This window comes from Triturus cristatus, chromosome 5_1 (genome assembly GCF_964204655.1).
Source record: "Triturus cristatus chromosome 5_1, aTriCri1.1, whole genome shotgun sequence".
In the NCBI taxonomy this organism is placed as follows: Eukaryota; Metazoa; Chordata; class Amphibia; order Caudata; family Salamandridae; genus Triturus; species Triturus cristatus.
Genome location: NC_140587.1, coordinates 180,150,814 through 180,439,171, shown reverse-complemented (window position 1 = coordinate 180,439,171; position 288,358 = coordinate 180,150,814). Strand labels below are relative to the sequence as shown.

General features: G+C 49.9%; 1 protein-coding gene and 1 long non-coding RNA gene across 4 annotated transcripts; one reads left to right on the top strand and one right to left on the bottom strand.

Moving 5' to 3' along the window:
• Window positions 1-40,144: 40,144 nt before the first annotated feature.
• On the bottom strand, window positions 40,145-41,484 carry LOC146830603 (uncharacterized). 3 transcript variants are annotated; one of them, XR_014961174.1, is made up of 4 exons: window positions 41,392-41,484; window positions 41,167-41,287; window positions 40,968-41,084; window positions 40,145-40,544 (listed from the first exon to the last, which is right to left on the bottom strand). It is a non-coding gene; the product is annotated as an uncharacterized LOC146830603 (long non-coding RNA). The 3 variants fall into 3 exon arrangements; XR_014961173.1 differs by having other exon boundaries at window positions 41,420-41,478; XR_014961172.1 differs by lacking the exon at window positions 41,392-41,484 and having other exon boundaries at window positions 41,167-41,389.
• Window positions 41,485-135,792: 94,308 nt separating this feature from the next.
• On the top strand, window positions 135,793-275,372 carry LOC146830602 (lymphocyte antigen 6E-like). Its single transcript, XM_085604791.1, has 4 exons — window positions 135,793-135,929; window positions 163,181-163,297; window positions 194,699-194,907; window positions 275,250-275,372. Exons 1-3 carry the CDS (start codon window positions 135,878-135,880, stop codon window positions 194,890-194,892), a joined length of 363 nt encoding a protein of 120 aa, XP_085460917.1. The 5' UTR covers window positions 135,793-135,877; the 3' UTR covers window positions 194,893-194,907; window positions 275,250-275,372.
• The last annotated feature ends 12,986 nt before the right edge of the window (window positions 275,373-288,358 follow it).

Genomic DNA, 288,358 nt, shown 5'->3' with positions numbered 1-288,358 from the left:
CATTCCATATCACAGTTCTCGTTCAAAATACCGGAAGAAGAAGGAAGAAGAAATGATGCTCCATGAGCAAATCGATGGAATGATGAAGATTGATATCTCTTGAAGGGCAAGTAGGGGACAAGGAGGGAATGTGGAAATGTGGATTTTCCTGATCAGTTATGTCCCCTATCTTGGACCCCAACGGTTCTATATGCATGTTACAAGTACATGTATGTTCCCTCCAGTTCCAGTTTCTAAGACGCAAACATATGTGTGTCTACCGTCGACATGTTCTCTGTCAGATCCGCCATCAAATGGGCTGGATATTCGATTCCTAAGCATGAAAGGCCACCGACTTTATATGGCCAAGTTACTCCATTTTTACAGTTCAGGCAAGTAGGCCCGATTCTGTCCTCAAAGCCTTTCCCTGCTCTCTGTCTTTTGACAGCTTCAGCTTGAGCTCGCATCTGTATCCATGAACTTTGTCCTACTCCCTGTGCAGCTAACGGTGCCTGCCTCGGCCAGTTTTCGCCTGCCTGCCAAGAAGCTGTATTTCACCTTCGAATTATCTATTTTGCTCTCCAGCCGATGCATTCCTGTCTAGTGATTTAGGTAAACATTTCCTTTAGCTCACAAGCAAAGGACTCAGCCTTTCCGTCCTCCTGCAAGTGATTCATAGCCCTGCTGCCATGGAAAGTTTTCTGCCTCTCGCATCTCATATAGACACTTAGGCGTTTGTGCACGCACACAGTCAGTATAGACTAGATTCTGTCCGAGAGTCCTTCCTTGTGGATAACATAGTTCTTTAAACATAGGATGTTAGATATGATTTGGGATTAGGTTGACTTGACCCCCCAGACTTCTCGTCTCCACATGTAGAGCTAAATGTCAAGTCCCTTCACCCCCTAGTTGCACGTCAATCACACGTCATGCTGCTGCGCGCGCATCTATGTTAAGTATTATCGTATAGATCCACCTATGTAAGATAATCAGAGCCAATCATGTTTCTTTTTGCTCCTTATTACGCCTAGTTTCGATTACGTGTCACTATGTTAATTTATCTTATCAATTGTTACGCCTTTTTTGCATTCGTTTCATTGTAAATGTATAACCTATAAAAGTTACTTCTTGTCAATAAAGTATTGTACTTCACTTCCTGAACCCTCGTGGTGACGGAACCTGAAGGCCGCGACTCGAGTCGGCCATTTTGAGTGGAATAAAGCCCATTTAGAAAACCTCTTATACCACGGATTCTGCCTCTTGTTATTTTGAGCTATTTTACTTTATTTTAAGATTCCGTATGAAATTCAGTCCGGTAAAGAAGATTTTATTTACCACAGAGTGATGCAAGGATGTCAAAGTCTGTCTTGACTCCATGGCACATGATGATTTGTCACAATTGGAACCCAAACTCTACAAATGCAATGCAAGTCATAGCATCCAATGCCCTTTGGCCTGCCATGCTTACACTGGACAGTGTCTGTACCATTGCTCATCCAATGCACACATGATTTCCTAGTGCCAATTGTAGTGGTGTGGGAGAAGCAGATTTCAGTATAAATGCACTATTATGGCTCATTATGCCAGTTTATGAAGATACGTGGTATGGAGGAAAGGAAATACAAATATTTTCCAACAAGGACACTTTTGATTATCCATTCACATGTGATTGAATTCACTTCTCATTTTCTTTGTATTTGTGCTGAGCATATACAAAAACATATCTTTACAAAACAAAACCTCTGTACATATAACAAAACTACGCTACTGTCCTAAACATTAATTTTCAATTGTGGGTCCACCCTTCAATAGTGTGGACAACCCCAGAGGGCATATACATTGGATGAGAAGTATCAATGTCCCCATAAATTCTAAGGCAATGCAAGATTGTTGAATCCCAACACAATCAAAATCTTTTGGGTCCCTCTGTAAAACCAAAATGTCGACGCGGTCGCGTTTCAGCCAATCAATTCCTTTTGGCCTCTTCAGGACAAGGAAAACCGCAGCAATCTTAGGCTGGTCCCTCTACTCAGCATTCCAAGCGTAAGTACTGTACAATAGCCAGGAGTGGGACGCAGGGGATCCACGCCCTATTCCATCTCTTTATTGAAAAGTGAGCTGGGCCCCCTGTTCGTGTTCTAAAGTCAAGGGGCCCGATTCACAGAACACACTTAAGACAAAATCCTAAACTTAGTACCATTTTGGTATTCACAGAATGCACTTACTACTTCTAGTATTCACAGAATGAACTTACTACTTTTGCGATTCACAGAATAAACTTACTACTATTGCTATTCACAGAATGGATTTAAGACTACTAACTTTACGTCCGCACTCGGGCCGGAAATTCCGGCCCGGAGGCGGGGCTTCCGGCCCGGAGGCGGGGCTTCCGGCCCGGAGGCGGAGCTTCCGGGCCGGAGGCGGAGCTTCCGGCCCAGAGGTGGAGATTTTAAATCTCCGCCACTGGCCGGAATCCCCACCTCCGGGCCGTAAGCTCTGCCTCCGGCCCGGAAGCCCCGCCTCCAGGCCGGAAGCTCCGCCTCCGGGCCGGAATTTCCGGCCCGAGTGCGGACGTAAAGTTAGTAGTCTTAAATCCATTCTGTGAATAGCAAAAGTAGTAAGTTTATTCTGTGAATCGCAAAAGTAGTAAGTTCATTCTGTGAATACTAGAAGTAGTAAGTGCATTCTGTGAATACCAAAATGGTACTAAGTTTAGGATTTTGTCTTAAGTTTGTTCTGTGAATCGGGCCCAAGATTTCTTCCGTCGTGATTACACGCTTGCCTCTCTACCCTCTCCTTGATAGCTCCTCCGCATCTATCGGTGCTAACTCTCGCTACGCGAGTTTGTTCAGGAGAGCACTATCTGCAGCATATGCTGCAGATAGTGCTCTCCTGAACAAACTTGCGTAGCCTTAGCATTGCATTGCCTTAGAATTTATGGGGACATTGATACTTCTCATGCAATGTATATGCCCTCTGGGGTTGTCCACACTATTGAAGGGTGGACCCACAATTGAAAATTAATGTTTAGGACAGTAGCGTACTTGTGTTATATGTGCAGAGGTTATGTTTTGTAAATATATGTTTTTGTATATGCTCAGCACAAATACAAAGAAAATGAGAAGTGAATTTAATCACATGTGAAAGGATCATTAAAAGTGTCCTTGTTCACAAATATTGTTATATCTTTTCCTCCATACCACGTTTCTTCATATATTGTGTTCACTTTACCCAGGTAATGGATGGTGTAATTGTTGGGTTTACCCCTAGCTATCAGAATCATTTAGCCAGTTGTCATGACGAAACTACAACTCCCAAAATGCTTGGTGACTGCTGCATGGACACAGAATCTGTGAATGGAGGCATCGGACACACAATGGTACAGCACTGTTTCACTCACATCGTACTCCCAGACACATTTAGCATATGATGCACTTACCATGTCCCTGCTGCTCACGCTCCTCCAGCTGAGCATGGAGGGTCGGCCAAGCTGCTCGCAGGACCCTCCTGTACAGTGGGGATAGGCGAGGACGATGCACATGGTGCTGGGAAGACTGGCCCACCAGTTCCTCAGCCTTGTGCCAGGACCACCGTTTCAGGTTTTCCCAGCGCTTGCGGCATGCCCTCGCACTCCTGGTGTGGACTCCCACTACACTGCAGCGCTCCCTGATGATGGCCCACAGCCTGGCCCGGGCTGCATTGCTCAGCTGGTGTTCAGGGTCCCCATATAGCTGAGAATATTTGGCCAGCACCCCCTCAGCCAAGATGTCTAACTCACTTTCAGTGAAAGGGGGTGCCTTCTCTTCATAACCCTCAGCCATTATGGGGATAATAAGAATGATGAGAGCAGCAGGCTGTCAGAGGATCTGATCTGTGAGTGAGGATGACTCAGAATGAACACAAAATGGCTGCCAACTATTTCCTGTGATGTATTTCCTGCCTCCAACTTCCTGTAGAACATTTCCTGAATGAAATAATGTGTTCCGGGTCATTTTCGGAGTTTCCGGCCCGCGAGCGCAGTTTCCGGTTCCGGAGCGGAGGGTCCGCGCACGCGCCGTACGCTCCGTAATCGGGACTTCCGCTTTTGTGCCGTAAACTCCGAAAATGACCCGGAACAGATTATTTTATACAGGATATGTTTGACAGGGAGTGGGAGGCAGGAAATACATCACAGGAAATAGTTGGCAGCCATTTTGTATTCATCCAGATCCATCCACAATCATGAATCTAATCTACTGCCATCCTGCTGTTCTCTTGTGGATAAAAAAGAAAAGACAGTGCATGTGAGAATTATTAAAATGTAACAAGGGGGGGAGGAGACCATTTAAAGACATTTCTGCACTTATGGGCGGGGGGGCTGACACAACATAAAAGCCCTGTTTCACTTTCTCATGCTTTGCATCATGGTACATGTAGTCCATATTGGGTGCTCAGTAGCAGAGTTGTGTGATGTGTTACGTAACATTGGGGTGGAGAAGTGTGGATATATCACAGACACATGGGGGCAGATTTATGTTCCCTGGCACATCCCTGCAAATCAGCAGGGATGCGCCATGGGAGATGCGTCACGCAAGTTTGCCCTTGCACCACCGCAGATGCGCCGCATTCACAATGCCGTGCATCGTGGCGCAAGGACAAGCAGATGCATGACGCATCTGTTGCCGTAAGGTTGGCGCATTGCTGGAGTTGCGTCGCAACCGCCACACAGCTCCAGCAAGGCTCAGGGTGACCCTGTCCCTGACATGCTGCGTCAATCCTTAAGCCTGCTTCAAGCAGGCGCAGGGCTTTGACGCAGCATGGCCGGAAAAAAGACTGAGTGAAATCTTGTGGATTTCACTCAGCCACTTTTCGGAGGGGTTCCTGCGCCAGAAGGCCCTCCCCTGTGCAGGTACGCCCACATGTGTCGCAAGCTTGACAACGTGACGCATCTCCCTAGATGCGTAACGTTGTAAATAGCCCGCAGCATGGCGCTGTCTTCGCGCCGCTGCTGCCTCACTAAAGTGACGCAACGGGGGCGCAAAAGTGGTGCACGGGGCGTATTCATCTGCCCCATGGTGTCTGGTTCACCCATGACATCACTCACATTGTAGGCGCATCTTTTGTGGGTGAGTCACATATGTTGATGGCACAGGCCCGTCAATGGTATGGTTATGGCCTTTTCTGATTAAGTGACCCATCCTCATGAGGTCGGCTGGGTCTCTCAGTACATGTATCATTTTCCATCAGCGTCAATAGATTCTTTCGGGACATCCACTACACTGATCGCTGACATGGGCACATGAGCTGAAGCACGCTCAACCTTTTGACTACTGTCACCAGCTGTGATGAACATGCAGTTAGTGTGGCTTGCAAAGTTGTCTCAGGAAGGAATTTCTTTACACAGTCGTGTATATCCAAGTTTCATCATTGGCAACAGACAGCAATCCACATTTAGTCCATTCCACTACAGGTTGCTCATGTGAAAAATGTGGCAACGAGCTGCTCACGGACTTGCATGCCCTGACCTCGGTTATGTGCCATGGCCCGGTTTCCCAGATTCAGAGCTAGCCGAGGTTCCAGCGGTATGTGTAAGCCATGCGTTAAGGCAATGTTGTGCAAGACACAACAGGCTAATATGATCTTGCACACGACTTCTGGGGAGTACTGCAGCACCCCCCCTGTACGGTCGAGACATCTGAATCGCGACTTCAACAGACCAAAAGTGCGCTCTATGATGGCTCGAGTCCGTATGTGTGCCCTATTGTACCGACGCTGTGGTACTGTGTTTGCACGCCTGTAAGGGGTGAGGAGATGTGGGGTGAGTGCATACCCAGCGTCACCTGAGGAAAGGGGAAAGGGCAGTTGGTTACATTTCCCTCTTTGACTTGCACAGGAGATGATCTATACTGTATTACATGCAGTATCTGTTGGGCCATGTATGTAGCTTTATGATTCTTATTGTACAATGGTTAATGTTGGGGAGCATTCAGACATTTGCAAAACACATTTCCCTCATTTCTAACGCTTGGTACTTACCCAGTAGCCACATGTTGTCAAATTCTCCCGCAGGCATCCGCCGGGCAAGAGGTGACATGCGGAATATGAAGCTGTCATGGGTACTGCCTGGGAACACCGCATGCACATTAATGAACCTCCCCCTGGCATCACAGACAGCTTGCAAGTTGATGGAATGCCATCGGTGTCTGTTGCAGAAGATGTGTGCAATGTGGCGGGGTGGCTGAAGGGCCACATGGGTACAATCAATTGCACCCAGCACACGTGGGAATTGTGCAATGAGATAGAAATCTCGTGCTGCCCTTTGTCTCAGGGCCAGTGTACGTGGCATTTGTATGTGGTTGTGGGATCTTGCAGTGTTGCATCTCAGTACCTGATGCAGGCACCGCGACTGGCTCGCCTGGGATATGCCCACATGGTCATTGGAGACCCTTTGGAAAGAGCCAGTGGCAAAGAAATGGAGCGCAGAGAGGATCTTGAGATATGCTGGGATTGCATGAGAGCAGCAGGTCACAGAGTCAAGTTCCTGCTCCCACTCACATACCATATCCAAGATGACTTCTGGAGGGAAACGGTACCTGGCCCTTACATCTTGACTGGAAATTCCAAATAGGTTGATCCTCTGTCTGAACATCCTCTCTGTTCTCCTCCTCTTCCTCCTCAAGTAGTTTTGCCGCATGGCAAGGGGCAGTGCAACAAACAAATTCAGTGACATGTTGTAAGGGTTTGTGTGTGTGTCTGCTCTGCAGTTATACGTGCTGCAGAGCTAGGATTGGCTGGAGTGTGTCAGCTGATGAATGGTGGGGGATGGTAGGGACTTGGACAGGTGTTTACCCTTGGCTCAAATGATCAATGGCCACAGTTAATGTAGTCTGGCCCCAAATCTGACTTTCCGGCCCGAGTGCAGAATTTCCGGCCCGTAAGCGGAATTTCCGGCCCGTATGCGGACTTTCCGGCCCGTATGCGGACTTTCCGGCATGTAGGCGGACTCTCCGGCCCGTGAGCGGACTTTCCGCTCCGAGTGCGGAAATTCCGCTCCGGGGGAGGAAATTCCGGCCCGAGTGCGGACGTAAGTTTAGTGGTCGTAAATGCATTCTGTGAATAGCAAAAGTTCTAAGTTCATTCTGTAAATAGCAAAAATAGTAAGTTCACTCTGTGAATACCAGAAGTAGTAGGTGCATTCTGTGAATACCAGAATGGTAGTAAGTTTAGGATTTAGTCTTAAGTTTGTTCTGTGAATCGGGCCCATAGAATGTAACAATTCTAACAGCCCATTCTGGCCTATGAGAACAGGTAGCCTTGCAATAGTGAAAAACAAAAATGGCTGTAATTCACTATTAGGACATGCCACACACATCAGGGCTTGTCCTACCTTATGCTTACTGTTGGACTTGGCCCTTCTGGCAGGTTCACCCCTAAACTTTTTGCTTTTACTGGTGACCTGGTGGTAGTGATTTTTGGTTTCTGCGCACTTTCCCTGTGTCCCAGAGTAAAGTGCGTGCGCACTCTGAGTGCATGTGGTGAGATAGGCCTGCCCTCCCATAGGAATGCATGGGGGAATGTATGTGTCCCTGGTAGTTCCTGATGCGTGGGGAGTGCAGGTGTGAGTTTGGTATGTGCGGACTCGTGTGATTAAATGCTGCGCGATGATGTGTGCGGTGTCCATGTAGCTAGTGTGGAAGCGCCACTTCTAGACGCTGGCATAAATGTGCAGTGACTGCCTGTCGCGTGATTGGCTGGCTGAAGTCATGTGACGGGCTAGGGAATCCCCAGAGTCAGGAGGAGTCACCCAGTGGTGAATAGGAAGATCAGCAGCCAGATGGGTGGGAGGAGTACACCTAGGACCTGAATAGGGCTGGGCTTTCCCCACACAATGCTGGCTCTGCCCCCTGTGGTGCAACTGATGACCCTGGCCTGTTCTGTGAATAGGGAGAGGGGCTGAGCAAAACAAAGTGCTCAGGAACCAGTTGTAACTGGTTCGCCCCTTCCCTGCACCTTGAGACAAAGGAAAGCTATGTATAAAAAGGGACTGTGACCCCATGAATGTGTTCTCTTCCAGGATCCTGCCTGAGGGGGGCTGCTGCTGTTTCTGGACCAGAGGACCGCCACTTGGACTACCTCCCTGCCTGGAGGCCCAGTGATCTGGGTCTGGGTCCAGCCTTGCCCCCCCCCCCTGCCTTGCTGCATACAGAGGAGAACTTTGCTGGACTTTTATATTCTCCCCTAAAGCGCCTGGAAGTGCTTTTATTTGACTTATAGCGCTAGGAGCGCTTTATTTGGGACCCCAGCATCGAGGAGCGCTTTACTTGGTGCTTTGCTGAAGCCCCCAGCGCCTGGAAGCGCTGGACTTGCCTTTAGCGCAGAGAGCGCTTTCACCTTTACCCTTAGCGCCAGGAGCGCTTTATTTCTGAAAGCCGGTGCCCACCCGGCATTTGCCCCGTTCTTGGTCGATCCTGAAGCCCCCCTGGCAGGTGCCCACCCTGCCAGGGGCATTGCCGCCCATAGCGGGTGCCCAACCCGCTTGTATGTTTAAAGAAGAGGGGGCCTACCCCTCATTGCCGCCGTACTGAAATCACCGCCGCGGCATCCAGGAAGTCAGGCAGTTCTCGTTAGGACGTGGGCGGGGCCTCGTCTCGAAACGGAAGTCGACGGGAGCCCACCCTACGCTCCGGTGCCCGCAGCGAAAAAAGGCCGTCCCGAAGGAGAGAGTCCCCGAGGAGCGGGAGCTCTCTGGTGGCCGTCGTACTGCCCCCAAAGAGTCTGGTGTGCCTGGAGCCTCGGAGGCTCCCCAAGAGAACTGCAGGCTGAGGAGACCGGCGGCGGGGAAGACGCCGGCGAGGAGACCATGCGGAGACAACGCGGGAGTCCCAGGTAAGCGGGACTCTACGTGGTAGTAGTCTCTGCCTCCTTGTCCCCCACAGCGGCGCCGCAGTTGCAGGCTGCTCTGACGGGGGCAACACTGAAGAGAGTGCCCCTTCGCCCCCGGAGAGGCGTTAGTATCCTAGAGCACTAGTGCGCTCCACCCGAGGCCAGAAGTAGCTGTCCAGAGCCCCTGAGCAGGACTCCAGCCCCGGGGGCATTATTTGTTGCTCAGAGTCCAGAGGGACTCCAACGACGGCGCATTGTTTGTTTAGAGCCCACGAGGCTCCAACGTTGCCCCAGGGCATATTTGTAGTTCAGAGCCACGGAGGCTCTAGGGGGCATTTCTTGTTGTTTGAGCCCAGTGAGGCTCAAAGGGGCCAGTCCTTTGTTTAGAGCCCAGAGGGGCTCAGGGGAAAAGTCAGTTGGCCAGAGCCTGCAAGGCTCCAGCGGTGGCCCCCCCCATTGTTCTACAGCTGCCCAGCACTTCGTGGGCAGCTGCTCCGTTTAGGCCCCTGACATTGGGACACAGGGCGTCCTAGCCCCTACGAAGCCAGTTGGCCTAGGGACTGCCACAGGTGGTGGCTAATGTGAGTTTTGCGCTATTGTTCCCAACCTACACCTCTGAATGTGTTGTGATGCATCATGTGTAATGTGTTTCTACCCCTACAGGTATTGTAATACTTAGGTGGTTATTCTCCCTAGTACAGGTGGTGCTAGTGAGGTCCTGGTTCCCTGCGTGACATTCTCCTAAGGTGGTTAGGGTTGCGTAGGTGGTACTTTCCTGTTACCAGTAGTTACTGGTTGTGTGCTACATGTGTTATTTTGTGCTACAATAATTTTATATCCTATGTCCTAAGTGCTAAGTTCTAAAAGTGCTAATTCCTGACAGTGGTCCATGTGGCCCTGTCCCCTGTAAAATTCTGCCCAGTGCCAGTTGGTACAGTGTAAATTGTGTGAATAGTATCTAATGTGTTTTGGTATAATACAAAGGCTATTTTTATATAATACCTTGTGTGGAGTTTCCTTTGTGGTGGGCCTTGGGTGTTGTTGCTGGGTGCACGCGCAAAACGCTTTACACATTGCCTCCGGGATAAGCCTGACTGCTCGTGCCAAGCTACCAAGGGGGTGAGCAGGGGTTATCTTTGGCGTGTAACTCCCCAGCCCTGACTAGAGTGGTGGTTTCTGCCTGGCTTTGGCGCAAGCCCTAGCCAACCAGAAATCCCATTTCTAACACTTACAATGCACCCTGCCCTTGGGCCTACCATAGGGGTGACTCACATAAAGTAAAGGGAAGGTTTAGGGACTGGCAAGTGGGTGCACTTGCCCAGTCAGCATGACAGTACCAGACTGCACGCAGGTTCTGCAATGGCAGACCTTAGACACATTTTACAAGGCTGCTTCTGTGGGTGGCACAATCAGTGCTGCAAGCCCACTAGCAGCATTTGGATTTACAAGCCCTGGGCACTCCTGGTGCACTTTACTGGGGTCTGACAGTAAACCAAATAAGCCAATCATGGAATCCAGCCAACATAGCAATTTACAATAGGGAGAGCATATGCACTTTAGCACTGATCAGCAGTGGTAAAGTGCCCAGAGTCATAAAACAGCCAACAACAGGTCAGAAAAAATGCAGGAGGAAGGCAAAAAGTTTAGGGATGACCCTGCAAAAAGGGCCAAGTCCAACATTCTGCCTATGCTGCGCCTGTAACCTGCGTGTAATGGAAGTCTGCCCTGCAGCTGCCAATGCTGCACTTGTTACCTGTGTAATGGAAGTCTCCCAGGCAGCTGTCTATACTGCACCTTTTAACTGTGTGTAATGGAAGTCTGCCCTGCAGGTGCCTTTGCTGAGCCTGTTACCTGTGTAATGGAAGTCTGCCCTGCGGCTTGCTATGATGTGCCTGTTACCTGCGTGTAATGGAAGCCTGCCCCGCAGCTGCCTATGCTGAGCTTGTTGCTTGTGTACAGGAAGTCTACCCTGCAGCTTACTATGCTGCACCTGTTACCTGCTTGTAACGGAACTCTGCACTGCAGCTGCCTATGCTGTGCCTGTTACCTGCGTGTAATGGTATTCTGCCCTGCAGCTGCCAATGCTGCGCCTGTTACCTGCGTGTAATGGAAGTCTGCCCTGCAGCTGCCTATGCTGTGCCTGTTACCTGCCTGTAATGGAAGTCTGCCCTGCAGCTGCCAATGCTGTGCCTGTTACCTGTGTAATGCACGTCTGCCCTGCAGCTGCATATGCTGGGCCTGTTAACTGCGTGTAATGGTAGTCTGCCTTGCAGCTGCCTATGTTGCACCGGTTACCTATGTGCAATGGTAGTCTGCCCTGCAGCTGCCAATGCTGTGCTGTTACCTGTGTAATGGAAGTCTGCCCTGCAGCTGCCTATACTGCGCCTGTTACCTGTGTGTAATGGCAGTCTCCCTGCAGCTGCCTCTGCTGCACATGTAATCTTCGTAATGGTGGCTGTCCTGCAGCTGCCTATGCTGCACCTGTTACCTGCCTGTAATGGAAGCCTGCCCCGCAGCTGCCTATGCTGAGCTTGTTGCTTGTGTACAGGAAGTCTACCCTGCAGCTTACTATGCTGCACCTGTTACCTGCTTGTAACGGAACTCTGCACTGCAGCTGCCTATGCTGTGCCTGTTACCTGCATGTAATGGAAGTTTGCCCTGCTTCTGCCTATGCTGTGCCTGTTACCTGCATATAATGGAAGTCTGCCCTGCAGCTGCCAATGCTGCAACTGTTACCTGTGCAATGGAAGTCTGCCAGGCAGCTGTCTATACTGAGCCTTTTACCAGTGTGTAATGGAAGTCTTCCCTGCAGTTGCCTATGCTGCACCTGTTACCTGTGTAATGGAAGTCTGCCCATCAGCTGCCAATGCTGCGTCTGTTACCCATGTAATGGAAGTCTCCCATGCACATGCCTATGCGGCACCTATTACCTGTGTAATGGAAGTCTGCCCTGCAGCTGCCTATGCTGCGTCTTTTCCCTGCATATAATGGCAGTCTGCTCTGCAGCTGCCTCTGCTGCACATCTTACCTTTATAATGGAGGTCTGCCCTGCAGCTGCCTATGCTGCACCTGTTATCTGCATGTAATGGAAGTCTGCCCTACAGCTGCCTATGCTGAGCTTGTTACTTGTGCAAAGGAAGTCTGCCCTGCAGCTGCCTATGCTGAGCCAGTTACCTGTGTAATGAGTCTGCCCTGCGGCTTGCTATGCTGCAACTGTTACCTGCGTGTAAAGGAAGTCTGACCAGCAACTGTCTATGCTGTGCCTTTTACTTGTTTAATTGGAAGTCTGCCCTGCAGCTGTCTATGCTGAGCATGTTACCTGCATGTAATGGAAGTCTTCCCCACAGCTGCCTATGCTGAGCTTGTAACCTGTGTAATAGAAGTCTGCCCTGCAGCTGCGTATGCTGAGCCTGTAACCTGCGTGTAATGGAAGTCTGCCCTGCAGCTGCCTATGCTGAGCCTGTTACTTGTGTGTAATGGAAGTCTGCCCTGCAGCTGCCTATGCTGAGCCTGTTACCTGCGTGTAATGGAAGCCTGCCCTGCAGCTGCTTACGCTGCGCCTGTTACCTGTGTGTAATGGAAGTCTGCCCTGCAGCTGCCAATGCTGCACCTATTTTCTGTGTAATGGAAGTCTGCCCTACAGCTGCCTATGCTCCGCTTGTTACCTGCATGTAATGGAAGTCTGCCCTGCAGCTGCCTATGCTATGCCTGTTACCTGCATGTAATGGAAGTCTGCCCTGCAGCTGCCTATGCTGTGCCTGTTACCTGCGTGTAATGGAAGTTTGCCCTGCAGCTGTCTATACTGGTCCTGTAACCTGCGAGTAATGTAAGTGTGCCCTGCAGCTGCCAATACTGCACCTGTTGCCTGTGTAATGGAAGTCTGCCCTGCAGCTGCCTATACTGCGCCTGTTACCTGTGTGTAACGGAAGTCTGCCCTGCAGCTGCCTTTGCTGAGACTGTTACCTGTGTAACGGAAGTCTGCCCTGCAACTTCCTATGCTGCGCCTGTTACCTATGTGTAATGGAAGTCTGCCCTGCAGTTGCCTATGCTGAGCATGTTACCTGTGTAATGGAAGTCTTCCCTGCAGCTGCCTAGGCTGTTCTAGTTACCTGTGTGTAATGGAAGTGTGCCCTGCAGCTGCCTATACTGCGCCTGCTACCTGTGTGTAATGGAAGTCTGCCCTGCCACTGCCTATACTGCGCCAGTTGCCTGTGTGTAATGGAAGTCTGCCCTGCAGCTGCCAATGCTGCGCCTGTTACCTGTGTGTAATGGTAGTCTGCTCTGCAGCTGCCTATGCTGCGCCTGTTACCTGCGTACAATGGAAGTCTGCCCATCATCTAGCTATGCTGCGCTTGTTACCTGCGTGCAATGGAAGTCTGCCATGCAGCTGCCTATGCTGTGCCTGTTACCTATGTGTAATGGAAGTCTGCCCTGCAGCTGCCTATGCTGCTCCTGTTACCTGCATGTAAACAAAATATAGCCTGTAGCTGCCAATGCTGCACCTCTTACCTGCGTGTAATGGACGTCTGCCCTGCAGCTGCATATGCTGAGCCTGTTACCTCTGTAGTCAAAGTCTGTCCTATGGCTGCCTATAATGCGCCTTTTACCTATATAATGGAAGTCTGCCCTGCAGCTGCCTATACAGCGGCTGTTACCGGTGTGTAATGGAAGTCTGCACTACAGCTGCCTATTCTACGCTTGTTACCTTCGTATAATGGAAGTCTGCCCTGCAGCTGCCAATGCTACGCCTGTTACCTGTGTAATGGAAGTCTGCCCTGCAGCTGCCTATGCTGAGCCTGTTACCTGTATAGTGGAAGTCTGTCCTACGGCCGCCTATGCTCCGCTTGTTACGTGTGTAATGGAAGTTTACCCTGCAGCTGCCTATGCTGCACCTATTACCTGCGTGTAATGGAAGTGTGCCCTGCATTTGCCAATGCTGCGCCTGTCACCTGTGTAATGGAAGTCTGCCAGGCAGCTGCCTATACTGCGCGTGGTACCTGTGTGTAATGGAATTCTGCCCTGCACCTCCCTAGTATGCACCTATTATCTGCGTGTAATCGAAATCTGCCCTGCAGCTGCCTATGCTACGCCTGTTACCTGCGTGTAATGGAAGTCTGCCCTGCAGCTGCCTATGCTGTGCCTGTTACCTGTATAATGTAAATCTACCCTGTAGCTGCCTATGTTGTGCCTGTTACCTGTGTGTAATGGAAGTCTGCAATGCAGCTGCCTATGCTGTTTCTGTTTCCTGCGTCTAGTTGAAGCCTGCCCTGCAGCTGCCTATACTGCTTCTGTTACCTGCGTGTAATGGAAGTCTGCCCTGCAGCTACCTATGCTGCGGCTGTTACCTGCGCGTAATCGAAGTCTGCCCTGCAGCTGCCTATGCTGTGCTTGTTACCTGTGTGTAATGGAATTCTGCCCTGCAGCTCCCTATGCTGCACCTTTTACCTGCGTTTATTGGAAGCCTGCCCTGCAGTTGCCTATTCTGTGCCTGTTACTTGTGTAATGGAAATCTAACCTACAGCTTCCTATGCTGCGCCTGTTACCTGTGTAGTCAAAGTCTGTACTATGGCTGCCTATACTGCGCCTCTTACCTATATAATGGAAGTCTGCCCTGCAGCTGCCTATACTGCGCCTGTTACCGATGTGTAATGGAAGTCTGCACTACAGCTGCCTATGCTGCGCCTGTTACCTGCGTGCAATGGAAGTCTGCCATGCAGCTGCCTATGCTGCGCCTGTTACCTATGTGTAATGGAAGTCTGCCCTGCAGCTGCCTATGCTGATCCTGTTACCTACATGTAATGGAAGTCTGCCCTGCAGCTGCCTGTGCTGAGCCAGTTACCTGTGTAGTCAAAGTCTGTACTATGGCTGCCTATTATACGCCTTTTACCTATATAATGGAAGTCTGCCCTGCAGCTGCCTATACTGCGGCTGTTACCGGTGTGTAATGGAAGTCTGCACTACAGCTGCCTATTCTGCGCTTGTTATCTTCATATAATGGAAGTCTGCCCTGCAGCTGCCTATGCTGCGCATGTTACCTCTGTGTAATGAATGTCTGCCCTGCAGCTGCCAATGCTACGCCTGTTACCTGTGTAATGGAAGTCTGCCCTGCATCTGCCTATGCTGCGCCTGTTACCTGTATAGTGGAAGTCTGCCCTACGGCCGCCTATGCTCCGCTTGTTACGTGTGTAATGGAAGTCTGCCCTGCAGCTGCCTTTGCTGCGCATGTTACCTGTATGGTGGAAGTCTGTCCTATGGCTGCCTATGCTCTGCTTGTTACCTGTGTAATGGAAGTCTGCCATGCAGCTGCCTATGCTGCACCTGTTACCTGCGTGTAATGGAAGTGTGCCCTGCATTTGCCAATGCTGCGCCTGTCACCTGTGTAATGGAAGTCTGCCAGGCAGCTGCCTATACTGTGCGTGTTACCTGTGTGTAATGGAATTCTGCCCTGCACCTCCCTAGTATGCACCTATTACCTGCGTGTAACGGAAGTCTGCCCTGCAGCTGCCTATACTGCGCCTGTTACCGATGTGTAATGGAAGTCTGCACTACAGCTGCCTATACAGCGTTAGTTACCTGTGTAATGGAAGTCTGCACTACAGCTGCCTATGCTGCGCCTGTTACCTGCGTGCAATGGAAGTCTGCCATGCAGCTGCCTATGCTGCGCCGGTTACCTATGTGTAATGGAAGTCTGCCCTGCAGCTGCCTATGCTGCTCCTGTTACCTGCATGTAATCAAAATATAGCCTGCAGCTGCCAATGCTGCACCTGTTACCTGCGTGTAATGGAAGTCCGCCCTGCAGCTGCATATGCTGAGCCTCTTACCTGTGTAGTCAAAGTCTGTCCTATGGCTGCCTATAATACGCCTTTTACCTATATAATGGAAGTCTGTCCTGCAGCTGCCTATACTGCGGCTGTTACCGGTGTGTAATGGAAGTCTGCACTATAGCTGCCTATTCTGCGCTTGTTACCTTCATATAATGGAAGTCTGCCCTGCAGCTGCCTATGCTGATCCTGTTACCTGCATGTAATCAAAATATAGCCTGCAGCTGCCTATGCTGCTCCTGTTACCTACATGTAATGGAAGTCTGCCCTGCAGCTGCCTGTGCTGAGCCAGTTACCTGTGTAGTCAAAGTCTGTACTATGGCTGCCTATAATACGCCTTTTACCTATATAATGGAAGTCTGCCCTGCAGCTGCCTATACTGCGGCTGTTACCGGTGTGTAATGGAAGTCTGCACTACAGCTGCCTATTCTGCGCTTGTTACCTTCATATAATGGAAGTCTGCCCTGCAGCTGCCTATGCTGCGCATGTTACCTCTGTGTAATGAATGTCTGCCCTGCAGCTGCCAATGCTACGCCTGTTACCTGTGTAATGGAAGTCTGCCCTGCATCTGCCTATGCTGCGCCTGTTACCTGTATAGTGGAAGTCTGCCCTACGGCCGCCTATGCTCCGCTTGTTACGTGTGTAATGGAAGTCTGCCCTGCAGCTGCCTTTGCTGCGCATGTTACCTGTATGGTGGAAGTCTGTCCTATGGCTGCCTATGCTCTGCTTGTTACCTGTGTAATGGAAGTCTGCCATGCAGCTGCCTATGCTGCACCTGTTACCTGCGTGTAATGGAAGTGTGCCCTGCATTTGCCAATGCTGCGCCTGTCACCTGTGTAATGGAAGTCTGCCAGGCAGCTGCCTATACTGTGCGTGTTACCTGTGTGTAATGGAATTCTGCCCTGCACCTCCCTAGTATGCACCTATTACCTGCGTGTAATGGAAGTCTGCCCTGCAGCTGCCTATACTGCGCCTGTTACCGATGTGTAATGGAAGTCTGCACTACAGCTGCCTATACAGCGTTAGTTACCTGTGTAATGGAAGTCTGCACTACAGCTGCCTATGCTGCGCCTGTTACCTGCGTGCAATGGAAGTCTGCCATGCAGCTGCCTATGCTGCGCCGGTTACCTGCATGTAATCAAAATATAGCCTGCAGCTGCCAATGCTGCACCTGTTACCTGCGTGTAATGGAAGTCTGCCCTGCAGCTGCATATGCTGAGCCTCTTACCTGTGTAGTCAAAGTCTGTCCTATGGCTGCCTATAATACGCCTTTTACCTATATAATGGAAGTCTGTCCTGCAGCTGCCTATACTGCGGCTGTTACCGGTGTGTAATGGAAGTCTGCACTATAGCTGCCTATTCTGCGCTTGTTACCTTCATATAATGGAAGTCTGCCCTGCAGCTGCCTATGCTGCGCATGTTACCTCTGTGTAATGAATGTCTGCCCTGCAGCTGCCAATGCTATGCCTGTTACCTGTGTAATGGAAGTCTGCCCTGCAGCTGCCTATGCTGCGCCTGTTACCTGTATAGTGGAAGTCTGCCCTACGGCCGCCTAGGCTCCGCTTGTTACGTGTGTAACGGAAGTCTGCCCTGCAGCTGCCTTTGCTGCGCATGTTACCTGTATGGTGGAAGTCTGTCCTATGGCTGCCTATGCTCTGCTTGTTACCTGTGTAATGGAAGTCTGCCATGCAGCTGCCTATGCTGCACCTGTTACCTGCGTGTAATGGAAGTGTGCCCTGCATTTGCCAATGCTGCGCCTGTCACCTGTGTAATGGAAGTCAGCCAGGCAGCTGCCTATACTGTGCGTGTTACCTGTGTGTAATGGAATTCTGCCCTGCACCTCCCTAGTATGCACCTATTACCTGCGTGTAATGGAAGTCTGCCCTGCAGCTGCCTATGCTACGCCTGTTACCTGTGTGTAATGGAAGTCTGCACTGCAGCTGCCTATGCTGTTTCAGTTTCCTGTGTCTAGTTGAAGTCTGCCCTGCAGCTGCCTATACTGCTTCTGTTACCTGCGTGTAATGGAAGTCTGCCCTGCAGCTACCTATGCTGCGGCTGTTACCTGCGTGTAATAGAAGTCTGCGCTGCAGCTGCCTATGCTGTGCTTGTTACCGGTGTGTAATGGAATTCTGCCCTGCAGCTCCCTATGCTGCACCTTTTACCTGTGTGTAATGGAAGCCTGCCCTGCAGTTGCCTATTCTGTGCCTGTTACTTGTGTAATGGAAATCTACCCTACAGCTTCCTATGCTGCGCCTGTTAGCTGTGTAATGGAAATCTACCCTACAGCTTCCTATGCTGCGCCTGTTACCTGCGTGTAATAGAAGTCTGCCCTGCAGCTGTCTATGCTGCGCTAATTACCTGTGAAATGGAAATCTGCCCTGCGGCTGCCTATGCTGCTCCTGTTACCTACATGTAATGGAAGTTTGCCCTGCAGCTGCCTGTGCTGAGCCTGTTACCTGTGTAGTCAAAGTCTGTCCTATGGCTGCCTATACTGCGCCTCTTACCTATATAATGGAAGTCTGCCCTGCAGCTGCCTACACTGCGCCTGCTACCTGTGTGTAATGGAAGTCTGCCCTGCCTCTGCCTATACTGCGCCAGTTACCTGTGTGTAATGTAAGTCTGCCCTGCAGCTGCCAATGCTGCGCCTGTTACCTGTGTGTAATGGTAGTCTGCGCTGCAGCTGCCTATGCTGCGCCTGTTACCTGCGTACAATGGAAGTCTGCCCTGCATCTTCCTATGCTGCGCCTGTTACCTGCGTGCAATAGAAGTCTGACCTGCAGATGCCTATGCTGCGCCTGTTACCTATGCGTAATTGAAGTCTGCCCTGCAGCTGCCTATGCTGCTCCTCTTAACTACGTGTAATGGAAGTCTGCCCTGCAGCTATTATGCTGCGCCTGTTACCTGTGTAATGGAAATCTACCCTACAGCTTCCTATGCTGCGCCTGTTACCTGTGTAATTGAAGTCTGCCCTGCAGCTGTCTATGCTGCGCTTGTTACCTGTGAAATGGAAATCTGCCCTGCGGCTGCCTATGCTGCTCCTGTTGCCTACATGTAATGGAAGTCTGCCCTGCAGCTGCCTGTGCTGAGCCTATTACCTGTGTAGTCAAAGTCTGTTCTATGGCTGCCTATACTGCGCCTCTTACCTATATAATTCAAGTCTGCCCTGCAGCTGCCTATACTGCGCCTGTTACCGGTGTGTAATGGAAGTCTGCACTACAGCTGCCTATACAGCGCTTGTTACCTGTGTAATGTAAGTCTGCCAGGCAACTGCCTATACTGCGCATGTTACCTGTTTGTAATGGAAGTCTGCCCTGCAGCTGCCTATGCTGAGCCTGTTACCTGTGTAATGGAAGTCTGCCCTGCGGCTTGCTATGCAGTGCCTGTTACCTGCTTGTAATGGAAGTCTGCCCTGCTGCTGCCAATGCTGCGCCTGTTACCTGTGTAATGGAAGTCTGCCCTCCAGCTGCCTATGCTGCGGCTGTTACCGGTGTGTAATGGAAGTCTGCACTATAGCTGCCTATTCTGCGCTTGTTACCTTCATATAATGGAAGTCTGCCCTGCAGCTGCCTATGCTGCGCATGTTACCTCTGTGTAATGAATGTCTGCCCTGCAGCTGCCAATGCTATGCCTGTTACCTGTGTAATGGAAGTCTGCCCTGCAGCTGCCTATGCTGCGCCTGTTACCTGTATAGTGGAAGTCTGCCCTACGGCCGCCTAGGCTCCGCTTGTTACGTGTGTAACGGAAGTCTGCCCTGCAGCTGCCTTTGCTGCGCATGTTACCTGTATGGTGGAAGTCTGTCCTATGGCTGCCTATGCTCTGCTTGTTACCTGTGTAATGGAAGTCTGCCATGCAGCTGCCTATGCTGCACCTGTTACCTGCGTGTAATGGAAGTGTGCCCTGCATTTGCCAATGCTGCGCCTGTCACCTGTGTAATGGAAGTCAGCCAGGCAGCTGCCTATACTGTGCGTGTTACCTGTGTGTAATGGAATTCTGCCCTGCACCTCCCTAGTATGCACCTATTACCTGCGTGTAATGGAAGTCTGCCCTGCAGCTGCCTATGCTACGCCTGTTACCTGTGTGTAATGGAAGTCTGCACTGCAGCTGCCTATGCTGTTTCAGTTTCCTGTGTCTAGTTGAAGTCTGCCCTGCAGCTGCCTATACTGCTTCTGTTACCTGCGTGTAATGGAAGTCTGCCCTGCAGCTACCTATGCTGCGGCTGTTACCTGCGTGTAATAGAAGTCTGCCCTGCAGCTGCCTATGCTGTGCTTGTTACCGGTGTGTAATGGAATTCTGCCCTGCAGCTCCCTATGCTGCACCTTTTACCTGTGTGTAATGGAAGCCTGCCCTGCAGTTGCCTATTCTGTGCCTGTTACTTGTGTAATGGAAATCTACCCTACAGCTTCCTATGCTGCGCCTGTTAGCTGTGTAATGGAAATCTACCCTACAGCTTCCTATGCTGCGCCTGTTACCTGCGTGTAATAGAAGTCTGCCCTGCAGCTGTCTATGCTGCGCTAATTACCTGTGAAATGGAAATCTGCCCTGCGGCTGCCTATGCTGCTCCTGTTACCTACATGTAATGGAAGTTTGCCCTGCAGCTGCCTGTGCTGAGCCTGTTACCTGTGTAGTCAAAGTCTGTCCTATGGCTGCCTATACTGCGCCTCTTACCTATATAATGGAAGTCTGCCCTGCAGCTGCCTACACTGCGCCTGCTACCTGTGTGTAATGGAAGTCTGCCCTGCCTCTGCCTATACTGCGCCAGTTACCTGTGTGTAATGTAAGTCTGCCCTGCAGCTGCCAATGCTGCGCCTGTTACCTGTGTGTAATGGTAGTCTGCGCTGCAGCTGCCTATGCTGCGCCTGTTACCTGCGTACAATGGAAGTCTGCCCTGCATCTTCCTATGCTGCGCCTGTTACCTGCGTGCAATAGAATTCTGACCTGCAGATGCCTATGCTGCGCCTGTTACCTATGCGTAATTGAAGTCTGCCCTGCAGCTGCCTATGCTGCTCCTCTTAACTACGTGTAATGGAAGTCTGCCCTGCAGCTATTATGCTGCGCCTGTTACCTGTGTAATGGAAATCTACCCTACAGCTTCCTATGCTGCGCCTGTTACCTGTGTAATTGAAGTCTGCCCTGCAGCTGTCTATGCTGCGCTTGTTACCTGTGAAATGGAAATCTGCCCTGCGGCTGCCTATGCTGCTCCTGTTGCCTACATGTAATGGAAGTCTGCCCTGCAGCTGCCTGTGCTGAGCCTATTACCTGTGTAGTCAAAGTCTGTTCTATGGCTGCCTATACTGCGCCTCTTACCTATATAATTCAAGTCTGCCCTGCAGCTGCCTATACTGCGCCTGTTACCGGTGTGTAATGGCAGTCTGCACTACAGCTGCCTATACAGCGCTTGTTACCTGTGTAATGTAAGTCTGCCAGGCAACTGCCTATACTGCGCATGTTACCTGTTTGTAATGGAAGTCTGCCCTGCAGCTGCCTATGCTGAGCCTGTTACCTGTGTAATGGAAGTCTGCCCTGCGGCTTGCTATGCAGTGCCTGTTACCTGCTTGTAATGGAAGTCTGCCCTGCTGCTGCCAATGCTGCGCCTGTTACCTGTGTAATGGAAGTCTGCCCTGCAGCTGCCTATGCTGCGCCTGTTACCTGGTTGTAATGGAAGTCTGCCCTGTAACTACCTATGCTGCGCCTGTTATCTATGTGTAATGGAAGTCTGCCCTGCAGTTGCCTATGCTGAGCATGTTACCTGTGTAATGGAAATCTGCCCTGCAGCTGCCTATGCTGTGCCTGTTACCTGTGTGTAATGGAAGTCTGCCCTGCAGCTGCCTATACTGGGCCTGTTTACCTATGTAATGGAAGTCTGCCCTACAGCTGCCTATACTGTGCCTGTTACCTGTGTGTAATGGAAGTCTGCCTTGCAGCTGCCTATGCTGCGCATGTTACCTGCGTGCAATGGAAGTCCGCCCTGCAGCTGCCAATGCTGCGCCTTTTATCTGTGTAATGGAAGTCTGCCCTGCAGCTGCCTATGCTGTGCCTGTTACCTGTGTAATGGAAGTCTGCCCTGCAGCTGCCTATACTGCGCCTGTTACCGGTGTGTAATGGAAGTCCGCACTACAGCTGCCTATACTGCGCTTGTTACCTGTGTAATGGAAGTCTGCCCTGCAGCTGCCTTTGCTGTGCATGTTACCTGCGTTTAATGGAAGTCTGCCCTGCAGCTGCCAATCCTACGCCTGTTACCTGTGTAATGGAAGTCTGCCGTGCAGCTGCCTATGCTGCGCCTGTTACCTGTATAGTGGAAGTCTGCCCTACGGCCACCTATGCTCCGCTTGTTACCTGTGTAATGGAAGTCTGCCCAACAGCTGCCTTTGCTGCACCTGTTACCTGTATGGTGGAAGTCTGTCCTACGGCTGCCTATGCTCTGCTTGTTACCTGTGTAATGGAAGTCTGCCATGCAGCTGCCTCTGCTGTGCCTGTTACCTGCGTGTAATGGAAGTTTACCCTGCAGCTGCCTCTGCTGCACCTGTTACCTGCGTGTAATGGAAGTGTGCCCTGCAGCTGCCAATGCTGCGCCTGTTACCTGTGTAATGGAAATCTGCCAGGCAGCTGCCTATACTGCGCGTGTTACCTGTGTAATGGAAGTCTGCCCTGCGGCTTGCTATGCAGTGCCTGTTACCTGCTTGTAATGGAAGTCTGCCCTGCTGCTGCCAATGCTGCGCCTGTTACCTGTGTAATGGAAGTCTGCCCTGCAGCTGCCTATGCTGCGCCTGTTACCTGGTTGTAATGGAAGTCTGCCCTGTAACTACCTATGCTGCGCCTGTTATCTATGTGTACTGGAAGTCTGCCCTGCAGTTGCCTATGCTGAGCATGTTACCTGTGTAATGGAAATCTGCCCTGCAGCTGCCTATGCTGTGCCTGTTACCTGTGTGTAATGGAAGTCTGCCCTGCAGCTGCCTATACTGCGCCTGTTTACCTATGTAATGGAAGTCTGCCCTACAGCTGCCTATACTGTGCCTGTTACCTGTGTGTAATGGAAGTCTGCCTTGCAGCTGCCTATGCTGCGCATGTTACCTGCGTGCAATGGAAGTCCGCCCTGCAGCTGCCAATGCTGCGCCTTTTATCTGTGTAATGGAAGTCTGCCCTGCAGCTGCCTATGCTGTGCCTGTTACCTGTGTAATGGAAGTCTGCCCTGCAGCTGCCTATACTTCGCCTGTTACCGGTGTGTAATGGAAGTCCGCACTACAGCTGCCTATACTGCGCTTGTTACCTGTGTAATGGAAGTCTGCCCTGCAGCTGCCTTTGCTGTGCATGTTACCTGCGTTTAATGGAAGTCTGCCCTGCAGCTGCCAATCCTACGCCTGTTACCTGTGTAATGGAAGTCTGCCGTGCAGCTGCCTATGCTGCGCCTGTTACCTGTATAGTGGAAGTCTGCCCTACGGCCACCTATGCTCCGCTTGTTACCTGTGTAATGGACGTCTGCCCAACAGCTGCCTTTGCTGCACCTGTTACCTGTATGGTGGAAGTCTGTCCTACGGCTGCCTATGCTCTGCTTGTTACCTGTGTAATGGAAGTCTGCCATGCAGCTGCCTCTGCTGTACCTGTTACCTGCGTGTAATGGAAGTTTACCCTGCAGCTGCCTCTGCTGCACCTGTTACCTGCTTGTAATGGAAGTGTGCCCTGCAGCTGCCAATGCTGCGCCTGTTACCTGTGTAATGGAAATCTGCCAGGCAGCTGCCTATACAGCGCGTGTTACCTGTGTGTAATGGAAGTCTGCCGTGCAGCTGCCTATGCTGAGCCTGTTACCTGTGTAATGGAAGTCTGCCCTGCGGCTTGCTATGCTGCACCTGTTACCTGCGTGTAATGGAAGTGTGCCCTGCATTTGCTAATGCTGCGCCTGTCACCTGTGTAATGGAAGTCAGCCAGGCAGCTGCCTATACTGTGCGTGTTACCTGTGTGTAATGGAATTCTGCCCTGCACCTCCCTAGTATGCACCTATTACCTGCGTGTAATGGAAGTCTGCCCTGCAGCTGCCTATGCTACGCCTGTTACCTGTGTGTAATGGAAGTCTGCACTGCAGCTGCCTATGCTGTTTCAGTTTCCTGTGTCTAGTTGAAGTCTGCCCTGCAGCTGCCTATACTGCTTCTGTTACCTGCGTGTAATGGAAGTCTGCCCTGCAGCTACCTATGCTGCGGCTGTTACCTGCGTGTAATAGAAGTCTGCCCTGCAGCTGCCTATGCTGTGCTTGTTACCGGTGTGTAATGGAATTCTGCCCTGCAGCTCCCTATGCTGCACCTTTTACCTGTGTGTAATGGAAGCCTGCCCTGCAGTTGCCTATTCTGTGCCTGTTACTTGTGTAATGGAAATCTACCCTACAGCTTCCTATGCTGCGCCTGTTAGCTGTGTAATGGAAATCTACCCTACAGCTTCCTATGCTGCGCCTGTTACCTGCGTGTAATAGAAGTCTGCCCTGCAGCTGTCTATGCTGCGCTAATTACCTGTGAAATGGAAATCTGCCCTGCGGCTGCCTATGCTGCTCCTGTTACCTACATGTAATGGAAGTTTGCCCTGCAGCTGCCTGTGCTGAGCCTGTTACCTGTGTAGTCAAAGTCTGTCCTATGGCTGCCTATACTGCGCCTCTTACCTATATAATGGAAGTCTGCCCTGCAGCTGCCTACACTGCGCCTGCTACCTGTGTGTAATGGAAGTCTGCCCTGCAGCTGCCAATGCTGCGCCTGTTACCTGTGTGTAATGGTAGTCTGCGCTGCAGCTGCCTATGCTGCGCCTGTTACCTGCGTACAATGGAAGTCTGCCCTGCATCTTCCTATGCTGCGCCTGTTACCTGCGTGCAATAGAAGTCTGACCTGCAGATGCCTATGCTGCGCCTGTTACCTATGCGTAATTGAAGTCTGCCCTGCAGCTGCCTATGCTGCTCCTCTTAACTACGTGTAATGGAAGTCTGCCCTGCAGCTATTATGCTGCGCCTGTTACCTGTGTAATGGAAATCTACCCTACAGCTTCCTATGCTGTGCCTGTTACCTGTGTAATTGAAGTCTGCCCTGCAGCTGTCTATGCTGCGCTTGTTACCTGTGAAATGGAAATCTGCCCTGCGGCTGCCTATGCTGCTCCTGTTGCCTACATGTAATGGAAGTCTGCCCTGCAGCTGCCTGTGCTGAGCCTATTACCTGTGTAGTCAAAGTCTGTTCTATGGCTGCCTATACTGCGCCTCTTACCTATATAATTCAAGTCTGCCCTGCAGCTGCCTATACTGCGCCTGTTACCGGTGTGTAATGGAAGTCTGCACTACAGCTGCCTATACAGCGCTTGTTACCTGTGTAATGCAAGTCTGCCAGGCAACTGCCTATACTGCGCATGTTACCTGTTTGTAATGGAAGTCTGCCCTGCAGCTGCCTATGCTGAGCCTGTTACCTGTGTAATGGAAGTCTGCCCTGCGGCTTGCTATGCAGTGCCTGTTACCTGCTTGTAATGGAAGTCTGCCCTGCTGCTGCCAATGCTGCGCCTGTTACCTGTGTAATGGAAGTCTGCCCTGCAGCTGCCTATGCTGCGCCTGTTACCTGGTTGTAATGGAAGTCTGCCCTGTAACTACCTATGCTGCGCCTGTTATCTATGTGTAATGGAAGTCTGCCCTGCAGTTGCCTATGCTGAGCATGTTACCTGTGTAATGGAAATCTGCCCTGCAGCTGCCTATGCTGTGCCTGTTACCTGTGTGTAATGGAAGTCTGCCCTGCAGCTGCCTATACTGGGCCTGTTTACCTATGTAATGGAAGTCTGCCCTACAGCTGCCTATACTGTGCCTGTTACCTGTGTGTAATGGAAGTCTGCCTTGCAGCTGCCTATGCTGCGCATGTTACCTGCGTGCAATGGAAGTCCGCCCTGCAGCTGCCAATGCTGCGCCTTTTATCTGTGTAATGGAAGTCTGCCCTGCAGCTGCCTATGCTGTGCCTGTTACCTGTGTAATGGAAGTCTGCCCTGCAGCTGCCTATACTGCGCCTGTTACCGGTGTGTAATGGAAGTCCGCACTACAGCTGCCTATACTGCGCTTGTTACCTGTGTAATGGAAGTCTGCCCTGCAGCTGCCTTTGCTGTGCATGTTACCTGCGTTTAATGGAAGTCTGCCCTGCAGCTGCCAATCCTACGCCTGTTACCTGTGTAATGGAAGTCTGCCGTGCAGCTGCCTATGCTGCGCCTGTTACCTGTATAGTGGAAGTCTGCCCTACGGCCACCTATGCTCCGCTTGTTACCTGTGTAATGGAAGTCTGCCCAACAGCTGCCTTTGCTGCACCTGTTACCTGTATGGTGGAAGTCTGTCCTACGGCTGCCTATGCTCTGCTTGTTACCTGTGTAATGGAAGTCTGCCATGCAGCTGCCTCTGCTGTGCCTGTTACCTGCGTGTAATGGAAGTTTACCCTGCAGCTGCCTCTGCTGCACCTGTTACCTGCGTGTAATGGAAGTGTGCCCTGCAGCTGCCAATGCTGCGCCTGTTACCTGTGTAATGGAAATCTGCCAGGCAGCTGCCTATACTGCGCGTGTTACCTGTGTAATGGAAGTCTGCCCTGCGGCTTGCTATGCAGTGCCTGTTACCTGCTTGTAATGGAAGTCTGCCCTGCTGCTGCCAATGCTGCGCCTGTTACCTGTGTAATGGAAGTCTGCCCTGCAGCTGCCTATGCTGCGCCTGTTACCTGGTTGTAATGGAAGTCTGCCCTGTAACTACCTATGCTGCGCCTGTTATCTATGTGTACTGGAAGTCTGCCCTGCAGTTGCCTATGCTGAGCATGTTACCTGTGTAATGGAAATCTGCCCTGCAGCTGCCTATGCTGTGCCTGTTACCTGTGTGTAATGGAAGTCTGCCCAGCAGCTGCCTATACTGCGCCTGTTTACCTATGTAATGGAAGTCTGCCCTACAGCTGCCTATACTGTGCCTGTTACCTGTGTGTAATAGAAGTCTGCCTTGCAGCTGCCTATGCTGCGCATGTTACCTGCGTGCAATGGAAGTCCGCCCTGCAGCTGCCAATGCTGCGCCTTTTATCTGTGTAATGGAAGTCTGCCCTGCAGCTGCCTATGCTGTGCCTGTTACCTGTGTAATGGAAGTCTGCCCTGCAGCTGCCTATACTGCGCCTGTTACCGGTGTGTAATGGAAGTCCGCACTACAGCTGCCTATACTGCGCTTGTTACCTGTGTAATGGAAGTCTGCCCTGCAGCTGCCTTTGCTGTGCATGTTACCTGCGTTTAATGGAAGTCTGCCCTGCAGCTGCCAATCCTACGCCTGTTACCTGTGTAATGGAAGTCTGCCGTGCAGCTGCCTATGCTGCGCCTGTTACCTGTATAGTGGAAGTCTGCCCTACGGCCACCTATGCTCCGCTTGTTACCTGTGTAATGGAAGTCTGCCCAACAGCTGCCTTTGCTGCACCTGTTACCTGTATGGTGGAAGTCTGTCCTACGGCTGCCTATGCTCTGCTTGTTACCTGTGTAATGGAAGTCTGCCATGCAGCTGCCTCTGCTGTACCTGTTACCTGCGTGTAATGGAAGTTTACCCTGCAGCTGCCTCTGCTGCACCTGTTACCTGCTTGTAATGGAAGTGTGCCCTGCAGCTGCCAATGCTGCGCCTGTTACCTGTGTAATGGAAATCTGCCAGGCAGCTGCCTATACAGCGCGTGTTACCTGTGTGTAATGGAAGTCTGCCGTGCAGCTGCCTATGCTGAGCCTGTTACCTGTGTAATGGAAGTCTGCCCTGCGGCTTGCTATGCAGTGCCTGTTACCTGCGTGCAAAGGAAGTCTGCCCTGCTGCTGCCAATGCTGCGCCTGTTACCTGTGTAATGGAAGTCTGCCCTGCAGCTACCTATGCTGCGCCTGTTACCTGCGTGTAATGGAAGTCTGCCCTGCAGCTGCCTATGCTGCGCCTGTTACCTGGGTGTAATGGAAGTCTGCCCTGTAACTACCCATGCTGCGCCTGTTACCTATGTGCAATGGAAGTCTGCCCTGCAGTTGCCTATGCTGAGCATGTTAACTGTGTAATGGAAATCTGCCCTGCAGCTGCCTATGCTGTGCTTGTTACCTGCGTTTAATGGTAGTCTGCCCTGCAGCTACCTATGCTGTGCCTGTTACCTGCGTGTAATGGAAGTCTGCCCTGCAGGTACCTATGCTGCGCCTGTTACCTGCGTGTAATGGAAGTCTGCCCTGCAGCTGCCTATGCTGCGCCTTTTACCTGGGTGTAATGGAAGTCTGCCCTGTAACTACCTATGCAGTGCCTGTTACCTATGTGTAATGGAAGTCTACCCTGCAGCTGCCTATACTGCGCCTGTTTACATATGTAATGGAAGTCTGCCTGTTAGATTTGGGGGTCTCTGGTTGGCACAGGTGGGCACTTGTGACAAGTAGGGACCCTCTCCTCTAGTCAGGATAAGGGGATCACCCTTTCAAATAACCCCTGCTCACCTGTTAGGTAGTGTGGCGCAAGCAGACAAGGATAATCTCTGGGCGTCATAGGCTAAGCATTTGTAAGATGTATACAGTAATCCAAATGACCCCACCACAAATGGACACCAGGCTGTGATTTGTATGAAAATATGTAAACTTTATGTAAAAAATATACTTTCTTAGGCAGACTTAGGTACAAGACCATAAATAACGTGTTATCTTTTGTTGCACACAATACTTTTCTTATGCGGGGATGTGTGGCTTCCCTATGCAGGGTCTTTAGCTCGTGGACCGTGTTTTTAAATGCCCCCAACTCGTCTTGCTCACGAATATGTGTCTCTTCTCCTTTAAGGTTGCGAAAGCGGTTCTTCTGCGCTCGTGCGCGTCGTCCCGATGGTGCGGGACGTGACGGAAGTCAATTTCAGCAAACACCAAGGCGGGGCTCTGCCACGAACGGACTCTCGGGTCCGGGGTGCACTGGGCAGAGGTCCGGTCTCCCCAGAGGTGGCAATGCGGCACGGGTGGTCTGTACTCAACGTACAGTGCGGCTCCCTTCGTGCGGCGCGGCCTCGGAGACAAGGGGGGCTGAGTAGTACGCTTCAGGCGTACTGCTCGGACTCAGATCAGTGCGGCCTTCCACGGAGGCAGATCAGTGCGGCCTTCCACGGAGGGCAAAGCGGGTGTGGGCAGCCCAGCGAGACTATGTGGACACGGCTCGTCGTCAGAACGGGTCACAGGGGGCGGACAGGCACAGGTCGGCTTCACGGCAGTCCGGCGCTAAGGAGATGCACTTGGGGTGGCTCCAGCAGCAGGGGGAGAGGTTGGCGATGTCTTCGCGGCTCCAGCAGCAGGGGGAGAGGTCGGCGATGTATTCGCAGCTCCAGCAGCAGGCAGAGTCCAATGTTCCTGGGACTCCGGTCAGGGGGCCAGCTTACTTCCAGGCCCTTGGAGATCGCGGTGAGTGCAAGTTCCTTCTTGAGCTTAGTCAGGCTTTCAAAAGCAGCAAGTCTTTGGGGGGTTTCTTCTTCAGCGAGATAGCGGGTTCTTCTTGATTCACCAGCAGGATCTGATGTTTAGGAGCAGGGCTCCTACCTTTATACCCAGTTTCTTTTGTCTTTCCAGGCCAGGGGGCCTGAGCCTGGTTCAACCCAGTTTTGGAGCACTTTGTTGTTGAGCCTCTTGCTGTTTCTTTCTAGGTGCAGGGCAGGGCAGGGACACCAGACGCTCCGCAGGAGGTGGAGCCAGCATTGAGGTGGCAGAGCACAGCCCTATTCAGAGTCAAGGAGCACTCCTCCCACCTATCCTGGGGGTAATCCCTCTATTCACCACCTGGCAGCCCAGACTGTCTCCTGGAATCCACCAGCCCTGTCACTCACAGAAACCAGACAGCAGATACACATCCTAGCAGAGGCGGGCTGAACAATCAGGCAAGCAAATGCTAACTTTCTAAAAGTAGCATTTGCAAACACAGGATATTAAAATAAACTTTACTAAAAGAAGTGTTTTATTATTCAGAGTTCAGGCATACTAAACTTGACTCTCTACAATGTTCCCTGAGCCTGCTGGGATTATAGAGTGTAATAATTCCAGCAGCCCATTCTGGCCTAGAAGAACAGGTAGCCTTACAATAGTGAAAAACGTAAATGGCTGTAGTTCACTATTAGGACATGCCACACACATCAGGGCTTGTCCTACCTTATGCTTACAATGCACCCTGCCCTTGGGCCTACCATAGGGGTGACTCACATGAAGTAAAGGGAAGGTTTTAATGGCTGGCAAGTGTGTGCACTTACCCAGCCAGCATGACAGTACCAGACTGCACGCAGGTGCTGCAATGGCAGACCTTAGACATATTTTAAAAGGCTGCTTCTGTGGGTGGCACAACCAGTGCTGCAGGCCCACTAGCAGCATTTGTATTTACAAGCCCTGGCACTCCTGGTGCACTTTACTGGGGGCTGACAGTAAACCAAATAAGCCAATCATGGAAATCGATTTAAATAAACTTTATTCGACAATTAAGTCATGAAAGTATCATACATTGGCCAGCTACATACACATGCTAAAACATAAATTAAGACAATACATAACATATTTCCATGGACACATAATTTTCGGACTTACACCTGTACTGAACATCAGTTTAAATAAACAACAATGATATCTAGTGAAACAGTTAATAAAGAAAAAACTTCCTAGTTTAATTTAAATTAAACAGATAAATCCGAAATTAAAAGATAAAAGATACATTATACATGACTTCAAATCAGCGCTACTAAATTGGCACTTTTGATATTTGTCTGTCTGGAACGTATTATCCAGGCCCACTTTATGTACTTTGCCATTGCAATTGCAATTAGTGGGCTTGGATCAGAACACAAGATTCTTAATGCCTCTACATGTCTTCGGGTGCCTAAGAGGCGACAGACAGGTAATACCCATTTTTTCCGTGGGAGCTCATAAAGGGGACAAAAGAAAACAAAGTGGCTCAAAGATTCGATCTTGTCCCTACATTTTGGACATTTGTCCGAGGACCCTTTTGTCCATTTTGATGTAAATGAAGTAATAGGGAGAGTGCCTAACCTAAACTGAAAATAAAGTTTGCGATCAGTTGGTGCTTCTATCAAATCCCAATAACGTTCCTGACTGGGATGAGCCTTGATCTCTAGGTATCTAGCTGTTAGCTGGGAAGTACACCCCTTTGCAGCAGATTCAATGGCAATAAATTCCCAGTACTTGGTTTTGACAATTTCCTTTGAGGGGAAAACAGCATTTAGGGGATCATCCCAAAGGTTGTTCCAACCCAATCTGTAGAGTAACGCCTTAATGGACCTCAACCAGTCTATTCTATGGAAGTGATCTTTCTCCATTATTTCTTTTAGGCCCAACGCATAATGCTTTAGCTCCTCAGTTGACCAGATCCTACGCCAATAAAGCAATGGTCGCAAATTGGCAGTGTCTTGTATGGTTTTCAAACCTAGGTCCCAGAAAAGGGGTAACAAAGGAGTACTTTGCGGTACGCCAACGACTTTCCTTATAAACTCGCTCTCCATGGCGTTCAATCGCTTTGGGTTACTTCCATATCCCCATAGCTCAGAACCATATAAGGATGAGCTACGTACCTTCATCGTATAGACCTCAAGGAGTGGGGCTATTGGCTGGGTCTGCGAGGTTTTGAATCTTTTTAGAAGGAAACCTGTCTGCTGTTTAAACTTCAAAATAGAAGAGTCTATTTGGCTTTTCCAGTACATATTCTTCTGTAATGTTACTCCCAAATAGGTGAAGGCATCCACCTGTTCCAGGGGGGAGCCATTCATTACAATTACGCTACTGAAGGGTTTATACGATCTACACGGGTTCGGGCCATTTAAAACCATAAACTTGGTCTTGGAGACGTTAATCTCCAAACCACGTAGCAAGCAGAATTCTTCAAAGCGCCGGAGGGTCAGCTGTAGGCCACTCGGGGTTTTCGAAATCAGCAGAGTGTCGTCCGCGAACATGAGGACAGGAATGCGGGTACCGGCCATTGCTGGAGCATCTGAGGGGACCCGGGAGAGGAACTCGGCCACCCCGTTCACGAAGAGCGAGAACAAGGTCGGTGCCAAGACACAGCCTTGCCGCACTCCTCGCTCCACGGGGAAAGACTCCGTAACCTCGCCCTGCCTTCCCCACCGGACCCGAGCAAAATTGCCCTCATGTAGGCGGACGACCAATGCCAATAACTCCGGAGCCATCCCCAAACCCTCCAACACTTGCCACAGCCTGTCACGTGGGACCAAGTCGAAGGCCGCCCGCAGGTCGACGAACACAGCATACAGAACCCCTTTTTCCAGGACCACTGTCCTCCAATAGAGGACAATAAACCTAAAGACCTGGTCTATAGTGCTGGTTTTAGGGCGAAACCCCGCCTGCAATGGACTTAGCACATTACTTGATTCCATCCAGGTCTGGATTTTGCCCAAGACCAGCCTGCCCAAAATCTTTTGTAAAGCATCTATCAGGCTAATGGGTCTATAATTACAAGCCAACGATTTATCCCCTTTTTTATATATTGGGACGATTTCCGCACCTTTCCAAGAGTACGGGATCGGCATTCCCTGTGCAATAGCATTTGCTAGATGCATGATATATAATGACCACCTCTCTCTTTTGTACAAAAAAACGTCGGCCGGAATACAGTCCATGCCAGGCGCACGACCCTGGGTGACCTTATCGAGCGCAATGTCAACATCCCCGACACTGAACACACTGGTATCATAAAACGGCCTTGCCTGAGAAGGCTTACTAGCTTCCTCAGGGCCTATCGAATATTGAGACTTAAAAAAATCTACCCAAGAACTCTGTGGTACATGATTATGAGGGCTGTCAACTATTTCGCCCTTTTTCCATTTAAAAATGTTCCAGAATTTTTTCTGGTCTTTATAAGCACATGCTGCTTTTAAGTCTTGCCACTCACATTCGTTCCAATCCTTTTTTGCTTTCCATAGGGCTTTTTTATGAATATTACGAGCAGATTTAATCTTGCTCGGATCTTTTGATATTAGAGCAAGTCCCAGCTCGGTGCGAGCATGTTTGCAGGAGGCGTTATACCAACCCTCCTGTTTGCTTCTTTGAGCTTTCAGCACTACGGGGGGTTTGCAAAAACAAGATTTTAGTTTTCCAACTAACTTCCCATGGATTTCCTCAAATGTTACTGAGGGTTGTCCTAAATTACCTACTGCCGTAATTGACGACAGTGCCTCTTCAACGTGGGACTCTATACTATCCAACAAATCTGGGTGTTCTACTACGTAACGCCATTTAAGGTGGCGTTCGTTATTTGATAGAACTACCGCTGGACCATTCTTATCGGGAATTTGATCTTTGCTAGCTCCCATTCTCAAATCAAACGCAGCTACTAGGGGATTGAGATCGCTTTCAATCCGTGTCTCAACCACCATATCCACTAACATATGCCACATCCTCAAATGGACTAAGAGGTAATCTATATTACTTGCCCTTGTGCCATTGCTATACGTTTTGTTACACATCCTATCTGACTTGGTTCTGCCATTGGCTGCCCTCAGCTGGTTACCCAGGCAGAACCCTTTCAGGTACAGGGCCGCCTCAGTCCATTTGCCGACAGTCTTTGCCTCAAGCTGTGGGACACCCCATTTTGCATCCTCGTCCTCTGTCAGGAGCATGTCTTGAGACCCGAGTGGCTCAAAGGTCGTATTAAAGTCTCCAGCGATAAGTGGGAGCACATCAAAGGGGCTAGATTCTACAATGATGTTTAATGCAGATATCACCTCAGATTTTTTCCCACCTGGTAAACCCCTTGCATATACATTGAAAATGTCAATTTTAAGGTTTTGCGGACTAGTCAGCCTAATTCCCAATATATCGGGGTTCTGTGTTTGGATAATTTGAACTTTGCATTCCAGGTTCTGTTTAACCCAGATGATCAGGCCTCCTGATGCCCGTCCCCTGGGCGTTTTCACTGCCGGAGCAAAAAAGTTCAAATATCCCAGCATGAACACCGGGTCCACTGACCATGTCTCTTGAAAAAGACAGATGTCATGCTTACTGATAAAATCCACCCCAAGGGGAGATGATAGCTTAGAGTTTATACCCGCCACGTTCCAAGATAAAAACAATACGTGGCTTGCAGAGTTGGATCCCCCTTCCATACTCCCTGTGATTGGTATAGGGGAAGGGACTATATCTTGACCAAGACAGGGCCTGGGGTTAATGCCTAAGATTTCGTTCTGACATTCAACAGGGATGCCTTGTACACTGGTCCCTATCATATTTACTTGTACAAGGGTTGTATTAACATCACTACCATTAGGCGGATCGCTATCACACATACCCTCATCTGCCATTAAGAGCACATTTGTTTTACCACATTTACCTAATGATAATAAGGATACACATGGTATAACATCGTTAGAGTGTATACTACCATTAAACAGTCAGTCACAGTCCGCTAACCCAGAGAGTACATCGAATCTGTTAATCGATCTTATATCCTCAAAAAAGGTTCCGTTAGTCAAGGGGCCCCTGCGTGTATTCCCACCTGTAAACTGTGGCTTGGATACATAAAAGTAAGACAGTGGCATTGTACTTATCATAGAAGAAGAAGCGGAAGCGTTTTGGGGCCAGGAACAAATGTATTCCACACACCGCCTATCCCTAAAATTAATAACAACACAATCCCCCTTAGATGATTTGGTATTTCTGCCCACCCAGTTTACACGCCTTGCATATAAGATCTCGGCACTCATCTGGGCCGGCAGTGGTCGTTTGGCATTAAGCCAATGCGTGCATTTGTTCTTTAAATCCCAATAGGATTCCCTTGCCCCCTTCGCCAGGTTGGGAACCCCAGTTAAAATCACCACGTAGGGGGCAGCTTCAGGGGGTAGATGTAGATCAATTAGGCCTGAAGAGGTCTGTGCTCCAGACTGAATGATTGGAAACTGCCTGCCAGTTCCTTCTCTACTTTCCCTAGGGCTAGTTGGTATCGGATGTGGGGAAAGATGTTCATCTACTATCCTAGTGTCCACTACTGGGGTCTGGTCAGGCTCATGGGGGATAGGTCGATTATCTAGTGTAGAGTTAACCAAATTACTAGCAGTAGGTTTGGTCACAATCCGTTGGCCTGTTATACCAGAATGCTCTTTTGACGAGCTCAGGTGTTGTTTGCCACCCCGAGAATTACCCGATGCAAGTGAGAGTTCCATACATACGAGTCTACTCTCAATAGAGCCTAATCTTTCGTAGATGGGATCACATAATTTCTTAACAATACTTTCCATTTTAACCCAAAAAGATACTGTATCAGTTACTTCCACATCCACCGGCCCCAACGATGGTAATAGATGTGACCTTGATTCAGTTGTTTGGGGTTTGGGGTGTGAGGCAATAGCCTTCGGTGGAACTGGGGCTAGGGATTGACCAGCCTTAATATTAACGATCTTCCCAGCGGCTTTCTTTTGGTTACCCCTACAGTTTTTTTTCAGGGTGGTGGCTGCTTGTTGCTTGCCGGAAGCCGCATTTAGGTTGCTGGTTGAGCGAGTCTTAACACCTAACAAAGGTTCAGAAGTGGAGACCCCATTACCCATGTTAACATTATCAACATTATCGTCCGTTATTTCAATCAAAGACATGGGGCAAATCATTGACTCGTTAGTTTGTTCTTCCAACACGGGCGATACTGGGCTCGAAGAATCCAACCTTACAGGCTGACCACAGGGAGGTGATTTTGAGTTGACCATACTCCCCAAAGAAGACCTCTTGTCACAGAGAATGTCTAATGAAAGTCTTTTCTCAGTTAATTCGATGTCCTTAGCAAGGGCTGTCTGCACTCTCACCAAGAAATTGTCCAATGTTCCCATTAGGGCACCCCCAGTCGATTGCAAGGTAGGACCATCCCTTTTCTGCGTTTTATCCATTTTTGTCATCTGGTCACCACGTTTTAAAACAAAGTCCCTCTGAGTTACAAAGGAGCTGTAATAAGCTTGCACTTACCAGGCTCCCAGAGTTGCAAGCAGCAGGTGTTAGAGAGGGGTCCCGTTCCGTTCTCTGGCGTTCTCGGACGGGCTCAGACGGGCCCGCCCTTGGCCCGGGCTTCGCCCGGCGCGCGCCCGCGCGCGTCCCGCGAAGCGGGGGCCGTGAGGAGTGTTATAGCGTCAGGGCGGGAGGGCGGGAGTACGGGAAGAGGACACAGCTGTGTTCAGGCACGGGGCTGCTGGTCCTCGCAGTCCCGCATTACACTCGCTTCCTCGGGTGACAGCCTCCAATGAGGATTTCAGGCGACTCCTCCGCTGCTCTGCCTTGGATAGACCCCTCCGTTAAAAGCACGTTATTAAAATCAGTGTCAAACTCCTTCCACGAACGGCACCCGCGAAGCGGGGGCCGTGAGGAGTGTTATAGCGTCAGGGCGGGAGGGCGGGAGTACGGGAAGAGGACACAGCTGTGTTCAGGCACGGGGCTGCTGGTCCTCGCAGTCCCGCATTACACTCGCTTCCTCGGGTGACAGCCTCCAATGAGGATTTCAGGCGACTCCTCCGCTGCTCTGCCTTGGATAGACCCCTCCGTTAAAAGCACGTTATTAAAATCAGTGTCAAACTCCTTCCACGAACGGCACCCGCGAAGCGGGGGCCGTGAGGAGTGTTATAGCGTCAGGGCGGGAGGGCGGGAGTACGGGAAGAGGACACAGCTGTGTTCAGGCACGGGGCTGCTGGTCCTCGCAGTCCCGCATTACACTCGCTTCCTCGGGTGACAGCCTCCAATGAGGATTTCAGGCGACTCCTCCGCTGCTCTGCCTTGGATAGACCCCTCCGTTAAAAGCACGTTATTAAAATCAGTGTCAAACTCCTTCCACGAACGGCACCCGCGAAGCGGGGGCCGTGAGGAGTGTTATAGCGTCAGGGCGGGAGGGCGGGAGTACGGGAAGAGGACACAGCTGTGTTCAGGCACGGGGCTGCTGGTCCTCGCAGTCCCGCATTACACTCGCTTCCTCGGGTGACAGCCTCCAATGAGGATTTCAGGCGACTCCTCCGCTGCTCTGCCTTGGATAGACCCCTCCGTTAAAAGCACGTTATTAAAATCAGTGTCAAACTCCTTCCACGAACGGCACCCGCGAAGCGGGGGCCGTGAGGAGTGTTATAGCGTCAGGGCGGGAGGGCGGGAGTACGGGAAGAGGACACAGCTGTGTTCAGGCACGGGGCTGCTGGTCCTCGCAGTCCCGCATTACACTCGCTTCCTCGGGTGACAGCCTCCAATGAGGATTTCAGGCGACTCCTCCGCTGCTCTGCCTTGGATAGACCCCTCCGTTAAAAGCACGTTATTAAAATCAGTGTCAAACTCCTTCCATGGAAATCAATTATAGGTACACTTTCATAGGGAGCACTTGCACTGTGGCACTGATTGGCAGTGGCACAGTGCCCTGAGCAGCTAACACCAACAAAAACATCTGAGGCACATCGGCAAAAAGTGGGAGGGAGACTCACGCCAAGGTGCCAGGTCTAACACTGCCCTACAGCTGTCCATACTGCGCCTGTTACCTGTGTGTAATGGAAGTCTGCCTTGCAGCTGCCTATGCTGCGCATGTTACCTGTGTGCAATGGAAGTCCACCCTGCAGCTGCCAATGCTGCACATTTTACCTGTGTAATGGAAGTCTGCCCTGCAGCTGGCTATGCTGCGCCTGTTACCTGTGTAGTGGAAGTCTGCCCTACGGCCGACTATGCTCCGCTTGGTAACTGTGTAATGGAAGTTGGCCCTGCAGCTGCCTATAGTGTGCCTGTTACTTGTGTAATGGAAGTCTGCCTTGCAGCTGCCTATGCTGAGCCTGTTACCTGTGTAATGAAAGTCTGCCCTGTGGCTTGCTATGCTGCGCCTGTTACCTGTGTGTAATGGAAGACTGCCCTGAAGCTGCCAATGCTGCGCTTAATACCTGTGTAATGGAAGTCTGCCCTGCAGCTGCCTATACTGCGCCTGTTACCTATGTGTAATGGAAGTCTGCCCTGCAGTTGCCTATGCTGAGCACCTTACCTGTGTAATTGAACTCTGCCCTGCAGCTGCTTATGCTGTGCCTGTAACCTGTGTGTAATTGAAGTCCTCCCTGCAGCTGCCTATACTGCACCTGTTACCTGTGTGTAATGGAAGTGTGCCCTGTAGCTGCCTATACTGCGCCTGTTACCTGTGTGTAATGAAAGTCTGCCCTGCAGTTGCCTATACTGCGCCTGTTAGCTGTGTGTAATGGAAGTCTGCCCTGCAGCTGCCTATGCTGTGCATGTTACCTTTGTAATGCAAGTAGCCCTGCAGCTGCCAATGCTGCGCCTGTTAGCTGCATGTAATGAGTCTGCCCTGCAGCTGGCAATGCTGCGCCTGTTACCTGTGTAATGGAAGTCTGCCCTGCAGCTGTCAATGCTGCGTGTGTTACCTGTGTAATGGAAGTTTGCCCTGCAGCTGCCTTTACTGCGCCTGTTACCTGTGTGTAATGGCAGTCTGCCCTGCAGCTGCCTCTGCTGCGCATTTTACCTTCGTAATGGAAGTCAGCCCTGCAGCTGCCTATACTGCACCTGCTACCGGTGTGTAATGGCAGTCTGCCCTGCAGCTGCCTCTGCTGCGCATTTTACCTTCGTAATGGAAGTCAGCCCTGCAGCTGCCAATGGTGCGCCTGTTAGCTGTGTGTAATGGAAGTCTGCCCTGCAGCTGCCTATGCTGTGCCTGTTACTTGTGTAATGGAAGTCTGCCCTGCATCTGCCAATGGTGCGCCTGTTAGCTTTGTATAATGGAAGTCTGCCCTGCAGCTGCCTATGCTGTGCATGTTACCTTTGTAATGGAAGTAGCCCTGCAGCCGCCAATGCTGCGCCTGTTACCTGCGTGTAATGAAAGTCTGCCCTGCAGCTGCCAATGCTGCGCCTGTTACCTGTGTAATGGAAGTCTGCCCTGCAGCTGCCAATGCTGCGCCTGTTACCTCTGTAATGGAAGTCTTCCCTGCAGCTGCCTATGCTGCACCTGTTACCTGTGTAATGGAAGTCTGCCAGGCAGCTGCCTATGCTGCGCCTGTTACTGGCCTGTAATGGATGTCTGCCCTGCACCTCCCTAGGCTGCACCTATTACCTGCGTGTAATGTAAGTCTGCCCTGCAGCTGCCTATGCTATGCCTGTTACCTGCGTGTAATGGAAGTCAGCCTTGCAGCTGCCTATGCTAAGCCTGTTTCCTGTGTAATGAAAGTCTGACCTGTGGCTTGCTATGCTGCGTCTGTTACCTGCGTGTAGGGAAGTCTGCCCTGCAGCTGCCTATGCTGTGCCTGATACTTGTGTACTGGAAGGCTACCCTGCAGCTGTCTATGCTGAGCCTGTTACTTGCGTGTAATGGAAGTCTTCCCTGCAGCTGCCTATGCTGTGCCTGTTACCTGTGTAATGGAAGTCTGCCCTGCAGCTGCCTAGGCTGTGCCTGTTACCCGCATGTAATGAAAATCTGTCCTGCAGCTGCCTTTGCTGCGCCTGTTACCTCTGAGTAATGGCAGTCTGCCCTGCAGCTGCCTCTACTGCGCATGTTACCTTCGTAATGGAAGTCTGCCCTGCAGCTGCCTATGCTGCACCAGTTACCTGCGTGTAATGGAAGTCTGCACTGCAGCTGCTTATGCTGAGCCTGTTACTTGTGTAATGGAAGTCTGTCCTGCAGCTGGCTATGGTGCGCCTGTTACCTGTGTAATGAAAGTCTGCCCTGTGGCTTGCTATGCTGTGCCTGTTACCTGCGTGTAATGGAAGTCTGCCCTGCAGCTGCCTATGCTGTGACTGTTAGCTGTGTGTAATGGAGGTCTGCCCTGCAGCTGCCTATGCTGTGCATGTTACCTTGTAATGGAAGTCTGCCCAGCAGTTGCCTATACTGCGCCTGTTACCTGTGTGTAATGGAAGTCTGCCCTGCAGCTGCCTATACTGCCCCTGTTAGCTGTGTGTAATGGAAATCTGCCCTGCAGCTGCCGATGCTGTGCATGTTACCTTTGTAATGGAAGTCACCCTGCAGCTCCCTATGCTGCGCCTGTTACCGGCGTGTAATGAAAGTCTGCCCTGCACCTCCCTAGGCTGCACCTATTACCTGCGTGTAATGGAAGTCTGCCCTGCAGCTGCATATGCAACGCCTGTTACCTGCGTGTAATGGAAGTCTGCTCTGCAGCTGCCTATGGTGAGCCTGTTTCCTGTGTAATGAAAGTCTGCCCTGTGGCTTGCTATGCTGCGTCTGGTACCTGCGTGTATGGAAGTCTGCCCTGCAGCCGCCTATGCTGTGCCTGTTACTTGTGTACTGGAAGGTTGCCCTGCAGCTGTCTATGCTGAGCCTGTTACTTGCGTGTAATGGAAGTCTTCCCTGCAGCTGCCAATGCTGCGCCTGTTACCTGTGTAATGGAAGTCTGCCCTGCAGCTGCCTACGCTGTATATTGAACTGAGAGCGACCCCTCATGTAATAAAGGGAAAGGGGTACCGATTACAAGAATCAACAAAGCAATCCCCACATAACTACACAATGGTACATTCCTATTGTAAAGTATCACACACATATAATCAAATTACCAAGTTTATATCACATTTATTAAAAACAATTTACATAAATCGCAATAAAAATTACTCCTCAAATTTTACAATACATTTTTTTAAAAAAACACTTCAGTTGAACATTTATACCATACATATACGAATAAAAATCACAACACATCAACTGTTATGAGCCCGCATAACAGAAAACAAAAACAGACAGTAAACTTTGTCATTAGTGGCACATCCTAAATGACCATAGATTTAACACCGTAGTTTGGGATATGCACAACCCACTACTATCTCCAATGTACTACGGCGGTCTCTTGGATTGTGTGTATCCTTGCGTCGACGCATTTCGATGGTTTTTACTTTATACAGCCATCTTTATCAAGACAGGTTATAGGCTTTAATTGGTTCCGGCTCGATTTGGACCTATAAAGACATAAATGCTATCAGTGAACTTGATAAAAGTTCTACTAGCAGAGACACAAGATGCTACCGCAATATTAGCGGGTAATTAACTGATTATCATCTATCCCTAAATGTCCTTTCTTTCATCACATTGACCAAATAATAGCAGAACATTATCAAAGGTGCTCACCCCAGTGTTAGTACCTCATGGACACCTCTCCGGTAAATCTATCCAGTACAATTCAAGTGAATACCCATAGGAACATATGCTTAATCACGACAGTTTAGATAAATGTCTAGTTTGTTCCTGTTACTAAATCCACATACTGCCTTATATGGGGTATATCCCCTAAGCAAATGTTTTTATGTGTCTACTCTGCCTTCACCTGGTTCCAAAACAGCTATCTCCCATTTTGTGTACTGCTAAAGATATCTACTTCTCACCTCAATGGGTCTGTCACTCAGCTTAGAGCACACTTCGTGTGATTGTTGTAGAAATTTTTCTTTTTGTACGGGCGCAATGTATTTGTTTAAATTGGCCGAGGTACACGACATTAGTTGCTGTAAAATAACATAACGACATAACGTTATTGTTATAATGGCTCGTATTAGTATTATCAAGCTGCATTGTAGAAATGCTTACCGTTAAATTCGACCCGCTATTGAGGCTGAAGCCGAAAAGCGCGTGTTCCTTAATAAATAAAATCAGAGGAGACGGGGGTCCATGCGTATCACCCTTGTATGGCGTCACCTATTGAGTCCCTCTAAAAAATAAAAAGGAGCCCGTTTTACGAGCGGAACCAAACTGTTCTCGCTCACAATAGCCCGTATCGCTATTACATTTAGGCAGTCCCGCCTCGCTGAATACCTATGTCTGGCACGTTACCAACTTTCACCTAAAGGCTTGTTGATCAATCCGCCGGTATGGTAGTCTTCCTGCTACGTCTGTTCTAAGACTATCTGACTTGATTGCCTATTTGTTCAGATGACTCGACTCTCGTCATTGGCTCAAATGGTACCCTGAGAAGAATAAACTCTCGTCATTGGCTCAAATGATCACATGGTGCAACCACGAGTGGTTGTTCTATCGTATATTCAAGTATAGGGATTCTGATTGGCTTTCTATTTGCGAGCTCTGTCAGAGGAACTTTTTAGTTATTTTAATTTAGTCCCAATAATATATCTAATAGGGAATTGTGTGTATCACGCTTATTATGGAAAGCTATATGAGCTCGTAGACATATGTTTCATATGTATTGCAATGTTACTCTTTATGGTATCCTATCTCCATACACCCCATGTATATCCTTATGGTCTATATGCCAGTGAAATCCAACTTTATTGTTCACATCTTCAACATACAATTTATCCTGACAGCTCTTAATTCACAACATATTTAGAATGGTACATCAATACAAGAGTGTATTACAGTGTCAGATTGATCACACATCAAGTGGGTAAAACACAGTTATAATCATCATTTAAATTACATATATGACCTAGTCCACTAAATATATTGAATAAGAACCATCCGGACATTTCTCTTAGACTACCCCACAGTTTCTGTATATACAGTACAGATCATTTTACAACCAACTTCATCTGAGGGAAATACAGTCAAGGTACAAACAAAGAAGATAGCATCCACAGGTTTTGTAATTCTCATCATAGTATTTATGTGGAAATTATGCTCATCCAATCTTCTTTGGAGTTAAGTCCCCTATCCACTGTGTTTAGATAACAAATGTGCCACTGCTCCCTCTTTTTCCTAATGGTATTAGGATCGCCACCTCTTCTGTTAACAAATATTCTCTCCAAGATAAACCATTGAAATTGATCACAAGTATGGTTCATTTGATTAAAATGGTCAGTCAACGGGGCGTTTTCTTTTTTAGTTTTGATTGCCGATTTGTGTTCTAAGATCCGGATACGTAGCTCCCTACTCGTTTCACCTACGTACCCGAGACCACATGGGCAAATCAATAAATACACTACATTCTTACTACGGCAATTGTTTAAGCCTTTGGCCCAGATTTTTCGGTTGTTATACGTCACATTTTTAGCTTCTAGACACAGTGGACAAATGGAGCATGTCCCGCATATGTAGTTGCCCCTAGCTTTATCTCCTGTGAGTGTAGTTTGTATCTCGTGTTTACCTTCGTAGGTTCTAACCAATGCATTACGTATGGTTTTATTGCGTTTGAACGAGAATAATGGCTTCTCCAGAGTCGTCTCAGACCCATAGTTAAGGATCTTCCAATTTTTGTTGACTATATTCTTTATCCGATTGCTCAGGTTAGAGAATTGAGACACAAAAACTATACGTCCTGTTGATTTGTCCTTTCTTTTGACTTTGTTCACTTCGAGCAAATGATCACGATTATAAAATCTCGCTCTTTTAAAAGAATGTTTAATGAGTTTACCTGGATAGCCTCTGGCTTTAAGTTTTTTCTTTAAGATTTCAGAGTGATGGTAAAAGTCAGGAAGGGTGGTGCAGTTGCGTCTTAGTCTTAAAAATTCCCCAAAGGGGATGTTGTCCTTCTGTGAACGAGGGTGATTACTTCCATATTGCAGGAGAGTATTTTTATCGGTAGGTTTGGAAAATAATTCAACATGAAGGACATCATCAGCATTCTTAATTTTAATGTCCAGAAACTCTACTTCAGAATCACTATAATGGGCCGTGAATTTTAGGTTGGGATCCCCCAGGTTGATCCATTCCAAAAAACAATCTAGTTCCTGGCTGGCACCGTTCCAAATGAAGATGATATCATCGATGTAACGGTGCCAGCAGGCAACATTTTCAAAATAAGGGGCCATCTCGTTGTACACATGTTTGGATTCGAAGTTACCCACATACAAGCATGCCAGACTGGGAGCACAGGTGGCCCCCATGCTGGTACCTTTCACTTGGATGTACGCTTCGTTTTTAAATAGAAAGATATTGTTCTTGAGTACCATTTCTATGCAGGACATGATGAACCCCTTATTAGCCCCATTTAGATCCTCATCATCCAAAATGTTGGAGATGACTTCAATCGTATCATCTTGAGGGATATTTGTATATAGGGCTTCTATATCCATTGTAACAAGAATTTGGGTTGCCCTATTAAAACTCTGACCTTCAAATATGGATATAGCATGTGCTGTGTCTTTTAAATAGGATTTCTGTTTTTGAACTATAGGTTTTAAAAAGTGGTCGGCATACCTACTGAGGGGTTCCAACACGGATCCCACACTGCTCACAATAGGTCTCATGGGTGGGTCTGTACAGTTTTTGTGGATCTTGGGAAGTCGTAAATAGCTGGTATCATAGGATGAGTATTAAGTAAAAATCTGTACTCATTTTCACATAACCATCCCTGTTCTTTGCCTAAATTCAATAGGGAAGCCACTTGCCTTTTAAGGACATCAATAGATGTAAGGCGAATGGATTGATAATGTTCTTTGACATTGAGGAGATCCCTCATTCTTCAGGCTGTGCCTGTTACCCGCATGTAATGGAAATCTGTCCTGCAGCTGCCTTTGCTGCGCGTGATACCTTTGTGTAATGGAAGTCTACCAAGCAGTTTCCTATGCTGAGTATGTTACCTATGTAATGGAAGTCTGCCCTGCAGCTGCCTATGCTGTGACTGTTAGCTGTGTTTAATGGAGTTCTGCCCTGCAGCTGCCTATGCTGTGCATGTTACCTTTGTAATGGAAGTCACCCTGCAGCTGCCTATACTGCACGTTACCTGGGTCTAATTGCAGTCTGCCCTGCAGCTACCTCTACTGCGCATGTTACCTGCTTGTAATGGAAGTCTGCACTGCAGCTGCTTATGCTCAGCCTATTACTTGTGTAATGAAAGTCTGTCCTGCAGCTGGCTATGGTGCGCCTGTTACCTGTGTAATGAAAGTCTGCCCTGCAGCTGACTATACTGAGCCTGTTAGCTGTGTGCATGGCAGTCTGCCCTGCAGCTGCCTCTGCTGCGCATGTTACCTTCGTAATGGAAGTCTGCCCTGCAGCTGCCTATGCTGCGCATGTTACCTGTGTGTAATGGAAGTTGGCCCTGCAGCTGCCTATAGTGTGCCTGTTACTTGTGTAATGGAAGTCTGCCTTGCAGCTGCCTATGCTGAGCCTGTTACCTGTGTAATGAAAGTCTGCCCTGTGGCTTGCTATGCTGCGCTTGTTACCTGCGTGTGATGGATGTCTGCCCTGCAGCTGCCTATGCTGTGCATGTTACCTTTGTAATGGAAGTCTGCCCAGCAGTTGCCTATACTGCGCCTGTTACCTGTGTGTAATGGAAGTCTGCCCTGCAGCAGCCTATACTGCGCCTGTTAGCTGTGTGCAATGGAAATCTGCCCTGCAGCTGCCTATGCTGTGCATGTTACCTTTGTAATGGAAGTCACCCTGCAGCTGCCTATACTGCACCTGTTACCTGTGTGTAATTGCAGTCTGCCCTGCAGCTGCCTCTACTGCGCATGTTACCTTCGTAATGGAAGTCTGCCCTGCAGCTGCCTATGCTGCACCTGTTACCTGCGTGTAATTGAAGTCTGCACTGCAGCTGCTTATGCTGAGCCTGTTACTTGTGTAATGGAAGTCTGTCCTGCAGCTGGCTATGGTGCGCCTGTTACCTGTGTAATGAAAGTCTGCCCTGCAGCTGACTATACTGAGCGTGTTACCTGTGTGCATGGCAGTCTGCCCTGCAGCTGCCTCTGCTGCGCATGTTACCTTCGTAATGGAAATCTGCCCTGCAGCTGACTATGCTGAGCCTGTTACCTTGGCAATGAAGTCTGCCTGCAGCTGCCTATGCTGCACCTGTTACCTGTGTGTAATGGAAGTCTGCCCTGCAGCTGCCTATGCTGAGCCTGTTACTTGTGTGATGGAAGCCTGCCCTGCAGCTTCCTATGCTGAGCCTGTTACCTGTGTAATGAAAGTCTGCCCTGCTGCTTGCTATGCTGCGCCTGTTACCTGCATGTATGGAAGTTTGCCCTGCAGCTGCATATGCTGTGCCTGTTACTTGTGTAATGGAAGGGTTCCATGCAGCTGTCTATGCTGAGCCTGCTACCTGTGTGTAATGGAAGTCTTCCCTGCAGCTGCCTATCCTGAGCCTGTTACCTGTGTAATGGATGTCTGCCCTGCAGCTGCCCATGCTGAGCCTGTAGCCTGCGTGTAATGGAAGTCTGCCCTGCAGCTGCCTATGCTGATCCTGTTACTTACGTGTAATGGAAATCTGCCCTGCTGTTGCCTATGCTGCGCATGTTACCTGCGTGTAATGGAAGTCTGCCCTGCAGCTGCCAATGCTGCGCATGTTACCTGTGTCATGGAAGTCTGCCCTGCACCAACATATGCTGCGCCTGTTACCTGTGTGTTGAAAGTCTGTCCTACGGCTGCCTATGCTCCGCTTGTTACCTGTGTAATAAAATTCTGCCCTGCAGCTGCCTATGCTGCCCATGTTACCTGCGTGTAATGGAAGTTTGCCCTGCAGCTGCCAATGCTGTGCCTGTTACCTGCGTGTAATGGAAGTCTGCCCTGCAGCTGCCAATGCTGTGCCTGTTACCTGTGTAATGGAAGTCTGCCCTGGAGCTGCCTATACTGTGCCTGTTACCTGTGTGTAATAGAAGTCTGCCCTGCAGCTGCCTATGCTGAGCCTGTTACCTGTGGAATGGAAATCTGCCCTGCGGCTTGCTATGCAGTGCCTGTTGCCTGCGTGTAATGGAAGTCTTCCCTGCAGCTGCCAATGCTGCGCCTGTTACCTGCATAATGGAAGTCTGCCATGCAGCTGCCTATGCTGCGCCTGTTACCTGCGTGTAATGGAAGTCTGCCCTGCAGTTGCCTATGTTGAGAATGCTACCTGTGCAATGGAAGTCTGCCCTGCAGCTGCCTATGCTGAGCCTGTAACCTGCGTGTGATGAAAATCTGCCCTGCAGCTGCCTATACTGTGTCTGTTACCTGTGTGTAATGGAAGGTTGCCCTGCAGCTGCCTATACTGCGCTAGTTACCTCTGTGCATTGGAAGTCTGTCCTGCAGCTGCCTATACTGCGCCTGTTACCTGCGTGTAATGGAAGTCTTCCTTGCAGCTGCTTATGCTGCACATGTTACCTGTGTAATGGAAGTCTATCCTGAAGCTGCCTGTGCCGCGCCTGTTACCCGCGTGTAATGGAAGTCTGCCCTGCAACTGCCAATGCTGCGCCTGTTACCTCTGTAATGGAAGTCTTCTCTGCAGCTGAGTATTCTGCACCTGTTACCTGTGTAATGGAAGCCTACCCTGCAGCTGCCAATGGTGCGCCTGTTACCTGTGTAATGGAAGTCTACCCTGCAGCTGCCTATGCGGCACCTGTTACCTATGTAATGGACGTCTTCCCTGCAGCTGTCTATGCTGCGCCTGTTACCGGTGTGTAATGGAAGTCTGCCCTGCAGCTGCCTATACTGAGCCTATTACCTGTGTGTATTGGCAGTCTGCCCTGCAGATGCCTATTCTGAGCCTGTTACTTGTGTAATTGAAGTTTGCCCTGCAGCTGCCTATGCTGAGCCTGTTACCTGCGTGTAATGAAAATCTGCCCTGCAGCGGCCTATGCTTTGCCTGTTACCTGCGTGTAATGGAAGTCTGCCCTGCAGCTGCCTATGCTGAGCCTGTTACTTGTGTAATGGAAGTCTGCTCTGCAGCTGCCTATGCTGAGCCTGTTACCTGTGTGATGAAAGTCTGCGCTGCGGCTTGCTATGCTGCGCCTGTTACCTGCTCGTATGGAAGTTTGCCCTGCAGCTGCCTATGCTGTGCCTGTTACTTGTGTAATGGAAGGGTTCCATGCAGCTGTCTATGCTGAGCCTGTTACCTGCGTGTAATGGAAGTCTTCCCTGCAGCTGCCTATCCTGAGTCTGTTACCTGTGTAATGGAAGTGTGCCCTGCAGCTGCCCATGCTGATCCTTTAACCTGCATGTAAAGGAAGTCTGCCCTGCTGTTGCCTATGCTGCGCCTGTTACCTGCGTGTAATGGAAGTCTGCCCTGCAGCTGCCAATGCTGCGCCTGTTACCTGTGTAATAGAAGTCTGCCCTGCAGCTGCCTATGCTGCGCATGTTACCTGCGTGTAACGGAAGTTTGCCCGCAGCTGCCAATTTTGCACCTGTTACCTGCGTGTAATGGAAGTCTGCCCTGCAGCTGCCAATGCTGTGCCTGTTACCTGTGGAACGGAAGTCTGCCCTGCGGCTTGCTATGCAGTGCCTGTTACCTGCGTGTAATGGAAGTCTGCCCTGCAGCTGCCAATGCTGCTTCTGTTACCTGTGCAATGGAAGTCTTCCCTGCAGCTGCCTATGCTGCTTCTGTTAGCTTTGTGTAATGGAAATCTGCCCTGCAGCTGCCCATGCTGTTCATGTTACCTTTGTAATGGAAGTAGCCCTGCAGCTGTCAATGCTGCATCTGTTACCTGCGTGTAATGATAGTCTGCCCTGCAACTGCCAATGCTTCACCTGTTACGTGTGTAATAGAAGTTTGCCCTGCAGCTGCCTCTACTGCGCATGTTACCTGCGTGTAATGGAAGTCTGCACTGCAGCTGCTTATGCTGAGCCTGTTACTAGTGTAATGGAAGTCTGTCCTGCAGCTGGATATGGTGCGCCTGTTACCTGTGTAATGAAAGTCTGCCCTGCAGCTGACTATACTGAGCCTGTTACCTGTGTGCATGGCAATCTGCCCTGCAGCTGCCTCTGCTGCGCATGTTACCATCGTAATGGAAGTCTGCCCTGCAGCTGCCTATGCTGCGTATGTTACCTGTGTGTAATGGAAGTTGGCACTGCAGCTGCCTATAGTGTGCCTGTTACTTGTGTAATGGAAGTCTGCCTTGCAGCTGCCTATGCTGAGCCTGTTACCTGTGTAATGAAAGTCTGCCCTGTGGCTTGCTATGCTGCGCCTGTTACCTGCGTGTAATAGAAGTCTGCCCTGCAGCTGCCTATGCTGTGCATGTTACCTTTGTAATGAAAGTCTGCCCAGCAGTTGCCTATACTGCGCCTGTTACCTGTGTGTAATGAAAGTCTGCCCTGCATCTGCCTATACTGCGCCTGTTAGCTGTGTGTAATGGAAATCTGCCCTGCAGCTGCCTATGCTGTGCATGTTACCTTTGTAATGGAAGTCACCCTGCAGCTGCCTATACTGCACCTGTTACCTGTGTGTAATGGCAGTCTGCCCTGCAGCTGCCTCTACCGCGCATGTTACCTTCGTAATGGAAGTCTGCCCTGCAGCTGCCTATGCAGCACCGGTTACCTGCGTGTAATGAAAGTCTGCACTGCAGCTGCTTATGCTGAGCCTGTTACTTGTGTAATGGAAGTCTGTCCTGCAGCTGGCTATGGTGCGCCTGTTACCTGTGTAATGAAAGTCTGCCCTGCAGCTGACTATACTGAGTGTGTTACCTGTGTGCATGGCAGTCTGCCCTGCAGCTGCCTCTGCTGCGCATGTTACCTTCGTAATGGAAGTCTGCCCTGCAGCTGCCTATGCTGCGCATGTTACCTGCGTGTAATGGAAGTTGGCCCTGCAGCTGCCTATAGTTTGCCTGTTACTTGTGTAATGGAAGTCTGCCTTGCAGCTGCCTATGCTGAGCCTGTTACCTTGGCAATGAAGTCTGCCCGCAGCTGCCTATGCTGCACCTGTTACCTGTGTGTAATGGAAGTCTGCCCTGCAGCTGCCTATGCTGAGCCTGTTACCTGTGTAATGAAAGTCTGCCCTGCGGCTTGCTATGCCGTGCCTGTTACCTGCGTGTAATGGAAATCTGCCCTGCAGCTGCCAATACTGCACCTGTTGCCTGCGTAATGGAAGTCTGCCATGCAGATGCCTATGCTGCGCCTGTTAGCTGCGTGTAAAGGAAGTCTGCCCTGCAGCTGCCTATGCTGCGCCTGTTACCTATGTGTAATGGAAGTCTGCTCTGCAACTTCCTTTGCTGCTCCTTTTACCCATATGTAATGGAAGTCTGCCCTGCAGTTGCCTATGCTGAGCATGTTACCTGTGTAAAGGAAGTCTGGCCTGCAGCTGCCTATGCTGAGCCTGTAACCTGTGTGTTATGGAAGTCTACCCTGCAGCTGCCTATACTGCGCCTGTTACCTGTGTGTAATGACCGGTTACTCACCGGTAATATTCACTCGTAGCCCTCCCCGTCTCAGTTCTAACTACATGAGCATAGCTCCTCCCACGAGAAACTCCCAAGCAACTAAAAACCCATCCCTTCCCTCAAGACCACACCCACACCCTAAGGCATATAACCATGTGACCCGCCGTGACAAAGCAATAATCGACTTCACCCAGTAGCAAAAACAGACGTAAACAGCACAAGCCGAAAGTCACACAACCTGAGCAGAACACAGCACCACATCCCCAAACCGAGGAGACACAATCCCACTCACCACCCAATGATCATGGGACATAAAAGAGCAAGGAGAACACCAAGCAGCTTCCATGCAGAACACGGCCAGGGAAGCCCCCCCGAAGCAAGCCCAGTATGCAGCTACCCCGAGCCGAGCTACCTCGAATCGACCCAGGAGCCAACACACCACAAGCCCAAACGCCGGCCCCACAGCCAAAATACCCACTGACTGAGAGCCGCCACAGAAGGCCCTGGACCAAGAACAGCCAGCCCAAAGGAAACAAAAAGGGAAACCACCCTATGAAAATGCACCGCAGGAAGGAAGCACACCTCCAGAGTCTGCACAAAGGCCAAACAGAGCAGCCACACCAAAACCCCAGAAAGAGGATCAGGACAGAAAACAGGCAAAACCAGAAACTCCAACAAGGAGCAAAGGAACGAAAGACCGGACTCAGGAGGAAACAACTCCACAACCACCTGGACACCAAGGAGCCCACCGGCACAAAGCCCGAACCCCGAAAGGCCCACACAGCCACCCATAGAGCTCTCAGGGAGGACACAGCCAGACCCAAGTCGTAGCCAACCTCTAAGAATCCAAGACATGCACCGAAATCCAACGCAAAACCACCATGCGACGCACAGCAAACCAGTAAAGAAACCCCTTGACTGGCATAGGACAGGAGAGTCGAAGGGCGCTCGGACCGAGGAAAAAACTCAGCCACAGAATGAGAACACCCCAAAACCACGAGGGCCAGACACACCACAGCCCCAGGACAAACGAGGCCCGACCCAGTCCGACCTGCAGCAGGACCCGCGGATCAAGTGCAATCGGGGAAAAGCACACACCAGGCCCCCGTACAACAGAAGGACACAGCAACCACCCTAAAGACAGCGCGCGACCAAACCAGAAAACAACCTCACCCCAAGGCGAACCCAGGAGATGCAAAAGTGGGACGCCGAACCAGGTCAGCGACAGGCCCAACACAGATAGGGAGGGAACACCCCACGCAGGTGAGCCGCCACCACGAAAAAACCCCCGGCAGACGTAAAGCCCAAAGGGACCACAAGGAAGATTCTGTCCCCCCCGGCATAACAGCAGAGCCGCCAAGGGAAGCCAACCCCGCACGCCAATGGCGGATGACATAACACCACCACCGCACAGGCCGACCGGACCATCACGAACCTCAGGAGGACCCAAGGCAGAAAGAGGACAGGCAAACCGACCCGACCACGGGACACGTAGAAAGCATAGGTGGAATCCAAATCCATGACCAGTGCGAGCCTGCGCCACCAGAGGCACAAGACGAACCATCGACTATAGCTCCGTGGACTAAAGTAAAGCACCGCAGGAACCAATACCACCATGGGATACAATGAAAGCAGAGGCAGGATACGAACCCTTGATCCGCGTGAGACTGTGCAAGCAGTGGCCAACGACATACCACTGAAAAATAGCTCCCAGGTCAATCAACTCCTATCAATCCCAAGACTGTCTCAGGACCAACCGCTCCTTGGACACAAAAGGACAGCCCAGCAAGAGGATTGAACCACCAGCCATCAGGACAACCCGCGGCCAATGGCCACACCCCCCGGAAACAACAGCAGACAACCCAGAGATGCTGGAACCCAAAGCTCCAGAGCAAGACACACCAGGGGGAATAAGCGCCAACGGGCCCAAGGAACAAACACCACAGCAGCAGACAACAGCCGCTGAACATGGAGACGCCGGGGAGGAGTGGAAGACCGAGCCCCCAAAAACCACCGCAGTGCGCGCAACAGAGCCAGTCTGTGGGGCACCAACAGGAACACATTACCCACCGAGGCGCCTAAACCCCCAGTGAACAGTAGTTCCTGAGTGGTGCAAAGATTGGAATACTCCAAGTGTAGAACCGCCCAAACCGACGCAGGAGCCAGCAAACATGCAGTGAAAGGGCCCTAGCCGGAAGGAAAGAAGAGGAAGAATCCACCAACCGTTCAAGGAAGGGAACACCTGGATCCCCTGAGCAGGCAACCAAACCACCAAAGGCGCTAAAACGTCAGCAAACACCCGAGGAGATGCAGACCGTCCAAAAGGCAATACTTAAAACTATTGAACACAACCCACCCCAAAACGCAGGAACCACCGCGAAGCCGCGTGTACCGGCACATGAAAGTAGACGTCCCGGAGGACCAGAGAAGCCAGGAAACCCTCCCCACCCCCTCCCCCCACAGGAAGGGAAGAAACCACTGAAGAGACACCATCATGAGGAACCGATGAGGTAGACACAAGCGTACAGCCCTCATAACCAGGGCAGGACGGAAGTCCCCATGCAGTCCCCGGAACAGAAACAGGAATGAGTAAACCCCCCGACCGTGCCGACTCACAGGTACCCACAACACAGCCCCATCGGAAAAAAGACCCAAAATCGGTGCAATAGAACCCGATACAGTGTACGAGAACTTAGAAAGGGGCAGCATAGAACACAGCCAGCAGCCCAGCCTGACAAGTAGGGACAAGAAGAAGTGGAAGCACCCTGTCGACCCCAGGACAAGAGGAAGGAAGGGAAACCAAGGCCCTGAGCCACACCATGAAAGGGCTGGGCCGCCAAACTAGAATGAAATGCTGCTCAAAAGCCCACATACAATCCAACGGATCCCCCAAACATTATAGAGCCCGCGAAGGGAAGCACCAACACGGTAGCCTTCTGAGCAGCACCGCCTTCCAAGGCAAAAGCCACAACTGCCACCGAGCAGCCACAGAGGTCCCAGCTGCTGTCGCCGCCGTACTAAGGGAATCGAAGGACAAATCCGCCAGGAAACGCAACTGCCGTCCCAACACGGAAAAAGAGCCGGAGGGATCCATATCCAGCAAGACTGCACCAAAATAACAGGACAGTCACATGAAGCGGCTGAACCCGAAAGCCGGGGCAAGTCGCAGCCCGACTGCAAGACCAGAGGCAGCAAAAGCCCGCTTCAAGGCCCCCTATCCCGCACGACCACAGGAGAAGAAGGAACCACAACCACGGACACCACCAGGCTCCGAGATGCCACACCAGCCAGACGGTATCCACCAGCACCACAGCCAAGATACCCCAAGGAACCACCGTAAAGGAAACCTGTTAGATTTGGGGGTTTCTAGTTGGCCCAGGTAGGTACTTGTGACAAATAGGGACCCTTGCCTCTAGTCAGGGTAAGGGGGTACACTCCTAAAATAACCCCTGCTCACCCTCTTGGTAGCTTGGCACGAGCAGACAGGCTTATCTCAGAGGCAGTGTGTAAAGCATTTGTGACCACATACAGTAATCCAGTGACAACACTACAAATGGACACCACATAGGTTTTACCACAAGACCATAAACGACAAAAATACACAATACTATTACTTTAAGATGGTAGTTTTTAGCTTAGTTCAGTTCAGTTCTTAAGATGCGACACTTTGCTTCAATGTACCTTACGATGCGTTGCGCTTCCACGACAAGCAATGTCGCAGCGATGGAAATGCGGCAAAGTTCTGGTGCAAAGAAATAAAGATGTGAAGATCTTCCAGATGCGGCACGCTTCTCCGGGGATGCGAGAAGTTCTCGGTTCGATGTGTGGACTGCAGCGGCGACACCCTTGTTCAGAAGTGCGACGGCAACAGCTCCAACTGCGACACTCTACTCCCACGATGCGTGAAGCTTCCGCACGGTGCGACAACTACAGCGGCGACATCCTTGTTCAGAAATGCGACGGCAGCAGCTCCGGCGGCGCGCTTCTTGGGGATGTGAGGCGCTTTCTCTGATGCGGTGCAATGCAACAGTTCCAGCGGCGACACCCTTGTTCAGAAGTGCGACGGCAGCAACAGTGACACGCTTCTTCCTCGTTGCGAGACTCTTCTCTCGATGCGGTGCAGTGCAACAACTCCAGCGGCGACACTCTTGTTCAGAAGTGCGACGGCAGCGGCGGCGACACGCTTCGGCTTCGTTGAGTCGTGCTTCCAGCTCCTTGCGACACGCAGTACCTCAGAAGGCCCAAAACAGCAGCAGGCACTTCCAAAGAACTCTGGGGAGCTGGTGGTTGAAGTCTGTTGTCCCTGAGACCTCAGCAGGAGGCAAGCTCTGTTCCAAGCCCTTGGAGATCCTTACAAGTTGAAATAAGCACACAACGGGCCCGATTCACAGAACTAACTTAAGACAAAATCCTAATCTTACTACCATTTTGGTATTCACAGAATGCACTTACTACTTTTGGTATTCACAGAATGCACTTACTACTTTTGGTATTCACAGAATGGATTTACGACTACTAACTTTACGTCCGCACTCGGGCCGGAAATTCCGGCCCGGAGGCGGAGCTTCCGGCCCGGAGGCGGAGCTTCCGGCCCAGAGGTGGGGCTTCCGGCCCGGAGGCGGAGCTTCCGGCCCAGAGGTGGAGATTTTGGCCATGGCTAAATCTCTGCCACTGGCCGGAATCCCCACCTCTGGCCCGGAAGCTCTGCCTCCGGCCCGGAAGCCCCACCTCCGGGCTGGAAGCTCCGCCTCCGGGCCGGAATTTCCGGCCCGAGTGCGGACGTAAAGTTAGTAGTCGTAAATCCATTCTGTGAATACCAAAAGTAGTAAGTGCATTCTGTGAATACCAAAAGTAGTAAGTGCATTCTGTGAATACCAAAAGGGTAGTAAGTTTAGGATTTTGTCTTAAGTTAATTCTGTGAATCGGGCCCAAAGTCTCTTCTCCTTCCTTTGGCAGTCAGGCGAACCACTGCAGGCCAATCCCCAAGCAGCACTTCAGCTTAGGGAAAGTCTCTCCTCAGTTTCTTCAGGTTCCGCTCCTCAGTAAAGGTTTCTTCTTGTTCCAAAAGTGATCTAATTTCTTGGGATCAGGGTCCCACTACTTATAACCCAAAATCCTTTGTTCTCTGAGGGGAGAGGGGCCTTTGCCCAGTCCAAACCAGTTCTGGACCACTCTGTTTACTTGACTCCTTTTTTCCTTTCACAGTGCAGGGCAGAAACATCAGACGCCCCACGGAGGTGGAGCCAGCATTGTGGAGAGAAAGCCCAGCCCTGGAGCACTTTGTTGACAGGATTCCTTCTCTCCTTTCACAGTGCAGGGCAGAGACATCAGACGCACCATAGGGGGTGGAGCCAGCATTGTGGAGGGAAAGCACAGCCCTATTCAGGTCCCAGGTGCAACTCCTCCCACTCATCTACATGGGGATCTCTCTATTCAGCCCTGTGCTGACTCACCCTGTCTCCGGGAATTCCCCAGCCCCCTGCAATTTCCCAGCCCATGTCACTCAAACTCCAGGCAGGGAATACACAGCCTAGCAGAGGCAGGTTTTAATGGTTAGACAAGAAAATACCTACTTTCTAAAAGTGGTATTTTCAAACACAGAATGTTAAAACCAACTTCACTAAAAGATGTATTTCATCATTCTGAGTTCAGGCATACCAAATTCGAATTTCTACCTTGTTCTCTGAGTCAGTTAAGATTATAAAATGTAATAACCAAACTGCCCATTCTGGCCTATGGAGAACAGTTAGCCTTGCAATAGTGAAAAACGAAAATGGCTGTAAATCACTATTAGAACATGCCATACACACCAGGGCATGTCCTACCTGATACTTACAATGCACCCTGCCCTTGGGCCTACCATAGGGGTGTCTGATATGAAGAAAAGGGAAGATTTAGGGACTGGCAAGTGGGCGCACTTGCCCAGTCAGCATGACAGTACCAGACTGCACGCAGGCTCTGCAATGGCAGACCTTAGACACACTTTTACAGGCTGCTTCTGTGGGTGGCACAACAAGTGCTGCAAGCCCACCAGCAGCATTTGGATTTACAAGCCCTGGGCACTCCTGGTGCACTGTACTAGGGTCTGACAGGTAAACCAAACCAACCAATCATGGAATCACTAATTCATACTTCAATTTACAATAGGGAGAGCATATGCACTTTAGCACTGATAAGCAGTGGTAAAGTGCTCAGAGTCATAAAACAGCAAACAACAGGTCAGAAAAAATATAGGAGGAAGGCAAAAAGTTCAGGGATGACCTTGCAAAAAGGGCCAAGTCCAACACAACCCCCTTCCAGCCAAAACGCAGGGTAGACCAATCAGTACCTTGATGGGCTTCCCTGCTTTGGGCGATCGGACCTGGACCAGGCCCGCAACTGCAGGGACAGACTCCAGTTCTACGCCAATCTGAACCTACTGGAATGCCTCTGTCCATACTCTCAGTGCCCACCAAGCTAACCAATTGGGAACCCTTCCCCTCATCTGTGGACACCACCTGTGCAACATCCAACCTAAACGTGCTCACAGGTGTGTCCCAACAGACAGACAGAAAAATGCCAGTGGCTAATGACAGTGTTCAATGATGAGACCCAGGCCTTATGTCTCTTAGGGCTCTCAAACCTCTGTGGCGTCACAGAGCGGGGGGCAGTAGCCCCTGGTGCTTGGCACCCTCTGTCCATTTTCCCTCCTGTCAGGTCAGAAATGACATCCGGGCACTGACCCACCAGCCCCGGGCCTATACCCGGCGGCTGGGCAGGAGAATGGGGTGGGCTTTCCCACACCCGGTCCTCCTCCTCCTTGTTGGGGCTCTGTACACTCCCACCTGGAGTGGTACCTCCTTCCAGAATTGCCAGTGCACCTGTGGCAGGTGTCCTGCGCGATTCACCCACCAGTTCAGGGGTTCTATCCTGCAACTGGGCGTCCAGGTCAGGGGGGACACCCTGAACCTGGCCCTCCAACCCAGGGGCTAAACCCTTTAGTTGAACCGAGGTCAGAGGCGAGGACTCCCTCCCTCTGCACTCCCTTCCAGATGGCTGTACCCTCCCACCTGGGTGGTACCCCTAGAAGCAACCTGGGTCAGGACACTTATTACAGTCGTCCCTCCCTCCAGGTCAGACAACACCTGAACCTGGCTTCCCAACCCTGGGACCAACCCATACGGTTGAACGCTCGCCTGGCACACAAGGACTTCCCGGGGAGCACGCATGCCCCCCCTGAGGGTGACACATAACTCATGTGTCGTGTGACAGTCTGCCTGGTGCAGATCTCCTGACCCCTGTCCATCTGACAGTGCGCGAAGATCCCCCAGGACAGAAGTGGTGTCACCATGGTCATTCACTGGTGATGCAGCCCTTCTGGCTGACCCCTGACCCACTGGTTCTTCCACTTGGGACTCTTTCCCCCTCTCACCCCTCACTTCTGCACTCTCCCAACTGGAGCGGTACTGCCAGACACCAGAACTGAGGGAGGCCTGTTTACAGACACTCCCCGTTCACCAGACACTAGGGGATCCCGCACAATGGGCAGCCCCTCAGGACAGACTAGGCTCCCCACCTGGTGTTCCCTTAAAGAACCATCCAGGCTCTGAGCCTGAGGTTGGGCACTACCGGGACATAACCCATTCTCACTCCTTCCCCTTAAAGTCAGGACGTGAGGCCCTACACCCCTCTCACTATGACAGGACCTGGCTGGGCTAATCTGAGCCACTTCCACCACACTGGGTTTGAAGATACCTAAACCACTCATCTTGGGATCACTCCCCAATGCCTCTTCAGACTCTCTGGAATCCACCAAAAGGTCTGCCTCCAATGTGAGCTCCTTGGGGTCAGAGAACTCACTCTCCAACAGGTGTTGGCATAACTCTGGAAAACAGGGACTTACAATATGCTCTCCCACAATTGGATCACACAGCCCCCTAGCAGGGTTAACCAAACTATCCTTCACCTCACCATCCAGTGCCTCACACACATACTCCACACCACTCTCCTGAGACTGGCAAGACAGTATCTGACTGTCTCTGTCACACAACCTACACTCTTCTGGGCAGTCTTCACACTCACATGCCAGGACTTCAACTTTTGGGGAACCCCTCTCCCTGCACCTCTCATCTAGAGTCAGTAGAGTGTCCTTCCCACCACTAGGACCATGAATCCCTGCGTCAGTTACTCTATTCCCCTCAGGGACACTGTGCACTACAGGAGCTACCTCCGGTCCTTGAACCTCCTGCTGTATGTTAACCCGCTCCTTCAAGTCAGGTGCCATGTCTCTGGGTGTGTGTACTACTCTCCCAGCACTAGATAGCTGAATATTGCTCCCACTATCTGAGTTGGATTCCACCTCCAACTCAGCAAAGCTCACTCTCTGAGCTACACAAATTTCTTGTTGCTGGGCTGAGACACTCATGGCCTCAAGCCTCTCGAGCTCCATATCAAACTTCCTCATTATCAAGTCATGCTCCATTTGCATTTTCTTTTCTTCTAGGGCCAATTTCCTACTCTCCAACTCCAGTTCTCCACTCCACTTGAGCTTGGCCTGCTCCATTTCATGCATCCTACATCTCTCTCTGTCCTCCCAATACAAATCAACAGATGCTATGGATGCTGCTTTACTCATGGTGGTTACTTGGCAGTTCTTGGCAAAAATAGAAAATCCCAAAAAGAAATCTACCAAAAAGTATGTGGTTGCGTTATGGTCTGCACTCACTAAGTAGTGTCCACCAATCACTGCGCATAAGTCACAACTGCAAGTCCAGAATCCTCACCGCTGCCCACCAATGTTAGATTTGGGGGTTTCTAGTTGGCACAGGTAGGTACTTGTGACAAATAGATACCCTTGCCTCTAGTCAGGGTAAGGGGGTACACTCCTAAAATAACCCCTGCTCACCCCCTTGGTAGCTTGGCACGAGCAGAAAGGCTTATCTCAGAGACAGTGTGTAAAGCATTTGTGACCACACACAGTAATCCAGTGACAACACTACAAATGGACACCACACAGGTTTTATATAAAAAATAAGTATACTTTCTATAGATTTACCACAAGACCACAAACGACAAAAGTACACAATACTATTACTTTAAGATGGTAGTTTTTAGCTTAGTTCAGTTCAGTTCTTAAGATGCAACACTTTGCGTCAATGTACCTTACGATGTGTTGCGCTTCCACGACAAGCAATGTCGCAGCGATGGAAATGCGGCAAAGTTCTGGTGCAAAGAAATAAAGATGTGAAGATCTTCCAGATGCGGCACGCTTCTCCGGGGATGCGAGAAGTTCTCGGTTCGATGTGTGGACTGCAGCGGCGACACCCTTGTTCAGAAGTGCGACGGCAACAGCTCCAACTGCGACACACTTCTCCCACGATGCGTGAAGCTTCCGCACGGTGCGACAACTACAGCGGCGACATCCTTGTTCAGAAATGCGACGGCGGCGCTCTTCTCGGGGATGTGAGGCGCTTTCTCCAATGCGGTGCAATGCGACAGTTCCAGCGGTGACATCCTTGTTCAGAAGTGCGACGGCAGCAACAGCGACATGCTTCTTCCTCAATGCGAGACTCTTCTCTCGATGCAGTGCAGTGCAACAACTCCAGCGGCGACACCCTTGTTCAGAAGTGCGATGGCTGCGACGGCGACACGCTTCGGCTTCGTTGAGTCGCGCTTGCAGCTTCTTGCGACACGCAGTTCCTCAGAAGGCCCAAAACAGCAGCAGGCACTTCCAAAGAACTCTGGGGAGCTGGTGGTTGAAGTATGTTGTCCCTTAGACTTCAGCAGGAGGCAAGCTCTGTTCCAAGCCCTTGGAGATCCTTACAAGTTGAAATAAGCACACAAAGTCTCTTCTCCTTCCTTTGGCAGTCAGGCAAACTACTGCAGGCCAATCCCCCAAGCAGCACTTCAGCTTAGGGAAAGTCTCTCCTCAGTTTCTTCAGGTTCCGCTCCTCAGTAAAGGTTTCTTCATGTTCCAAAAGTGATCTAATTTCTTGGGATCAGGGCCCCACTACTTATACCCCAAAATCCTTTGTCCTCTGAGGGGAGAGGGGCCTTTTCCCAGTCCAAACCAGTTCTGGAGCACTCTGTTTACATGACTCCTTCTATCCTTTCACAGTGCAGGGCAGAAACATCAGATGCCCCACATGAGGTGGAGCCAGCATTGTGGAGGGAAAGCCCAGCCCTGGAGCACTTTGTTGACATGATTCCTTCTCTCCTTTCACAGTGCAGGGCAGAGACATCAGACGCACCACAGGGGGTGGAGCCAGCATTGTGGAGGGAAAGCACAGCCCTAGTCAGGTCCCAGGTGCAACTCCTCCCACTAATCTACATGGGGATCTCTCTATTCAGCCCTGTGCTGACTCACCCTGTCTCCGGGAATTCCCCAGCCCCCTGGAATTTCCCAGCCCCTGTCACTCAAACTCCAGACAGGGAATACACAGCCTAGCAGAGGCAGGTTTTAACGGTTAGACAAGGAAATACCTACTTTCTAAAAGTGGTATTTTCAAACACAGAATGAGTTTAGGCCTACTAAATTCGAATTTCTACCATGTTCTCTGAGTCAGTTAAGATTATAAAATGTAATAACCAAACTGCCCATTCTGGCCTATGGAGAACAGATAGCCTTGCAATAGTGAAATACGAAAATGGCTATAATCACTATTAGAACATGCCACACACACCAGGGCATGTCCTACCTTATACATACAATTCACCCTGCCCTTGGGCCTACCATAGGGGTGTCTGATATGAAGAAAAGGGAAGGTTTAGGCACTGGCAAGTGGGTGCACTTGCCCAGTCAGCATGACAGTACCAGACTGCACGCAGGCTCTGCGATGGCAGACCTTAGACACACTTTTACGGGCTGCTTCTGTGGGTGGCACAACCAGTGCTGCAAGGCCACCTTCAGCATTTGGATTTACAAGCCCTGGGCACTCCTGGTGCATGGTACTAGGGTCTGACAGGTAAACCAAACCAACCAATCATGGAATCACTACTTCATACATCAATTTACAATAGGGAGAGCAAATGCACTTTAGCACTGATCAGCAGTGGTAAAGTGCCCAGAGTAATAAAACAGCCAACAGGTCAGAAAAAATATAGGAGGAAGGCAAGAAGTTCAGGGATGACCCTGCAAAAAGGGCCAAGTCTAACAAAACCCCACCGCCAGAAACCAGGGAAAGGCATGTCCGACAACATCCCTCCACACCCAACCAGCACAGCACTCACAGAGTTTTAGGAAAAGGGAGGCCTACAAGCCCCATCAACTGGTGATAGGTGAAAAAGTCTGCTGACCGTCCACCTACCAAGGGCCTATGGAATCCAAAAGATTCCCGAACACAGAGCAGAACACCGTGAAGGTCTGCCCCCGGTCTCAACCGAAACCAAGTCCGGATCCATGCGGCAGAGGTCCTGCCCATGCACTTGGGAAGGAGCAGCGGAAGACCCAGCGACCACCACCTCCCCCTTACAGAGGAGCCCACTCACACCCAAACCACACATCTCCATGATGTGAACAGAACAGAGAAATCAGCGCCCAACAAGTTTCCCCAGACCAAGCAATGCAAATTCCATAAGGGCCAAACATGGAATGCCAAACCCCAACAGGACAGTAGGCCAGCCCACCCCGGACACAAACACAAAAGAAACAAAAAAGGCCCCAACCGGAAGGAACCCGAAGGAGCCCAGAAGCCCCAGTCACAGGAACCAGCCCACACAGAGCACGGCCATACAATATATATACAAATGAAGCTCAGAAGCCACAAAAAAATAAACACCAGGTTTTAAAGAAAGAGTGCATTCACTAGTGACAGAAACTCACAAACAGTGATGCACCGGAAACTGAACCTATAAACCGTGGAGGAAGAGTCAGGGATCATAACCACAAGGCCACAGAGACTCAATGTCCAGGGGGGATACATCAGAGAAACGGATTCAAATGACCGGAAAACCCCCCACCAGGGCGCCCCCACACGTAATGACAAACAGAACGCACCTTCGAAAGTACAGGCAGCCCTCAACACGATTTAAAGAGAGAGTAGTGTCCACCAGTACATGAATCTGCCTCTATACCGAGATGGGGACACAAACTCCCGGTCTTTCTATTGTTAGCATACATGCACCATATCTTGTACTACCACAATGGTTCACAGCCATAAAAAAAAGCAATCCCCTTTAAAAGGGGCAGGGAGCGACCTGTGGCAGGTGAAAGAGGCCAGGGTGAAACCAAGGCCACGCAGCCGCGGCATACAGAGTACCGTCCTTCCAAAGCACCAGCCCCGGGCAAGTGTCACGAGGCGCAGACCATCACCTTCATAATACTAACTCAGAAACCAAGATCTGAAATCAGGAAATAAAACAAAAAGGGAAACACGGGCCCGAGACGAGCACAGAGCCTCCAAATACACCTCCGAGGAGGAGCCAAACTGCCACGCCCCTGGCGCGCAGAGAAGCCAGCCACGCCCAACACACCTCCCCTCCCTCCCTGGGCATTCCCGCTAGGGCAGGGAATGTACCCGGAAGAGGGGAGGCCGCAGCAGGGAGTCACCACCCCACACAAGGCAGTCCGGACCCCCCACCCCATGGTCCCACTAAAGCAGGGACTCAAACGTACATGAAACAACAGGTACGCAAGGGGATTAAAACAGCCACCAAGCAGACTGTCACACACTTACCCGAAAGGAGGCCAGGACCGGCACCCCCCACGACGAAGTTGCCAGAAAGTCAGTCCTCAGAAAAAACAAACAGGATGTGGATGGGCAAGTCACATGGTTATATGCCTTAGAGTGTGAGTGTGGCCTGGAGGGAAGGGATGTTTTTTTTTTTTTTTGATTTTCAAAAACCTTTATTGTCTCATCAATTTGTACACTGCTATTCAGCCAACAACCCGGAGGCAGGCAGCATGTTGTCAGTGCGGCGAGCCGCATGAGCGATTTCACATCGTATATTAGAGTACAACGCAAATAGTAACAGTTTAGTGAACAATCCAACAATACCAACTTTGAGCGAGAGTCAGGGAGGAGCCCACCAACACGAAGGGCAAATGTCCCAACTGCCCTTGCCCTGCAACCTCGCACCGTCAGAGCCGCACAAACACTAATTCTCCCATCTCTGCTATACGCAGGTTCAGCTAACATGGCGCTCATACCAGGCCGGCGCCCTCCCCACTATCGCGCACCACAAGACAGCCATCACCGGTCTGTATCTCATCAACAGCCTTCTAATCAGTCAACTCAGTCATCTCCCTCCACTTCCGCTCCTGCAAGCCACTCCACCAACAGCTGCCACACATCAGCAGGTCATGTACGCTGCGGCAGCTGGTCCCAGTACGCAGTCAGTTGCTCCCTACAGTATACCGCTGATCCCACCCAGCCAGACGCCTTCGGGGGAGCCTTCTTCTTCCAATGAATCGCTATTTGGCGCTTGGCAAGCAATAATAAGAGGGCAGTGAGTTTACGTGAAGCCCTAGGGACATTCAGCACAAACCCCAGGAGGGCCATAAGCGGGTCTGGCACCAATGCCACTCCCACTATTTCCCCTATAATGTTGAAAACTGTAACCCAAAATCTGTGTATTGGTCCACATGTCCAAACTAGGTGGTGGAACGTCGCCTTGCTTTCACCACATCTCCAACAGGTCGTGTCGGAACGGAGGCCCATCCTGAACAGTTGTATGGGCGTGCGGTATGTCCTGTGCAGATAGTTAAAGTGTATCAGTCTCAGTCTATAGTTAGGCGACAGGTGTTCGAGTTGGGTGCAACAGAATTCCCACTGTTTTTCTGTAATACGTATGCCTGCGTCCTCCTCCCATAAGGTCCTGGAATCAACGTGCGCAACGGGTGCCGTGCTTTGTGTGGTCCTGTAGATACGTGTTATCAATTTACGCGGGGAGGAGTTTGACAGAATGTCTTCCAGAGCTGCCAGCGTTGGTGGGGCGCTCGGGAACATGGGATATTTGTGCCTGCAAACCGACCGCAACTGGTAGTACAAGAGGAGCTCAGAGGCTGTCGGCTCAGGCGCCGCGGCCAGAGATTGTATCGGAAGAAAAGAGTCATCTGGATATAAATCCCCCGCCACTTTCAAGCCACATGCGTGCGCTCGTCGCGCTACCGCCGCGTCCGTAAGCGGACTCAGCAGAGGGTTGGCTTCCAATGGCATACTTGGGGCATATAGGTCCACCATACCCGCACGCTTCGCAATGTTGGACCAGGCCCAACGCACCATCTCTACGGTGTTAACGTCGTCCTGGGATCGCTTGTAGGTCTGGTACACAGCTGTCCGCATGGGACAAGGATCCGCCACGTCTGTCTCTATGGCCACGTGAGGCTGGTAGGGAATGGGGTGATGCCAATAGTGCAAGTATTGGGCCTGTGCACTATACGCATACAACTCAAGGTCCGGGGCTGCGAGTCCCCCCTGCCGAAAGGGGAGCGTAAGGAGGTTCCAGGCCACCCTGGGTTGCTTACCTGCCCACACCAGTTCGATCATCGCGGAGCCAAGTCTGCGGAAGAACGCCATCGTCAACGGTACAGGGATGTTAGCGAATAGGTAGAGGAATTTAGGCGCCACAACCATTTTTGCAATGGCTATGCGGCCCGTCAACGACAGCGGCAACGCTTTCCACCTCTTGACTTTACTCTCCAGCCACTCCATGGCCACACCAAAGTTGGCCAACTGTATTTCGTGAACTGAGCGGCTCATCCTTATACCCAAGTACTTGACCTCATCCGTGACCCAGTCGATCGGGAATTCCGTGTGACACTTGTGCGTGCCCTCTGTTAAGGGTAGCATGGCCGATTTGGACCAGTTGATATCTATACCGGTGAGCCCACTGTAGCGAGTTACCTCCCTCATCAGCGGGTCAAAGTTCTCCGACGGGTTCATCATGTAGATGGTAATGTCGTCGGCATACATAGAAATTAGCAGACCGCGCGACGTATAGCCAATGCTACGTTGAGTATGATGTTGTCGCAATCGGGCTGCCAGCGGTTCCGTCGCGATCGCAAATAGCAACGACGACAGTGGGCATCCTTGTCGGGTCCCTCTGGTGATGGAGATAGGGGCAGACGTCTGGCCATTCACCCGCACCCTAGCCGCTGGACCATTATATAATATGCCAATGCGCCTGGCAAATAGCGGACTAAATCCCATTCGGGTAAATAACGTCCGCAAAAACTGCCATTCCAGAGAGTCGAATGCCTTCGTCGCATCTAACAGTGCCGCCGCGGCTTGGACTTTGGGATCCAAATAATGCAAGAGCCCAAATAGAACTCGTAGGTTATGAGAAGTGGACCTCCACATTACAAAGCCCGATTGGTCAGAGAGCGCAATTTGTGGCAGCATGTACTTTAAGCGGTCAGAGAGCAGTTTAGCATATATTTTGGCGTCGAGGTTTATTAGTGACAGTGGGCGGTAGGAGTCTGGGCGCTTTGGGTCCTTGCCAGGCTTAAGCAGCGTGATGATCAGTGCTTCCCGCAGTGACTGGGGGAGGATCCCTTTGTCCACTGCCTCCTCAAACACACCATGTAGCCTCGGGACCAGGATGTCTGCGTATTCCTTGTAAAAGGCCGCCGTCAGCCCGTCTGGGCCCGGCGCCTTGCAAGGCGGAAGGCCTGCAATTACCGCCCGTATGTCGTCTTGCGTGAACGGCAAGTCCATGTATTGTCTGGCGCTATTGCTGAACCACGCTAAGGCAATGGTGTCTAAATAGTTGCTGAGCACTTTCTCCTCTGGTGTCACCTTTGTGGTGTATAAATCCCTTTAGAAATCCGTCATCGTGTCCAGGATATCTGGCGGCTCACGCACCACGTCACCCTCCGCACGCTGCAACTCAAGTATATGGTCCGACCCTCGTGGCGCGCGCAACATATGCGCCAATGTGCGTCCGGCTCGGTCACCCTCGCCATATCGCCTAGCCCGACAGTCTTTAGATAGGTATGCGACTTCCCTGTCCGCCTCTTCCTGTTACCGAGTGAGCTGCGATCTAAGGTCCGCACGCACTCTGTCTGACGGCGCATTTATCAGGTCAGACTCCAGTCGCGCAAGGTCTATTTCCAGTTTGCTCAGGGAATCGCGAATTGACCTCAGCACACCTGTTTTCAGCGACATGCAGTGCCCTCTCGTCACCACCTTACAAGCCTCCCAGAGCATGCCCGGCGAGTCCACGGTGCCCTCATTAATCGCAAAGTAATCCTCGAGCTTTTCGCGCAGTGCCTGCTGAAATACCTGATCGCGCAGCGCCCGCGACGGAAACCGCCAGCTAAATGGCTGTATATATTGGGCCGGAGTGGATAACGTGAGGAGCACCGGGGCATGATCGGAAAGCGATCTCGGCAGATGCATCACCTCTTGCACTGACGAGTGCAGGTCTCTGGATAGCAACCAGTAATCCAACCTGGACCAGGCGGCTCTATGCGCTGTTATACATGTGCCTGCGCGGTCCCCTGGGTGTAACACCCTCCAGGAGTCCACCAACCCTGTCTCCTGTACGATACAGCCAAGCGCCTCTGATGCCCTAGGGTGGTGTTCTCTAGTAGCGCCCTGCCTATCCATAGTGTCTGAGAGTACGACATTGTAGTCCCCCCCCCCATAAGATTGCTGCCGGGCCACGAGCCTGCACCGCATGCCATAGTTCCCCGAAGAAATCCGGGTTGTCATCGTTAGGGCTGTACACATTCACCAGCACCAGTCGCATGCCACACAGCGTACCCACAACCAGCACATAGCGGCCTCCTACGTCCCTGAGCACCTCGTGCGTCGTCCACCTGAGACCTCTTCGTATCAGGACCGCCACCCCTCTGGAGTAATTAGAATAAGATGTGTGAACTACCTCTCCCCATCGATTATGCTTAAGCAGCTGGTCTGCATTAGCCGTCAAGTGAGTCTCCTGCAAGAGGCAAATGTCTATATCTTTTCTAAGTAAGTAGGCCTGAACCAACCTGACCTTGCGTCTGTCATTCAAGCCTCGCACATTCCAGGTAAGGCAGGTTATTCACGTCATGGCGGTAGGGACGTGAAGAAGTTACGATCAAACAAGACGCTCAAGCCATGTGATAATCCACTCAACCACCAACAGACGACGTGCACAGCACAGTCCCGCAACCCACCGGGCCACATTACTTGGAAGCGATCATAATACATCAAGGAATAAAGTTTACGACAGGGCAGTGAGGAATATACGGTGTATGGCACAGCAGTTAAGCTCGCTTCTCCTGACTCAACACTACTAAACAAACAAACTCCAAATCCACCCCCCAAACTCCGGTGAACCCTCCCCCCACCCGCTCCAACCCCCCAACCAGGTTGTGCCATAGCCCCCCAAGTTACCCACCCAGCCATAGAAACCATGACTAAACCCAACTTTAGTAACCAAGACATGGGAATCATCCCCTGAGGTACGCAGGTTGGCCGCCTGCTAACCCTGTGCTCGTGACAGGGCGATCGAGCTCTGCAGCAGCGTGCCGGCTCAAGGTCCCCCGCCACCCCGGAACCAAATCGATATGCTCAGCCCTCCCAGTGCAAGCGAATAAATCCCCTGCGCAGTAGACAACCAAGAGGCCCCTAAGCGGCCCGGACAGGGGGCAAACAACTAAATAGCAAAAACATTAGCCACGGGCAGTCACTCAATATCACTGTCCTGTCGCTCCGGCCCCTCTGCAGGTGGTTGGTTTTTCTGCTCTTTTGCCAGTTGTTTCGCATATTGTAGGGCCGCTTTCGCATCCAAAAAGAAAGTCGGTTTTCCGGGGCCCTGCACCCGGAGCTTCGCAGGGTAGATCAGGGAGTATTTCGTACCCGTTTGTTGGAAGAGTTTTTTCGCAGGCATGAATTCTCTGCGAGCAGTTTGTACTTGCATGGTATAGTCAGGGTAAAGGGCAATGTGATTACCTTTGTATTGCATATCTTTCATGTCTCTTGCCATACGCAATACCGTGTCCCGGTCCCTATAATTCAAGACGCGCGCGATGATCGGCCGAGGCGGCGCTCCCGGCTTAGGCCTGGGCCCCAGTGTCCTATGCGCCCTTTCAATGAGGAACATTAAGGATAGCCCCGACCCAAAGAGGTCTTTTAGCATCTGTTCAACGTATTGTTCCATATTAGTGATGTCTGTCGATTCCGCCACACCCGTGATGCGGATGTTGTTGCGCCTCGAGCGTGCCTCTAAATCCTCGTTCTTCTGTTGTATCAACTCCAGGACTTTGTCCATTCCACGCAGTTGTTTGACCAAGTCGGTCTGGCCATCCTCCGTGTCAGCCACGCGTGTCTCAAGCGCCTCCAATCTGCTTTCGTGCTTGTCCATACGCGTCGTGATTCCGTCCATGCGTGCTGCCAGCGCGTCCATTTTGCCGTCTATGCCACGCAATCCTTCCTTCAGCTCTTTAAACATCGCTTTAATGTCCGCATCCAATGGGCCGCTCTGTTCCGTGCGTGTGGCCTCTGTGTCTCGGCCATCCTGGTCCGATGCTTTTTGTTTGGACTTGTCGAATGTGAGCTTGGGCTGGCGAGTGTCCGGCCTGCCCATGGCCGACTCACCTCACCGCCAGCGGACAGGGGCCACTTAAACACAGGACTCCCCACGGCGCCGCGCGCCCCACACCAGGCCTCTGCAGCAGATGGTAGGAAGGGTAATCGACCACGGCAGGCCAGGGAGCCACCGCCCCCGCACCGGGGTATGTCCGTAGTGCAGTAGACCAGGTCCACCAGGGCGGGACCGCCGCAGGGTGTATCCTCAGATGCGGCCTATCCTCCGCTCAGCGGCGCCTCTTGCGTTACACTGGAGCCCCAGAGCAGGCATCTACCGGGCCGAGTGAGCGCCGGCCCGCGCCCCAGGCCTCAGTTGTGAAAGCCAGCCGCAGCCCGGCCACGTCAGCGGCAGCACCACCCCGTCCGGGGACACAGTTCCACAGCGCGCTGCCCTCCGCGCCGCCTCGATGGACAACGGCAAGTCCCGACCGCTCACCGCACTTCCCAGGTCCCTGCCTCAGGGTACACTCCGGCAGTTGGCAGCAGCGCAGCTCCCTTCGGTCAGGCGGTCTGCAGGATCTATAACGGGGCGCGGGCACTCAGCGGCGCTCTGTCGTGGCAGGACGTGCACAGCGAGCGCCCACTCAGGACGCCGGCCCAGGCCGTCCGATGCGTCGACAGCCCTCGAGGCCCCAGCGCCCGGCGGCCGCAGCACCGCCTCCTCGCCCCAACGTATCTCAGCCAGCGATGTACCAGGTCTGGACTGACTCCGTTGCAGCAGCGTGTCTCCGCCGGTGGGGGTTATTGTGAGGAGACCGACCCCCAGAGCCAAGCCGACCCAGCAATCCCCGCTCCGCAGCGCGTCTTCTCCACGGGTACAGTCTCACGCCAGCCCCCGGCGTCTGTGCGCGCTGCAGGCCGCTCCGGCGCGCGCCAGTCACCGGGCTGCTCTCCGCCACTGTTCCAGCCACGGGTTCATGCGTTTCGTGGGGGAGGGCTGATATCCAGTACACTTCACCGGGGCCGAGAGGACCGAGCTCTGGCACCTGGATTGCCGATAATTGTCGGATTAATTCGCTCGATCGGCGGAGCTGCGGTTTCAGGCAGCCATTCTGCGCTGCAGCCAAGCCACGCCCATCGAAGGGATGGGTTTTTAGTTGCGTGGGAGTTTTTGGTGGAAGGAGCTATGCTCATGTAGCTAGGACTGGGACGGGGAGGGCTGACGAGGAGGTAATGGAAGTCTGCCCTGCAGCTGCCTATACTGCGCTGGTTACCTGTGTGTAATGGAAGTCTGCCCTGCAGCTGCCTATACTGCACCTGTTACCTGCGTGTAATGGAAGTCTGCCCTGCAGCTGCCAATGCTGCACTTGTTACCTGTGCAATGGAAGTCTTCCCTGCAGCTGCTTATGCTGTACCTGTTACCTGGGTAATGGAAGTCTATCCTGAAGCTGCCTATGCTGCGCCTGTTACCTGCGTGTAATGGAAGTCTGCCCTGCATCTGCCAATGCTGCGCCTGTTACCTCTGTAATGGAAGTCTTCTCTGCAGCTGAGTATGCTGCACCTGTTACCTGTGTAATGGAAGTCTGCCCTGCAGCTGCCAATGCTGTGCCTGTTACCTGTGTAATGGAAGTCTTCCCTGCAGCTGCCTATGCGGCACCTGTTACCAGTGTAATGGACGTCTACCCTGCAGCTGCCTATGCTGCTCCTGTTACCTATGTGTAATGGAAGTCTGCCCTGCAGCTGCCTATACTGAGCTTGTTACCTGTGTGTAATGGCAGTCTGCCCTGCCGCTGCCTATGCTGAGCCAGTTACTTGTGTAATAGAAGTCTGCCCTTCAGCTGCCTATGCTGAGCGTGTTACCTGCGTATAATGAAAATATGCCCTGCAGCTGCCTATGCTGTGCCTGTTACCTGCGTGTAATGGAAGTCTGCCCTGCAGCTGCTTATGCTCAGCAAGTTACCTGCGAGTAATGGAAGTCTGGCCTGCAGCTGCCTATGCTGCGCCTGTTACCTGCGTGTAATGGAAGTCTGCCCTGCAGCTGCCAATGCTGCGCCTGTTACCTGTAATGGAAGTCTGCCCTGCAGCTGCCTATGCTGCCCTGTTACCTGCGTGATGGGAGTCTGTCCTACGGCTGCCTGTGCTCCGCTTGTCACCTATGTAATGGAAGTCTGCCATGCAGCTACCCATGCTGCGCCTGTTACCTGCGTGTAATGGAAGTCTGCTCTGCAGCTGCCAATGCTGCGTCTTTTACCTGTGTAATGGAAGTCTGCCCTGCAGCTGCCTGTGCTGTGCCTGGTACCTGTGTGTAATGGAAGTCCTCCCTGCAGCTGCCTATACTTCGCCTGTTACGAGTGTGTAATGGGAGTCTGCCCTGCAACTGCCTATACTGCACCTGTTACCTGTGTGTAATGGAAGTCTGCCCTGAAGCTGCCTATACTATGCCTGTTAGCTGTGTGTAATGGAAGTCTGCCATGCAGCTGCCTATGCTGCGCATGTTACCTGCGTGTAATGGAAGTTTGTCCTGCAGGTACCAATGCTGCGCCTGTTAACTCTGTAATGAGAGTCTTCTCTACTGCTATTTATGCTGCACCTGTTACCTGTGTAATGGAAGTCTGCCCTGCAGCTGCCAATGCTGCGCCTGTTACCTATGTAATGGACGTCTTCCCTGCAGCTGGCTATGCTGCACCTGTTACCTTTTGTTAGAGTCGGGGAACTCTGGTTGGCGCAAGGTTGCCCTTGTGTCAAGCAGGAACCCTCTCCTCTATGTCAGGGCGCAGGATAACCCCTTGTGAATGACCCTTGCTCACCCTCTAGGTGCGTGGCGTGAGCAGCCAAGGCGATTCCTCAGGCGTTGTTGGTTAAGCACTTACAATCACGCACACAGTAAATACATCAATCCCCCCAGAAACGGACACCAGCCTTAGATATGTAGAAAAATACGCTTCTTTATGTAAAAATAGGTATATATATCTCAGCAGACTTATCACAAGACCAATAACGTTTTCGCTATGCCACCAGGTTGTAAAGCAGGCAAATGTTCGTGGTTCGCAGCTTCAAATGGACACTTTGTAGTCTCTTACAAATGTTACTTGTGGTTCCAGTACTCACAGAGATCGGCTCCTGCGAATGGGGAAATAAGGTGTTGCGGTCCCCGAGCCCGATACTGGAACTTCTTTCGGGATGTGGAGAGTCGGCCCAGGTCGGTGCGACTCTCAGCTTGGGAAGTGGTCTTGGGTCCTCGATCAGCGGGTGTGGGCAGGTAGGCAGGCGCGGCCAGCGACCCTCAGCACAGCGGTGCAGGGGGGGTCTCCACAACGGGGGCTGCGCGGCCTGAGATGTCCGGGGATAGCGAAGCGGGGTCACAGGGCACGGTCAGTGCAGCTGGATGACCCGGCGTAGATCACAGTCGTGGGACGGTTTCCGGCGGGAGGGGTGATAGCGCGTTCAGCGGGCTCCAGTGGCAGGCGGTGACAGGGGTGCAGGCAACCTAGCCCGGGGACAGAGAGCGGCTCCGGACGGAGCGGGGCTCTCACGGGGTTGAGGCAGGCAAGCTCCTGAGTGTCACGGCCCTAGGAGGGGCGATGAGGGGCGCAGTCTCTTTCCAGCGGGATGCACACACGGCTCGAATCGGAGGACGAGCAAAAGCACAGAGAACCCACTGGTCCTGGGGTTCAGTTCAGGGGGCAAGCTCAGATCAAGCCCTTGGAGAATGTTTAAAGCACAAAGTAGCAAAGTCTTTTCAGTAGTCTCTTCCTCTCCTTTCTCAGCAAGGCAAGCAGCAGGCCAGCTCCTCCGGCGTCTTCTTCTCCTTCTAGTCGGGCAGAGGTTCTTTGTGGTAAAACAGGATTCTGATTTCTTAGGAGCCAGGCTCCTACTTTTATACCATGATTCTTTTGTTCTTTAGCGCCAGGGGGCCTAGGCCTGGCTCAGTCCAGTTCTGGAGCACTTTGTTATGGTGACTCTGCTCTTTCCTTTCAGCAGTAGGGCAGAGACATCAGCCGCCCCACAGGGGGCGGCGCCGGCTTTGTGGTGGCAGAGCACAGGTCTATTCAAGAGTCAAGGTGTACTCCTCCCACCCATCCTGGTGTCATCTCCCTACCCACCACCTGGCAGCCAACCTGTCTCTGGGGATTCCCCAACCCTGCTCCTTACTGTTGCTAGGCAGAACACACACACACAGCAGAGGCGGACTGAAATGGTCAGGTCAGTAAATACTAACTTTCTAAAAGTAGTATTTACAAACCCAGGATATTAAAATAAACTTGACTACAAGAAGTATTTTATTATTCTGAGTTCAGGCATACTAAACTTGACATTCTACCATGCTCTCTGAGTCCCCTGGGGTCACCGCGTGTAGTGACTCCAGCAGCCCATTCTGGCCTATGGAGAGCAGGTAGCCTTCAATAGTGAAGAACGAAAAATGGCTGTAATTCACTACTAAGACATGCCACACACATCAGGGCATGTCCTACCTTATGCCTACAATGCACCCTGCCCTTGGGCCTACCAGAGGGGTGGCTAATATGCAGGTAAGGGAAGGTTTAGGGACTGGCAAGTGGGGGCACTTGCGCAGTCAGCGCGATGGTCCCAGACCGCGCACAGGGTCTGCGGTGGCAGGCCCTAGACACATTTTACACGGCCGCTTTCTGTGGGTGGCGCAACCAGCGCTGCAAGCCCACCAGCAGCATTGGCATTCACAAGCCCTGGCACCCCTGGTGCACTCTACTGGGGACTGACAGTAAATCCAATAAACCAATCATGAACATCAATTACAGGTACACTTTACCTAGGGAGCACTTGCACTGCGGCACGGATTAGCCGTGGCGCAGTGCCCTGAGCGGACAACACCAGCAAAACAATCGAGGCACACCATCAAAAAGTGGAAGGGAAACTCACGCCAAGGTGCCAGGTCTAACACGTGTCCCCTCCAGCTGAAATGTGGGGAGAACTACCCTTGTCCAGGGGGTTCCTCGTCACTAAGGCGGAAATACCTGGACAGACCGTCAGCGTTGGCGTGATCTGTACCAGGACGGTGTTCCACCGTGAAATCCATACCCTGTAGGGAGATGGACCACCTCAACAGCTTCGGGTTCTCACCCCTCATTTGCATCAACCATCTGAGGGGCCTGTGGTCCGTCTGAACCCGGAAGTGAGACCCAAACAAGTAGGGTCTTAGCTTCTTCAGCGCCCAGACCACAGCAAATGCTTCTCGCTCAATTGCACTCCACCTACTTTCCTGTGGAAGTAACCTCCTACTGATGAAGGCTACGGGTTGGTCCCAGCCCTCCTCAGTCATCTGTGAGAGAACAGCCCCTACACCATGCTCTGAAGCGTCTGTTTGCACTAGGAATTCCTTGGAGAAGTCAGGGGCCAAGAGCACGGGCGCCGTGCACATGGCAGTCTTCAGGGTGTCGAAAGCTTTCTGACAGGTGTCAGTCCAGATCACGTTCCTGGGCTGCTTCTTGGAAGTCAGCTCTGTCAAGGGGGCAACGATCGTTCCATAGCCCTTGACAAACCTCCTGTAGTACCCAGTGAGCCCCAGGAAGGCCCTCGCTGCGTTCTGCGTCTTGGGGGGTTCCCAAGCCAGGATGGTCTCAATTTTGGGTTGCAAGGGTGCCACCTTGCCACTCCCCACTTGGTGTCCCAAGTACACCACGGAACCCTGCCCGATCTGGCACTTGCTTGCCTTGATCGTGAGGCCTGCTCGGCGCAGAGCCATCAACACTTCCCAGAGGTGGCGCAGGTGTTCGGGCCAGGTGGCACTGAACACTGCGATGTCATCCAGGTAGGCGGCACTGAACGCATCCAGCCCAACCAGTACCTGGTTGACCAACCTCTGAAAGGTGGCAGGGGCATTCTTCATCCCAAATGGCATGACTCGGAACTGGAAGTGCCCATCTGGTGTAGAGAATGCTGACCGCTCTTTGGCCCCCTCTGTCAAGGCGATCTGCCAGTACCCAGACGTTAAATCAAACGTGCTGAGGAACCGGGCAGCCCCCAGCCGATCAATGAGCTCATCAGCTCTGGGGATGGGGTGCGCGTCAGTCTTCGTTACTGAATTGAGTCCTCTGTAGTCCACACAGAACCGGAGTTCAGGTGTGGCTCCCGGCGCAGCAGCTTTGGGGACCAAAACCACGGGGCTGGACCAAGGACTGCTGGAGGACTCAACCACCCCTAGCGCAAGCATCTTGGAGACCTCCTCCTTGATGCAAGCTCTGACCCTGTCAGTTACCCTGTAAGCCTTGTGCTTCACAGGTAAGCTGTCTCCTGTGTCCACCTCATGGACGCACCAATCTGTGACACCAGGAACCAGGGAGAACCTATCGGGAAACTGCCCCAGCAAGTGGCGGCAATCTTCCTGTTGTTCGGGCGTCAGGGTGGGTGAGAGGTTAACTCCATCCACTGACCCATCTTTCTCAGAGGCTACTAAGAGGTCAGGAAGAGGCTCGGTCTCCTCTTCCATTCCATCATCAGTGGCCAGCAGCATGCCCACTTCGGTCCTCTCTAAGTGGGGCTTAAGGCGGTTAACATGTAGGACCCTCAAAGGGTTCCTGGGAGACTGCATGTCCACCAAGTAGGTGATAGGACTTTTGCGCTCCACAACCTCAAATGGACCTGACCACTTATCCTGAAGTGCACAAGGCTCCACTGGGGCCAAGACCCACACCTTTTGTCCAGGTTGAAGCTCTACCAGAGTGGCATTCCGGTCGTACCACCGCTTCATCTCCTCCTGGCTGGCTTCCAGATTTGCCTCAGCAAGTTGCCTGAAACGCCTAGTCTGGTTTCGGAAGGCCAGCATGTAACTGTATACATTCTGGGGAGGTTTCCTGGGAGATTGCTCCCAGCCTTCCCTTACCAAACTCAGAGGTCCTCTTACCGGGTGACCATACAGAAGCTCAAAGGGGCTAAACCCTAGAGACTTCTGTGGCACCTCTCGGTAAGCGAAGAGCAGGCATGGCAAGAGGACGTCCCACTTACGCCTCATTGGACCGTCCAGGCCCATGATCATGCCTTTGAGGGTTCGGTTGAATCTCTCAACCAACCCATTTCCTTGGGGGTGGTGAAGAGTGGTGAACTTGTAAGTTACCCCACACTCCTTCCACAGGGATTTCATATATGTGGATATGAAATTGGTCCCCCTGTCGCTCACCACCTCTAGAGGGAATCCCACTCGGGAGAAAATTCCCATCAGTGCTCGTCCCACCACGGGGGCCGTCACTGTCCTCAGAGGGATGGCTTCAGGGTACCGGGTGGCATGGTCCACCAAGACCAGGATGAACCTGTTGCCCAGGGCTGTCTTGGGGTCCAGAGGCCCCACAATATCAATACCCACTCGCTGGAATGGCGTACCGACCACGGGGAAGGGCTGCAGAGGAGCCTTGTGCTTCCCTCCGCTCTTACCACTTGCCTGGCAAATCTGACAGGTTCGGCAGTAGGAATCTGAATTCTTGTGCATTTGGGGCCAGTAAAAGTGGGTGACAAGCCTGTCATAGGTCTTGTCCATCCCCAAATGTCCTGCTAAAGGCACATCATGAGCCAGCCCCAGTAGGAAGGTTCTGAACTTCTGGGGTACCACCAGCACACGGGCTGACCCAGGTTCAGCAGCCTTAGGCTCGGAATACAGGAGGTCACTCTCCCAGTACACGTAGTGTGTTTTGGCCTGAACACCATTGGCCTGGTCTGCAGCCTGCTGCCGCATACCCACGAGAGAAGGGCATTCTTTCTGCTCCCTGCAGAATTCCTCCCTGGAGGGACCTCCTTCTTGCTGCCAATGGGTCAGCTCAGGCAGGTCTCCCAGTTCGGCAATCTGTTCCCCGGTAGGCTCCAGAGCATCCCCCTCAGGGTCTACTTCCTCCTGGGCCGTGGGAACTTCGGGGGCCGGTTTCCCGCGCCTCCTGCGCCTTCTCCCTAAGGCCGGTTCCTGGACCTCTCCCTCAGGCTCCAGGACCCTCTCGACACCCCTACTGGCTGCCATGGACCGGGTGGTCACGCACGCCCAGTCGGGTAGACCCACCATCCTCAGATGCGTGGTCTTCTCCACCTTTTCCCAAGGGGAGCTCTCCAGGTCGTTCCCTAGCAGACAGTCTACAGGCATGTCAGTTCTCACAGCGACTTGTAGAGTACCAGAGACCTCCCCCCACTCAAAGGGAACTTGAGCCATTGGACAACGACTCTCTACGTTGTCAGCATTGACAACCCTACAGTAGGCATTGGGTACAATCTGCTCTTGAGACACCAGGTGTTGCCTCACCGAGGTCACGCTGGCTCCTGTATCTCTAAGAGCCTCAACCTTCTTTCCATTGATGGTCACTACTTGCCCATATTTCTTAGTGTTAGAGGGTAAGTAGGTTTCAGGGACCATCTCACTGTCTCCTAGCGAGACTAGGGTCATCTGCCCGGGACCCCCACCCTCCTGGACTGCTACCTCCTCCCCAAAGTTAACACTAGCTACTTGCCGGGGTGGAGCACCAGTGGGTGCGGTCTTACCAAACAGGCGACACTTAGGATCAGAGGCAATGTGACCCGGGTCACCACACCTATAACAATTGAAGGGCCCCTTTGGAACAGGTCTACCTGTCGGGGCCCCGTTCTGCTGCGGGGGTGGGGGAGGCTGAGAACCCTTCTGCTGGTTCCCTTGGGGATTACTTTGGGGGCCTTTTTGGAACCCTTTCTGTTTACCCCTGTCCCCCCCACTCTTCTGCTGGGGACCCTGCCCACCTTTGGCGGAGTCTCCCACTTGCCCCATGTGGACCCTGGTGCTGAGCCAGCGGTCCGCCTCCTCAGCAAGCTTCCTCGGGTTGGACAGCTTGCTATCAATCAGGTGCTGGCGTAGCTCAGGAAAACATTGACTGGACAAGTGCTCCCATGCAATTAAATCAAGCAGCCCTTGATAATCATTCACTTTGCTACCCTTCACCCAACCATCCAGTGCTCTGCAGAAAAAGGTTACATACTCCACATACGTACTCTCAGGGATCTTCTTAGTCTCCCTGAACCTCTGTCTATATAGCTCAGGAGTTAACCCATACCTGGTCATTAAAGCTTCCTTCATATGGGGGTATGAGGCTTGGAGATCTAAGGGTAAATCTAACAGTGTGTCACGCCCTTCAGCAAGGAACCTTCCCCACAACCCCGCTCCCCAGTCTTTTTCAGGGACCCGGTGTGAAGACATGGCCACCTCGTAGGCTCTAAACCACTGCCCTATGTCATCCTTTCTAAAATACTCCTTTACTACATCTTTGGGGATGTACACCTTGGACTCTACCTGCACCGGTGGAGTGCTGCCACCAGAAGGAGCGGTGTCCAAACTTTTCACCTTCAGCTCCAACTCCTTCAATCTTATATCATGATCCATTTGGCGTTGTTGTGCCTCCAGGGCCAACTTCTGCTTTTCCATTTCCATTTGTCCTGCCAACTTTGCCATCTCCATTGCATGCACCCTGTCTGCTGCCCTGTCTGCCAGCTCCTCTGGCGACCGGACTCTGCTGGGCTCCTCAAGGTTGTCGGGTGCAACGATGTCCCCCGCATTCCGTGGGTCTCGTGACTCCTTCCAGGCTCTCAACGCCTTGGCGTACTGGTTCTTCTTCCTGAATCCAGCATGGGGAACTCTGAATTTTACACTGTAGCCTTTCAATTGCTCCGCTGTGTAACCTTCCAGTCTCTCCCAATCCACCTCATCCATTCCAGAAATCAGAGAGTGCTCTTCCAGCAGAGAGTGAGCCAGGCATGGTTGCAGTAATGGCAGATGTCTCAACAGTTCACAAATGAAAACCTGTGGCTGCGTTACTTGGTCTGCTCTCACTATCTGGTGATTAATAATTCACTGTATGCAAATTATAAATGCAAATCCGAAATCCCAGCCGCTGCCACCAATGTTAGAGTCGGGGAACTCTGGTTGGCGCAAGGTTGCCCTTGTGTCAAGCAGGAACCCTCTCCTCTATGTCAGGGCGCAGGATAACCCCTTGTGAATGACCCTTGCTCACCCTCTAGGTGCGTGGCGTGAGCAGCCAAGGCGATTCCTCAGGCGTTGTTGGTTAAGCACTTACAATCACGCACACAGTAAATACATCAATCCCCCCAGAAACGGACACCAGCCTTGGATATGTAGAAAAATACGCTTCTTTATGTAAAAATAGGTATATATATCTCAGCAGACTTATCACAAGACCAATAACGTTTTCGCTATGCCACCAGGTTGTAAAGCAGGCAAATGTTCGTGGTTCGCAGCTTCAAATGGACACTTTGTAGTCTCTTGCAAATGTCACTTGTGGTTCCAGTACTCAGAGAGATCGGCTCCTGCGAACGGGGAAATAAGGCGTTGCGGTCCCCGAGCCCGATACTGGAACTTCTTTCGGGATGTGGAGAGTCGGCCCAGGTCGGTGCGACTCTCAGCTTGGGAAGTGGTCTTGGGTCCTCGATCAGCGGGTGTGGGCAGGTAGGCAGGCGCGGCCAGCGACCCTCAGCACAGCGGTGCAGGGGGGGTCTCCACAACGGGGGCGGCACGGCCTGAGATGTCCGGGGATAGCGAAGCGGGGTCACAGGGCACGGTCAGTGCAGCTGGATGACCCGGCGTAGATCACAGTCGTCGGACGGTTTCCGGCGGGAGGGGTGATAGCGCGTTCAGCGCGCTCCAGTGGCAGGCGGTGACAGGGGTGCAGGCAACCTAGCCCGGGGACAGAGAGCGGCTCCGGACGGAGCGGGGCTCTCACGGGGTTGAGGCAGGCAAGCTCCTGAGTGTCACGGCCCTAGGAGGGGCGATGAGGGGCGCAGTCTCTTTCCAGCGGGATGCACACACGGCTCGAATCGGAGGACGAGCAAAAGCACAGAGAACCCACTGGTCCTGGGGTTCAGTTCAGGGGGCAAGCTCAGATCAAGCCCTTGGAGAATGTTTAAAGCACAAAGTAGCAAAGTCTTTTCAGTAGTCTCTTCCTCTCCTTTCTCAGCAAGGCAAGCAGCAGGCCAGCTCCTCCGGCATCTTCTTCTCCTTCTAGTCGGGCAGAGGTTCTTTGTGGTAAAACAGGATTCTGATTTCTTAGGAGCCAAGCTCCTACTTTTATACCATGATTCTTTTGTTCTTTAGCGCCAGGGGGCCTAGGCCTGGCTCAGTCCAGTTCTGGAGCACTTTGTTATGGTGACTCTGCTCTTTCCTTTCAGCAGTAGGGCAGAGACATCAGCCGCCCCACAGGGGGCGGCGCCGGCTTTGTGGTGGCAGAGCACAGGTCTATTCAAGAGTCAAGGTGTACTCCTCCCACCCATCCTGGTGTCATCTCCCTACCCACCACCTGGCAGCCAACCTGTCTCTGGGGATTCCCCAACCCTGCTCCTTACTGTTGCTAGGCAGAACACACACACACAGCAGAGGCGGACTGAAATGGTCAGGTCAGTAAATACTAACTTTCTAAAAGTAGTATTTATAAACCCAGGATATTAAAATAAACTTGACTACAAGAAGTATTTTATTATTCTGAGTTCAGGCATACTAAACTTGACATTCTACCATGCTCTCTGAGTCCCCTGGGGTCACCGCGTGTAGTGACTCCAGCAGCCCATTCTGGCCTATGGACAGCAGGTAGCCTTCAATAGTGAAGAACGAAAAATGGCTGTAATTCACTACTAAGACATGCCACACACATCAGGGCATGTCCTACCTTATGCCTACAATGCACCCTGCCCTTGGGCCTACCAGAGGGGTGGCTAATATGCAGGTAAGGGAAGGTTTAGGGACTGGCAAGTGGGGGCACTTGCGCAGTCAGCGCGACGGTCCCAGACCGCGCACAGGGTCTGCGGTGGCAGGCCCTAGACACATTTTACACGGCCGCTTTCTGTGGGTGGCACAACCAGCGCTGCAAGACCACCAGCAGCATTGGCATTCACAAGCCCTGGCACCCCTGGTGCACTCTACTGGGGACTGACAGTAAATCCAATAAACCAATCATGAACATCAATTACAGGTACACTTTACCTAGGGAGCACTTGCACTGCGGCACGGATTAGCCGTGGCGCAGTGCCCTGAGCGGACAACACCAGCAAAACAATCGAGGCACACCATCAAAAAGTGGAAGGGAAACTCACGCCAAGGTGCCAGGTCTAACACCTTTGTAATGGAGGTCTGCCCTGCAGCTGCCTATGCTGAGCCTGTTACCTGTGTAATGAAAGTCTGCCCTGCGGCTTTCTATGCTGTGCCTGTTATCTGCATGTAATGGACGTCTGCACTGCAGCTGCCTATGCTGTGCCTGTTACTTGTGTAATGGAAGTCTGCCCTGCAGCTGTCTATGCTGATCCTGTCACCTGCGTGTAATAGAAATCTTCCCTGCAGCTGCCTATGTTGAGCCTGTAGCCTGCGCGTGATGGAAGTCTGCCATGCAGCTGCCTATGCTGAGCCTGTTACCTGCACATAATGGAAGTCTGCCCTGCTGCTGGCTATGCTGTGCCTGTTACCTGCGAGTAATGGAAGTCTGCCCTGCAGCTGCCCATGCTGCGCCTGTTACCTGCGTGTAATGGAAGTATGCCCTGCAGCTGCCTATGCTGCGCCTGTTACCTGCATGTAATGGAAGTCTGCCCTGCAGCTGCTAAGGCTGTGCCTGTTACCTGTGTAATGGAAGTCTGCCCTGCAGCTGCCTATGCTGAGCCTGTTACCTGTGTGTAATGGAAGTCTGCCCTGCAACTTCCTATGCTGCGCCTGTTACAAATGTGTAAAGGAAGTCTGCTCTGCAGCTGCCTATGCGATCCATCTTACCTATGTGTAATGGAAGTCTGCCCTGCAGCTGCCCATGCTGTCCATGTTACAAATGTGTAATGTACGTTTGCTCTGCAGCTGCCTTATGCTGTTCATGTTACCTATGTGTAATGGAAGTCTGCCCTGCGGCTTGCTATGCTGCACCAGTTACCTGTGTGTAATGGAAGTCTGCTGTGCAGCTGCCTATACTGCACCCGTTACCTCTGCGTAATGGAAGTCTGCCCTGCAGCTGCCTATGCTGCACCTGTTCCCTGTGTAATGGAAGTCTGCCCTGCAGCTGCATGTGCTGGTCCTGTTACCTATGTGTAATGCAGTCTGCACTGCAGCTGCCTATGCTGCACCTGTTACCTGTCTGTAATGGAAGTCTGCTGTGCAGCTGCCTATACTTCACCTGTTAACTGTGTGTAATGGAAGTCTGCCCTGCAGCTGCCTATACTGCGCCTGTTAGCTGTGTGTAATGGAAGTCTGCCCTGCAGCTGCCTATGCTGTGCATGTTACCTGCGTGTAATTGAAGTTTGACCTGCAGCTACCAATGCTGTGCCTGTTACCTGTGTAATGACAGTTTTCTCTGCTGCTGCCTATGGTGCACCTGTTACCTGCGTGTAATGAAAGTCTGTCCTGCAGCTACCTATGCTGCACCTGTTACCTGGGTGTAATGGAAGTCTGCCCCACAGCTGCCAATGCTGCGCCTGTTACCTCTGTAATGGAAGTATTCTCTGCAGCTGCCTATGCTGCACTTGTTACCTGTGTAATGGAAGGCTGCCCTACAGCTGCCACTGTTGTGTCTGTTACCTGTGTAATGGAAGTCTTCCCTGCAGCTGCCTATGCTGCACCTGTTACCTGTGTAATGGAAGTCTGCCCTGCAGCTGCCTATGCTGCACCTGTTATCTGTGTAATGGAAGGATGCCCTGCAGCTGCCAATGCTGCGCCTGTTACCTGTGTAATGAAAGTCTGCCCTGGGGCTTTCTATGCTGCGCCTGTTACCTGCATGTAATTGAAGTCTGCCCTGCAGCTGCCTATGCTGTGGCTTTTACTTGTGTAATGGAAGTCTGTCCTGCAGCTGTCTATGCTGAGCCTGTCCCCTGCGTGTAATAGAAATCTTCCCTGCAGCTGCCTATGTTGAGCCTGTTACCTGTGTAATGGAAGTCTGCCCTGCAGCTGCCTATGCTGAGCCTGTAACCTGCGTGTGATGAAAGTCTCCCCTGCAGCTGCCTATGCTGAGCCTGTTACAAATGTGTAATGTAAGTCTGCTTTGCAGCTGCCTATGCGGTCCATCTTACCTATGTGTAATGGAAGTCTGCCCTGCAGCTGCCTATGCTGTCCATGTTACAAATGTGTAATGTAAGTTTGCTCTGCAGCTGCCTATGCTGTCCCTGTTACCTATGTGCAATGGAAGTCTGACCTGGGGCTTGCTATGCTGCGCCAGTTACCTGTGTGTAATGGAAGTCTGCCCTGCAGCTGCCTATGCTGCGCCTGTTACATTCATCTAATGGAAGTCTGCCCTGCAGCTGCCTATGCTAAGCCTGTTACCTGTGTACTGGCAGTCTGCCCTGCAGCTGCCTGTGCTGTTCCTGTTACCTACGTGTAATGCAGTCTGAACTGCAGCTGCCTATGCTGCGCCTGTTCCGTGTGTAAAGGAAGTCTGCCCTGCAGCTGCCTGTGCTGTTCCTGTTACCTACGTGTACTGCAGTCTGCACTTCAGCTGCCTATGCTGCACCTGTTACCTGTCTGTAATGGAAGTCTGCTGTGCAGCTGCCTATACTGCACCTGTTACCAGTGTGTAAAGGAAGTCTGCCCTGCAGCTGCCTATACTGCGCCTGTTAGCTGTGTGTAATGGAAGTCTGCCCTGCAGCTGCCTATGCTGTGCATGTTACCTGCGTGTTATGGAAGTTTGCCCTGCAGCTACCAATGCTGTGCCTGTTACCTGTGTAATGAAAGTCTTCTCTGCTGCTGCCTATGCTGCACCTGTTACCTGCGTGTAAAGAAAGTCTGTCCTGCAGCTACCAATGCTGTGCCTGTTACCTGCGTGTAATGGAAGTCTGCCCCACAGCTGCCAATGCTGCGCCTGTTACCTCTGTAATGGAAGTATTCTCTGCAGCTGCCTATGCTCTACCTGGTACCTGTGTAATGGAAGGCTGCCCTGCAGCTGCCAATGCTGCACCTGTTACCTGTGTAATGGAGGTCTACCCTGCAGCTGCCTATGCTGCGCCTGTTACCTGTGTGTAATGTCAGTCTTCCCTGCAGCTACCTCTGCTGCGCATGTTACCTTCGTAATGGAAGTCTGCCCTGCAGCGGCCTATGCTGTGCCTGTTACCTGTGTGTTAGAGACGGGGATCTCTGATTGGCACAAGGTTGTCCTTGTGTCAAGCAGTGACCCTCTCCTCCCTGTCAGGGCAAAGGATAACCCCTTGGGAATGACCTTTGCTCACCCTCTAGGTGCGTGGCGTGAGCAGCCAAGGCGATTCTCCAGGCGTTGTTGGTTAAGCAATTATAATCACACACACAGTAAATACATTAATCCCCCCAGAAACGGACACCAGGCTTAGGTATGTGAAAATACGGTTCTGTATATAAAAATAGTTATGCAGATTTATCACAAGACCAGTAACGTTGTTTCTATGCCACCAGATTATCAAGCAGGTAAACGGTTCTTTAAGCGGATGCTTCTTTAGTCTCTTTTCAATGTCACTTGGGAGATTCGAGTCTTTGACTTACTTCAGGCTTACCGCGGCTCACACATCGGTCGTGGGCGCGCTCGCGCCGTGCACAGCTCCTCCCGGTGGCTCCCGGGCAGCGGCGGTGAGACGGGCGTGCGGTGAGGATTAACGGGGAAGTAAGGCGGTGCGGGCCCCGAGCCCGATACTGGAATTCCTGTAGCACTGTTGCGAGGAGAGAGTTGCCCAGATCGGAGCGACTCTCGGCTTCGGGGTAGTGTCTTTGGATCCTCAATCAGCGGGTGTGTGCAGCAGGCAGGCGCGGCCAGCGACCCTTAGCACGGCGGTGCAGGGGGGTCTCCACAGCGGGGGCGGCGCGGCCTGAGATGTCCGGGGATAGCGAAGCGGGGTCACAGGGCACGGTCAGTGCAGCTGGGTGACCCGGCGTAGATCACAGTCGTCGGATGGCTTCCGGCGGGAGGGGTGACAGCGCGTTTAGCGCACTCCAGTGGCAGGCGATGACAGGGGTGCAGGCAACCTAGCCCGGGGACAGAGAGCGGCTCCGGACGGAGCGGGGCTCTCACGGGGTAGAGGCAGGCAAGCTCCTGAGTGTCACGGCCCTAGGAGGGGGCGATGAGGGGCGCAGTCTCTTTCCAACGGGATGCACACACGGCTCGAATTGGAGGACGAGCAAAAGCACAGAGAACCCACTAGTCCTGGGGTTCAGTTCAGGGGGCAAGCTCAGATCAAGCCCTTGGAGAATGTTCAAGCACAAAGTAGCAAAGTCTTTTCAGAAAGTCTTTTTCCTCTCCTTTCTCAGGAAGGCAAGCAGCAGGCCAGTCCTTCCAGCGTCTTCTTCTCCTTCTAGTCGGGCAGAGGTCCTTTGTGGTAAACAGGATTCTGATTTGCAAGGAGCAGGGCTCCTACTGTTATACCACATTTCTTTTGTTCTTTCAGGCCAGGGGGGCCTTCGCATAGTCGTTCTCAGTCCTGAGCACTTTGTTGGGGTACTCTGACTTCTGCTTTCAGTGTGAGGGGCAGGCACATCAGCCGCTCCACAGGAGGTGGAGCCGGCATTCAGGGGACAAGTACTTTCAAGATCACCTTGTGGACAGCGCTTCGCCCGTCCGGGGACAGGTGCAGGCTGAGTCATCAGTCGCTGCCCAGGGGGCGGAGCCAGCTTTGTGGTGGTGGAGCACTGCCCTATTCAGAGTCCAAGGGGCACCCCCACCTCCCACCAAGGTGCTCTCCTGCCATTCGCTACCTGCCATCCCCCCAGCCCTGTCACTCACATAGCCCAGACAGTCAGATACACGCACAGCAGAGGCGGGCTGAGATGGTTAAGCGAGTAAACACGGACTTTCTAAAAGTCGTATTTACAAACCCAGGATAGTAAAATAAACTTGACTACAAGAAGTATTTTATCATTCCGAGTTCAGGCATACTAAACATATCTCTCTACCATGTTCCCTGAGCCTGCTGGGATTATAGGTTGTAATAATTCCAGCAGCTCATCTGGCCTAAGGGGAACAGGTAGCCTTGCAATAGTGAACCACGAAGATGGCGGTGATTCACTATTAGGACAGGCCTCACAACCAGGGCCTGTCCTACCTTACACCTACAACGCACCCTGCCCGCGGGCCTACCATAGGGGTGACTAACATGAGGCTAAGGGAAGGTTCTGGGGGCTCGCAAGTGTGTGCACTTGCCCAGCAGGCGTGACAGTACGGGACTGCACGCGGGGCCGGCAGTGGCAGACCCAGGACACATTTTACATGGCCGCTGGTGTGGGTGGCGCAACCAGCGCTGCAGCCCATTAGCGGCATTGGCATTCACAAGCCCTGGCACTCCGGGTGCACTTTACTGGGGACTGACAGTGAATCCCATAAACCAATCATGTATACTAATGATGAACACTTTATTTTAGGGAGCACTTGCGCTGCGGCACGGATTAGCCGTGGCGCAGCGCCCTGAGCGGACAACACCAGAAAAACAATCGAGGCACACCATCAAAAAGTGGAAGAGAAACTCACGCCAAGGTGCCAGGTCTAACACTGTGTGTAATGGAAGTCTGCCCTGCAGCTGTCTATGCTGATCCTCTTATCTGTGTGTAATGGAAGTCTGCCCTGCAGCTGCCTATGCTGTGCCTGTTACCTGCATGTAATGGAAGTCTGCTCTGCAGCTGCCAATGCTGCGCCTGTTAATCTGTAATGGTAGTCTGCCCTGCAACTTCCTATGCTGGGCCCGTTACCTGCGTGTAATGGAAGTCTGCCCTGCAGCTGCCAATGCTGCGCCTGTTACCTCTGTAATGGAAGTCATCTCTGCAGCTGAGTATGCTGCACCTGTTAGCTGTGTAATGGAAGTGTGCCCTGCAGCTGCCAATGCTGCGTCTGTTACCTGTGTAATGGAAGTCTTCCCTGCAGCTGTCTATGCTACACCTGTTACCTGTGTAATGGACATCTGCCCTGCAGCTGCCTATGCTGCTCCTGTTACCTGTGTGTAATGGAAGTCTGCCCTGCAGCTGCCTATACTGAGCCCATTGCCTGTGTGTAATGGCAGTCTGCCCTGCAGCTGCCTATGCTGAGCCAGTTACTTGTGTAATGGAAGTCTGTCCTGTAGCTGCCTATGCTGTGCTTGTTACCTGCATTTAATGGAAGTCTGCCCTGCAGCTGCCTATGCTCAGCCTGTTACCTGCGTGTAATGGAAAGTCTGACCTGCAGCTGCCTATGCTGCGCCTGTTACCTGCCTGTAATAGAAGTCTGCCCTGCAGCTGCCAATGCTGCGCCTGCTACCTGTGTAATGGAAGTCTCTCCTGCAGCTGCCTATGCTGCCCTGTTACCTGCGTGTTAGAAGTCTGTCCTATGGCTGCCTATGCTCCGCTTGTTGCCTGTGTAATGGAAGTCTGCCCTGCAGCTACCTATGCTGCGCCTGTTACCAGCATGTAATGGAAGTTTGGCCTGCAGCTGCCTATGCTGCACCTGTTAACTTCGTGTAATGGAAGTCTGCTCTGCAGCTGCCAATGCTGTGCTTGTTACCTGTGTAATGGAAGTCTGCCCTGCAGCTGTCTATACTGCGCCTGTTACCTGCGTGTAATGGAAGTCTGCCCTGCAGCAGCCTATGCTGCGTCTGTTACCTGCATGTAATGGAAGTCTGCCCTGACGCTGGCAATGCTGTGTTTGTTACCTGTGTAATGGAAGTCTGCCCTGCAGCTGCCTATGCTGCACCTGTTACCTGTGTAATGGAAGTCTGCCCTGCAGCTGCCTATGCTGCACCTGTTACCTGTGTAATGGAAGGCTGCCCTGCAGCTGCCAATGTTGCGCCTGTTACCTGTGTAATGGAAGTCTGAAATGCAGCTGCCTATGCTGTGCATGTTACCTTTGTAATGGAAGTCGCCCTGCAGCTGCCTATGCTGCGCCTGTTAGCTGCGTGTAATGGAAGTTTGCCCTCCAGGTACCAATGCTGCGCGTGTTAACTGTTTAATGAGAGTCTTCTCTGCTGCTGCCTATGCTGCACCTGTTACCTGCTGTTAGAAAAGGTAGATGGACCGGGAGGGTCGGCCGGGGTCAGTAGGAGAGGTCTCCGGGGAGAACCGTCTCCAGCGATCGTACAGACAAGTAACTTCCCCCCCACAGACAGATACCACACACGGATAAGGTTCAGTGTTCTTTATAAGCACTTCTTAAGGTACGGTTGAATGGTACAAGGAGGTCTGGACTCAGGGGTCCCCTCGGTTCGAGTCTCGCAAGGTAGGAAAGGGGGTAGCGGGACAGTCTGTTTACCAGTCAGGTAGTTCGGATGAGATGATGAGCTCACAATCCTCGAGCTTGGTGGTTAGGTGGTACGGGCCGCGGCAGCGCCAGCAGGTCCCGGTGATGATGGTCGTTACAACGGGCCGCGGCAGCGCCAGCAGGTCCCAGGAAGATGGACGATGTACGGTCCGCGGCAGCGCCAGCAGGTCCCGGGGAAGATGGTTGTTACAACGGGCCGCGGCAGCGCCAGCAGGTCCCAGGAAGATGGACGATGTACGGTCCGCGGCAGCGCCAGCAGGTCCCGGTGAAGATGGTTGTTACAACGGGCCGCGGCAGCGCCAGCAGGTCCCAGGAAGATGGACGATGTACGGTCCGCGGCAGCGCCAGCAGGTCCCGGTGAAGATGGTTGTTACAACGGGCCGCGGCAGCGCCAGCAGGTCCCAGGAAGATGGAGATTGCAGAAGGCCGCGGCAGCGCCAGCAGGCAGAACGATGGGTCACAAGAGCGGGCTACGGCAGCGCCAGTAGACCGTCCAGGCTGAGTTCACTCGGTGTCTCTCGACTCCAGGATACAACTGCCTTCCTGCTCCGGAGCTGCCCCAGTTATAGGGCTGGTGCCCTTTGATGTCCGGACCCTCGCACTTGGAGGTCGGAGGGTCCGGGATGAAGGTGTCCAGACACCCAGCAGGGGGTGGAGCCAGTGCCTGGGGGAGCTGGGGGCGATCGGCACCTGGCGAGGGAGAGCCTTTGACACCTCTTTCTCCCATTGACCTGCCAAGTGATCCGCTCACCTCCTGGGTGGATGGTGGTGCCGGGATGTCGGGGCCGGCCAGGCCCGGGGTTGGGGTCGGGGTGAGGCCACGCGGCCGCGTGGTGCAGGGCCCAAGATGGAGGCTTGACCCGGCCGGGGAAGCCGGTGGGGCTGGACCCCGTGATGAGTAGTGGTCCGAGGGCAGAAGATCCGTCGGGAGACGGGGTACAGGTGCTTGTCGCGGGGGTATGCCTGGTGGGCCGGAGCTCGGGCCCTGTCGTGCGGGGAGGGAGCAAGCCCTCTGTGTGGCCTGTCCAACATGCGTCCCCCCCAGCTGAAGGCGGGGAGAGTCACCCATCTCCTTGGGGACTCTCTTCGTCGAGGCGGAAAAAGCGGGACAGGCCATCCGCGTTGGCGTGGTCTTGGCCTGGTCGGTGCTCCACGGTGAAGTCCATTCCCTGCAGGGAAATGGACCAGCGCAAGAGTTTTGGGTTCTCCCCCCGCATCTGCATCAGCCATTGCAGGGGTCGATGGTCGGTTTGTACCCGGAAGTGGGTACCGAAGAGATAGGGTCGGAGCTTTTTGAGGGCCCATACTACTGCAAAGGCCTCCCTCTCGATGGTGCTCCAACGCTGTTCTCGAGCCAGGAGACGCCGACTGATGAAGGCCACCGGCTGGTCATGACCTTCGGGGTTCAACTGAGAGAGGACGGCCCCGATGCCGTGGTCGGAGGCGTCGGTCTGCACCACAAATTCCCGACTGTAATCGGGGGCCTGGAGCACAGGGGCGGTGCACAGGGCGGCCTTCAGCTTCTCGAAGGCCGCTTGACAATCAGGAGTCCAGTCAATCCGCTTCGGTTGGTTCTTGGACGTGAGACCCGTGAGGGGCCCCACGATGCTGCCGTAGTCCTTCACGAACCGCCGGTAGTAGCCGGTGAGCCCCAAGAAGGCTCGGACCTCGGTCTGGGTGACGGGGGGCTGCCAGGACTGGATGGCCGCAATCTTAAGTTGTAGGGGGGCCACCAGCCCGCTCCCCACTTGGTGCCCAAGGTAGGTCACAGACCCTTGGCCAATTTGGCACTTGCCGGCCTTAATGGTGAGGCCGGCCCGCTGGAGGGCTTGTAAGACCTCTTGGAGGTGACGGAGGTGGTCGGACCAGTGGCGGCTGTATACAGCGATATCGTCCAGGTAGGCAGCACTGAACTCTTCGAGCCCCGCCAAGACCTGGTTCACAAGGCGTTGAAACGTGGCGGGGGCATTCTTCATGCCAAAGGGCATGACCTTGAATTGATAGTGGCCATCGGGGGTAGAGAAGGCTGACCGCTCCTGAGCCCTGGGTGTGAGGCCGATCTGCCAGTAGCCCGCTGTTAGGTCGAAGATACTAAGGTAGCGGGCGGCCCCCAGCCGGTCGATCAGCTCGTCTGCTCGGGGGATGGGATGAGCGTCGGTCCGGGTGACAGCGTTCAAGCCCCGGTAGTCGACGCAGAATCTCAGTTCAGGTGCGGTGCCGGGGGCAGCGGCTTTGGGAACCAATACAACCGGACTGGCCCAGGGACTGTCCGAGGGCTCGATGACCCCGATCGTGAGCATCTTGGCCACTTCCTCTTGTATGCAGGCCCGTACCCGATCTGGTACGCGGTAGGCCCGGTGTCGGACAGGGGGACTGTCCCCGGTGTCTACGTCGTGCAAACACCAAGGGGTGACCCCGGGGGTGAGGGAGAACAGGGCAGCGAACTGCAGCAGGAGGTTCCGGCAGTCCTGGCGTTGCTCCGAAGTGAGGGCGTCAGAGAGCCGGACCCCGTCCACGGAGCCGTCGTTCTCCTGAGCCTTCAGAAGATCCGGGAGGGGTTCGGAGTCTTCCTCTGCCCCACTGTCCGTAGCCATCAGGAGGCTGAGTTCTGAGCGCACAAAGTGCGGTTTGAGTCGGTTGGTGTGGAGGACCCGAAGGGGGTTCCGGGAGGTCCCCAGGTCGATGAGGTAAGTGACGGGGCTTTTGCGCTCGACCACTTTGAAGGGCCCCGTCCACTTATCTTGCAAGGCACATGGTTCGGTGGGGGACATCACCCATACCTGCTGACCAGGCTCGAATTCAACGGAGGAGGCGTTGTGATCATACCACCTCTTCATGTCCTCCTGGCTGGCCTCGAGGTTCGCCTTGGCCATCTCCCTGAAGCGCCGGGTCTGGTTTCGTAGGGCCAGGATGTATTTGAAGACGTCTGGAGGGGTTGTTAGGGGGGCCATCTCCCAACCTTCTTTGACTAGGCTGAGGGGCCCTCGCACAGGGTGCCCGTACAGGAGTTCGAAAGGGCTAAAACCGAGGGACTTCTGGGGAACTTCCCGGTAGGCGAAGAGGAGGCACGGGAGTAGTACATCCCACTGGCGACGGAGGGGCTCTTCCAATCCCCCAATCATCCCCTTGAGAGTGCGGTTAAAACGCTCCACTAGTCCGTTCCCTTGGGGGTGATAGGGGGTCGTGAATCTGTAGGTGACCCCGCATTGTTGCCAGAGGGACTTCATGTATTTGGATATGAAATTTGTGCCTCGGTCGCTGACGACTTCTCTGGGGAAGCCTACCCGGGAGAAGATCCCCATTAGGGCCCGGCCAACCACCGGAGCTGTCACGGTCCGGAGGGGCACCGCCTCGGGGAAGCGGGTGGCATGGTCCACTAGCACTAAGATGAACCTGTGTCCTTGTGCCGTGCGGGGGTCCAGAGGCCCCACAATGTCTATCCCCACCCTCTCGAACGGGGTGGTGACCACAGGGAAGGGTTGCAGAGGGGCTTTCAGCTTCCGACCACTCTTCCCGCTGGCTTGGCATGTGGGGCAAGATCGGCAGTGGTTCAGGACGTCATTCCTCATTTTTGGCCAGAAAAAGTGAGTCACTAGGCGACTGTACATTTTGTCCTGGCCCAGGTGTCCAGCCAGAGGGACATCGTGGGCTAAGTTGAGCAGAAAGTCTCTGAAGCGGAGAGGTACCACCAGAACTCGACCGGCCCCCAGCTCGGCGATTCTTTGCTCGCTGTAGAGCAGGTCGTTATCCCAGTAGACCCAGTGAGTTCCGGTGGCGTCCCCTGCGTTTTGGGCGCTGGCTTGTTGGCGGAGTCCCTCGAGGGAGGGACAGGTCTTTTGTTCCTGGCGGAACTGTTCTTGGGTGGGCCCCCCTTCCTGACGCCACTGAGCCAGATCCGGAAGGTCCTGGGGTTGCGCGTCCTCTTCGGTCGTCGGGTCCGGGAGGCCGGCCTCGCCGTTGCCCTCTACTGGGGCGACCGGGGGCAGAGGTGCTGGCCATTCGGGTTCTTCTGATCGGGGGGCGGCACGGGCGGCCATGGACCGGGTGGTTATGCAGGCCCAGTCCGGGAGGCCCAGCATCCCCAGGTGCTCTCTTCTCTCGACGGTGGCCCACGGGGAACTCTCGAGATCATTCCCCAGGAGGCAGTCCACGGGGGCATCGTCCCGGACCGTCACTTTCAGCAGGCCGGAGACCCCTCCCCATTCGAATGGGACGCAGGCCATTTTACACATACTCTCAGAGTTATCTGCCGAGCGGACGGGGCAGAGAATGTTCGGCAGGATCTGCTCGGGCTTCACCAGGTGACAGCGGACGGCCGTCACACTGGCGCCGGTGTCACGCAGGGCCTCGGCCCTCTGTCCATTAATGGTCACCCACTGACCGTATTTCCTGGTGTTGGCGGGTAGGGGAGCCCGCGGGACCATGTCTCTTCCCCCTAAGCACGCCAGGACCATGGCGGCCGGTTCCCACCCTTGCTGGGCCGGCTCATACTCTTCGGGTTCCTCCGATAATCGCTCTTCCCCCAGGGCGGCGGCCGCTACCTGGCGGGGCTTGGGTGTTTGGTTTAGCGGGCAGCTCGGGTCATTGGCGTAGTGGCCTAGTCGCTGGCACCGGTGGCACGTGACGTTGGCTCGGAACCCGGGCCGCAACGGGGGGTTGCCCCGGCCGGCCGGAGGCGGGGTGTAGGCCACGGGTGTTGCTGGCAAGGCGTCTCTCCCTCGACCCTGGCCCCCTCCTCCTCCCCGAGGACGGTGCTGGCCTTGGCTGCTTCTGTTCTGGTCGTGTGGCCCTTTCCGGCCCACTCGGGTGCTTTCCCATCGGTCAGCTTCGGCGGCGAGCTGCCGGGGGTCAGTCAGCTTACTGTCGAGGAGGTGCTGCCTTGATGTGTACAGGCCCCAGCTAGGCCCGCAAGGCACAAGGGTTCGCTCTCCTGTAACGGAAATCTATAAGGAAGTTGGCACGGAAACTGCAAAGTACAAAAACGAGGTTTATTAACCCTTAAGGGTGGTCCTACAATCCACACAACACTCTTTAGTATTGAATAGAGTAGCACAAAGAACTTGCGTACACAGTCCCCTTTTATACACACCAGAGGGGCTCATAAGTGGGTGGATACAACATGAGGCCGAAGAACATTACCATTTATGGTCATTCTCGATACTGAATCAATACATGGGCGGAGCCAACACACTCCTTGAGCCCGCGAAACACATGGTCAAGCAAAGCTAATTATAACAGATGTGGTCAAGTCTGGGCATGCGCCAAATGGACAAAAGAGAGCTATTTATAAACTGTTACTAGGCAGATTACAAGAGCAACTAACACAAAGGTCGGACTCTCCTCGTGGCGAACACGTGGCAGCATGACAATACAAAATGGAGTCCAAATTTCGGTCAACATAACGGAGAAAACATGATCGAAAGGAAAAGCATTAATGTCGTCAGTAAATGCTTAATCACATTGCTGTTCTAATTTACAACAGACGACCCTTTCAGCATTTACTGAAGACATCCGGTTTCCAAAAATCATCATATATGTCAATTATCATCATTCCTTTAACCTCTTTAGCTAGACGCTTCTGATGAGCAACATCGGCAATAGCTTTCTTATCCGGAATGCAGAATGAAATGCATACAGAACAGAACAATGGTCCACATTGAACACACATACAGAAAAAGAACAGAATTGCTATAATAATACAGAGACCAGTTAAGACCTTCCATCCCCAGGCAGTAACCAACGCCCAAAACCATCCAGAAAAGGACCAAGTGCCGTTTTCTGTGTGGATTTCAGCTGCTATTTTATGCAACTTGTTAATGGCGTTATAAACGGATGGCGTATGATCAGGGATGAACACACAGCAACTACTTCCAATAATTTTACAGGCTCCACCTCGATCAGCTAGCATTACATCTAATACCATACGATTCTGCAATGCAACAATCCTAGTTATTTGTAACTCTTCCGTAAGATTCCCAAGAGCAGCAGCAGTCTGATTTGTCACAGCTTCTACCACTCTTGTTAATCTTCTGATCTTCCTACTATTCAAAGCGGCTCCAACAAAGAAAAACAGTCCTAAGTTAAAATCAATATACTGCTGCAAGCTGGTATCAGTTTGATCCACATCATCAATCGATAAAGTACGTTTATACCTATTTACAGTCACATTATTCAACAATTTCAAGTCCTTATGGTAAGATGCTGGTGCTAGGAATACAGGAGGTAATAGGAATGATACATAGCATACCCCAGACCACCCAGCCGGCAGACGGTAATAACCTTTATTTCCACACACAAAGTAGGTATTATGGGACGCTAGGAAGGTACTGTTGTTCAGCCCATCAATGTTCAGGACAGTTAGGCAATCACTGACACCAACAGGGATAAAACCCACACTCTGGACACACAGGTCCGCTTGAGCCTGTGCCACTTGGATCACGAATTTGTCCTTCCCCACAGTGTCTCTGGTATTCGTGAAGATGTAGGGAATGGATTCATTGTCTGGTCGGTACTCTTCCCACTCCCAAATTGTCCCATTCGCTTGTGGATACCCATTCTTGTCTTGATGGCATTCTTTATTAAGTCTAAAAAGCAATCGTCCCACTGCCGGTTTCCGAGTGGCAAACAGTAAGGTGTACCATGCTCTACAAGAGCCATTATGAGAGAAAGGAAGTGGTATGAATGGCGTACCTCCTTTCTTCTGATGGGCTGGCATCATCCCACATATCCAACAGTTCGTAGCGTTCGTAGCAACGTGGGTATGATGCAGCATCTGAATGAAAGTGTTATTCAAATAAGACTGTCGATGCTTCAACTCTTGATACGGCAATGTATAGAAGTAGTGCTCCGCAGGCACCGGAGTCGTCAACACAAGTGTTTTCCGAGCAGGAGTTACCTCCTCTACAAACCATGTTGTTATCCCAACAATAGCTACTGTTAGCATGAACCCCAACGCACAAAGGATTTTCTTCTTCTCCATGTCAAAGAAAACAATACCCTGATATCTTCCTGAAACTAAAAAGTCTGTCAGAACTCTTCCCCTTGGGCAGCGGTTGATTTCTTCACCAGCGGGCCAAGACGGGTGTCGCTACACTAATGCAGGGCTGATCCCCCCCCCCCTTGCCTCATCGGCTCTCCGTTTCACTAACCCAAGGGCCGTTCTGACAGTGTGTCCCGGTACTGGAAAACTCACTTCCGTGGTCGAAGATGATATCGCCTTCCTCCAGAAGTCGCGTGGTCCGGAAAGAGCTCCTCAGTGTCACTTGGCTCTGCAGCACGGCCTGTCTCTGCTGCCAGGATTTCTCGTTGATCGGTCAGCACGGCAGACTCCACCAATCCGGGTGGTACCTTTCGACAATGCAAGGAATGGATCCAATTCTTCCTGTTCGAGACTCGCACAGCCGTCCTCGTTGCAAGGAGGACTTGCTCAGGGCCCACCCATCTCGGTTCCAAGCTGTTCGTTCTGTCAAAGACTTTCACCATCACATGGTCACCAGGCCGGAGACCATGTCCTTCACCGGTAGACCGATCAGGCAGCGCCTCTCGGACCTGTTGATGAATAGAAACCAAGTTATCGGTTAACTGTGCCAGATAATCGCTCATCATTACACAAGGTACATCATACACAGCCTTAGGCCTTGGTGGACCCCAAATATTCATTGGGCGTCCGAATACCACTTCATACGGCGTAAGGCCAGTTCGAGAGTGCGGTACTGATCTAATTGACAATAACGCCAGTGGCAGGGCGTCTGGCCAAGTCAAAGACGTCGAAGCTTGAATTTTGGCTATCTTAAGCTTCAGTGTACCATTATACTTCTCAACTAGGCCTGCAGACTGAGGGTGAAACACGGCGTGGAACTTCTGAGTGATGCCTAGACCCTTCAAGACATACTTTATAACATCCGCTACAAAGTGAGGGCCATTATCACTCCACAGAAGTCTACAAACGCCATATCGGGGGAAAAACTCCTTCAACAGCAGCTTCGCAGTAGTCATTGCAGTATTGTCTTTCGTAGGGTACGCTTCAACCCATTTGCTGAAAGCGCAGACCACTACTAGAACATACTTCAGATTATTACAGCGCTCGAGCTGGATGTAATCCATCTGCAGAACCTCAAAGGGTGCAGTAGGTGTCGCAAATCCTCCTGCTGGAGTTCGAGTACCCTTTCCTGGGTTATACTTCAGACAGATCATACAAGTCTGCACCACCCTCTTTGCCGTGCTAGCAATCTCTGGATGCTCCCAAACTTGAGTAAGCAATTTCACAATTGCGGAAGCTCCAACATGTGCTAGCCCATGTGCCATCTGAACCATAGGTTGTACGAAAGCCGTGGGTAACTTCCATCTATCCATCTGCTTATTTCTCCAACAACCCTCATCATCCAACTCTCCCTCGCTAGCCCATTGTTCCCGCTCTTTATCAGAAGCGGTCCTTTGCATTTCTCGCACTTCCTCCTTCGCATCACGCCATCTTTCCACCCGTGACTTTACTACATACATGGCAGTAGCACCGGGCTGCATCGCAGTCTCCCGTGCTACTCGATCTGCTAACGCATTCCCTTCTCCAACTTTATCAACTATTTTCCTATGGGCGCTACACTTAACAATGGCAATTTTCTTTGGGTATGTCAATGCGGTTAAAAGATTGTGAACTAACTCTCCATGCATTATCTGCGCCCCATGTGACGTTAGAAACCCTCTCTCCTTCCAGAGTAGGCCGAAGTCGTGCGCTACTCCGAAGGCATAGCGGCTATCTGTGTAAACATTCACACATAATCCTGTACTGAGCTCACATGCTCGTGTTAATGCTATCAGTTCCGCTGCTTGAGCTAATTTCTGCGGTATGCGTGCTGTCTCCACTATTGTTTGTAATGTGGTAATTGCATACGCTGCTGAAGTCGTACCATCTGGTAGCTTCAGACAGGATCCATCCACCCACAGTTCTCCATCTACATCTGGAAAGGGCGTATCCTGGAGATCAATACGACCCTTTGTTTGTTCCTCAGTCACAAGAATACAATCATGCGCTTTCCGCGCCTCAGGCTGAGTTTCGGGGTATGGCAACAATGTTGCCGGGTTTAGTGTTACGCACCTTTTCAACGTGATATGAGGAGCCAAAAGCGTCAACTCATATCCCGTCAAACGGGCACTGGTCAAATGCTGCGTCTTTGTTTGATTAAGCAGTGCATCAACAGCATGGGGGACTAATACCAACAGCTTGTGAGATAACACAATTCCCTCGCTTTGGCGTATTGACACAGCTGTCGCCGCAACCGAGCGAAAACAACCAGGCAATGCTCGGGCGACAGGATCAAGTACAGCCGAAAAATATGCACAAGGGCGCTGCTTGTCGCCGTGCATCTGCACTAAAACTGACAATGCACATCCATCTTTCTCATGCACATACAACGAAAAGGGTTTTGCATAATCAGGGGTCCCTAACACTGGTGCTGAACAAAGGGCCTGTCGCAGTTGCTGAAAAGCAGCATCACACTCATCTGACCAAGGGATTGGGATAGGTGTATCCTTTGTCAAAAGGGCTAACAATGGCTTAGCTATGTGTGAAAACCCCAATATCCACTGTCTACAAAAAGAAACGAGGCCCAAAAATGCACGGACATCCTTCTGTGTGGATGGTCTCGGTGTATCCAAAATTACTTGGATACGATCCGGTGTGAGTGCACGTCCCTCCTTAGACAAAAGGTGACCCAAATAAGTCACCTTTGGTCTACAGAATTGCAATTTCTTCCGAGATACCTTATGATTGTGTGAGGCTAAAAAGGAAAGTAAGGATAGCGTGCTTTTCTCACACAGCTCCAGGGTGTCAGCCGCCAACAAGATGTCATCGACATATTGAATGAGGGCGACCCCCTCGAGTAAAACAAAGGAATCCAACTGTCGTTTCAAAGCCTGACTGTAAATACTAGGGCTTTCTGTGTAGCCCTGGGGAATTCTACAAAAACGATAAGATCTATTGTTTAATGTGAACCCAAAAAGGAATCGGCTATCGGGGTGAATGGGAATAGAAAAGAAGGCATTTTTCAAATCAATCACTGAGAACATGGTCGCCGTAGGCGGGACCAAGGTAAGCAACGTCGTGATATCGGAAACCACCGGGTACTGAGGTATCACGATCTTGTTTACCTCCCTTAAATCAATTATGAACCGATAGACCTTCGCATCCGTGTCCTTTTTCAGAATAGGGAGAATCGGACTGTTACAGATATTATAAGGAACTTCTTCCACCACTCCCACTGCGATCAAATCTTGCACAATCTGCATGAGAGCCTCCTCGCCCTCCTGGGAAATACGATACTGCGGGAGGCGCGGCAACACCGCCCCCTCCTGGACACTAATGTGGACCGGAGGAATCACCATTTGTCCCACATCTGTGTCCGAAGTCGCCCATAGAGCTCGAGGGAGGGTGGCCAACAACGCATCCTCTGATATCGTACACATCCGCTCTGACCGGGGGTAGTTGTCGTTTAAGATCACCCTCACACCCTCAGGGGAGCAGCGGATCGTAGCCCTAAAGTGCTTTAACATATCAAGGCCCATAATGTTATCCGGTGTATACGGAGCAAGCAGAAACGGACAAGGCGCAGAAAAAGAATCAACCTTAAATATAAGGGGCTGTGAAAGAGGGCTTCGGGAGAGTGTACCGTCAAACCCTACCGATGTAACCACTGAGCCGGATGGGGGAGCCCCCGGAACCAAGTACCTAGACAATGCACTACGTGTCGCTCCTGTATCTACTAGGAACTGATCAGTAGAACCTAAAACCTCAGCCGATACATAAGGACCCGTCTGATCGACCGGCACCTCAACTGATTCAGACCCCCATCCAACGCATTCCTATGCATGCTGCGAATCATGATATCCCGACCGATCAATCTCCGATATGTGATACTGATGCTGGCGATCGAAAACATTTGAGCTATCTCGGTGCTGCCCAGCAGTATCGAAACGAACATGATCGGTAGAATTCCCTCTAAAGTTCGAGGAACCCCCTCTACCTCTCGGGCCACCCGGAGTATGCCCCTGACGCGAGGCACGCAACACTGGGCAATCCCTGGCCCAATGGCCCAATTGCTTACAATACGCGCACTGGTTCCTATTCAAATCAGATCGGCCCGAAGGGGGACCATAAGATCCTCCCCTTCCTCTATTATTACCCCGTCGGGGCGGGCCATAAACTTGTGCCAACATTACCTTAGTCTTAAGATCTTTCGATTTCTTTTCCTCCTGGCCCTTCGCCTCGTGCTCCTGACGCTCATAATACTGAGCGATAGTCAGAAGGGCCGTCGGCGTCGCGGAGGACCAGGAACTCTCGCTCGCTTTTAAACGGGCCGCAACTGCCGGTAGCAGATTAGCTACATATTTGTCCGCGAAAAGGTGGCGGCCAGTGTCGTCAGTAAGCGACTGGCCACTAAAATCATGAAACGTTTCCTCAAAGCGCGTGAAGAAAACTGCAACTGACTCGTCAACTTTCTGTTTACATGCGGCTAACATATTCCAGTCAATCTTTTTAGGGGGGATAATCGTCTTCAGCTTAGTCACAATAGCAGCAGGGAGATCTAAAATACTCTGCGGCGGTTTCTGCGCGGGCTTCCTCTCCCTGTCTTCATCCTCAAGTTCAGACCACCGGGCCTTAAAGGCAACTATATCATCTACCTTTCGTACAGATCGCCACATATCCGGTGGTAGAATAAGGCCAAAGAACAGGTCTATGTCTGCTAAAGTCATAACGCAAGAATTCAAGGCCCCCTCAACTTCTTCATAGAAGGCCGCTGGATTCTTGCGAGGGTCGGGCAGCGCATTCTTCAATGCCATAACATCAGCCCTATGCCACGGAGTGTAAACCCAATTATACACGAAATATCCCTTAGCATCGGCGGAGGTAATGTCCGAGCTAGTCCCTGCTCCTTTAGGAGGAACATACAAAGGCGCTGCCTCTCGCATTGGTTTAGCATGCACTACGTCATCCTTATCTGACTGGGAGGTGGATGAGTGGCCCCCTGCTGCAAACGAATCCGACTGCTTCTCCTCCTCCGTTTGTTGGCGTGCTTTCTCTCTAAGGGCCAGCACCTCGTCCCGCAAAGCGAACAACCGCCGAGCCGCCTCAGGAGCCTTAGAAGGAGAAAAAACACCATTACGTAATGCTCCGGCATCCGAAGACACTTCGTCAGGCTCAAGGACACTAGAATATTTTCGGAAAGTGGCAATTACTTCATCCGCGAAATGAGACAGAAAATACACCCTCTCTCTATCTTGCCACGACCCCCAAGTATGGAACAACTCCTCCTTAGACATCTTGCCCTTAAGTGCACGGAGGGAAAGTTTCCTAAGCTCAGCCATATGCTCGGCCGATAACATGGAGCGTGTGTCTACCTTACCCGAGGCCGGGCCAGAATCTTGCGGCCGCGGAGCAGATGCGCCAACATAAGGGGGCGGAGAGCGATCTAGCAAATAAAAATCATCATCAGGATTATTAAGGACAGGATAAAGTGGCTGGCGAACAACATATTGACCCGAAACTTGGAGCCTACGCTCTTTCTCTTGTCTGTCCGCCTGCTCTTTGTCCTCCCGACGCTTCGCTTCCTGTGCTCGCACATGATCATTCTTTCGCTGGTCTTTATCATACAGCGCTTTCTCACGCTTCTCTCGCTCACGCACTTCCTTCACCCATAATCGCACATACTCAAACATATCCTGACGAGCACGTCGCTTACACATACACTGTTCCACATACTCAATCTTACGTATATCAAACGATCCATACAAAGGCCATCGCAACTCAGGATCCTTCTTTGTGTATTTCCTCCATAATGTGCTGTACATTATGGAAGAAAGACCATGCTTCACATACATATCCCTATTAGGCGTCCCCTCTGGGGGAGCCGGAGCAGATTCCTCGAGGTTCAACCGGTGTCCAAAACAGCAGCACCACTTACGGAGTGCGCTAAAAGCAGGCATGCTCAGAAATAATGCAAAATATGCAATATTATAAAAAATGGCACTTAATCGTTGCGCCGTTCAAAGTTACACAGCTCCGGAGAAATCTCTCCACATTACCTGCCTATATGTGTTGCAACGCATATATATTCACAAAGACAAATCCAAAATATGACTAGTCATCATCAATCAAACTCAAATAGCCAACCCAGGCTTCAAAAACTCGGAGCAAGTACCGTACAACGGTTCTTACCAATCAAGAGTCCAGATTCCAACTGCCAAGCTCCACAATCGCCCAAACGGCTCTTACGGCAGGACCGACAGAAGAGGTCTCAGTCGATGACCGGCGCCACCCAGACGGTCAGCTCGGAAGGGAAGGAAGAAAAACCTCGGGATGCCAGGGCTAAAACGCCGCTGGCAGTGATCACGTCCCCGGCCAAACTCCTCACCTTCGTCGCGACCAGTCCTTCGAGCATCCGAGTCGCCGATGAGCCCCACGTGACGGGCGCCAATTGATGTGTACAGGCCCCAGCTAGGCCCGCAAGGCACAAGGGTTCGCTCTCCTGTAACGGAAATCTATAAGGAAGTTGGCACGGAAACTGCAAAGTACAAAAACGAGGTTTATTAACCCTTAAGGGTGGTCCTACAATCCACACAACACTCTTCAGTATTGCATAGAGTAGCACAAAGAACTTGCGTACACAGTCCCCTTTTATACACACCAGAGGGGCTCATAAGTGGGTGGATACAACATGAGGCCGAAGAACATTACCATTTATGGTCATTCTCGATACTGAATCAATACATGGGCGGAGCCAACACACTCCTTGAGCCCGCGAAACACATGGTCAAGCAAAGCTAATTATAACAGATGTGGTCAAGTCTGGGCATGCGCCAAATGGACAAAAGAGAGCTATTTATAAACTGTTACTAGGCAGATTACAAGAGCAACTAACACAAAGGTCGGACTCTCCTCGTGGCGAACACGTGGCAGCATGACAATACAAAATGGAGTCCAAATTTCGGTCAAAATAACGGAGAAAACATGATCGAAAGGAAAAGCATTAATGTCGTCAGTAAATGCTTAATCACATTGCTGTTCTAATTTACAACAGCCTGAGCTCGACGAAACAGTTGTTTGACAGGTGCTCCCATACCATAAGGTTGAAGAGTTGGTCGTAGGTGGTGACCTGACTCCCCTTGATCCAACCCTCGAAGGCACGGCTGAAATAGTTCACATATTCTACCCAAGTTGTACCTGGGATCCGGGTACAATCTCTGAACCTCTGGCGGTACATCTCGGGTGTGAGGCCGTAGCGGGTGAGGAGGGCAGCCTTCATGTGGTCGTAGGATGACATTTGGTGATCTGGGAGCTGCAGTAGGGCATCGCGACCCTCGTTGATAAACCTCCCCCAAAGTCCGGCTCCCCAATCACTCCGGTCGATCCGGTGGGAGGTCATGGCGATCTCATAGGCTTTAAACCATTGCTGTATGTCGTCTTCTCGGACATATTCGCGGACAACATCCTAGGGGATATGGACTTTTTTCTCAATTGGCCCCGGGGTGTGTGGTCGCTCAGGCACCCCCAGTTCCTTATTCTGTTTTCGCAGTTCTATCTCCGCTAGTCGGCGCTCGTGCGTTATTTTTTTCTCCTCCAGCTCTCTCTGTCTCTGCTTCTCTTCTCGTTCATCTCGGAGCCGCATGTGCTCGAGGTTGAGTTTCTGTTCAGCTAACTTGAGTTCCCCATCCATCTTGAGTCGTGCCATCTCCAACTCGTGTAATCTGATTCTGTCTCTTTCTCGGATCTCCTCCTGTGAGAGGCCCGTTCCCCGCTCCTCGGGAGCCGTGGCGTTCCCCTCTGGTGTGATGCTGTTTTGGTCTGGTGTGACGCTGCTTTGGTCGGAGGATCCTGCGACCCCAGTTTCTGTCCATGACTCAAGGGCGCGCTTTAGATCATCCTTGGTACTTAGGCCGGTGGTAGCAATGCCAAGTTCTATGCAAAATTGTCTCAGTTCGCGGTGGTTGTATTCTTCTAATTTCTCCATTTGGAATTTCTCGGTGGGGCTGCTATCTTTGGTCGACATCGTGTTTCTGTCGTGGGGTGAGCTACTCTCTGTACGATTACGCGTTGATTCGGATCGCGCCGCTGGCCACCAATGTTAGAAAAGGTAGACGGACCGGGAGGGTTGGCCGGGGTCAGTAGGAGAGGTCTCCGGGGAGAACCGTCTCCAGCGATCGTACAGACAAGTAACTTCCCCCCCACAGACAGATACCACACACGGATAAGGTTCAGTGTTCTTTATAAGCACTTCTTAAGGTACGGTTGAATGGTACAAGGAGGTCTGGACTCAGGGGTCCCCTCGGTTCGAGTCTCGCAAGGTAGGAAAGGGGGTAGCGGGACAGTCTGTTTACCAGTCAGGTAGTTCGGATGAGATGATGAGCTCACAATCCTCGAGCTTGGTGGTTAGGTGGTACGGGCCGCGGCAGCGCCAGCAGGTCCCGGTGATGATGGTCGTTACAACGGGCCGCGGCAGCGCCAGCAGGTCCCAGGAAGATGGACGATGTACGGTCCGCGGCAGCGCCAGCAGGTCCCGGGGAAGATGGTTGTTACAACGGGCCGCGGCAGCGCCAGCAGGTCCCAGGAAGATGGACGATGTACGGTCCGCGGCAGCGCCAGCAGGTCCCGGTGAAGATGGTTGTTACAACGGGCCGCGGCAGCGCCAGCAGGTCCCAGGAAGATGGACGATGTACGGTCCGCGGCAGCGCCAGCAGGTCCCGGTGAAGATGGTTGTTACAACGGGCCGCGACAGCGCCAGCAGGTCCCAGGAAGATGGAGATTGCAGAAGGCCGCGGCAGCGCCAGCAGGCAGAACGATGGGTCACAAGAGCGGGCTACGGCAGCGCCAGTAGACCGTCCAGGCTGAGTTCACTCGGTGTCTCTCGACTCCAGGATACAACTGCCTTCCTGCTCCGGAGCTGCCCCAGTTATAGGGCTGGTGCCCTTTGATGTCCGGACCCTCGCACTTGGAGGTCGGAGGGTCCGGGATGAAGGTGTCCAGACACCCAGCAGGGGGTGGAGCCAGTGCCTGGGGGAGCTGGGGGCGATCGGCACCTGGCGAGGGAGAGCCTTTGACACCTCTTTCTCCCATTGACCTGCCAAGTGATCCGCTCACCTCCTGGGTGGATGGTGGTGCCGGGATGTCGGGGCCGGCCAGGCCCGGGGTTGGGGTCGGGGTGAGGCCACGCGGCCGCGTGGTGCAGGGCCCAAGATGGAGGCTTGACCCGGCCGGGGAAGCCGGTGGGGCTGGACCCCGTGATGAGTAGTGGTCCGAGGGCAGAAGATCCGTCGGGAGACGGGGTACAGGTGCTTGTCGCGGGGGTATGCCTGGTGGGCCGGAGCTCGGGCCCTGTCGTGCGGGTAGGGAGCAAGCCCTCTGTGTGGCCTGTCCAACACCTGCGTGTAATTGAAGTCTGCCCTGCAGCTGCCAATGCTGCGCCTGTTACCTCTGTAATAGAAGTCTTCCCTGCAGCTGCCTATGCTGCACCTGTTACCTCTGTAATGGAAGTCTGCCCTGCAGCTGCCAATGATGCGCCTGTTACCTGGGTAATGGAAGTCTTCCCTGCAGCTGGCTATACTGCACCTGCTACCTTTGTAATGGAGGTCTTTTCTGCAGCTGCCTATGCTGGGCCTGTTACCTACATGTAATGGAAGTCTGCCCTGCAGCTGCCTATGCTGAGCCTGTTACTTGTGTAATGGAAGTCTGCTCTGCAGCTACATATGCTGAGCCTGTTACCTGTGTAATGAAACTCTGCCCTGCGGCTTTCTATGCTGCGCCTGTTACCTGTATGTAATGGAAGTCTGCCCTGCAGCTGCCTATGGTGTGCCTGTTACTTGTGTAATGGAAGTCTGTCCTGCAGCTGTCTATGCTGAGCCTGTCACCTGCGTGTAATAGAAATCTTCCCTGCAGCTGCCTATGTTGAACCTGTTACCTGTGTAATGGAAGTCTGCCCTGTAGCTGCCTATGCTGAGAATGTAACCTGCGTGTGATGGAATTCTGCCCTGCAGCTGCCTATGCTGAGCCTGTTACCTGCGCGTAATGGAAGTCTGCCCTGCTGCTGTCTATGCTGTGCCTGTTACCTGCGTGTAATGGAAGTCTGCCCTGCAGCTGCCTATGCTGAGCCTGTTACCTGTGTGTAATGGAAGTATGCCCTGCAGCTGCCTATGCTGTGCCTGTTACCTGCCTGTAATGGAAGTCTGCCCTGCAGCTGCCAATGATGTGCCTGTTACCTGTGTAATGGAAGTCTGCCCTGCAGCTGCCTATGCTGAGCCTGTTACCTGTGTGTAATGGAAGTCTGCCCTGCAATTTCCTATGCTGCGCCTGTAACAAATGTGTAAAGGAAGTCGGCTCTGCAGCTGCCTATGCGGTCCATCTTACCTATGTGTAATGGAAGTCTGCCCTGCAGCTGCCTATGCTGTCCATGTTACAAATGTGTAATGTAAGTTTGCTCTGCAGCTGCCTATGCTGTCCATGTTACCTATGTGTAATGGAAGTCTGCCCTGCGGCTTGCTATGCTGCGCCAGTTACCTGTGTGTAATGGAAGTCTGCCCTGCAGCTGCCTATGCTGCGCCTGTTACATGCATCTAATGGAAGTCTGCCCTGCAGCTGCCTATGCTAAGCCTGTTACCTGTGTACTGGCAGTCTGCCCTGCAGCTGCCTGGGCTGTTCTTGTTACCTACGTGTAATGCAGTCTGAACGGCAGCTGCCTATGCTGCGCCTGTTCCATGTGTAATGGAAGTCTGCCCTGCAGATGCCTGTGCTGTTCCTGTTACCTACGCGTAATGCAGTCTGCACTGCAGCTGCCTATGCTGCACCTGTTACCTGTCTGTAATGGAAGTCTGCTGTGCAGCTGCCTATACTGCACCTGCTACCTGTGTGTAATGGAAGTCTGCCCTGCAGCTATCTATACTGTGCCTGTTAGCTGTGTGTAATGGAAGTCTGCCCTGCAGCTGCCTATGCTGTGCATGTTACCTGCGTGTAATGGAAGTTTGCCCTGCATCTACCAATGCTGTGCCTGTTACCTGTGTAATGAAAGTCTTCTCTGCTGCTGCCTATGCTGCAACTGTTAACTGCGTGTAAAGAAAGTCTGTCCTGCAGCTACCTATGCTGCACCTGTTACCTGCGTGTAATGGAAGTCTGCCCCACAGCTGCCGATGCTGCGCCTGTTACCTCTGGAATGGAAGTATTCTCTGCAGCTGCCTATGCTCCACCTGGTACCTGTGTAATGGAAGGCTGCCCTGCAGCTGCCAATGCTGCGTCTGTTACCTGTGTAATGGAAGTCTTCCCTGCAGCTGCCTATGCTGCACCTGTTACCTGTGTAATGGAGGTCTACCCTGCCGCTGCCTATGCTGCGCCTGCTACCTGAGTGTAATGTCAGTCTTCCCTGCAGCTACCTCTGCTGCGCATGTTATCTTCGTAATGGAAGTCTGCCCTGCAGCTTCCTATGCTGGGCCCGTTACCTGCGTGTAATGGAAGTCTGCCCTGCAGCTGCCAATGCTGCGCCTGTTACCTGTGTAATGGAAGTCTGCCCTGCGGCTTGCTATGCAGTGCCTGTTACCTGCGTGTAATGGAAGTCTGCCCTGCAGCTGCCTATGCTGCGCCTGTTACCTGCATGAAATGGAAGTCTGCCCTGCAGCGGCCTATGCTGTGCCTGTTACCGGCGTGTAATGGAATTCTGCCCTGCAGCTGAGTATGCTGCACCTGTTACCTGTGTAATGGAAGTGTGCCCTGCAGCTGTCAATGCTGCGTCTGTTTCCTGTGTAATGGAAGTCTTCCCTGCAGCTGTCTATGCGACATCTGTTACCTGTGTAATGGACGTCTGCCCTGCAGATGCCTATGCTGAGCCAGTTACTTGTGTAACGGAAGTCTGCCCTGCAACTGCCTATGCTGTGCTTGTTACCTGCATTTAATGGAAGTCTGCCCTGCAGCTGCCTATGCTTAGCCTGTTACCTGCGTGTAATGGAAAGTCTGGCCTGCAGCTGCCTATGCTGCGCCTGTTACCTGCCTGTAATAGAAGTCTGCCCTGCAGCTGCCAATGCTGCGCCTGCTACCTGTGTAATGGAAGTCTGCCCTGCAGCTTCATATGCTGTGCTTGTTACCTGCATTTAATGGAAGTCTGCCCTGCAGCTGCCTATGCTCAGCCTGTTACCTGCGTGTAATGGAAAGTCAGGCCTGCAGCTGCCTATGCTGCACCTGTTACCTGCCTGTAATAGAAGTCTGCCCTGCAGCTGCCAATGCTGCGCCTGCTACCTGTGTAATGGAAGTCTGCCCTGCAGCTGCCTATGCTGCCCTGTTACCTGCGTGGTAGAAGTCTGTCCTACGGCTGCCTATGCTCCGCTTGTTACCTGTGTAATGGAAGTCTGCCCTGCAGCTACCTATGCTGCGCCTGTTACCTGCGTGTAATGGAAGTTTGGCCTGCAGCTGACTATGCTGCACCTGTTAACTTCGTGTAATGGAAGTCTGCTCTGCAGCTGCCAGTGCTGTGTAATGGAAGTCTGCCCTGCAGCTGTCTATACTGCGCCTGTTACCTGGCTGTAATGGAAGTCTGCCCTGCAGCTGCCTATGCTGAGCCTGTTCCCTCTGTAATGGAAGTCTGCCCTGCGGCTTGCTATGCAGTGCCTGTTACCTGCGTGTAATGGAAGTCTGCCCTGCAGCTGCCTATGCTGCGCCTGTTACCTGCATGTAATGGAAGTCTGCCCTGCAGCTGCCAATGCTGCGCCTGTTACCTGTGTAATGGAAGTCTGCCCTGCAGCTGCCTATGCTGCACCTGTTACCTGTGTGTAATGGAAGTATGCCCTGCAGCTGCCTATGCTGAGCCTGTTCCCTCTGTAATGGAAGTCTGCCCTGCGGCTTGCTATGCAGTGCCTGTTACCTGCGTGTAATGGAAGTCTGCCCTGCAGCTGCCTATGCTGCGCCTGTTACCTGCATGTAATGGAAGTCTGCCCTGCAGCTGCCAATGCTGCGCCTGTTACCTGTGTAATGGAAGTCTGCCCTGCAGCTGCCTATGCTGCACCTGTTACCTGTGTGTAATGGAAGTCTGCCCTGCAGCTGCCTATGCTGCACCTGTTACCTGTGTAATGGAAGGCTGCCCTGCAGTTGCCAATGCTGCGCCTGTTACCTGTGTAATGGAAGTCTGCCATGCAGCTGCCTATTTTGTGCATGTTACCTTTGTAATGGAAGTCGCCCTGCAGCTGCCTAAGCTGCGCCTGTTACCTGCGTGTAATGGAAGTTTGCCCTGCAGGTACCAATGCTGCGCCTGTTAACTGTGTAATGAGAGTCTTCTCTGCTGCTGCCTATGCTGCACCTGTTACCTGCGTGTAATTGAAGTCTGCCCTGCAGCTGCCAATGCTGCGCCTGTTACCTCTTGTTGGACTTGGCCCTTTTTGCAGGGTCATCCCTAAACTTTTTGCCTTCCTCCTGTATTTTTTCTGACCTGGTGTTGGCTGTTTTATGACTCTGGGCACCTTACCACTGCTGAACAGTGCTAAGGTGCATATGCTCTCCCTATGGTAAAATGTATTATGTGAATTGACTTCCATGTTTGGCTTATTTGGTTTACTATTAGTCCCTAGTAGAGTGCACCAGGGGTGCCAAGGGCTTGTATATCCAAATGCTGCTGTGGGCTTGCAGCACTGGTTGTGCCACCCACAGAAGCAGCCTGGTAAAATGTGTCTAAGGTCTGCCATTGCAGAACCTGCATGCAGTCTGGTACTGTCATGCTGACTGGGCAACTGTCCCCACTTGCCAGTCCCTAAACCTTCCCTTACCTTCATGTTAGTCACCCCTATGGTAGGCCCTAGGGCAGGGTGCATTGTAAGGATAAGGTAGGACATGCCGTGAAGTGTGTGACATGTCCTAATAGTGAATTACAGCCATTTTCGTTTTTCACTATTGCAAGGCTACCTGCTCTCCATAGGCCAGAATAGGCTGCTAGATTATAACACTCTATAATCCTAGCAGGCTCAGGAAGCATGGTAGAAATTCATGTTTAGTATGCCTGAACTCAGGATAATACAATACATCTTTTAGTAAAGGTTATTTTAATATCCCGAGTTTGCAAATGCTACTTTTTAGAAAGTTAGCCTTTGCGTGCCTAACCATCTCAGTCCGCCTCTGCTGGGAGGGGCTGTCTTCTTTGTGTGTAGCTTGAGTGACAGGGCTGGGAAGTTCCAGGAGACAGGCTGGGGCTGCCAGGTGGTGAATAGAGAGATTACACCAGGATGGGTGGGAGGAGTGCACCTTGACTCTGAATAGGGCAGTGCTCTGCCCCCACAATGCTGGCTCCACCCCCTGGGGAGCGTCTGATGTCTCTGCCTTGCCTGCTGAAAGAAGAAGCCAGAGTCCCAACAACAAAGTGCTCCTCACTGAAAATAACTGGACTGGGACTATGCAAAGGCCCCCCTGGCCTGTAAAGACAAAAGAAACTTGGTATAAATGTAGGAGCCCTGCTCCTAAGAAATCAGATCCTTATTGAACCACGAAGAAACTCTGCCTGACCAGAAGGACCTGGAAGAAGCTGAAGGAGGAGTAACTTTCCCTGACCTGGGGGATTGGCCTGCAGTTGGTGCCTTGCTGAGAAAGGAGAGGAAAAGACTGAAAGAGACTTTGTACTTTGTTTTTCAACTATCTCCAAGGGCTTGGAAGAAGAGCTTGCCCCCTGAACTGAGTCCCAGGACCATTGGACTCATCTGCCTTCCAAAATTGAGTTGTCTGGACGATTTGTGCTTGTTTCCCGCTGGATTTGGCCCCAGTACGCCTCGTACCACATCCGCCGCGAAGCCGTATCTTTGCCGCCCGGCACCGTGCGTCTACGCTGATCCAAAAGCGCTAGTACGCGCCGTATCCCTCCCGGCCTCATTGCACCTAACCTTCCCCGCCGATTCGAGACGTACAACACTGGCTGCCGAACCCTGTACGCCGGACCCAAGCTCCATCGACCAGCAGGTACGGTCCATACGCTGCTAACGTACTGCACCGTGCCGTACTCAGAGCCGAGAAGCCGCAGTACGCTGATCCTCCCCGTACGCTGTACGGCACTGAGAAGTGTCGCCGCCTATCCGCACCGAAGGTACGGCTCGAACGCCGACGCCACGGACTCTGCAAGCTGATTCGGGCCATCCGCACGTATCCCTGAAGGTCCCGTACCAACGCCGCGTCCCGACGCTGCGACACGACCAGACCGAATACGCTGCCGAACTACGACCCGGACCCATCAACTTGTTCCGCACTGTCCGTCGCGGACCCCACGAACTTAAGGTACTTTGTTCTGTTCGCACCGCAGCGTGCACGTCCCGGACCACGGAGTCTGCACCGATTGTTTGACTCGTACTTTACTTGTTTTCAATGCGGACGAATCGTACACCCAGGTACGAACCGTACAAAGCCTGAAAAGAAGCAGAATTGACTAAAAGAAGCCTATTTTTGCATTTTAAGCCTTTTTGCAAGAACATTGAACTTTAAAATAATACTATGGTCATTGTAATCGTTATTCTGGTCTTGTGCTAAGCCTTATATAAAGAAACCTATTTTTGATATAACCTTGACTGGTGTCCATTTGTGGTGTGTCATTGTATTACTGTATGTGTTCACAAATGCTTAACCTATGACGCCCTGAGAATAGTCTTGACTGCTTGTGCCACACTACCTAAAGGGTGAGCAGGGGTTATTTGAAAGGGTGATCCCCTTACTCTGACTTAGAATTGAGAGTCCCTGCTTGTCGCAAGTGCATACCTGTGCCAACTAGAGATTCCCAGTTCTAACACCTCTGTAATGGAAGTCTTCCCTGCAGCTGCCTATGTTGCACCTGTTACCTGCGTAATGGAAGTCTGCCCTGCAGCTGCCAATGCTGCGCCTGTTACCTGTGAAATGGAAGTCTTCCCTGCAGCTGGCTATACTGTACCTGCTATCTTTGTAATGGAGGTCTTTTCTGCAGCTGCCTATGCTGCGCCTGTTACCTACATGTAATGGAAGTCTGCCCTGCAGCTGCCTATGCTGAGCCTGTTACTTGTGTAATGGAAGTCTGCCCTGCAGCTACATATGCTGAGCCTGTTACCTGTGTAATGAAAGTCTGCCCTGCGGCTTTCTATGCTGCGCCTGTTACCTGCATGTAATGGAAGTCTGCCCTGCAGCTGCCTATGGTGTGCCTGTTACTTGTGTAATCGAAGTCTATCCTGCAGCTGTCTATGCATAGCCTGTCACCTGCGTGTAATGGAAGTCTGCCCTGCAGCTCCCTATGCTGAGAATGTAACCTGCGTGTGATGGAAGTCTTCCCTGCAGCTGCCTATGCTGAGAATGTTACCTGCGCGTAATGGAAGTCTGCCCTGCTGCTGTCTATGCTGTGCCTGTTACCTGCGTGTAATGGAAGTCTGTCCTGCTGCTGCCTATGCTGAGCCTGTTACCTGTGTGTAATGGAAGTATGCCCTGCAGCTGCCTATGCTGCGCCTGTTACCTGCATGTAATAGAAGTCTGCCCTGCAGCAGCCAAGTGCCTGTTACCTGTGTAATGGAAGTCTGCCCTGCAGCTGCCTATGCTGAGCCTGTTACCTGTGTGTAATGGAAGTCTGCCCTGCAATTTCCTATGCTGCGCCTGTTACAAATGTGTAAAGGAAGTCTGCTCTGCAGCTGCCTATGTGGTCCATCTTACCTATGTGTAATGGAAGTCTGCCCTGCAGCTGCCTATGCTGTCCATGTTACAAATGTGTAATGTAAGTTTGCTCTGCAGCTGCCTATGCTGTCCATGTTACCTATGTGTAATGGAAGTCTGCCCTGCGGGTTGCTATGCTGCGTCAGTTACCTGTGTGTAATGGAAGTCTGCCCTGCAGCTGCCTATGCTGTGCCTGTTACATGCATCTAATGGAAGTCTGCCCTGCAGCTGCCTATGCTAAGCCTGTTACCTGTGTACTGGCAGTCTGCCCTGCAGCTGCCTGTGCTGTTCCTGTTACCTACGTGTAATGCAGTCTGAACTGCAGCTGCCTATGCTGCGCCTGTGCCATGTGTAATGGAAGTCTGCCCTGCAGCTGCCTGTGCTGCACCTGTTACCTGTTTGTAATGGAAGTCTGCTGTGCAGCTGCCTACACTGCACCTGTTACCTGTGTAATGGAGGTCTACCCTGCAGCTGCCTATGCTGCGCCTGTTACCTGAGTGTAATGTCAGTCTTCCCTGCAGCTACATCTGCTGCGCATGTTACCTTCGTAATGGAAGTCTGCCCTGCAGCGGCCTATGCTGTGCCTGTTACCTTCGTGTAATGGAAGTCTGCCCTGCAGCTGCCTATGCTGATCCTCTTACCTGTGTGTAATGGAAGTCTGCCCTGCAGCTGCCTATGCTGCGCCTGTTACCTGCATGTAATGGAAGTCTGCTCTGCAGCTGCCAATGCTGCGCCTGTTAATCTTTAATGGAAGTCTGCCCTGCAGCTTCCTATGCTGGGCCCATTACCTGCGTGTAATGGAAGTCTGCCCTGCAGCTGCCAATGCTGCGCCTGTTACCTGCGTGTAATGGAAGTCTGCCCTGCAGCTGCCTATGCTGCGCCTGTTACCTGCATGTAATGGAAGTCTGCCCTGCAGCGGCCTATGCTGTGCCTGTTAACTGCGTGTAATGGAAGTCTGCCCTGCAGCTGCCTATGCTGATCCTCTTACCTGTGTGTAATGGAAGTCTGCCCTGCAGCTGCCTATGCTGCGCCTGTTACCTGCATGTAATGGAAGTCTGCTCTGCAGCTGCCAATGCTGCGCCTGTTAATCTGTAATGGAAGTCTGCCCTGCAGCTTCCTATGCTGGGCCCATTACCTGCGTGTAATGGTAGTCTGCCCTGCAGCTGCCAATGCTGCGCCTGTTACCTGCGTGTAATGGAAGTCTGCCCTGCAGCTGCCTATGCTGTGCCTGTTACCTGCATGTAATGGAAGTCTGCCCTGCAGCGGCCTATGCTGTGCCCATTACCTGCGTGTAATGGAAGTCTGCCCTGCAGCTGCCACTGCTGCGCCTGTTACCTCTGTAATGGAAGTCATCTCTGCAGCTGAGTATGCTGCACCTGTTACCGGTGTAATGGAAGTGTGTCCTGCAGCGGCCAATGCTGCGTCTGTTTCCTGTGTAATGGAAGTCTTCCCTGCAGCTGTCTATGCGACACCTGTTACCTGTGTAATGGACGTCTGCCCTGCAGCTGCCTATGCTGTTTCTGTTACCTGTGTGTAATGGAAGTCTGCCCTGCAGCTGCCTATACTGAGCTCATTGCCTGTGTGTAATGGCAGTCTGCCCTGCAGCTGCCTATGCTGAGCCAGTTATTTGTGTAACGGAAGTCTGCCCTGCAACTGCCTATGCTGTGCTTGTTACCTGCATTTAATGGAAGTCTGGCCTGCAGCTTCCTATGCTGCGCCTGTTACCTGCCTGTAATAGAAGTCTGCCCTGCAGCTGCCAATGCTGCCCCTGCTACCTGTGTAATGGAAGTCTGCCCTGCAGCTGCCTATGCTGTGCTTGTTACCTGCATTTAATGGAAGTCTGCCCTGCAGCTGCCTATGCTAAGCCTGTTACCTGCGTGTAATGGAAAGTCTGGCCTGCAGCTGCCTATGCTACGCCTGTTACATGCATGTAATGGAAGTCTGCCCTGCAGCTGCCTCTGCTGCGCCTGTACCCTGTGTAATGGAAGCCTGCCCTGCAGCTGCCTGTGCGGTTCCTGTTACCTACGTGTAATGCAGTCTGCACTGCAGCTGCCTATGCTGCACCTGTTACCTGTCTGTAATGGAAGTCTGCTGTGCAGCTGCCTGTACTGGACCTGTTACCTGTGTGTAATGGAAGTCTGCCCTGCAGCTGCCAATGCTGCGCCTGCTACCTGTGTAATGGAAGTCTGCCCTGCAGCTGCCTATGCTGCGCCTGTTACCTGCGTGTAATGGAAGTTTGGCCTGCAGCTGCCTATGCTGCACCTGTTAACTTCGTGTAATGGAAGTCTGCTCTGCAGCTGCCAATGCTGTGCTTGTTACCTGTGTAATGGAAGTCTGCCCTGCAGCTGTCTATATTGCGCCTGTTACCTGGGTGTAATGGAAGTCTTCCCTGCAGCTGCCTATGCTGAGCCTGTTACCTGTGTAATGGAAGTCTGCCCTGCAGCTGCCTATGCTAAGCCTGTTACCTGCGTGTAATGGAAAGTCTGGCCTGCAGCTGCCTATGCTGCGCCTGTTACCTGCCTGTAATAGAAGTCTGCCCTGCAGCTGCCAATGCTGCGCCTGCTACCTGTGTAATGGAAGTCTACCCTGCAGCTGACTATGCTGCCCTGTTACCTGCGTGGTAGAAGTCTGTCCTACGGCTGCCTATGCTCCGCTTGTTACCTGTGTAATGGAAGACTGCCCTGCAGCTACCTATGCTGCGCCTGTTACCTGCGTGTAATGGAAGTTTGGCCTGCAGCTGCCTATGCTGCACCTGTTAACTTCTTGTAATGGAAGTCTGCTCTGCAGCTGCCAATGCTGTGCTTGTTACCTGTGTAATGGAAGTCTGCCCTGCAGCTGTCTATACTGCGCCTGTTACCTGGGTGTAATCGAAGTCTTCCCTGCAGCTGCCTATGCTGAGCCTGTTACCAGTGTAATGGAAGTCTGCCCTGAGGCTTGCTATGCAGTGCCTGTTACCTGCATGTAATGGAAGTCTGCCCTGCAGCTGCCTATGCTGCGCCTGTTACCTGCATGTAATGGAAGTCTGCCCTGCAGCTGCCAATGCTGTGCCTGTTACCTGTGTAATGGAAGTCTGCCCTGCAGCTGCCTATGCTGAGCCTGTTACCTGTGTGTATTGGAAGTCTGCCCTGCCACTTCCTATGCTGCGCCTGTTACAAATGTGTAAAGGAAGTCTGCTCTGCAGCTGCCTATGCGGTCCATCTTACCTATGTGTAATGGAAGTCTGCCCTGCAGCAGCTTATGCTGTCCATGTTACAAATGTGTAATGTAGGTTTGCTCTGTAGCTGCCTATGCTGTCCATGTTACCTATGTGTAATGTAAGTCTGCCCTGCGGCTTGCTATGCTGCGCCAGTTACCTGTGTGTAATGGAAGTCTGCCCTGCAGCTGCCTATGCTACGCCTGTTACATGCATGTAATGGAAGTCTGCCCTGCAGCTGCCTATGCTGCGCCTGTACCCTGTGTAATGGAAGCCTGCCCTGCAGCTGCCTGTGCGGTTCCTGTTACCTACGTGTAATGCAGTCTACACTGCAGCTGCCTATGCTGCACCTGTTACCTGTCTGTAATGGAAGTCTGCTGTGCAGCTGCCTATACTGGACCTGTTACCTGTGTGTAATGGAAGTCTGCCCTGCAGCTGCCAATGCTGCGCCTGCTACCTGTGTAATGGAAGTCTGCCCTGCAGCTGACTATGCTGCCCCGTTACCTGCGTGGTAGAAATCTGTCCTATGGCTGCCTATGCTCCGCTTGTTACCTGTGTAATGGAAGTCTGCCCTGCAGCTGCCTATGCTGCGCCTGTTACCTGCGTGTAATGGAAGTTTGGCCTGCAGCTGCCTATGCTGCACCTGTTAACTTCGTGTAATGGAAGTCTGCTCTGCAGCTGCCAATGCTGTGCTTGTTACCTGTGTAATGGAAGTCTGCCCTGCAGCTGTCTATATTGCGCCTGTTACCTGGGTGTAATGGAAGTCTTCCCTGCAGCTGCCTATGCTGAGCCTGTTACCTGTGTAATGGAAGTCTGCCCTGCGGCTTGCTATGCAGTGCCTGTTACCTGCGTGTAATGGAAGTCTGCCCTGCAGCTGCCTATGCTGTGCCTGTTACCTGCATGTAATGGAAGTCTGCCCTGCAGCTGCCAATGCTGTGCCTGTTACCTGTGTAATGGAAGTCTGCCCTGCAGCTGCCTATGCTGAGCCTGTTACCTGTGTGTAATGGAAGTCTGCCCTGCAGCAGCTTATGCTGTCCATGTTACAAATGTGTAATGTAAGTTTGCTCTGCAGCTGCCTATGCTGTCCATGTTACCTATGTGTAATGGAAGTCTGCCCTGCGGCTTGCTATGCTGCGCCAGTTACCTGTGTGTAATGGAAGTCTGCCCTGCAGCTGCCTATGCTACACCTGTTACATGCATGTAATGGAAGTCTTCCCTGCAGCTGCCTATGCTGCGCCTGTTCCCTGTGTAATGGAAGTCTGCCCTGCAGCTGCCTATGCTGAGCCTGTTACCTGTGTGTATTGGAAGTCTGCCCTGCAACTTCCTATGCTGCGCCTGTTACAAATATGTAAAGGAAGTCTGCTCTGCAGCTGCCTATGCGGTCCATCTTACCTATGTGTAATGGAAGTCTGCCCTGCAGCAGCCTATGCTGAGCCTGTTACCTGTGTAATGGAAGTCTGCCCTGCAGCTTGCTATGCAGCGCCTGTTACCTGCGTGTAATGGAAGTCTGCCCTGCAGCTGCCTATGCTGCGCCTGTTACCTGCATGTAATGGAAGTCTGCCCTGCAGCTGCCAATGCTGTGCCTGTTACCTGTGTAATGGAAGTCTGCCCTGCAGCTGCCTATGCTGAGCCTGTTACCTGTGTGTGTTGGAAGTCTGCCCTGCAACTTCCTATGCTGCGCCTGTTACAAATGTGTAAAGGAAGTCTGCTCTGCAGCTGCCTATGCGGTCCATCTTACCTATGTGTAATGTAAGTCTGTCCTGCAGCAGCTTATGCTGTCCATGTTACAAATGTGTAATGTAAGTTTGCTCTGCAGCTGCCTATGCTGTCCATGTTACCTATGTGTAATGGAAGTCTGCCCTGCGGCTTGCTATGCTGCGGCAGTTACCTGTGTGTAATGGAAGTCTGCCCTGCAGCTGCCTCTGCTACGCCTGTTACATGCATGTAATGGAAGTCTGCCCTGCAGCTGCCTATGCTGCGCCTGTTCCCTGTGTAATGGAAGTCTGCCCTGCAGCTGCCTGTGCTGTTCCTGTTACCTACGTGTAATGCAGTCTGCACTGCAGCTGCCTATGCTGCACCTGTTACCTGTCTGTAATGGAAGTCTGCTGTGCAGCTGCCTATAATGCACCTGTTACCTGTGTGTAATGGAAGTCTGCCCTGCAGCTGCCTATACTGCGCCTGTTAGCTGTGTGTAATGGAAGTCTGCCCTGCAGCTCCCTATGCTGTGCATGTTACCTGCGTGTAATGGAAGTTTGCCCTCAGCTACCAATGCTGTGCCTGTTACCTGTGTAATGAAAGTCTTCTCTGCTGCTGCCTATGCTGCACCTGTTACCTGCGTGTAATGAAAGTCTGTCCTGCAGCTACCTATGCTGCACCTGTTACCTGCGTGTAATGGAAGTCTGCCCCACAGCTGCCAATGCTGCGCCTGTTACCTCTATAATGGAAGTATTCTCTGCAGCTGCCTATGCTGCACCTGGTACCTGTGTAATGGAAGGCTGCCCTGCAGCTGCCAATGCTGCGCCTGTTACCTGTGTAATGGAAGTCTTCCCTGCAGCTGCCTATGCTGCAGCTGTTACCTGTGTAATGGAGGTCTATCCTGCAGCTGCCTATGCTGTGCCTGTTACCTGCGTGTAATGGAAGTCTGCCCTGCAGCTGCCTATGCTGATCCTCTTACCTGTGTGTAATGGAAGTCTGCCCTGCAGCTGCCTATGCTGCGCCTGTTACCTGCATGTAATGGAAGTTTGCCCTGCAGCTGCCAATGCTGCGCCTGTTAATCTGTAATGGAAGTCTGCCCTGCAGCTTCCTATTCTGGGCCTGTTACCTGCATGTAATGGAAGTCTGCCCTGCAGCTGCCAATGCTGTGCCTGTTACCTGTGTAATGGAAGTCTTCCCTGCAGCTGCTTATGCTGCACCTGTTACCTGTTTAATGGAAGTCTATCCTGAAGCTGCCTATGCTGCGCCTGTTTCCTGCGTGTAATGGAAGTCTGCCCTACAGCTGCCAATACTGCGCCTGTTACCTCTGTAATGAAAGTCATCTCTGCAGCTGAGTATGCTGCACCTGTTACCTGTGTAATAGAAGTGTGCCCTGCAGCTGCCAATGCTGCGTCTGTTACCTGTGTAATGGAAGTCTTCCCTGCAGCTGTCTATGCGGCACCTGTTACCTGTGTAATGTACGTCTGCCCTGCAGCTGCCTATGATGCTCCTGTTACCTGAGTGTAATGGAAGTCTGTCCTGCAGCTGCCTATACTGAGCCCATTGCCTGTGTGTAATGGCAGTCTGCCCTGCAGCTGCCTATGCTGTGCCTGTTACGTGCATGTAATGGAAGTCTGCCCTGCAGCTACCTATGCTCAGCCTGTTTCCTGCGTGTAATGGAAGTTTGGCCTGCAGCTGCCTATGCTGCACCTGTTACCTTCGTGTAATGGAAGTCTGCTCTGCAGCTGCCAATGCTGTGCTTGTTACCTGTGTAATGGAAGTCTGCCCTGCAGCTGTCTATACTGCGCCTGTTACCTGGGTGTAATGGAAGTCTGCCCTGCGGCTTGCTATGCTGCGGCAGTTACCTGTGTGTAATGGAAGTCTGCCCTGCAGCTGCCTATGCTACGCCTGTTACATGCATGTAATGGAAGTCTGCCCTGCAGCTGCCTATGCTGCGCCTGTTCCCTGTGTAATGGAAGTCTGCCCTGCAGCTGCCTGTGCTGTTCCTGTTACCTACATGTAATGCAGTCTGCACTGCAGCTGCCTATGCTGCACCTGTTACCTGTCTGTAATGGAAGTCTGCTGTGCAGCTGCCTATAATGCACCTGTTACCTGTGTGTAATGGAAGTCTGCCCTGCAGCTGCCTATACTGCGCCTGTTAGCTGTGTGTAATGGAAGTCTGCCCTGCAGCTCCCTATGCTGTGCATGTTACCTGCGTGTAATGGAAGTTTGCCCTGCAGCTACCAATGCTGTGCCTGTTACCTGTGTAATGAAAGTCTTCTCTGCTGCTGCCTATGCTGCACCTGTTACCTGCGTGTAATGAAAGTCTGTCCTGCAGCTACCTATGCTGCACCTGTTACCTGCGTGTAATGGAAGTCTGCCCCACAGCTGCCAATGCTGCGCCTGTTACCTCTATAATGGAAGTATTCTCTGCAGCTGCCTATGCTGCACCTGGTACCTGTGTAATGGAAGGCTGCCCTGCAGCTGCCAATGCTGCGCCTGTTACCTGTGTAATGGAAGTCTTCCCTGCAGCTGCCTATGCTGCAGCTGTTACCTGTGTAATGGAGGTCTATCCTGCAGCTGCCTATGCTGTGCCTGTTACCTGCGTGTAATGGAAGTCTGCCCTGCAGCTGCCTATGCTGATCCTCTTACCTGTGTGTAATGGAAGTCTGCCCTGCAGCTGCCTATGCTGCGCCTGTTACCTGCATGTAATGGAAGTTTGCCCTGCAGCTGCCAATGCTGCGCCTGTTAATCTGTAATGGAAGTCTGCCCTGCAGCTTCCTATTCTGGGCCTGTTACCTGCATGTAATGGAAGTCTGCCCTGCAGCTGCCAATGCTGTGCCTGTTACCTGTGTAATGGAAGTCTTCCCTGCAGCTGCTTATGCTGCACCTGTTACCTGTTTAATGGAAGTCTATCCTGAAGCTGCCTATGCTGCGCCTGTTTCCTGCGTGTAATGGAAGTCTGCCCTACAGCTGCCAATACTGCGCCTGTTACCTCTGTAATGAAAGTCATCTCTGCAGCTGAGTATGCTGCACCTGTTACCTGTGTAATAGAAGTGTGCCCTGCAGCTGCCAATGCTGCGTCTGTTACCTGTGTAATGGAAGTCTTCCCTGCAGCTGTCTATGCGGCACCTGTTACCTGTGTAATGTACGTCTGCCCTGCAGCTGCCTATGATGCTCCTGTTACCTGAGTGTAATGGAAGTCTGTCCTGCAGCTGCCTATACTGAGCCCATTGCCTGTGTGTAATGGCAGTCTGCCCTGCAGCTGCCTATGCTGTGCCTGTTACGTGCATGTAATGGAAGTCTGCCCTGCAGCTACCTATGCTCAGCCTGTTTCCTGCGTGTAATGGAAGTTTGGCCTGCAGCTGCCTATGCTGCACCTGTTACCTTCGTGTAATGGAAGTCTGCTCTGCAGCTGCCAATGCTGTGCTTGTTACCTGTGTAATGGAAGTCTGCCCTGCAGCTGTCTATACTGCGCCTGTTACCTGGGTGTAATGGAAGTCTGCCCTGCGGCTTGCTATGCTGCGGCAGTTACCTGTGTGTAATGGAAGTCTGCCCTGCAGCTGCCTATGCTACGCCTGTTACATGCATGTAATGGAAGTCTGCCCTGCAGCTGCCTATGCTGCGCCTGTTCCCTGTGTAATGGAAGTCTGCCCTGCAGCTGCCTGTGCTGTTCCTGTTACCTACATGTAATGCAGTCTGCACTGCAGCTGCCTATGCTGCACCTGTTACCTGTCTGTAATGGAAGTCTGCTGTGCAGCTGCCTATAATGCACCTGTTACCTGTGTGTAATGGAAGTCTGCCCTGCAGCTGCCTATACTGCGCCTGTTAGCTGTGTGTAATGGAAGTCTGCCCTGCAGCTCCCTATGCTGTGCATGTTACCTGCGTGTAATGGAAGTTTGCCCTGCAGCTACCAATGCTGTGCCTGTTACCTGTGTAATGAAAGTCTTCTCTGCTGCTGCCTATGCTGCACCTGTTACCTGCGTGTAATGAAAGTCTGTCCTGCAGCTACCTATGCTGCACCTGTTTCCTGCGTGTAATGGAAGTCTGCCCCACAGCTGCCAATGCTGCGCCTGTTACCTCTGTAATGGAAGTATTCTCTGCAGCTGCCTATGCTGCACCTGGTACCTGTGTAATGGAAGGCTGCCCTGCAGCTGCCAATGCTGCGCCTGTTACCTGTGTAATGGAAGTCTTCCCTGCAGCTGCCTATGCTGCAGCTGTTACCTGTGTAATGGAGGTCTATCCTGCAGCTGCCTATGCTGTGCCTGTTACCTGCGTGTAATGGAAGTCTGCCCTGCAGCTGCCTATGCTGATCCTCTTACCTGTGTGTAATGGAAGTCTGCCCTGCAGCTGCCTATGCTGCGCCTGTTACCTGCATGTAATGGAAGTTTGCCCTGCAGCTGCCAATGCTGCGCCTGTTAATCTGTAATGGAAGTCTGCCCTGCAGCTTCCTATTCTGGGCCTGTTACCTGCATGTAATGGAAGTCTGCCCTGCAGCTGCCAATGCTGTGCCTGTTACCTGTGTAATGGAAGTCTTCCCTGCAGCTGCTTATGCTGCACCTGTTACCTGTTTAATGGAAGTCTATCCTGAAGCTGCCTATGCTGCGCCTGTTTCCTGCGTGTAATGGAAGTCTGCCCTACAGCTGCCAATACTGCGCCTGTTACCTCTGTAATGAAAGTCATCTCTGCAGCTGAGTATGCTGCACCTGTTACCTGTGTAATAGAAGTGTGCCCTGCAGCTGCCAATGCTGCGTCTGTTACCTGTGTAATGGAAGTCTTCCCTGCAGCTGTCTATGCGGCACCTGTTACCTGTGTAATGTACGTCTGCCCTGCAGCTGCCTATGATGCTCCTGTTACCTGAGTGTAATGGAAGTCTGTCCTGCAGCTGCCTATACTGAGCCCATTGCCTGTGTGTAATGGCAGTCTGCCCTGCAGCTGCCTATGCTGTGCCTGTTACGTGCATGTAATGGAAGTCTGCCCTGCAGCTACCTATGCTCAGCCTGTTTCCTGCGTGTAATGGAAGTTTGGCCTGCAGCTGCCTATGCTGCACCTGTTACCTTCGTGTAATGGAAGTCTGCTCTGCAGCTGCCAATGCTGTGCTTGTTACCTGTGTAATGGAAGTCTGCCCTGCAGCTGTCTATACTGCGCCTGTTACCTGGGTGTAATGGAAGTCTGCCCTGCGGCTTGCTATGCAGCGCCTGTGTTAGACATGAGGGGGCTCTGGTTGGCGCAGGTAAGTACCAGCGACAAGCAGGGACCCTTTACTTCTAGTCAGGGCGAAGGATGACTCTTTAGAATAACCCCTGCTCACCCTCTAGGTGCGTGGCGCGAGCAATCAAGGCTAAACTTCAGGGCGTACACAGTTAAGCATTTGCAATCATACACACAGCAAATACATTGCATGCACCACAAACGGACACCAGGCAGGTTTTATACAAAAATAAGGCTTTTATATATATATATATATATATCTTTTATGGAGACTTATTACAAGACCCAGTAACGTTTGAAAGGTTGGGTCATGTTGGACTTGGCCCTTCTGGCAGGTTCACCCCCGAGACTTTTTGCTTTTTATGGGTGACTTGGTGTAATGATTTTTGGTTTAGGCGCACTTTACCGCTGTGTCCCAGGGTAAAGTGCGTGCGTGTGTGAGGTTGGCCTGCCCTCCCATAGGAATGCATGGGGGAATGTATGTGTCCTGGTAGTTCCTGATGCGTGGGGTGTGCAGGCCCGAGTTTGGTATGTGCGGACTCGTGTGAGTGAATGCTGCGCGATGATGTGTGCGGCGTGCATGTACCTAGTGTGGAAGTGCCACTTCTAGAAGTGGGCACTTCAGTGTGCAGTATAAAATGTGTGGCTTGTCTGGCGATTGGCTGGTGGAGGTCATGTGACAGACTAGGGAAATCCCCAGAGTCAGGAGGAGTCACCCAGTGGTGAATGGGGAGTTAGCATGCTGATGGCTGGGGAGGAGTATACCTGGGTCCTGAATAGGACAGGGCTTTCCCCACACACTGCTGGCTCCGGCCCCTGTGGTGCGTCTAATGACCCTAGCCCTGCCAGTGAATAGGGAGAGGGGCTGAGCAAAACAAAGTGCTCAGGAACCTGTTAGAACTGGTTCGCCCCTCCCCTGCACCTTTAGACAAAGACTTGTACTGTATAAAAAGGGGCTGTGTCCCCTTACAAAGTGTTCTCTTGCAGGATCATCTGAGGGGGGGCCTGCTGCTGCTGGGTGCCAGGAGAGACCGCCACTAGGGATTGCCTCCCTGCTGGAGGGCCCTGTGAGCTGGCTCTGGGCCCAGCCTTTGCCCCCCTGCTCTTTGAAGGACCTTTTGGTTGCTGGACGTTGCTTATAGCGCCTGGGAGCGCTTTCTGGACTTTGTAGCGCTGTGCGCGCTGTTTTCCTGGACTTTGCTATCTTTATAGCGCTGGGAGCGCTGTTTTGCTTTATAGCGCTGTGTGCGCTTTGATTTCGCTGGCGGGTGCCCACCCCGCGATTTGGCCGTTATTTTGACAAGTTCGGCGGGTGCCCACCCCGCCGTTGTGCTCGTTGCGAGGGAGCCTACCCCTCTGACGGACAAGAATCACCGCTGCAGCCCGGACCGGAAGTCAGGCGGGTTGAGGGCGGGCCTCCGGGACAACCGGAACTGAGGATAGGAGGGCGGGAGCCTACCCCGCCTCCTACGAAGCATCGCGGCTGGTCCGGACCTCGAGGGTGTCGATCCAGGCGGGAGCCCACCCCGCACTGGACTGAGGAAAGGAGCGTGGCGGCAGGAGCTGGTGCGGAGGGGGGCGCGAGGCACATTGTCGGTGCCTGCCCCCTCCGCGTAGAGAAGCAGCCCCGGAGTCCGCCGGGACCAAGAGAGAGAAGACGGCGCGGGAGTCCCCAGAGGCGGCCCGGTGAGTACAAAGGGCTGGGGGACTCCGTGCGTGTGCCTGTGGGTGCCGGTCCCAGACCGGCCTATTCCTCGAGTGGCCCCCCTACCTTGCAGAGCCCCGTGAGGCTCAAAGGGGGCAGGCGTGTTTAGAGCGCTAGACGCTCCAACGACCGGGGGCACTTCGAGAGAGCCCAGTGAGGCTCCAAAGGTTGGCACATGGTTTCGCGAGCCCAGTGAGGCTCCAACGTCGGGGGCATTTCTGTCGCACCCAGAGCGGCCCCGGAAGGCAGCGGGCCGCTCCCACGAACGGGGGCAATTTGTTCAGAGCCGTGAAGGCTCCAACGAGCGGCAGATATTGGTCAGAGTCCAGGGGGACTCCAACGACGGGGCATTGTAGTTCCGAGCCACGAGGGCTCCAGGGGACATTTGTGAATGGACAGAGCCCAGAGAGGGCTCCCGAGGCACGCAGAGTGCCTGAAGTTCGTTCCACAGCTGCCCAGCACTTAGTGGGCAGCTGCCACGTTTAGGTGGGGGACCATTTTCGTTTTAGTATGCGCAGCTGGCGCAGCTCGACTGAACACAGGGCGTCCTAGCCCCTACAAGGCCAGTTGGCCCAGGGACTGCCACAGGTGGTGGCGACTATGAGTTTTGCGCAATTGTTCCTTTCCTCGCACCTCTGAATGTGTTTTTATGCATCATGTGCCATTGCTTTACACCTCTGAATGTTTTTAGGCATCATGTGTTTTCCTTCCCTACACCTCTGAATGTGTTGCGATGCATCATGTGTAACGTTCTATTACCCCTACAGGTATTGTGATACTTAGGTGGTTGTTTGCTTTCTCCTAGTACAGGTGGTGCTAGTGAGGTTCTAGTTCCCTGCGTGACTGCTCCTAAGGTGGTTAGGGTTACGTAGGTGGTACTTCCCTGATACCAGTAAGTACTGGTTGTGTGCTATACATATTATTTTTGTGCTACAGTGATCTTATATATTTTTGTGCTACGTTCTAAAAAGTGCTAATTCCGGACAGTGGTCCAGGTGGCCCTGTCCCCTGTACATATAATCCCTTGTAAATTCTGCCCGTGCCTGTTGGCACATTGTAAGGTGTGTGTTTTTATCTAATGTGTTGTGTATAATACAAAGGCTATTTTTATAGAATACCCTGTGTGGAGTTTCCTTTGTGGTGGGCCTTGGGTGTTGTTGCTGGGTGCGCGCGCAAACGCTTTACACATCGCCTCAGAGATAAGCCTGACTGCTCGTGCCAAGCTACCAAGGGGGTGAGCAGGGGTTATCTTTGGCGTGTACCTTCCTTGCCCTGACTAGAGTGGTGGTTTCTGCCTGGCTTTGGCGCAAGCCTCAGCCAACCAGAAATCGCCAGTTCTAACATTGGTTATCAGCGGTGGGATTTGGACTTGCGTTTGCGCTGTACCGCAGCAGCGACTGGCTACACCACAAAACTCTGCATTAGATAACCACATTTTAGGGATTATTGTTTTTTAGAAGTTCCATTATTTCCTCTCCTAAAGGTGTCCTTTGTGAATCATGTACTCCTGTGTTAGCTCAGACACTCAGGTTCCTTGTGTTAACCTCTTCTCAGGAACGTCCGCCAAAATGGAGCCTGCTTTTAATTTCTGTGGTCTGTTTAGATACAGTAGGTTGGAGTTGGTAAGGTTCTGTGAAGAGAGGGACATAGAGGTGGGTGAGTCAGATACCCAGTCCAAACTGAGGGACAACCTGATCCTTTGGCAAAAGGATGAGTGGGAGCGAGAGCGCAGCGAGGAAGATAGGGCCCGGGCCGCACGCCGAGAGGGTGGTGGGTCTGAGGGGAGCCCTGAGGAATCTGAAGAGGAGGAGGATTACCTGACAGGGACGCCAGTAGAGAGAGAAGACCCCATAGATAGGGAGTCCCTTGCTGGGTCCAGTGTCAGGAGCAGCACCCCATCCCTTTCCCTGTCCCCAGAGGAGTGGGTAGATAGGAGGGAAGAGAGGGAGCATCAGCTGGCCATGGAGAAGCTCAGGTTAGAGCATGCCCGGGGGATGGCGCAGCTGACTATAGAAGAGAAAAAGCTGGAGACCGAGAGGGTCTTAGCGCAGGAGAGGATAGAGGAGGCTGAGAGGGCCTTCACCAGGGAGAAATCAGCGCTGGAGAGTAGACTATCCCCTGCGCGCAGTCTTAGTTTTCTGGGCTCCCCAAGGAGGGTTGAGTCCAGTGGTGGCAGCGAGATAGATTTCAGTATAGGAAGTCCCAGTTCCCCCAGTCTGGTACCTGTTTCCCAAGAGGAGGAGTTAAGGTTGAAGTTTAGGGGCAGTAGGAAGCTGTCTCACCAGTCTTGGGACGAGTTTTTGGGTGAATGTGAGGATGCACTGGACGATTGGGCGAGTCTTAACCCGAAACGCAGTTATTCCACCATGTATGGTCTGGTTGTCAAAGAGCAGATGCTGAGGAGTTGTTGTCCCGAGCTGCGCCAACACCTGTTGGAGTATGGGTTTGCTAGTCCAGGGGACCTTGCAGAGGAAGCAGACCGTTGGGAAAGGGCCCAAGGTTCTCTAGAGTCATTGGAGAGTGACTCCAAAAGTAGTGGTTCAGGGATCTTCCAGCCCAGCGTGGTGGAGGAGGCTCCGTGTAGCCCAGCTAGGTCCCAGGATAGCGAGGAGGGTGTAGGGCCTTACGGCCTGGCTCAGTGGAGCGGGAGTAAGTGGGTGACCGAGGGTCCCCAGACGTACGAAACCCTGCCTCAGGACTTGGATGGTTTCATGAGGGAACACCAAGTTGGGGACCTAGGCTGTCCTGTTAGCCCATTTGAGGAGGATCACCTAGTGAGTAGAGGACCTGGGGCGCCTGTAAGCAGGGCTCCTGTGGTTCTAGAGTCTGGCAGTACCGCTCCGGTAGGGAGGGTACAGGAGTCCAGCGTGAGGAGTGGTTGGGGGATGAGTTTCCCAGTGGATACACCAGTGGACCAGGGACTAGCCAGTTGGGCTAGATCTTCTTGGGGGGACCCGGGTGGCGCCACTTCTGTTCTGGGGGATCTTCGCGCACTGTCAGGTGGACAGGGGACGGGAGATCTGCGCCAGACAGACAGTCACACGACACATGGGTCATGTGTCAACCTCAGGGGGATGGTGTGTAAGTCCCCAGAAGTCCTGGAGTGCCAGGCAAGTATTCCACCGAAGGTTTTAGACCAGAGGTTGGGAGGCCAGGTTCAGGAGCAGCCTGACCTGAAGGGTGGGACTACTGTAACAAGTGTCCTGACCGGTTCTTCTTCCAGAGGTACCGCCCCAGTTGGTAGGGAGCAGGACTCTGGAAGGGGGTGCAGAGGGTGGGAGAGCCCACCTCTGACCCCGGTGCAACCTGAGGGGTTAAACCCTAGGTTGAGAGACCAGTTCTCAGGGAGGGGTCCTGAGCTGGTTGGTGAGTTATGTTACGGGGTCGCCTCTCAGAGGAAGAGAGGGCGGAACCCTAGGAGAAGAGGTAGGGGGAGGAGAGCCTCACCCGTGACTTTTGGTCAGCTTGAGGGTACGGACCCTAGGCTGGAGGATCAGTGGCAGTTTAGAACTGCCCTGATGAGGGGTAGAGTGGAAAATGGTCACTATGTGCCAGGGGTTACTACCCCCCACTCTGTGGTTAGGCAAGGACCAGTGGCGCCTAGGTGGTCTAGGGCCTGGTCCTGGCCACAGACAGCTGAGGAGTACCAGGGGGGTAGCCCAGTTGGTCCGCCAAGTTTTTTCAGAGGAAACCATGTGAGTTCAGAGTGGCGTAAAACCGGAGAGTGTCCCTGCCGTTGCGGGCCTGCGTCCGTGTTTTATCGCCCCAAGCAGGGAAGACCATCACGGTGGTGATTGGTCTACCCTGCGTTTTGGCTGGAAGGGGGTCGTGTTGGAATTGGCCCTTCTGGCAGGTTCACCCCCGAGACTTTTTGCTTTTTATGGGTGACTTGGAGTAATGATTTTTGGTTTAGGCGCACTTTACCGCTGTGTCCCAGGGTAAAGTGCGTGCGTGTGTGAGGTTGGCCTGCCCTCCCATAGGAATGCATGGGGGAATGTATGTGTCCTGGTAGTTCCTGATGCGTGGGGTGTGCAGGCCCGAGTTTGGTATGTGCGGACTCGTGTGAGTGAATGCTGCGCGATGATGTGTGCGGCGTGCATGTACCTAGTGTGGAAGTGCCACTTCTAGAAGTGGGCACTTCAGTGTGCAGTATAAAATGTGTGGCTTGTCTGGCGATTGGCTGGTGGAGGTCATGTGACAGACTAGGGAAATCCCCAGAGTCAGGAGGAGTCACCCAGTGGTGAATGGGGAGTTAGCATGCTGATGGCTGGGGAGGAGTATACCTGGGTCCTGAATAGGACAGGGCTTTCCCCACACACTGCTGGCTCCGGCCCCTGTGGTGCGTCTAATGACCCTAGCCCTGCCAGTGAATAGGGAGAGGGGCTGAGCAAAACAAAGTGCTCAGGAACCTGTTAGAACTGGTTCGCCCCTCCCCTGCACCTTTAGACAAAGACTTGTACTGTATAAAAAGGGGCTGTGTCCCCTTACAAAGTGTTCTCTTGCAGGATCATCTGAGGGGGGGCCTGCTGCTGCTGGGTGCCAGGAGAGACCGCCACTAGGGATTGCCTCCCTGCTGGAGGGCCCTGTGAGCTGGCTCTGGGCCCAGCCTTTGCCCCCCTGCTCTTTGAAGGACCTTTTGGTTGCTGGACGTTGCTTATAGCGCCTGGGAGCGCTTTCTGGACTTTGTAGCGCTGTGCGCGCTGTTTTCCTGGACTTTGCTATCTTTATAGCGCTGGGAGCGCTGTTTTGCTTTATAGCGCTGTGTGCGCTTTGATTTCGCTGGCGGGTGCCCACCCCGCGATTTGGCCGTTATTTTGACAAGTTCGGCGGGTGCCCACCCCGCCGTTGTGCTCGTTGCGAGGGAGCCTACCCCTCTGACGGACAAGAATCACCGCTGCAGCCCGGACCGGAAGTCAGGCGGGTTGAGGGCGGGCCTCCGGGACAACTGGAACTGAGGATAGGAGGGCGGGAGCCTACCCCGCCTCCTACGAAGCATCGCGGCTGGTCCGGACCTCGAGGGTGTCGATCCAGGCGGGAGCCCACCCCGCACTGGACTGAGGAAAGGAGCGTGGCGGCAGGAGCTGGTGCGGAGGGGGGCGCGAGGCACATTGTCGGTGCCTGCCCCCTCCGCGTAGAGAAGCAGCCCCGGAGTCCGCCGGGACCAAGAGAGAGAAGACGGCGCGGGAGTCGCCAGAGGCGGCCCGGTGAGTACAAAGGGCTGGGGGACTCCGTGCGTGTGCCTGTGGGTGCCGGTCCCAGACCGGCCTATTCCTCGAGTGGCCCCCCTACCTTGCAGAGCCCCGTGAGGCTCAAAGGGGGCAGGCGTGTTTAGAGCGCTAGACGCTCCAACGACCGGGGGCACTTCGAGAGAGCCCAGTGAGGCTCCAAAGGTTGGCACATGGTTTCGCGAGCCCAGTGAGGCTCCAACGTCGGGGGCATTTCTGTCGCACCCAGAGCGGCCCCGGAAGGCAGCGGGCCGCTCCCACGAACGGGGGCAATTTGTTCAGAGCCGTGAAGGCTCCAACGAGCGGCAGATATTGGTCAGAGTCCAGGGGGACTCCAACGACGGGGCATTGTAGTTCCGAGCCACGAGGGCTCCAGGGGACATTTGTGAATGGACAGAGCCCAGAGAGGGCTCCCGAGGCACGCAGAGTGCCTGAAGTTCGTTCCACAGCTGCCCAGCACTTAGTGGGCAGCTGCCACGTTTAGGTGGGGGACCATTTTCGTTTTAGTATGCGCAGCTGGCGCAGCTCGACTGAACACAGGGCGTCCTACCCCCTACAAGGCCAGTTGGCCCAGGGACTGCCACAGGTGGTGGCGACTATGAGTTTTGCGCAATTGTTCCTTTCCTCGCACCTCTGAATGTGTTTTTATGCATCATGTGCCATTGCTTTACACCTCTGAATGTTTTTAGGCATCATGTGTTTTCCTTCCCTACACCTCTGAATGTGTTGCGATGCATCATGTGTAACGTTCTATTACCCCTACAGGTATTGTGATACTTAGGTGGTTGTTTGCTTTCTCCTAGTACAGGTGGTGCTAGCGAGGTTCTAGTTCCCTGCGTGACCGCTCCTAAGGTGGTTAGGGTTACGTAGGGGGTACTTCCCTGATACCAGTAAGTACTGGTTGTGTGCTATACATATTATTTTTGTGCTACAGTGATCTTATATATTTTTGTGCTACGTTCTAAAAAGTGCTAATTCCGGACAGTGGTCCAGGTGGCCCTGTCCCCTGTACATATAATCCCTTGTAAATTCTGCCCGTGCCTGTTGGCACATTGTAAGGTGTGTGTTTTTATCTAATGTGTTGTGTATAATACAAAGGCTATTTTTATAGAATACCTTGTGTGGAGTTTCCTTTGTGGTGGGCCTTGGGTGTTGTTGCTGGGTGCGCGCGCAAACGCTTTACACATCGCCTCAGAGATAAGCCTGACTGCTCGTGCCAAGCTACCAAGGGGGTGAGCAGGGGTTATCTTTGGCGTGTACCTTCCTTGCCCTGACTAGAGTGGTGGTTTCTGCCTGGCTTTGGCGCAATCCTCAGCCAACCAGAAATCGCCAGTTCTAACAGGTCACGATATCTAATACTGCGGAAAGTTCTTTAGTGCGAGGCAACAAGGTGAACTGTGGGTCTTGGCGCGCTTCGCGCTGGTGAGGCGACCGGGTGGAACGTGTAGGACGACAGGGAAAACAAACGTTGCGGACCCTGGATCCGATGCGAGCTCGCGGTCGAGTTCGTGTGTCACAGTACCTTGTTTCTTTGTAAAGGCGGGTGCGGGGCATCCAGCGGCTCTTCAGAAGGGCGAGGCGGCGTCGGGGGCTCCCAAGCTTTACGGGAAGATCTGGTCCTTTAGGCTTACAGGGGGAGTGGTGTGTCCAGGTGGGCAGGTGAGCAGAGCGGGGCAGCCGGGTACGTTTTCCAAGTCCGGGCCGTCCAAGGCTTTTGGAGTGCTCACAGCGCAGATTCTGGCGGGAGGGGTGAAGGTGCACAGTGGGCCTCCAGCAGGCGAGGTGACGGGGGAAGCCCAGCACGGCGTAGAGAGAGTGAGTCGGGTCGAGTAAGGCTCTTCTCAAGGCAGGGGCGGCCAAGCAGCCCGGTCACGGCCCAAGGAGGGGCTGAAGAGCACGAGTCACGGCTCCGGCGAGGGAAGGAACACCACAGTCCAGCAGTAGGCGGGCGAAGGTCAGGATGAGCCCAATGGTCCTGGGGCTCAGTTCAGGGGGCAAGCTCGCTTCCAGGCCCTTGGAGATTGTTTTGAAAGCACAAGGTTTTTTAAATAAAAATGGAGCAAGTCTTAGTAAAGGGTTCTTCTTCTCTCCTTTGGCAGCAAGGTCACCACTGCAGGCCAGTCCCCCAGGATAGGGACAGTCTTCCTCCATACAGCTTTCCTGGTGCCTCCTCCTCAGGCAGAGATTCTTCTTGGTTCAAAGCAGATCCGATTTCTTAGGAGCAGGGCTCCTTCTTTTATACACCATTTCTTTTGTTCTTCCAGGCCAGGGGGCCTGCGCCTGGTTCAGTCCGGATCTGGAGCATTTTGTTGATAGGTCTCTGGGCAAAATGAGGGGTAGGCTCCCTCCGTAATAACAATGTACAGTGCTTAATTAAAAATAGAAAGACGCGGCCATAATGCAGGGTGGGCACCTGCCATTAGAATATCACAAATAGGCGGCCATGCGGGGTGGGCTCCCGCCTCTCTCCCCTCCAGCAGGGGGAAGCTTGCAGAGCTGCGCTGCGGAGCCCTCGTGCTCCTTTTCTTGGCCAAATAAAGATAAAGCGCCCCCAGGGCGCTAGGCCAGCAGCAAGGTCTTGAAGGATAGTAAAATGGTACAAAAGGGTCCCAGAAAAAGAAGTCCTCCAGGCATCATGGGGCTGGGCAGGGTCTAGGGAGGCAAGCCTTCCCCTGAGCCCCAGCAGCAGCACGCCCCTGGTAGTTTCTAGTCCAAGAACAAGAACAAGAACATTTTCATGGGGTCACAGCCCCTCTTTTATACACAGAATCCTTTGTCTCCAAAGGTGCAGGGAAGGGGCGGACCAGTTGAAACTGGTTCCTGAGCACTTTGTTTTGCTCAGCCCCTCTCCCTATTCACAGGACAGGCCAGGGACATCAGACGCACCACAGGGGGTGGAGCCAGCATTGTGTAGGGAAAGCCCAGCCCTATTCAGGTCCCAGGTGTACTCCTCCCTGCCATCAACATGCAGATCTCTCCATTCACCACCGGGGCAGACCCATCCTGACTCCTGGAGCCAGACACACCAGCCAATCGCAAGCCAGACAGTCACTGCACATTTATTACACAGACATGCCAGCTTCTAGAAGTGGCCCTTCTACACTAGACACCGTAACGCCGCACACATCAGACGCATGCAGCATTCAATCTCATGAATTCGCACATACCAAACTTGACCCTGCACTCCTCTCACATCAGGACTTAACACGGTCACTCAGATCCCCCATGCATTCCTATGGGAGGGCAGGTCAGTCTCACTAAAACATACACAGAGCGCATGCACTTTCCACTGGGACACAGTGTAAAAGCGCCTAGAGGCCTAAAACCACTAGTACAACATAGGAAAAAGGCTAGGATAAATGCAAAACATTCTAGGGGTGAACTTGCCAGAAGGGCCAAGTCCAACAGCCTGTTACCTGCGTGTAATGGAAGTCTGCCCTGCAGCTGCCAATGCTGCGCCTGTTACCTGTGTAGTGGAAGTCTGCCCTGCAGCTGCCTATGCTGCGCATGTTACGTGCTTGTAATGGAAGTCTGCCCTGCAGCTGCCTATGCTGCGCCTGTTATCTATGCGTAATGGAAGTTAGCCCAGCAACTTCCTATGCTGCGCCTGTTACCTATGTGTAATTGAAGTCTGCCCTGCTGTTGCCTATACTGCGCATGTTACCTGTGTAATGGAAGTCTGTCCTGCAGCTACCTCTGCTGTGCCTGGTACCTGTGTGTAATGGAAGTCCTCCCTGCAGCTGCCTATACTTCGCCTGTTACGTGTGTGTAATGGAAGTCTGCCCTGCAGCTGCCTATACTGCACCTGTTAGCTGTGTGTAATGGAAGTCTACCCTGCAGTTGCCTATGCTGCGCCTGTTACCTGCGTGTAATGGAAGTTTGCCCTGCAGCTACCAATGCTGCGCCTGTTAACTGTGTAATGAAAGTCTTCTCTGCTGCTGCCTATGCTGCACCTATTACCTGCGTGTAATTGAAGTCTGCCCTGCAGCTGCAAATGCTGCGCCTGTTACCTCTGTAATGGAAGTCTTCCCTGCAGCTGCCTATGCTGCACCTGTTACCTGTGTAATGGAAGACTGCCCTGCAGCTGCCAATGCTGCGCCTGTTATCTGTGTAATGGAAGTCTTCCCTGCAGCTGCCTATGCTGCACCTGTTACCTTTGTAATGGGGGTCTGCCCTGCAGCTGCCTATGCTGCACCTGTTACCTACAAGTAATGGAAGTCTGCCCTGCAGCTGCCTATAATGCGCCTGTTACCTGTGTGTAATGGCAGTCTGACCTGCAGCTGTCTCTGCTGCGCATATTACCTTCATAATGGAAGTCTGCCTTGCAGCTGCCTATGCTGCTCCTGTTACCTGCATGTAATGGAAGTATGCCCTGCAGCTTTCTATGCTGAGCCTGTTACTTGTGTAATGGAAGTCTGCTCTGCAGCTGCCTATGTTGAGCCTGTTGCCTGTGTAATGGAAGTCTGCCCTGCAGCTGTCTATGCTGAGCCTGTCACCTGCGTGTAATAGATATCTTCCCTGCAGCTGCCTATGCTGAGCCTGTTACCTGTGTAATGGAATTCTGCCCTGCAGCTGCCTATGCTGAGCCTGTAACCTGCGTGTGATGGAAGTCTGCCCTGCAGCTGCCTATGCTGAGCCTATTACCTGCGCGTAATCGAAGTCTGCCCTGCTGCTGCCTATGCTGTGCCTGTTACCTGCGTGTAATGGACGTCTGCCCAGCAGCTGCCTATGCTGAGCCTGTTACCTGTGTAATGGAAGTCTGCCCTGCAGCTGCCTATGCTGTGCCTATTACCTGCATGAAATTGAAGTCTGCCCTGCAGCTGCCAATGCTGCGCCTGTTACATGTGTAATGGAAGTCTGCCCTGCAACTTCCTTTGCTGCGCCTGTTATATATGTGTAAATGAAGTCTGCTCTGCAGCTGCCTATGCTGTCCATGTTACAAATGTGTAATGTAAGTTTGCTCTGCAGCTGCCTATGCTGTCCATGTTACCTATGTGTAATGGAAGTCTGCCCAGCAGTTGCCTATGCTGCGACTGTTACCTGCATGTAATGGAAGTCTGCCCTGCCCTGCAGCTGCCTATGCTTAGCCTGTTACCTGTGTACTGGCAGTCTGCCCTGCAGCTGCCTGTGCTGTTCCTGTTACCTACGTGTAATGCAGTCTGAACTGCAGCTGCCTATGCTGCGCCTGTTACCTGTGTAATGGAAGTCTGCCCTGCACCTGACTGTGCTGTTCCTGTTACCTACGTGTAATGCAGTCTGCACTGCAGCTGCCTTTGCTGCGCCTGTTACCGGTCTGTAATGGAAGTCTGCTGTGCCTGTTACCTGTCTGTAATGGAAGTCTGCTGTGCATCTACCTATGCTGAGCCTGTTACCTCTCTGAAATGGAAGTCGCCCTGCAGTTGCCTAAGCTGCACTTGTTACCTGCGTGTAATGGAAGTTTGCCCTGCAGCTACCAATGCTGTGCCTGTTACCTGTGTAATGAAAGGCTTTTCTGCTGCTGCCTATGCTCCACCTATTACCTGCGTGTAATGAAAGTCTGTCCTGCAGCTACCTATGCTACGCCTGTTACCTGCGTGTAATGGAAGTCTGCCCTGCAGCTGCCAATGCTGCGCCTGTTACCTCTGTAATGGAAGTCCTCCCTGCAGCTGCCGATGCTTCACCTGTTACCTTTGTAATGGAAGGCTGCCCTGCAGCTGCCAATGCTGCGCCTATTACCCGTGTAATGGAAGTCTTCCCTGCAGCTACCTATGCTGCGCCTGTTACATGCACTTAATGGAATTCTGCCCTGAAGCTGCCTATCATGCGCCTGTTACCTGTGAGTTATGGCAGTCTTCCATGCAGCTACCTCTGCTGCGCATGTTACCTTCGTAATGGAAGTCTGCCCTGCAGCTGCCTATTCTGCGCATGTTACCTTCATGTAATGGCCGTTTGCCCTGCAGCTGCCTATGCTAAGCCTGTTACCTGTGTGTTAGAAAAGGTAGATGGACCGGGAGGGTCGGCCGGGGTCAGGAGGAGAGGTCTCCGGGGAGAGCCGTCTCCAGCGATCGTACAGACAAGTAACTTCCCCCCCACAGACAGATATCACACACGGATAAGGTTCAGTGTTCTTTATAAGCACTTATTTAAGGTACGGTTAACTGGTACAAGGAGGTCTGGACTCAGGGGTCCCCTCGATTAGAGTCTCGCAAGGTAGGGAAGGGGGTAGCGGGACAGTCTATTTACCAATCAGGTAGTTCGGATGAGATGATGATGAGCTCACAATCCTCGAGCTTGGTGGTTAGGTGGTATGGGCCGCGGCAGCGCCAGCAGGTCCCGGTGTGGATGGTCGATACAACGGGCCGCGGCAGCGCCAGCAGGTCCCCGGAAGATATACGGTCCGCGGCAGCGCCAGCAGGTCCCGGTGAGGATGGTCGTTACAACGGGCCGCGGCAGCGCCAGCAGGTCCCAGGAAGATGACTGTTGTAGAAGGCCGCGGCAGCGCCAGCAGGTCCCGGTGAGGATGGTCGTTACAACGGGCCGCGGCAGCGCCAGCAGGTCCCAGGAAGATGACTGTTGTAGAAGGCCGCGGCAGCGCCAGCAGGCAGGACGATGGTTCACAAGAGCGGGCTACGGCAGCGCCAGTAGACCGTCAGGGTTGAGTTCACTCGGTGTCTCTCGACTCCAGGATACAACTGCCTTCCTGCTCCGGAGCTGCCTCAGTTATAGGGCTGGTGCCCTTTGATGTCCGGACCCTCGCACTTGGAGGTCGGAGGGTCCGGGATGAAGGTGTCCAGACACCCAGCAGGGGGTGGAGCCAGTGCCTGGGGGAGCTGGGGGCGCTCGGCACCTGGCGGGGGAGAGCCCTTGACACTTCGTTCTCCCATTGACCTGCCAAGTGGTCCGCCCACCTCCTGGGTGGATGGTGGTGCCGGGATGTCGGGGCCGGCCAGGCCCGGGGTTAGGGTCGAGGGGAGGCCATGCGGCCGCGTGGTGCAGGGCCCAAGATGGCGGCTTGACCCGGCCGGGAAAGCCGGTGGGGCTGGGCCCCGTGATGAGTAGGGGTCCGAGGGCCGAGGGTCCGTCGGGAGACGGAGTACAGGTGCTTGTTGCGGGGATATGCCAGGTGGGCCGGAGTTCGGGCCCTGTCGAGCGGGGAGGGAGCAAGCCGTCTGTGAGGCCTGTCCAACACTGTGTACTGGCAGTCTGCCCTGCATCTGCCTGTGCTGTTCCTGTTACCTACGTGTAATGCAGTCTGAACTGCAGCTGCCTATGCTGCGCCTGTTACCTGTGTAATGGAAGTCTGCCCTGCAGCTTCCTGTGCTGTTCCTGTTACCTACGTGTAATGCAGTCTGCACTGCAGCTGCCTATGCTGCGCCTGTTACCTGTCTGTAATGGAAGACTTCCCAGCAGCTGCCTATGCTGCGCCTGTTACCTGCGTGTAATGGAAGTCTGCCCTGCAGCTGCCTGTGCTGCACCTGTTACCTATGTGAGATGGAAGTCTGCCCTGCAGCTGCCTACACTGCGTCTGTTACCTATGTAATGGAAGTCTGGCCTGCAGCTGCCTATGGTGCGTATGTTACCTTTGTAATGGAAGTCTGCCCTGCCGCTGCCTATGCTGTGCCTTGTTACCTGTGTAATGGAAGTCTGCCCTGCAGCTGCCTGGTCTCTTTGTGCAGGTGACTCTGCATCTGCAAATAAGGTACATGATCTCTGTGTAAAAGCTGCTTGCATTGCAGTTGTAGGAGCTGTTGCTGTTCTCGGTGTGTTGCTGTTCTCGGTGTGAACAAGAGAAGAATGCAAGGAATGCATTTATAGCAGACTAGGAACCTGCCCTGCAAGGGCAGGAGGGGGTAATTGGAAGCTATTGTGCCTGGAGCAAAAGCTTCTCGTGTAATCCTGTTTTCTACGTAGTAAGCGACATCCACTGTATCCAAAAGCAAACACTGCAAGGGTATATAAGACTCAGGGCCGGGACAAGCAGCACTTCAGGAAACTCTCAGGATCCTCTCAGCATGAAGGTGGTTCTCGTCACCCTGCTGGCTGCATCCCTCTGCGTGGGGATAGGTATGAGGTGTGTGTGAAAGGAAGTGTGAGTGGAGTGGTAGGAGATGGTGTATGTGAGAGAAGGGGTGGGAGGTGGTATGAGATTTGAGAGAGGAAGGGTGAGAGGTGGTATGACGTGGGTGAGAGGTGTGGGTAGAGATTGTGGTATGAGGTGTGTGAGGGAGGAAGGGTAAGAGGTGTGATAGAAGATGGTGGTATAGGGTGTATACGAGAAGAGGGTTAAGATGTGTGGTAGAACATTGTCTATGGAGTGTATGTGAGAGGAAGGGTGAGAGATGTGCTAGGAGATGGTGTATGGGGTGATTTTGAGAGGATGGGTGAGAGGTGGTATGAGATGTGTGAAAGGAAGGGTGAGAGGTGTGGTAAGAGATGGTGGTATGAGGTGTGTGAGGGAGGAAGTGTAAGAGGTGTGTTAGGAGATGGTGTTATGGGGTGTTTGTGAGAAGAAGGGTGAGAGGTGGTATGAGATGGTGGTACACCCTGTATGCAACAAGAGGGAATAAAGGTGTGAGAGGGGAGGTGAAAGATGTGGTAGTAGATGTGAGATATAGTAGGAGATGTGAGGGAAGGGGTAAGTGAATCATGGTGGGAGACTGGGTAGGATGACGAGGGTGAGAGAGGGGTGGTAGGATATGTTGGTAGGATGCAAATGTGAACAAGTATTGGTAAATGCATCAGGATTTGCCTATGTGATTAATAATGAGTTGTTTGTTGTAAGTTGTAGCTTGCTGAGGAGTTGTACAATATAAGTTACAGAAATGTTAAAGTGTTATGACTGGTTAACGTACAAAAAGGCAGTATATTGTGCTGTTACTAGTGGTATAAAACGGATAAGTAATAGCAAAATTTTGAAAAATGAAATGTAAGAGTAAAAAATATAATTAATTGATGCAATAGCAATATTAAGTGTATAGATGAGTTCTTACTACTCTTTGGTGTGGTGTCATTGCACCTACTGCAACATTCAAAACATTCCCCTAGAGCCTACAAGATAACTGCATTTGTGCCTGCCTGTTTAGTAATAAAATATGGCAATATTTGATGCTAAGAGGGGTTATGACAACCTTTGGCCCCAGTGCCACTATACTGATTGCACCATTCAAATCATGACCCTATTGCCTGTAAGTTAACTGCACTTGGAACTGCCTGTTTAGTAGTGAAAGATTGCAAAATGTGGTGTTTAGAGGGGCTCATAGAGCTTTGGATCCCAGTGTCACTGCACTTGCAGCACCATTGAAATCATAGTCCTAGTTCCAGCTAGATAAATGCACTTGTGACTGCCTGTTTAGTAGTAAAATTTAGCGATATTCTGTGTTTAGTGGGGTCCTTAGAGCTTTTGATCCCTGTGCCACTGCAACTGCTACACCATTCAAATCATGACACTATTGCCTATTAGATAACTGCCCTTGTGACTGTCTTGTTTAGTAGTAAATTTAGCAATAATCTGGTTTTAGTGGGGTCCCTAGAGCTTTTGGCCCCGGTACCACTGCACCTGCTTCACCATTCAAACAAAGTCCATTTTAACTTCAAGGTAACTGTGATTGTGAGTGCCTATTCAGTAGTCAAATATAGCACTATGATGTGTTTAGAGGAGTTCTGACAACTTTTGGGCCCGGTGCTACTGCACTTGCTGCACCATTCAAATCATGTCCCTAGTGCCTGAAAGATAGCTGCATGCATGACTGCATGTTTAGTTGCAAAATATAGCAATTTTAGGTGTTTAGTAGGGTGCCTGGAGCTTTGGGCCCGGTGCCACTACACCTGCTGCACCATTCAAATACTGACCCTGTTGCCTGCAAGATAACTGAACTTGTGACTGGCTGTTTAGTAGTAAGATATAATAATATTTGGTATTTACTGGCGGTATGACAACTTTTGGCCCCGGTGCCACTGCACCTGCTGCACCGTTTAAATCAAGCTGCTTCTAACTTCAATGTAGCTGCATTTGTGACTGCTTATTTAGTATTAATATTTACCAATTTTAGGTGTTTAGTGGGGTGCCTAGAGCTTTTGTTCCTGGTGTCACTGCATCTGCTGCACCATTGAAGTCATGACCCTGTTGTCTGCAAGGTAACTGAACTTGTGGCTGCCTGTTTAGTAGCAGAATGTAGAATAGTTCTTGTCTATTAGACTTTATTTTTAACATGCAATGTTTATTACAACATTTAAAATTTGATCATAATGACCAAATAAATTATGTTGAAAAAAAGCAATCCGAAAATGGCTACAAAGTGCAAAGAAAGGTACTGAGGCATGAATAGAAAATGCCACAAACGTTCTAAGGCTTCAGAATCTGCCATACACATCTAGGTAATAAAAAATACAAGCATTCCAGCATACTGTTAGAAGCTGTCTGCCTTTTTCAAGGGAAGAGATCCTATCCTGACAGTGAATGGGGCTTATACAGTGTGAGCAGCTTTAGAAGAAGTACCGTAAATGCGTGCGGCCAGGGGAAGTTAGCAAAAAAAAAGTTCCACACAAAAGCGAATGAACACAGCAATTCAGTTATGGGAACTGATAATAGCCCCCTTTTAAGATATATTAAATACAAGAGATTTCACAGGCGAAACCTAAAATGGGGTGATAGGTATGGTAGTAGGGAATGTTTGTGGAAGGCAGGGTGAGAGAAGTATTGGGGCATAAAGGCAATAGTGAGAGGAAGGCTAAAGAAGATTTCGTGGGAGAAGAGATGAGAGATTAGTTGTATGGTACTGTGGTACGGTGAGTGGAGGGGAAAGAGAAGAACATGAGAGAAGTGTGGAGATATGGCGAGAGAAGAGATGAAAGAACCAAAGCTTGGTATAGAGGTGTAGTGAGAGGAGGGATGGGGAGGGGTAGTGAGAGGCGGGCTAAGGAGGCATGGTGAGGAGGGTTGGGGAAGGTGTAGTGAGGAGGGATGGGTACGTATAGTGAGGAGGGCTGAGGGAGGAATACTGAAAGGAGGGCTGGGGACGTGTAGTGAAAAGAGGGTTGAGGGATAGAGGTATAGTGAGAAGAAGGCTTGGGGAGGTGTTGTGAGAGGAGAGCTGAGAGAGGTATGGTGAAGAGGGCAAGGAAGGTATAGTAGGAGGAGGGCTGGGGAGGTATAGTTAGAGGAGGGCTGAGGAAGGCGTAATGAGAGGAGGGCTGAGGGAGGTATTGTGAGAGGAGATCTGAGAGAGTTATAGTGAGAGGAGGGCTGGGGGAGGTATAGTAAGAGGAGGGCTGAGGAAGGTATAGTAAGAAGAGGACTAGGGGAGGTATAATGAGATGAGGGCTTGGGAGGTATAGTAAAAGGAGGGCTGGGGAAGGTATAATGAATGGAGGACTGATGGAGGTATAGTGAGAGGAGGGCTAGGGGAGGAATAGTGAGAGAGGTTGGGGGAGGTATACTGAGAGGAGGAGAGAGGGAGGTATAGTGATGGGAGTGTTGGGTAAGGTACAGTGAGAGGAGGACTGTGGGAGTCACAGTGAGACGGGGCTGGGGAAGGTATAGTAAGAGGAGTGCTGAGGAAGGTATAGTAAGAAGAGGACTAGGGGAGGTATAATGAGATGAGGGCTTGGGGAGGTATAGTAAAAGGAGGGCTGGGGGAGGTATAATGAATGGAGGACTGATGGAGGTATAGTGGGAGGAGGGCTAGGGGAGGAATATAGTGAGAGGAGGGCTAGGGGAGGAATACTGAGAGAGGTTGGGGGAGGTATAGTGAGAGGAGGACAGAGGGAGGTATAGTAATGGGAGTGTTGAGTAGGGTACAGTGAGAGGAGGACTGTGGGCGTCACAGTGAGACAGGGCTGGGGGAGGTATAGTGAGAGGGGGCTGGGGGAGGTATGGTGAAGAGGGCTGAAGAGGTATAGTGAGAGGAAGGCTGAGGGAGGCATTGTGAGAGGAGGGCTGAGGGTGGTGTAGGCAGAGGAGGGTGGAAGGAGGTATAATGAGAGGAAAGCCAGGGGAGGTATAGTGAGAGGAGGGCTGGGGGAGATGGCTCCGGAAGAGGGCTAAGGAATTGTATAGTGAGAGGAGGGCTGGGGTAGGTATAGTGAGAGGAGGGCTGGGGGAGGTATAATGAGAGCAGGGCCGGGGAGGTATAGTGAGAGGAGGGTGGAGGGAGTTATAGTGAGAGGGGGCAGAGGGAGGTATAGTGAGAGGAGGGCTTAGGTAGGCATAGTGGGAGGAGGGCTGTGGAAGGGATATTGAGAGGGGGCAGAAGGAGGTGTAGTGAATGGAGGGCTGGGGAAGTTAGAATGAGAGGAGGGCTGGGGAGGTCTAATAAGAGGGGGTTTGGGGGAGGTATAGTGAGAGGAGGGCTGAGAGAGGTTTATTGATTTGAGGGAGGAGTAAGGTACAGTGAGAGGGGGGCTGTGGGAGTCATAGTGAGAGTGTGGCTTGTAGAAGAATAGTGAGAGGAAGGCTGGGCAGGTAAAGTGAGAGGAAGGCTGAAGAAGATGTCATGATATGAGGGTTCAGGGCGGTATACTGAGAGATGGCTGAGGAAGGTATAGTGAGAGGAAGGTTGAGGGAGTTATAGTGAGAGAAGGGCTGAGGAAGGTATAGTGAGTGGAGGGATGAGAGAGGTATAATGAGAGGGGGGCTGAGGGAGGTATAATGAGAGGGGGGCTGAGGGAGGTATAATGAGAGGAGGATTGGGGGAGGTATAGTGATAGGAGGGTGGGGGGTATAGTGAGAGAAGGGCTAGGAAAGTTATAGTGAGAGGGGGGCTAGGGTAGGAATAATGACAGGGGAGCCGGGGGAGGTATATTTAGAGGAGAGCTGCGGGAGGTATAGTGAGAGGAGGAATGAGGGAGGGGTGGTGCGAATAGGGGTGATAGAGGTTTAGTCAGAGGAGGGCTGGGAGAGGTATAGTGAGAGGGGGCCTGGGGATGTTTAGTGAGAGGAGGGTTGGGGAGGCACAGTGAGAAGAAGGCTGGGGAGGTATAGTGAGAAGAGGGATGGGTAGGTATGGAGCGAGGAGGGATGAGGGGGGTATAGTGCAAGGAGGGATGGGGACATCTGATGAGAAGAGGGCTGAGGGAGGTATAGTGAGGTGAGGGATGGGGAGGTATAATGAGAGGAGCGCTGGGGAGGTATAGTGAGAGGAGTGCTATAGTATAGTATACTATTGTGTACTATAGTATAGTCATAGGGTGTGGGGGATGGTATGGTGCGAAGACGGATGAGGGAGGTAAAGTGGTAGGAGGGCTAAGGGAGGTATAATAAGAGGGTTGGCTGAGGTATTGTGAGAGGAGAGCTGGGGGAGGTAAAGTGAGAGGAGGGCAGGGTGAGGTGTCATGAAAGGAGTACTGGGGAGGTATAGTGAGGGGAGGGTTGGGGAGCTACAGTGAAAGAAGGGCTGGGGAGGTATAGTGAGAAGATGGCTGAGGAACGTATAGTGAGCCGAGAGCTGAGGGAGGTCTATTGAGTGCCGAGGGCTGGGAGAGGTGTAGTAAGAGCAGAAGATGGCTGAGGGAGGTATACTGAGAGGGGGCTGGGGAGGTATAGTGAGAGGGGGGACTGGGGATGTATAGTGAGAGGAGGGCTGAGGGGGTATATTGAGAGGAGGGCTGGGGAACTTATGGTGATAGGAGGGCTGGTGGCAGTATAGTGAGGGGACTGGGGAGGTAAAGTGCAAGGAGGGATGGGGGAGGCATGGTGAGAGGAGGGCTGAGACAGGTATGGTGAGAGGAGGGCTGAGGGAGTTATGGTGAGAGGAGGGATGGAGGATGTATAGTGAGAGGAGGGATGGGGAGGTATAGTGAATGGAGGGCTGAGGGTGGTATAGTGAGAGGAAGACTAGGGGAGGTATAGTGAGAAGAAGGCTGAGGGAGATGTCATGATAGAAGGGTTGAGGGAGGTTTAGTGAGAGGGCTGAGGGAGGTATAGTGAGACGACGACTGAGGGAGATGTCATGAGAGGACGGCTGAGGGAGGTATTGTGAGAGGAAGGCTGAGGGAGGTATAGTGGGAGGAGGCCTGAGGGATGTATGAGGGAGGTATAATTAGAGGGGGGCTGAGGGAGGTATAATGAGAGGGGGGCTGGGGATGTATTGTGAGAGGAGGGCTGAGGGAGGTATAGTGAGTGCAGGGCTGAGGGAGGTATAGTGGTAGGAGGGTAAGGGGAGGTATAGTGATAGAAGGCTGGGGAAGATATATGGAGAGGAGGGATGAGAAAGTTAGAGTGAGAGGGGTGCTAGGGTAGGAATAATGACAGGGGTCTGGGGGAGGTATAGTGAGAGAAGGGCAGTGGGAGGTATAGTGAGAGGAGGGTTGAGGGATGTGTGGTACGAATAGGGGTGAGGGAAGTAAAGTGAGAGGAGGGCTGAGGGAGGTATAATGAGAGGAGGGTTGGCTGCGGTATAGTGAGAGGAGGGATGGGGTAGGTAAAGTGAGAGGAGGGCAGGTTGAGGTGTCATGAAAAGAGTACCGGGGAGGTATAGTGAGGGGAGGGCTGTGGAGCTATAGTGTAAGGAGGGCTGGGGGAGGTATAGTGAGAGGAGGGCTGGGAGAGGTATAGTGAAAGGGGGCCTGAGGGAGGTATAGTGAAAGGGGGCCTGGGGGAGGTATAGTGAGAGGAGGACTGAGGGAGGTATAGTGAATGGAGGGCTGAGGGAGGTATAGTGAGTGTAAGACTGGGGGAGGTATCATGAGAGAAGGGTTGGATGAGGTAAAGCGAGAGGAGGGCTGGGTGAGCTGTCATGAAAGGAGGCCTTGGGAGGTATAGTGAGCCAAGGGCTGTGGGAAGTATAGTGAGCGCTGAGGGAGGTATATTGAGTGCCGAGGGCTGGGAGAGGTATAGTGTGAGGATGGCTGAGGGAGGTATATCTAGAGGAGGGCTGAGGGAGGTGTAGCGAGAGGAGGACTGAAGGAGACGAAGCGAGAGGTGGTCTGAGGGAGGTGTAGCGAGAGGAGGGCTGAGGGAGGTATAGCGAGAGGAGGGCTGGGGGTATAGTGAAAGGAGGGCTGGGGAGGTATAGCAAGAGGAGAGCAGGGGGAGGTTTAGCGAGAGGAGTGCTGGGGAGGCGTAGCGAGAGGAGAGCTGAGGGAGGCGTAGCGAGAGGAGAGCTGAGGGAGGCGTAGCAAGAGGAGAGCTGAGGGAGGTTCAATGAGAGGAGGGCTGGGGGAGTTATGGTGAGAGGAGAGCTGGGGAGGTATAGTGAGAGGAGGGCTGGGGAGGTATAGCGAGAGGAGGGCTGAGGGAGGTATAGCGAGAGGAGGAATAGTGAAAGGAGGGCTGAGGAAGGTATAGCGAGAGGAGGGCTGAGGGAGGTATAGTGAGAGGAGGGCTGAGGGAGGTATAGCGAGAGGAGGGCTGAGGGAGGTATAGCGAGAGGAGGGCTGAGGGAGGAATAGTGAGTGCAGGGCTGAGGGAGGTATAGTAATAGGAGGGTAAGGGGAGGTATAGTGATCGAAGGCTGGGGAAGATATAGCGAGAGGAGGGCTGAGAAAGTTAGAGTGAGAGGGGGGTTAGGGTAGGAATAATGACAGGGGGTCTTCGGGAGGTATAGTGAGAGAAGGGCAGTGGGAGGTATAGTGAGAGGAGGGTTGAGGGATGTGTGGTGCGAATAGGGGTGAGGGAAGTAAAGTGAGAGGAGGGCTGAGGGAGGTATAATGAGAGGAGGGTTGGCTGCGGTATAGTGAGAGGAGGGATGGGGTAGGTAAAGTGAGAGGAGGGCAGGTTGAGGTGTCATGAAAAGAGTACCGGGGAGGTATAGTGAGGGGAGGGCTGTGGAGCTATAGTGTAAGGAGGGCTGGGGGAGGTATAGTGAGAGGAGGGCTGGGAGAGGTATAGTGAAAGGGGGCCTGAGGGAGGTATAGTGAAAGGGGGCCTGGGGGAGGTATAGTGAGAGGAGGACTGAGGGAGGTATAGTGAATGGAGGGCTGAGGGAGGTATAGTGAGTGTAAGACTGGGGGAGGTATCATGAGAGAAGGGTTGGATGAGGTAAAGCGAGAGGAGGGCTGGGTGAGCTGTCATGAAAGGAGGCCTTGGGAGGTATAGTGAGCCAAGGGCTGTGGGAAGTATAGTGAGCGCTGAGGGAGGTATATTGAGTGCCGAGGGCTGGGAGAGGTATAGTGTGAGGATGGCTGAGGGAGGTATATCTAGAGGAGGGCTGAGGGAGGTGTAGCGAGAGGAGGACTGAAGGAGACGAAGCGAGAGGTGGTCTGAGGGAGGTGTAGCGAGAGGAGGGCTGAGGGAGGTATAGCGAGAGGAGGGCTGGGGGTATAGTGAAAGGAGGGCTGGGGAGGTATAGCAAGAGGAGAGCAGGGGGAGGTTTAGCGAGAGGAGTGCTGGGGAGGCGTAGCGAGAGGAGAGCTGAGGGAGGCGTAGCGAGAGGAGAGCTGAGGGAGGCGTAGCAAGAGGAGAGCTGAGGGAGGTTCAATGAGAGGAGGGCTGGGGGAGTTATGGTGAGAGGAGAGCTGGGGAGGTATAGTGAGAGGAGGGCTGGGGAGGTATAGCGAGAGGAGGGCTGAGGGAGGTATAGCGAGAGGAGGAATAGTGAAAGGAGGGCTGAGGAAGGTATAGCGAGAGGAGGGCTGAGGGAGGTATAGTGAGAGGAGGGCTGAGGGAGGTATAGCGAGAGGAGGGCTGAGGGAGGTATAGCGAGAGGAGGGCTGAGGGAGGTATAGTGAGTGCAGGGCTGAGGGAGGTATAGTGATAGGAGGGTAAGGGGAGGTATAGTGATCGAAGGCTGGGGAAGATATAGCGAGAGGAGGGCTGAGAAAGTTAGAGTGAGAGGGGGGTTAGGGTAGGAATAATGACAGGGGGTCTTCGGGAGGTATAGTGAGAGAAGGGCAGTGGGAGGTATAGTGAGAGGAGGGTTGAGGGATGTGTGGTGCGAATAGGGGTGAGGGAAGTAAAGTGAGAGGAGGGCTGAGGGATGTATAATGAGAGGAGGGTTGGCTGCGGTATAGTGAGAGGAGGGATGGGGTAGGTAAAGTGAGAGGAGGGCAGGTTAAAGTGTCATGAAAAGAGTACCGGGAAGGTATAGTGAGGAGAGGGCTGTGGAGCTATAGTGTAAGGAGGGCTGGGGGAGGTATAGTGAGAAGATGGCTGGGGAACATATAGTGAGAGGATGGCTGAGGGAGGTATACTGAGAGGAGGGCTGGGGAGGTATATTCAGAAGAGGGCTGGGGAAGGTAAAGTGATAGGAGGACTGGTGGCAGTATAGGGAGGGAGCTGGGAAGGTATAGCAAGAGGAGGGCAGGGGGGTATAGCAAAAGGAGGGCTGGGGAGGTATAGCAAGAGGAGGGCAGGGGGAGGTTTAGCTAGAGAAGTGCTGGGGAGGCGTAGCGAGAGGAGAGCTGAGGGAGGCGTAGCGAGAGGAGAGCTGATGGAGGCATAGCAAGAGGAGAGCTGAGGGAGGAGCAACGAGAGGACGGCTGGGGGAGGTATGGTGAGAGGAGGGCTGGGGCGGTATAGTGAGAGGAGGGCTGAGGGAGGTATAGCGAGAGGAGGGCTGAGAAGGAATAGCGAGAGGAGGGCTGAGGAGGAATAGCGGGAGGAGGACTGAGGGAGGTATAGCGAGAGGAGGGAGGTATAGCGAGAGGAGGGCTGAGGGAGGTATAGCGAGAGGAGGGCTGAGGGAGGTGTAGCGAGAGGAGGTTTGAGGGAGGTATAGCGAGAGAAGGGCTGAGGGGGAATAGCGAGAGGAAGGCTGGGGGAGGTATAGCGAGAGGTGGGCTGAGGGAGGTGTAGTGAGAGGAGGGCTGAGGGAGGTATAGCGAGAGGGGGGCTGGGGGTATAGTGAAAGGAGGGCTGGAGAGGTATAGCAAGAGGAGGGCAGGGGGAGGTTTAGCGAAAGGAGTGCTGGGGAGGTGTAGCGAGAGGAGAGCTGAGGGAGGCATAGCGAGAGGAGAGCTGATGGAGGCGTAGCAAGAGGAGGGCTGAGGGAGGTATAGCGAGAGGAGGGCTGATGGAGGCGTAGCAAGAGGAGGGCTGAGGGAGGCATAGCGAGAGATGGGCTGAGGGGGAATAGCGAGAGAAGGGCTCGGGGAGTTATAGCGAGAGGAGGGCTGGGGGAGGTATAGCAAGAGGAGGGCTGGGGATGATATAGTGAGAGGAGGGCTGAGGGAGGTATAGCGAGAGGAGGGCTGAGGGAGGTGTAGCGAGAGGAGGTTTGAGGGAGGTATAGCGAGAGAAGGGCTGAGGGGGAATAGCGAGAGGAAGGCTGGGGGAGGTATAGCGAGAGGTGGGCTGAGGGAGGTGTAGTGAGAGGAGGGCTGAGGGAGGTATAGCGAGAGGGGGGCTGGGGGGTATAGTGAAAGGAGGGCTGGAGAGGTATAGCAAGAGGAGGGCAGGGGGAGGTTTAGCGAAAGGAGTGCTGGGGAGGTGTAGCGAGAGGAGAGCTGAGGGAGGCATAGTGAGAGGAGAGCTGATGGAGGCGTAGCAAGAGGAGGGCTGAGGGAGGTATAGCGAGAGGAGGGCTGATGGAGGCGTAGCAAGAGGAGGGCTGAGGGAGGCATAGCGAGAGATGGGCTGAGGGGGAATAGCGAGAGAAGGGCTCGGGGAGTTATAGCGAGAGGAGGGCTGGGGGAGGTATAGCAAGAGGAGGGCTGGGGATGATATAGGGAGAGGAGGGCTGGGGAGGAATAGCGAAAGGAAAGCTGGAGAGGTATAGGTAGAGAAGGACTGGAGTGGTATAGTGAGAGGAGGGCTAGGGGAGCTAAAGTGGGAGGAGAGCTGGGGCGGTATAGTGAGGAGGGCAGGGCAGTATAGTGAGAGGAGGGCTGGGGGAGGTGTAGTGAGAATAGGGCTGAGGAGGTATACCGAGAGGAGGGCTGAGGGAGGGATAGTGAATGGTCAGATGGGGAGGTATAGTGAGAAGAGGGCTGGGCAGGTATAGTTAAAGGAAAGCTGAGGGAGCTGTCGTGAGAGGAGGGCTGAGGGAGGTATAGCGAGAGGAGGGCTGAGGGAGGAATAGTGATAGGAGGGTTGGGGAAGGTTTAGCGAGAGGAGGGCTAGAGTAGGTATAGCAAGAGTGGGGCTGTGGATGGTATAGTGAGAGGAGTGTGAGAAGTTGGCCTGATATATGCTGTTCACTAGTTATAGTGGGCACCTTGTATCAGTCCAAACAACCCCTTATGGGGATAGGTTAAAGACAACCTTTATTGAAAGCTATCATAGTGGTAGCTATGGAGAGCAGTCTTCAGGCTAAGTCTTGAAGGAATGTAAAGCAGCTTGTTTTACCCGTCTCTAATCTCTTGAATGATCAAATGAAAGGAGAACCACACCAGGTATATATTTAAAATGTATATATTTAAGATAAAACACACCCCTCTAGTCTCTTTATGAGGCTGGAGTTCGAAGTACTTACGTTACAAGTCAGTATTCAACAGTAAAAGCATAAATACACGTTTGGGCCCTAGGGGCGTACCAAACCATATACCAATAAAGTGGTATAAGAACCACGACTGAACTAGACACAAGGCCTAGAGCCTGTAGAAGTGCTTGGACCACAAGGAACCACCCAAGATAGTGACACAGGGGAATCACCGTTAACTTCTACGGGGAAAGTCGCGGTTGGAAATTAAGAGTTTAAATACACTTAGAGGATGACTACGAGCAAATCCTTTTGGACTTAGAGGTGTCTAGGGCCAACACCCACGGGAGCACCAGAGTACTCGAGTTACCTCACCCAGGGAAGCCGGGTGCATAGGTGTCAAATGGTGTTGGGTCGTGTCGCTGTTTTCAATGGAAGCTGCTCAGGAAGTGCTGCTGCCGTGAAGAGGAAAAGTGTCCGGCGAGATCCAAGCCTGGATCTAGGATGGAAGGAACCTGATAGCAGAGGGGACAGAGTCTGGGTCACTTACCAGTGACCAAGGGCACGATAGTCCAATGCCCACAGATGTTGGGTGCTTCAGATGAGTTGACGGGTGTCTTGACTCTTCAGCCACGAGGTCCAGGAGGCGTCGACGATGACCAGGAGCTGGATTCGAGCTGTCCCACAAAGTCTGTCGAGTGCTGTGCTGTCGGCGACCAGATTGGACCCAACAAGCCTTGGCAACGGCAAGTCACTTGGAAACAGAGAAAGGACGTCGGTGCAGACCAGCAAGATCTGGGGGACTCACCCAGTGAGGGTAAGTCGGAGCACGTCTGGAGCAACCAAGAAAGCCCAATCAGAAGAGGAGTCGCCTTCGTGGGGACTCACTAGCCAACGGGCTAGCAATCGCGAAGGAGCCTCGAGCGGTCGCACTGGAAACTGGCCCACGGGTCACTCGTGGAGTGGAGGCCAGCAATCTTCGGTGCAGGAGGTGCCCAAGGCTGGGGCTACTCGGAGCCCAAAGTACAAGTTCGAGGAATCCCAGGAAGATGATGGATCAGCAAAAGATCACAGTGTCCAGGGGTCACGGTTGCACGTCACCCATGATAGCCACGGGCCTCAGCTTTGCTGTGGACTCAGGGTCGCCTCGGGGAAGTCCGGAAATCCACCTCTGGGGATGCAGAGACTTCAGCATCCGACGGGAGCTTCAGAATTTCAGACCGGACAGTTGCTTCTTTGGTGCCTGCCAAGCAGGGGAGTCACTCCTTGACCCCAAGGGAGATTTCTTCAGTCTTCAAGTTAAAGTAGACCATCGAAGGTCCAGGATATATGTTGCAGAGTTTCGTCCAGGGTAATCTAAAGTCGCAAGGACTGGGTTCCCATACTTATGCAAAGTTTGTGGGTTGGACATACTCTAGGGACCCACCTATGGGAGGGTTTGGAAAGAGGGGTGGTTACACCCATTTCCTTTGTCCAGTTTCACTCCCTGCAACCGGTTTGAACTGGACTATGCACAGGGACACCAAGTGTGCCCCCAGTGCAGGACTTCAAAGCACCAGAGAGTGCTCCCGCCCAGCCCCAATACACATCTGCCTGTCTGCGGAGGTGGTTACACCTCCCTGGGACAGGAAACCTATTGTCCAGGCCTCCCCTGCTGGAGTTTCGGTCAGCAGCAGGAGGCCAGACCCGTGTCTGTGGCAGTGGCGTCCATTTTGTGATGCCAGGGCTTTAGAAAGTCATGTTTCCGTGCAGCCAGTCCAAAGTTAGCATTTACCGCGAGGTTATAATGCACTTAAGAGTATATAGTCAGGCTGCACTACAAACAGCATCAGAGGAGGTACGCCGAAAGCTGCAGAGGGGCTCTGCTCATGCAGGGGCACCCTCTCACATAAAAACCAAGCACTCTGCCTTCAGGATTGTTAAGGCCTGCCATAGGAGTGACTTATAGTGACTTATAGGTTTTATATGTGTGTGCAATGGTAGTGATATAGGTAGCCTATACCACAGTAAGGGGTGCAAGCACCACTTTACCCAGGCTGCAGTAGCAGACCTGTGGTGTCATTTTGGAGTGCTTCCCAGGGGTGGCATAATACATGCTTCAGCCCCTAGTAGGCCTCTGAGGTATTTATGCCCTAGGTACATAGTATACCATATACTAGGGGCTTATAAGGCACTCCAGAATCCTATTAGAAATGTACCTAATGTACATGGAAACCATTTTAGAGAGGAAGCAGCTAGGCTGGGGTCCTGATTAGCAGGGCCACAGCCAGACTAAGGTCGAAAAACAGTGAAACACCAGCAAAAAGTGGGGGTACCCATGTGAAGCAGATCCTACTCTCCTACATGGAGGTATAGTGAGAGGAGGGCTGAGGGAGGTATAGCGAGAGGAGGTCTGGGGAGGGATAGTGAATAGAGGGACGGGGACATCTGGTGAGAAGTGGGCTGTGGGAGGTATATTGGGATGAGGGATGTTAGGTATAGTGGGAGGGGGATTGGGAAGGTATAGTCATAGGAGGGCTGAGGGAGGTATAGTGAGAGGTGGTAGGGGGAGGTATGGTATAAAGAGGGATGATGGAGGGAAAGTGAGAGGAAGGCTGAGGGAGCTATAATGAGAGGAAGATTAGGTGAGTTATAATGAGAGGAGGGCTTGGGAGGTATAGTGAGTGTAGGGATGGGGAGGTGTAGTGAGAGGATGGCTGGGGAGGTATGATGTGAGGAGGGCTGAGGGAGGTATAGCAAGAGCAAGGCTGAGTGAGGTGTAGTGAGAGGAGGGTCGAGGGTGTAGTGAGAGAGCACTGGGGGAGGTATAGCGAGCGGAGAGCTGGTAGAGGTATAGAGAGAAGAGTGCTGGTAAAGGTATAGCGAGAGGAAGGCTGGGGAAGGTATAGCGAGAGGAAGGCTGGGGGGTATAGCGAGAGGAGGGCTGGGGTGGTATATCGAGAGGAGGGCTGAAGAGGTATAGGTGGAGGAGGGCTGGGGAAGTGTAGGTAGAGGAGGGATGGGGAGGTATAGCGAGATGAAGGCTGAGGGAGGTATAGCGAGAGGAAGGCTGAGGGAGGTATAGCGAGAGGAAGGCTGAGGGAGGTATAGCGAGAGGAGGGCTGGGGAAGGTATAGCAAGAGGAGGTCTGGGGAAGGTATAGCAAGAGGAGGGCTGGGGGTGGTATAGTAAGAGGAGGGCTGGGGCGGTATAGTAAGAGGAGGGCTGGAGGCGGTATAGTGAGAGGAGGGCTGGGGGCGGTATAGTGAGAGGAGGGCTGGGATAGGTGTAGTGAGAATAGGGCTGGGGGAGATATAGCGAGTGGAGGGCTGAGGGTGGGATAGTGAATGGTCGGATGGGGAGGTATAGTGAGAGGAGAGCTGAGGGAGGTATAGTGATAGGAGGGTTGGGGAGGTATAATGAAAGGGGGCTGGGGAGGTATAGCAAGAGGAGGGCTGAGACAGGTACAGTAATAGGAGGGCTGAGGAAAGTATTGCAAAGAGGGCTGAGGAAGGCATAGTGAGAGGTGCCTGAGGGAGGTATAGTGAGAGAAGGGCTGAGGGAGGTATAGAGAGGAGGGCTGGGGGAGGTATAGTGAGAGAAGGGCTGAGGGAGGTATAGTGAGAGGAGGGCTGGTCAAGTATAGTTAGAGGAAGGCAGAGGGAGGTGCTGCGAGAGGAGGGCTGAGGGAGTTATAGCAAGAGGAGGGCTTGGGGAGGTATGGCTAGAGGAGGGCTGAGACAGGTACAGTAATAGGAGGGCTGAGGGTTGTATGGTAAAGAGGGCTGAGGAAGGTATAGTGAGAGGGGCCTGAGGGAGGTATAGTGAGAGGAGGACTGAGGGAGGTATAGAGAGGAGGGCTGGGGGAGGCATAGTGAAAAAAGGGGTGGAGGTGCTATATTTAGCCAAGGGCTGGGGGAAGTATAGCAAGAGGAGGGCTGAGGGAGGTATGGCGCAAGGAGGACTGAGGGAGTTATAGTGAGAGTAGGGCTGGGGTATGTATAGTGAGAGAAGGGCTGAGGGAGGTATGGTGAGAGGAGGGCTGAGGGAGGCTTGGTGAAAGGAAGGGTGGGGTGGTATAGTTAACCAAGGGCTAGGGTACGTATAGTGAGAGGAGTGCTGGTGAGGTATACTAAGAGGAGGGATTACAGAGGTATAGTGAGAGGGGGGCTGTTAGAATCCGGGTTCTCTGGTTGGCACAGGTAGGTACTTGTGACCAGCAGGGAACCTTTCCTCTAGACAGGGAAAGGGGGGACACTCCTAAAATAACCCCTACTCACCCTCTAGGTAGCTTGGCGCGTGCAGACAAGGCTTATCTCAGAGCGCTATAGGTTAAGCATTTGTGAACACATACAGTAACCAAGTGACAACACTACAAATGGACACCACACAGGCTTTATATTAAAAATAAGGATTCTTTACATAGAGTTACCACAAGACCATTAAACGACAAAAATACACAATACTGTTACTTTAGTTGGTAGAAGTTTGCTTAGTTCTCTTAAGTTCTTAAATGTGACACTTTAAGTCAATGAACCTTTTAGATGCGACACGCAGGGCAACGAAAGTGTTGCAACGATGTGATGGGATGAAGTTTTTGGTGCAAAGAAATAAAGACGTGAAGATCTTCCAGATGCGTTACGCTTCTCCGATGTTGCGAGAAGACTCGACTCGATGCGTCGGCTGCAGCGGCGTCACCCTTTACGCGATGCGACGACAGCGGCCTTGGCAGCAGCCCTCTTCTCCGACGTTTGCGAGACGCTTCCACTCGATGCGATGCTGCAGTGGCGACACCCCTTTACGCGATGCGACGACAGCAGCTCCGACGGCGGCACGCTTCTCCGTGGATGCGAGGCGCTTTTCTTGATGCAGTGCAATGCGACAACTACGATGGCTGCGATGGCGACATGCTTCTTCCTCGCTGCGAGACACTTCCGGAATGATGAGAGACGCTTCCGCTCGATGCGATGCTGCAGCGGCGACACCCTTTGCGAGATGCGACGACCACAGCTCCGACGATAGCACGCTTTTCCTCCATGAGTCGCGCTTCCAGCTCCTTGCGACTCGCAGTCCCTCAGAAGGCCCAACAACAGCAGCAGGCACTCCCAAAGAACTCTGGGGAGCTGGGGGGTGAAGTCCACTGGTCCTGGGACTTCGTTCAGGGGGCAAGCTCAGCACAAGCCCTTGGAGATATTTTGAAGCACAAGTTGAAGCAAAGTCTTTGTAGTCTTTCTCCTCTCCTTCAGCAGCAAGGCAACCACTGCAGGCCAATCCCCCAGGTCAGGGACAGTACTCCTCCTTACAGCTTTTCCAGTTCCTTCTCCTCAGGCAGAGGTTCTTCTTGTTAAGCAGGATCTCATTTCTTGGGAGCAGGGTCCCAATACTTATACCCCTAATTCCTTTGTTCCTCTGGGGTAGAGGGGCCTTTGCCCAGTCCAAACCAGTTCCTGAGCACTTTGTTGACATGACTCTGACTTTCTATTCAGGGTGCAGGGCAGAGACATCAGCCGCTCCACAGGAGGTGGAGCCAGCATTGTGGTGGCAGAGCACAGCCCTATTCAGAGTCCAAGTGTACTCCTCCCACCCATCTGGATGTCAGTCTCTCTATTCACCACCAGGCTACCTAGCCCTGCCCCTCTGGGTTTCCCCAGCCCTGTCACTCACACAAATCAGACAGGCAGATACACATCATAGCAGAGGCGGGCTGAAATGGTTAGGCAAGCAAATACCAACTTTCTAAAAGTGGTATTTGCAAACACAGAATATTAAAATAAACTTTACTAAAAGATGTATTTTATCATTCTGAGTTCAGGCATACTAAACTTGAATTTCTACCATGTTCCCTGGGTCTGTTAGGATCATAGAATGTAACAATTCTAACAGCCCATTCTGGCCTATGGAGAACAGGTAGCCTTGCAATAGTGAAAAACGAAAATGGCTGTAATTCACTATTAGGACATGCCACACACATCAGGGCTTTTCCTACCTTATGCTTATAATGAACCCTGCCCTGGGGCCTACCATAGGGGTGACTAATATGAAGCTAAGGGAAGGTTTAGGGACTGGCAAGTGGGTGCACTTGCCCAGTCAGCATGACAGTACCAGACTGCACGCAGGTTCTGCAATGGCAGACCTTAGATACATTTTACCAGGCCGCTTCTGTGGGTGGCACAACCAGTGCTGCAAGCCCACCAGCAGCATTTGTATTTACAAGCCCTGGGCACTCCTGGTGCACTTTACTGGGGGCTGACAGTAAACCAAATAAGCCAATCATGGAATCCAACCAACATATACATTTTAAATAGGGAGCACTTGCACTGTGGCACTGGTTGGCAGTGGCACAGTGCTCTGAGCAGCTAACACCAGCAAAACACATGAGGCACAGCGACAAAAAAGTGGAAGGAAGACTCACGCCAAGGTGCCAGGTCTAACAGGGGCTAAGGGAGGTATATAATGGAGGGCAGTGGGAGGTATAGTGAGAGGAGGAGAGGGGGAGGTATAGTGATATGAGGACAAGAGGGGCTGGGGTAGGTATGGCAAGAGGAGGGCTGAGAGAGGAACAGCGAGGTGAGGTCTGGGGAAGAATAGTGAGAGGAGGGCTAGTGGAGGTATAGCGAGAGGAGGGCTAGTGGAGGTATAGTGAGAGGAGGGCTAGTGGAGGTATAGCGAGAGGAGGGCTAGTGGAGGTATAGTGAGAGGAGGGCTAGTGGAGGTATAGCGAGAGGAGGGCTAGTGGAGGTATAGTGAGAGGAGGGCTAGTGGAGGTATAGCGAGAGGAGGGCTAGGGGAGGTATAGCGAGAGGAGGGCTGAGAGAGGGATAGTAAATAGAGGGATGGGAACATCTGGTGAGAAGAGGGCTGAGGGAGGTATAGTGGGAAGAGGGATGGGAGGTATAGTGAGAGGAGGGATAGGGGAGGTGTAGTCATGGGACAGCTGGGGGATGTATAGTGAGAGGGGGCGGGGGCAGGTATGGTGCAAAGAGGGATGAAGGAGGGAAAGTGAGAGGAGGGCTGAGGGAGGTATAATGAGGAGGGTTGGGTGAGGTATGGTGAGAGGAGGGCTGGGGAAGGTAAAATGAGAGGAGGCCTGGGGGAGATATGGTGAGAGGAGGGCTGAGGGAGATATGGTGAGAGGAGGGCTGAAGGAGATATGGTGAGAGGAGGGTTGCGAGAGTGATAATGAGAGGAGGAGTGGGGAGGTATAGTGAGAGGAGGGCCGGGGAGGTATGATACGAGGAGAGCAGTGGGAGGTATAGCAAGAGCAGGGTTGTGGGACGTGAAGTGAGAGGAGGGCTGAGGGAGGTGTAGTGGAAGGAGGGGGTGTAGTAAGAAGAGCGCTGGGGGTGGTATAGCGAAAAAAGGGATGGGAGAGGTACAGAAAGAGAAGGGCTGGGGAAGGAATAGCGAGAGGAGGGCTAGGGGGAGGTATAGCAAGAGGAGGACTGGGGTATAGCGAGAGGAGGGCTGGGGAGGTATAGTGAGAGGAGGGCTGGGGGAGGTATAGAGAGAGGAGGGATGGGGAAGTATAGTGAGAGGAAGGCTGAGGGATGTATAGTAATAGGAGGAGTGAGAGGCACGGTAAAGAAGGCTGGGGGTGGTATAGTGAGAGGGGGCCTGAGGGAGGTATAGTGAGAGGAGGGCTGGGGGTGTGATGGTAAAGAGGGTTGGGGAGGTATATTGAGAGGAGAGCTGAGGGAGGTGTTGTGCGAGGAGGGATGAAAGAGGTATAGTGAGAGGAAGGCGGGGGAGGTATAGTGAGTGGAGGGCTGGGGAGGTATAGTAATAGGAGACCTGGAGGAGTTGAGAGAAGGGCTGAGGGAGGTATAGTGAGAGGAGGGCTGGGAGAGGTATAGTGAGAGGACGGCTGGGGGAGGTATCGTGAGAGGACGGCTGGGGGAGGTATAGTAATGGGAGGGCTGGGGGAGGTATATTAAGAGGAGGGCTGAGGGAGGGATAGTGAGAGGAGGTCTGGGGGAGGTACAGTATTAGGAGGGCTGAGGGAGGTATATTGAGAGGAGGACTGAGGAATGTACAGTGAGGATAGGGATTGGAAGATGGAGAGGGGAGAGTGGTGGTAGGGAAGTATGGCAAGAAGAGGGCTATGAAAGTTATAGTGTAATGAAGGCCGAGGGAGGCGTGGTGCGAGAAGTGATGAGAGGGGTATAGTGAGAGGAGGGCTGGGGAGATATAGTGATGGGGGCTGGGTGGTATGGTGTGAGGAGGGATGAGGGAGGTGTCATGAGAGGAGTGCTGAGGGAGGTATAGTGTGAGAAGGGTTGAGGGAGGTGTAGTGAGAGGAGGGCTGAGGGAGGTATAGTGTGAGGAGGGATGGGGAGGTATGGTGCGAGGAGGGTTGGGTGAGGAATAGTGAGAGGACTGATGGGGAGGTATTGTGAGGGGAGGGCTGGGAGGTATAGCCATAGGAGGGCTGAAGGGGGTATAGTGAGAGGAGGACCTGAGGGAGGTACAGTGAGCCGAGGGCGTGAGGGAGGTATAATGAGAGGGGGCGTGAGGGAGGTATAGTGAGCTGAGGGCCTGAGGGATGTATAGTGAGAAGAGGACTGAGGGAGTTATCGTGAGAGGGGGTGGGGAGTTATGGTGCGAAGAGGGATGAGGGAGGTAAGGTGAGAGGACAGTTGGGTGAGGTATCGTGAGAGGAGGGCTGTGGAGATATGATGCGGAGGGCTGAGGGAGGTATAGCGAGTGGAGAGCTTGGGAGGTATAGTAATAGGAGACCTGGAGGAGGTATATTGAGAGAAGGGCTGAGGGAGGTATAGTGAGAGGAGGGCTAGGGGGAGGTATAGTAATGGGTGGGCTGGGATAGGTAAATTAAGAGAAGGGCTGAGGGAGATATAGTGAGATGAGGTCTGGGGAGGTATAATATTAGGAGGGCTTGGGGAGGTATATTGACAGCAGGGCTGAGGGAGGTACAGTGAGGATAGGATTAGAAGATGGAGAGGGGAGAGTGGTGGTAGGGAAGTATGGCAAGAAGAGGGCTATGGAAGTTATAGTGAAATGAAGGCTGAGGGGGGTGTGGTGCGAGAAGTGAGAGGAGGGCTGAGGGAGGTGTAGTGGAAGGAGGGGGTGTAGTAAGAAGAGCGCTGGGGGTGGTATAGCGAGAAAAGGGATGGGAGAGGTACAGAAAGAGAAGGGCTGGGGAAGGAATAGCGAGAGGAGGGCTAGGGGGAGGTATAGCAAGAGGAGGACTGGGGTATAGCGAGAGGAGGGCTGGGGAGGTATAGTGAGAGGAGGGCTGGGGGAGGTATAGAGAGAGGAGGGATGGGGAAGTATAGTGAGAGGAAGGCTGAGGGATGTATAGTAATAGGAGGAGTGAGAGGCATGGTAAAGACGGCTGGGGGTGGTATAGTGAGAGGGGGCCTGAGGGAGGTATAGTGAGAGGAGGGCTGGGGGTGGTATGGTAAAGAGGGTTGGGGAGGTATATTGAGAGGAGAGCTGAGGGAGGTGTTGTGCGAGGAGGGATGAAAGAGGTATAGTGAGAGGAAGGCAGGGGAGGTATAGTGAGTGGAGGGCTGGGGAGGTATAGTAATAGGAGACCTGGAGGAGTTGAGAGAAGGGCTGAGGGAGGTATAGTGAGAGGAGGGCTGGGAGAGGTATAGTGAGAGGACGGCTGGGGGAGGTATCGTGAGAGGACGGCTGGGGGAGGTATAGTAATGGGAGGGCTGGGGGAGGTATATTAAGAGGAGGGCTGAGGGAGGGATAGTGAGAGGAGGTCTGGGGGAGGTACAGTATTAGGAGGGCTGAGGGAGGTATATTGAGAGGAGGACTGAGGAATGTACAGTGAGGATAGGGATTGGAAGATGGAGAGGGGAGAGTGGTGGTAGGGAAGTATGGCAAGAAGAGGGCTATGAAAGTTATAGTGTAATGAAGGCTGAGGGAGGCGTGGTGCGAGAAGTGATGAGAGGGGTATAGTGAGAGGAGGGCTGGGGAGATATAGTGATGGGGGCTGGGTGGTATGGTGTGAGGAGGGATGAGGGAGGTGTCATGAGAGGAGTGCTGAGGGAGGTATAGTGTGAGAAGGGTTGAGGGAGGTGTAGTGAGAGGAGGGCTGAGGGAGGTATAGTGTGAGGAGGGATGGGGAGGTATGGTGCGAGGAGGGTTGGGTGAGGAATAGTGAGAGGACTGATGGGGAGGTATTGTGAGGGGAGGGCTGGGAGGTATAGCCATAGGAGGGCTGAAGGGGGTATAGTGAGAGGAGGACCTGAGGGAGGTACAGTGAGCCGAGGGCGTGAGGGAGGTATAATGAGAGGGGGCGTGAGGGAGGTATAGTGAGCTGAGGTCCTGAGGGATGTATGGTGAGAAGAGGACTGAGGGAGTTATCGTGAGAGGGGGTGGGGAGTTATGGTGCGAAGAGGGATGAGGGAGGTAAGGTGAGAGGACAGTTGGGTGAGGTATCGTGAGAGGAGGGCTGTGGAGATATGATGCGGAGGGCTGAGGGAGGTATAGCGAGTGGAGAGCTTGGGAGGTATAGTAATAGGAGACCTGGAGGAGGTATATTGAGAGAAGGGCTGAGGGAGGTATAGTGAGAGGAGGGCTAGGGGGAGGTATAGTAATGGGTGGGCTGGGATAGGTAAATTAAGAGAAGGGCTGAGGGAGATATAGTGAGATGAGGTCTGGGAGGTATAATATTAGGAGGGCTTGGGGAGGTATATTGAGAGCAGGGCTGAGGGAGGTACAGTGAGGATAGGATTAGAAGATGGAGAGGGGAGAGTGGTGGTAGGGAAGTATGTCAAGAAGAGGGCTATGGAAGTTATAGTGAAATGAAGGCTGAGGGGGGTGTGGTGCGAGAAGTGATGAGAGAGTTATAGTGAGAGGAGGGCTGATTGAGGTATAGAGAGAGGAGGGCTGGGGAGGTATAGTGATGAGGCTGGGAGGTATGGTGTGAAGAGGGATGAGGGAGGTGTCATGACAGGAGTGCTAAGGGAGGTATAGTGAGAGGAGGGCTGAGGGAGGTATAGTGAGAGGAGGGCTTAGGGAGGTCTAGTGAGAGGAGGGATGGGGAGGTATGGTGCAAGGAGGGTTGGGTGAGGAATAGTGAGAGGACTGATGGGGAGGTATTGTGAGGGGAGGGCTGGGAGGTATAGCCATAGGAGGGCTGAAGGGGGTATAGTGAGAGGAGGACTTGAGGGAGGTATTGTGAGCTGAGGGCCTGAGGGAGGTATAATGAGAGGGGGCCTGATGGAGGTATAGTGAGCTTAGGTCCTAAGGGATGTATAGTGAGAGAAGGACTGAGGGAGGTATCGTGAGAGGGGGTGGGGGAGTTGTGGTGCGAAGAGGGATGAGGGAGGTAAGATGAGAGGACAGTTGGGTGAGGTATCATGAGAGGAGGTGTGTGGAGATATGATGTGAGGAGGTTTGAGGGAGGTATAGTGAGAGGAGGGCTGGGGAGGTATAGTGATGGGGCTGGGAGGTATGGTGTGAGGAGGGATGAGGGAGGTGTCATGAGAGGAGTGCTAAGGGAGGTATAGTGAGAGGAGGGCTGAGGGAGGTATAGTGAGAGGAGGGCTTAGGGAGGTCTAGTGAGAGGAGGGATGGGGAGGTATGGTGCAAGGAGGGTTGGGTGAGGAATAGTGAGAGGACTGATGGGGAGGTATTGTGAGGGGAGGGCTGTGAGGTATAGCCATAGGAGGGCTGAAGGGGGTATAGTGAGAGGAGGACTTGAGGGAGGTATTGTGAGCTGAGGGCCTGAGGGAGGTATAATGAGAGGGGGCCTGATGGAGGTATAGTGAGCTTAGGTCCTAAGGGATGTATAGTGAGAGAAGGACTGAGGGAGGTATCGTGAGAGGGGGTGGGGGAGTTATGGTGCGAAGAGAGATGAGGTAGGTAAGATGAGAGGACAGTTGGGTGAGGTATCATGAGAGGAGGTCTGTGCAGATATGATGCGAGGAGGTTTGAGGGAGGTATAGCGAGAGGAGGGCTGGGAAAGGTATAGTAATAGGAGGGCTGAAGGAGGTATAGCGAGAGAAGGGCTGAGTGTCAGGGACTGTCCGGGGCTATGTCAGGAACACAGTCAGGGACTTAGGAAAAGGACTGGGAACTGGATGGAAAACGAACACAGAAAGAGGAGTACAGTGCTGCCCAGGATCACACAGGGAGTCAGAGGAGAAAAAGGGATCTAAAGGGATAGCCTGTACAAGTGAACACAATGGCTAAGACTCAAAGGATGGGCCCTCAAGAGGCAATTTAGCATTCTGAATAACTACACCCAGGATGGACGTGCAGACACATATACATATATATAACACACAACAACATTAACAAAGGGAATGTGGGGTAAAGCACTCGGGAGCTCCACAGGATAAGACTGAAGCTCAGTAAGTTCCTCACCCACAATTGCTGTTACAGATACTGACTGCAAATACCCACATATAGGACATGCATTCCAAGGCTTAGTTTGTGGAGCTTATACCTATGGTGATGTTATAAATGTAACTCGAAGACAATACGCACAGTGAACAAGAAACACCACCTGGTTGTCAGATGAGCCCACGGATCCTGGAGATTAAACAGGAACCCGCAAGACAGTAACAGCAAGAGCTTAGAACTAAACACAAGCACAATAGACAATGAGCTAGCAAGGGGGAGTGCTTAACAGGAAAGAAAGGAAATCACAGGGCGCACTTGGCAGAAAGCAGACAACAAACATACAAGGTAACAGAAGCAAGGCAGCAGAATAGAAAGACAGCAAACTAGGAACTGGATCCAAGGAAATAGGAAGAAAGGCAGGAACTGGAAAAGGATATACAGAAGGGGAGGCTACAAGGGTATACTAGAATAGTGCAGGATCAGGAGTCAAGAAAGCAAAGAACTGAAGGCTGTGCGAGAGCAAGACAAAACTTTAACAAAAGCTCAAAAGCCAAGGTATAACTGCAGGCAGTACTAGTTCAGGAACAGGGAATTACTAAAGCCCAGAAGTTAGTGTAGCACTGGAGGCAGTGCTGGTGCAGGAACAGGGAAATTTCTAAAGCTCAGGTGTCAAGGTAGCACGGCAGACAGTGCTAATTCAGGAACAAGGAAAACAGCAGCAGCTCAGGAGCAAGGAATAACTAAAGCTCAGGAAACACTGGAAACAAAGATATCAAAAGCTCGGAAAACTCTGGAAACAAGGATATCAAAAGCTTAGGAAACACTGGAAACAAAGATATCAAAAGCTCGGAAAACACTGGAAACAAGGATACCAAAAGCTTAGGAAACACTGGAAACAAAGATATCAAAAGCTCAGGAAATACTGGGAACAATGATCGGCCTCATCGGTACACAGAGACAATGACCAACCCTGTACTGAAGGGAGCTGGGGCTTAAGAAAGCTAACGGTAATCACATGCAACACGTGTGAACAGGCTAGCAGCAGCCATCCACAGGTGAGCTGATTTCCTCCAACCATACTTGGCCTTTAGGGGAGGAGATGAAGCAGTGAGCAGGGAATTCTAGGTAATGGAGTTTCTGGCATGAGCAGACTGGCTTCCACAAAACACGGCATGGATTGGGAATGGATGTCCATTCCCATGTAGTGTCCAAATGGCTGGAAGTAAGTATATGCATGAACGGTAGGGACTAGTTGCTTATTATGACACTGGAGAGTCCCACAGTTCAGCCCCCTGGCGGTGGACACGAGAACGCAGGGAGCAAGTCGTGACATTGAGGGAGATATGGTGGAAGGAGGGCTAAGGGAGGTACAGTAATAGGAGGGAAAGGGAGGTGTGGTGAGAGTGGGCCTGAGGGAGACATAGTGAGTCGAAGGCTGAGAGGAGTATAGCGAAAGGAGGGCTGGGGGAGGTATAGTGAGAGTAGGGCTAACGGAGGTATAGTGAAAGGTGGGCTGGGGAGGTATAGCAGGAGGAGGGCTGGGGAGGTATAGTGAAAGAAGAGCTGGGGAGCTATAGCAGGAGGAGGGATGGGGAGGTATAGTGAAAGAAGAGCTGGGGAGCTATAGCAGGAGGAGGGCTGGGGAGGTATAGTGAAAGAAGAGCTGGGGAGCTATAGCAGGAGGAGGGATGGGGAGGTATAGTGAATGGAGGGATGAGGTTCGTATGGTGAGAAGAGGCCTGAGGGAGGGATGGTGAATGGAGGGATGGTGGGTGTATTGTGAGGAGAGGGCTGAGGTAGGGATAGTAAATGGAGGGATGGGGGCATATGGTGAGAGGAGGGCTGAGGGAGGAATAGTGAATGGAGGGATGGAGGCATATGGTGAGAAGAGGGCTTAGGGAGGGACAGTGAATGGAGGGATGGTGGGTGTATGGTGAGAAGAGGGCTGAGGGAGGGATACTGAATGGAGGGATGGTGGGTGTATGGTGAGAAGAGGACTGAGCGAGGGATAGTGAATGAAGGGATGATGGGTTTATGGTGAGAAGAGAGCCGAGGGAGGGATAGTGAATGGAGGGATGAGGGGCATATGGTGAGAAGAGGGCTGGGGAGGTATAGTGAACAGAGGGATGGGGCGTGTGGTGAGAAGAGGGCTGAAGGAAGGATAGTGAATGGAGGGATGGTGGGTGTATGGTGAGAAGAGGACTGAGCGAAGGGATAGTGAATGAAGGGATGATGGGTTTATGGTGAGAAGAGAGCTGAGGGAGGGATAGTGAATGGAGGGATGAGGGGCATATGGTGAGAAGAGGGCTGGGGGAGGTATAGTGAACAGAGGGATGGGGCGTGTGGTGAGAAGAGGGCTGAAGGAAGGATAGTGAATGGAGGGATGGGGTATGCGGTGTGAATAGGGCTGAGGGAGGGATAGTGAATGGAGGGATAGTGGGTGTATGGTGAAAGAGGGCTGAAGGAGGGATAGTGAATGGAGGGATGGGGCGTATGGTGTGAAGAGGGCTGAGGGAGGGATAGTGAATGGAGGGATGGAGGCGTATGGTGAGAAGAGGGCTGAGGGAGGGATATTGAATGGAGGGATGGGGGTTTATGGTGTGAAGAGGGCTGAGGGAGGGATAGTGAATGGAGGGATGGGGCGTATGATGTGAAGAGGGCTGAGGGAGGGACAGTGAATGGAGGGATGGAGGCCCATGGTGAGAAGTGGACTGAGAGAGGGATAGTCAATGAGGGGATGGGGGCATATGGTGTGAAGAGGGCTGAGGGATGGATAGTGAATGGAGGGATGGGGGCGTGTGGTGAGAAGAGGGCTGTGGGAAGGATAATGAATGGAGGGATGTGGCGTACGGTGTGAAGAGGGCTAAGGGAGGGATAGTGAATGGAGGGATAGTGGGTGTATGGTGATAAGAGCGCTGAGGGAGGGATTGTGAAAGGAGGCGTATGGTGAGAAGAGGGCTGAGAGAGGGATATTGAATGGAGGGATGGGGCGTATGGTGTGAAGAGGGATGAGGGAGGGATATTGAATGGAGGGATGGAGGCGTGTGGTGAGAAGTGGGCTGAGTGAGGGATAGTGAACGGAGGGATGGAGGCGCATGGTGAGAAGAGGGCTGAGGGAGGAATAGTGAGAGGAGGGATGAGGGCCTATGGTGAGAAGAGAACTGAGGGAGGGAAAGTGAATGGGGGATGGGGCATATGGTGAGAAGAGGGCTGGAGAATGATAGGGTGAGAGAAGAGATGGCGAGGGTAGGTATAGTGTACTGAGGTATGCTGAGAGGAGGGATGAGAAGGTGGAGAGGGGAGAGTGATGGTAGGGGAGTATGGCGAGAGAAGGCCTGCGATATGTTTAAAGGCCCGGCGAGTGGAAGGTACATTGAAATATATGCATGGTTGTTCCAGTTTAGTGCCTTAGGTTCTATCATCACATTGAGTGAAATTTATTGAACGAACCCTTAGAAATCAATGTGCCATATGCATTGTGTAGGAGGCGGCTGAGCCACGTTGTAGTCTAGTGACCCGTGCATAGGAAGGTGTTTGTGGAGTCTGAAAATGATGTGTGTATCTGAACCTCTTGAAGCCCCCTTGGACGCCCTGGTATATGGTAAAGGTCTGTGAAGGTAGCTATCAAATTATTATTTTGGCAAAGTTCTGGGTTGCGTGTGTATGAAAAGTAAAGTTTCTTGTCTCTTTTGATGAATGTTTTTGTGTTCTTTCCAGTGCATTCCTTCCAGTGCTACACATGCAAATACCAGAGTAAGAACAGCGAATGTCAGACCCCCACCAACTGCTCCACAAACGTCACCACCTGTCAAACAGATGTTTTTAATTTTCTGGGTAAGTACCGGCTCCTACTGAGATGTTATTACTCGGGTTTTCCGTGTGAATCGCTGCATGTCAGGTGCACTTCCGCCTTGGTCCTGTGCTCTGCGGGTACCATTTTAAATGTTTAGGTAACAACGTCTGTCCAGTTTCGAAGCGCTCCAATTTGTGAAGACATTGGGGTTGATGCTCTTGAAAAGTGTTGCCCAGGATCACAACGTTTGGTCAAACTAAAAAGATGAGATTAGAACGCGTTTATCCGTTAATGTTTTACGCCATGTCACTACTCTGTAATGTGAAAGTTCAATGTGTTTTTACGAAATTTTAAAGAAAGGAAGATGAAAACTACTAAGCGGGCATATCGGCTTTCCTGCCCTCAGAGGATTCCACAGCCAGATCTCAAGGGTCTGGTCTGATTGGACAATCAGCCAGAGCTCAAGGGTCTGGTCTGGTTGGACAATCAGCGAGTTCTCCTGGGTTAGGTCTGATTGGACAATCAGCCAGTTCTCTGATTGGACGTGGACGATCAGCCAGTTCTCATGGGTTAGGTCTGATTGGAGATCAGCCAGTTCTAATGGGTTTGGTCTGAATGGACAATCAGCCAGAGCTCAAGGGTCTGGTCTGTCAAATTAATGTGTGGTCCTGTTTTAAGGCAATGTGTGGGTCGGTTTTATGGCCAGGTGGGCCGGTTTTTACTGTTGATTTCCCAGATACTGCCACAAACGTTGCCCGCAGCAAACACAAATGCATGCAGTCTCTTACTATACTTTGCAAAATAAAAATACAACGTGTCATTAAAAGTTCACAACTGTCCTGATTTCAAAATGATTGTTTTTAGCTCTCAGTCCACGAATCCAAAGAGCCCTGAGGATTTTGGGGCACGTGAGGTCTCTGCACCCCTTGGCATAACTGTGCAATACAAGTTTCACACAAGGCCGAATTTCCAGTCTGCCCCCGAATGACGTGTGTGATTTTTTTTATTCCATGCTCAACTCGTGTATGTTTAAACAGGAGGAGTGTTTCAAGCATAGAGCCAGCACATTGACCCTGTCAGGCACAACTTGCCTGTGTTGTGAAAAGGAACTGGTTCCAACCTGAATCATGAAATTAAGGTATCTTTTTTTTGTGTGCTGATTTGTGAATGCGTATTGATTGCAAAGACATTGTCTTCGTGCAGTAACCACACTTTACGCTGTTGTAAAGAGTAAAATGCCATTTATTAGGACAAGGTTGCAAACAAACTAACAAACTTTTAAAACTTTAACTAAATTCAACTATAAATCCTGAAATCAGACCTTACTATTTCATTCGCAACTCAACATCTCAATCACTTCACTCATCCCCCTATCACTCGCTGACCTCATTCCATATACCAAATTTCTCTTTCACTTGCCCTCTGAACATCCTACCTTGAAGTTCCTTCAGTCCTCCTTGCATCTCGACAGTGCCATCAGTCACCTGTGCACCCTTCCCTCCCCCCCCCCGAGGGGTGTATCTGCCCGTATGTGACTCACCACCCCTCCAAAGTACCGTCAACCAGGAAACCCTTGCAGGGCGGTTACCTGCCCCACCAGTAATACAAAACCCGTGCACCTTTCGCCTCTCAGCAATAAGACCTGCAGCACCAAATTGACTCATTCCACAACTTGCTCACCGCATCGCGCAATTCCATCATATAATATATGTTCCCCATTCGCGAAAGGTGCACATCGTCATCCCTGAAAAGACCAGACTCCTCCTCTTTAATCCTCACGTGAGCAATCACTTTGATATCCATTGCTTGGCAGAAAACTCTCATGGCCCTGATCAACTTCCGACGAGCTTTATCAATTGCCCCATGCTTAACGGCCCCCCTCCAGACTCTTCGGGGCACAGACTCAGTCCACACAACGCAAGTTCCTGAGAAATTCCGCTTGTCTGCCTCCAAATACCTTTGCATGTGCTGTAATAGTGTCAGTCCGGACAGCCGCACCAAGTAGTTTTCCACCAGATGGAACAAGAGCATGTCCGGGCAACCCGTCTGCTGAACCAACTTTGTCAGTCATGATAGCAGTGCACCCCATCTCATCCCTCCTGTCTCCCACGAATGCACCTCATGGTGGCTGCTCCTCAGTCCCAGGTTACGACCATACACCTGTTGATGTGCATACTTTGCTGCCCAATGCACAAAGGAATGTCCCATAATCCATGTAACCATCTTGGTTCCCGGCCCTCTCATGCACCCTGCAGTAGAAAAAGAAATGATTAGCTCAAGAAAAGCTCCCCACTGCACCCCACTATCTCCTCCGGCTGCTTGATTCCCCCCTCACTTCCGCACATATCGCTCGCAGCTTCTCGACTTCCATCTAGCAATCTGGCGAATTCTTCCCCAAGAACACCCCAATCGCGTCCAAAACTAGCCTAGCTTGTTCAATGCCATACATAAAACCACGAATAGCTGGAAAGCGGTCACCGTACTGCCCGTTGTATGACAAAAAATCCTTGCCTTCTAGGCAACAAAAGAAAACTCTTCCATTCCTGGATGGGGTACACCTCACTACACCCACTCTCCGCCAGCCATACCCAGTGAACCCTTCCCACCGGATCTGCTTTAGATCGACTCAGCCGAATGTCCAGCCTTCCCTGGTCTAAGCGCACCTCCTCATATAACATCCCCCCTTGATGTGCCGTCCCCAACAGTTATGAGACCCGAAAGGCCCCCAAAAACATCCAACTCATGTAAAGTCTAAAAAGAAACGCCACCTCGAAAGAATCATAACAACATAAAGGCAAAGCCCCCAACAGCTCTTGTAACAATTCAAACCTAGTAGCTTTCCGTGGTGCTCCACTCCCAACCCCACCCCGTTCCCTGCCCCACTGCTTCAACATTTTGCTAAAAATCTCATGTTGTGCTGGGTCAAAACCCAAAAACAGCTACCGTAAAAGGAAATCCCGGCTAATTTTCGAGCAATAGTCATATGTGACAAATCTTTATCAATGCAACTAAGAACAAAACTCAAAACTCCCTGTTCTATGTCCCGTTGCTTAAGGCATATTACTTCTGAAAACCGGCCAAAGAATTCCTCAAACTTGGTCCATGCCAACCAGTAGCTATTTCTGGTAGCTTCGACCAGTGACTTCTCGACCATACCGATAACTCTCATTTCCCTCAGGCCCAGAAGTCCTCCAGCAGCTCCGTCTTGAGCTCCTCTGCTCTTGGCACCAGCCCACAGAAGTGATGCCACTGCGAATGAGACAAGGAATCAGCTATATCATTGCTGTCCCTTGGTACGTGCTTTGCCCTGAAAACCAAGTTAGGTGGCAAGCACAGCAGCATGAACCTCTGCAAAAGTCATAACACCCTCCTATCCTTTGCCCTCTGCCTGTTCACCAATTCCACCACAGTCATATTGTCAACATGGAGTAGCACCGTTCTGTTCTTTTATCTCTGATCCCCAAATCACCAAAGCCACGAGCAGCTGGAAAAACTCCAAAAAAGCAATGCTCTAGCCCTGATTCAACCAATGTGGCGGCTATTTCTCCACACAACATTTCCCATCCCAAAACTGGACAAAACTAGAGGCTCCTGCAACATCCAAGAATGTCTGAACTTGTCAGATCATGTTCTCCTCCACAAGCTCCAGAGACAACCGCTTGAACTTGTCAAGAAATGTCTGCCACACACACAAATCTGCCCTGACCCACAAAGACATTCACACTCTGTGGTGCAGCATCACCACCCCTGATATGGCCATGCCAAGACGCCTGCAAAAAGTCCTTCCTGCTCTCACCACTCTGCATGTAAAGTTCAGGAAACCCAGCAAATTCTGCCCAGCTCATAATTCAATCTTTTGCTCACCCACCACATGCAGCAGAAAAGCCTGGGTTTCATCCACCTTCCCCTTTGGCAAGCATGCCACCCAATGCACTGAGTCAAGTACAATCCCCAACTAGGACCGGCCGTCTTCTCAAGTGCCAAAGGCACCCAAACTCCTTTGTTAAGGCCTCAAATCCATGTAGCGCATGATGGCAGTCATCAGACTCTCCTCTCCCCACAAACAAGAAGTCGTCAAGGTAGTGTGAGACTCCATGGTGTCCGCTGCTTTTAGTGAAGATCCACTTTAGAAATGTGCTGAATAGCTCAAATAATGCACAAGAAATGTTGCAACCCATCGCCCATACCTTGTCCACGTAGATGGCACCCCCAAATTGCATCCTGAGTTGATGTAAATCCACCGGGTGAAGAGGGAGAAAGCGGAAAGTGGACTTGAAATCGCATTTCACCATTTCAACTCCCCGCCCGAACAATCGCTCCAGGTGGATTGCATCATCCACTGAAGCATACAATACCCTGGAATCTTCCTCAGCAATAAAGTCATTGACCGACCCCCCTGGGCTCTTTTTTGGGCACCACCCCCAGAGGTGAGATTATCAAATCTGCCAGTGGCCATGTGAAAAACGGACCAGCGATCCTGCCCTCTGCCACTTCTTTCTCTAGCTTTGTTGCCACTACTTGTGCAAGTTCCTTTGCTGATTTCAAATTGTCTACCCATCTGCGCCCCCTCAGTCCCTGGTACCCCACTGTAACAGCAATGCCGCCTCTTTGTCAGGGTATATCGAGAGCCATAGACCCAGCACCTCAATTCTAACTGGGGCAGAGGCCCTTCCCTCCAGACTGCCCCCAGCCTCTAGAGGCCTTCCATTGTTCTGCGGGGTGGCAAAGTGAAGCACTGTGTAATAGGGTGGCGTCCCCACCACTTGGAGCATTCGTGTTTGAACTTGCAGGTATGCCTGGAGCATAAACCTCGACAAACCCCTGTAATGGGTCCTGTCGTTTTTTGTGTATATCACCCCCATCCCTTGTGGAGCGGGATGTGACTGAAAAGGCCGATAAGTTACAGGCAGGCCACTAGTTGTGTGGGTGGATGCCAAGGATTGGGTGGGCGAAATCCACTGCATCCAGGGTTCTGAATACACTTCCCTCCATGGTTTGTCTGGATTAATGTGGACCCTCGCCCTAAATTCCTCATCATAGCTCAACCAGGCATAACCCCCAAAATGCATCAATGCCTTGCGAATAATATCCATATATTTCAGCAAGGTAATTGCCCTATCTAAATGACGCTTGCAGTAGATGCTAGCATAAATCAAGAAGGCAGAAGTCCAATTTTTGATGTTGATGGGCACCATAGACCTCCTGGTCAATTCCCACTCCTCTTCCTTAGATCTCTCTATGGCTTATATGCAGGATTTTGAAAATGTCTAAAATGTCAATGTTAGACTTGAGGGTCTCTAGTTGACACAGGTATGCACTTGTGACAAATAGGGACCCTCTTCTCTAGTCAGGGTAAGGGGGTACACTCCTAAAATAACCCCTGCTCACCCAGTGTGTAAAGCATTTGTGAACACATACAGTAACCCAGTGACAACACTACAAATGGACACGACACAGGTTTTATATAAAAAATAAGTATTCTTTATATAGATTTACCACAAGACCATTAAACGACAAAAATACGCGATACTGTTACTTTAGATGGTAGAATTTTGCTTAGTTTTCTTAAGTGAAGATCTTCCAGATGCGGTATGCTTCTCCGATGTTGCGAGAAGACTCGACGCTTCAGCTGCAGCGGCGACACCCTTTACGCGATTCGACAACAGCGGCCTTGGCAGCGACACTCTTCTCCGACGTTTGCGAGACGCTTCCGCTCGATGCGATGTTGCAGCGGCGACACCCCTTTACGCGATGCGACAACAGCAGCTCCGACGGCGGCACGCTTCTCCGTGGATGCGAGGCGCTTTTCTTGATGTGGTGCAATGCGACATCTACGATGGCTGCGATGGCGACACGCTTCTTCCTCGATGCGAGACTCTTCTCTTGATGCGGTGCAATGCGTCAGCTACGATGGCTGCGATGGCGACAACCTTCTTCGGCGTTGCAAGACACTTCCGGGATGATGCGAGACGCTTCCGCTCGATGCGATGCTGCAGCTGCGACACACTTTACGAGATACGACGACAACAGCTCCGACTGCGGCACGCTTCTCCTTCTTGAGTCGCGCTTCGAGCTCCTTGCGACATGCAGTCCCTCAGAAGACCTAACAACAGCAGCAGGCACTTCCAAAGAACTCTGGGGAGCTGGGGGGTGAAGTCTGTTGTTCCTGAGACTTCAGCAGGAGGCAAGTGCTTTTCCAAGCCCTTGGAGATCCTTCAGAAGTTGAGCAAAAGTACACACAAAGAGGCATATTATCTAGAAACGGCGTTAAAATTATCGCCGCTTTAGCGGCAGAAAACTGCTGCTAAAGCGGCGATAATGGGCTTGATAATATGCCGCAGAGAATTCCAATAGAAGCCCATGTTCTGGTGTGAACTTGGGCTTCTATTGGATTTCTCGGCGGCATATTATCAAGCCCATTATCGCCGCTTTATCGGCAGTTTTCTGCCACTAAAGCGGCGATAATTTTAACGCCGTGCTTGATAGTATGCCCCAAAGTTCCTTTCTCCTCTCTTTGGCAGTAAGGCAACCACTGCAGGCCAATCCCCCAGGTTCAGGGATAGTTTACTCCTCAGCTTCTTCTGGTTCCTCCCTCAGCAGAGGTTCTTCTTGTTTTCCCAAAGTGATCTAAATTCTTGGGATCAGGGTCCCAATATTTATACCCAGAAATCCTTTGTCCTCTGAAGGCAGAGGGGCCTTTGCCCAGTCCAAACCAGTTCCTGAGCACTCTGTTTACCAGACTTCTCCTTTCCTTTCACAGCGCAGGGCAGAAACATTAGACACCCCACAGGAGGTGGAGCCAGCATTGTGGATGGCAAGTACAGCCCTGGAGCACTTTGTTGACAGGATTCCTTCTCTTCATTCACTGTGCAGGGCAGAGACATCAGCCGCTCCCCAGGAGGTGGAGCCAGCATTGTGGAAGGCAGGCACAGCCCTATTCAGGTCCCAGGCGAAACTCCTCCCACCCATCCGTGTGCAGATCTCTCTATTCACCACTGGGACACCTCACCCTGTCTCCTGGAATTCCCCAGCCCTGTCACTCAAACTCTAGACAAAGGAATACACAGCCTAGCGGAGGCAGGTTTGAAGGGTTAGACAAGAAAATACCTACTTTCTAAAAGTGGCATTTTCAAACACAGAATGTTAAAACCAACTTCACTAAAAGGTTTATTTTATCATTCTGAGTTCAGGCATACTAAATTCGAATTTCTACCACATTCCCTGAGTCAGTTAGGATTATAAGATGTAATAACCAAACTGCCCATTCTGGCCTATGGAGAACAGATAGCCTTGCAATAGTGAAAAACAAAAATGGCTGTAATTCACTATTAGAACATGCCACACACACCAGGGCATGTTCTACCTTGTCCTTACAATGCATCCTGCCCTTGGGCCTACCATAGGGGTGTCTGATATGAAGAAAAGGGAAGGTTTAGGGACTGGCAAGTGGGTGCACTTGCCCAGTCAGCATGACAGTACCAGACTGCACGCAGGCTCTGCAATGGCAGACCTTAGACACATGTTTACAGGCTGCTTCTGTGGGTGGCACAACCAGTGCTGCAAGCCCACCAGCAGTATTTGGATTACAAGCCCTGGGCACTCCTGGTGCACTGTACTAGGGTCTGACAGGTAAACCAAACCAGCAAATCATGGAATCACAAATTCGTACAATAATTTACAATAGGGAGACCATATGCACTTTAGCACTGATCAGCAGTGGTAAAGTGCCCAGAGTCATAAAACAGCCAACAACAGGTCAGAAAAAATATAGGAGGAAGGCAAAAAGTTCAGGGATGACCCTGCAAAAAGGGCCAAGTCCAACAGTCAACATATTCATGTTTCCAAATCCTATTTTTAGTCTTTTCTGATAAATGAGACCCTAACGGCATTGCCAGGCCCTTTTAGGGCAACTTCTTGTTATGCTTGTCCTCTGCCTTTTTGTCTTTCCTTTCTGCTCCCACCGTACCATCCGTCTGGACTCTGGTACCTACCAGCTGCTTACCACTGTGCCCTTCTTGCCTTCTTCAGGCACTGCTATTGCTCCCACCATCGCAGTCCTTGGTTACCCCACCAGCCCATCACTCACCCCAACTGACCTACAGACTTACCACTTATGACCCTCCTCCCTCACTTCCCATGCCATTCTCCACTCGCCTTTACCTGGCAGCATGTCACTGCCGACGGCTCTGACCTTGCGTCGACTACCACTGCTCAGTTGCCCCGCGGGCTTGGCATTCCCCTTACCCGCACCTTGGCCACACCTGCCATTTGCGAAACAACAGCTCCCTTTGTGTGTGCCACTGCCCTTGGTCACCCCACAGCCTCCTCTTCATCACTATGCAATTCGCTTTCCTCCCATTCGTCACTCTCATTCTCATAATCCAGTACCAGATCAGTGTCTCCTTCAAGTGCACCACACACAGACTCCTGCATCACTCCTTTCTATCACTGCACAGATGCTTCATTCCATGACGGGCTGTCTTTAACCCCTGATCCTTGTAAATGTGCCCTTGTTGGAGGGCAGGCTGCCGCAGACCACCCTGCCCGTCTTGCACCCAGCTGGCATCACCACCTTTTTACCAGCCTCACTCGCCGGTCTTGCTCCCCCCCCCTCCCTCACCAGGCTGCTCCAACCTGGGGAGTCCCCTGCACCACTGGGCCATTCACCCGTGCTGGCTGTCCTCTTCACTTCCTGCCTGGCTTGCTCTTCTGGGACTCGCACCCATTGCCCTCTGCTCCCCGGCCCGCCTACCAAGCCTGTGTTTCCCTGAGTTTCCATAGGTATGGGGGCTCTCATCGTTGTTGGGATGGCTGCCACCCTCTCCCTGGCCTCACACATGCGAGCCCACCTCTCCTCTGTTTGCTGGATAAGGAGGTGGTGCTCTCTTATCCTTGCCTCCAAATCCATCCCCTGCCATTGGCTGAACTGCAGGACTTTGGGGGCCTCCCCATCCCCGTGGGGCTCCCTGTCCCCCCACCCTGGTGTCTTAGAGGGGGCCTCTCCCCAGCCGCCCCATCCCATTCCTGTCCCAGGCATGGCCCAATTAGATTTTTTGAGTATTGGGCCCTGTGGCCCTGCTCTCCGTGCTGCACCACTCCCGGGGGGGGGGGGGGGGCCTCCCTGAAAGGTCTTATGGCCCGCTCCCCCAACATCTGAATTGCTGCCCTGACTGCGGCCTCCCGTAATCTTTGATACTGCTTTGATACTAGTGGTGGCTCGGGAAGACAAGCTGCCACCACTGTTGCAACCCTGCCCGACCCGGAGCGCATCGGGCGTTGCATGCCCACCCAGGCCTGGTTGAGGATGCCCGGCAGCAGCAGGTTCACCCTGCCTGCTTGGCCTAAAGTAATTAAGGCCACCCGGACCGCATCTTTGTCCGACGCAGCCATGACCGCCTCTTGCACTCATCGCACAAAGAGAAGGTAGGCCCCTGCAATGTAATCACATTGTTCTATCCTACAGCCTAAATTTTCAAGAAGAGGACGGATGTTCCTATCCTGACACCTTTATAACTCTTGCTAACACCCTCCCCTACCTTGCCCTATCCCTACCCTGTCCTTCTGGCCTAGGCACAAAACACCCTGGGGAAGACTGACCTGTGACCTTCACTTTCCACGGGGGCCAGCAATTTCATGAGGGGGGGAAGAAAGCTTGTGTTCTGGATAACTTGTTGGGATCTGCACCTATTGACAATGTTTGTAGTGTGTGTTTATTCCTCTTCTGTCAGAGCTGTAATTACTAGCACGTAATTGTTATAATTACAGGGAACGCACCAATTATTAACACTGCTTAAGGTCCATCCTTGTTCTGTCCATTTGTAGCGGACGTGTGTTCATGGATAGTTTCTTGGCAATCCTCAAAGTGGACTGGTACTGTTTTCGAGTCTGTTAGAAATTGGGTTCCTGGTTGACTGATGTGTGAACCCTGGTCAAGCAGTATCCACAATCCTAGTCAGGGTAAAACACCAGCAAATGCCCAAATTAAGGCGTGTTTAAAAAAAGAGTAATTTTACCGTGTTAAGGTCCTGGGGTCAAATTAAATATGAATATGAAAGAGTGTCTCTACCTATAAATTTCAAAACGTACAGAGTATCGTCTTCTGAGACAACAAAAGGAAAGATCAGAAAACTACATTCAATACATTGTCAAAGACAAATTCGTAAATGTTTTATTTTTAGATTTAGTCAATTTCAAAAGGATAAATTCAATACATTGGCTTATCTGCAATAAATACAAAAGGCATCAAATAACAATATACATACATAAAAGGTCCCAGACAAACTCAAGCATACACAGGCTCACAATCTCATACCGGTATCATTCCCCATCATAAACACTAAACTCACACATCAACATATGAAGAGGTATAAATGACCCAAAGAATATTCAATATATAAACGATATAAATATTCAATGCTGTATCGAATAAAAACGTGTTCAAATTTGAGGAGTTAGGACTTGGGTGGGCCTCATGTAGGTCCTGGGGTCATGCTGATTCAGGTGAAAGAACAATATCTTTTCTGCTTGGAGCAGAAAGGGGCTCCTTGACATACCGTAACCGTTAAAAGCATGCTTATGAGACAAGCAGTCTGATATGATCAGGTGATTTAGATCCTTATCCTCTCTTGGCCATATCTTTACCCAACACAGCAGAGGCTTAACTGCTACCTGGTCAGCTAAAAAGCTGATGCCTAGCTCTTCGTGTACAAGGAGGGCGTGCTTTGAGGCATCTTCAGTATTCGTCGCAAAAACTTATTTTGGGTCACCTGTAGCTTAAGTGCTGAAGTATATCCCCAAACTTCACTACCATGAAAAACCTTTCAGGTGCATATAGACTGATACAATTTTAAAATCACACCTAGTGCCCAAAAACCCAGGGCCCGATTCACAGAACAAACTTAAGACTAAATCCTAAACTTAGTACCATTCTGGTATTCACAGAATGCACCTAGTACTTCTGGTATTCACAGAATGAACTTACTACTTTTGCTATTCACAGAATGAATTTAGTACTTTTGCTATTCACAGAATGGATTTACGACTCCTAAACTTACGTCCGCACTCGGGCCGGAAATTCCGGCCCGGAGGCGGAGCTTCCGGCCCGGAGGCGGAGCTTCCGGCCCGGAGGCAGGGCTTCCGGGCCGGAGGCGGAGCTTCCGGCCCAGAGGTGGAGATTTCAGCCATAGCTAAATCGGCCGGAATCCCCACCTCCGGGCCGGAAGCTCCGCCTCCGGCCCGGAAGCCCCGCCTCCGGCCCGGAAGCTCCGCCTCCGGGCCGGAAGCTCCGCCTCCGGGCCGGAATTTCCGGCCCGAGTGCGGACGTAAGTTTAGGAGTCGTAAATCCATTCTGTGAATAGCAAAAGTACTAAGTTCATTCTGTGAATAGCAAAAGTAGTAAGTTCATTCTGTGAATACCAGAAGTACTAAGTGCATTCTGTGAATACCAGAATGGTACTAAGTTTAGGATTTAGTCTTAAGTTTGTTCTGTGAATCGGGCCCCCAGTCTCTGAGTATAACTGGCAATAGCCCTATAGAATTATTCAGGTCACTCAACTTTCCCTTCATCAATGTTTTCCAATTTAGTTTTTCGTCAAATAGAATTCCCAGATAGGGGAAGTCCGGGACCTTTGCAAGAGTCTGGGATCCCGTTTTAAAAGTTTTAGACCGGAGAACCCGAGGGCCAACTTCCACAACGTACCACCTTGTAAAGTTGACTGACAGGTCCAGTCTGTCCATAAAATCAACAAACCCATCAATTAAAAACTGCAAGCCCAGAGCTGTGCGCACCATAAGTACAGCGTCGTCGGCATCCAATAAGACTGACAAAAATTTCCTTACGACTCTAGGGCATTCAGACTGTAATTGTAAGAGGGCCGTTTCTAGCCCATTAATATAAATAGCTAATAAAAAAGGGGCTAAAATGCAGCCATGCCAAACCCCACTGGAGCAGTTAAAATGTTTAGTTAGTCCCCCGCCCCATCTTACTGCCGCTGTGGTATGGGCATAAAGTGTAATTACTAAGACATACAATGGTGGGTTCGAGGCCCAAAAGGGTAAATACGTCCCACAGTTTCTTCCTGTTAACCCGATCAAACACACACGTAAGGTCCATAAAAGCTAAGAACAGGGCTCCCGGTTGAGCAATAATAAACAAAACAAGAACAAAATTACAAAAGTCCAATAAGTAGAACCGCAGATATTGATTGTAGAAGTTTTAAGCGAAAACAGTGCCAAAAAGCACTAAGCTCCAACAAGGGACATCTGGTCGCAATGGACTGGGACAAAGTCAAAAGTTTGGGCTGACCGAGATGAAGCGTGTGCCGGCTACAGGTACTAGATTGCGCCAGCTGAGCAAAAGTACTGTGGTCCAGGTTGCACTGACGTTGAAGATCCTGTCGACGGTGTGGCTGCGGAGTGCAGAGGGCAATGCGCCGATGTTGACCCACGCTTTTCGCGGTGATGCGCTGGTCCTGATCCCGCAAAAGCAGCAATGCGTCAACTCCGATGAGTGGGTTGCTGCGATGTGGAGGTTAAGCTCAAAGTCAGTGCTGTCATTGACAGCGATGCGAGGACTTGACGTGAAAAGCGTCGCGCAGCAGTGGTTTTGAAGGGTGAGCGGAATCTCCGAGCCATGTAAAGGCAGCGATGCACCAGTTCTGGTCCATGTAACAGGGTAGATGCACCGGTTCCGATCCACGCAGTAGCGAAGATGCACAGGTGCAGATCTTGCAATGACAGCAATACGCCAGTTCTGTCTCCTCAGCGGGGAAGATGCATTGGTTCAGTTGACCAAGCACCTTAGACCCACTTACAGGACTGGGGTTGCCACCACTTGGCAGAGTAGACTCACAGATGGCAGAGTCAAGGTGCAGAAGTGGAATCGTTAGAAGTCTGTTATGTCCCTGAGACTTCAGATCAGAAGACTAGCAAACTAGCCCTTAGAGTCACCCTTGGATCTGGGGGTCCAGTCCTTCTCACCTAGACCAAAAGGGCAGGAGGCAGAAGGTCAGCACAGCAAGAAAGCAGAGTTCTCCCAGAGCATCAGTCCAGTAGAGTGGCAGTCCCAGGCGCGTAGCTAGGGGGAGGGGGGGGGGGGGCGGTGGGGGCGGACCACCCAGGCGGCACTATTTTTAGAGCGGCCGCTCGGCACTGGTGGCCCGTTGAGGCTGCGGTTGCCTTTATAATTTATTTAGGGACACAGTGTCACTAAATACATCATAAAGTCCGCTGCGGCCGCAACGGCGCACACGGCCGGGCGGCCCAGTTTAAAAGTGCGAGCAGCGCGCTGCACACTGTGTGCACCTGCCCTACTTGTTTTTAGTGCTGAGTGCGCCAGTGCGTCCGAGCCTGCTGCAGTGCTGCAACATTGCCACTACGACGTTCTGCAACTTCTGCCCGCGTATACGCCTGTTGTTGCTTGAAGCCTAGACTGTTGTTGGTCCCAGCCTCCAGGGCCGTCAATCTTGTAGAGCGCGCGCCAGCGCTACCAATGACGGCCCTGGGCTACATTTTTGTCCGACCCTCGCGATGAGAAAGTAGCGGTGACGCGTCACGCGCTTCACCACTACGCGCTCTCGTGAGGACCCAATTGTGGCCTGGGGCAGTCAGTGGCAGTGCTGCTCTGGGTTATTTGCAAATTGCTGGCTGTGGAGTTTGGGTGCTGCAAACAAGGTTTTGTTTATTTTTTCACCCCTTCATTCCACATGGCAAAAGGCGACAAATCCTTTATTTGGCACTGGTAACCTCTGCCTACTGTTCTGCTGCGTGGATAATTCTTTCTCTATGCAGAACAGGAGAAAAGAAGTTTGTTTATTCCTATTCATCATCATCATAATCTTTATTTCGGTCACTTTGGACCATAAAAGAATACAGCAATATACAATTGTGAATTATACAGTAAAAAGATTACATTTAGATGGATAAAAGATCATAAAACAGTTGCATTAAAAATCAATCAAGATGTTCATATAATCATATTAAACTTAATATAGCGATTACGGGTAAACCACATTGCTGTTAGAAATTTGGCGACTGCAAATACAGTTGGGGCAGATAAATCTGTCTTTAAAATTCTATATGCTGGATAGTAATTCCTAAAACCTAGGTTTTTGAGGAGTGGGATAAGCCAATAATTCCGAGGTATGTTATAAGCTGGGCAGAAAAATATAATATGCAGGTCATTCTCTCGGAAATGTGCACATGCTGGGCAGTGCGCTGTAGAATGAATTTTAGTCCAGTGTTCAGTGTGTGCCCTCAGGGGAAGAGTACCATATCGCCACTGCATGTATAGCTTCCTTGTTATTGGAGGGCCTACATCATCAAGGACGGGCTCTAAACAATAAGAATCTTTAATAGCAAGGAAGTGGTTAGATAAAGATCCCTGACGTATGGTCTCAGTTGTGACCCGTAGCTTATGCTCGTAACAAGCCTTTGCTAAAGATTTGCGGGAAATCCTGCAACATACATTTTCCGGATTAAGCCACAAATCCGGTCTTCCTAGGCTTTCAAAAGTGTACTTTTGGTATTTGTGACACTTTGGATAGGCGCAAGATCTCTACGAGTTCAGCCCTATAACTAGCTAACTCCGGCGAGCTCCAGATTTTGCGCCAAAAAGTCAAGGGTTTGAGTCCCAACTCCTCCGTGATTGGTCTTAGGCCCAGGTCAAATCTTAGAGGGAGAAGTGGGGTGCTGGATGGCAGTGCTGCCAGTTGTCTTATGAAATTGTTCTCAGTTATCTGTAATTTCTGGTCAGCTGTATGCCCCCCATATCTCACCCCCATAGGTTACTGCCCCTCTAGCCTGTGTTTTATAGATTTGGAGGGGTGGGCCAAATGGTTTATAAGTCGACCTGGTTAGCATCCTGCATATACCACCCGTTAGCTGCGCCAATTTCATGTTTGCCTTGGTTCTGTGCGACTCCCAGGTCATAGTTTGATTGAGTGTTACCCCCAAGTAATCAAACGTGGTGACCCGCTCTAATATAACAGACCCTATCAAGGGGTTTGGGCGGGTTGAGGGGGGCGGGTTGAAAATCATATACTTAGTTTTGGACGCGTTGATTTCCAATCCACGCTTCTCACAAAAGTTCGTAAACCCATCCAACACCCGTTGTATGCCCATAGGGGATTTAGAAAGCAGCAGGGTGTCATCTGCAATGACATAATTGCAGGCACTCTGCTGACATTTAGCTTGGGGGCATCAGTGTTGTTTAACCCAGTAAGATGGTTAATAACCCCATCCACAAAGAGGCAACACAGGGTAGGTGCAAGCACACAACCCTGTCTGACCCCTGTGTCTACGGGGAAGCCATCCGAAAGGACTCCCCCTCTGCCGCACCTCACCTTAGCAAAATTGCCCTGGTGTAATCTCATCAACATTGATAAAATATCAACAGGAACTCCTATGTCCGTTAAAACAATCCATAGTTTATCCCTTGGTACTAAGTCGAACGCCGCTCGTAAATCCACAAAAACCGTGTACAGGGTGCCGCCCTCAATTAGCACGGTCTTCCAATATAAAAGATTAAGACGAAAGATCTGATCTGTAGTTGAGACACCCTCTCTGAACCCAGCTTGGTACGGACTCAATATATCCCGTTCATCAATCCAATTTTGAAGGCGATTAAGTATCAGTCTACCGAAAAGCTTTTGAGGAACGTCGATAAGACTGGTGGGTCTATAATTGGATGGGAGCAGAGGTGATCCCTTTTTAAATATTGGGACAATCTCCGCGCCCAACCAAGTATTTGGCAGCTCCATGCCTCCAAGAATAGAGTTGAATAAAATCAGTAGATAGGGAGCCCAGACATCAGGTTCATGTTTAAATAAATCACCCGGCAGGCCATCTAAACCGGGTGCCTTGCCTGGTGCCAACCGTCCTATGGCCTCTCGGACCTCAGTTAATGTGAATGGGACCCCTTTCAATTCATCCCTGTCAAAATGAGTGGAGTTGGATCGGGCACCGTTGGGTGCTCTGTATAAAGACTGGAAGTGATTATGCCATACCGTGGCAGAGATATTGGGCTCAATTGCATTGGTCAGCATTTCGGTTCCTGTATTCCCGAAGCGCCAAAATGCACGGGAATCTCCGCGTGCCAGGGCAATTGTGAGTTTCTTCCATTTGTCATGCTCCCATTCTTTTTTTGTATGACCGATCAGGCACTTATAGGCCGATCTCCTGGCCCAAATCTCATCACTCCCCTTCCCCTCCTTTATCGCGGCCAAGAGATCAGTTTTTGCCTTGCGGCATGTGGTGTTATACCAGGAGGGACGAAAGGAACCTCCGTTAGCCCCTTTTGGGGTGGAGAAAAGGATTTCAGACACTGCTTGAATAAGATCCTCGTGTAGCAAACCCCACAGTTTATGGGTGTCATGGGTGCTATCTTGTTCTAATAATACGAGGACTTTTGAGAGTGTGGGGATAACCCGGGCATAAAGCCTGGATAACTTCTCTGGATTAGAAGATAATCTCTCCCACTTCACTCTTCGTCTGTTGTTCGTAAAACCTAATCCCACCTCAGGTGACGGCCTCTGTTCCCTCCTAGCCTCATGACCAGGGAGGTTGTATTCCATTTCCAAAGCGTCGTGGTCACTATCCACCCCTGGGAATACCCGAAAGTCTCTGATAAGTGACCAGGAGGCCAAAGGAACAAGAATATAATCCAGTCTTGGTTCCCTACCCCCTCTGTTGTATGTATGTTTTGGTGGAATGTCGGATTTTATCCGGCCATTGCAGGCCCGGACACCGTATTTTAGGGTTAAAGATGTAATTTGGACAGCCAAGGGTGTCCATGTTCTTGGGTCCGATGCCTCCAAAGGGGGTATGGACCAAAGCGCGTCCTCTTCATGGGCTAAACCATCCAATGAGCCGAGAAGCGGCTCGTAGTGGCAATTTAAGTCGCCTCCGATTAAGTAAGGGGTACCATCGGGAATTTCGCTTAGGACGTCCGCGAGCTCCTCGATGGTGCAGGATTCTTGCGTAATATTTACTGGTCTAGAATAAACGTTTACCAGCAAAAGCCTGTTTGAATTTGGCCATTCCAGCAGTACAACAAGAATATCCTCCTTGCTGAGTGGGAGTAGAGCGGCCCTGCATCCCAAATCAGTAGCCACCCAGATTGCAAGTCCTCCCGAGGGACGTCCCTTGCCCCCCCATTTCGCATTTATAGAGAATGTAGCGTAGCCAGTGTGTGTCACCTCTTCACGCGCTCCAGGTTTCCTGGAACAGGCATATGTCTTTGCCCTCAATGTATGAATTCCATTCAAGGCAATGCAATTTATTAGGTAGACCCGCCACATTCCAGGAAAGTAGCTTCAGTGAAGGGGTGGTGACACTTTCGGTTGGTGCATTTGAGAGCGGACCCCTGCTTGGTTGCGGCCCCAATGGTGTGTTGATATGTGTATTACTATCTTGGGGCACCTCCGCCTCCCTTACAATGTCTGGGGGGGAGCAAGCCGGATGGCTATCTCACCAGTAGCATAGTTCTCCTCGGGGTTAACTTTCTTTCCGGGAATAGGTGAGCAAGTTTTAGTGACCTTAGGGCCGTAGTGTCCACTATCCTCCCCACTCCCCATCTTACTCAGTCAGTCTACCATGTCTAGATTACTGTATCTGTTCTGAATAGGGAAGTAGTCATTATGCTGTGTTCTAGTTGGGTGGGGGATCCTACTTTCTCTATTACCCCATCTACCCCTTCTTCTCTGTGCTAATTCCCAGCCTTCCTCATCCTGATCTTGTCTTATAGGTAGATAAAAGAATGATAGTGGTAGCACTTGGATAGAAGTCCCCTTGTCACAGTATGGCCAGTTACATATATAAGAAACAGTCAAAGGGTCCCTGAAATTGACCAGGACACAGTCTCCGGCGATGGATTTCCTAGTACCACCAAGCCACGGAACTCTTCTTACCATAAGGACCTCACTCCTTATTCCTTCAGGGAGGGGTCTATTTGTGGAGAGCCAATTGATAACCTTGTTTTTAAGAGCTTCCACAGGTTCCCGCACAGATTGTTTTAATTCGGGAATGCCTGCCAAAATGATTGTGTATGGACCTGCCTCCGGTGGTAAATTAACTATCCTATGTTTATTGTCAATGCCATTATTCTTGCCCCCATTTCCAGACACAGTCAGCTTCTCCTGAGGACTTGTATTTGCTGTGTAATCTGGGGCTCGCGGATTAGGCTGTGATAAGGGGAGTTGGATTTGTGTGGGGTTAGTCACATGGCCCATTTCTTTAGCTGGGGGGGCTATTTTAGCCATCTCGCCACTATAGCTCAACCCTATTCCTGGTAATTGGCTGTCTTTAGTGCAGGCAACTGGTAGATATGCCATTCCTTTTCGATATTCTGCAGACAAATTTCCATCTTTGCCAGTCGCACTTCCAGAGGTTTGAGAATTATCGTCATCAAAGTGCGAATATCAGAGAGGGTGATATCCTCCTCCCCAGAGTTTATATTAGTACTGGGGGATATCTGGCTTGATGTATGGGAGGGTGGTGGCCTTTTTTTTGGTGGCAAAGTTTGCCTTTTATTAGATGTGCCATTTTTATTTCCCTCGTTCGGGGTGGAATTCTTAGCAATTTTCGACTTTCTCCCTCGAGGACTCTGTTCCCTCCTCTTACTTTTTGGAATAGCTCCCTCCCTCTCCCCCTGCCTTGGCAGTATAGACTTGTGAGCCCCAATAGTAATTCCCTCCATAGCGGACAGGGTAGTATTGGGTGCAGTTAGGGGTGGGGGGGGCTTTAGTGGAGGTAAAGATATTATACTGAGATCTACCGGGGGCGAAGTCACACATTCAATATCAAGAGCAATAGAACCGCTCAAACCAACTGTGTCGGGCATATCATCTGTTCCCCTAACCCTAACGGCTGGTGATGTGCGTTCCAGTCTTTGTTCAGGGGTAATTGCGTGAGCAAGGGGGCCCAGAGACGATCTCCTTACCCACTCAATTTCTTGGGAAATACGTCGTTCTAATATGGTAATATCATCGATAAGTAGTGAGCTAGCCTTTGCAAAATAAGTGTCCAAAGTACCTTGCGGCTTCCCAGCGGCCAGCATGGTCTTGCTTCTTGTCTCTCTTGAGGTCATTCTCCAGGTGTAATAGTTGGGTATATGCAAGTGGACAGGGGCGATTGTGGAACAGGAGGGATGGCCCGAGCCCGATCTCGTCCGTTCTCGAACGGCCTCAAACGGCCCGCTCTTTGCCCGGTCTTCGCCCCGTGATGAGTCCCGTGCGCGTCCCGCTAGCGCGTATGCACAGGGCGCTTGAAATAGGAAGTAGGTGGGGAGGAGGAGGAGTGGGCGGGAAGAGGCCCCAGCTGCAGCGGTGATGTCATCGCTATGCAGGCTGGTCCTCGCAGTCCCGCCGGCAAGAAGGCCACTCAACACAAGCTCCCAGGGGACAGGCAGAGTCCGATGTTGCGGGATTAGTAGCCCATAGATGTCCAGAAAACTCCGTGGTCAAAGTAGCAGCGGCGAGCGGCTCCCGCGAAGCGGGGGCCGTGAGTCTTAAATAGTGCTGATGGGAGGAGCGGGCGGGAAGAGGCCCCAGCTGCAGCGGTGATGTCGTCGCCATGCAGGCTGGTCCTCGCAGTCCCGCCGGCAAGAAGGCCACTCAACACAAGCTCCCAGGGGACAGGTAGAGTCCGATGTTGCGGGATTAGTAGCCAGTAGATGTCCAGAAATCTCCGTGGTGAAAGTAGCAGCGGCGAGCGGCTCCCGCGAAGCGGGGGCGCGAGTCTTAAATAGTGCTGATGGGAGGAGCGGGCGGGAAGAGGCCCCAGCTGCAGTGGTGATGTCGTCGCTATCCAGGCTGGTCCTCGCAGTCCCGCCGGCAAGAAGGCCACTCAACACAAGCTCCCAGGGGACAGGCAGAGTCCGATGTTGCGGGATTAGTAGCCCATAGATGTCCAGAAAACTCCGTGGTCAAAGTATTCACCTTTCCTGACCCCTGCAGCTGCTTATCACATTAGGGTGTGACACAAAGTTTGACTAATGGAGTAGTAGGTAAGAGAATGTGTGACTATTTATTTTTCTTTTAAAAATCCGCACAGGCCCAGCAGGACACGTACTTTGTGTGCGCTTCATTTAAACAGTTTTTATCATTATCATGGCTGATGCAGAACAATAATAAGACAATAACAAATGTCCCAATAACGCTGGTGATTAATGATCCGCTGGAGAGCAATCATTTGTCTGTTAGTAGTTTTTAAATGCAGATGAACTGTATTTTATGTGGCAGCTCAGTGGGTTACTACCTTTGTCACAGAGATCCTTGTGTTACTTGCAGTTCAGAAGTTACAATCCTAACATAGGACAGTGACCAATGAACTGTCACCAAAGAGCTGCATACAAACATGAATGGTATCGTTTTTTGTTTTGTGATATAGTTAGAACTTCCTCAGTCTTTCATCATTCTAATGTTGCTAAAATGAGTATGTTTGCGCAGAGATACATTTTTATCAGTAAAGCTGACCCCCATGGAATACTCTTTTAAATCCTAAGGTTGTGTTTCCCCAGACCAAACCCTCTCAAAATATACTGCCCACCAGTATGGATGACATGTGATTCCTACACCTTGTAATCTTCATTGGCTTATGTGACATTCCCCGTAGATTGATTTACATACTTGTATGATTCATTGTCTCTGTATAATGTGTTCGTGGTGTAAAGTACTGACACACTACACTGATATGAGTAGCGCTAAACAACAAATGCATATGAGAGAGGGGCTATGGAGCGATGAGGGGCACTGGTGGAGGGTGACTGCAGGGCTCGAGTCGGGGTACCACGCGGGTGGACGGCGTCCCCTCACTTATTTTAACGGGAGCTCGATTACTGGAGCAAATGGAGCCACACATTTAACCTTTGGCCTCTCTGGGGTGAGATCGGAGCTCATTCAGAATGCTGCACACGCGCTGGCTTCTCCGATGCAATGGCATCTAAGGGGTGAGCGAGGGGAGGCAATGAGTCTGATGGTGCAAGCAACCTTTCGTGACATCCCTTCCTGCCGTGACGTCAGCGTCCCCCCACTTCTTTTTTTAGGACTTGTGCCCTGGGTGACAGTGAGGGAATCCGAGGAAGAGGTCATGGTGTAGAGGGGGAGCTAGGGTGAGATGAAGAGCACTGGTGGAGGGTGGTAGTGAGGGAGCCTGAGGAGGAGGTCATGAGGGGGAGAGGCTACAGAGAGATATGGGGCACTGGTGGATGGTGGCAGTGAGGGAGTCCAAGGAGGAGGTCATGAGGGGGAGGGGCTGTGGGGAGATGAGGGGCACTTGTGGCATGAGGCAGTGAGGGAATCTGAGGAGGAGGTCACTAGGGGGGCCATGGAGGGATGAGGGGCACTGTTGGAAGGTGGTAGTAAAGGTATTTACGGAGAAAGAGGTTATTAGAGATCCCTCTTCACATCAGGACTAACTCTTCACTTCTTGAATTCTGAAAGAAACTGAAGACATGGCTCTTTACCTAGACTTCAGACTATGCCAGCTCAGTCCCCTTCTCATCTAGCACTTGGCTAACACTGCTGGGTGAGATGTGCACTCTGCAAATAGTCATAACGCAACAACAAACATAACAGGTACAACAACCAATTGCTCACCTTGTTACATATATCCTTCTGCCATTTCTGGAATGCCTTCCTTCCCTAATCCTAGCCCAAATTCAGGGTTTCCAAGATAAGCATATAAGGAGAGGGGAAACTAGACAGACCCACTCAATCCCAGTCTTGTCCCAAACCTTGAGGGTGGCCCAAATTATTGCAGACCTGGACTTATTGGTGAGTATCTACCTGGAAGGCAGCCAAGGGATTTACCAAAGGGATTCCCCCACCAAAGTACAGTTCAGGAAGCACCAATTAATTTCTGTTTCCACAATGGACCATTTGAGTATGTAATGGAGAGATGCCTCCTGGAAGTATACTTCTAATTTTGATATACCCAGGCCTCCTTTAGCTCGTGCTGCACTTCCCACTTTTCCAGAGTTCTCTTCTTCTTACCTTCCTTGATAAAGGTGCTGCATATGTGCTGTAGTTGGGTTATATACGTATGCTCAATCCATATGGATATTGTTTAGAATTGGAAGAAGATTTGGGGCAGGATCCTTGTAGGAGGCTGGCTCAGCATACAGAGCACACTTATTTAAGTGAATCACCTTGAACTAATCCAGGCAACCCTCATGGTGATTTTAGTGGTCTTAGAAGACCACAGAAAGCTCTCTAAGTGGTAGCTGTGGAGAGCAGCCTTCAGGCTTAGTCCAGAAGGAATGTTAAGCAGCTTGCTTTACCAGACTAATCATATAGTGTAGGTTAAACGAAAAAGAACCACACAGTGTAGTTATAAAAAAGATAAGTATATTTATTATACACACTTACTAACACATTGGTATATCTTCTACCCGGAGATATCAACACAATACAATACATACAATACAGGGGGAGACCAAACCATAAACTAAAGAAGAGGAATGCCAACTGCGACTGAAGTCAGGACTTGGACCAGAAGACTCAGAAGAGCTGGGGACACAAGGAACCAACCCAGGTAAGCACCCAGGAACCCCACGGAGTCTGTGTGCAGAGTGGAAACACAGCCACGTACTTAATGCAAGTCAATGGGAAAGTTGAGGTTGCAGTTTTTAAGAAGAAAGACCCTTCTCAGTGAACCCTGAAGAAACCCCATGGAAGACAGAAGGTTGGAGAGCCCCCCCATGGATACCCAGAAACCAGGATACCTACACCAGGGAAGCCGGGTGCATAGGTGCAAAGTGACGTCGGAAACCGCCATAGACCGCAGGAAAGGTGGCGCTGGCGAAGACTGTGCATGAGTCTGGTGGAATCCAAGGATGGATTCTTGAAGAGAAGTACCTGCAGGCAGACGGGACAGAGTCTATGCCACTCAGAGGTGACCAGGAGCAGTAGCGGTTGCTACTGGACTCGGATGGTGGGGTGGGGAGGTCGGGCGGGATTAGGTCAGGAAAATGAAAAGGATAACAAAAAAACACCTACCTGACTACGGCCGGTGTTGCCTCCGACTCTCCTCTGATCCTCTGCATCTTATCTTCTTCCTGCCTGGAGGCCAGCAGCAGGAAGCACCTGGGCTCCCAAGCTCCCCTGAACAATCACAATGCGGCCAAAATAGGATGCCCACTTGGAGTGCCACCACTCCTCCCCTGTAGTGCTCTGGGTCGCGGGGCCCAGCCTGCCCCAGGAAACAATGGAGCCACTGCAGAAGGAAAAAAGAAAATGATAATAACGCTATTTTATTATCATCTTTTTTTCTTTTTTCACTGCTCAAAGGGTAGTGGGTGACACTCCTCCGCCTTAGCAGAGGAGCCGCCACAGACCAGGAGGCACAGAAGACCAAGGACCACAAATGACTGAAGATGCAGGAGTGATGTTGGTGACCTTGTCGTTGCAGCTATGAGGACCAGACAATGCTGCGGAAAACCAGGAGACATTCACGAGCTGTCCCACATCGGGGGTCAATAACCATGAGATCAGTGTCCGGTGGGAGCACCAGCTAGCCTTAGCTGCAGTAAATGTGAAAAAGGTGCAACGTTGGGACAAGGCAAGGTCAGAAGGACTCACCAAATGCAGGAGGGTCAGAGCAGCCCGAGTAAGCAAGGAAGCTCACTGAAGCCGAAAGAAGACCCTAAAGAGGACCCACAGGCTGAAGGTACAGGAGTCGCAAGAGGACCGCGCGCAGCTCACCAAAGATGCAGACCCAAGGTGCAGAGGATGGGGTGAGAGCGAAGATCTTGGCAGGAAGAGTGCTGGAGGCTGAAGCTTCTCCTAGCCCGAAGATCTCTGGAGGACAGAGTCAGCAAGCCTTGGCAACGGCAAGTCAATGAGGTGCATAGGGGTTCTGTTCCCGCAGTTCTGACGAGGGGTACTGGCCTCAAACTTTCTGAAAGGACAGGTCCGGCCTCGAGGGAGTTGCAGAACCACCACCTGTGTTGCTGGGCCTTTTGGAGTCCGTAGCATGTCAAGAGTAGCAGACCGGTCAGCTTCGTTGCGGTTAGTGAAGATGAAGGGGAGCGAATCCTTCACTCCAAGGGAGATTACTTCAGGTGTCCCTGATGCCCACAGGCCTGGAGAGGAACCTGGAAGAAGCACAGACACAGACAATGGAAAAGACTGGAAGAACAGCGAGACCAGTAGCAGCAGGAGTCTTCCTTGGTGCAGTCTTGGTTCGAGGCGAAGTCAGGCGAAGTCGAAGGTGCACAGACAGTTGAAGTTGAATTGGTTTTAGATTTAAATCTTGTCCAATGACGAATCTGAAGAGCCAGCCACAGGTAACCCCTTAAGTACCCTAGTAAAAGGTTGGGATGATTCAAGGGTCCCTCCCAGAGTAGGGGCTGGCCAGAATGGAGGATACTCCCATGTCTTTTTTCCAGTTTCGCTCCAGAGTCGGAGCCAAGGGCTCCCTGAACTGGCTCAAACTGGAGTATGCAGGGAGGACACCAAATGTGCCCTTCAAAGCAGTCTGGTGGTGCTGGCATGCACCGCCACCCCAGCCCAATACACCAAGTTCTGTCTGGGAGGTGGTCGCTCCTCCCTGTGACAGGAAACCTATTGTTCTGCCTTCCCCTGCTCGAGCTCAGCTCAGCAGCAGAGGGCAGAAATGTGTCTGTGGTCGGCAGCAGCAATAGCTTGCTGTTAGACCCTGACAGGCTAGTACAGGGAATACAGTGGGCACCCCAGGGCAGCTTCCCAGTACATGGAATCCTACGTCCACCAGTGAAATCGGTGTTGTGGTAGGATTCTGACATGTTTGAGTCTAAACATGACCGGTTTCGGTGCAGCCAATGTACAGTTAGGCATCCTGCAAATGCCTTGATGTCCACTATGTGTATTAAATGGCTGACCGCACATATAAAGCCTGGAGAATGGACTCTGGGGTTTGTAGGGTGTGTCCTGCTCAATCAGGGCACCCTCACACTTATAAACCAGCACCCAGCCTTCAGGTATGAAAGGTCTGCCTTATAGGATTTAAGTGCAGTGACCTCAGATATAAGGAAACGTATATCTGTGGTAAGTGGTGCTAGCACCAACTCACACAGGCTGCAATGGTAGGCCTGTAGTCACAATTTGAGTGGTCTCTCTTAGTTGGCATAATACGTGCTTCGGCCTATGGGAGACCCCTGGTGTACCTTTGCCCTGGGTTCCTTAATACCATATACTAGGGCCTTAAAAGGGTACACCAGTAGCCAATTGTGAAGGTACGAAAGTACTTACCACTGTCAAATGTAGGGAGGAAGCACAGTGACTGGGGTCCTGATTAGCAGACGCCTAGTCAGACCAGTAAGAAAACAGAATAACACCCGCAAAAAGTGGGGGTAACCATGAAAGCAGAATCTACTTTCCTACAATCCTCATCTTGACCATAGCTATATTTCCTAAGCAGGAAACGTTTGTGCCATTTTTGTAGGTAGTTTTGATTGATTTGGCTAGCTAGAGGAAATTGGCCCCAAGGAAGAACTTTTCAGTGTGCCTTACATTCCAGGGTGGCATGGTTTACAAGTTATTACAAATGCCCCTCAGGAAATATCAGACCACAAGGGTAGAGAGACCATCTCAAGATGTCCAGGAATATGAGCAGGTGGCAGGGTGGTGGTGTGGCACAGTATAAGCTCTAAAATAATTTTCCCACCAGTTTTGTAAAATTGAGGATAAGTATTGTTTGAGGAGAGTGCTTATAACTGTACCATTAAGGAGAGCTTTAGATGTAGGTTAGTCTAGTTTATCTATAGCTTATATCGAATCTCATTTCTCCTTGCTGTACCCCCTACCCCAGCAAGCAGTGGCATGTGATAATTGTAACATATGCATATAACACAGTGTAACAGAACTCCTGATATAACTCCCAGGTCCTCATGGTACCCTAATGCTCCACTCCCATCTAAACCCATCACCTCCTCCCTCTCAAAAAACACCCTCTTCTGTCTTGTACTCTGTTTACATCTACACATCTCAAAGCACTTTCCTAATCACTAACCCCCACCTCCACTTATTTCTTCTCCCAGACACATCAGCCATTATACAAGATAGCTATCAGAATCAGGGAAGTACTCAAGCCATAACTATCTCAAATAACTTTACAGTACTTCAAACTTTTCTCCTTCCCCTCCGTCACTCTGTTCTTCAGACATATTCCTTTTTATGCAAGACTCCAGCAATACCTTTTCTTCACTCCTACATCCAATCCCCTAGGAGCATTCCTAATACATGTATTTCTTCCATCTGAGAATATTCACCTAAGTCACCGCTCAGCAAACTGGATCAAGTCGACATTCCTATCACTAGACCTTGCTCTCCACGTCTGCTGCAAGACCAGTCAAAGCTCCATCATGAGCAATGTGAAGCCGGTCACCAGAATTATCAACCTCATCTTGCACATACAAGAATAAAAACAAAACTCCCCTACTCTCACTGTCTAATGTATCAGGCCTATATCTAGATTGGCAACAGTAAAACACACCTACTAGTAATCTCCTACAAAATATAAATAATGAATACCTTCCTACATGCCATGCCAGCTAGACAAAGGTGCTGAATGGTCACTAGATATAGAGCCAGGTGTAACATCAACACATGTCAATAGCTACCTACTAGCCCTGTGGCAAGATCTAGCATCGGCAGGACACAGACAACCAGTTATCTCAACTCTTTCTGGTCAAAACAACAATCAAATTTCATGCATGCTAATCAGTGCAAAATCATTTCATTTATTAAAACCCACTTCCATCAAAATATCTTTGCTGTGCCAGACAAATACATTAAATTACCCAGCAGATAGTCCAAAGCATTTTCACAGAGATACACAATTAGTAATAGTGGCAAGTCACTAAGAAACAGCAGAATTTAAATCTACAATCTACTAGAATACCTGAAGCCAAATGTACTCTGTAGTAATGTAGTCCACGCTGTATGATGAAGTTTAAGTAGGTTTATTCAAGTAGATAAATAGGTAGCTTAGATCCTGTACAGCAAGAAGTCTAATTTCAGTCACAGAAAACAACCACACTATATAGGGTGACCCCAACTCATCTATTCCATGCTCAACCTCCCTTTGGCATAACATGCACCTAGAGCTCTTGCACAGCCATGAGCCATGAGACTGTGGAAACATTTCGACCTAAACTCATTACAAGAAAAACTCTCCACTTGCTTTCCCAGTACCCCAAAATGTCAGTTAAACAGCACGCCCATTACTTAACTTCTACATTCAAAACAGCATGGCTACAGCCTAACAGAAGTAAGGCAGGTGACTCAAATATCAAGTAAAATATCAAAACGCAGAAACCAGATCCCTTGATAGACTGTAGAGTAAAAAACATAACCTCTGCGATAACATTAAAGCCCCCACTACATGTAACACATTATTGGTGCTACATGCACCCCTCAAAGAGCTCATCAACACCATCATAAGATTCAGTAACTCTGCCATTACTACAACAGGCAAAAAACACTCTTGGGTACTTCGCAGTGGCTGTGCGAACTACTTCCTTGAAAAAGCTGCTAACTTTGGGCCTGATTCACAGAACTAACTTAAGACAAAATCCTAAACTTACTACCAGTTTGGTATTCACAGAAGGCACTTACTCATTTTGGTATTCACAGAAGGCACTTACTCATTTCGGTATTCACAGAAGTTAGGAGTCCTAACTTTAGGACTCCTAAATGCCTTCTGTGAATACCGAAAGTCTTAAAATTAGGATTTTTCTCAGTTTAGTAGTAGTATAGTTAGGAGTCCTAACCTTAGGACTCCTAAATGCCTTCTGTGAATACCGAAAGTCTTAAAATTAGGATTTTTCTCAATTTAGGAGTAGTAAAGTTAGGACTCCTAACTTTAGTACTCCTAAACTGAGAAAAATGCTAACTTTACGACTTTAAGTATTCACAGGAGGCATTTAGGAGTCCTAAAGTTAGGAGTCCTAACTTTACTACTCCTAAACTGTGAAAAATCCTAATTTTAAGACTTTCGGTATTCACAGAAGGCATTTAGGAGTCCTAAAGTTAGAAGTCCTAACTTTACTACTCCTAAACTGAGAAAAATCCTAATTTTAAGACTTTCGGTATTCACAGAAGGCATTTAGGAGTCCTAAAGTTAGGACTCCTAACTTCTGTGAATACAGAAATGAGTAAGTGCCTTCTGTGAATACCAAAATGGTAGTAAGTTTAGGATTTTGTCTTAAGTTAGTTCTGTGAATCGGGCCCCTTGAATCTTACTTTCTCTAATATGCAGGTAAGAAGGCCTCTCATTGCCTTCCCAGACAAAAGGGCTTCCTTGAACTCGCCATCCAAATTCTGCTCTTTCAGTCTGCCACCAGAAAAAAAAACAAATCATCAAAATAAAAGCCCTAGGCATGACAGGCTTCCTAGCAGACCCTTTCCCTCCAACCTTTGTCAGAAACATTGACCTAGAATCCTCAGCTATCATACCTGGGTGAGAGCTCATTAACTCCTCACTATCACAGACTCGCACAACCCACACTGTATTTGGGGATTAGTGATTCCACAATGCTTTGTGCTTTGACCTGAGTAGAACAATTTAAAAAAGAAAAATACAGGCATGAAGAATTTTGCCACTGAACAATATTTAAACCCATTTGCCTACAGTTCTGAGTGCTGAAGAGAACCCCTGATCAATGTTGGGTTTAAATCATGTCAGCAGCTTCATACCTAGGGAATGTGCCTATGTAAAAGAGAATTATAGGCCGACAGGGGAAAAATTGGTGCAAAATAGATTAAATGGTCAGATTCTGTGAGGCCTCAAACTAAAAAAAAAGGTTGCGTTTGCACTCCTAGGTTATAAGCCAATTTAGGGCTGAGTAAGGACATTCCACTTTGTGCCCCTTTTGTTTTTTTCGCATTTCAGAACTGGTATATTGGTTGTTACATGTTTTCTGTCATGTGTTTAAATGTTGTGTTGATCAATCCATATGAGTTTCAATGCATTGATGTCTATTTGTTGTGGGTGATGTAATGTATGATTTTGTGTTCTGTTACATGAAGATGTTTCTCCTCTGTCATTGACGGTTCTTTTCGGAATGGATCATTTTTGATGTGCAATGTGAGAATTAAAGGGTGATCACAATAACTAAGTTGTGTGATCCCAAATTGAAATCATTGTTTTGTCTAAGCAGAGTCCGTACTGGCGCCTATTTGTTCCTTGGGAATATGACAGTGGCCTAGCCTTGCTGACATTAAACAGGCCCAACCCATTGTTAGTTATTGAACTTTTAGAAAGTATATGTCTAGGTTGGGTTACCCATAGGCCTTGTGCATTCCCTCTAGATAGTCACACACAAAGGGTGCTGAGGTGTGTTGTGTTGCATCCTGGTGGGTCATCAGCAGGTTGATGGGCCTTCCTGAGCTAAAAGGAGGAACTGACACTTGCATCTGAATAGGATGTGCCCAGTCTCCTCACAAGAGGCCTAACAGCCCTGCATTGTTAGAGTAGCCAGCTTGGAACCAGTGCTGTGGGAAGCAGGACGCAGGAAGCATGAAACCCCTAGAACTTAAAGGGGCCTTTCCAGAAGCTTCTTCCACATTCCAGGACCAGGGCACCAAAGTATAAATACTGGGCCTATGACCCCACCAATTTTGAACATGTGGAACCAAGGACATTCCGTCAGGAAGAAGAGCTGCTGTGCTGCAAGAGGGACTGTAGCTTTGCTATTTGCTCTGCTGTGTTGGCCTGTTGCCCGCTAACTGCTGTGCTACAGGAGGCACTGCCACTATCAGTGAATCCTACCTTTGCCTGAGGAGCTCCCTCCAGTCCTGGCCCTCAGAATTGGTTCTTGCAGCCTTTTTCACATCGACGCAACAGCAACTTTGCGCTGATCGTCACCGACCCAGCGCATGCATCGAAGCTTCTGTCGATGGCATGGATCAGTGCAAAGGCTTCCATCCATCCTAGGATTCTACGATAACGCGGTTCCTCCTCCACTCCTCTCCTTGAGTCTTCGATGTCGACACTTTGGTCTATCTAAGGTACTTTGTTAGTGGGAGCTGTCTGTACCCTGTAGCCAGCCTGCCATCAATTGCAGTTGTCCTGAACTTTGGATTTGCACTGGTTCCTCATGACCTCAAGTAACCTTTGACCCCTAATGACTTCTAAACACTGGTATCACATTTATACTTTAAAAATTCATATCTCGACTTCTACTGATTGGACCTTTGTAGTTTTCATCTTCTTTTAATCAGATAAAAATGGTCTACTTTTCTAAACTGGTGTGGAATCTTTTTGTGGTGTTTTCACAGGGTTACTGAAATGTAAGGGCCCGATTTACAGAACTAACTTAAGACAAAATCCTAAACTTACTACTTTTGGTATTCACAGAAGTTAGGATTTTGTCTTAAGTTTGTCTTAAGACAGACTTAAGACAAACTTAAGACAGACTAAAGACAGACTTAAGACAGACTTAAGACAAACTTAAGACAAACTTAAGACAGACTTAAGACAGGATTTTGTCTTAAGTTTGTCTTAAGTCTATCGCAAGTCTGTCTTAAGTCTGTCTTAAGTCTGTCTTTAGTCTGTCTTAAGTTTGTCTTAAGTCTGTCTTAAATCTGTCTTAAGTCTGTCTTAAGTCTGTCTTAAGTCTGTCTTAAGTCTGTCTTAAGTTTGTCTTAAGTTTGTCTTAAGACAAACTTAAGACAAAATCCTAACTTCTGTGAATACCAAAAGTAGTAAGTTTAGGATTTTATCTTAAGTTAGTTCTGTGAATCGGCCCCTAAGTGTTTCACAAATGCTTCACACATTGCCTCTGAACTTAAGCCTGACTGCTCTGTGCCAAGCTACCAGAGGGTGAGCACTGGTTAATTTAGGGTGAGTATATGACCTACCCTCACTAGAGTGGTGGTCCCTACTTGGACAGGGTCCTACCTCTACCAAGTAGAGACCCCATTTCAAACAAGGCACAAACTTTACTTCAGGCCATTTAGAGTGATAGTCAGCCAGAGCCTTGGCAAACATTTAATCTTAAGGCAAGGAATTGAAAGGCCCTGAAATATCAAACCCAACCTTCTGCCACACAAACTCCGGTCAATCAACCCTCACACTCCCAAACAACTTTGTCTACTATCCTATCAAACCTGGCATGAGACAAGAATTGAATACAAAAAGTAATTAAAGAGAACTGCACAGACTATAACACGCCTTTCTCTTACATTGACCAGGGAGAAGTGTTGTTCCTAGGTACAAGCATTGCTTGGTTGCTCCGGAGCTCCCTCAAACATGGAGTACACTCCTGGCAGCTTAATTGTCATCTGTTGATGTTCCAAATGAGGATGTGCATTTTACATGAGGCATTACTGATCTGACTTCGTGGTAAACGCAAATAGCTGTCCTAGATTTGTTTCAAGTTTAATTATGGAAGGTAAATATGATGCTATGAAGCAGTGTTTACAGCTACTGCTCCTGAATATCCTATTTCTCTTTGCTTGCAGTGGGGACCGTAATTAGCAAGTCATGTAACCCATCATGTGTAGCAAAAGACTACACTTCTGGGGTTGGTTATTCAACAAGCTGCTGCTCCGGAGAACTATGCAATGTCAGCGGAGCGACCAGCGTGAAGATGAGCTACCTGCTTCTGGCCGCATGCATGGGCTTCTTTGGACTTCGATTGAGAGACAAACAATAGGCCAAGGAAAGAAAGGTGAGATATGCTTGTATGTCGGAATAGAGACAATATATATGTGGAGTTTAGAATAGTAAATCTATACTTCGATATTCTTACTGTCACAATATTGTAGCAGTGGAAATTCTGCTTACAATATTCAGCTGGAGAACATATATTTATATATATTACCTACTGGCAGTCGCCAGTAGGTCGTTATAGTTACAACCTAGTTTCCATAGGAAAAGCATTTTTTGATTTGCTAATAACTTGGCGTCATTTAATTAATCTTTATGACATTTTCCAAAAAGTTGCATTTTTAGGTCAGAACGTATCTTGAAAGTTTGGGGGTGATTAGTCAAGCGGGGGCTGAGAAAAAAGGGGGGTCCCAAAACGCGATTTCCCCATGTTAATTTCCATAGAAAATTTTGTGACACGCTACAGTCCGAACTGCTGAACGGAATTACCCCAAATTTGGCAAAAAGGTAGTGCTTGGTTCAGAAAGCGACCTTTTTTAAAATGGTGTAAATCTGTTCAGTAGTTTGAGAAATTCAAAAAATAAGAGTTAAAAAAATCAATTTCCCATAGGAAACTTTGTGCAAGGTTACAGCTGAAACTACTGAACTGAATTATCCCAAATTTGGCACAAAGGTAGTGCGTGGGTCATAAAAGCAACCTTTTTTTAAATGGTGTAAAATCTGTTCAGTAGTTGCTGAGAAATTAGAAAAATAAAAGTTTTGATATCTGGGGAGAGCCTAAGTCCCGTGCACGAGCTTCACTGTAATTGGCTTCCAACACTCCAAATCAGGAAGTATTGGCAGCCATCTTGTGGCTCGGTAGAAGCGAGTCGCTAGAAAACAGAGAAACTAAGGTAGAAAACAAGAGAAGGGGCAGAGTAGAAACACCCTGACCCCCTAGGCTGTAATTTGTGCTGGGGTCGCGGGTTTCCATGTTTTATTTTAATGAGACGCCGGGGTGGGCTAGGTCCCGGGGGCATTTCTTAAAAAATAAATAGCGGGTGCTCGCTGGGGCTGCGGGTGCCCGCTGGGGTTTCCGTAGTCTCGGAGCTTCACTCATGTTAGGGGGGGTTGCACGGCCTCCCTCCTGGAGCTCTCCATCTGCTTATAACTTTAGCATCGTTTGACGATTCTTTACAAAATTTTCCAAAAAGTTTCTCTTATTTGATCAGCTCCTATCTTGAAAGTTTAGGGGTGATTGGTCAAGGGGGGCTGAGAAAAAAAGGGGGGTGTGAAAACATGTTCTCAATGGATTTTCCATAGGAAACTTTAGACAAGGCTACAGATCAAACTGCTGAACGGAATTATGCCACATTTGGCAGGGAGAAAGGTATTGGTCCAGAAAGTGCGGTTTTGTTGAAATGGTTTAAATCCATTCAATAGTTTGAGATATTAAAGGGAAAAAATATATATTATCTACTGGCGGTCGCCAGTAGATAGTTATAGTTAGGACCGTGTTTCCATAGGAAATCCGCAACATTCTATTTGGAATAACTTTGGCGCCGGTTGACGAATCTTCGCGAAATTTTCAAAACTAATGGGGCGCTACGCTCCGCTCCTACCCTGAAAGTCTCGGGGGGATTCGTCAAGCGGGGGCTGAAAAAAAAGGGGGGTCCCAAAACGCGTTTTCCCCATGCATTTTCCCATAGGACCTTTAGTCCGAGCTACAGCCCGAACGGCTGAACAGAATTACTTGAAATTTGGCAGAGAGGTAGTCCTCAGGTCAAGGATGTGCCTTTTGTAGGTCTGGTGTAAATCTGTTCAGTAGGTCCTGAGAAAATAGCATTTAAATCAATATATATATCTGTAAGCGCACTCCGTGCGCTTACCGTAAGCTTACCGTACGCGTACGGTGCCGTGCGCGAGCTCAATTCTGATTGATGGTTACATGACTGTAAACATTCGAATCGGTCGAAATCAGGAAGTGTCGGCCGCCATTTTCTGTCTCTCGCACTGAGAAACAAAGGTGGGGAACGTGAAAAGGGGGCAACGAAGAGAGTTGCAGACCCCCTAGTGTTTGTCAGGGGGTCCAAGAAGGACCCAAAAGTACGAAAAATACATTTAATAATTTTTCAAAAAAATCGCGGGGTGCGCGTACGGTAAGCTTACCGTACGCGCACGGCAAAAAAAATAAATAAAGAAGTAACAATCACATTTAAAAAATAAATTGAAGGACCCACAAGGGAGAAAAAAACAAATGTTACTGTGAAAAAAAATGCGATGTGCGCACGGCATGGACTGCGCAATGTGGGCGCCCACAGCGCGCGCACGGTGCGCGAAGCGCATCGTGCGCGCAGGGTGTGCGCAAAGTGAAAAACCAAAAAAAAATATATATAACTTAGCATTTAAAAAACCGTACAAATTCACTGAAAAAACCATAGGTTTCACACACGTTATAGTTAGGAATTATCATTTAAAAAACCTTGCAAATTCACTTAAAAAACCATAGGTTTCACACATGTTATAGTTAGCTGTACATTTCACTCGTAAAAAACCAATGAAATTCCACGTTATAGTTAGATCAGGTAACTATAACTTGCGCGACCGCAATCCCCAATGTGTAATTTCAGATGTCATCATTGATGTCATGAGTGATGTCACTGACCATGTCATGAGTGATGTAATATGTGACGTCATCAGCAGTTTATTGTGGGCGCGCAAGTTATAGTTACCTGATCTAACTATAACGTGGAATTTCATTGATTTTTTACGAGTGAAATGTACAGCTAACTATAACATGTGTGAAACCTATATATATTCACTTAAAAACCATAGGTTTCACACATGTTATAGTTAGCTGTACATTTCACTCGTAAAAAACCAATGAAATTCCACGTTATAGTTAGATCAGGTAACTATAACTTGCGCGACCGCAATCCACAATGTGTAATTTCACATGTCATCATTGATGTCATGAGTGATGTCACTGACCATGTCATGAGTGATGTAATATGTGACGTCATCAGCAGTTTATTGTGGGCGCGCAAGTTATAGTTACCTGATCTAACTATAACGTGGAATTTCATTGGTTTTTTACGAGTGAAATGTACAGCTAACTATAACATGTGTGAAACCTATGGTTTTTTAAGTGAATATATATATATATATATATATATATATATATATATTATTTTTTTTTCAGGAGAAGAGATCATTACGAGTATGGAAATAGATTTGCAACAAGCCCTACATGAACTTGAATGTGAAAGCACAACGTTGAGTCAGCACAACATTGTTAAGACGCTGCAAGAAGCAGGAATCACGCAAGTAGGTGCCTCTAGCAATCTTGCAATAAAATCACGATTTATTCCACAAATGGCATATGATACGATAGATGCCTTCCATGACTCTATGATCAGTGACCTTAAGAAATTACAAACAAAGGGTCCAAATTTAAGCAAAGAGAACATGACACAAGCCCAATGGAAAATAATAACGGAGCTGAAAAATGATGAGAATCTTATCATTAAACCCTCAGACAAGGGAGGCAACATCGTACTAATGGATAGAAAACTATATCAAAAGGAAGCATGGAGACAACTTTCAGATAAAGAATGTTACAAGATTGTGACTCGGTCAACTTATGAGCAGAGCATAACCAACTTTCACATGATTTTGAAAAAATGGCATGACAAAGGGATTTTAAGGGACACAGACTATAAATTTATTTTATGTGAAGCACCGGAAATTCCCACCTTTTATCACTTGCCAAAGGTGCACAAGTGTCACAAAAATCCACCAGGGAGACCGATAGTATCTTCTCTGAATAGTCTATTGGAAAATGTATCTATTTATATTGATTGCTTTCTGAATCCACTAGTCCGGGACTTGAGTTCGTACATCAAAGATACGAAAGATTTTCTACGTGCAATCTCGAACATTCAATGGGAACAGGACATGTGGCTTGTGACCTTAGATGTCACCAGCTTGTATACAAGTATAGAACACCATAAGGGACTGAAGGCAATTGAGTTCTTTCTGAAAAAACGACATGCAAAGTATCATGAGCATAATGCAATGATAATGGAATTTGCAGAATTTTGTTTAAAAAACAATATTTTCTTATTTGCAGGAGAATTGTACCACCAACAGCAGGGGACTGCGATGGGCACGTGCTTCGCCCCCAGCTATGCGAATTTATTCGTAGGCTGGTGGGAGAAGCACGTGGCCTGGGCAGGAGAGAACGAAAAATGGCTAGACAAAATTGCATTATGGGTCCGGTACATAGATGACCTCTTCATTATATGGAAGGGGTCACATGAGGAGGTGACTCTCTATGTGGCGGCCTTGAATAAGAATGATTGCAATTTAAAGTTCACTGAATGTATCAGTAAGACCCAGGTACCCTACTTAGACTTAACAGTCTATATTGAAGATGATAAGATTCAGACAACACTATATCGGAAACCTACAGCTGGAAACAGTACACTTCATGCAAAAAGTTTCCATCCGAGTAGTGTAATTGAAGGGGTCCCATATGGGGAACTTGTCAGAATAAGGAGGAATTGTACAGTTGACAAGGATTTTACCAAGGCAAAAGATGAAGCATTCAGTAGGCTAAGGAAAAGAGGGTACAAAGAAAGAACATTGAACAGGGCAGAGAAGAAAGGGGAACACCTGATAAGACAGGATTTGATAATGGGAGAACGTAAGTCCCGGAACTCAGATAACAGCAATGTAGTGAGGATGATAACCGAATATTCGGCCCAGTCATCAGAGGTTGTACAAATTTTCCGACGAAATTGGAAAATATTAAAAACAGATGTAGTTATAGGGCCACATATCCCGCAGACCCCACAGATCACGTATAGAAGAGGACCTGCCCTAAAAGACCATCTTGTAAGGAGCCACTTTCCTACGAACCCTAAGAGAAAAGATTTAATAACAGGGTTTTTTCCATGCATGAATTGCAAGGCCTGCAAAAATGGAACTAAGGTGAAAGAATTCTCGATTCCAGGCAGAACCACAAAAAGAAAAATTAACAAATTAATAAATTGCAACACTGAATTTGTTGTATACTGCCTGTCCTGTCCCTGTGATTTAAAGTATGTAGGGAGCACTATTCACCCCGCCAAAAAGAGAATTTTAGAGCACATGCGTGCGATAAAGAATCATGATGTGAATTTTCCGGTGGCACGCCACTTCAAGGAGTTTCACAAGTCTAATCCGAACCTTTTGAGGTTCTTCTGCCTGGATCACGTCCCAAAAGATGAGAGGGGTGGGGACAGAATTAAGAAACTCAGAAGACTCGAATCGAAGTACATATTAGAGATGCAAACCAAAAGCCCCTCTGGGTTGAACAACGAGGAAGAACTCTGGGTACACATTACATAGTAATCTGAGAGCAGCAAATATTTACTATATCGGGACTACCCTAACTTCTTCTCTGTGAAAAGGTTTGGCAGGCAACAAAAGGGGTGGAACAGGGGAGACACTGATCGATAAAGATATGAGCTTAGATTACAGGGGTTATTAATGATGACTATATAGCAGCAACGACATTAACCTCTGGATACGTATGCCCATTCAGGGCTAAAATTCAAAAGGTGTATTTCATGAATTATTATGAACATCTAATGTATATATGTATTATAAGATGTGTAAATACACGGAACTATATATGACATTTAAGCACGTTACAAGATGTCTGCCCATTAAGAGATCTTGATAAATGATACAATGTTTCCCTCCTCTATTTCAATGATATAGAAAGTAGCGACCTCCTCTCTCGATGTCAATGAAACTTTATTATTTGATTTAAATGACGAAAAAAATGTAACCTTACCGACATTGACAAAGGCGTGTAGCCGAAACGCGTCTGTCGGGTGTTTTTGTTCTGTTGCCAAATAAATTCTAATGAAGATATTCCCATGGAGTGCGCCTCATTCATGATCCGGGATAGGATCAACGACTTGGAATATATATATATATATATATATATATATATATATATATATATATATATATATATATCTGATCGGTGCCTTACTCTCGAGCATGAGCTTGCCTCTGATTGGCTGCTAACTCTTCAAAGCAGGAAGTGTCCTCTGATTGGCTGCTAACACTTGTAACCAGGAAGTGTTAGCAGCCATCTTGTGCCTTGCATCGAGTGAAAATATATAAGAAAGGTTCCGGGGGCAATTTAATATGGCGGAGCTCTGTGTAATGATGATTTGGACGCAGTGAAGGTTTAAGATTTATTAACAATAAAAGGAGAAACAGGTGAGCGCCAGACAGCACGACTTCCACTCCAGGACACTAGTAGGAAGATAACCCTTTCACGCTCCCTGTGCCCAACATCACCACTTCGGAGGTATGCCTTTAGAAGCCAGTCCGTTGGCTCGCAGCTGTCTACCTTTGCGAGCTAGTACGCTGCTGTGCCTGTACCTCTGTGAGCTACTACGCTGCTGTTCCTTAGGGAGCAGACGGCTTGTAGTTCTGCCTCTGTGAGTTAAGCAGAGAGGCGCAGTTGTCACTCTGCGTGCCTGGTTACGAACTGTTCATAACTCTTACTTTATGGGCGTTGAAAAGCCATTTTGTGATTTCTGAAAACATACCGGAGCTCTGTTGGAGAGAGATATCCCTTTCACGCTGCCTCTCACCACATCAGCAGGTAACACTCCCTGCCCACATCGCTAGCATACCGTCAACAACCTTCTTGGGCCCGCAAGTCTCCCTCTGCGAACCACTAATGGGCTTGCAGCTCTTCCGGTGCTACTTATTTGGCCCGCACGTTTACGAGCCAGGCCGCCGGTTTGTAGGTCTCTGAGAAGAGATGCAATGGAGGCAACGATGATGCAGGTCAGACACCCATCAGTACTTCGACATCCCCCAGCAGCAGCTGCTTGTCCGCCATCCCCGCTCACCCCCCCACCAAAAAATGTGACAGGAACGTATTTAAATGTGAAGCCTAACAAATCGGCTGGTGTTGCAGTTTTAATAAAAAAGATGCTTGTGAGGTTGGACAAATAAGAATCTTAGTCATGTATGGATGTACATATAAAACATTTTATTAAAACAAAACAACAACAAATAAAACTATGTACAGCCATGGCGTGTCATCCCTCGACAATTTGTGAATCACAGCCTGCAAGACAAAAAGAAAAATAAGGTGCATTATGCGTCCAGCAAAGGAGAGAGAAAGAGAGGGAGAGTGAGCTACTAGGAAGATAGAAAGAGAGAAACAATGTGAGAGAGGAAGAGAGACAAAAGAGTGAGAGAGGGAGGAAGAGAGAGAACAAAAGAGAAAGAGAGAGAAGAAGACAGAAACTAAGAGTAAGACAGAGAGGAAGAGAGAAAGAGAGAAAGAATGAGAGAGAGAAAGAGAGAGATGCAAGGAAGAGAGAAAGAGTGTGAGAGAGAGAGAAAGAGAGAGAGAGGAAGACAGAGAGAGAGACAAAGAGTGAGAGAGAGAAAGAGTGAGAGAGAGGAAGAGAGAAAGAGTGAAACAGTGTGAGAGAGGAAGAGAGAGGGAGAAAGAGAGAGAGACAAAGAGTGAGAGAGAGGAAGAGAGAAATATTAAGAAAGAAAGAAAGAAAGAAAGATTAAGATACAAGGAAGAGAGAAAGAAACAGTGTGAGAGAGAGGAAAGGAGACAAACAGTGTGAGAGAGGAAGTGAGAGAAAGAAAAAAAGAGAGAGAGGAAGGAGACAGAGAAAGAGAGAAAGTGTGAGAGAAAGAGAAAGGAAGATATGGAGAGGGAGTGTTGACACTGGAGAAAATCTTCGCAGCTCACCTTTGTGTCACTGGTGTGTCTCCAACCACGTGCCAGGACATACTGCAACCTCAAGTTTAGTTATCTGAAAGATAGTATAGAATTAGTAATTGCAGACTATCTACAAGTGCACACGCGTAATTCTCTGTTTTGGCTCTGCGCACCCAGGCTGCTGCATCCCATCCACTTCCCAGAGGTGTCTAACAGCCGCTGTGCACCCAGGGTCATATTATCAAGAACGGCGATAACATTATCACCGCTTTACGGGCAGGAAACTGCAGCAAAAGCGGGGATAAGGGGCTTGATATTATGCCCTTGTGAATTCCCATAGAAGCCCAGGTTTGATGTCCTTCACACCAGAACCTGGGTTTCTATGGGAATTCTCAAGGGCATATTATCAAGCCACTTATCGGTGCTTTAGCGGCAGTTTCCTGTCGCTAAAGCGGTGATAATGTTATCGCCGTTCTTGATATTATGATCCCCAGTCTGCTGTATCCCATACACTTGCACTGCCCAGAGGTGTACAAAAGTCGCTGCGCACCCAGGCTGCTGCACCCCATGCACTCCCACTATCTGGAGCTGCCGCTGCGCATCCAGGCTGCTGCACCCCATCCACTCCCACTGGCCGGAGGGGAGTGCCCGCTGCTGGGCAAACAAGCGTCTCTGCTCACCTTCCGCCACTGGTGTGTGTCGAAGAGAGTTGACCACATGCCGAAGGAACCTCCTCAGCCTCAGTACACGTGGTCAACGGAGCTCACAATTCAGAATGGGTGTTGATTGCCAGGATGGCCACGCATCATTGCAGGTTCTACACGTGTTCAGCTCTGGTGGTGTTGGGGGGGGGGGTGGGACGTCAATTTGTGAATCAGAGTGTTAGATAAAAAGCAAGATAAGATTGTGCTTCATGCGTCCATCAAAGGAGAGAGGAAGAGAGAGAGAGAGAGAGAGAGAGAGAAAGAGTGAGAGAGTGACACTGGAGAAAATCTTCGCAGCTCACCTTTGGGTCACCAGTGTGTCTCCAACCACGTGCCGGGACATAGTGCACCCTCAAGCTCCCACATCTGAAAGATAGTACACAATTAGTAATTGTAGGAAAGACCAGTATGCAGGAATGAAAAGACAGAGACGGTAATTCTCTTGATGTGGTTTAATCCTCAGAACATGTTTTGTAAGCAGCAAGTATAAAGCAAGAATGACTGAACCCCCATTAACTTCTACCTCCCAACCTTCTAACATTCAAAACATGACATTCCCAAAGCGACGCGAGGCAGCCACGAGCAGTGAGAGGAATGTCACGCTCCTGTCTGCATGCATTGATGCTCCCAACACACCTTACCTCTTTAAAAAAAAAAAAACAGAGAAAGGAAAGTTTGTGAAAATTTGATGGTAAATTTAAGGGTAAAAAGTATGAAAAAAGAAATACTCAACTACTTTGCTACAGATGTGGGAGTGGCGGACATTTGGCCAACTGTAAAAACTGTCCTGCTATTGGAAAACTTGTTCAAAATGCAATAAGAAAGGGTAATGGCAGGGTATATACGACTGCGTACGCCTAAATCGCTTTGCAGCCTTTCTGCATCCAGGCTGCTGAACCCCATGCACTCCTGCCGCCCAGAGATATCTGCCCGCCGCTGTGCACTCAGGCCTCACTGCTCACCTTTTTGCAGTCACGACACCCTCCACATCATGCAGCTCCGTTCTGGAAGGTAATAGGTCTCTCATTGGGTACTGAGTCTTGATATGGCCATGGCAGAGGACATACTAGTGCACCTATCATCATCGCAGGTTGCACACCCGCTCAGTGCCTGCGGTGCTACTAATTCAGTGAGAAGTTAGGCCATGTATTCTAAACTATAAAATGGCATAGTGCACGTGCGCATGTTCTTTTATATTAGCAGGGTCACATGTCCTGTGATGCCTGTGCTGGATGGGTGTGGTGTGGGTGTATACCAGTCATGAGGGAGTGGCTGTGGCATCAGTGTTACCAGTTTGGGCTAGTTGCCAGATTAGAAAAAAACACCGCTCCAGCAAAGTAGTATGTTAAAGCGCTTTATTAAACAAATATTTACTTGGCGTACTGCTGCAACATCAATTCCAATACATTCACTGCCTGCTTGATGCTGTCCCTGCCCCTCCTTCCCTAAAGTAGCAATATTGGGCTACTTTTTAGTTGGCTTTGGGCTATAGAAAGCTTAACTAAAATGGCGTAGTGCACTTGTGCCCGGTCTTTTATATTATCAGGGTCACGTGTCCTGTGGCGCCTGTTATGGGTGTGGTGTGGGTGTATACCAGCCGTGAGGGAGTGGCTGTGGCATGCGGGTGTCCGTGTTGGAGTGCTACTGTCACCCGGGTTGCAAAAGCCAAAGTGTCACTCTGTGAGCCAAGTCCAACAATGTGGCCAACATGGAAGGTATGGGGAGTTACGGACCCTATATTCATCCATAGTTCCATACAAGAAAGATGGTGGACATGAGCCATCTGTGTGGATATGAATGTTTATTGCACATTCAGTGGAGTGTTGCAGCTGTAGCAATACAGGGCCATGGAAAGTTGAAGTTTCAGTTTTTGGCACATGGAGGGCAGCCAATTAGAGACAAGCTTGTTGTCGGAGTTAAGCTGCGCCAACATATGTACTTGTACAATCACTGTGATGATCCTCACGCACTTATAAATTCACTATACACTCTGCTTGCAGTACTTTAATGATGCAGTCTCTACATACTTACTTGTACAATGACCGAGACAAAGTTACATAACTAAAGTTTTCCCCCACTGTCAAAGGTAAGATGGTTGCATATGCTGTTCAGAGCACTATGTAATGTGGTAGGGCCTAGGGACAGCATGTTGCATACATAATGAACACACGGTCACAGATAGATAGTGGAACTGGGTACGGGCACGTGCGTTTGACTCCTTTTTATTACCAGGGTCACATGTCCAGTGACCTCTGTGGTGGATGCGTGTGGGGTGATTGTAAGCCAACCCTCCGGGAATGGTTGTTGCTGGCAACAAGTGCAACAGTAATCATTGGATCAGACACAGAGATTCAATAAAGGGTCAATGATTTGTGCTGTAGTAAGGGACGGGTACCAGATATGAAATCATACAGAAAAGATTCTATCATAAAGGGTTCATGACTTGTGATACACTGAGGTAGGACAGCAGATGTGAAATTATACACAAAATATTGTATCAGATAGGGTGCATGAGTTGTGCTGCACTTAGGTAGGGGCATCAGAAGCATTCAGCGTCTGCGCACCCAGTGAAGATGCTTGGTGCGGGCAGGCCTCACTGGGAGCAATGTCTCTTGCCTACTGGATTGCGTCATCTGAAATCGCGACTGGATCTGAATTGTGAGCCCTGCTGTCCGAAGTGTAGATTGAAGGCAGTAGTCGGCTGAGACATCGAGGAATGCTTGTTGTTACTTCCTCCTGACAAAATCGGAGGACATAGAGTACAGTTCACTCTGCAATTAATAAATCAAAACTGAATTTCAAATATGAGCTCTGCTGTCCGCAGTGTAGACTGCCATTCACTATTCATTTGGACTTGCAAGATGAATTTGGCCATTGTAGTAAAGCTATAACTGATATAAAAGAAGTTCTTGAAACAAGGATACTAAAAGGATATATTGTAGGTTTCGGGGATGCTGTAGTTAGTTGCCTACTGTACTCTTGCGATGATGCATGGTCCGGGCGGGCTGCACTGGTAGCAATGTCTTTTGTCTAATAAATTCTGCCTTAATAAGGCCACGTGGCGTTGACTTATGGTGCACTGAGTTAGTGGTACCTCTGGCGCACAGCGTGTACGCAGCCTGCGAGGATGCGTGGTCCGAGCGGACCACACTGGGAGCAATGTGTCTTGCCTACTGGACTACGTCATCTGCAATCGCCACTCCATCTGAATTTGATCCCTGCTGTCCGCAGTGTAGATCGAAGGCAGTAGTCTGTACAGACAAAAGTCTGCCCTGCTGTGCCACTGTTTGCAGGGGGCCTTTGTCGAGGAGACTCGTGGTCATGGCGGCAGCCACGTGGCAGGGTTAGGGCCGCTGCTCTGGCAGACACGTTGGCCTTCACACAAGTGAACCATGCCCAGAGTCCCAGCCTATTTATTCACACTTCTACGCTGGAGTGGCGTATGTTGGACCAGCCCACTGCGCTTCCACTTACAGGGGACGACGATACAGGTTCTTGACCAAGATCTTCCCCACTGCCTGAGGTAACATGGTTGCGTCCACTGTTCACAACACTACAAGCACCAGCAGTATATCTGCACATGGAGAGTTTTGTGCTCTGCATAGTGAGGTCTGTCCAGCACATCACTGCTACACTTGGTATTGTGGTCATTATTATTGGTTGGTGACTTGCGTCCTTCACACATGTTTGGTTGCCACATCTCGCAACATTCCGCTATTGTGTGGCTGAGGGCCCATGCCGTTTTTGGAACGTCAACTGTCCTGTTGTGCGCTGCCACGGTGGTAGTGGGGGGATTGGTCCGGGGGGGGGGGGGATCGGTCGGGGGGGGGGTCGTGTGGGTGGTGGCAGTGGGTTTTGTGGCCTTCTTGGGTGTCGGAGGTTCATGATCAGTAGCTCTATGACATGTGAAGGTCTTCAGATGTGATTCTGGGCTGAGCTCCCTTTCACACTGTAGGTAGTCGTCCTACTTTACACCAGTAAAAGGCAGATGGTACATTCCTACTACTAACGCAGCTTATCGCCTGTTTTTGGATCACACACAGAGTTGGCTGCTCATTGAAAATATCGGGAAGTGGTGTTTGTGTTATTTTTTTATAGGAACGCCTACTCTGCATATTATTTGCGTTAGTTGTTGCTCCCATTTGTGGCAATTCTTTTTGCAGAAGCTATTGTTGGAAAACTGGTGATATCACCTGTTTTCACCAGGTTGAAAATGGAATGATAATTTAAAATCACTGAAAAAAATCATAGGTTTAATGAACATTATAATTAGAAATTAACATTTAAAAAATCTTTGAAATTCACTAAAAAAACGATAGGTTTCAGGGACGTTATAGTTACAAATTAGCATTTAAACAACCTTTGAAATTCACTGAAAAAACCATAGGTTTCAGGGATGTTATAGTTGCATGTTTCACTCGTACAAAACCATAGAAATTCGGCCGTTATAGTTAGTAGAGCTAACTATAACTTGCACCCCGCAATGCACTGCTGATGATGTCACATATTACATCACTCATGACATTGTCAGTAACATCACTGATAACATCACTGATGACATCATCCACGTGAGAGTTTGATGCACCTCTTCACACCCTAATATAACCTTTGATACACCCACTCTAAAATACTGACTACCATCTTCTAAACCATAGACAAATAATCACAGTTACTATATACCCACTGACTACTTCCTAGTTATACACACACATTCATTCATTCACCCATACAGTAACTCATACATGCAGTCATTCATCAATATAGCACTATTTTATGTACACCTATACAAACACTCATACACCGTCACTCATCCATAGAGTTATTGACACACCTAGCTAGTCATGTAAAGAATCTAGAATACGGATGTTTACTCACCTATACAGCTATACATTCAGTATCTAACCTATTCATACAAATAGTAACATATACTGACTCTTATACAATCACTGACACAAGCACACACTCATTTATACAGCCACTCACAATCACATAGAGTCATTTATATACTCCAACACTCACATATACTGCCTTTCACATATGTAGTTACTCACACATATACCAGTGAGATATACATTCACTCTCCAACACAGTGATACACACACACTCACCAAAACAGCTATTTGCACATGCACTATTGAACCCACACACCTAGTAAATTAGCCACTCACATGTTGGCAGAAAGTTACACACCGCCCACCCACCGACACACACACACACAAACACTGTGGCACCCATACAGATACTCATGCTACCAATAAGTAAGCCATATAGACAGTCATGTACCTGATCATCAACCCATGCAGCAACTTATACAACAATTGAGAGACTGATACAGACATTCACACAGTTTAGTCACTAACCCATGCAATCAGAAAGAGACATTTAATCACTAACTTATACAGTCAGTCACACACCTATTAAATCCTCCACCCAGACACTTATACACCAACTCATTCTTCAATACACCTTGGCATTAACATATATAAAATATATTTAACGTTAACAAAAATACACATTCACTGGATGATGTCATCAATGATGTCATCAGTGATGTCATTTGAGATATCAGTGATGTCATCAGTGATGTCACTGACCATGTCATGAGTGATGTAATATGTGACGTCATCAGCAGTGCATTGCGGGGCGCGAGTTATAGTTAGATCTACTAACTATAACGGCCGAATTTCTATGGTTTTTTACGAGTGAAATGTGCAACTAACTATAACGTCCCTGTTAGAAATGGGATTTCTGGTTGGCTAGGGCTTGCGCCAAATCCAGGCAGAAACCACCACTCTAGTCAGGGCTGGGGAGTTACATGCCAAAGATAACCCCTGCTCACCCCCTTGGTAGCTTGGCACGAGCAGTCAGACTTATCCCGGAGGCAGTGTGTAAAGCATTTGCGCGCACACCCAGCAACAACACGCAAGGCCCACCACAAAAGAAACTCCACACATGGTTATATATATATAAAAATAGCCTTTGCATTATACCAAAACACATTAGATAATATTCACACAATTTACACTGTGCCAACTGGCACTGGGCAGAATTTACAAGGGACTATTTACACGGGACAGGGCCACATGGACCACTGTCAGAATCAGCACAAATCACCAATTGTACATGTAGAACCTATACTAACTGTAACACAAATTATCACTGTAGAGCACAACCAGTAACTACTGGCACAATAATGACCTCAGCGTCATCACACTAGAATCAGGTATAAAACCTATCCTGCATCCATCACAGGGGCATAAACACATTATGCAATTTCTCATAAGTCTAATGCAATAGACCTAACCTCCTAAGTATAACTACACTAGGGGTGTACATCACACAGGGAGGTATACTCTCCCTAACATAAACCTAAATAGGTAAAACAACCTCCTATGCAGAAATCATATCCAGAGGCATAAAACACAGGGTGCGCAAAACATACTACACTCGGGACATTTCCTAACACCTCAATCACATTAGGGCCTGGCGCCCTATAAACCTAACAATCCCAACAGCCCCCCTGGCCAACTGGGCATTGCAAAGGAGGGGCTCAATGCCCTGTGTCCCAACAGTCAGGGCGCGCTGCAAAGGCAGCAAAAGTCAAAGTGCACACTTTTGCGCAGACCTAAACGTTGCAGCTGGCACTAAGTGCTGCGCAGCTGAGCAGGCAAAGATGGGGGCAAAGGAGTGCGTTTCACTCCTGGCTTAACCATGTCCCCTCCAGAAAAACAAGACCTAAACGGTGCAGCTGCCGACTACTTGCTGGGCAGCTGGGAATGTTAAAATGAGGCATGGGCTCTCAATGGCCCTTAAAGCAAATGTGCCCCCTTCGTTGGAGCCACACGGGGCTCTGTAAATAATGGGGCCAAACGTTGGAGCCACACAGGGCTCTGAAACATGATTAATGCCCCCCAAGTGTTGGTGCCACGCAGGCTCGAGAAACAACTGTGCCCCGTCCTGGAGCCACGTAGGCTCTGAAACTAAACATGTCCCCGTTGGAGCCACGGGGCTCTTAACAACAACATGTCCTCGTTGGAGCCACGGGGCTCTTAAAATAACCAGGCCCCTGTTGGAGCGGCCCGCTGTCATGCGGGGCCGCTCTGACCCTGCCTCTCCCCACCCGGACTCACTCAGATCACTCACCGGCTGGGGGGCGGAGGCAGGACTCGTACTCCGGGGCGGTGCCGTCCATGCGGGGCTCTCTCTCTCTCCTGAGAGCCTCGCTCACGTCGGACCGGCGACCTCTTCACCCGGGCCCCCTCCTGGGACCCGGGACTTTACCTATAGGCTCGCGGAGGTGGGGTGGGCTTCCGCCCTCCGTGAAGGACGCAGCCACACTCCCCCACGCTTCACCCGGTCCCCCATCTCGGGTCTGGGACTTGCACGATGGAGCCCTCGCGGCTCCTGCCAAGACTCTTCTTCCGGGGCCCGCAACTCTCGCGCCGCTTCTGCCCCAGCCGCAGGCCCCGCCCACGTCACAGGCAGACTTGCCTTACTTCCGGGGAACCGCGGCGGCGATTCTATCTCTGGCAAAATGAGGGGTGGGCTCCCTCCGTCATAATAATGCACAGCGGGGTGGGCACCCGCGCACCTGAATAATTAAATAAGCGGGGTGGGCTCCCGCTCACTCTAGTGCCGGCAAAGTCACGGGGCGGGCACCCGCACACCTAAATAATTAAATAAGCGGGGTGGGCTCCCGCTAGATCACTAGGTGAAAAAGCGCCATGAGGGGTAGGCTCCCTCCAAATGTGGCGATAAAGCAGGGTGGGCTCCTGATAGCTAACGGGCAATGAGGGATAGGCTCCCTCACTACTCAACCACCAAAATAGATAAATAGCAAGCGGGGTGGGCACCCGCAACAGGACACCATGCGGGGGAATCCCTACATCTGGATTCCCTCAGAAGATCGCAGCCCAGCGCTACAAAGACAGGGCACAGGCTCCCTCTCAACTCAAAGGGGGCTAATTAAGTTAAAAGTGCTCCCAGGCGCTGGAAGAATGCAAAGGTGCTGGGGCAGAGAAGATAAATCCAAGCAGGTCCCAGAAGTCCATCAGGCATCCAGGGGCTGGGCAGGGCCCAGGGAGGCAAGCCTTCCCCTGGGCCCCAGCAGCAGCACGCCCCTGGTAGATTCAAGTCATAACGAGAACATTTTCATGGGGTCACAGCCCCGCTTTTATACACCAAATCCTTTGTTTCCAAAGGTGCAGGGAAGGGGCGGACCAGATGCAACTGGTTCCTGAGCACTTTGTTTTGCTCAGCCCCTCACCCTATTCACAGGACAGACCAGGGACATTAGACGCACCACAGGGGGTGGAGCCAGCATTGTGTGGGGAAATCCCAGCCCTATTCAGGTCTCAGGTGTACTCCTCCCACTCATCAACATGCAGATCTCTCCACCCACCACCGGGGCAGACACATCCTGACTCCTGGAGACAGACACACCAGCCAATCACAAGCCAGACAGTCACTTCACATTTATGCCAGTGTCTAGAAGTGGCACTTCTACACTAGCCACAGTAACGCCGCACACATCATCGCGCAGCATTTAACCTCACGAGTTCGCACATACCAAACTCGACCCTGCACTCCTCTCACATCAGCACTTAACACGGTCACTCAGATCCCCCATGCATTCCTATGGGAGGGCAGGTCAGTCTCACTAAACCATGCACAGAGTGCACGCGCTTTCCACTGGGACACAGTGTGAAAGCGCCTAGAGGCCTAAAACCACTAGTACAACACAGTAAAAAGGCTAGGATAAGGTAAAAAGTTTAGGGGTGAAACTGCCAGAAGGGCCAAGTCCAACAGTCCCTGAAACCTATGTTTTTTTCAGTGAATTTCAAAGGTTTTTTCAATGCTAATTTGTAACTATAACGTCCCTGATACCTATGGTTTTTTCAGTGAATATATATATATACACACACATATATATATATATAGAAATTCAAAAGTCCTGTATCACTTTGCAACGCTATACAAATTTCACAGGTACAGACCACAAAGTGCGTCGTAGAGAATTTTATTCTTCCATAGTCAGCATGACTCATTTCGGCTGTGAACACACACATATATATATATACATACACACACACACACACACACAAAATATATATAGTACATTTATACTTATGTATACTTAGCTGAGCTAACTATAACTTGCACCCGGCAATGCCCTGCTTATGACCGCACATATTCCACCACACATGACATGGTCAGTGACATCACTGATGATATTATCCAGTGACTCCAAGGGCCATATGTATCATTCCAAATTGTGATCGCAAACGCCGAAATTCGCAGAATTTCGGCATGTGCGATCGCAATTGGGCTTAGTGGCATGTATCAATTAAAAACTGCCTCGCAAAATAAGGAATCGCAAAATTTGCGATTCCCTATTTTGCGATTGCATTTAAGGAATCGCAATTTGTGATTCCTTAAATGCAATGTAAGAAGCACTGAAAAAGTGCAATTTGGCCTTTAAAAAAGTGTGATTTGGCCTTAAGGAATCGCAAATTACCACCAACTTCAAGTTGGTGGTAATTTGCGATACATCTCGTTTTGCCATTCTCTAAAATTCGCTATTTGAGAATCCCAAAACCAAACTTTCATACATATGGCCCCAAGTGTTTTAAAATGGTTTGAGAGTGTTAAATAACTATATATATATATATATATACACACATATACATATATATGGTAGCCACAGTCCCAATCCACAGCAGGTACGGACCACAGCGTGGAGAAAAATCTTTTTTATTTTTTCAGATTCAAACGTGCAAGTGCATAGTCCATTATAAGCAAGTGCCCAGCCCATCAAGCTATGTAGCTTGCACTGTCCAATTCTGCCTTAGTGGCTTTGTTGTGACCCCAATAGTGCTCTACTCAATGATGTTCAATCCCAATATTTACATGATTCATTTATTATAGATGGACAATCCAAGCTACATAGCTTGATGGAACACACTAATACAGGAACGGACTAACTATTTAGATCCTTTTAAAACAAAATATCATACAATTAGATACAATATGCAATGCGTATTAAAATGTCACTAAGACAAAATATGTAAAAAAATAACATTTTCCAGTAAAAGTTGCCCCAATATAAATGTATGCTATACAAATGATGCAAATAATTGAATTGAGAAACTTTGTAAATATAATTGAAATACATCTTACTGTTATGTAAAACTACATATCCCATAATGCCTCATTGTGGGCACAAGGGAGTAGTAGTATAAATTAAAAACAACCGTGAACAAGCCTTGACAGTGAAACGCGTTGGTGGCAGTGGTGAATAAAACCCTCTGATTCATAAAGTACTGGAGTGCGACATCTTTTTGTTTGAAAAAATTACAGGGGATCTGAATCCACCTAATCAGTGATGCCATTTGAGATGTCATCCGTGATGTCCCTGACCATGTCATGAGTGATGTAATATGTGATGTCATCAGCAGTGCATTTCGGGCGCGCGAGTTATAGTTAGCTGAACTAACTATAATGGGGCAATTTCAATGGTTTTGTACGAATGAAATGTCCAGCTAACTATAACTTTCCCTGAAACCCATGTTTTTTTCAGTGAATTTCTAAGGTTTTTTAAATGCTAATTCCTAACTATAACATGCTTGAAACCTATGTTTTTTTCTGTGAATTTCTAATGTTTTTTAAATGCTAATTTCTAACTATAAAGAGTCTGAAACCTATGTTTTTTTCAGTAAAGATGGAGAATATATATATATATATATATATATATATATATATATATATATATATATATATATATATATATATATCCATATCCCAATATCAACAGCTCCTTCTGGACATCTGGCCCCTTGGTAAGTGGCGTACACGCCAGCGGAGCGGCTGGCAATTCGTAATTCACAAAAATCCCAAGTACGTACGCTCTCAGACTAATTAACGACAAATCCAAAAGTGATCGTGACCAGGTTTATTCACAACGTGTTTCGACTGCGTCCGCAGCCTTGCTCACGTGAAACCGTGCAAATACAAACACTGTGCACCTATATGCAATGGACATGACCTCTGACGCAACAGAGTCGAAACAGGACTGCGTACGTAAAAGCAGCCGCCATCTTGTAAGTACCAGCTCGTAATGTTACAAGTGTAAATAACATAGTGAAACACAGGAACAGTGTAAGTGAGCCTGGAAACAGAGTGCTTCTCTACAAATGAAATTAAATAAAATGAAAGTAAATCGCAAAGCAAGCTGTAAGTTACAGTATTTGAAGGCAAGATTCCAACCTACAGAGAAAAGTAGAAAACATGTATACATAGCACAATGGCTAATGGTAGGGGTATTTCCTGCCTGAAAACGTTGCTGGCGCATGACGTATTTAAATGTGCCTCTACAGGCATCAACATGACAGTAGCACGAAATTATCTAATGTCACTATGTATGGATCAGTGCTCTGTATGGGTAATGAGATGTGCTTCTATAGGCATCAACATGACAGTAGCGCAAAATGATCTAATGTCACTATGTGTGGGTGAGTGCAAATGCAGCACATGAACTAATGACCATGTTCCCACAGTATAAAACTGCCACTCTGATACGTAAATCTCGAGAGTATGTATCTACAGTTATGGCTCAACACGATAAACAAGCATGTTTTGTCAAAGAGAACATGTAGGAAAGGTATAGGCATAGTGCTCAATATAAACCAGTTAAAAGATGCAAACTATAAAGAATTCATATGTCCACTGATAGCGGACAACCAGCAGCACACTTATCCTGTTATTCTCTGTGCCCAATCTCAAAAGGTGTCCAGTCGCATATTAAGTGCCCAAAGATATCATAGTGGTGATAGAGTGACATCGAAGAAAAGGTTAGGCGACCTGTGCAGTGGGTAGGTACCTTCCTTCTCTCCTGCAAAAGAAACATAATACCTGAAATTAGAATTTAAAATCAATGACAATTTTCAATACAGCTAATGATTGAGGAAAGACTTATCAACATTTGAATTCAAACTATTCAAGAGCATATCAAAGGTCAGAGTGTATTACAAAAAATCTCTAAGCAATCAAACAGAGAAATTCCTACATACAAATCACTAGAGAAATCTATAATGACAGTGTCATCACCATATGGGACAAACTTACCACTTGGAGGGACAAGGGCATCCTTGAGTGGGAGGAGTACTGCTATCTGAAAAGGGATTTTCCCAAGATACCAGTGCTATACCTTCTACCCAAGGTCCACAAAAATGCCGAGAGACCACCAGGACGCCCCATAGTGTCGTCTATAGGTAGTGTAGCTGAACACATATCCAAATATGTGGACCATTTTCTCAGAGAATACGTCACCAAACTCCCTAGCTATATTAGGGATACTAAGGATTTTCTTGGCAAACTGGAAACAATTGAATGGAAAAGTGACTTCCTTTTGATTACTCTGGATGTACACTCGCTGTACACCATAATTGACCACCAGCAAGGATTAGCCGCTTGCAAGCATTTTCTCAAAGAAAGACACATAAAATACTGGGAACACAACTGCATGATAATTGAAATGACAGAATTCTGTCTCACCAATAACATCTTAATTTTCAATGGCACCATCTACAAACAGCTGATCGAAAAACTCAATCATTAGCTGTATTGAAAATTGTCATTGATTTTAAATTCTAATTTCAGGTATTATGTTTCTTTTGCAGGAGAGAAGGAAGGTACCTACCCACTACACAGGTCGCCTAACCATTTCTTCGATGTCACTCTATCACCACTGTTGGACCCGGCCTCGTGGCGTGGTCCTTACCCCCGTGGATTGTGCCCGTTCCCCGCCCCGGTCTTCACGGGCCACCCTTCTGAACTACACCGAGGCCCTTCATCCTGAGCTGCACGAGGTCGCATACCCCTCGTGGCTCCGCCATCTTGTTGGCATCCACGTGACTCTGTGCACCAGCCAGCGCGACCCCGCTCAACCCGGCCTCGACCCCAGCGAAGCCCCGACATCGAGGCACCACGAACTGGCCAGGGGGTGCCGCAGGAACCATTCATCGCCCCCGGCGGAGGACAGTATCGATGGGACCCCCAACCGTCCTCCCCTCTCAAGGTGTGATCGCCCTGCAACTCCCTTGGGCCTGGCGCCTCTCCTGCTGGGCGTCTGGCCACCTCCACCCGGCCTCTCCGCCCCCCTCGGGCGCCTGGGTCCGGACATCAAAGGGCTCCAGACCTATATCTGGGGCGACCCCGCCACAGATCGGCAGTTGTATCCCGGACTCGAGAGCCCTGCTGATTGAATCGCGGCTGACCTACGGAGAAGAACTTTTGTCGGAACCATCACGAGCCCTGCGGACTGCGTCGCGGCTCCTTCTTGTGAACACTTTGAAGCCACCCGGAACATCGGAGCCCTGCTGACGCTGTCGCGGCCCAACCTCGCTGAAACCTCCCTCGGAGCCCTGCTGATGACGTCGCGGCTCGAGCTGAGCAGAAACCACCTTGAGAGCCCTGCTGATTGGATCGCGGCTCTCCACGAACTATTCGCCAGAGCTCTGCGGACGCCGTCGCGGCTCGACCCCTCCGAGATCCGGAGGTCCTCCAGCTTGAGGATAAGAACTGGGCCCCAGGTACCCTCGTACCGCACCCCTGCCAAAGACTGTCCCGCTACCCCTACCCTTCCAAAGAGACACTGAGACTTTTGGTGGATCCCTCGATCCCTTCGTGTAAATATTGACCTCGTAACCTTTTTATTGCTGATAAAGAATTGCTTGTCTTGAGACAACCTCCTTGAGTCCTGTGTGGTGGTGTTACTGTGCTAGTACGTGATAGGAGAAGGATCTCTCAGGAGACTTCTCGGCAGCGCTCGGCTACTTCGTACCGTGTGAAGGCCCCCCTTGGTGGTCTCGCCGACTCCTCGGGGTCCGCCTTCCAACATTTGGTGGCCAGCGACGGGATCCGAGCCGAACGCAGTACGTACCAGCCAGTACCCACTAGCTACTCAACCAAACGAACAGTAATCATGAGCAGCCAGGAAAACAACGCGACAATGGAGTTCCAGCCCGAACGGCTGGAAGAATATACGCACAAAGAGTTAAAACAGTTCTGCAAAGACAAAGGCATTGCAACCACCGGCCTAGGTACCAAAGAGGAGATGCAGAAAGCTCTGAGGACATGGCTGGAGGCCGGGGCAGGCCCCTCCCAGGAAGAGGGTCCCCTACCCCTGACTGAGACCACATCAACCTCACTGACTCCGGCAACCGGAGGGAGAAAGAGCCTAGAAACCGGACTCTCCGAAGAAGAAATACGAGAGCGGGAGAAGGTCCGGAGCCACGAGCTAGAGCTCGCACGACTGCGGCTGGACGGCGAACTCCAGCTGGCGGAAAAGAAACTGGCCCTAGAGCAGCTACGGCTGCAAGAGGAGATAGAGGAGAAGAGACGACACCGGGAGTTGGAGGAAAAGAAACTGACCCTTGAGCACGAGCGCAGTCTCAAGGAGCTTGAAATCAAGGCCAAGAACGGAGGGTCCAACGCCTCCAGTACTAGAGACACCCTACCGCCTTCCGAGACCAAGGTACATATCCCGAAAGAGGTCGTCAAGGAGTACTACAAGAATGACGACATCCAACAATGGTTCAAGGCCTACGAGGTGGCCATGACCTCTCATCGGGTGCCCCGAAAAGACTGGGGCGCGGGCCTGTGGGGGCGGTTCCTGAGTGAGGGCCGAGACACACTGCTCCAGCTGCCGGAGGAGGTGATGACCTCCTACGATCACATGAAGGAGGCCCTGCTCACCCGCTAAGGACTAACAGCGGAAATGTACCGCCAGCGGTTTAGAGACTGCAAGAAAATCCCGGGTACCACCTGGGTGGAGTATGTGGACTTTTTCAGTCGGGCCCTAGAAGGATGGATCAAAGGTAGCAAAGTAACAACCTACGGGCAGCTGGTCGACCTCATCGTGTGGGAACATCTCTCCAACAATTGCTTCGTGGAACTGAGACAGCACCTCCTCGACAGCAAAATGACCGACCCGCGAAAACTCGCCGTCGAGGCCGATCGATGGGTCAACTCTCGGGTCCCCCGGAACTCAATGGGGGAGTACCAGAGGAACCCCACCGGACCCCCCCGCCAACGCGGTGGAGGGGGAGGGCCGAACAGGAACCGAGACCCTCCCGCCGGGGCCCCCAGGAGCCCCCCTCGAGGGCCACCGCAGCAACAACTCTCCCCGAGCCTAGCCCGAAGGGGGGCGCCCCCGGCCAGACCCGGACCACGGCCACCAGTAACCTGCTACGGCTGCCAACAAACCGGACACTATGCCAGCGATCCGGTCTGCCCCCTGAATCGAAGAAACGGGGCCGGCGGGCCCCCGCCCCGACAGCTGGCGGCCGCCGCCCTGGGAGAAGGAGAAGAGGAAGAGGAGACCCTCGACCGAGGGACCACTGAATGGGAGCCGGCAGCCATGTCCCTGGTCTGCCTGGGTAGCCGAGAAATGGTACCCTGCACCCCCATCCCAAGCAACACCCAGAAGTACCGGCAGCAGGTCACGGTCAATGGACAACGGGCCGAAGCCCTTCGTGACACCGGCGCCAGTGTCACCGCTGTCCGCTGCCACCTGGTGACCCCCGAACAGATTCTACCGAATGTGCTGTGCCCCGTCCGGACGGCTGACAACAGCGAAAGCCTGTGCCAGATGGCCCTGGTCCCCTTCGAATGGGGAGGGGTGACGGGCCTGCTGAAGGTGACGGTACGCGACGACGCCCCCGTAGACTGCCTCCTGGGGAACGACTTGGAGAGTTCCCCCTGGGCTCAAGTAGAGCGACGAGAGCACCTCCGAATGCTGGGACTATCCGACTGGGCCTGCGCCATCACCCGGTCCATGACCGCCCGGGCCCCCAGCTCATCCTCGGCCTCCGGGGCCGCCCAGCACGAGGGGCGCGCACCTCCTCCCGCCATCAGCGAGGGGGAGGCGGACACCGACCCTGAACCTAGTGAATCCTCCCCTGAGGAGATGGCTTCCCCGTGCGCCCTACCAGAACTGACACAATGGCGACACGAAGGGGGCCCCACCCGGGAGCAGTTCCAACAAGAGCAGCAGTCCTCCCCACTCTCGAAGGGGTCCGCCAACAAGCGTCCGCCCAAACCAACGGGGACCAGACCGGCACCCACTGGGTCTACTGGGCCGAGGGCCTGCTATACAGTGAGCAAAAAGTGGCAGAACTCGGGGCCAGCCGAGTGTTGGTGGTCCCCCTCCACTTCCGGGAGTTCCTGCTCAACCTGGCACACGATGTGCCCCTCGCCGGACACTTGGGGCAAGACAAAACGTACAGCCGTCTGGTGACCCACTTCTACTGGCCCCGGATGCGGAGAGACGTGGACAACCACTGCCGGTCCAGCCAGACTTGCCAAGCCAGCGGGAAGATGGGGGTCGGGTCAAGGCCCCCCTTCAACCCTTTCCAGCCGTCAGCACCCCGTTCGAACGGGTCGGAATCGATATCGTGGGGCCCCTGGACCCCCAGACCGCCCTGGGCCACCGCTTCATCCTGGTCCTCGTGGACCACGCCACCAGGTACCCGGAGGCAGTCCCGCTAAGAACTATAACGGCCCCCGTGGTAGGCCGGGCCTTAATGGGGATCTTCTCCCGAGTGGGATTCTCCTGCGAAGTGGTGAGCGACAGAGGCACTAACTTTATTTCCAGGTACATGCGGTCCCTGTGGCAGCAGTGCGGGGTCACATACAAGTTCACGACCCCCTATCACCCTCAGGGGAACGGACTGGTTGAGCGGTTCAACAGAACATTAAAAGGGATGATCCAGGGCCTGGAAGAGCCCCTCAGGCGGAGATGGGATGTCCTGCTGCCGTGCCTCCTGTTTGCCTATCGGGAGGTCCCGCAGAAGTCCCTGGGGTTCAGCCCGTTTGAACTATTGTACGGACACCCGGTCCGCGGACCGCTCAGCCTGGTCAAGGAGGGCTGGGAGACGAAGCCCCACGGCGCCCCTCCTGACGTCTACCGATACCTCCTGACCCTCCGAAACCAGACCCGCAAGTTCCGAGCCATGGCCGAAGCCAACCTCGAGGCCAGCCAGGAGGACATGAAGCAGTGGTACGATCGGAACTCCTCTACCGTAGAATTCGAACCAGGACAGAAAGTATGGGTCATGGCCCCGGTTGAACTCGGCGCCCTCCAGGACAAGTGGACCGGGCCATTCAAGGTAGTGGAGAAGAAAAGTCCCGTCACCTACCTGGTTGACCTGGAGTCCCCCCGGAACCCCCTCCGAGTCCTACATGCTAACAGGCTAAAACCCCACTTTGCCCGGACCGAACTGAGCCTGCTACTGGCGACCGACGAGGGGGGCAAGGACGACTCCGAGCCCCTGCCCGACCTCTTGCAGTCCAACGTCCATGATGGATCGATCAAAGGCGTCCAACTCGCCTCTTCCCTGACTCCGGAACAGCGCAACGACTGCCAGCAACTGCTGCAGGACTACGCAGCCCTCTTCTCCCTCACCCCGGGGGTGACCCACTGGTGCGTCCACGACGTCGACACCGGGGAGAGCCCCCCCCGTGCGACACAGAGCCTACCGGGTACCCGACCGAGTGCGGGCATGCATCCAGGCCGAAGTAACGAAGATGCTGGCTCTGGGGGTCATCGAACCCTCCGACAGCCCGTGGGCCAGTCCTGTCGTCCTGGTGCCAAAGGCCGCAGCTCCCGGCCACCCCCCGGAGTTACGCTTCTGCCTGGACTACCGAGCCCTGAATGCAGTGACCAAGACGGACGCCCACCCTATACCCCGGGCCGACGAACTCATCGACCGCTTAGGGGCCGCTCGCTACTTGAGCACACTGGACCTCACCGCCGGGTACTGGCAGATCCAGCTCACCCCCGGCGCCCAATAAAGATCCGCCTTTTCGACCCCGGATGGGCATTACCACTTTCGGGTGATGCCCTTCGGAATGAAGAACGCCCCGGGCACTTTCCCAAGACTGGTGAACAAGGTTTTGGCCGGGCTTGAGGCCTTCAGCGCGGCCTACCTAGATGACATTGCCGTGTATAGCAACCACTGGGCAGAGCACCTCCTTCACATTAAAGCCGTCCTGGCCGCCCTCCAGCGGGCCGGGCTCACAATCAAGGCCAGCAAATGCCAGATCGGCCACGGATCCGTGACCTACCTGGGCCATCAAGTGGGGAGCAGGCAGGTGGCCCCTCTCCAACCAAAAATAGACGCCATCCAGGCTTGGGAACCCCCCACTACCCAGACCGCTGTCCGGGCCTTCCTGGGTCTCACCGGATACTACCGGCGGTTTATCCGGGACTATGGGAGCATTGTTGGCCCCCTCACAGAACTAACGTCCAAAAAGCAGCCCAAGAAAGTGCACTGGACCCCCCGCTGCCAAGTAGCCTTCGACACCCTAAAGACAGCAATGTGTACTGCCCCGGTGCTGCAGGCCCCTGACTACAATAAGGAGTTCGTGGTGCAGACGGACGCCTCCGAGTATGGGATCGGGGCCGTCCTGTCCCAGGCCGATGAAAAGGGGCTCGACCGACCAGTGGCCTTCATCAGCCGTCGGCTACTGCCCCGGGAGCAACGATGGAGCACCATCGAGCGTGAGGCCTTTGCCGTAGTGTGGGCCCTCAAGAAGCTCCGGCCCTACCTCTTCGGTACCCACTTCCGGGTCCAGACCGACCACCGGCCCCTGCGGTGGTTGATGCAAATGCGGGGCGAGAACCCCAAGCTGCTGCGGTGGTCCATCTCGCTGCAAGGGATGGACTTTGACGTTGAGCACCGGCCCGGCAATGACCACGCCAACGCCGACGGCCTGTCCCGCTTCTTCCGCCTTGACGAGGAGAATCCCCAAGGAGATGGGTGACTCTCCATGCCTTCGGCTGGGGGGGACGCCTGTTGGACCCGGCCTCGTGGCGTGGTCCTTACCCCCGTGTATTGTGCCCGTTCCCCGCCCCGGTCTTCACGGGCCACCCTTCTGAACTACACCGAGGCCCTTCATCCTGAGCTGCACGAGGTCACATACCCCTCGTGGCTCCGCCATCTTGTTGGCATCCACGTGACTCTGTGCACCAGCCAGCGCGACTCCGCTCAACCCGGCCTCGACCCCAGCGAAGCCCCGACATCGAGGCACCACGAACTGGCCAGGGGGTGCCGCAGGAACCATTCATCGCGCCCGGCGGAGGACAGTATCGATGGGACCCCCAACTGTCCTTCCCTCTCAAGGTGGGATCGCCCTGCAACTCCCTTGGGCCTGGCGCCTCTCCTGCTGGGCGTCTGGCCACCTCCACCCGGCCTCTCCGCCCCCCTCGGGCGCCTGGGTCCGGACATCAAAGGGCTCCAGACCTATATCTGGGGCGACCCCGCCAGAGATCGGCAGTTGTATCCCGGAGTCGAGAGCCCTGCTGATTGAATCGCGGCTGACCTACGGAGAAGAACTTTTGTCGGAACCATCACGAGCCCTGCGGACTGCGTCGCGGCTCCTTCTTGTGAACACTTTGAAGCCACCCGGAACATCGGAGCCCTGCTGACGCTGTCGCGGCCCAACCTCGCTGAAACCTCCCTCGGAGCCCTGCTGACGACGTCGCGGCTCGAGCTGAGCAGAAACCACCTTGAGAGCCCTGCTGATTGGATCGCGGCTCTCCACGAACTATTCGCCAGAGCTCTGCGGACGCCGTCGCGGCTCGACCCCTCCGAGATCCGGAGGTCCTCCAGCTTGAGGATAAGAACTGGGCCCCAGGTACCCTCGTACCGCACCCCTGCCAAAGACTGTCCCGCTACCCCTACCCTTCCAAAGAGACACTGAGACTTTTGGTGGATCCCTCGATCCCTTCGTGTAAATATTGACCTCGTAACCTTTTTATTGCTGATAAAGAATTGCTTGTCTTGAGACAACCTCCTTGAGTCCTGTGTGGTGGTGTTACTGTGCTAGTACGTGATAGGAGAAGGATCTCTCAGGAGACTTCTCGGCAGCGCTCGGCTACTTCGTACCGTGTGAAGGCCCCCCTTGGTGGTCTCGCCGACTCCTCGGGTCCGCCTTCCAACAACCACTATGATATCTTTGGGCACTTAATATGCGACTGGACACCTTTTGAGATTGGGCACAGAGAATAACAGGATAAGTGTGCTGCTGGTTGTCCGCTAGCAGTGGACATATAAATTCTTTATAGTTTGCATGTTTTAACTGGTTTATATTGAGCACTATGCCTATACCTTTCCTACATGTTCTCTTTGACAAAACATGCTTGTTTATCGTGTTGAGCCATAACTGTAGATACATACTCTCGAGATTTACGTATCAGAGTGGCAGTTTTATACTGTGGGAACATGGTCATTAGTTCATGTGCTGCATTTGCACTCACCCACACATAGTGACATTAGATCATTTTGCGCTACTGTCATGTTGATGCCTATAGAAGCACATCTCATTACCCATACAGAGCACTGATCCATACAAAGTGACATTAGATAATTTCGTGCTACTGTCATGTTGATGCCTGTAGAGGCACATTTAATTACGTCATGCGCCAGCAACGTTTTCAGGCAGACAATACCTCTACCATTAGCCATTGTGCTATGTATACATGTTTTCTACTTTTCTTTGTGGGTTGGAATCTTGCCTTCAAATACTGTAACTTACAGCTTGCTTTGCGATTTACTTTCATTTTATTTCATTTCATTTGTGGAGAAGCACTCTGTTTCCAGGCTCACTTACACTGTTCCTGTGTTTCACTATGTTATTTACACTTGTAACATTACGAGCTGGTACTTACAAGATGGCGGCTGCTTTTACGTACGCAGTCCTGTTTCGACTCTGTTGTCAGAGGTCATGTCCATTGCATATAGGTGCACAGTGTTTGTATTTGCACTGTTTCACGTGAGCAGGGCTACGGACGCAGTCGAAACGTGTTGTGAATAAACCTGGTCACGATCACTTTTGGATTTGTCGTTTATTAGCCTGAGAGCGTACGTACTTGGGATTTTTGTGAATATATATATATATATATATATATATATATATATATATATATATATATACACACACATATACATATACGCCCACTGAACAATTCAGGTAACAGAATTTACTGCCCAGCGCTACGTATCCCAGTGACTGATCCCCACCAGTCTTTTCACAAACATATAAAAGAACAACAAAGTACTGAGATATCAACAACAGCAACACTAAACAGTACACCTTCGATAGATTTCACAAGTCGCATTTTTTTTTTTAGATTAAATTTTCATGTAAACAATACATCACATTAGCCATAAAACAGCCAACACGTGTTTCACGCTCCATTGCGCTTCTTCAGGGCTGTCATAAACATAGAATAACAGAAATTAAAATCTAACATTAACCTAAATATTATCATGTACATATTCAATCTATTTAACAACACACTCCACATTTGTGGTAACCATTATTGGTACACTTTATTAACAATTTTATTACAGTCTCTTTCTTAACCCCTTGCATGCCCGCCCCTTTCCCCGCCCAGTGCCGCGCCTTCCATTAGCGGGCGGAGTTCATGACGAGATGGACTCGTCATGGGCACAGCGCCACCGCAGCCCATGACGAGTCCAGCTCGTCATGGGCACTGAAGGGGTTAATGACTGTGGTCATGTCTACAATGGGTACTAGAACCCATAACTTTTCCCACTTCTATGAACCTCAAATTCCATCCTATTCCATATTAAATTGTGGTTGTATTCTTACATCATCTCTTTATCCATTCATCTCACTGTCTCCATTCCAACCCCCATCTCTTTGTAATGTTTTTTTGAAGTCTCAAATTCAATTTCACATACTCCTGCGCAGTTATTTACCTTATTTGTCATGTATTGTGCTCTAAATTCAATTTTCCCATATTTCAATAATATAGTCTTGCATCATCTGTTTATTCTGTTGTGAAAAGCACAGTGATCAGCTTCTAAAATATCTTTATCCTCCGTAATTCTTCACTAAGTCAATACTCCATAATAATATGTTTTCTCACCTCTTCTTTCCTTATTTGGTGATATTATAATCCAAAAGTCAGCTACAGTATTAAATGTCTCTTGTCATGATTAAATGGTGTTCCCCTTTGTAGGTGTCTATAAAGCGGAAATTGGGTACCTATTAATGAAGTTAAAATGTCTCTGCTAAGGCACACATAGAAGTTTGCCATCAGTATTTAACTAACCCCTTTGCTTCTAAACACTCAACACCTTAAGATAGCTTAAGTCATAGACCCCCCCCCCCGGGACACACACCCCACTCCTTGCTTCCTCCGTTTACCTGATGTCAGCTGAACGCCTCCAATCCTTCACCTTCCGATACTGCACTTTAACTGCACGTGGTAATCTCTCTGCTTTTATACTCATGGCCACACTTAATCGCCTTCACCTGTGTTGGCGCCAAACCTCCGTTACTCAGAGTAAATCCTTTGATCTTTCTAAACTTGTGTGGTCTTTAAACTAAACACCTTGAATTTTTGCCTCTACAATCATTGTTATAAATTATATCACCAACATTATATATTGTCCTTATTTAAAAATAATTAAAACCTTCTCAAAAATGTTTAGCATAAATAATTAATGTTTGGGGTCGGACCCATGTCCTCACCATTTCCTACTCATAGCACTAAGCCACTGTGCTACCTTCGCGTTCGTCCTCCCGCATCACATTTGTATTCTTATTCCTAAAGGTCCCTTCAGTTACTACTATCTCCCCTCTCTTGTACAGCTCTCGCGGGTCCAAAAATAAAATGAATTACCACGTTTATCGCCACCTTTATCCACCTCACAAACATACATACATGTCATGCCTCTTGCACGGATCCCTATATTTTAAGCAATAATATATACTAGTATACGAAAAGGTTACATCACCATGAGAATATGTGCCTGCTCTCTTATTTAGATTCGTGCCCATAATATCAGGATACCCAATCCTTAACCTAACCCTCACCATTATGGGGCATATTAACAACGAGGCGCTAAAAAATTATCGCCGCTTTTGTGGCCGTTTTCGGCCGAAAAGCGGCGAAAATTTTATCGCAATATCATCAAGGACACGCTAGCGCGTGTTTCCTTGATGTAGAGCCCGTTTTTTCACAGCCTCGCCTGCATCGCTAATGAGATGCAAAAGAGGCGTGGCTGTGAAAACAACACATGTTAATATCGTGAAGGCAGCTTCGCGATATTAACAAGGAGGTGCAGCGATAAAAAAAATCGCGCTACCTCAGCCTTAACTCAGGAATTTAACACCTGTTAAATTCCTGACTAAGGCATACTTTTAATAGGATATGGATTATGCTGATAGGACCACAGGGTCCTATCAGCAATGTTATCGCTGAAAACCAGCGATGTTCCATTGAAAACACTGCTATCGCTGAAATATTATCACCATAGCGCTATGCGTTGTAAATATAGTGTTATCATGGCGATAATATTCAGCGATAGCTGGCGATAATTTTTCTGTCGCTATGAACGGCCAGCGATAATTATCGCTGGCCGTTGATAATATGCCCCATATGTTTCTTGTGGACCACTCCATTTGCATTTTTGTCCCTGGATGCCTCATCTATAATTATAGTTGTCTGATATATACTCAATGTCTGTTAAAATATTTCCTCAGCTCATGGTCTGAATAACATGAACCAACCATCATATGCTTGCCTTCATACGTTCACATGGTTTAGGCTTTGATATTTTCTACATAAAAATATACTTAAGTGCTATTTTGCCTCACATATAAATGTGCAGGAAGCCGCGGAAACAGTCTGTTTCCTGTTCCTCCTCCAGGCCCTCTTGTGAGGTCCGGCCCAGCCGAGGCAGAGGGGAAGGATAGCGGGGTGCTGTCCCGCCCCAGATCTCTTCTAAAAATATTTTTCTGGAGTGTTAGGGATGAGTTAGTAGAAGGGAGTAAGACGGTCCCCGACAGGCAGAGGTTGCTTACATTGTATTAATATATTTGAGGTGTCTGGAAAGCGCTGCGCCACTGCTAGGCAGCCTCAGGGCACATGCCAAAGAGTCGCGCGCCGCTCGAGCGTTTGCTAAACAGGACTGCTCCTCTTCACAGCTCACGTGCTGGCTACGGAAATACTTGTTTTTATTTACATTTCTCAAGCAGTTGTCACACAGCACACCTGATATATAGCAGATCCGTGCCTCGAGTTACAAAACTGCGTTAAGAGTAAAATAAACGGCTCTGCCAACCACCACATAACTGCCCAAGAGTGCACGGGCTGCAAAGGGAGCAGTTTTTACTATTTTTAAGCACAACACTTCTCGCCCGATTAACAGAACATGTATGCCACATCTGTGAAACAAGGGCGCTCACTTATTGGTGATATTACTTTATGTTTACAGTTTACTACTCCAAAATGCACGAAAACCAGCAGTGAGCGACAACTTTGAAAATATTTCTCCCAGAACTCGCCTCTTCACCCCCTCTCCCCCGGTGAGCACTGCATTTTCAATGCAACATTTGCCCAGAGTGCTGCTTGCTTCAGGGCGCTTCCATGACATGAAGCCCTTGCTAAATTGCGCAGCTGTGCAGCAAATCCCACTTTGCAGCAGATATTTCAGAAGAGATGTAGTCCAGGGGTGCACGGCGCGATGCATACAAAACACCCCCAAACTCTCGACCCTCCTCCAAAGAAACATAATTTCCCGTTCAAAAAAGAATATGATCAATAATTAGCATGAAATCTATGCTTGTCGGGATCTGGCAGATTAAGTGAGCTAATCAAGACCCTGGAATAATCCCGATGTTTCTGAAGTCAGGAGCAAATTCCTTCTCTGTTGGCTAACATGAAACACATCTTTGACAGACAAGTAGAAACGTTACTGACATAGTCTATTATAGTTTATTATAGATAACTTTTACTTTCTTTCCTGCCTTATCTTCTTGTTCTTTTTTTTTAAAACGAGAAATGTCATATTTAGAGATCACTTTAAAAAAAAGTAAAATGCTAAGTATCCTTCTGTTTTTGTTTTACCCTCCTAAAACGTCTCCCATTTCAGCACAAGTATATGGGCACAGATACCAGTCTCCCCCAAAATGGTATGGTTGTCCAAATATTGGCGCAAGCTTTTTTAATCAAATCTGTGTTTTAGTTATTTTAGAAACCTTGTTTTTCGAAATGTGTCTCGTGAATGTATTTGTTCTTGTAGCATGTCTTGCACCGATGGGTCTCCGCGAGACAATTAATTGACAATCGTTCAGTCACCAACGGGTCATAGGTAGCAGCCAAAACAGGTAACAAGCGCACGCACTTACACACTTGCTCACATAACATGTCTCGTGTGATTTCCATGGCCAGGCACCGACTGCATACATGTGCTGGAACACGCAGAAATGCATTATGACACCGGTTTTCTCTGGTTCGCGTGCACTAACACACAGCCCTTCCGCCTGTGTGCACTGCACGGGCTTCGGAGACAGGCGCCCGCTTCGTGTTGGTGGTACACTTCGGACACGTTCCTGCTGTGCAGCCCATGGCTCTCAGGACACCATCTGCGAGGAGAGATTCTCCCCCTTGGGAAACACGCTTCCAGGTGTGGTGCACATATGTGTAGTGTAGTGCCATTGACTGCCCGGACTCTCAGTGTTAGTACAAATGAAATCAAAACGGATTGCTAAGAGTAGCAGCCTGTGTGCCTTCTGTGTCTGAACAATGCCTGCCTCACTGCACTATGCCCAGTGACATGTGTACTGCATTCTATGGACGCTGCACGGTGCTCTACACACTTCGCTGGTCTTGTGCTCAGTACACTGTGCTCTGTTAATTGCACTATCCCCATTACATCTGTGGACGTTTGATCTGTGCACTGCATGCCACGTGGTCAGCACACTGTGAACACCTGCTTCAGACAGTGAGTGCGTCGTGCACTGTGACACAGTATGTCTGTCAGACTGTCCTATGCTTTCAACACTGCATGCGGCCTTCCGATCTGTCTATTGTAAACTGCGTTGTGTGCACTGCATTGTTTATCCCGTGACCCGTACATTATACTGTGCTAGGTACACTACACAATGCATTGCGATCTATGATAGCAATGCCGCTCTACACTGTACAAACTGCACTAAGTGAGGTGTTCGCTACACCATACTGTGCCATGTAACCTGTACACCGAAGGACATGTAGCGCACTATAGTGAGCCCTGTAACCTTTACACTGAATTATGTTCTCTATGCCTAGTAATCAGTAGACTCTGTGCCACGTTTGGTGCAGTGCACTGCACCGTAGAATCTGTAAACAGTGAGCGATGTTCGTTGTACCGCTCTGTGGCCTGTAGGCTGTGCATTGTGAGGGGCGTTCGGTGAATTGCATTGTACCCTGCGACCTCTACAGTGTGGGCTGCCTTCGCTGTACTGTGCCCTGTAATCCATCAAGTGTGTGGTTTGTTCTGTGCACTGCAATATGCTCTACAGTCTGTGTTCAGTAGAATACTTCATGCCCTCTAATTTGTGCATTATGAGCTATGTTCGCTTCACTGCACTTTGCACTGTAACCTGTACAGTATGAACTATGCTCGGCGCACTGCGGTGCTCCCAGAAATCAGCACACTCTGAACTATGCTCGATCCACAGCACTGCCCCCTGGAATCTGTACACTGTGTCCTATACTCAGCGCACTGCACTGCCCGGTGACATTTGTACACTGTGAACTTTGTTTTTTCTTCGCAATGCTCCCTGAGATCTGTGCAGTGTGAACTATGTTCGGTGCACTGCCCTGCCCCTGAAACCTGTACACCACGAACTACGCCTGCTTCACTCCACTATGCCCTGTAACCTGTACACTATGAACTGAGTACGGAGCACTGCACTGCCCCCTGGAATCTGTACACACTGAGCTATGTGTGCTCCCCTGCATTGCCCGCTGTTACCTGTACACTGAGAACTATGGGGGAAATTTACAAGCCCCTTGCGCCACTTTTGCGTTACTTTTAACATGGGAAAAGTGACGCAAAAGTGGCGCCTATGTTCGCTTGTCTGCATTAGGACCTGTAACCTATACGCTGTGAACTGAGTATGGTGCACTGCACTGCCCCCTGGAATCTGTACAGTGAACTATGTTTGCTCCACTGTACTAAGCCCTAACCTGTTCATTGTGAAGAGACCCCGGTGCACTGCACTGCCCCCTGGAATCTGTACAGTGAACTATGTTTGCTCCACTGTACTAAGCCCTAACCTGTTCATTGTGAAGAGACCCCGGTGCACTGCACTGCCCCCTGGAATTTGTTCACCTTAAACTATGGGGCATATTAACAACGAGGCGATACAAAATTATCGCCGCTTTTGCGGCCGTTTTCGGCCGAAAAGCGGCGATAATTTTATCGCATTATTTACAAGGACACGCTATCGCGTGTTTCCTTGAATCAGCTCCTGTTTAGTTCACGCCTCACTTTGCATCTCTAATGAGATGCAAAGTAGGCGTTCCCTGCAAAAACTAAGGGAAAATGATCTCTAACTGCCCTACTCCGTATTTACAATACGGCCCAGGACACCCTTAGCGATGTAAAATACAGCGTTAACCACTGTTATCGCCGGTATTTTACGTCTGCTAATTTTCATGACTACCCTATCTATGACATGGGAGGTGGATTCAGTGGCTGAATCCACATCTCCCTATCATCAAGGTTTCTTCTATCGCTGTGGGAATATCGCTGGTTTACCAGCGATATTCCCGCATAACGCCACTTTTGATGTAAAATTTATCGCCCTGGAGTAACGCGTTGTTAATAACGCGTTATCCAGGCGATAAATTACAGCGATAGGCAGCGATAAATATAAAAGCGCTAAGCGTGCTTTGCGATATTTATCGCCGTCTGTTGCTGATATGCCCCTATGTTCGCTCCACTGCACTAATCCCTGACCTGTAAACTGTGAACTGGGTATGGCGAACTGCACTGCCCCCTGGAATCTGTACACAGAAAACTGTGTTCGCTCCACTGCACCTAGCCCTGACCTGTACACTGTGAAGAGAGGTCGGGGCACCGAACTGCGCCCTGGAATCTGTACACCTTGAACTGTGCACCATGCGTTCCTGACAAGGCTCACTGTTCTCTTAGATCTGCACACTGCACCCTCCCTGTGCTCAGTGATCCATGCACTGCGCTCAGTGATCCGTGCACTGCGCTCACTGATCCGTGCACTGCGCTCACTAATCCGTGCACAGCGCTCTACGCCAGTGATTGCCAGTGAACCACGGCTGCCATGTGCACTGCCGCTGCATCGTGCAGTGGGGGCGACACTGATAGATGCGCCGCTGCTTAGATGGACAGATTTTAGGGCGAATCCGGCATGTACCTCCAGAGCATCACTGGTAGTGAGGAGAGAGGGAGGTAGAAAGAGAGAGGCAGGGAGACAGCGCTAGGAGACAGGACGGGGAGAAAAGAGTGAAAGGCAATAAAAAGAAGCAAACAACGAGGTAGGGCAGGAAGGGAGGGGAGAGGAGAGGGAGACAGGTCCAAGGCGAAAGTGAGAGACAGTTCAATGAAGAAAGAACAAATGAGAGCAGAGACAGAGATTAAATAGATGAGGAATGAGGGGATGAAATTAAAAACATGAAAAAAGAAAGAAGGACAGCGAGGTAGTAGGGGGAGTAAACCAAAAATGAAAGATAGAAGAAGGAAAGGAGAGACCGAGAGACTAGGCTGAAAGGCGCAGATTCAGTGAAAGTCACTCATTCCTGTTTCCGGTTGGCCGTCAACAGCAGACGTTTCCTTTGCAGCTCCCCAGAAGCAGGGTTTCTTCCGGTGAAGTCTCAGTGACTGTGAGGATTCTGGCACAGAGATGGGCTGCTGAACCAGGCCCAGGCGGCCTCTCGAGCTTCCTTGGCAGACCCGAGCATTTTATCGTCGAGACAAGACACCCAACAAACATCCATCTGTCTATCGGCTCAAATATCTGCATAACCCGGGAGCCTTCGCACCTGAACCACGCTGGAGCTTTACACGTGAAGCGGGACACCTGCACTGTGTACTGCAGAGCCATGGCTGATACATTAACAACATTGCCCCAGGGACATGGCCCACCGGGGGCTTTAATTAAACGAAGCGCGGGAGGCCGCGCTTCGTTTTTTATTTTGGATTTTCAGCCGAAATTCGCTCTGGGTGTGCGAATATCGCCGATTCTTTTAAAAAAAAAATGCTTTTTTGGGCCCTGGGGGTCCTGTGGGACCCTCGAGCAGGCCTAGGGGTTCAGGGTGTTTCTACCCTGCCCCCTTTTCTTGTTTTTTGCGTTTGTTTTTCTCTTTTCTTATGCGTCGGTTCTACCGAGGCACAAGATGGCTGCCAACACTTCCTGGTTTGTAGTGTTGACAGCCAATTAGCATACAGCTCGTGCTCGGCAGGGTGTGCGGATCCACCGCGCCCATAGATATATCTGTGATTTTACTTTTGATTTTCTCAGGAACTACTGAACTGATTTACACCATTTAACCAAAAGGCATGACTCTGAACCAAGGGCTACCTTTTTGCCAAATTTGGTGTAATTCCGTTCAGCAGTTCGGGCTGTAGCTGCTATTAAAGGTTCCTATGGAAAATTGCATGGGGAAAACACGTTTTGGGACCCCCCTTTTTTCTCAGCCCCCGCTTGACAAATCACCGTGAGACTTTCAGGATAGCCCCACCAGTTTTGAAAATTTCACGAAGATTCGTCAACCGGCACAAAAGTTATTCCAAATAGAATGTTGCGGATTTCCTATGGATAATAGGTCCTAACTATAACTACCTACTGGGGACCGCCAGTAGGTAATATATATATATATATATGTATTACCTACTGGCAGCCGCCAGTAGTTATAGTTACAACCTGGTTTCCATAGGAAAAGCATTTTTTGATTTGCTAATACCTTTGGCGTCGTTTGACGAATCTTCACGAAATTCTCCCAAAAGAAAGTCTATCCAGGTCAGCTCCTATCCTGAAAGTTTGGGGGTGATTTGTCAAGCGGGAGCTGAGAAAAAAGGGAGTCCCAAAATGCGTTTTCCCTATGTTAATTTCCATAGGAAATTTTACGACCAGCTACAGCCCGAACTGCTGAACGGAATTACCCCAAATTTGGTAGAAAGGTAGAGTTTAGTTCAGAAAGAGACCTTTTTTTTTTAAATGGTGTAAATCCATACAGTAGTTTTTGAGAAATTCAAAGAATAAGAGTAAAAAAATCAATTTCCCATCGGAAACTTTGTGCAAGGCTAGAGCCGAAACTACAGAATAGAATTACCCCAAATTTGGCAAAAAGGTAGTGCTTGGATCAGAAAGCAACTTTTTTTTTAAAATGGCGTAAATCTGTTCACTTGTTGCTGAGAAATTAGAAAAATAAAAGTTTCGATATCTGGGCGGAGCCTAAGTCCTGTGTACGAGCTTCACTGTAATTGGCTGTCAACACTCTAAACCAGGAAGTATTGGCAGCTATCTTGTGACTCGGGAAAAGCAAGTCACTATACAACAGAGAAACAAAGGTATAAAACAAGAGAGGGGGGCAGGGTAGAAACAGCCTGACACCCTAGGCCCGCTCAAGGGGTCCCAGAAGGACCCTCAGGGCCAAGGAAAGCATTTAAAAAAAATATATATATATCGTCGGAATTCGCGCTGGGGTCGCAGGTTCCCGCGTTTTATTTTAATGAGACCACGGGATGGGCTAGGTCCCGGGGGCATTTCCTAAAAAATAATAGCGGGGGCCCGCTGGGGTCCCCGCAGACCCGGGGCTTCACTCATGTTGGGAGGAGGTTGCGCGGCCCCCCTCCTGGAGCCCTCCATGTCCTTATAACTTTGGCATAATTTCTCGAATCTTTACTAAATTTTCCAGAAAGTTTCTCTTTTTTAATCAGCTGGTATCTTGAAAGTTTAGGGGTGTATTGAGGACGTACAAGGTTGGTTGTTGATTGAAAGCAAGTTTATTGCGAGATCTTTGCACCCACAACCGGAGCCATCCAGCTGCGAAGACATATTACAGGGTGATTGGTCAAGGGGGGGCTGAGAAAAAAGGGGGGTCCGAAAAAGTGTTTTCTCAATGCATTTTCCATAGGAAATTTTAGACAAGGCTACAGGTCAAACTGCTGAACAGAATTACGCCAAATTTGGCAGGAAGAAAGGTCTTGGTCCAGAAAGTGCGCCTTTGTTGAAATGGTGTAAATCCGTTCAGTAGTTTTTGAGATCTTAAAGGAAAAAAAATACATATGTCTGGACGGTGCCTAACTCCCGAGCACAAGCTTGCCTCTGATTGGCTGATAACACTTCAAACCAGGAAGTGTTAGCAGCCATCTAGTGCCTCGCATCGAGTGAAAATATAAAAGAAAGGTCCCAGGGGCAATTTAATATACCGGAGCTCTGTCTGTGCGAGATACCCCTTTCACGCTGAGTCTCCCTACATCAGCAGGTAACGCACCCTTTTCCCCCATCAACAGCATAACTCCAACAACATTCTTGGGCCCGCAAGTATCCCTCTGTGAACCACTTGTCGGCTCACAGCTCTTCGGGTGCGAGTTCTCGAGCCTGCAGTTGTATTTGTGAAGCCAAGAATGGAAATATACCGCAGGTCTCTCTCTGCGAGATATACGCTCTTCACGGTCCCTCTCCCCACATCACTGTTCCGTAGCTTTCCCTATACTAGTCGGCCCGCAGGTTTTCCTCTGCGAGCTGGCCCGCAGCTCTCCCTCTGCGAACTGACGGGTCGCAGTTCTCCCTCTATGAGCCTGCCAGTCGGCTCATAGTTCTTCATCTATGAGCCAGCCTGCCGGCTTATAAGTCTCTGAGAACAGATGCAATGGAGGTAACGATCACACAGGTCGGACACTCAACACTGCTCCGACATCCCCCAGCAGGAGCTCCTTGTCCGCCATCCCGCCTCACCCCCACCCCCCACAAACAAATGTGACAGTCACGTTAGGGAATCTGGAACATAAAAAATTGGGTAATGTTCTAAAATGATTAATAAGAAGATGCTTGTGAGGTTGGACAAATAAGAATCTTAGTCATGTATGGATTTACATATAAAACATTTTATTAAAACAAAACAACAACAAATAAAACTATGTACAGCCATGTCGTGTCATCGCTGGACCGTTTGTGAATCACAGCCTGCAAGACAAAAAGAAAGATAAGATGGTGCATCATGCGTCCAGCAAAGGAGAAAGAGAAAGAGAGAAAGAGTGAGGGAGAGAGGAAGAGAGAGAGAGAAAGAGTGAGAGAGAGGAAGAGAGAGAGACAAAGAGGAAGAGACAGAGAGAAAGTGTGAGAGAGAGAAAGGAAGAGATGGAGAGGGAGAGGGAGTGTTGACACTGGAGAAAATCTTCACAGCTCACCTTTGTGCCACCGGTGTGTCTCCAATCACGTGCTGGGACATAGTGCACCCTCAAGTTTAGTCATCTGAAAGATAGTATAGAATTAGTAATTGCAGAGTACATACAACTGCATACGCCTAATTCTCTGTTTCGGCAATGCGCACTCAGGCTGCTGCAGCCCATCCACTCCCACTGCTTGGAGGTGTCTGTGTACTCTTGTGCACCCATGCTGCTGCACACTATCCACTCCCACCGCCCAGAGGTGACTGCCCGCTGCTGCGGAAAGAAGCCTCTCTGCTGACCTTCTGCCACCGGCATGTATGTAAGCGGGTGCACCACGTGTCGAAGCAACTTTCACAGGCGTTGACAGGATGGCCACGCATCATCGCAGGTTCTACACGCGTTCAGCTGTGGTGGTGTTGGGGGGACGTCAATTCGTGAATCACAGCCTGTTAGATAAAAAGCAAGATATGATTGTGCATCATGCGTCCATCAAAGGAGAGAAAAAGAGAGAGAGAAATAGTGAGAGGAAGACAGAGAGAAAAAGAAAGAGAGTGAGAGCAAGACAGAGAGAAAGAGAGAAACAGTGGGAGTGAGAGGAAGAGAGAGAGAAAAAGAAAGAAAGAGTGAGAGGAAGAGAGAGAGAAACAGTGAGAGAGAGGAAGAGTGAGAGAGAAAGAGTGAGAGAAAGGAAGAGAAGAGAGAAAGAGTGAGAGTGAGGAACCAAGAGAGAGAAAGAGAGAGAGAGGAAGACAGAGAAAGAGAAAACGAGAGAGAGTGAGATACAAGGAAGAGAGAAAGAGAGAAACAGTGTAATAGAGGAAGAGAGAGAGAAACCGAGTGAGAGAGAGGAAGAGAGAGAGAGAGAAAGAGTGAGAGAGAGGAAGAGAGAGAAAGAAAGAATGAGAAAGAGAGGAAGAGACAGAGAAAGAGAGAAAGAGTGTAAGAGAGAGAAAGGAAGAGATAGAGAGTGAGAGAGAGAAAGAGTGTGAGTGACAGAAAGGAAGAGATGGAGAGGGAGAGGGAGTGTTGACACTGTGGAGAAAATCCACACAGCTCACCTTTCTGCCACCGGTGTATCTCCAGCCACGTGCCGGGATATAGGGCATCCCTCAAGCTTAGTCATCTGAAACAGAGTATGGAAGCAGTAATGGATGAGTACATACAACTGCGCACGCTTAAATCGCTGTCCTGCCTTTGTGTATCCAGGCTAGTGTAACCCATCCACTTCCACTGCCCAGAGGTGTCTACCCGCTGCTGTACACCCAGGCTGCTGCACCCCCATGCACTCCCACTGCCCGGAGGTGACTGCCTGCTGCTGTGCACCCAGGCTGCTGCACCCCATCCACTCCCACTGCCCAGAGGTGACTGCCCGCCGCTGCGCAAACAAGCCTCTCTGCTCACCTTCCGCAACCGGCTTGTGTCGAAGAGGGTCCACCACGAGCCGAAGAAACCTCCTCACCAATTGTGTACATGCAGCCAAGCGGAGCTCACAATTTAGGTTGAGTGTTGATTGCAGGATGGCCACACATCATTGCAGGCCTGCTAGGCAAAAAGCAAGAAAAGATTGTGCGTCATGCGTCCATCAAAGGAGAGAGAAAGAGAAATAGAGAGAGAAAGAACGAGTGAGAGGAAGACAGAGAGAAAGATAGGAACAGTGGGAGTGTGAGGAAGACAGAGAGAAAGAGGAAGAGAGTGAGAAACAGTGAGAGAGAAGAAGAGAGAGAGAAAGAGTGAGAGAGAGGAAGACGGAGAAAGAGAGAAAGAGTGGGATACAAGGAAGAGAGAAAGAGAGAAACAGTGTAATAGAGGAAGAGAGAGAGAAACACTGGGAGAGAGGAAGAGAAAGAGAGAAAGAGTGAGAGAGAGGAAGAGAGAGAAATAAAGAATGAGAGAGAGGAAAAGACAGAGAAAGAGAGCGAGTGTGAGAGAGACAAATGAAGGGATAGAGAGTGAGAGAAAGACTTTGAGTGACAGAAAGGTAGAGATGGAGAGGGAGGGAGTGTTGACACTGTGGAAAAAATACTCACAGCTCACCTTTCTACCACCGGTGTCTCTAACCATGTGCCGGGATATAGTGCAGCCCTAAAGCTTAGTCATCTGAAACATAGTATGGAATCAGTAATGGATGAGTACATACAACTGCGCACGCCTAAATCACTGTCCCGTCTTTATGTATCAAGGCTAGTGTATCCCATCCACTTGCACTGCCCAGGGGTGTCTTCCCGTTGCTGTACACCCTGGCTGCTGCACCCTATCCACTCCCACTGTCCATAGGTGTTTGCCCGCCGCTGCGCACCCAGGCTGCTGCACCCCATCCACTCCCACTGCCCAGAGGTGTATGACAGCCGCTGCGCAACCAGGCTGCTGCACCCCATGCACTCCCACTGCCCGGAGGTGACTGCCTGCCGCTACGCAAACAAGCCTCTCTGCTCATCTTCCGCCACCGGCGTGTGTTGAAGAGGGTCCACCACGTGCCGAAGAAACCTCCTCACCCATTGTGTGCACGCGGCACAGCGGAGCTCAAAATTTAGGTTGAGTGTTGATTGCAGGATGGCCACGCATCATCTCAGGCCTGCTAGACAAAAAGCAAGATAAGATTGTGCGTCTTGCGTCCATCAAAGGAGAGAGAAAGAGAGATAGAGAGAGAAAGAAAGACTGAGAGGAAGACAGAGAGAAAGAGAGAAACAGTGGGAGTGAGAGGAAGGGAGAGAGAGAGAAAAAGAAAGAAAGAGTGTGAGGAAGACAGAGAGAAAGAGGAAGAGAGCGAGAAACAGTGAGAGGGAGGAAGAGAGAGAGAAAGAGTGAGAGAGAGGAAGAGAGAGAGAATGAGTGAGAGAGAAGAAGAGAGAGAGAATGAGTGAGAGAGAGGAAGAGAGAGAGAGAGAAAGAGTGAGAGTGAGGAAGAGAGAGAGAAAGAGTAAGAGAAAGGAAGACAGAGAGAAAAAGAAAGAAAGAGTGAGAGTAAGACAGAGAAAGAGAGAAACAGTGGGAGTGAGAGGAAGAGAAAGAGAAAAAGAGAGAGAGTGAGAGGAAGACAGAGAGAAAGAGTGAGAGAGAAGAGAGAGAGAAACAGTGAGAGAGAGGAAGAGTGAGAGAGAAAGAGTGAGAGAAAGAAAGAGAAGAGAGAAAGAGAGAGTGAGGAAGAGAGTGAGAGCAAGAGTGAGAGAGAGGAAGATAGAGAAAGAGAGAAAGTGAGATACAAGGAAGAGAGAAAGAGAGAAACAGTGCAATAGAGGAAGAGAGAGAGAAACCGTGTGAGAGAGAGGAAGAGAGAGAAAGAGTGAGAGAGAGGAAGAGAGAGAAAGAAAGAATGAGAAAGAGAGGAAGAGACAGAGAAAGAGCGTGAGAGAGAGAAAGGAAGAGATAGAGAGTGAGTGAGAAAGAGTGTGAGTGACAGAAAGGAAGAGATGAAGAGGGAGAGTGAGTGTTGACACTGTGGAGAAAATCCTCACAGCTCACCTTTCTGCCACCGGTGTGTCTCCAACCACGTGCCGGGATATAGGGCATCCCTCAAGCTTAGTCACCTGAAACAGAGTATGGAAGGAGTAATGGATGAGTACATACAACTGTGCATGCCTAAATCGCTGTCCCGCCTTTGTGTATCCAGGCTAGTGTACCCCATCCACTTCCACTGCCCAGAGGTGTCTACCCGCTGCTGTACTCCCAGGCTGCTGCACCCCATGCACTCCCACTGTCCATAGGTGTTTTCCCGCCGCTGCGGCACCAGGCTGCTGCACCACATCCACTCCCACTGCCCAGAGGTGTATGACAGCCACTGCGCACCCAGGCTGCTGCACCCCATCCACTCCCACTGCCCAGAGGTGACTGCCCGCCGATGCGCAAACAAGCCTCTCTGCTCACCTTCCGCAACCAGCGAGTGTCGAAGAGGGTCCACCACATGCCAAAGAAACCTCCTCACCCATTGTGTACATGCGGCCAAGCGGAGCTCACAATTCAGGTTGAGTGTTGATTGCAGGATGGCCACGCATCATCGCAGGCCTGCTAGACACAAAGCAAGAAAAGATTGTGCGTCATGCGTCCATCAAAGGAGAGAGATAGAGAGAAAGAAAGAGTGAGAGGAAGACAAAGAGAAGAAGAAAGAAAGAGTGAGAGGAAGACAGAGAGAAACAGTGGGAGTGAGAGGAAGAGAGCGAAAAAGAAAGAAAGAGTGTGAGGAAGACAGAGAGAAAGAGGAAGAGAGCGAGAAACAGTGAGAGAGAGGAAGAGAGAGAAAGAGTTAGAGAGAGGAAGACAGAGAGAAAGAGTGAGAGAAAGGAAACAAGAGAGAAAGAGTGAGAGTGAGGAAGAGAGAGAGAGAAAGAGTGAGAGAGAGGAAGACAGAGAAAGAGAAAGAGTGGGATACAAGGAAGAGAGAAAGAGAGAAACAGTGTAATAGAGGAAGAGAGAGGGAAACACTGGGAGAGAGGAAGAGAGATAGAGAGAGTGAGAGAGAGGAAGAGAGAGAAATAAAGAATGAGAGAGAGAGGAAAATACAGAGAAAGAGAGAGAGTGTGAGAGAGAAAAATGAAGGGTTAGAGAGTGAGAGAGAGAGAAAGAGTGTGAGTAACAGAAAGGAAGAGATGGAGAGGGAGAGGGAGTGTTGACACTGTGGAAAAAATCCTCACAGCTCACCTTTCTGCCACTGGTGTGTCTCTAACCATGTGCCGGGATATAGTGCAGCCTTCAAGCTTAGTAATCTGAAACATAGTATGGAATCAGTAATGGATGAGTACATACAACTGCGCACGCCTAAATCGCTGTCCCGCCTTTGTGTATCAAGGCTAGTGTACCCCATCCACTTCCACTGCCCAGAGGTGTCTACCCGCTGTTGTACACCCAGGCTGCTGCACCCTATCCACTCCCACTGTCCATAGGTGTTTGCCCACCAGTGCGCACCCAGGCTGCTGCACCCCATCCACTCCCACTGCCCAGAGGTGAATGACAGCCGCTGCGCAACCAGGATGCTGCGCCCCATGCACTCCCACTGCTCGGAGGTGACTGCCTGCCGCTACGCAAACAAGCCTCTCTGCTCATGTTCCGCCACCGGCGCGTGTCGAAGAGGGTCCACCACGTGCCGAAGGAACCTCCTCACCCATTGTGTGCACACGGCACAGCAGAGCTCACAATTTAGGTTGAGTGTTGATTGCAGGATGGCCACACATCATCTCAGGCCTGCTAGAGAAAAAGCAACATAAGATTGTGCGTCATGCGCCCATCAAAGGAGACAGAAAGAGATATAGAGAGAGAAAGAAAGAGTGAGAGGAAGACAGAGCGAAACAGTGGGAGTGAGGGAAGAGAGAGAAAAAGAAAGAAAGAGTGCGAGGAAGACAGAGAGAAAGAGTAAGAGAGGAAGAGAGCGAGAAACAGTGAGAGAGAGAAAGAGTGAGAGAAAGAGTGAGAGAGAGGAAGAGAGAGAGAATGAGTGAGAGAGAGGAAGAGAGAGAGAGAAAGAGTGAGAGTGAGGAAGAGAGAGAGAGAAAGGAGAGAGGAAGACAGAGAAAGAGAAAGAGTGGGATATAAGGAAGAGAGAAAGAGAGAAACAGTGTAATAGAGGAAGAGAGAGAGAAACACTGGGAGAGAGTAAGAGAGAGAGAGAGAAAGAGTGAGAGAGAGGAAGAGAGAGAGAAATAAAGAATGAGAGAGAGAGGAAAAGACAGAGAAAGAGAGAGTGTGAGAGAGAAAAATGAAGGGATAGAAAGTGAGAGAGAGAGAAAGAGTGTGAGTGACAGAAAGGAAGAGATGGAGAGGGAGAGGGAGTGTTGACACTGTGGAAAAAATCCTCACAGCTCACCTTTCTGCCACCGGTGTGTCTCTAACCATGTGCCTGGATATAGTGCAGCCCTCAAGCTTAGTCATCTGAAACATAGTATGGAATCAGTAATGGATGAGTACATACAACTGCGCACGCCTAAATCGCTGTCCCGCCTTTGTGTGTCAAGGCTAGTGTACCCCATCCACTTCCACTGCCCAGAGGTGTCTACCCGCTGCTGTACACCCAGGCTGCTGCACCCTATCCACTCCCACTGTCCATAGGTGTTTGCTGGATGGGTGTGGTGTGGGTGTATACGAGCCGTGAGGGAGTGGCTGTGGCATACTGACAACTAGACCTGTGACCAGCAGATCACTACAATGAAAATCTGGGCCATGTAGCGTTGTTGTCCTTCCCTGTAACCGTAAGAGTGGGCTGGTCTGGCATATGCCAGTCCTGCGTGAGGCTGTGAAAAATGACTCCGGAGCAATGGGCGTGGCTCAAACGCGAGCTGTGTGAGGAATCAACTGATGGCACTGTTGCCATATTGGGCTAGATCAGGCATAATTGGGCTATATTTTTCCCGGTTGTGCGGTAGAATTTTGGTTTGTGCTAGTTGCCAGATCATAAATATATATACAGCGCTCCAGCAAAAAAGTATGTTAAAGCGCTTTATTAGACAAATATTTACTTGGCAGCCTGCTGCCACATCAATTCCAATGCATTCACTGCCTGCTTGAGGATGTCCCTGCCCCTCCTTCCTTAAAGTAGCAATATTGGGCTACTTTGGGCTACTTTTTGGTTGGCTTTGGGCTAGAGAAAGCTTAAAAATTCTGGCAACACTGCCATGCGGGTGTTCTTGTTGTATTGCTGCCGTCACCCGGGTCGCAAGCGTCAATGTGTCACTCTGTGCGCCAAGTGCCACAACATGGCCAACATGGAAGGTATAAGGAATCACTGACCCTACATTCATCCAATGTTCCACACAAGAAAGATGGTGAACATGACACATCTGTGTGGATGTGAATGTTTATTGCACATTCAGTGGACTATTGCAGCTGTAGCAATACAGGGCCATGCAAAGCCCAAAATTCAGTTTTTGGAGTTAGGCTGCACCAACATATTTACTTATACAATCACTCCGCCAATCCCCACACACTTATAAATTCACTACACACTCTCCTTGCAGTATTCTAATCCTCCAGTCTCTACGTACGTACGTACTTGTACAATGACCGATACAAAGTTACATAAAGTTACATAACTTTGTACTTGGGGGTTTTAAATTGAATAGTTAACTGGGGAATTTATTTAGGCACACTGACATTTCTCCATCACGCTGATCTTCCTTTCTCTGCCTCGCCCAGCCGTCTTGTGTTATTTGCTGTTGGAGGCGGTGGGCACCATTTTAGGTAGGGCTGGGGGTGCGCTCTAGTCGCGCCGCCCTCCCGCCCTCCCAGGCTATTTAGAGCTGCTCTTTGAAGCCCTCGCTGCCTATTTTAGAGCTCTCCCTAGTGAGAGACGCTAGGGCTGCGAGCGTTTTTTACTTGGAACCTACTTGCTGGCATATGTATCTGTGAAATTGTGATTTAAAACTGCAAAGACATCGTTTTTATAACTTTTTACTTGGGGGTTTTAAATTGAATAGTTAACTGGGGAATTTATTTAGGCACACTGACATTTCTCCATCACGCTGATCTTCCTTTCTCTGCCTCGCCCAGCCGTATTGTGTTATTTGCTGTTGGAGGCGGTGGGCGCCATTTTAGGTAGGGCTGGGGGTGCGCTCTAGTCGCGCCGCCCTCCCGCCCTCCCAGGCTATTTAGAGCTGCTCTTTGAAGCCCTCGCTGCCTATTTTAGAGCTCTCCCTAGTGAGAGACGCTAGGGCTGCAAGCGTTTTTTACTTGGAACCTACTTGCTGGCATATGTATCTGTGAAATTGTGATTTAAAACTGCAAAGAGATCGTTTTTATAACTTTTTACTTGGGGGTTTTAAATTGAATAGTTAACTGGGGAATTTATTTAGGTACACTGACATTTCTCCATCACGCTGATCTTCCTTTCTCTGCCTCGCCCAGCCGTCTTGTGTTATTTGCTGTTGGAGGCGGTGGGCGCCATTTTAGGTAGGGCTGGGGGTGCGCTCTAGTCGCGCCGCCCTCCCACCCTCCTCACACCCTATATAATGTGCGTCCCGGCCAGACGGCGCAGCGGACTTGCGCAGCGGGCGCGCCGGACGCGCCGGACGCGCGCCGAAGCCGCGCCTAAGCCAAGCCCGTCTGCGCCCGTCCGCGACCGGGCACAGCCCAGGGCCCCAACCCCTGGCCCAGATCGTAAGATGACCTGGAGTAGGAGTGACTTAGTAAGTTTTTCCTCGATAGTGTGCACCCTTGGTCACCATAGTGTAAGGGTAGGGGAGAATGAAGGGTGTAGCTATTGCCAATTCAGCTTCAGCACAGCCCTAGTAGATACCAGGGCAAGCAATCCCTCGCTGTCCTGCGGCCTCGTTAATGTGAGGTCGCTTAGCTGTCACAAACATGACGTATATGACCTTCTCTCTGATAAACATTATGATCTGCTGTTTATTACTGAAACGTGGCTAGACGCCTATTCTGATCCCGACATCATTCAGGCTTTACCTGATGACTATCAGATGGTGCGCCTGGACAGACCGATAGGCAGAGGAGGCGGGATTGCGATCGCCTTGAAACAACAATGGCCTTGCAAACTAGAACTAGTTGACCTGGCAGGTTGTGAAGCGGGTGTTTTCACCATAACAATTGATGGGTGCATGACTGTAAAGGGCCTGCTAATGTATCGCCCACCGGGACCTATGGCTAGTTTTAAAGGAAATCTCTTAGAGTGGGTCACAGAAACAGCGATTAGGAGGGACAAGTTTTTTCTGTTGGGAGATTTAAATATACACCTGCAAGACGCACTAGACAAAGGAGCGGTGGAGTTCCGGGAAGAACTTCACACCCTACAGCTAGAGTTAAAAGGTCAGCTTCCAACACACAATCGTGGGCACCTGCTAGACCCAATATTCGCCAATTGGGAAGGTGTTTTAGTCGCTCCCCCAGTGCCCCTACCCTGGACAGATCATTTTCTTGTTCCATTCACTATTTACTTGTCCAAGCATAAAGCTAGCGCTCCCACCCCTCTTAACTACCCTCGACGTAGGTGGGCAAGATTCTCCCTGCGAGAGTTTAATAAGGCTCTTACCGTGGAAGGGCCCCCAGGAGGAAATGACGTGACAACGGCAAATAAATTGCTCAATGACCGTATCACGGCTGCTCTGGACCACACAGCCCCATTGGGTTGGTCAACCAAAGCTGTCCACAGACAAAGAACTGCACCCTGGTTCAGCGAGGCGCTGCGCTGTGCCAAAAGAGACTGCAAACGAGCAGAAAGACAATGGAGAGTGGCATATGATGATCGGATGAAAGAGGCCTACCTCACAAAGAGACGATCCTATCATAATAAAATCCGGATAGAGAAAGCCACCTACTATGCAGATAAAATTGACGGGGCAGAAAACTCGGCTAGGGAATTGTTTAGCATATATAAATCCCTATCCACCCCAAAAACCGTTACTCGAGATGAAGATTACTCAGTAACAGCATGTAACCGCATTGCCAACTACCTCGGAGACAAAGTGTGTAAGATTTACTCTGCTTTTCCCGACACGCCACCCCTAGCGGAAGAGCCTGCTGACTTAGCAGGAGCTGAAGCCGATTTAGATCTGCTACTTCACTTCACCACTCCTCTATCGGAGGATCTTGTCAAAATCTGCAGATCCGTCAGATCTGGCTCCCCACGCGATCCTGCTTCCCCAAAAAGGTTGAGTGACAGCCTAGAGACACTAGAACCTTATATCAGGCATTTGCTAGATGTCTCCTTCCGATCCAGTTCTATACCTGAGGATTGGAAACAGGCTGTGGTGCTTCCCCTCCGTAAGAAGCCTAACATCGGCTTCGACAAGCTGGATAACTTACGCCCCATCTCTCTCCTGCCTTATTTTTCGAAGGTAGCTGAGAAGGTGGTAAATAAGCAGCTAATGAAATATGTGGAGGATAGTAACCTACTTCATCCGACTCAATTCGGGTTTTGGCCCCGCCATTCCACAGAGTCTGCCCTCCTCAGGGCCTCCGAAACCCTTAGGCAGGGTGCCGACGAGGGACAAACTATGGCTCTCATCCTTTTAGACTAGGGGTCTCCAACAGGTCGATCGCGAGCTACTGGTAGATAGCCGACCCTCTGAGAGTAGCTCGCGCTGCTATTTAATTATTGAGACGTCATTTACAATTTTATTTTGTATCCCGTCATTTTCTTTAACAACTATCAGCCCTTTTCCACAAGTAAACAGCCCTTGCCCGCCCACACACAAACCAGCTGCTCTGATTGGCTGTAGTGAGCTTAGCTGAGGGGACAGGCTGAAGACCGTGACGTTTTTCCTCCTACTAACGCGCCACCTGCCTTTTCCAGGCTGGCAACGCGCTTCCCATCATCTTCGACTCCACTGACTTGGGCCTCCCGGAGCAGCTATGAGGTAAGAGGGGCCCCTGACCCTGAATGAGCCGAGTCGCCGGGTATAAGCAGTCAGTGCTTGCAAGGCCTTTCGATTTTAGCGTTGTCTGCCACTGCACTTTAGATCTGCCTTCTGTAAAAAAGCGCAGTGGCAGGCAACGTTTAAATGAAAAGTCCTTTCAGGCACTGACTGGGGCTGGGCCGATATTGCGGTGGCAGTGGATGCTTGTGTTAAGTAAAAAATGTAAGATTCTTATTCATTATTGCCTGACGAACGTGAGGTTTTTCCTCCGATTCACGCGACACCTGCCTTTTCCAGGCTGCCACCGCGCTTCGAATCATATTTCATTTTTGTGACCTCCCAGAGCAGCTGTGTGCTAAGAGGGGCCCCTGACCCTGAATGAGCCGAGTCGCTGGCTAAAAAGCACTCAGTGCTTGCAAGGCCTTTCAATTTTAGCGTTGTCTGCCACTGCACTTTAGATCTGCCTTCAGTAAAAAAAGCGCAGTGGCAGGCAATGTTAAAATTAAAAGTCCTTTCAGGCACTGACTGGGACTGGGCAGATATTGCGGTGGGAGTGGATGCCTGTGTTAAGTTAAATAAAAAAATGTAAGATTCTTATTCATTATTGCCTGACGAACGTGAGGTTTTTCCTCCGATTCAAGCGCCACCTGCCTTTTCCAGGCTGGCACCACGCTTCGAATCATATTTCATTTTTGCGGCCTCCCGGAGCAGCTGTGTGCTAAGAGGGGCCCCTGACCCTGAATGAGCCGAGTCGCTGACTAAAAAGCACTCAGTGCTTGCAAGGCCTTTCAATGTTAGCGTTGTCTGCCACTGCACTTTAGATCTGACTTCAGTAAAAAAGCGCAGTGGCAGGCAACGTTAAAATTAAAAGTCCTTTCAGGCACTGACTGGGACTGGGCAGATATTGCGGTGGGAGTGGATGCCTGTGTTAAGTTAAATAAAAAAATGTAAGATTCTTATTCATTATTGCCTGACGAACGTGAGGTTTTTCCTCCGATTCAAGCGCCACCTGCCTTTTCCAGGCTGGCACCACGCTTCGAATCATATTTCATTTTTGCGGCCTCCCGGAGCAGCTGTGTGCTAAGAGGGGCCCCTGACCCTGAATGAGCCGAGTCGCTGGCTAAAAAGCACTCAGTGCTTGCAAGGCCTTTCAATATTAGCGTTGTCTGCCACTGCACTTTAGATCTGACTTCAGTAAAAAAGCGCAGTGGCAGGCAACGTTAAAATTAAAAGTCCTTTCAGGCACTGTGACTGGGCCAATATCGCGGTGGCAGTGGATGCTAAAGTCTTCTAAGATTCTTGTCTGCACTAATCCGCTTTCACTGACTTTACCACGCTTTCATTTGCCTTTGCGTAGTAGTCAGTGAAAGCGGATTATTCTGTGAAAGTGCATGCAAGTACCTTTGATTTTAACATCCGCTGCCACCGTGCTTTACATATGCATGAGGAATAAAGTGCGGTGGCAGCCTACGTTAACATCCAAGGTCCTTGCAGGCATTCCACCACTGTGGCAGCCAACTTAAGTGCTCGCCTGCACTGAACACCTCCAATTTCATGCAAAGGCAAATATATAGCGCGGTGTAGTAATCAGTGAAAGCCTTTCACTGATTACTACACCGCGCTATATATTTGCTTTTTTATGACTGTGACAGCTGTTAGCAGGCCTGGCCAGCATGCACCCATGCAAGGACCTTAGATTTTAACATCAGCTGCCACCGTGCTTTAATATTTGCCTTAACAGTAATAAAGCACAGCAGCAGCTGACATTCAAATTAAAAGTCCTTGCATGTACTGTGCTGCAGGTAGGGCAGCGTGACCTATGCCACTGGGTGCTAAGGCTGACTTCATGTGGGGGCGCCAATATAAATATAGAAAACACCTGCTACTGTGTTCCTGGCCTGGAACAAATTTTGGCCAACAATAAAAATGTCAAAGTGGATGATGAATGTACTTCTTGGAAACGGAGCAAGAGATGGTTTGCATAATTTGTAAACTTACAATACACAGGAAGTTTTTACTCGCTGTAGGATAGCACAGAGGGTTAATATGCCTGCTGCAAAGAAGGTGCAGATTGTTGCTAGCTAGCTCTTTGAGTTAAAATCCAAATGTAGAACAGTGAGCAAGTAGCTTATCAAAGAGCTGCATGAAAACTGCAAGGTATAGGCTGGCTGGCCGGGCTGGACCATTATGATTTCCCCCAGTTGTTGCAAAATAGGTTCATTTGGGTACACATCAATTCCTATTAGAATCCCCCAACCATGTTGTTAGGTCGGAGTTAGGTTTTAAGAAAAAAAAATTCTATGTTTCTGCCTCTCCTAACCAAGCACTCTTAAACTATCCTGCCTACCAGTATGGATGATTGTGACTCCTATACCTTCTTGTCCTCTGTTTTATGTAACATTTCACTGATTATTGTCTCTGTGTAAATCTGTGTCATGTAAAGTGTTCTGACACCTTACACTGGTTGGTAGGAGTGGCGCTATAAAACTAATTAAAATAAATGTATCTGAGAGAGAGTGGTTATGAAGGCTTGAGAGGCACTGTTAAAGGATGGTTATGAAGGAATCCGTAGCGGAGGTGGTCACTTGGTAGCTCACGACGATTTTCACTGACCAGAAGTAGCTCTCACTACACAAAAGGTTGGAGACCCCTGTTTTAGACCTTAGCGCGGCGTTCGACACCGTAGCACATTCCATCTTGCTACAGTGTCTGAGCAAAGGTGGGGTAAGAGGGGCAGCGCTGAAATGGATTCATTCATTTCTTGCAGGCCGAGGCTTTCAAGTGAGGCAGGGTGACTATTACTCTGAGCGAATCGTTCTGGACCAGGGGGTGCCGCAGGGCTCGTCCCTGAGCCCAACACTTTTTAATCTTTATGTAGCTCCGATTGCATCTTTGGTAGAGAGCTACGGCCTTCGAATGGTATCCTATGCCGACGACACGCAGTTGGTGATCTCCCTGTCGCGTGCACCCGATCTTTCGGCGGACACCTTCAGAGCCTGTATGCAAGACCTAGCTGCCTGGATGTCCGCAAATTGCCTTAAGCTCAACGGAAACAAGACCGAGGTGCTTGTCGTAGGGGGAGACCGATCGGCGTGGACGTCGGCATGGTGGCCACCATGCCTAGGTTCAACACCCATCCCGTGCCTGAAAGCGAAGAACTTGGGCATCTGGTTTGACTCCGACCTGACCTTCGGCCCTCAGATCAACCGGGTGGTCGGATCATGTTTTGGGACCCTCAAAAGTCTCAGGAAGGCACTGAAGTTTCTACCCGTAAATGCCCGTCAAACCCTTGTGCATGCATTAGTCACTTCAAAGATGGACTATGGCAATCTCCTCTATCTAGGGACTCTGAAGAAGAATTTGAGTCGTTTACAGGTCCTACAGAATGCCGCTGCTAGGCTAGTACTTAGACTACCCAGAAGAGCCGCATCCTCTGTGGCCCTCCGGTCCTTGCACTGGCTCCCGATCAGAAGTAGGGTTGAATTCAAAGCACTCTGCATGTGCCATCGGATCATCAACGGGAGGTCTCCTCTCCCTTTGAAAGGACTGCTGACGCCTTATGAACCGTCCCGCTCCCTCAGATCCTCTGGCTCAGGACTCCTCGTTATCCCCAAGGTGTCTAGAGCACGGATGGGCGGAAGATCCTTTAGGTACCTTGCAGCCGTCAGATGGAACAAAATTCCCTTAATATTGCGTCTCGAACCATCTGAACTAATCTTTAGAGCCAAGCTTAAAACTGCACTATTTGAACAGTAAAGTATTCCACTCCTGTAGGTTCCAGTAAGCAGCCGCTCCTTAGCGCGGGGACACGCCGCTGTGCGTCACCAAGCGCTTTACAAAACTCCCTAAATAGAAATAGAAATAGAAAGTTTTCTCCCACTGTCAAAGGTAAGATGGTTGCATACGCTGTCCAGAGCACAATGTATTGTGGTAGGGCCCAGGGGCAGCATGTTGCATACATAATGAACACATGGACACAGATAGATAGTGGAACTGGGTACGGGCATGTGCGCTCGACTCCTTTTTGTTACCAGGGTCACATGTCCAGTGACGTCTGTGCTGGATGCGTGTGGGGTGAGTGTAAGCCAGCCAAGTACATTGTAGATTGGATCAGAAACAGAGATTCAATCAGAAAGGGTCAATGATTTGTGCTGCACTAAGGTAGGGGCACCAGATGTAAAATAATACACAAACGATTCTATCGTAAAGGGTTCATGAAATGTGGTACACTGAGGTAGGGGCACCAGATGTGAAATTATACACAAAATATTGTATCATAAAGGGACCATGAGTTGTGCTGCATTGAGATAGGGGCATTAGCAGCATTCAGCGTGTGCGCAGCCAGCGATGATGCGTGGTCTGGGCTGGCCGCACTGGGAGCAGTGTCTCTTGCCTACTGGACTGCGTCATCTGCAATTGCGACTCGATCTGAATGGTGAGCCCTGCAGTCCACAATGTAGATGGAAGGCAGTAGTCAGCACAGACATCGAGGAATGCTTTTTGTCACTTCCTCTTGACAAAACCCGAGTTCATAGAGTACAATTCTGTCTGCAATTAATAAATCATGTCTCAATGTATATTGTGAGCTCTGCTGACCGCAGTGTAGGTAACAAAAGATGAAATATGTATGGAATACATTGTCGAAATGTGTAGGTTTCGGGGATGTTATAGTTAGTTGCCTACTGGACTCTGAAATTAATGAATCAAGACTAAATTCAAACCGTGAGCTCTGCTGGCCGCAGTGTAGACTGCCAGTCAGTATTCATTTGGACTTGCAAGATGAATTTGGTCATTGTACTAAAGCTATAATTGATATAAAAAAAGTTCTTGAAGCAAGGATACTAAAAGGATATTATTTAGGTTTCGAAGACATTGTAGTTAGTTGCCTACTGGCCTCTGTAATTAATGAATCAAGACTTAAATTTAATTGTAAGCCCTGCTGACCGCAGTGTAGGCCAGAGTCAGCAGTGACTGAGTAGTTGTGTGAGTAGCTCTATTGGTGACTGACAGTGTGTGAGCAGCCGTATGGGTGTATGAGTGGATATATCAGTGGCTGTATTAGAGAGTGAGTTGGTGTACGAGTGGCTGTATGGGTGACTGAGTGGATGTGTGCATTGACCTATGAATCAGTGAGTGGGTGTATGAAAGGTTATATTGGGCTGTGATTGGGTGTGTCAGAGATTCTGTGGATGATGTCATCAGTGATGTCTGTAACCTTCCATTTTTTTCGTGAATTTCTAAGGTTGTTTAACTAGCAGTCATGTTTGCAGAGTTGTGGAGAAAGGGGGCTGGGCCACTGGCCGGTACTCAGGAATTCTGCTGTGTAGGACTCACGGGAGGTACCAGGAGGTCTTCTTGACACACAAAGTCCCTCATGAGAAAGGTGGACTTCAACTCCCAACCAGTAGTTCACCACAATCTGCGTGTGTAGAGCGGTGAAGAAAGTAGCGTGGCCTCCAAATACCTCTTAGCAATCCAGCGGTGTGGAACTCACTGGAGATAACAGAAGGGGTAGTCGGACCCCGAAGATGTCCTTGGGGGGCAATTACCCCTCCAGTTACCTCCAGTAAGTCCCACACAGCCCGATTGCTGAGACCTGCTAGGAAGAAATGCCCCTTTCCTCCACCACTCTGCAAACACACCTCCTGGTGCACTACTAGTAGGGGGATGAAGTCCCCTTGGTTATTGAGACCCTTGGTTGCCAACTAGCCCTGCTGTTAATTCCAGTAAATCCCACACAGTAGGCTTACTGAGAGGTGTTCATGGCCATGCTCCCTTTCTCCACCACTCTGCAAACGCGCCCCCTGACACACTACTAGTTAGGGGACGATGTCCCCTTGGCTCTTCAGGGTTCTTGGGACCCAACTACATCTCCTGCCACCTCCAGTAAAACCCACACGGCTAAATTGCTGACAGGTTGTCAGAGGCCACGCTCCCTTTTCCTCCCACTCTACAAACACACCTCCTGCCACACTGCTGTTTGGGGGAAATAGAACACATTAGTCCTGAGGTCCTCAGGAGTAAAGTGAAATTCATTCCCCAACCAGAAGCACACCAGGAGGCGCGTTTGCAGAGTGGTGGAGAAAGGGGGAGTGGACTTCAAGTTCTCTCAGGAGTCCCGCTGTCTGGGACTTACTGGAGGTAACAAGAGGGCTTTTCGGAGCCCAAAGACACTCTGCATTCAAGGGGATTAAATTCCCCAAATACCACTGTGCCAGGAGGTGCGTTTGCAGAGTGGTGGTGAAAAGGGCTTTTTTTAGGGAAAGGGGGCTGCGTAGTCCCCCTTCCTTTGGGTGATTTTAGACCCAGAGACCCCATCCCCATCCCCCAGGGCCAGTCTTTTTTTTTTAAATGGGGAGGGGGGCCACACGGCCTCCAAACCCGGGCCAATTACAGGCTTTTCTTTTTTTTAAATAAAGGAAGGGGGCAGCGTGTTCCCCCTAACCTGGCCCATTTTTGGCCCCGGGGACCCCATCCCCCAGGGCCAGCCCTTTTATTTTATTCTATTTTTAAAAGGGGTGGGGTCCCAAAAGCAAGACCTATTGGCTATGCCAATGCTTGTTGTTAAATGGTGTAAATCCGTTCAGTAGTTCCTGAGAAATTCAAAATATAGAGTTCGGAAAATCAATTTCCCATAGGAATTTTTAGACATGGCTACAGCTCAAACTGCTGAACGGAAATACACCAAATTTGCCAAAAAGGTAGTGCTTGGATCAGAAAGCGTCCTTTTTTTGAAATGGTGGAATACCGTTCAGTAGTTTTTGAGTTATTAAAGGAAAAAAATATTTATATATCTGGGTGGGACCTAACTACACAAGCACAAGCTTGGTTCTAATTGGCTGCCAACATTTCAATCCAGGAAGTGTTGGCAGCCATCTTGGTGCAATGCTTTTTAGGGCTCACCTAGCGATGCAGCGCATGCGCTGCCCACTACACAAACACCACTGCACTACCCTAAATCCTAAACCACCATCCCCTGCATGACCCCCTACACTGCCCGAACACCACTGCACTGCCCTGAACCCTAAACACCACCTGCTGCACGACCCCCTACACCGCCCGAACACCACTGCACTGCCCTGAACCCTAAAACACCACCCCCTGCATGACCCCCTTCACTGCACGACCCCCACTGCACTGCCCTGAACCCTAAAACACCACTCTCCTGCACGACCCCTACACTGCCCGAACACCACTGCACTGCCCTTAACCCTAAAACACCACCCCTATACGATCCCCTACACTGCCCGAACACCACTGCACTGCCCTGAACCCTAAAACATCACCCCCTGCATGACCCTCTATACTGCGCGAACACCACTGGACTGCCCTGAACCCTAAAACAACACCCCCTGCATGACCGCATACACTGCCCGAACACCACTGCACTGCCCTGAAACCTAAAACTCCACCCCCTGCATGACCCCCTACACTGCCCGAACATGACTGCACTGCCCTAAACCCTAAAACAGCCCCCCTGCATGACTCCTACACTGTCCGAAGACCACTTCTCTGCCCTAAACCCTAAAACACCCCCCTGCACGACCCGCTACACTGCCCGAACACGACTTCTCTGCCCTAAACCCTAAAACACCAACCCCAGCACAACCCCATATACACTACCCCCAGCACGACCCAAACACCACTGCACTACACTAAACCCCATATACACCACCCCCAGCAGGACCCCTATACTACACAAACACCACTGCACTACTCTAAGCCCTAAAACCCTCCCCCCAGCACCACTCCCTATACTACCCAAACACCACTGCACTACCCTAAACCCTAAAACACTAACCCCAGCACGACCCACTAAAATGCCCAAACACCACTGCACTGCCCTGAACCCTAAAACAACACCCCCTGCATGACCCCCTACACTGCCCGAACACCACTGCACAGCCCTGAAACCAAAACACCACCCCCTGCATGACCCCCTACACTGCCCGAACATGACTGCACTGCCCTAAACCCTAAAACAGCCCCCCATGCATGATCCCTACAATGTCTGAAGACCACTTCTCTGCCCTAAACCCTAAAACACCCCCCCTGCACGACCCCCTACACTGCCCGAACACGACTTTGCTGCCCTAAACCCTAAAACACCACCCCAGCACGACCCCATATACACTAACCCCAGCACGACCCCCTACACTACCCAAACACCACTGCACTACACTAAACCCCATATACACCACCCCCAGCAGGACCCCTTATACTACACAAACACCACTGCACTACTCTAAGCGCTAAAACCCTCCCCCCAGCACCACTCCCTATACTACCCAAACACCACTGCACTACCCTAAACCCTAAAACACTAACCCCAGCACGACCCACTAAAATGCCCAAACACCACTGCACTGCCCTGAACCCTAAAACAACACCCCCTGCATGACCCCCTACACTGCCCGAACACCACTGCACAGCCCTGAAACCAAAACACCACCCCCTGCATGACCCCCTACACTGCCCGAACATGACTGCACTGCCCTAAACCCTAAAACAGCCCCCCATGCATGATCCCTACAATGTCTGAAGACCACTTCTCTGCCCTAAACCCTAAAACACCCCCCCCTGCACGACCCCCTACACTGCCCGAACACGACTTCGCTGCCCTAAACCCTAAAACACCACCCCAGCACGACCCCATATACACTAACCCCAGCACGACCCCCTACACTACCCAAACACCACTGCACTACACTAAACCCCATATACACCACCCCCAGCAGGACCCCTTATACTACACAAACACCACTGCACTACTCTAAGCCCTAAAACACTCCCCCCAGCACCACTCCCTATACTACCCAAACACCACTGCACTAACCTAAACCCTAAAACACTACCCCCAGCACGACCCACTAAAATGCTCAAACACCACTGCACTGCCCTGAACCCTAAAACACCACCCCCCTGCACAACCCCCTACACTGCCCGAACACCACTGCACTGCCCTGAACCCTAAAACACCACTCCACTGCATGACCCCCTACACTGCCCAAACACCACTGCCATGAACCCTAAAACACCACCCCCCTGCACGACCCCCTACACTGCCTGAACACCACTGCACTGCCCTGAACCTTAAAACACCACCCCCTGCACAACCCTCTACACTGCCCGAACACCACTGGACTGCCCTGAACCCTAAAACACCAGCCCCTGCATGACCCCTACACAGCCCGAACACCACTGCACTGCTCTAAACCCTAAAACACCCCCCTTGCACGACCCCTACACTGCCCGAAGACCACTTCTCTGCCCTAAGCCCTAAAACACCCCCCCTGCCCGACCCCCTACACTGCCCGAACACAACTTCTCTGCCCTAAACCCTAAAACACCCCCAGCACGAGCTCCTACACTGCCCGAAGACCACTGCACTGCCCTAAACCCTAAAACACCCCCCCAGCACGACCCCCTACACTGCCTGAACACCACTGCTCTGCCTTAAACCCTAAAACAACCCCCAGCACGACCCCCTACACTACCCGAACACCACTGCACTGCCTTAAACCCTAAAACACTACCCCAGCACGACCCCTACACTACATAAAGACCACTGCACTACCCTAAACACTAAAACACGATCCCCAGCACGACCCCTAAGCTCCACAAAGACCACTGCACTACCCTAAACCCTAAAACACGACCCCCTACACTACACAAACACCACTGCACTACCCTAAACCATAAAAATCTACCCCAGCACAACCCCCTACACTACAAAAAAAACACTACACTACCCTAAACCCTAAAACACTTCCCCCTACACTACACAAACACCACTGCACTACCCTAAACCCTAAAACACTACCCCCAGCATGACCCCTACACTACCCAAACACCACTGCACTACCCTAAACCCTAAAACACTATCCCCAGCAGTAACCCACACTACCCAAACACCACTGCACTACCCTAAACCCTAAAACACTACCCCCAGCAATACCCCCTACACTACCCAAACACCACTGCACTACCCTAAACTCTAAAACACTACCCCCAGCACGACCCCCTACACTACCCAAACACCAGTGCACTACCCTAAACCCTAAATCTACCCCCAGCACAACCCCCTAGACTACCCAAACACGACTGCACTGCCATAAACCCTAATACACTACCCCCAGCACAACCCCCTACACTACCCGAACACCACTGCACTACCCTAAACCCTAAAACACTACCCTCAGCACGACCCCTACACTACACAAAGACCACTGCACTCCCTTAACCCTAAAACACGACACCCAGCATGACCCCTACACTACACAAAGACCACTGCACTACCCTAAACCCTAAAACACAACCCCCTACACTACACAAACACCACTGCACTACCCTAAACCCTATAAATCTACCCCCAGCATGACCCCCTACACTACACAAAAACAACTGCACTACCCTAAACCCTAAAATACTTCCCCCAGCACGACACCCTACACTACCCAAACACCACTGCACTACCCTAAACCCTAAAACACTACCCCCAGCAGTACCACCTACACTACCCAAACACCACTGCACTACCCTAAACCCTAAAAGACTACCCCCAGCAGTACCCTCTACACTACCCAAACACCATTGCACTACCCTAAAACCTAAAACACTACCCCCAGCAGTACCCCCTATACTACCCAAACACAACTGCACTACACTAAACCCCATATAGACTACCCCAGCACGACCACCTATACTACACAAACACCACTGCACTACTCAAAGCCCTAAAACACTCCCCAGCACCACTCCCTACACTACCCAAACACCACTGCACTACCCTAAACCCTAAAACACTACCTCAGCATGACCCCCTACACTACATAAAGACCACTGCACTACTCCTAACCCTAAAACACGCCCCCCAGCACGACCCCTACACTACACAAAGACCACTGCACTACCCTAAACCCTAAAACACAACCCCCTACACTACACAAACACCACTGCACTACCCTAAACACAACAAATCTACCCCCAGCAAGACCCCCTACACGACACAAAAACAACTGCACTACCCTAAACCCTAAAACACTTCTCCCTGCACTACACAAACACCACTGCACTACCCTAAACCCTAAAACACTCCCCCAGCTTGACCCCCTACACTATCCAAACACCACTGCACTACCCTAAACCCTAAAACACTACCACCAGCAGTACCACCTACACTACCCAAACACAACTGCACTACCCGAAACCCAAAAACACTCCCCCAGCAGTACACTCTACACTACCCAAACACCATTGCACTACCCTAAAACCTAAAAACTACCCCCAGCAGTACCCCCTATACTACCCAAACACCACTGCACTACACTAAACCCCATATAGACTACCCCCAGCACGACCCCCTATACAACACAAACACCACTGCACTACTCAAAGCCCTAAAACACTCCCCCAGAACCACTCCCTACACTACACAAACACCACTGCACTACCCTAAACCCTAAAACACTACTCCCAGCACGACCCCCTACACTGCCTGAACACCACTGCTCTAACCTAAAACACTCCCAGCACGACCCCCAACACTACCTGAACACCACTACACTGCCCTAAACCCTAAAAGACTACCCCAGTATGACCCCCTGCACTACACAAAGACCACTGCACTACCCTAAATCATAAAACACGAGCCCCAGAACGACCCCCACACTACACAAAGACTACTGCACTACCCTAAAACACGACCCCCAGCACGACCCCTACACTACACAAAGACCACTGCACGACCCTAAACCCTAAAACACAACCCCCTGGACTACACAAAGACCACTGCATGAACCTTAACCTTAAAACACATCCCCCTGGACTACACAAACACCACTGCACTACCCTAAACCCTACAAATCTAACCCCAGCATGACCCCTACACTACACAAAAACCGCTGCTCTACCCTAAACCCTAAAACACTTCCCCTTACACTACACAAACACCACTGCACTACCCTAAACCCTAAAACACTACTTCCAGCATGACCCCCTACACTAGCCAAACACCACTGCACTACCCTAAACCCGAAAACACTACCCCCAGCAGTACCCCCTACACTTCCCAAACACCACTGCACTACCCTAAACTCTAAAACACTACCCCCGGCAGTACCCCCTACACTAGCCAAACACCACTACACTACCCTAAACCCTAAAATACTATCCCCAGCAGGACCCCCTACACTACCCAAACACCACTGCACTACACTAAACCCCATATACACTACCCCCAGCACGACCCCTACACTACACAAATACCACTGCTCTGCCATAAACCCTAAAACACCCCCCTAGCACGAACCCCTACACTGCCTGAACACCACTGCTCTGCATTAAACCCTAAAACACCCCAGCACGACTCCCTACACTACATAAAGACCACTGCACTACCCTAAACCCTAAAACACGACCCCCAGCACGACCTCTAAGCTACACAAAGACCACTGCACTACCCTAAACACTTCCCCCTACACTACAAAAACACCACTGCACTACCCTAAACCCTAAAACACTACCCCCAGTAGTACCCCCTACACTACCCAAACACCACTGCACTACCCTAAACCCTAAAACACTATTCCCAGCAGTACCCCTACACTACCCAAACACCACTGCACCACAATAAACCCCATATACACTACCCCCAGCACAACCCCAAATACTACACAAACACCACTGCACTACCCTAAGCCCTAAAACACTCCCTCAGCACCACTCCCTACACTACCCGAACACCACTGCCCTACCCTAAACTCTAAAACACTACCCCCAGCATGACCCCTACACTACCCAAACACCAGAGCACTACCCTAAACCCTAAATCTACCCCCAGCACAACCCCCTACACAACCCGAACACCACTGCACTGCCCTAAACCCTAAAACACTACCCCCAGCACGACCCCCTACACTACCTGAACACCACTGCACTGCCCTAAACCCTAAAACACTACCCCAGCATGACCCCCTACACTACATAAAGACCACTGCACTACCCTAAACCCTAAAACACTACCCCCAGCATGACCCCTATATTACACAAAGACCACTGCACTCCCTTAACCCAAAAACACGACCCCCAGTATGACCCCTACACTACACAAAGACCACTGCACTACCCTAAACCCTAAAACACAACCCCCTACACTACACAAACACCACTGCACTACCTTAAACCCTACAAATCTACCCCCAGCATAACCCCCTACACTACACAAAAACAACTGCACTAACCTAGACCCTAAAACACTCCCCCCTACACTATACAAACACCACTGCACTACCCTAAACCCTCAAACACTACCTTCAGCATGACCCCCTACACTACCCAAACACCACTGCACTACCCTAAACCCTAAAACACTATCCCCAGCAGTACCCCCTACACTGCCCAAACACCACTGCACTACCCTAAACCATAAAACACTACCCCCAACAGTACCCCCTACACTACCCAAACACCACTGCACTACCCTAAACCCTAAAACACTACCCCCAGCAGTACCCCATACACTACCCAAACACGACTGCACTACACTAAACCCAATATACACTACCCCCAGCACGACCCCCTACACTACACAAACACCACTGCACTACTCTAAGTTCTAAAACACCCCCCCAGCACCACTCCCTACACTACCCAAACACCACTGCACTACCCTAAACCATAAAACACTACCCCCAGCACGACCCCCTTCACTACCCAAACACCACTGCACTACCCTAAACTCTAAAACACTACCCCAGCACGGCCCCCTACACTACCCAAACACCACTGCACTACCCTAAACCCTAAATCTACCCTCCGCACGACCCGCTACACTACTCGAACACCACTGCACTGCCCCAAACCCTAAAACACTACCCCAGCACAACCCTCTACACTATCCGAGCACCACTGCACTTCACTAAACCCTAAAACACTCCCCCCAGCATGACCCCCTACACTACCCAAACACCTCTGCACTACCCTAAACCCTAAATCTACCCCCAGCATGACCCCCTACACTACCCAAACACCACTGCACTACCCTAAACCCTAAAACACTACCCCCAGCACGACTCCCTACACTATCCGAACACCACTGCACTACCCTAAACCCTAAAACACTACCCCATCACGACCCCCTACACTACCCTAACACCATTGCACTACCCTAAACCCTAAAACACTACCCCCAGCATGACCCCCTACACTACCAAACACCACTGAACTACCCTAACCCTAAAACACTCCCCCAGCACGACTCCCTACACTACCCAAACGCCACTGCACTACCCTAAATCTACCCCAGCACAACCCGTACACTACCCAAACACCACTGCACTACCCTAAACCCATTAATCTACCCTCAGCACAACCCCCTACACTATCCAAACACCATTGCACTATCCTAAACCCTAAAACACTACCCCCAGCACGACTCCCTGCACTACCCAAACAACACTGCACTACCCTAAACCCTAAAACACTACCCCAACATGACCCCTACACTACCAAAACACCATTGCACTACCCTAAACCCTAAAACACTACCCCCTACACTACCCAAACACCACTGCACTGCCCTAAACCCTAACACACTACCCCCAGCACGACCTCCTACACTACACAAACACCACTGCACTGCCCTAAACCCTAAAACACTACCCCCAGCACAATTCCTACACTACACAAACACCACTGCACTACCCTAAACCCTAAATCTACCCCAAGCACGACCACCTACCCTACACAAACACCACTGCACTGCCCTAAACCCTAAAACACTACCCCCAGCACAATCCCCTACACTACACAAACACCACTGCACTATCCTAAACCCTAAAACACTACCGCAGCAAGACCCCCTACACTACACAAACACCACTGCACTACCCTAAACCCTAAAACACTACCCCATCACGACCCCCTACACTACCCTAGCACCACTGCACTACCCTAAACCTAAAACACTACCCCCAGCACGACCCCCTACACTACCCAAACACCACTGCACTACCCTAAACCCGAAAACACTCCCCCCACCCCCAGCATGACTCCCTACACTACACAAACACCACTGCACTACCCTAAATCTACCCCCAGCACAACCCCCTACACTACCCAAACACCAATGCACTACCCTAAACTCATTAATCTGCCCTCAGCACGACCCCCTACACTATCCAAACACCACTGCACCACCCTAAACCCTAAAACACTACCCCCTACACTACCCAAACACCACTGCACTGCCCTAAATCCTAACTCACTACCCCCAGCACGGCCCCCTACACTACACAAACACCACTGCACTGCCCTAAACCCTAAAACACTACCCCAGCACGATCCCCTACACTACACTAACACCACCGCACTACCCTAAACCCTAAATCTACCCTAAGCACGACCACCTACCCTACACAAACACCACTGCACTACCCTAAACCCTAAAACACAACCACCAGCACGACCCCCTACACTACACAAACACCACTGCACTACCCTAAACCCTAAAACACTACCCCCAGCATGACCCCCTACACTACACAAACACCACTGTACTACTCTAAAACACTACCCCCAGCACGACCCCCTACACTACCCAAACACCACTGCACTACCCTAAACCCTAGAAAAGTAACCACCACCCCATGCCCAATCCCCCTTACCTCTTACTCCTCGTGGTTCCTCTCTCCTCTTGGTTCCTACTTCATGTCGTCTCTGAGGGGCAGTGCACGTCGTTGTGAGGAAACAGAACAGCCTCTGTTTCCTTACAACAACGTGGATCGTCGAATTTTTTTTAGAGCTCTTGGTCATTTACCATACATACCTTTACAACACAATTCGTTGTAAAGGCATGCGTGGTAAATGACCATGCTTTCTAAAACAATGCGTAGTAATGACTTTGCGATGTACAACACTTGCGTGGTAATGCATGTGTTGTAATGGTATAGCAAAGTAAAAAAGTCGTTGTAACGGCTGTTTACCGATGGAAGCTGGCCCCTGTTCTTCAGTGAGTCGTTTATTTGATAAATTAGGAGGAAGGAATGTGTGTTGTTTTACCAAAAAGTGTATTCCCGGCTGTTGTATTGTGAAATTGTCCGCGTGGCCTGGTTTCACTTTCGGTGAGAGAGTGGAAGAGTCTGTTTGGATCTAAAGCGGTTCTGCTGTTGGACAGGGCCGGCACGACGTGTCATCAGAAAACACAGCTAATGGAAAGCGTTGTCCCCGAAGTGTGGAGCAGTGCCATGAGAGGTCAATGAGTGTGCGTCCCACTGCAGTATGACCGTACGGCGTGACCCATGTGCCGCCTCCAGTGTATGGAAGGCAGAAGTGGCATCCATCGCAGGTCCTCTTGAAGACCATTGTAGCACTAATTCTACATTTTGGAACTAGGGGATTTTAGCCTTGTTGTTTCTGCCAGATACAAAGAGAAGATCCTGTATTATTCAGTGCCCTCGTTACCTTTTTTGTGGGTAGTGGTGCTTGTCACTGCGCTGCCCCGCTGGTGCACACGACTGGGCTCCCCACCTCGTGTGCCATCTGCAGGGCCTCTGCCCTCGGATCACTGGTTTTGGTTTCTGGAGTGGCAACATAAACAGTTGCTCCCAAAGGACTAGCCGGAACACTTAGGTGAATATCCCCTGCGCAGCATTCCGCGGAAATTCTTTCCTAGCTCTCCCACGTCGATGACAATGTCATAATAGCACAGCTCCGCTCGGGACACCGTATGACGTCATAGGAGCCATAAGAGGACCTCGTCAGCGTGCTGACGTCAGTTACACCCATTTTTTCTGTGCCACCGAGGTAAACAGGTGGACCGACACATTTTCACATGTATACATTGTATACTAAATATATATATATATGCATTCTGGGTATTGTAGTCTCATAACAATGCATTGCTTGAGTGATTCCGTATAACGTGACTCAGGTGTGATCCATACAACTTTAGGCATTGGGGCTATATAACAGACTCACTCAGGAACTACTAGCACCAGAGGCACTTTAAAAACGAAAGGCATTTGAGAAAGGTGTAATACCGAAACGCGTCATGCCTGTTTAGATAAATGGTCTTCACAAGCCCCGCTGTGTCTCCTCATCTACTTCGACGGAAGAAGGTGGTTTTTGAATATATATATATATATATATATATATATATATATATATATATATATATATATATATATATATATATATAAAACGCTCCAAAGTTCCACAAAATGAACAAAGGACCAGCACTCCGGTTAGATTTTAATCCCAATTCGGATTTATTGGTGCAAACAGACGCGTTTCAGCCGTAGCTTTCGTCAGTGTCGGCTCGCGTTCAGAAACGGAAATTGATTTATATCTTATTCTGTAAACATAAACGAGGGACCAATTCAATGTAACTTTGGTCGCCATCTTTAAACATGCAAAATTACATTTCATTCATGTTGTACGTTCCTTATAATCAAATTAAACTCATAATTCATTCAATTCTTTAGCTTTAAATTGCATGTTTAACAATTCATCAATTCATTCTCGATGAGGCATCTCATTATCATCATATACCAAAAGTATAAAGCCCTGGATGGGCATAACCCAAGATTGCATGTTCACAATATCATTAGTGCACTTTAAACGAGACATCTCATTACATCATTAATCACATTTATACAGGTTTTACAGTTTTTCCTTAATTTCTATTCAGCTCAAATGTAGGAACACAGTGACAAGATAGTTTCTCATAAATGGGTAATTAGTTCCTCCCCTGAATTCAGTCCCTCGGGTGTTTTTGTTTGGAGTTCAATAATATACCTGGATTCCAGGCGCCTCAGAGCGATATCTTTAGGTATGCAATCCAGACTGAAAAAACTGAGGAGAGTTCTATCACTATTGTGGTGAGAGGCAAAGTGTCGTGCAACAGGGTAATTGACATCTCTATTTGCAATTGCCCTTTGATGTTCTAGGATGCGCATCTTAACCGCATTTACCGTACTACCTATATAACGGTAGTTGCAGGGGCATTCGAGGCAATATACCACAAAAGGTGTAGTGCAAGTTATGAACTTAGTAATCTTTTTTGGAATTTTACATCCCGGAATAGTGTACATGATGGTCTTTCTACTTGCCTGGCACGCCTTACATTTCCCGCAGGGAAATGAACCTTGAAGGTCCCTCAGTCCCAAGGTGGAAACAGATGTTTTTTTTTAGGTGATTCTGTACTAGTAGATCTTTTAGGGATCTTGATTTCCTAAAAGTAATCTGAGGATAATTAGTCAGAGAACTACCTATAGTAGTGTCCATTTTGAGAATCCTCCAATGCCTTCGTAATATCGACCTTATCCTCATGGCTGATGAAGAATAAGTGGTAATTAACCTTAGGCTTCCTGCCTCATCTTTCTTCTTGGGACTGTCTTTTAACAAGGTTAGTCTTGTCACTTCCTTGACTTTCAATTGTGCCTCATTCAATACCTTTTGTGAATATCCTCTAGCTTTAAAGCGTCTAACGCTGTCATTAGCTGCTTGATCAAAATCCTCATCCATTGAGCAATTCCTTTTTATTCGTAGCAATTCGCCATACGGAATGCTACTTATCAGGTTTCTCGGATGGCTACTCCCGCCATGCAAAATAGAGTTGCCTGCTGTGGTCTTTCTGTACAATGATGTCTGAATCATACCTGCTTTTACAAAGACTTATATGTCTAGAAAGTGTATTTCCTTATCACTCATTTCATGGGTGAATCGCAAGTTAAGGTTGTTTACATTGAGAGCAGTAATATATTCTTCTGCTGATTGTTTGGACCCCTTCCAAATAACGAAGAGGTCGTCAATGTAACGACGCCAGCAGACAACTTGATCCACCCAATTGCTGTTGTCATCTGCCCAGGCTACCTGCTTCTCCCACCAGCCTACGAAAAGATTCGCATAGCTGGGGGCGAAGCAGGTGCCCATTGCAGTACCCATTGTCTGTCGATACCTCTGATCTTGGAAAACAAAGATGTTATTGTTCAAGCAAAAAGCAATAAACTCCAGTAACATTTCATTGTGATCTAGAAACCTCGCTGGTCGTTGCCCTAAGAAGAATTTTACAGCCATCAGACCATCCTGATGTTTTATGCTCGTATATAAATTACAAACATCCATAGTTATCATCAGAAAATCATTTTCCCATGTAATGCCCTGCATCTGTTTCAGAAAGTCCTTAGTGTCCTTCGTGTAAGAACTTGTCTGAACAACCAAAGGTGCTAAGAAATGATCAATAAATTTGGACATGTTCTCAGTCAAACCTCCAATAGAGGACACTATTGGCCTTCCAGGTGGATTCACAGTGTCTTATATATATCTAAATGCATAACCAATAAAGGCATAAAGATATTAACAGATCAAGCATTTCTCACTATTAAAACATAAGCATGATTAAAACATATTAAAAACGTTCATGCCAAACAGTAAAAGCATCTTTTTGGTAGAAACAGGTAGACAACGGGGAGGTGGGTGGGACAGTTAGGAATCCACAGGCAGATACTGTATCCACCAGAAAAAGCATTACCGAAGGTAAGAAACTTGCTCATCTGATGGATACTTCTGCCTGTGGATTCCTCACCTTTTGTATAGAATCCTCAAGCCGTACCTCACCCGGAGGAGGGTGTCCATCTGACTAGACCAAATCTTGCAAAACAGATCGAGCTAAATGTCCATCCCTCCTAACCTCCGAATCCAATAATAATCGAATAATTTTCAGTCGAAATTATATTGAAAATAATACTTTAAAAATACTTTTATTATTAACTTTAGACAAACACTTAGAGGAAAACTTTTATTTATAATTAATTTAAAGATGTTTCATACTTTACAAATTACGCCGAAGTCGTGACCCCAGTGCAACGTTTCAAAATGGCTACAGGAATGCACGCAGCCATCGTGTAGGGTGCGCGAAGGGTGCCCAACTTCTGTATAATATTATTAAAAAAAAGGATAAATATAGTTTTCCTAACTAAAAATTATTCATAATTTTTTTAAATATATATATATATATATATACATATATATATGTATACATATTTATATATTTATATATTTGTGTAGCTTTCATATATATATATATATATATATATATATATATATATATATATATATATATATAATAACCTAAAAAAACATAGAAATTCACGGAAAAAAATATAGGTTTCAGGAACGTTATAGTTAGTTGGACATTTCACTGGTACAAAACCAGAGAAATTCCCCCGTTATAGTTAGTTCAGCTAACTATAACTCATGCCCCCGCAATGCACTGCTGATGACATCACATATTACATCACTCATGACATGGTCAGTGACATCACTGATGACATCACTGATGACATCTCACATACTTTGAATACCAGCGGCAGACTTCCCTGTTGAGCAGTAGCTTTACTACAGTGATCTAATGAGCAACTAGAGTGCTCACATTCAAAATTTATGGCAAATGTGTGACACATCTGAATGCCTTCTTGATGGAACCAAAGTAAACAAGCATTGAAAATGCAATAGGCCTCGCCCTCGTTTAATTTAAAGCAATTTTGTTTGTAATTAGGTGGCTTTTTAGCTTTGCTTTTATTAGTGTTTTTCAAACTTTCATGTACATAACATGCATATGTATGCATATATGTATACGTGCATGCATTTATATTTGTATTTATATAGATATGCAGATTATATATATGTTTATATATGTATGTATATATATACACATACATATATATAAATGCATATGCATATATATGCATATATATATGTGCATATGTGTGCATGTAGAGAGAGGTAGAGGTGTAGAGGTAGAGAGGTAGAGGTGTAGAGGTAGAGAGTAGTAGAGAGAGAGGTAGAGAGGTAGAGAGTAGAGGATGAGTAATAGAGAGTAGAGAGTAGTAGAGAGAGTAGCAGAGAGTGAGTAGTAGAGTGAGTAGTAGAGTGAGTAGTAGAGTGAGTAGTAGAGTGAGTGGTAGAGTGAGTGGTAGAGAGTAGTAGAGAGTGATTAGTAGAGAGTAGTAGAGAGTGATTAGTAGAGAGTAGTAGAGAGAGAGTAGTAGAGAGTGAGTAGTAGAGTAGTAGAGAGTGAGTAGTAGAGTGAGTAGTAGAGTGAGTGGTAGAGAGTAGTAGAGAGAGAGTAGTAGAGAGCGAGTAGTAGAGAGTAGTAGATGGTGTGTAGTAGAGAGTAGTTGAGAGTAATAGAGAGTGAGTAGTAGAGAGTAGTAGAGAGTGAGTAGTAGAGAGAGAGTAGTAGGGAATAGTAGAGTAGTAGAGAGTGAGTAGCAGAGAGTGAGTAGTAGAGAGTAGTGGAGTAGTAGAGTGAGTAGTAGAGAGTAGTAGAGTGAGTAGTAGGGAGTAGTAGAGAGTGAGTAGTAGAGAGAGAGTAGTAGAGAGTGAGTAGTAGAGAGCAGTAGAGAGAGAGTAGTAGAGAGAGAGTAGTAGAGAGAGAGTAGTAGAGAGTGAGTAGTAGAGTGAGTAGTAGAGAGAGAGAGTAGTAGAGAGTGAGTAGTAGAGTAGTAGAGAGTGAGTGGTAGAGAGTAGTGCAGAGAGTAGTAGAGAGTGAGTAGTAGAGAGAGTAGTTGAGTAGTAGAGAGTGAGTAGTTGAGAGAGTAGTAAAGAGTAGTAGAGAAGTAGATAGTGAGTAGTAGAGAGTGAGTAGTAGAGAGTAGTGGAGAGTGAGTAGTAGAGAGTGAGTAGTAGAGAGTAGTAGAGAGAGAGTAGTAGAGTGAGTAGTAGAGAGTGAGTAGTAGATAGAGTAGTAGAGAGTAGTAGAGTAGTAGAGAGTTAGTAGTAGAGAGTAGTAGAGAGCAAGTAGTAGAGAGTGAGTAGTGGAGAGTGAGTAGTAGAGAGTCATAGGGGCCGATTCACAGAACTAACTTAACACAAAATCCTAAATTTACTACTTTTGGTATTCACAGAAGTTAGAATTTTGTCTTAAGTTTGTCTTAAGTCAAACTTAAGACAGATTAAAACAGACTTAAGACAGACTTAATACAGACTTAGGACAAAATCCTAACTTAAGTCTGTCTTAAGTCTGTCTTAAGTCCGTCTTAAGTTTGACTTAAGACAAACTTAAGACAAAATTCTAACTTCTGTGAATACCAAAAGTAGTACATTTAGGATTTTGTCTTAATTTAGTACTTGAATCGGGCCCATCGAGAGTGAGTAGTAGAGAGGGAGTAGTAGAGAGGGAGTAGTCGAGAGAGAGTAGTAGAGAGAGAGTAGTAGAGAGAGAGTAGAAGAGAGAGAGTAGTAGAGAGTGAGTAGTAGAGAGAAGTAGAGAGTGAGTAGTAGAGAGTGAATAGTGGAGAGTGAGTAGAAGAGAGAGAGAGTAGGAGAGAGAGAGTAGTAGAGAGTGAGTAGTAGAGAGAAGTAGAGAGTGAGTAGTAGAGAGTGGATAGTGGAGAGTGAGTAGAAGAGTGAGTAATAGAGAGAGAGTAGTAGAGAGAGAGTAGTAGAGAGAGAGTAGTAGAGAGAGAGAGTAGTAGAGAGTAGTAGAGTGAGTAGTAGAGAGTGAGTAGCAGAGAGTGAGTAGTAGAGATAGTAGTAGAAAGTAGTAGAGAGTGAGTAGTAGAGTAGTAGAGAGTGAGTGGTAGAGAGTAGTAGAGTGAGTGGTAGCGAGTAGTAGAGAGTGAGTAATAGAGAGAGGAGTAGAGAGTAGTAGAGTAGTAGAGAGTGAGTAGTAGATAGAGTAGTAGAGAGTAGTAGAGTAGTAGAGAGTGAGTAATAGAGAGAGTAGTAGAGAGTAGTAGAGTAGTAGAGAGTGAGTAGTAGAGAGTAGTAGAGAGCAAGTAGTAGAGAGTGAGTAGTGGAGAGTGAGTAGTAGAGAGTCATAGGGGCCGATTCACAGAACTAACTTAACACAAAATCCTAAATGTACTACTTTTAGTATTCACAGAAGTTAGAATTTTGTCTTAAGTTTGTCTTAAGTCAAACTTAAGACAGATTTAAGACAGACTTAAGACAGACTTAAGACAAACTTAGGACAAAATCCTAACTTAAGTCTGTCTTAAGTCTGTCTTAAGTTTGTCTTAAGACAAACTTAAGACAAAATCCTAGCTTCTGTGAATACCAAAAGTGAGTAGTAGAGAGTGAGTAGTAGAGAGTGAGTAGTAGAGAGTAGTAGAGAGTGAGTATTAGAGAGTGAGTATTAGAGAGAGAGTAGTAGAGTAGTAGAGAGTAGTAGAGTAGTAGAGAGTAGTAGAGTAGTAGAGAGTGAGTAGTAAAGGGAGAGTAGCAGAGGGAGAGTAGTAGAGGGAGAGTAGTAGAGGGAGAGTAGTAGAGAGTGAGTAGTAGAGTAGTAGAGAGTAGTCAGTTAGTGTCAGTCAGTCAGTGTCAGTCAGTGTCAGTCAGTATCAGTCATTGTCAGTCAGTCAATCAGTGTCAGTCAGTCAGTGTCAGTCAGTCAGTGTCAGCTAGAGCAGCTCTGCTGACCTGGTTCTTTGGCTCTAAAGCAGCTCTGCTAACCTGGTTCTCTCCCACTAAAGCAGCTCTGCTGACCTGGTCTCTCTGGCTCTAGAGCAGCTCTGCTGACCTAGGTCTTAGGCTACAGAGCAGCTCTGCTGATCTGGTTCTCTGGCTCTACAACAGCTCTGCTGACCTGGTTCCCTCCATATAGAGCAGCTCTGCTGACCTAGTTCTCTCCCTCTAAAGCAGCTCTACTGACCTGGTTTCTCTGGCTCTACAGCAGCTCTGCTGACCTGGTTCTTAGGCTCTAGAGCAGCTCTGCTGACCTGGTTCTCTGGCTCTAAAGCAGCTCTGCTGACCTGGTTCTATGGCTCTAAAGCAGCTCTGCTGACCTGGTTCTCTGGCTCTAAAGCAGCACTGCTGGCCTGGTTGTCTGGCTCTAAAGCAGCTCTGCTGACCTGGTTCTCTACCTCTAAAGCATATCTGCTGACCTGTTTCTCTGGCTCCACAGCAGCTCTGATGACCTGGTTCTCTGACTCTAGAGTAGCTCTGGTGACCTAGTTCTTAGGCTCTAGAGCAGATCTGCCGACCTGGTTCTCTGGCACCACAACAGCTCTGCTGACCTGGTTCTCTGGCTCTAAAGCAGTTCTGCTGACCCGGTTCTATGGCTCTAAAGCAATTCTGCTGGCCAGGTTCTCTGGCTCTAGAGCAGTTCTGCTGATCTGGTCCTTTGGCTCTAAAGCAGCTCTGTTGACCTGGTTCTCTCCCTCTAAAGCAGCTCTGCTGACCTGGTTCTCTTGCTCTAAAGCAGCTCTAATGACCTGGTTTCTCTGGCTCTACAACAGCTCTGCTGGCCTGGTTCTCTGGCTCTAGAGCAGCTCTGCTGACTTGGTTCTCTCCTTCTAAATCAGCGCTGCTGACCTGGTTCTCTGCCTCTAGAGCAGCTCTGCTGACCTGGTTCTCTCCCTCTAAAGCAGCTCTGCTGACCTGGTTTCTTTGGCTCTAGAGCAGCTCTGCTGACCTGATTCTCTGGCTCTAAAGTAGCTCTGCTGACCTGGTTCTCTGGCTCTAGAGCAGCTCTGCTGACCTGGTTCTATGGCTCTAAAGCAGCTCTGCTGACCTGTTTCTCTCCCTCTAAAGAGCTCTGCTGGCTTGGTTCTCTGGCTCTAAAGCAGTCCTGCTGACCTGGTTCTCTGCCTCTAGAGCAGCTCTGCTGACCTGGTTCTCTGGCTCTAAAGCAGTTCTGCCGACCTGGTTCTCTCCCTCTAAAGCAGCTCTGCTGACCTGGGTCTCTGGCTCTAGAGCAGCTCTGCTGACCTGGGTCTCTGGCTCTACAACGGCTCTGCTGACCTGGTTTCTCTGGCTCTACAGCAGCTCTGCTGACCTAGTTCTCTGCACTCACGATGCATGCACCCGACTTCGCGAAAAAATATTTAAAAATAATATAGTTTATTATAAGTACAAATATATTATTTTTATAAATATATTCGATAATCTCTTGCCCTAATATGTATATTAAAGACACATACATATCATTTTGGATCATAATTTTTTTTTGAGGGAGTCGCGCACCCAGCGCGCCCCAGCACGTATATGACGTCACGCGGGAGCCACCACCGCGCAAGCATCTCGTACCGTAATGCGCATGTGTCGTGAATGCGCAGTAGCAGGAGTCGCGGACTGGTCGCATACCAATCGCGCACATCACGTAATATTAAATGTATATAATGTAACTGAAAAACACGCAGGCGTCGCACACCGTACGCGGATCCTTCACAACTTGTCAAAAATGGCGGCTAGAATCTGCACACCCACCGTGAGGTGCGCGGCTCCGAAAAAAAAATTGGAAAAACATTTATTACAAAGAAAATAATATACTTATATTAAAATAAAAAATGAAAACAAAAAAAGTTTTCAATATTTCAGTTTGAATTTTTTTTGTTGTTGAAATTTTCAGAAAAATATATAATGTTATTTAATTAATAAAATATTTATAAATGAAGAGTTAAAAAACTGTAGAAAATCAGTTAAAAAAAATAGGTATAACTACTATCACACTTAGAAATCAGCATTTAAAAAAGCTTTGAAATTCACTGAAAAAAAACATATGTTTCAGAGACGTTATAGTTAGAAATTAGTATTTAAAAAAGCTTTGAAATTCACTGAAAAAAACATATGTTTCAGAGATATCATAGTTAGAAATTAGCATTTAGAAAACCTTAGAAATTCACAGAAAAAACCATAGGTTTCAGGGGTGTCATAGTTAGCTGGCCATTTCACTCGTACAAAACCATAGAAATTCCTCCGTTATAGTTAGTGCTGCTGACTATAACTCGCGCGCCCGCAATGCACTGCTGATGATGTCACATATTGCATCATTCATGACATGGTCAGTGACATCACTGATGACATCACTGATGACATCTCAAATGACATCACTGATGACATCACTGATGACATCATCCATGTGACAATCTGATACACCTCATCATACACTAGTATAACCTTTCATCACTTACTGTAAAATACAGAGTACCATATTTTAAACCATTGACACACCATTACCAGTTACTACATACCCACTCACTGATTCCTAAGTCTACACACACAACTACCCATTCAACAACAGAATCATTTATACATGCAGTCACTAATTAATAGAACACTATCAAATGCACTTATACACATATATAGACATTGACACATCAGCAGCCATCTTAGTCGGTTATGCAGTCATCCTACTCACTCATGAAAAAAATGAATCACATTTACATTTACTCACTTACACAATTATCCAACAACACCTCATTTATTCAAACACATAGTAACTCATAGTTAATATGTTAAGAAATCACCATTACAATTATACACTCGTTCATATACTGACTCTTACACATACTTATTTATATACACCAACTCTCACATACAATGCCTTTTATTTGTTTACTTCGTTGAAGATGTACAACTAAAACATATATTCGCTCACCAACACATAAATACACTCAGTCACCCAGACAACTGTTTCCACATGCACTCTTAAACCTATACACATAGTCAATCAACCATTCACACATCTATGCATAGAGTTACACACACCCCATCCAACCATACACAAACTCAGAGTCCCATACAAATTCTCACCCAACTAATCAATAACTAATATACACACTCATGTAGTTAGTGACCAACTGATGCAGCATGTTATACAACAACAGAGACAGTGATGCACACATTCACATAGCTTAGTTACTAATCCATGTATTAAGTGAGACACTTGTAATTACTCACTTAAACAGACAGTCAGACAGCTACTAAATACTCCATCCAGACTGTTATATATCCACTCAATCTTCAATACAGATTGGTATATATATAATACATATTTACATTTCGAACTAAACCACATTCACTGGATGATGTCATCAGTGATGTCATCAGTGATGTCACTGACCATGTCATGAATGATGCAATATGTGACATCATCAGCAGTGCATTGCGGGCGCGCGAGTTATAGTTAGCAGAACTAACTATAACGGAGGAATTTCTATGGTTTTGTACAAGTGAAATGGCCAACTAACTATAACACCCCTGAAACCTATGTTTTTTTCTGTGAATATATAGATAGATATAGTTGGGACCTAATTTCCATAGGAAGAGCCTTTTTTCATTTGCCAATAACTTTGGTGTCATTTAATGAATCCTCGCGAAAGTTTCAAAACTAGTTTGTCACTCACTTCAGCTGCTGTCTTAAACTTCGGCGTGATCTGTCGGGAGGGGGTGAGAAAAAGGGGATGTCTCAAAACATTTTTTCCCCATGTTAAGTTCCATAGGAAACTTTAGACACGGCTACAGCCCGAACTGCTGAACTGAATTACAGCAAATTAGGCAGCAAGGTAGCTGTAGAGACAAGAGAACGAGTATGTGTGTGTTTTTGTCTGTGTGTATGTGAAAATCCCAGGTGAAATCTGATAGACACCACCCCATACCCAACTCAAAACACTGGTACCCAAGCATTTTGTCCTCTCTAGCTAGTTTTATTGTCATATCCCTCAAGTTTTTTCATTCTTTGTGCTGCGCCCTCACTCACACTTTAGTTCTCATTACTTGTGGATTTAGAATATCCTGGTAGAGTATACACCAAAACATCCCTGAGCTCCTCCCTCTCAGAGAGGGGGTTGTAGCCCTCAAAGGAACTAGGGGGCATATTATCAAGAAACGGCATTAAAATTATCGCCGCTTTAGCGGCAGAAAACTGCTGCTAAAGCGGCGATAATGGGCTTGATAATATGCCCTTGAGAATTCCAATAGAAGCCCATGTTCTGGTGTCAACATGGGCTTCTATTGGAATTCTCACCGACATATTATCTAGCCCATTATCGCCGCTTTAGCGGCAGTTTTCTGCCGCCAAAGCGGCGATAATGTTATCGCCGTGCTTGATAATATGCCCCTAGGTTTTCCCTTCAAGAGGAGTATCCCTAATGATGAAGCATGTCACCTCTGGTGAGTGAGGGATTTTGTCCTAAAAAGGGAATTGACCACAGCTAGGTCTGTGTGTTATAGTCTGTGGCTTTTGTGCTTTCTCTCCTTACACAACCACCCTCCCTTTTGTTTTGTTTGAGTAGACCCAAGGATTTTGCCGTTTTTGACGTATATTATTGGGGATATAATCCTATGCAGGTCTTTAAAATTTCCCTAGGACCCTCCTGCTTAAATCCTTTGTTGGTGTTAGGACCCAACTATTTACTACAGAGTACATTGTTAAGGGGGGTCTAACACACCAAACACCCCCCGAAGCTGCACCCTGTATATATGTGTGTATATATATATATATATATATATATTATATGTATATATATATATACATACATACATAAATAGTAAATGTGCACTCACGTATGTATACTTACTTTCACAATATTCTTGTCTACAGTATTTCACAGTTATATGTATCGTCAAGGTGCGTATAGATGGAGTTAAAAGTTGTGAATTTCTACTTACCAGTATATACCTACCTTCATTATAATGTGGCTCTCCATATTCTGATTACAATATTGTAGAGGATACTATTTTTAGCATCAAAGTATATACAAGTCTATAAGTTGAATTTAGAATGTAAATTCATGTTCCATTTATTACCTATATATACTTACCGTGGTGATATTGTTATAGTTGATATTCTGGGTACAATAGTTTTGTGGATGATATGAATTATTGGATATACTGGTAGAATACAGTGAAATAGGAGAGCTATCCAATGGGGGTTGTAAACAACATGTTTTTTCTCATTGTTAACAGCAAACTGGGTCATGCCAGTGCCCTATTCTCCCACATTCTGTGTATGGGCTAGCAGTTGTAGGGTGTGAGTAGTTGGTCTGTAGTCCTCATCAGGGATGTTGAGCCAATGTTGCAGGTGGGTATCATGTTAGAGCAAATATCTGAATGATGTATTGGTCCCTTGGGACGAGTTGTTGTGCTATTGCTGTGCAACAAGAAGAGGCCATGTAGAGGATTCCAGCGCTCTATAAAAAGGTGAATTACTATATCTTCAAGAAACACCTCATCAAAGAGTAACACCTGGATGCTGTACCACCCATTTAAGTGTTTCTTTTCTGAGTCTTTCTCCTCAAGCCTCTCTCCCAACCGTAGCCCTACCGCTCACTTTAATGGTGAACCTCCCCTGTAGGCCTCAACCTTCACCAATTTCCTGTACGCAGTAAACCCCTTGATGTATCCACTTTCTGCCCTAGTCTCCCTTTTCTTTGCACTACTCACTATAATACACTTATAGTGTGCAGCGCTGTTTGCTTTGTAGCCTAGTTCACGCAATGTGATCAGCATTCATCCATTCAATGGGGAAATGAGTTTGGTTACCTTTTCAGTGGGGGTTGTGTGGTCCACTGCTTTGCTTACCTTGATGTGGGCGCATTTAAGAATTTGCACTCAGTGGTGTATGTAACAGAAGACTAGAGTGTTTATTAGAAATATTTTAAGTGTTGCTGTCAAATTGCCTTATTCTATTCTCTCTACAGTGGACGGAGAGCCCTTTTCAAGAGGGTCACATTAGTACAAGTAGTATTGAAAATGGACAGCACCTGAATGAAAATTGTATAGCTGTGATTTGTGCATTGTTAAATAAAGGATTCTACATCTCAGTGCCTTGTACTTTAATGTCTCAATCAATATATTACCATTACATCTAAGTTTTTACATCGTGGGATGTTACACTGCAGGACCGTACTTGGAAGATACAATTTTCGAACCTTTACATTGTGTCACTTTAGTTTGCAGGTAAACATGTTTTTTATGGTTTTAAATTACTTAACCTTAAGTGTGTGTCTGTATGTGTATATGGTTACAATAAAGTTAAAGTTACATGAGGTAATAATATTTTATGAAATGATGTCTGGCCCTTGCTACTGGAGACAGAGAGGTCAGTCCTGGGGCTCTTGCTGTTGTTCCGATGCTTTCTGGGTGTGAGAGCTGTGGGTCCAGGAGGTCAGTCCCTCATACTTGATGGCTGTGGCAGTTGTTAGGAGGACCTTTTTTTGACCATTTCCACAAAGGCTGAAGGCAGTGCTGTCTGGTGTGAGCCTTGACCCAGATGCAGTCGCCAGGCTACAGCCTATGGGCTTGTGGTGTCTACTTCAGGAAGAGCCTGCAGTACATGGCAATAAAGATAATAAAATGTCTCTGTAACTCTTTTACAGTGCTGCAAGAGCAAATCATTCCATACTGACAGAGGAACAATGGACACGTGGCCTAGAATATTCATTGGACGACCAAACACAATCTTGTGTGGGCTCAATTTTGTGGCTCTGTTAGGAGTCTTCATAGACAACAAAGCTTATGGAATGGCATCAATCCAGGACAGTTCAGTGGATGCACAGATCTTCCCTATTTTGTTTTTCAACATGCAATTTCTTCACTCAATGTCCCTGCTGCTGGTGGGTGATAGTTTCTATGTGGCCCTAGCCCTCTGCATAGTCCCCCAATCACATGGGAGATGAACACTGCTTCGTTGTCGGAACTCAGGAGCACCTAGACCTTAAAGTGTGCAATAAGTTCCTTCAAAAGGCGTATGGCAACAGTAAGTGCATCACAGGTCTTTGCTGGGTATGTCTCAGTCCATTTGCTAAACATGTATATGATGAGCAACATGTACTTGTATTTGTAAACAGGGGGCATGTCGATTAAATCAAGCTGTAAGCTTTCAAAAGGTCTGTGTTGAAGTGGAAAATGGCCAAGAACGGTTGGTGTGCCGTTCCGGGTATTGTATTGTGCACAAACAGTGCATTGTTTGCATATGTGTTCTGCAGTTTGACGGAGCTTGGTGTTGTACCAACATTGGGAAAAGTCCAGGGCTGCATTGTGAAGCGGCATCGTTGACAGCGTCATTTTTTCTATTGCACATAAAACACACAGTTCCCGGTGCTGTTGACAGATGAATTTAAAGTCTTTGATGTTCCTGAGACTTCCATCAGGAGGCAAGCTCTATCTCAAGCCCTTGGAGAAACTCAGGAAATAGGTTTCAGAAAGTTCAATTCAGTCCTTTTGCTGCCCAAGACAGAAGCAACAAGCAGCAGGCCAGCCAGCACAGCAAAGCACACAGCAAAGTGGAAGTACGTCCTGACAGCTTCTTCAGCTCTTCTTCTTGGCAGGTTCCTTAGCTCAAAAGAGTTCTAAAGTCCTGGGGTAAGGGTCCCACTGCTTATACTACTCTCAGCCTTTGAAGTGTGCAAGTTTCAAAGAAAGTCTCTCGTTTACTAGGACAGATTCAGTCCTCCCTGGTCCAGCCACACCACAGTGTGTAGTGACATCATTGTGAAAGGCAGACACAGCCCTATTCAGGTACAGGTGATAGCTACTCCCACCACTCGGGCAAACCACAACTCCCTTTGTGTGACTGTCTAGAGTGAATCCACAAAACAGCCCCTGTCAGACTAAACCAGACGTTGATTCCACAAGCAGGCTGAGGCATACAGAATGGTAAAGCAAGAAAATGCCCACTTTCTAAAATTGGTATTCTCAAACACAAAATTTAAAAGCCACCTTTACTAAAAGATATGTTTTTTAAATTCTGAGCTCAGGTAGCCCAAACTCCAAATCTCTATTTCTTCCTTATTGAAAGTAACACTTGTAAAATGTTACAAGGCAGCTCCAATGATATAGGCCTTTCAATAGAGAAAAATGAAATGTATTTCACTATCAGGACATGTAAAACACACCAGTGCATGTGCTACCTTTCACATACACTGCACCCTGCCCATGGGGGTACCTTGGGCCTACCTTTGGGGTGCCTTACATTTAGTAAAATGGAAGGTCTGGGCCTGGCAAGTAGGTGCACTTGCCAGGTCGACATGGCAGTTTAAACTGTGTGCACAGACACTGCAGTGTAAGGGCAAAGACACATTTGAAAAGGCTACTTGTGTGGGTGACACAATCAGTGTTGCATGCCCACTAGTAGCATTTGATGTACAGGCCCTGGGCACACCTGTGCTAAATACTAGGGACTTACTCATAAATCAAATAAGCCAATGATGGAAATACCAATCCATAATACAATTTACAGAGGGAGAACTTGCACTTTAGCACTGATCAGCAGGGGTAAAGTATGCAGAGACAACAAACCAGCAAAAACGAAGTCAAGCATACCATCAAAAACAGGAGGTCGGAAAGCAAAAAGACAGGGGAAACACACAGAAAGATGCCAGGTCTAACAGGGTCCTTCTTGTAGGAGCATATTCAGTACAGGTTTTGTAACAACTGGGTATGCAGATGCTAATGTTTATGCTACCTCTAGTCGTCAGGGAGCTCACTAGTTATTTCCACTAGCGCAACTTGTCTATGGAGTACTGTAGCGTGTCTGTCATCCACGCATCCTCCAAAGGCAGTAGATCTGAATCATGAAAGCTAAGGGGCATATTTACAAGCCCCTTGCACCACTGGTGCATCACTTTTTGTGACACACCGAAGGCGCATTTTGCTGCCCCGTATTTACAAGGACAGGAAAAGCCACAGTGCATGGCTTTTACTGTCCTTGCAAATACGGCCTCTATACACGCTGCACTTTGCATGAAAGGAAAGTTTCAAGGGTGTTGCTGTGGGTGTTCCCACGCAAAACCCATTGAACCTGACACATTTCCAGATTTCGAGATATCGTAAACCTGGAAATGTGTCTGATTGCTATGCCTCCCCAGGGGAGGCGTAGGGAGGCATAACGAGGAGAAATGTATTCATTTCTCCTAGTTTGTTTCTTCTTTCCATGCGTGCTGCATTCTGCAGCACACATAGAACGAGGAAATCACCTTGTGTGACTGTTTATGAACAGGAAGGTGTCCTTTCCTACACATAAACAATCATTCCCGTGACGCAGGCATCCTTGCACCATGGTGCTATGGGTGCCTGCATCGACGCATGGCAGCTGATTGTGCGTCAGGGATGCCACATATTATTGTAAATATGTTGCACCCCTGTACTTTGAAAGTGTTGTAGCGTGGCGCAGCCAAAGGTCTTGCTGTGCCACGCTGCGGCACTTTCTTGTAAATGAGGCCCTTAATTTAGATATGTCCCATTCGTATGCCTGTGGTAGGGGAGGGTGTGCTGGATTTCTGTCCGTGGTCACAGCCTTGATGTGCTGCGCTGCACATAGAAGCAACATGCCTGGGACCCTTTTGCATTAGGCTAGCTAGCGCCAAACACAACACAGTGTCCTGGTGTGGTCTGTTATACTTTTCAGCCAGTGCATCTACTTGTAACTTGCCCTCTACTAGGTCATTTAGTAGGGTAGTACACTTTGCTGTGTCGCTTTTTTAAAATATTCTTTTCTGTGTTGCTGGGCAGTGCAGCGGGGTGTTGGGCCGGGAGCTGGTCTGTGTCATGCCAACCCTCCGTCCTCCAGTTGTTTTGTGTGTTTGTTATATGCCTCTTCTATAGTTGCCGTATTGTGTACTGCATGTTTTGCATATTTACAAATGTCCCAAATCAGTGTGCTCATTACCTGGCAGCCCAGTGTATGGTCTGAAGACCCATCGTTGAATACATTTTGTCATACTGATAATTAATCTTGGCAGCATTATGACTTTCCCTTCGTATGTTTTCACCAGTCGGTCACGTTTTTCGCTCAGTTTGTAGGGAGTATATGCCGCTTCCTCCCTTATTATTGCAAAGGAGGGAAGGTTTGAAATGTTATCAAGTTCTATTTTTGTTAGTTCCTTATTTACGAGTTGCCGTTCCGGGGCATGGCTCTCGGTCTCGTCTTCTGTAGTTAGCGGTGTGGGTTTAGTGCCTGGGGAGCAATATCCCTGTGCATGTTCTTTGTTTTGAAGGGTAGCCGAAGGGGCGCTCCTCATCCGACCCATTTTTAGGTCTTGCATTCAAGACCTCTTGTATATACTTTAGTATATACTTATAATATTCTTATATGTGTATGTACTTTGTGGGCTCTGGAGATCAGCCCTAGGACTTGTCTGCTTCCGCTTAGGGACTTTTGTTTCTGTTCAACTGCCTCTATTTAACTGTTTTGAAGAAAAAAAAAACAGCAGAGGTCAATAAAATACCAGAATTACTTTCTGCTTAGGGACGTTTTATTTTTTATTTTTCTGGCAACTGCCTCTATTTAACTTTCTTGATAGAAAACGACAAGCAGAGGTCAGTAAAATACCAGAATCACTTTAGCATTCTCTAGATTCCAATCCATAGAAATTGTCTTCCCCGAGCTCCCATAATAATAATAATAATAATACGGCATTTTATAAAGCGCGAACAGCTACCTCACGAGGAGGTGTCCCGGCGCTAGGACAAGAAACACAGTTAACCCAGAGAACAGAAGTGGGGAAGCTTAGCGTGGTTGGGCAAAGAGCCAGGTCTTTAGCAGCCGCTTGAAGCAATATTCAGAGGGGGCTTGCTGAATTGCTGGGGGTAGAGTGTTCCAAAGTGTTGCAACATTAGCTGAAAAAGTTCGCCCCCCCCAACCGAACCCTTTTTGCTCGTGGGACGGCAAGTCGAACTCGGCAATTGGAGCGAAGCGCACGGGCCTGGGAGTATCTCGGGAGCCGATTTTTCAGATACTTGGGACAGGCGCCAAACAGAGATCTAAAGGCCAGCGTGAGTGCCTTAAATTTGATTCTGCTGTCGACTGGTAGCCAGTGCAGTGATCGAAGATACGGAGAGACAGAGTGCTTAAAAGGAATCCGCATTAGCAGTCTCGCAGCCGCATTTTGGACCAGCTGAAGTTTTTGAATAAGGTATTTAGGTAAGCCCAGATAGAGGCCGTTGGCGTAATCCAGCCTAGATGTCACTGTGGCATGGATAACTGTTTTCCGACAACTCTCAGGTAGAAGTCTTAGAATTTTACGGAGATTCCTCAGCTTACTCAAGCAGCAGCCGACTACTTGTTGAGTATGCGAGATAAAGGACAGACTATCATCCCATCGCACTCCCAGATTTTTTGCCGTTAGGCTGGGTGAGGGGGCTAGTCCCATCTCCGTTGGCCACCATAGCTCTGAAGGTGGAGGGGGGCCTTTACCGAAAAAGATCACTTCCGTTTTATTAGCATTTAGCTTTAGTTTATTCGTATTCATCCAACAGGCCACATCTTGGAGACAGCCCTTAAAGCTCGAGAAGGACTCCTGCGACACCTCTGAATACGGAAATACCAATTGGGTGTCATCGGCGTATGATATTGCCTTGACACCCCAATTGGCAATCAACGTAAAAAGTGGAGCGAGGTAGATGTTGAACAAGAGGGGGCTGAGAGCCGACCCTTGCGGGACGCCACAACTGAGGACTTTGGGTGTTGAGGATACCGTCCCCAGTGCCACCTTCTGTGTTCTCTGGGACAGATACGATTGTATCCACCCCAGAGCCTGGTCGCGGATGCCTATCTCAACCAGTCGCATCAGGAGTCTAGCATGATCAACCGTGTCGAAGGCGGCCGACAGATCCAGGAGAACCAGCATCGCTGAACTTCCTGAATCCAACGACCACCTTACTGACTCTGCCACCTCAATAAGTGCTGTCTCCGTGCTGAAGCCAGGACGAAAGCCTGATTGCGTCTCGTGCAGTATCTTGTTGTCTTCAATGAATTTGCTCAACTGGCGCTGTATTATTTTCTCGAACATTTTACCCGGTGCTGCTAGCAGAGAGATCGGGCGTAGATTGGTGAGGTCTTTTGGATCCCCATAGACAATAATGTTTTTCAAATCTTGTATTTTCAGTGATATAACCACCAAAGGCCCTGATTGTATATTAAAAACAGAGCTTTGGACTATACTATTTGCAGCTGAAAGGCAATATTTCTCTCCATGTGTTCCCATACCTGGCGTGTCACACAGTTTGGTGCTTACTTTCCCTCCATGTTAAAGAACAGTAGATGTTTCAGCACCCAGGCTAATATACTGCATAGCTAAATACATATAGGGTCCCAAAGGCGAGACCGATTACATTGCAAATGCTTGTTATGCCTTCTAGCACTGGGTCTGCTTTACCCCTTCATCCTCAAGCTGTGCACTTGATGCAGAAATACAGGGGAAGGCCCCAATAACATTCAAATGTCTTTCTCTCTAGTTTTGCTTAACCTTCTGATCTGTCTTCTGTTTCCATAATCCTTTTTTCAACTCCAACAACTCCTAATGCACCTTATCTTTCACATCACTAGTTGTTCACAAATCCTGCAAGCTCAAGTCCTACATCCAACAGAAGTCCCACTCCATTGGCTCTATTTCCTTTGCTTTCAATATAAACATCTGCCTTAAATATGACAACCCAGCCATGTCATAGGTGCCATGCAACGGGAACTGCAAGTCCTTCCTTTTTGCCGTGTGTTAGACCTGGCATCTTTTGGCGAGTTTCTTCTGTCTTTTACCTTCTGATCTCCTGGCTTTGGTGGTACTCTAGATATTGCTTTTGCTGGTTTACTGTTTCTGCGCACTCTAATACTACTGATCAGTACTAAAGTGCAAGTGCTCCTACTGTAAATTGGGTTTATGGATTGGTGCTTCAATATTTGATTTACTCCTAAGTCCCTAGTACAGTGCACTTTGTGTTCCCAGGGCCTGTTAATCAAATGCTGTGAGCATGCATCACTGATTGTGACACCCACACAAGCAGCGTTTCAAAAAATTGTCAAACCTGCCACTGCACTGTCTGTGGTCAGTTTCTAATGCCATGTCGACCTGGCAAGTGCACCCATTTGCCAGGCACCAACCTTTCCTCCTCTCACATATGAGACATGCCTAAGGTAGGCCCAAGGTACCCCTGTGGGCAGGGTGCAGTGTGGGGTATAGGTAGGACATCTACTGGTGTTTGTTACATATCCTAATAGTGAAACACTGTGCATTTCGTCTGTTGAGAGGCTATCTCTCCCATAGGTTAACATGGGAGCTGCTTTGTAACACTTTTACAAACGTAGCTGGCCACGGGAGCTGATAGAAAAAGGGAGTGCAGTATGAATGAACTGAGAATTAAACAAATACATCTTTTAGTAAAGATGATTTTTATATTATGTGTTTGGAAAAAACACATTTAGAAAGTGGATATTTCTTTGCTAATCTTCTATGTGTCTCTGCCTGTTTGTGTATTAGCTGTCTGGGTTTTAGACTGACAGGGGCTGATTTGTGCATTCACACTAGACAGGGACACAAAGGGGGCTGAGGTGTGTCCTGCCTTTCCTGGGTGTCTCATAGCCTGGCTGATGGGTCTGTCCTGCATCTAGAGTGGTGGGGGGAGTTGCCACATGCACCTGAATGGACTGTGTCTGCCTTCCACAATGCTGTCTCCACCTCCTATAGTGAACCTTTTCCTGAGCAGGACAGAACTGAATTATATGTGCCAGGAGAACTTTGGTTGTGCCATCACCACTGAATTTCAAAGGGAAATGTGGAATAAATATTGGGGCTCAGCTCAGACCCCAAGACTGTGGAACTCTTTTGGATCAAGAAACCTGTCAAGAAGAAGAGCTAGAGAAGCTGTGAGGAGAGACTGCCATTTTGCTGTGTGCTTTGCTGTGTTGGCCTGCAGTAGCTGCTTCTGTCTTGGACAGAATAAGGACTGGACTTTCTGCAACTTCATCTGTGTGTGTCCAAGGGATTGAGGTAGAGGAACAGGAACAACAAAGACGTCAAGCTCCTCTGGGTATTAGCTTCTGCAACTAGGTGTTTTAGTTACCACAGAGGAAAAAGCAACACAACACCGTCCCCGACGCCACGTCCGGCTCCGTGACCTGAAGGCACCACAGGGGGCACCACAACCCTGGTCTCACCGACGACAACATTCAACATCGCCACCGAGCTGCTGCTTGCACCGTGACCTGTGGGCACCGCACTCCGCACCGCCTCGCTTCACACTGCCACCCTGGTATCCCCAACGATGCTGCAATGCTGTCACCGATGCCACTGCCTGCACTGTGACCCGTGGACACCACTCGTGGTGAACACGGAGCACCGTCCCACTTTGCGCGGCAGCCCTGGTGTCACCGCTGCCACCGCTCCAAGATGACCTCCACGCCACTGCCTGCACCGAGCTTTGGGGGAACCGCTCATAAGTTACACAACGCACCACCCCATCCCACACCGCATCCATGCCCCACCAAGCCAGTGCCTTGACTCCGGATCGTCCACCGATGCCTATGCCTGCACCATGTCCTGCAAGCATCGCGACGGGCACCACCTCACCATAGCCCTTGTCTCACCGAAAGCGCTGGACGAACGTCACCGAGCTGCTGTCTTTACAGTGGCCTGAGGGCACTGAACACTGCACCGCTAAATTTCGTAAGGTAGCCCCGACGCCGGCGCTCCTGACTTCAACCACATGGAGTCTGAACTGCAACGGGTGTGACTTCAAGATACAAAGATGTAAAAAGGCCTTTTATTTTTTCAAAAACAAAATTTGCAAAGCATATGGAATTGCTGAAAATAGAAAATTAAAGAGGGGTAAAATTGACATGCGAATTAGACCCACACATCCTAATATTAAAATAGGTAATTTGTTCCTCTTAGCAAATGGCAGCTTAATCTTTTCTATTGATGGCACATAGTGTAAAGCACATAGGTCATTTACATTTTCAGAAACAAATATTCCTAAATAGTGCTTTGGTTTAGTATTATTTAAAAACTGGAATTTGAGGATTAAGGTGTCCTGTGTACAACTACATAGTAAGATTTCGGTCTTTGCATTTTTTTTATCTTATAACTGCCTAGTTCTTGAAATTCCCTAAAAACCGCAAAGATTTCCTTCTAGGTATTTTCGCCGGGTTTAAGAAACAGAACGATATCATCAGCATACAGTTTTATATTGGACATACTGTTCATTGATGATGACATTGGTGCTTTTTTCCTAATGGCTATTGCCAATGATTCTATGAACAGGGCAAAGAGAATAGGGCAGGTGCCTCTGTATACTCTGTATACTCTGCAGCTACCAATGTTTCTGGAATTGATAATTACTTGGGCCGTTGCATCCTTATATAAACAGATTATCATGTGTATCGAATTTGTCAGGAACCCATATCTCTAAAGGATTAAAATAAGGCTTTACCAGAACAGCAAGTTAAAAGCTTTTTCGGTGTCTAAAAATAGCACCTAAGCAGGTCATTTATTCTAGGTCATATTCTCCAAAGCTTCTATTAAAAAATTAGTATTAGTAAAAAGCTGTCACAAATCCACTTTGATCTGGATGGATAATCGAACCAATGATTTTATTCATCTTGTCTGCTAAAATTTTAAAGCTAGCTAATCATATCTTGGAAGGTTGGGAACCTACACCATCTTTTCGCATTCCTGTGTAGTTAGCTTCTTAAAGAAAGATAAGATTAAGGAAAATCTCAACTCTTATAGGCCGATAAGCCTACTAAATGTAGACTACAAAATTTTCAACAAACCGCTATCAAACAGAATGAATCAAATCATTGGTTCGATTATCCATCCAGATCAAAAGTAGAGTTGAGAGCAAACAGGACATTGTGATATTGTGACAGTTAGGGAAGTGTAATTTACCAGAGTCCACTCCCCCAGGTATTCCTGTCAAGCCCACAGCATGAAGGGCGGCCAAGTCCTTCTCCTCCCAGGGAAAGAAATGAGGCGCTGGGAGGGCCACCGCCAGTCCTGTCGGCCAGTCCTGTCGGCCTCCAGGTGGTGGTTGTTGTACCAGGTACACCAGAGAAAACGCGAGGCGTTTGGTTAGTTCATAAATCCGGCAATTTTAATCATTGCTTGTTCAAAGTTCAATAAAGTTGTTTTTTAATTTGAATTCAAAATAATCACAAGGTAAACGTATTCATATCATCAATGTTTGTTCAATGTCCAATGCATTTCGGGTTTCGTGGAACCCTTCATCAGGGACAAACCTGAGAACACAATCAAAATGAGGAGGCTTTAGAAACTTAAATGATTTGGCATACAAAAAATATTAACTTCGTACAACATTTGTTTGCGAGTGCAATGAAACCTAAACAAGGCTAGAAAGAAAGAAAGGGGGGATGTCCAGTGTTCCTCGAGTGCGTTATTATAAGTTGTAATGTGTGGAGAATTGTGTTAAATATATGTTAACAGTTACGCAAAGCGACTTCATTGATTTGATGGTGGCTATATGCAGTCTAAATTGCAATGAGATGTAGAAAACATCGTTAAACTGATGTGGTTCCTATAATGATAGTTAAACTAAATAAAGATTGAGAATTCACTTACATTGAGCAACCGAGGCTTCGTTCATACGTTCAACTGGTTCTGGTATTCGGCAGTGTAAAATGCACGATTCAGTAATCATTACTTAACGTGCACGGGGGGTGTAAAAACTGAAAAGGGTACCGGTAAACTGTTGCTGACGGATTGGCTTGGCAGCCATATTGGACTATAACAATGTGTATGTAACAGATATATTCGAACAAAGATGAACCAGTATGTCAGCCTTGGTCAACAGATATGTCGATCTTATATTGTTATGTTGAGTTTTACCTCATCTCGTAAAGCATGTAAACTATAAAAATGTAGTAGACATATAATATTCACGTTTAAAGAACCTTGGCGGCCATATTGGACTGGTATATTATTAGTGGTGAAATGTGGAAGTGAACTTGGCAGCCATATAGTACTGGTGTATGTAACTGAGACCATGATGTTGCAAGAATGTGAAACATTGAAACACAAACGTTAAAAATAATCTTTTACAGATAACATATATACTCAATACGATCGTTAAGACCATGTGGCTTTAAAGAGTCTAATTTTTTGATCCAGTAGTTTTCTCTTTGAAGTAGAAATTTGTTATTGTCTCTACCTTCTTTTTTCATGATTATTTCCAAAACTTGGTATTTCAATTGACTGATGTTATGAGAGTTCTCTGCAAAGTGGACTGCTATGCTGGATTTGATATTGTGTGTACGTATATTGGATTTGTGCTCATTAAGGAGGATCTTTATTTTTCGTTCAGTTTTGCCAATATACACCATGCCACACGGGCATTTGAGTAAGTATACCACGTTCATGGTGTCACAGGTCGCTGTGACTTGCAATTTAATACTGTGACATTTCCGTGGGTGCACAGCGAGTGGTCCTCGAATTATGTTGTTGCAATTGCTGCAATTATGACATGGTAAGGTGCCATTATATGTTGTTTTGGTTTCTTCAACTTTGCTGTTTAAGAGTTCACCCAAGTTTTTATTTCTTGTGAAAGCAAAGATGGGAAGTTCATTGAATATTTGATTGAAGTCTTCCTCTTGTTTTAAAATTGGCCAATTTTTTTTGATTATCTTTTTGAAGTTGTTGCTGACTGTGGAGTATTTTGATACCACTACATTCCTTTTTTCAGTGCTTCGAATGGATTTTTGTAACAGCTGGTTTCGTGTTTTCTCTTGAGAACGTACAATTGCCTGTTCAATGATGTTACTGGGGTATCCTCTTTGTTCAAAACATTCTGTCATTTCTTGTATTCTTTCTTTAGCTAGTTGTGGTGATGAAACTATTCGCTTCACACGAAGTATTTGTGAGTATGGTAAGTGGTTTTTCAAGGATTCTTGATGGAAACTGCTGTAATGTAACATGTTGTTACGATCTGTTGGTTTACGATGCAAGTCTGTATGTAATGTGTTGTTGATGTAGCTGATCGTAACATCAAGATAAGAGATGTGATTTTCTTGTATCTCATAGGAAAATTGTATTCTGTCGTTGATAGAATTGAGTTCATTGAGGGCTTGTGTCAGTATATTCTTCGGTCCCTTCCAAAGAACAAAAATGTCATCGATGTAGCGGACGAACATTTTGTTATATATATTCCACGGTGCTTTTGATAGAATATTTTCTTCTTCGAATCTTGCCATGAACAGGTTGGCATAGGCTGGTGCTGCACAATTACCCATAGAGGTACCTGTGGTTTGTAAAAACCAATCTTGTTTCCATTTGAAATAGCTTTGAAAAAGAGTAAAGTGTAATAGTTCCATTAAAAAAATCTGCATATCTTGATTGATTTCCGTATATGTCAACGCGTATTCAATAGCTTCTATCCCTAAGTTGTGTGGAATGGATGTGTATAATGTTTTCACATCAATGGTGCATAGAAGTATGGATTCCTCTGGTTCGATCTGTATATGATTGATTAATAAAAGAAATTCAGTGGTGTCCTTGATGTAAGTTTTCATTTTCACGACACTGGGTTGTAGATATTTGTCTAAAAATTGACCAACAGGTTCGTGTATGCTCCCCTTGGTAGTGACAATGGGTCTGAACGGTGGTTTATGAAGATCCTTATGAATTTTGGGTAGCATGTTCAATGTTGGGCTCCTTGGGTTCTTTTGGATAAGAAATTTCTTAGTCTTATCGTTGATTATTCCGTTACTGTGTGCTTTATTCACAATTGCAATCAACAAATTCAAGAATGATTCAGTCGGGTTATGATCAAGTTTGATGTAGGTTGTTTGATCTTGAACATGTTTGTTAACTTCTTCTTCGTAGTGTGATGTGTCGAGGATTACAATGGCTCCCCCTTTGTCAGCTTTAGTGCAGGTTATGAGTGGATTGTTTGCGAGATCTTTGAGAATTCCGAATTCTTTGTTTGTGAGGTTATTCTTCCTTTTTTTGTCGTAATTTATTTGGGTCAATTCAGATTGCACAATTTTTTCAAAGGTATCTAAGGTTTTATGGCTTACTGGTGC

Coding starts and splice junctions, on each gene's coding strand:
- LOC146830602 (XM_085604791.1), top strand. CDS start 135,878: ATGAAGGTGGTTCTCGTCACCCTGCTGGCTGCATCCCTCTGCGTGGGG. Junction 135,930..163,180: donor ATCCCTCTGCGTGGGGATAG/GTATGAGGTGTG, acceptor TGTTCTTTCCAG/TGCATTCCTTCCAGTGCTAC. Junction 163,298..194,698: donor AGATGTTTTTAATTTTCTGG/GTAAGTACCGGC, acceptor CTTTGCTTGCAG/TGGGGACCGTAATTAGCAAG.